The sequence below is a fragment of the Strigops habroptila genome, chromosome W (genome assembly GCF_004027225.2).
Source record: "Strigops habroptila isolate Jane chromosome W, bStrHab1.2.pri, whole genome shotgun sequence".
Lineage (NCBI taxonomy): Eukaryota > Metazoa > Chordata > Aves > Psittaciformes > Psittacidae > Strigops > Strigops habroptila.
The window spans coordinates 9,511,020-9,799,377 of NC_044301.2; the positions used below are offsets into that span (position 1 = coordinate 9,511,020).

General features: G+C 44.0%; 3 protein-coding genes, 1 long non-coding RNA gene and 1 other non-coding gene across 5 annotated transcripts in view; 2 read left to right on the top strand and 3 right to left on the bottom strand.

The window, feature by feature from the left end:
* Positions 1-17,103: 17,103 nt before the first annotated feature.
* LOC115619133 (CKLF-like MARVEL transmembrane domain-containing protein 4) lies at positions 17,104-97,802 on the top strand. The gene is made up of 3 exons (XM_030511180.1): positions 17,104-17,386; positions 95,849-95,947; positions 96,878-97,802. Exons 1-3 carry the CDS (start codon positions 17,201-17,203, stop codon positions 97,049-97,051), a joined length of 459 nt encoding a protein of 152 aa, XP_030367040.1. The 5' UTR covers positions 17,104-17,200; the 3' UTR covers positions 97,052-97,802.
* Positions 97,803-110,308: 12,506 nt separating this feature from the next.
* Positions 110,309-121,814, bottom strand: LOC115619087 (CKLF-like MARVEL transmembrane domain-containing protein 3). Its single transcript, XM_030511116.1, has 5 exons — positions 121,768-121,814; positions 117,454-117,609; positions 115,151-115,246; positions 113,751-113,868; positions 110,309-110,349 (listed from the first exon to the last, which is right to left on the bottom strand). Exons 2-5 carry the CDS (start codon positions 117,553-117,555, stop codon positions 110,321-110,323), a joined length of 345 nt encoding a protein of 114 aa, XP_030366976.1. The 5' UTR covers positions 117,556-117,609; positions 121,768-121,814; the 3' UTR covers positions 110,309-110,320.
* On the top strand, positions 110,624-110,785 carry LOC115619303. Its single transcript, XR_003994961.1, has one exon. It is a non-coding gene; the product is annotated as a U1 spliceosomal RNA (small nuclear RNA).
* An 8,161-nt stretch (positions 121,815-129,975) lies between the features above and the next one.
* Positions 129,976-139,961, bottom strand: LOC115619070. Its single transcript, XR_003994905.1, has 3 exons — positions 139,951-139,961; positions 133,516-133,520; positions 129,976-130,246 (listed from the first exon to the last, which is right to left on the bottom strand). It is a non-coding gene; the product is annotated as an uncharacterized LOC115619070 (long non-coding RNA).
* A 144,464-nt stretch (positions 139,962-284,425) lies between these two features.
* LOC115619244 (cadherin-5-like) overlaps positions 284,426-288,358 on the bottom strand; it is a 181,654-nt gene continuing 177,721 nt past the window's right edge. Inside the window, 3 exon segments of the mRNA XM_030511294.1 lie at positions 284,426-284,990; positions 284,993-285,010; positions 285,065-285,310. Of these exon segments, the coding sequence (XP_030367154.1) occupies positions 284,521-284,990; positions 284,993-285,010; positions 285,065-285,310 (734 nt within the window). The 3' untranslated portion in view covers positions 284,426-284,520.

Genomic DNA, 288,358 nt, shown 5'->3' on the forward strand with positions numbered 1-288,358 from the left:
CTCCAACAGCTCCATGTCCTTTTTATGTTGAGGACACCAGAACTGCACACAGTACTCCAGGTGAGGTCTCACAAGAGCAGAGTAGAGGGGCAGGATCACCTCCTTCCACCTGCTGGTCATGCTTTTTTTGATGCAGCCCAGGATGCGGTTGGCTTTCTGGGCCAGGAGGGCACACTGCCGGCTCATGTTCAGTTTCTCAGCAACCAACACCCCCAAGTCCTTCTCCACAGGGCTGCTCTGAATCTCTTCTCCACCCAGCCTGCAGCTGTGCCTGGGATTGCCCTGACCCAGATGTAGGACCTTGCACTTGGCTTGGTTGAACTTCATGAGGTTGGCATTGGCCCACCTCTCAAGCGTGTCAAGGTCCCTCTGGATGGCATCCCTTCCCTCCAGCATATCAACCGAACCACACAGCTTGGTGCCATTGGTAAACTTGCTGAGGGTGCACTCAATCCCACTGTCCATTTTGCTGACAAAGACGTCAAACAAGATCAGTCCCAACACCAATCCCTGAGGGACACTACTCGTTACTGTTTTCCAACTGGACATTGAGCCATTGACCGCAACTCTTTGCGTGCAGCCATCCAGCCAATTGATCCCCTCAGTGGTCCATCCATCAAATAGATGTCTCTCCAATTTACATATGAGGATGTTGTGTGGGACAGTGTCAAATGCTTTGCACAAGTCCAGGTAGATGACATCAACTGCTCTGCCCCTGTCCATCAGTTCCGTAGCCTCATCATAGAAGGCCACCAAATTGGTCAGACAGGACTTCCCCTTAGTGAAGCCATGTTGGCTGTCACCAACCACCTCGTTGTCTTTCATGTGCCTTAGCATGCTTTCCAGGAGAATCTGCTCCAAGATTTTGCCAGGCACAGAGGTGAGACTGACTGGTCTGTAGTTCCCTGGGTCTTCCGTTTTCCCCTTCTTGAGAATGGGGGTTAGATTATCCTTTTTCCAGTCATCAGGAACTTCACCTGACTGCCATGATTTTTCAAATATGATGGACAGTGGCTTAGCAACTTCATTTGCCAGCTCCTTCAGGACCCGTGGATGGATTTCATCAGGTCCCATGGACTTGTGCACATTCAGGTTCTTAAGATGATCTCAAACCTGATCCTCTCCAACAGTGGACCTAAGGTCTTCATTCTCACAGTCCCTGCATCTGCCTTCCAAGACTTGGGTTGTGTGGTCAGAGCATTTGCCAGTGAAGAATGAGGCAAAGAAGTCATTGAGAACCTCAGCCTTTTCCAAATCCAATGTAGCCAGTTCTCCCGATAGCTTCTGGAGAGGGCCCGCGTTGTCCCTAGTCTGTCTTTTGTTTGCTACATAGCTATAGAAGCCTTTCCTGTTACCTTTCACATCCCTTGCCAGATTTAATTCTAGCTGGGCCTTAGCTTTCCTGACCTGGTCCCTAGCATCCTGGACAATATCCCTGTATTCTTCCCAGGTCGCCTGTCTTCACTTCCACCTTTTATAAGCTTCTTTTTTCCCTCTAAGTTTCTCAGCAGCTCCTTAGCCATCCATGGAGGCCTCCTGGCCCTCCTGCCACATTTCCTTCTAGTCGGGATGCAACACTCTTGAGCTTGGAGCAGGTGATCCTTGAATATCTGCCAGCAGTCTTGGGCCCCCCTGCCCTCTAAGGAGGTTCCTGAAGAGGCCAAAGTCTGCTCTCTTGAAGTCCAGGGCAGGGACCTTGCTGCATGCTCTTCTCACTGTCCTGAGGATCTCGAACTCAACCATCTCATGATCACTACAGCCAAGGCTTCCCTGGAGCATCACATTTCCAACCAGCCCCTCCCTGTTGGTGAGCATGAGGTCAAGCATGGCACCTCTCCTTGTCGGCTCCTCTTACTTGCAAGAGGAAGTTGTCTTCCACACAATTGCGAACCTCCTGGATTGCTTGTGCCTGGCCATACCATCCCTCCAACAGATATCAGGATGGTTGATGTCTCCCCCATGAGGACAAGGGCCTATGAGCGTGAGGCTGCTCCTATCTGTCTATAGAGTGCTTCTTCCACAGAGTCCTCCTGATCGGGCGGCCTGTATCAGATCCCCACTGTAATGTCCCCCATCACTGTTCTCCCTTTGACCCTGACCCACAAGCTCTCTCTTGACTGATCACGTCTCCCCAGACAGAGTTCCATATTCTCCAGCCTATCACTGACACAAATAGCAACTCCCCCTCCCTGTCTGCCTGGCCTGTCTTTTCTAAAGAGCCTATAACCCTCCAGTCCAAAACTCCAGTCATAAGAGCCATCCCACCATGTTTTTATGATGCCAACGATATCATATCCCTGTAGCCGTACACACATCTCAAATTCTTCTTGTTTATTCCCCGTACTTTGTGTGTTTGTATACAGGCATCTGAGATGAGCTCCTAATGAAGCTGACTTAATGGCTGGAGCAGCTGAAATCTCTCTGCATCACTCCAAGCATTTATTACAGGTGCTGGCAACTAACTGGGAGCGTTGGGATAGATCAATGCCCCCCTCCCCCAACACATGTAGTTTAAAGCTGCCTTGACCAGCCTGGCAAGCATCCTACCAAAGCAGCTCTTCCCCTTCTTTGTCAGACCAGCTTCACCAGTCTTCTCTAGACCTGGCCTCCCATTTTGAGTCCCATGTTCTAAATAGCCAAACCCCTGACTATGGCACCACCGTTCTAACCATTTATTAACCTGCCAAATCCGCATGGCCTTTTTAAGGTCCTCCCCTTTGACCTGGAGGATTGATGAAAAAACTATCTGAGCTCCAGAGGCCCTAACCATCCCTCACAGGGCTCTGTAGTCCTTCTTAATTTTCTCCAGGCTACTGCTATCTATATCACTAGCACCCACATGGACCACTAGAAGTGGGTAATAGTGGGATTTACTAGACCAGGCAGCCTCTCAGCAACATTCCTGATCCGAGCCCATGGTAGGCAACACACCTCCCTTGAGACTGGGTCAGGCTGACAGATGGGTGCCTCTCTGTCTTTCAAAGTAGAGTCCCCTACTACTATGACCCACTGCTTTTTCCTGCTGGCACTAGTAGTGATCCTCTTTACAGGTGGATCAGCAGGATGTTCATTTGTTGAGGTGTTTCCTCATTAGCCCCCTGCAGAGCTGCTAAGTGGTTCTGGGTGGGGACATCAGATTTTAGAGGAAGCCCCTTGCTTTTAATTGTCCTCTTCCTCCTTTTTTTGTTGCTGTTTTTTTTTTTTTTTGTTATTAGTTCTCAGCTTTCTGGGTTAATGCCCTCCTTTTCTGGATGTGCTATGATGGATGCTTGTGGCCCCTGCACAATTTGGGCCTGAGGCAAGCAGTCCAGCTCCCTCTCAGCTTCCCTGACATCTTTTAGCTTACCGACAGTCTCCTGAAGCTCAGCCACCTGCTGCAGGTGGACTTCTCCCAGGGCGCGAGTGCAGCCCTGCCCATTTTGTACCCTTGCCTTAAGAGACAAGTGGAAGCACCTACCACACTCCGAGGTCTGCACTGCGGCCTCTCCTCTCATCAGTTCTGTCTGGGTGCCGACGGTGGCCACTGCCAGGTCAGCTAGAGCAGAGCTCCCAGACCAGGCCCTGGTCCTGAGGCCAGTGCTCACCATCTTGCTCATCTGCCCACTCGCCCTGCCTGCGCGAACTGCTGCACAATGCCACGCCGCACTCCTGGTCGCTCGGGCTCTCTGGGGTATGTTTTTACCCATTCAGGGCTGCCACCATCACTCCTGGTGCTGCCCCCTGTGAGTCAGCTGCTCATGTCAGCTTCAGAAAACCAGAATCATCTTCTCTGGATATTCAGTGGAAAAGGCTTTTATAGGTTGCCCTTCAAATTAGTTTCTTTCTGTCCTCCTCTCTGCCACTTTTGGTACTTTCCTCAGTTGGTATGACTGAGGTGAGGCCCTGGCACAGGTTGCCCAGAGAAGCTGTGGCTGCCCCATCCCTGGAAGTGTTCAAGGCCAGGTTGGATGGGGCTTGGAGCAACCTGGTCTAGTGGAAGGTGTCCCTGCCTGTGGCAGGGGGTTGGAACTAGATGAGCTTTAAGGTCTCTTCCAACCCAAACCAGTTTGTGATTCTATGAATTTAGCTCATCACTGTTCCTTAGATGCCTTTATGCTGAGTTGTCTTACTCTGGGAGGTTGCACAGTGCTCCTTCAGCTGTGGTTGGACATGGGGAAGTAGGAATCATTACACTGTTCAGCAGCAGTTATCCTCTACCAGTTAGAGATACCTGGCTGCATGACTCCCCACCATTCTATCCAATTTTCTTTCTGCTTAAAGTCCATGTCAGAACTTGCAGCTTATTCCTGTTATATGAATTCCTAACTCTGACTCAGCAAAATTATTTGTCTGCTTCCCATGTTGCTCATGGCTACAGAATCAAAGTGTGCATGCCACACTGTGAAAATGGACAGTTCACTCAACTAAGGCACTTAAAACTACCAGATGTTTTCCTAAAGCAAGTTCTTTATTAGCTTCTTAGGGTGGGGTTTAGTAGGGTTTTTTCCATTTTTCCCCTAACTGAAAAGTTGAGAAAAAGCTTCAGCATTTTTTGCAGTGAGAAATTCAAGGGGAAAAAAGCCTCCTGTGATGCCAGAGTTAAACTCTAATCACTGCTCAGCTGTCTTGGAATTTGGCAGCATACCAGTGTTCCTTCCCTTTGATAGGTCATGTGGAAATACTGGAGCATTTTCTTAAAGAATCTCTGAGCTCTTTTCAGGTAGTTGCACAGACGTAACTTTCCTGTTAGGATTCTAATTCCTTTCGCACTCTTAACTACGTTTAAGCACTGTTTGTAATAAGCACCATTCAGAACTACAAAATTTTATGCATAAACATTAGATTACTTTTAAGTGTGTTAAAACAACATGAATGCAGCTTTAAAAATCTGGTTTTAAGTCAATATTCCTATCCAGTTGCAATAGAATCACACGCTTTAATCTTGAAAATAAAACTTAAATGTGCTTAATGAAATGAACCCACAAGGAGTTCACAAGTTTATTAAAGGCTGTATGAGTAGCTGAGATGAAAGTTGAGAGATGAGAGTGGTTTTGTTCAGTTTGATCAGTGATAATATTTAAGATTTTCTTTCTAGTGCTTTTTAAACCTACATCAGCAGTTGGTTTTCATTTATCACCAGTGGCCTGGAGATTCTTTCTGATGGGGAATTTTTAATTCTGTCAAAACTGGCTTAACCATTCTGTAAAAATACAGATTTTTTTGATCATGTAATTATAGTGTCTATGAATAGCATACTTGGATTTCCTCCCCTCTGTGCTGTTTCTTCTTTGCTTTCACTGTTCAGTCATACTTTAGCTGGCTATGAAGTCCTCTCTGATGACTTCTGTGATCTGATTAGCTTGATACTGTGGTGGTGTTTTCAGTGCTGATCGTTGACCTGGTTCCCCGTTTTTCTAGTCTGCAATGACAGGCTGTGCTTGAAAAGCTCATGAACTTGTAAAAACAAAGTTATCTGAAAGCAATGATGTGATCTGCCTTGGATGAATGCAATGACCTTTTTACTGGATCAATACTTTTATTTACATATTAAACTTGGACTTTTTTTCTTCAAGTGCTACAGAGCAGGCTCAAAAGGTGCTTTATTGGGCAAGAATGTGTGTAAAAGATTCCTTTGTTAAATGCTGGCAGCAACCTCACTAGCCCTTGCCAAGTCTGTCCAGCCCACCCACCTGTCCAGAAGGATGCCAGAAACCCCCCGGTATGGCTCGGTGTTGGTGCAGTGCTGTTTAGAGCTGGGGAATGATGGCTGTTCAGTGCCAAAAGGGGCACTGTGGCCATGGGTGGCGATGCTGGTGCCCCGCTGCCCGAGGAGCTGCCTGGAATGGCTGTGAAACCACTGTCTGTGACACTGTGGAAACAGGCCTCGCAATTGTTCAGGTAACACTTCAAACAAGAGCAGAGGGAACACTTGCTCTGCCTTTGCTACCTGGGCAGTTAGCTCTCTGAAGAACGAAGGGATTTCAGTGTGTTCATACTTCGTGGGATTCTCAAAATGCTCTAATGATTTTAAATACATTTCAACTTTGCGTCCTCCACAGGGTAAACTAAGCTATAATGAAGTTTGCTGAAGGCTGTACAGGAGGCAGTGGCCAAGCCAAAAACCAGAATCAAGATCTCTTATCATTTAGCCTTTTTCTTAAATCACTCAACCATCTCTCCATTTGTCCTTCATTTGCCATCTGCAATTCCACCTTTTGATTCTCTTTCACCATACTGATGTGTTTTGGTTAGAACTGAAAAAGATTCACCAAAATAATACTCACTGCATGTTTCAAAAATGTTGTCATTGTTTTGCTCAGGATAATTTTCTACAACTGCAGTCCCTCAAAACAAATGATACATGTATCTATAGGTGAACGTGGGTAACCTGTGTCCCTGAAAGAGCTGTGGAGCTTTGAGTTAAAAAGAATCCAGAGAATCTCTCAGAAGTGGCAACCACCTACACATGATATTTCCTACTGTTGCGTTAAAAGGTAAGACAATTTGGCAGAAAATAAACCCCCTTGCGTTCCAGCTGGTCCTCAGATATTAGAGGGGCTGGGTGCGGCTAGGCTTAGATTCTGGGTGATGCCCAATTTACCACTATCAGTTCGATCGCATTCAATATATTGAATAATCATGATTCCAGATGCACTAATAATGCACTGCACCTTCAGTCTAATCGTGCTGACGAACTAGCATGGCCACACTGAAGGATCTGGTCGCGTTCAATGAGAGATTTACGATTAGCTACTTAGTGCAGTTTATTAAAGCAACAGATACAGGTTCTTATGGATTGCCGGTGATAAATACACTGTCTGCAAAAGCACGTGCAAATAATAAGGTATACAAACGCGCGACAAAGTTATGAATAATACAGCCTGGCTTTAAAGTATAAAAGTAAAAAGTAACTCTATATAGAGATTCCTAATTTTCCCGGGGAAGCACTGGATATAGCGCAAGTCTTACCCAAAGGCGTCCCTGGGGGGGGGGGGGAAGAAAGGACCAGCCCGTCGACCGGTCCCAGGAGTCAAGGGTAATCTGCTGATGGAATCTTCCTCAACTCGTCCACGATGATGTCTTCTCTAACGGCCCCCACTCCTTGGGCCATTTTTATACTATTTTTCTGTCCTGGGGTCAGCTATAGCAGTCATTTTTCTCCTTCTTAGTAGCTGGTGCAGTGCTGTGTTTTTTAACTTTCAGCCTGGGAACAACGCTGATAACACCGATGTTTTTAGTTGTTGCTAAGTAATGTTTATTCCAACCAAGGACTTTCTCAGTCTCATGCTTTGCCAGGGAGGAGGGGAAGCCGGGAGGAAGCAGAGACAGGACACCTGACCCAAACTAGCCAAAGGGGTATTCCATACCACAGCACGTCATGCCCAGTATATAAACCGGGGGGAGTTACCCGGAAGGCCCAGATCACTGCTCGGGTCGGGCTGGGTATCGGTCGGCGGGTGGTGAGCAATTGTATCCTCTCCCCTTGTTATTTCACTAATCATTATTATCATTGGTGGTAGCAGTAGTGGTTTTGTATTATACCTTAGTTGCAGGACTGCTCTTCTCTCAACCCGTGGGAGTTACATTCTTCCGATTCTCCTCCCCATCCCTCCGGGAGCGGGGGGAGGAAGGGGGGGAGTGAGCGAGCGGCTGTGTGGTTCTGAGTTACCGGCTGGGCTCAAACCACGACAGTTCTTTTTGGCGCCCAACGTGGGGCTCGAAAGGTTGAGATAACGACAGATCTGACCAGAGTGTGTTTAATCATATTTGTGATAAGCATTCATTGTTACTACTCGTCACAATGGTGATTATTTGGCTCTCAGACTTGTTGCGCTTCATCTCAGAGTTTCAGCATGTTGTACCTTACTTACAGCCACTATTTGCTGTTTTAGCGTTTATCGGCTGGGGGGCCTGGGCTAAGGTTCTTGTTTCACTGTACTTCATGGTAATGACTTGTAATACAATAGACTCATTGATCATGAAACTGGTCTGGTTTGTGCTTCCAGCGTGGCCATCACCTCTATACATTGGGAGGTATATAATGAAATATTTTAGCAATTGCATATCTTTTTTTTTTCTCCTCGGGGGGTAAACTTACAAAGGAAGCATTCTCTTTCACCCCCCATTCCCCCACCAGCCTATTTGCAACAGCAGTTGAGAGTTCTGAAGGTTTTAGATGGCCTTTGAGTACCCTTGAAACCTGCCTGCTGATTGTGCTGGGGATCAGCATGTTGGCAAACATACGGAGTGTGTTTTACCCACGGCCATCCCGTCGTAGGAACATCCTATTTCGTTTAATCTCAAAAATTCAGCAGTATCAGGTTCGAATCTGGTCTAGGGTTAGACGACGATATAGGAGGACCACCAGGAGATTTTCCCTGAGGCTGGACAGTCATGAGTGGCAGGGTGTGTGGGATAGTATGGGCAAGTATCTAGGCCAGTGGGCCCCTCCAGTGCTTTGGAACTTCACCACTGAACAAGTGCAACATCCGGAAAAACTAGTAAAACACTTAAACGAGGTGTGCTGTCGTCCTGGTTATACCAGAGAGGGACAAATCTTGGCAACGTGCTGGGGCTTGGCCTATGCCTACAGAGCCCTGCTCAACACTATCCAGCACCTTCAAAGGGAAAAAAATGTCTCTGGATCTGATGGCAAAGCAACAGACAACGCAGCTATGCCAACTACAAGCACAGAAGCTACTCAGACCCTGACCACAACAGACAACACAGCTACTCCAAGTACAGCAGCTACATCAACCCCAGTGACAAGCACAACAGCTACTCAAACCCTGACCACAACAGACAATGCAACTACTCCAACTTGAAATACAGCAGTTACACCAACCCCAGTGACAAGCACAACAGCTACTCAAACCCCAACAGCAACAGACAATGTGGCTACTCCAAGCACCGCAGCCACACCAACCCCAGTGACAAGCACAGTAGCTACTCAAACCCCGACAGCAACAGACAATATAGCTACTCCAAGCACCGCAGCTACACCAACCCCAGTGACATGAACAGTAGCTATTCAAACCCCGACAGCAACAGACAATGCAGCTGTTGGTGTTACTCAACTCCCAAGCACAACAGCTGCACCAACCCCAGCAATAGACATTGCAACCACTCCAATCCTAGTGGCAGGCACTGCAGCCACTCCAACCACAGTGGCAAACACTGCAGCTAAACCAAATGTCCAGTTTGTGACAACGTCTGTTGCCCCTGTAAGCAAAAGCAGACGAGAGGCACAAAGAGCAACCTGCGAAGCGAAGAAAGATGAAGACCCAATGCCATTACTACATACAACAGCATCTGAACAAGAGTTACTACTATGTGAGTCAGAGAAAGAGGAAGAAGAAGAAGAGGTCACTTCTCGACCCCGGACCTCAACCGAACTGCGGAATATGCGAAAAGATTTCACCCGTCTTCCAGGGGAGCACATTGTCACCTGGTTGCTCCGATGCTGGGACAATGGGGCCGACGGTCACGAACTAGAAGGTAGGGAAGCCAAGCAGCTGGGATCACTTGCTAAGGAAGGAGGAATTGACAAAGCGATTGCAAGAGAGAAGCAAGCCCTCAGTCTTTGGAGGCGGCTCCTGGCAGCTGTGAAGGAAAGGTTTCCCTACAAAGACGATATTACGAATCGCTCAGCCAACTGGACCACGATAGAGAAAGGCATCCAGTCCCTGAGGGAATCAGCCATTATAGAGATGATCTATCCTAGGCCGGATGCCAGGAACACATCCGTAGATCCAGATGAAGTCGAATGTACACGACCCATGTGGCGGAAACTTACACGGGGTGCGCCATCATCATATGCCCACACATTGGCATCAATGACCTGGAATGACGGAATATCACCAACAGTGGATTGCCTGATTCGTCAACTCCGAGAGTTCGAAGACAATCTCACCCCTTCCATCATTTCAGCTGTGGAAAAACTGTCCCAGGAGTTCAAACAATTGAGAGACGATTTATCCGATCTATCCAGCTCCCCACGCGTACCAACCCATGTCTCAGCTATTAACAGAAGGCGCCCTACTGCTCGAGAAAGAAAATATAGGAGGTACACGCCACGGGCCACCCTATGGTTTTACCTGCGGGATCACAGAGAAGACATGAGAAAGTGGGATGGAAAACCTACTTCAGCTCTGGAGCAACGGGTGCGTGAACTGAAGAGGAGAACAATGGTCAAGGATGATCCTCCCAGGAAAGCTGCTGCTCCAGTCTCTGGCGAGCAGTTTCCCAGATGGAGAGAAAGAGCTGATTTTACTCCAGCTCCTGTGATAAGGAATACTAATCCCTTTCTACAAGACAGAAGTGGAGAATTTTGTGATCACTATTAGAGGGGCCCTGCCTCCAGCCAGGTGGAGGAGAGGGATAATCGGGTTTAGTGGACTGTGTGGATCAGATGGCCTGCCACATCAGTCCCACAGAAGTATAAGGCTCTAGTAGATACCGGTGCACAGTGTACTCTGATGCCATCAAGGTATCAAGGGGTGAAACCCATTTCTATTTCTGGAGTGACAGGAGGATCCCAAGCGTTAACTATGCTGGAAGCTGAAATCAGCCTGACTGGGAGGAAGTGGCAAAAGCACCCCATTGTAACTGGTCCAGGGGCTCCATGCATCCTTGGCATAGACTATCTCAGGAGAGGGTACTTCAAAGACCCAAAAGGGTATAGATGGGCTTTTGGTATCGCTGCCTTGGAGACAGAGGAAATTAAGCAGCTGTCCACCTTACCCGGTCTCTCGGAGGATCCTTCTGTTGTGGGGTTGCTGAAGGTCGAAGAACAACAAGTGCCAATTGCGACCACAACAGTGCACCGGCGGCAATATCGCACCAACCGAGACTCCTTGATTCCCATCCATAAGCTGATCCGCAGACTGGAGAGCCAAGGAGTGATCAGCAGGACCCGCTCACCCTTTAATAGCCTATGGCCAGTGCAAAAGTCTAATGGAGAGTGGAGATTAACAGTAGACTATCGTGGCCTGAACGAAGTCACACCACCATTGAGTGCTGCTGTACCGGACATGTTAGAACTTCAATATGAACTGGAGTCAAAGGCAGCCAAGTGGGATGCCACAAGTGATATTGCCAATGCATTTTTCTCAATCCCTTTGGCAGCAGAATGCAGGCCACAGTTTGCTTTCACTTGGAGGGGCGTCCAGTACACTTGGAACCGACTGCCCCAGGGGTGGAAACACAGCCCTACCATCTGCCATGGATTGATCCAGACTGCACTGGAACAGGGGCAAGCTCCAGAACACCTGCAATACATTGATGACATCATCGTGTGGGGTGATACAGAGGAAGAAGTTTTTGAGAAAGGGAGGAAGATAATCCAAATCCTGCTGAAGGCCGGTTTTGCCATAAAACAGAATAAGGTCAAGGGACCTGCACAGGAGATTCAATTTTTGGGAATAAAATGGCAAGATGGACGCCGCCAGATCCCCACAGACGTGATCAACAAGATAACAGCAATGTCTCCACCAACTAACAAGAAAGAAACACAAGCTTTCTTAGGTGTTGTGGGGTTCTGGAGAATGCACATCCCAAATTACAGTCTGATTGTAAGCCCTCTCTACCACGTGACCCGGAAGAAGAATGATTTCAAATGGGGCCCTGAGCAACAACAAGCCTTTGAACAAATTAAACGAGAAATAGTTCATGCAGTAGCCCTTGGACCAGTCCGGGCCGGGCCAGATGTGAAAAATGTGCTCTATACCGCAGCTGGAGAGAATGGTCCTACCTGGAGCCTCTGGCAGAAAGCTCCAGGGGAGACTCGAGGTCGACCCCTTGGCTTTTGGAGTCGGGGATATAAAGGATCCGAGGCCAGCTATACTCCCACTGAAAAAGAGATACTGGCAGCCTATGAAGGGGCTTGAGCTGCCTCAGAAGTGATCGGAACTGAAGCGCAGCTCCTCCTGGCACCCCGGTTGCCTGTGCTGGGCTGGATGTTCAAAGGCAGGGTCTCCTCTACACATCATGCAACTGATGCTACATGGAGTAAGTGGGCCGCACTAATTACACAACGAGCTCGAATAGGAAATCCCAGTCGTCCAGGAATTCTAGAAGTCATCATGGACTGGCCAGAGGGCAAAGATTTTGGGATGTCACCAGAAGAGGAGGTGATGCGTGCTGAAGAGGCACCACCATATAATGAACTGTCAGAGAGTGAAAAGCAATATGCCTTGTTTACTGATGGGTCCTGCCATATTGTGGGAAAGCATCAGAGATGGAAGGCAGCTGTGTGGAGTCCCCTGGGACAAGGTGCAGAAACTGCAGAGGGAGAGGGTGAATGGAGTCAGTTTGCAGAGGTGAAAGCCATCCAGCTGGCCTTGGACATTGCTGAACGAGAAAAATGGCCAGTACTTTATACTGACTCATGGATGGTGGCAAATGCCCTGTGGGGGTGGTTGCAGCAATGGAAGCAGAGCAACTGGCAACGCAGAAGTAAACCCATCTGGGCTGCTGCATTGTGGCAAGATATCGCTGCTCGGGTGCAGAACCTGGTGGTGAAAGTACGCCACGTAGATGCTCATGTACCCAAGAGTCGGGCCACTGAGGAACACCAGAAGAACCAGCAAGTGGATAAAGCTGCTAAGATTAAAGTGGCTCAGATGGACTTGGATTGGCAACATAAGGGTGAATTATTTTTAGCCCGGTGGGCCCATGACACCTCAGGCCATCAAGGCAGAGATGCAACATATAGATGGGCTCGTGATCGAGGGGTGGACTTAACAATGGACACTATTGCCCAGGATATTCACGAATGTGAAACATGTGCTGCAATTAAGCAAGCCAAGCGGTTAAAGCCTCTCTGGTATGGAGGACAATGGCTGAAGTACAAGTATGGGGAGGCCTGGCAGATTGACTATATCACACTCCCACCAACCCGCCAAGGCAAGCGCTATGTGCTTACCATGGTGGAAGCAACCACCGGCTGGCTGGAAACATACGCTGTGTCCCACGCCACTGCCCGGAACACTATCCTGGGCCTTGAGAAGCAAGTCTTGTGGTGACACAGCACCCCAGAGAGAATTGAGTCAGACAATGGGACTCATTTCCGGAACAACCTTTTAGACACTTGGGCCAAAGAGCATGGCATTGAGTGGGTATATCACATCCCCTACCATGCACCAGCCTCTGGGAAAATCGAACGGTACAATGGGCTGTTAAAAACTACACTGAGAGCAATGGGTGGTGGGACTTTCAAACACTGGGATACCCATTTACCAAAAGCCACCTGGTTGGTCAACAGTAGGGGTCTGCCAACAGGGCTGGCCCAGCCCAATCAGAACTTTTACGTACTGTAGAGGGGGATAAAGTTCCTGTGGTGCACATAAAGAATTTGTTGGGGAAGACAGTCTGGGTTATTCCTGCTTCAGGTAAAGGCAAACCCACTCGTGGGGTTGCTTTTGCTCAAGGACCTGGATATACTTGGTGGGTAATGCGGGAAGATGGGGAAGTCCGATGTGTACCTCAAGGGGATTTGATTTTGGGGGAAAACAGCCAATGAACTCAACTGTATGCTGTTGCCTGCTCTATAACACTTTTATAGCCCACCAGCTAGATATCTTCAGGTCGCCAGCAATTGACCCTGACTTCCCTCCGATCATCACCTCAACAAAGAATGAATTTTGAGAAAACCAGACAAGCTCAGCAGTGACCAGACGAGTTTGGCGGTATCATCAGCAGGCAGCAACCCAACACTACATACCGTCCCTCCTGCCCTGAAAGACTATTACAAGAGATGGAGCCTGACATCATGGACTGGATGAGTTCAGCAATTTTACAGGGATTGGTCCATGGACTAGGGAATGATATCTTTCTCTGTGTGTGGGTGTGGGTGTATATATATGTGTATATATGGGACAGGGGTGATGGTGTGCTGAGAGATGTGGGATCTGAGCATGACATGAATGGTATGGAATAAGGGGTGGATACTGTCCTGGGTTCAGCTATAGCAGTCATTTTTCTCCTTCTTAGTAGCTGGTGCAGTGCTGTGTTTTTTAACTTTCAGCCTGGGAACAACGCTGATAACACTGATGTTTTTAGTTGTTGCTAAGTAATGTTTATTCCAACCAAGGACTTTCTCAGTCTCATGCTTTGCCAGGGAGGAGGGGAAGCCGGGAGGAAACAGAGACAGGACACCTGACCCAAACTAGCCAAAGGGGTATTCCATACCACAGCACGTCATGGCCAGTATATAAACCGGGGGGAGTTACCTGGAAGGCCCAGATCACTGCTCGGGTCGGGCTGGGTATCGGTCGGCGGGTGGTGAGCAATTGTATCCTCTCCCCTTGTTATTTCACTAATCATTATTATCATTGGTGGTAGCAGTAGTGGTTTGTATTATACCTTAGTTGTGGGACTGCTCTTATCTCAACCCGTGGGAGTTACATTCTTCCCATTCTCCTCCCCATCCCTCCGGGAGCGGGGGGAGAAAGGGGGGGAGTGAGCGAGCGGCTGTGTGGTTCTGAGTTACCGGCTGGGCTCAAACCACGACATTTTCACTTTCAAGGTGGAGCTTGAGTGACTCTAGTCATACATACCTTTATTGTTATTGGTGTAAAATTCTCTCGCTTCGCTTTTAAAAGTATATACCACAAGAAATTCAAAGAGCATGCTCGAAGAGGGGTGGTCTCACTTTGGAGGTGGGTAGCATTGGAGATGGAGGTGTATTTTCGTATTAAAATGCGTTATAATGAAGCAAAGTTCACACAAAGGACAGCATTTTGTCAAAAGATGACAGACTGTTGGCTCCGGGTAGCAAGTATGCAGCTTATCAGTTTTAAGTACCACCTAGTTCCCATCTCTGCTGGTGTTGGGACAGAGCTTGGCCGCAGAATCTCCACTCTGCTCCATCCTCCGTCAAGCAATGTTGTCACGGGAACCGCTGTGGAGTGAATTCCTGGCATACCATGTGCAGCTGCATCTTACCCTGAAAGTCCGTTTTTCCTTTATGTGTGAGCAATGCTACACTTTAAAATATATGTTTAATTTCTAAATCATATTCAGTAATTACTCCACACCTACAAGAAAAGGACCTTTATGAGGCTTCTCATTTCCCCAGAGTTGTACAAGAACTGAAATAACAGACTGAAAACCTGCTAGTCCATCATGGCCAGCCCAGTGCCAGCACAGGATTTTTCCCTTTCATTTATGATTTCATATTGTTAGGCTAATTTCATGTGACCCAAGAAAGAGTTACCATCCTTCACACCCTGCTCATGTTTTCTTTTTTTCTTTTCATTTCCCTGCCATTTGCCCTTTACCAAAGAGCAATGTCTGTGTTTTCTTACGCATGTCTCCAAACTCTTTATCTCACTGGAGAATATTGGCCTCTTCCAGCAGCTGGGTGTAGCAGAGAAGCTATGAAGCTTTCTATTGCCTGCATGCTCTCAGCTGTGTCTCCAGTTAACCAAGCAGTGACTGTTAATGGTAGGCAAAACCCCGAGTCTTTCACTGATGTGCTCTCTGAGTCTGTCTCTTTGGCTCTGCTTCCTGGGTTTGATTTATAGAGGCTAAAGAAGAAAAATATCTTGAAATTAAAATTCATATGGTACTGGGCAGAAGAAGGATTAAAGGGTTTTCAAGGGAACTGAAAGGGAGAAATGAAGCAAAACACAAAGATAACTGGAAAGGAAATCAATCCCATAGTTTTCCCATGAATCCATAGTGTTCATGGAAAATGGAAAACTGTAGCAGTAAGAAAGACTCTCGGAGGTCAGAGGAAGATGTTGGAAGAATAATACACGTGAAAGTCCTGTATTAATAATGCGAAATAAGAGAAAACAGTGTACATTGTCCATGAAAGAAGAAGAGCTGGGATCTGGCAGATAAAGCTGGCACATCACAGGATGCAACACTGAGCATTTCAGCTCGGGCTGTGGTGCACAGCAGCCTGCCTGGCTCTCCTCATATTAAAACTTCTTCAGCTGCATTTGATACACCTGTATTTGCCAGATTATGTCATGATTTCTCCTTATTTATGGTGACACAGCAAAAGTGTCTCCAAAAAGTGGTTCAGAGCTTGTCAAAGCAAACCATTCACTATTTAAAATTACACTTTAAAGTGTTCTAACACTCATGGAAGAATATCCTGAAGGTTTCCAATGTTCAAACTACTGCAGCTGCAATATCCTAACAGCTCAAAAGTGTAATTCTGAGCAGTGTGAATTGCTTCTTGTGTCTCAGGGACTATCCCTGAGCTATGACCACACTTTAAAATGTCAGTATCACAGAATCACAGAATAGTTTGGGTCGGAAGAGACCTTCAAAGGTCATCTAGTTCCACCCCCCTGCAGTGAGCAGGGACATCTTCAACTAGATCAGGTTGCCTAGAACCACATCCAGCCTGGCCTTGAATGTCTTCAGGGATGGTGCATCCACCACCTCTCTGGGCAACCTGTGCCAGGATTTTACCACCCTTATTGTAAAGAATTCTTTCCTCACGTCCAGCCTGAATCTCCCCTCTTTAAAAACCATCACCCCTTGTCCTATCACAACAGGCCCTGCTAAGAAGTCTTTCCCTATCTTTCCTATAGGCCCCTTTTAAGAACTGAAAGGCCGCAACAAGGTCTCCCCGGAGCCTTCTTTTCTCCAGGCTGAACAACCCCAACTCTCTCAGCCATTCCTCACAGGAAAACTCACTGAATTTCGCAATGTTAGCGTTCTAAACCGCCGCGATCCGAGTGCCTCCAACGCCACGGACCGCTGACGCCTTCCGAGTGCCAAAACTTCGGGCGCCAACGGCCGGGACCCACGAATGCCGCCCACCGAGCGAAGGGACCCAGCCCTGGGAGAGGCGGGGGCAGGTGGAGGCACTGCCCAGTGGAGGCACCGTCCGGTGTCAGCGGGCTCGGTTCTCCCCGCCCTTTCCGCCGAGCGTAGGGGGAGGAGCGGTGGCAGCAGTGGCTTCAGTCGGGGGGGAGGGAATCGCGGGGCGTGGGTGACGAGGGTGTTTCGGTGCCTGTCCCAGCCTGGTTCGGACGTCCTGCGGCGACCCCTTCGTTCCCCTGTGCGAGGCGAGGCGCTCTTCTCTTCCCGCGTGGGGCCAGGGCACAGCACTGCACTATGCTCCTCTCGCTGTCCCCGCACTGCTGCGCCTGACGCGGGGATGGGGGCAGCCATGTAACCGGCGCTCTGCTAGGTGAGCGCGGTGTGGGCCGGAGCTCCGCGGCCATCACCTCAGCAGTGCGGTGGCACCGGCACCATGAGGAACGGCGATGACCTGGAGGGGTTCGACGGCGAGGCGTCCAGTACCTCTATGATCTCTGGGGCTAGCAGTCCCTACCAGCCCACCACGGAGCCTGTCAGCCAGCGCCGCGGGCTCGGCGGCCTCCGCTGCGACCTGGACTACCTGCGGGGCACCTTCGGCAGGATCAAGCTGGCTGAGGTGGTACGTACCGCGGGCGGGGAGCGGGTCCGGAGCGTCCGGCGGGGCTCCTTCCCCCACACTGGTGCGGGTGGGGAGCGGAGGAAAGGCCCCCGCGGCGGCGGGGCCGTGCCGATCGCCCGGCGGCGAGGCGCATACCTGCGGGCGCGGTGCTGGCGGCGGCCCAACGTCTTCCATTTCAGGCGGCCGGCCAGCCCCGCGTGGGCCGGGGGCCGCAGCAGCCGGGCGCGCCGTGTGACCCGCCGGGTGCTCGGGGCTGGGTCAGCCCGATGCGGAGAGCGGTTCGGCCCGGGCTGCCCTCCCAGCTCCCGTTGTTCTGCCCCGCTACTGTCCCCAGCGCTGGGGAAGCGCTGCTGGGTCTGTGGCGGCTCGAGGTTCGCCTGGGCTTGCTCTGTCAGGTGGTGCGGCTTCCCCTCGCAGCGGGAAACAGCCCGGGTCAGGCCTCCGTTTACGGCGGGTTTTGCAGTGGCGTTCTGCTGTGCCGGTAGGGTCTAGAAACAGATTTTACCTCAGCGTGCGTGCCAGGGCCTGCCCGTGCCCGTGGGTCACTGGGGTGTTCGGAAAACTCTACCACTACAGCTTCTGTATAGGTTAAAAAGAAAAAGGCAACTTATCAGTATGTAAATACTTCAATTTCAGTATTAACTGTTGTTTCAGCGCGGCTGTGGCCGGAGGTGCCCCGGTGCCTGGTGTGTACGGGGTCCCGGCTGCTGCCCCTCGGGGAAGCTCCCTGACTGGTCACCCCTGGGCTCCACTGGCCTGCACAGCGTTGGCTGGTGTGCTTGTTGCTGTAAGAGGACTTGAGCCTGTTGAAGTGCACAGAGTAAAAGAAAAGAAACCCTGGTGAAAAAACCCAACCAACTACAAAACAATCTCAAATCTGTGTTTTTCTATTCTGAAATAAAGTGTGAGCTGTATTTGGTCATGTACTTTGAACAGCTAAACTGTTGAGTTTGGAGTCTGTGCAAGTCTTCAAGTCTTAGAGCACCACAGCAGCTAAACGTGTGTAGTAACACCTAAGGGTTTTCTTGTCTTGTGTTTTTGGTTTTGTGTTGTGGGTTTTGTTTGGTTTTTTTTGGGGGGGTGGTGGTTTATTTTTTTTGTTTGTTTGTTTTTTTTCTGGTGGTGATGCTTATGTTTGTCCTCATCTGATCCATTTTCAAAGTCACTGATACTAATATTTTTTTTTTTTTTATTAAAAAAAGGATGTATTTTTCAGGTTATTTTAAAATAGCTGTTTCATGAAAATGGCAGTAAGTTTGAAATAAATTAAGTAGTTTCTTATAGGGTACTACAAATTGTTTTCCCTTAAAATGGGTGAGTTCTTTGAGGACAGAAACCTTTTAATATTTCATATGTTTAACTTCAACATTTAAAACCACTACTGGTTAGTACAAGACAAAGCTTGCACATACAGGTTTGATGTAAAATACATTCAAAGTATCCTAGGTTCAGCAGTGACACAAGTTCATAGAGGGCTGTTGTAATGAATATATGATAATTTTTTATGAATACCCAGTAAAATCCAGGGTTCAGAAGTGTCATTTGTTTCTGTTGTGGTTTAAGCCCAGCTGGTAACTCAGAACCATGCAGCTGCTCGCTTACTTCCCCCACTTCTTTCCCCTGCCTCCCGGAGGGATGGAGAGGAGAATCAAAAGAATGGGCTGAACCCAGGACAGTTTCCTTGTCTCCTCAGCGTAGAATAGAATCTGTGGTCTGCAAGTGGTAGCAATGAGTGTTACCTGAGTAGTCTAACAACAGGGAATAGCTGTATTTGTTATGTGTTTTCAGGATTGAAGCCAAAGAATGTCATCACTGTGCAACATCTACTGTTAAAAACTGTCCATGTGATAGGGGTGGTGCTGCCTAATGTGCTGAAATAATCTGCCCTCGGGATTTTTGTTTCTGTTCCTACTGCTGATCCTTTCTGTAGTACACTAATAACTGTGGCAAGTCACATTAAAAGCTTGTAATTAGAATGAGCAATTACTGATGATGAGTGAATCCTTTATTTTTAAACTGTGATTTGTTTGGAACAAGTTCCAAAGATATGTGGAGTACACCTCTTAAGTTTTTAAGTCTTGTAAAGAAAGATGGGGGGGAAATCCACACTGTGCTGGGTTTACAGGTACGGGAGTTTTCTTGTCTGTTGAACAAAGACATTGCTACTTCCAGGACACTGATAGGAAGATGTCTACATGCAGATTAGTATGTTCAAGGGAATAATGTGTCGTGCCTTATTAAAAAGAGGGATCTGAGCTGTCGTGTGTGGTTCCTATGGAGTGTATGAATCCAGTGGGTCAAAGCTAACAAGAATTAAATTAGCTAGTATTGGGTGGAAGCCTACGTACCATCCTGACATGTTTAGTTTCTGCACAGTTGTACTCAAAAGAAGCTCTAATTCATGGTAATGACTGGTAGAGGAGGCTACTGAATTTTGCAAACCAATGGAAAACCAAGCAATTTTGGAAAAGAAAGAACACATTCTGCAATGTACTTAGTTTGCTTATTTGCCAAGTATCATTATTTTAATTATCATGTTTAATAATACCTTTACAAAAATACTGTAGGCACTAAAATGTGTCAAAGGCTATAGTATAGAACTCTAGCTCTTAAAAATGAGGAGGAACTCCCTTTATTGCACACAAGAAAACTTAAAGACATTTTATCTAAACCACTACTTGTCTTTTTTTAAGTATATTCTAGTAAAAAGAATGCTTTAGGAAAGATTACAAGGCATGTGCTTCATTTAGCATCAGGATTTGTCTTAAAATACATACATGATTGGCGGACAAAAGTATTAGCTCGAGACAAACATTGCTGTTTAATCTTCATTTGAAGGACTCACCACAAATTGGTTCCTAGTGCTGTGTGTGAAGGATGATTGTTGGACCTTTGTGGCTTAAATGACTCTCCTAAATGCCCATTCAAATTCAAAGGAACTGGGAATACAGGGTAAAAAAAAAAAAAGGCAAAACATGTAACTGAAAAAGTGATTGTAGAGCTCTTATTTTGTGGTAGATTTGTCTTTATTCAAAATATTGTTACAGGAATTATTACAAGAGTGAAAGCAGTACGGACATTTTTGGCGTATGGTGTAATTAAAGTGCTGCTAGAGGGGAGAATAGTTTTAACTCTTATTTATTAACATTTTAAGAGAATATGCCCTAAGGTGCCCTTTAAAGGGACACTGACCTAATGGGTTATGATAACAATTCATGTATAGTATTGGGCAGCTTATTTCTGAGTCTTAGTTTTCTTTCCCTAGACTCCCAGGAAAAAGTTGCATAGCATTATGGGGTTTCATTAGTTTTAAATTGGGTATGTAAACTAATAAAACTGCATTTTACCGTTTAGGGCTTCTTATTCATATTCATGGCTAAGTTGAACAGTTATGTAGTACATCTGTCTGCCTGCTAATGGTCAGTAATATCAGTATGAAGAATAGCAAGGAAGTACTAAAAAGGCCCTGTGTGGAACAGCTTAGTGTTGAACCAATTTTCCTCTTTTTGAAAGTTGTATTGGTAGGTAGGTGAGCTTTTCAGAAAGTAGCTCTTTTGCCTGCGTCTTACTGTTCTGTTGAAAAAGTTGTGTGCGTTAATTTGGATCTCTGAGGAAACATCTGCTGTAACTGGGGCTGCAGCTGTAAGCCTCTTTTAAGGAAGAAGCTTGAAGGAAGATGGTAAGTGTTGGATCATATCAGGAAATGAGCGTTCAGGGCTGCTGGGGTGGCTGGGACACCTGACAGTGTCATCAGGCAGGTGGGAAGCAAGCAGCATGGGAGGGAAGGACATAAAGTAGTGTGGAACTCTCATGCTTGCTGTTGTGCCTTTTTTTTTTTTTTTTTTTTTTTTTTAAATGAGGGTTTGAACTTGAAAACTAGTATGTTTGTGTACTAGCCAAAGAAATGCTTTTTCTTTTGGGAAGTTGAAATCTAGGTGGAAATTGTCTTAGCTGACTTCCAAGTATTTAGATGGAGCAGTACCTTGCCTTAGGGCAGATGTGAGAGATTAGATAGCTGCCCTTGGAGACCAGAGCAGAAAAGCTCTTTAGAGTTTATTTTCATTACTCTCTGGCATGATTTTGTTTCTCATGCTTTTGGGGGCTTTAATACTTCCCATGGAGATTATTATACAATAATCGGATATCCCTGGAAAACTTTCCTATGGACATCCTCAAATGATTTGTTTTATTTCAATACTTCTTTCCCCCATTCCCTTGAATTTCTTGAGAGTCTCTCCTTTTTCTGAGTGACCTTGCTGAAGGAAGGTGTTTACTATGTGAGCAATCAGGAGGGGCCCATTGCTGTCATCCCGAAGAGATGGGCTGGTGCGGGTACCACCTCTGTGCTGGAAAAAGTTTCTCTTTAGATGAGATTGTCTGCTTTTTTTCCCCCCCTCACTTTATTCAGCTTTTCTAAATGCATTATTATTTTGATTGTTATAATTCTGTACCTTCAAGGCTCTTACTATCATTAAAGTTGGGTATAGATGTATATTTCCCATTGAAATTCCCATGGTGAGTTGTGACTGCTTGTTTTCTGCTTTTCTGTTTCTTTGGGAACCATAGCTTCGGGTGAGCGGTTCATCAGGCCACCAGATGAGTTGGGAGGAAACCAGGCAGGATCCTGTTGAGAGTTCTCACTGGGATCCTGCCAGGTTTTCACAGGCACTTTATTTAGAGTAACATCTATCACCTCTAACAGCTGGGACAGCTGATGTGAAAAATAGTGCCTGATCAGTTCTTGTGACATTGGTGGTAGTTAATGGTTTCACTGGAGCAGTAAGATCAGAGCAGACTTCTGATGGAAGTAGCAAGTGTCAGGAAACCCATGCCACGTGCTAGCTTAAAAGAGGATAGCATTTGTGGTGATTAGTGATGGCCTCTGTGGTTCAAACAGCCCTAGACTTTCTTTTCTTCATGTGTCTGTTCCAAATGCTACAAAAATCCATCAGAGATTCCTTTTAAAGAAGATAATACTTCTGCTTGGGAGGTCTCCAAGCTACAAGTTGCTAATGAGTGCACTGGGAAGTATCACTGCATGCTTGCTCTCATCTTCTCTGTAGCATATGCTATTGCCCGTTAGTGGAGGCAAGATTTTGAGCTAAATGAAATCTGGTGGGAATAGCAGTTCATATGTTCACAATGTTCAGAATAAAAAGTTCCATCTTCATTGGTGGAGAGTAGCTGAATGTTTGAAAAAGTTTCATGGCTTACTGTCATTACTTGTTTCCAGATTCAGAAATTGGTTAAGGCCAAGACTACAGTAAAATTCTTTGCTATCAGGATCTATTGTAATGAAGAAAACAAAATTCAAGAAGCCTGTAATACATGCCTGCATGGGTAATAAGACTATTGAGAATTCTCATTAAGAAATTAGAGTAATTACATTTATGTTCCAAGGAGTAAGGTAACTATTAGAATCTGGTTGAAAACTATCATGAGGTGTTCAGTAATCTCATATTGAGTTATCACTGCCTTCTCGTGCCTTCAGCTCAGCATCTCATTGTGATCACTTCAGGAGGGGAGGATTAGATGGAGTCCCCAGCCTCCCACCTCAGTCTGGTGTGTCACATCTTACAACATGTCTAATTTCCCCGCTCCTTTCTCCCTGGGTCTCTCTGCAGTACCCCTGTGCAGCTGCACAGCAGTGTGACTCCTCATCTGCTTTGTTTATGGGTGGTTGGAGTGGGGAGACGGATGCTTTACATAGAGTTGTCGTTCTGTAAACCATAGAAGTTACCAGTTGGACACTGAATGCAATGTGAATTAATTTATAGTTATTGTAAAGTTTCTTTTTATGTAAATGGGGTGTTAACTAAGCTACAGAAAATTAGATTGTACCTGGTAGAGGTCAGTGGTTGATGTTCTCTGCCTGGTGGTCAGGTTATCCTGATGTAAAGCATTCAGTGGTCTCAGTGAGAAGCAGAGCACCACAGGAGACGTGAGCCTTCCAAGGCAGCTTTGGTGTCACAAGCAGCCCTGTACCTGATGGCTTTTCCCAGAAGTGATAGTTTCACCTTAAAGTTAGCTGTTGTTCATTTGTTCTGCACTTAAGAGGTACAGAAACCTTCCTCATTTCTGGTATGAACTTAATTCTAGCAAATTTATAGCTATTTGTTCTTGCGTTAACATTGCTACTTTATATAACTGCTTCTTACTCCTTCATGCACTTTGAAACAGCTGTCTGCACTCAGCTAGCCTTCATCTTCCTGCACAAGGCAAAATTGTTTTGGGCTCTCTAGTCTCGAGAGCATCCAGCAGCTCATCTGACTGAGGTAATTGTTTCTTGATAGGCACAACCTGAGTAGTAGGTGACCTTCCATGCATGTCTTACCAGTGTGTATGAGATGTCACTTTTCAAGCCTCTGCTTGGAGATACCTCTCCTGTTACATCCTAGGATTGCATTGATAATTTATAATCAATCTGTGATAAACTGTATCATCCATACTTATTCTCTTATTATTTCCAAACAGTAACTGTGAGTTTATGTAAGAAATCTTTGTGACTCTGTTGTATATTGAGCTTTGATTCTCAGTGGTATTTGTAGCTGCTTGTTCAGAAGATGTTAAGTATGGCAGTGGAGGCTGGTGATCTTTGAAATTTGGTCTTAGAAAAAGACTGTTACAATATCGTATTTAAAGGATGGAGTTTGTAATAAAAAATATGCTTAAGATAGCTTCTTTAAGTAAACCATGTTTCTTCAGTGTCTCAAACACTTGATTTCTCTTTGGAAAGATTTTTCTTTAAAGGCTTTAGATCTGCATTGCTGTGTGGTGATATTTTTATACTGACATTTACCATAGAGGGAAGAATGATGAGATAAATCTGTTTAGCCTTGGTTTCTATTGTTTCTGTGTGCAAATAAAGAAAAGACTCTGGTTGTCTGCCCACAGAAAGGTGAATGGGTTTTGGTCTCTTTCATAGTGTTACTTAACTACCATATGACCATGGACTGTGTTCTACTGTGAGTAAAGTCCAAATTGCTGTTAAAAATTTCTCTTTTAGATGGTGGATAGTTTTAAATTCTGCATTCAGAAGAAATTTCTATAATCTCTGTAATAAGGATGCTCTATTTGGTCTTCCCATTATGAACCAGTGTAATAGTAATAGATACACTATAGTAAATGTAGATGGTATGGTAAGAAATCTAAAATTTGGAAAGCTACTTGATTTTCTTCTTAGCGTTCTGGTAAGGTCTTTGCTTGATGAGCCTCCCTAGTAAGTGAGTTATCATCTTGAGATAAGACAGGGAGGATGAGATGCTTAAAAGGTGGTGGTTTTCTTGTAACACCACCAAGTAGAGGAGGAACCGCTTAGTTCTGATGCAAGTTAATGCATCACTGGGTCCAGTCAACTTGCATACCTTGTCATTGTCGTGGTTTGGAATCAGAATAGTTAGGATTGGAAAGGACCTTAAGATCATCTAGTTCCAACCCCCCTGCCATGGGCAGGGGCACATTGCACTAAACCATGTCACCCAAGATCCTTGAACACGGCCAGGGATGGAACATGGACAACTTTGTTGGGCAACCCATTCCAGTGCCTCACCACCCTCACAGTAAAGAACTTCCTTATATCTAACCTAAACTTGCCCTGTTTAAGTTTGAACCCGTTACCCCTTGTCCTGTCACTACAGTCCCTAAGGAAAAGTCCCTCCCCAGCATCCTTATAGGCCCCCTTCAGATACTGGAAGGCTGCTATGAGGTCTCCACGCAGCCTTCTCTTCTCCAGGCTGAACAGCCCCAACTTTCTCAGCCTGTCTTCATACGGGAGGTGCTCCAGCCCTCTTATCATCCTCGTGGCCCTCCTCTGGACTTGCTCCAACAGCTTCATGTCCTTTTTAAGTTGAGGACACCAGAACTACACACAGTACTCCAAGTGAGGTCTCACGAGAGCAGAGTAGAGGGGCAGGATCACCTCCTTCCACCTGCTGGTCATGCTTCTTTTGATGCAGCCCAGGATACAGTTGGCTTTCTGGGCTGCAAGTGCACACTGCCAGCTCATGTTAAGTTTCTCATCAACCAACACCCCCAAGTCCTTCTCCACAGGGCTGCTCTGAATCTCTTCTCCACCCAACCTGTAGCAGTGCCTGGGATTGCCCCGACCCAGGTGTAGGACCTTACACTTGGCTTGGTTGAACTTCATGAGGTTGGCATTGGCCCACCTCTCAAGCATGTCAAGGTCCCTCTGGATGACATCCCTTCCCTCCACCGTATCAACCAAACCACACAGCTTGGTGTTGTCAGCAAACTTGCTGAGGGCACGTTCAATCCCACTGTCCATGTTGCCGGTAGAGACGTTGAACAAGATTGGTCCCAACACCGACCCCTAAGGGACACCACTCGTTACTGGTCTCCAATTGGACATTGAGCTGTTGACCAGAACTCTGTGCGTGTGCCCATCCAGCCAATTATTTATCCATTCAGTGGTCCATCCATCAAATGGATGTCTCTCCTATTTACAGATGAGGATGTTGTGTGGGACAGTGTTAAACGCTTTGCACAAGTCCAGGTAGATGACGTCAACTGCTCTGCCCCTGTCCATCAGTTCCGTAGCCCAATCCTAGAAGGCCACCAAATTGGTCAGACAGGATTTCCCCTTAGTGAAGCCATGTTGGCTGTCACCAACCACCTCGTTGTCTTTCATGTGCCTTAGCATGCTTTCCAGGAGAATCTGCTCCAAGTTTTTGCCAGGCACAGAGGTGAGACTGACTGGTCTGTAGTTCCGTGGGTCCTTGTCCTGGGTTGAGTTACAGCAGTCATTTTTTTCTCCTTCTTAGAAGCTGGTCCAGTGCTGTGTTTTTTGACTTTCAGCCTGAGAACAATGCTGATAACACTGATGTTCGATGTTTTTAGTTGTTGCTAAGTAGCGTTTACTCCGACCAAGGACTTTCTCAGTCTCATGCTCTGCCAGGGAGGAGGGGAAGCCGGGAGGAAGCAGAGACAGGACACCTGACCCAAAATAGCCACAAGGGTATTCCATATCACAGCACGTCATGCCCAGTATATAACCTGGGGGGAGTTACCCAGAAGGCCCAGATCGCTGCTCGGGTCGGACTGGGTATCGGTTGGCGGGTGCTGCGCAAATGTATTCTCTCCCCTTATTTCCCTTATCATTGGTGGTAGTAGTAGTGGTTTTGTATTATACCTTAGTTACTGGACTGTTCTTATCTCAACCTGTGGGAGTTACATTCTTCTGATTCTCTTCCCCATCCCTCCGGGAGCAGGGGGAGGAGGAAGGGGGGAGTGAGTGAGCGGCTTTGAAGTTCTGAGTTACTGGCTGGGCTTAACCCATGACAGTTCTTTGTGGCACGAAACGCAGGGTGCGAAGGGTTGAGATAATGGCAGATCTGACCAGAGCGTGTCTAATCGTATTTGTGATAAGCATTCATTGTTTCAGATTAATAGTCACTCATCACAATGGTGATTAATTGGCGCTCAGAGTTGTTGCGCTTGATCTCAGAGTTTCAGCATGTTGTACCTTCCTTACAGCCAGGATTTGCTGTTTTAGTGTTTATCGGCTGGGGGGCCTGGGCTAAGGTTATTGTTTCATTGTACTTCATGGTAATGACTTGTAATAAGTAGACTCATTGATCATTAAACTGGTCTGGCTTGCGTTCCCAGCGTGGCCATCACCTCTATACTTTGGGAGGTATATTATGAAATTTGTTAGCAATTAGGTATCTTTATTGTTTTCTCCTCAGGTCATCAACCTACAAAGTAGGCATTTCCTTAAACCTCCCTGCTCCCCCATCAGGCTATTTACAGCAGCTTTTCAGAGTTCTGAAGATTTTGGATGGCCTTTGAATATCCTTGAGACCTGCCTGCTGATTGTGCTGGGGATCAGCATGTTGGCACACATTGGGAGTGTTTTTTACCCACGGCCATCCCACCCTGGTAATACCCTGTTTCATCTGATTTCAGAAGTTAAGCAGTGTCGGGTTCGAGTTTGGTCTAGGGTTAGACGATGATATAGGAGGACCACTAAGAGATTTTCCCTGAGGCTGGACAGTCATGAGTGGCAGGGTGTGGGGGATAGTATGGGCAAGTATCTAGGCCAGTGGGCCCCTCCAGTGCTTTGGAACTTGACAAGTGAACATGTGCAACATCCGGTAAAACTAGTAAAACACTTAAACGAGGTGTGCTGTCATCCTGGTAATAGCAGAGAGTGACAAATCACGGCAACATGCTGGGGCTTGGCCTATGCCTACAGAGCCCTGCTCAACACTATCCAGCACCTTCAAAGGGAAAAAAATGTCTCTGGATCTGATGGCAAAGCAACAGACAACGCAGCTACTCCAGCTCCAATACAGCAGCTACGCCAACCCCAGTGAGAAGCACAGGAGCTACTCAAACCCTGACAGCAACAGACATTGCAGCTGTTAGTGTTAGTCAACCCCCAAGCACAGCAGCTGCACCAACCCCAGCAACAGGCACTGCAACCACGCCAACACTAGTGGCAGACACTGCAGCTAAACCAAATGGCCAATTTGTGCCAGTATCGGTTGCCCCTGTAAGCAAGGGGAAAAGCAAATGAGAGGCACAAAGAGCAACCTGTGCAGTGAAGAAAGATCAAGACCCAATGCTCTTAGTACACGGGACAGCATCTGAACAGGAGTTAATGCTATGTGGATCAGAGCAAGAGGAAGAATAAGAAGAGGTGACTTCTTGACCCAGCTGTGGAATACGTGACAAGATTTCACCCATCTTCCAGGGGAGCACATGGTCACCTGGTTGCTCCAGTGCTGGGACAATGGGGCCAGTGGTCACGAACTAGAAGGTAGGGAAGCCAAGCAGCTGGGATCACTTGCTAGGGAAGGGGGAATTGACAAAGTGATAGCAAAAGAGAAACAAGCCCTCAGCCTTTGGAGGTGGCTCTTGGCAGCTGTGAAGTAAAGGTTTCCCTACAAGGATGATGTTAAGAGTTGCTCAGCCAACTGGACCACGATAGAGGGAGGCATCCAGTCCCTCAGGGAATCGCCATTCTAGAGAAGATCGATTGTAGGCCGTGTGCTGGGAATGCATCCATAGATCCAGATGAAGTTGAATGTGCATGACCCATGTGGCGGAAACTTACATGGCGTGCACCATCATCATATGCCCACTCACTTGCATCAATGACTTGGAATGACATAGCACCACCAGCAGTGGATTATGTGAGTCGTCAACTCCAAGAGTTCGAAGACAATCTCACCCCTTCCATCATTTCAGCTGTGGAAAAACTGTCCCAGGAGTTTAAACAATTGAGAGATGGTTTATCCAATCTATCCAGCTCCCCATGTGTACCAACCCATGTCTCAACTATTAACAGAAGGTGCCCTGCTGTTGGAGAGAGAAGATAGAGGAGGTACATGTCACAGACCACTCTATAGTTTTACCTGCTCGAGAACACCTGCAATACATTGATGACATCGTGTGCAGTGATACAGCAGAAGAAGTTGTTGAGAAAGGGAGGAAGATAATCCAAACCCTGCTGAAGGCCGGGTTTGCCATAAAACGGAGTAAGGTCAAGGGACCTGCACAGGACATTGAATTTTTTGGGAATAAAATGCCAAGACTTACATGGCCAGATCCCCACAGATCTGATCAACAAGATAACAGCAATGTCTCCACCAATTAACAAGAAAGAAACACAAGCTTTCTTAGGTGTTGTGGAGTTCTGGACATCGTAAATTACAGTCTGATTGTAAGCCCTTTCTATCATGTTACCCTGAAGAAGAAGGATTTCAAATGGGGCCCTGAGCAACAACAAGCCTTTGAACAAATTAAATGAGAAATAGTTCATGCAGTAGCCCTTGGACCAGTCCATACCAGGCCAGATGTGAGCACATGTGCTCTGCATTGCAGCTTGGGAGAATGGTCCTACCTGGAGCCTCTGGCAGAAAGCTCCAGGGGAGACTCAGGGTTGACCCCTTGGCTTTTGGAGTGGGGGATACAGAGGATCTGAGGCCAGCTACACTCCCACTGAAAAAGAGATACTGGCAGCCTATGAAGGGGTTCGAGCTGCTTCGGAAGTGATTGGAACTGAAGCGCAGCTCCTCCTGGCACCCCGGTTGCCTGTGCTGGGCTGGATGTTCAAAGGCAGGGTCTCCTCTACACATCGTGCAACCGATGCTACATGGACTAAGTGGGCCACATAGGTGCTCATGTACCCAAGAGTCGGGCCACTGAGGAACACCAGAAAAACCAGCAAGTGGATAAAGCTGCTAAGATTCAAGTGGCTCAGATGGACTTGGATTGGCAACATAAGGGTGAATGATTTTTAGCTCGGTGGGCCCATGACACCTCAGGCCATCAAGGCAGAGATGCAACATATAGATGGGCCCATGATCGAGGGGTGGACTTAACAATGGACACGATTGCCCAGGTTATTCATGAATGTGAAACGTGCTGCAGTTAAGGAAGCCAAGCAGTTAAAGCCTCTCTGGTATGGAGGACGATGGCTGAAGTACAAATATGGGGAGGCCTGGCAGATTGACACACTCCCACCGACACACCAAGACAAGTGTTATGTACTTACCATGGTGGAAGCAACCACTGCATGGCTGGACACATATGCTGTGCCTTACACCACTGCCCGGAACACTATCCAGGACCTTGAGAAATAAGTCTTGTGACATGGCACCCCAGAGAGAACTGATTCAGACAATAGGACTCATTTCCGGAACAACCTTATAGACACTTGGGCCAAAGAGCATGGCATTGAGTGGGTATATCACATCCCCTACCATGCACCAGCCTCTGGGAAAATGGAAAGGTACAATGGGCTGTTAAAAACTACACTGAGAGCAATGGGTGGTGGGACTTTCAAACACTGGGATACACATTTACCAAAAGCCACCTGGTTGGTCAACAGTAGGGGATCTGCCAACAGGGCTGGCCCAGCCCAATCAGAACTTTTACGTACTGTAGAGGGGGATAAAGTTCCTGTGGTGCATGTAAAGAATTTGTTGGGGAAGACAGTCTGGGTTATTCCTGGTTCAGCTAAAGGCAAACCCCACTCATGGGGTTGCTTTCGCTCAGGGACCAGGATGTACTTGGTGGGCAATGTGGGAAGATGGGGAAGTCCGATGTGTACTTCAAGGGGGTTTAATTTTGGTTGAAAACAGCCAATGAACTCAATTATATGCTGTTGCCTGCTATATAACTTTTATAGCCCACCAGCTAGTAATCTTTATTCTGACAAAGGACTTTCTCAGTCTTCTGCTCTGCCAGGGAGGAGGGGAAGCTTAGATGAAGCAGAGACAGGACACATGACCCAAACTGGCCAAAGGGCTTTTCCTTATCACAGCACGTCATGCCCAGTATATAAACTGGGGGGAGTTGCCCATATGGCAGTTTTCCATTTTCCCTGTCGTGGTTTGAGCCCAGCCAGTAACTCGGAACCACGCAGCCACTCGCTCACTCCCCCCCCTTATTCCTCCCCCCGCTCCCAGAGGGATGGGGAGGAGAATCAGAAGAATGCAACTCCCACGGGTTGAGATAAGAGCAGTCCAGTAACTAAGGTATAATACAAAAGCACTCCCGGTACTACCAATGATGATAATGATTAGTGAAATAACAAGGGGAGAGGATACAATTGCTCACCACCCGCCGACCGATACCCAGCCCGACCCGAGCAGTGATCTGGGTGTTCTGGGTAACTCCCCCTGGTTTATATACTGGGCATGACGTGCCAGGGTATGGAATACCCCTTTGGCTAGTTTGGGTCAGGTGTCCTGTCTCTGTTTCCTCCCGGCTTCCCCTCCTCCCTGGCAAAGCATGAGACTGAGAAAGTCCTTGGTTGGAATAAACATTACTTAGCAACAACTAAAAACATCAGTGTTATCAGCGTTGTTCCCAGGCTGAAAGTTAAAAAACACAGCACTGCACCAGCTACTAAGAAGGAGAAAAATGACTGCTATAGCTGAACCCAGGACATTCCCCTTCTTGAAAATGGGGGTTATAACTACCCTTTTTCCAGTTGTCAGGAACTTCACCTGCCCCCCATGATTTTTCAAATATCATGGACAGTGGCTTAGGAACTTCATTCACCACCTCTTTCAGGACCCGCAGATGGATTTCATCAGGTCCCATGGACTTGTGCATGTTCAGGTTCTTAAGATGGTCTCATACCTGATTCTTTCCTGCAGTGAGCCTAAGGTCTTCGTTCTCATAGTCTCTTTATCTGCCTTGCAAGACTTGGGTGGTGGGGTTAGAGCATTTGCTGGTGAAGAGTGAGGCAAAGAAGTCATTAAGAACCTCAGCCTTCTCCAAATCCAGGGTAGGCACTTCTCCTGATAGCTTCCGGAGAGGGTCCATGTTGTCTCTAGTCTCTCTTTTATTTGTTATGTATCTATAGAAGCCTTTACTGTTATCTTTCACATCCCTTGCCCCATTTAATTCTAACTGGCCCTTGTTTTCCTAACCTGGTCCCTTGTTTCATGGATAATATTCCTCTATTCTTCTCAGGTCCCTTGTCCTCGCTTACACATTTTATAAGCTTTTTTAATTCTAAATTTTTTCAGCAACTCTTGATCCATCCATGGAGGTCTCCTGGCTGTCCTGCAGCATTTCCTTCTAGTCGGGATCCAATGCTCCTGAGCTTGGAGCAGGTGATCCTTGAATAGCAGCCAGCAGTCTTGGGCCTCCCTACTCTCTAGGGGTTTATCCCATGGAACCTTACTAAGCAGGTTCCTGAAGAGGTCTAAGTCTGCTTTCTTAAATTCCACGGCAGGGAGCTTGCTGCATGCTCTTCTCACTGTCCTGAGGATCTTGAACTCCACCATCTCATGATCTCTACAGCCAAGGCTGCCCTGGAGTATGAAATTGCTAACCATCCCCTCCCTGTTGGTGAGCACGAGGTCCAGCATGGCACCTCTCCTTGTCGGCTTCTCTATTACTTGAAAGAGGAGGTTGTCTTCTACATAATCGAGCAACCTCCTGGACGTCTTGAGCCGGGCTGTACCATCCCTCCAGCAGATATCAGGATCGTTGAAGTCTCCCACGAGGACAAGGGCCTATGAGCGTGAGGCTCCTTCTATTTGTCTGTAGAATGCTTTGTCCACAGAGTCCTCTTTATCAGGCAGTATGTAACAGGTCCCCGCAGCAATGTCCCCCATCGCTGTTCTCCCTTTGACCCTGATCCACAAGCTCTCTGTTAACTGATCACCTCTCCACAGACAGAGTTCCATACTCTCTAGCTTATTACTGAAATAAATAGCAACTCCCCCTCCCTGTTTTCCTGGCCTGTCTTTTCTAAAGAGCCTATAACCCTCCCGTCCAAAACTCCAGTCATAGGAGCCATCCCACCATGTTTTTATGATGCCAATGATATCATATTCCTATAGCCACTCACACATCTCTAATTCCTCTTGTTTATTCCCCATACTTTGTGTGTTTGTATACAGGCATCTGAGATGAGCTTCAAATGAAGCAGACTCATTGGCTGGAGCAGCTGAAATCTCTCTGCATCACTCCAGGCATTTATTACAGGTGCTGGTAATTGACTGGGAGTGTTGGGATGGATTGATGCCCCCCTCCCCCAACACATCTAGTTTAAAGGTGCCTCGACTGGCCTGGCAAGCCTCCTACTAAAGTAGCTCTTCCCCTTCTTTGTCAGGGCAACTCCAGCAGCTTCCCCTAGACCTGGCCTCCCAAATCGAGTCCCATGTTCTAAATAGCCAAACGCCTGTCTATGGCACCACTGTTGTAACCATCCACCTAGCTTTTTTTAAGGTCCTCCCTTTTATTCTGGAGGATTCATATAAAAGCTATCTGAGCTCCAAAACCCCCAACCACCCCTCACAGGGCTCTGTAGTCCTTCTTAATGTTTTCTAGGCTACTGCTTTCTGTATTGCTAGCACGCATATGGACCACTAGAAGTGGGTAATAGTCAGTGGGACTTATTAGACCAGGCAACCTCTCGGCAACATCCCAGATCTGAGCCCCTGGTACGCAACACACCTCCTTTGAGACTGGGTCAAGCTGACAGATGGGTGCCTCTCTGCCTTTCAAAGTAGAGTCACCTACTACTATGATCCACCGCTTTTTCCTGCTGGCACTAGTAGCGATCCTTTTTACTGATGCATCTGCTGGTTGTTCATTTGTTGAGGTGTGTGTTTTGTCGTTAAGCCCCCTGCAGAACTGTGAAGCAGTTCTGGGTGGGGACAGCAGATTTAGGAGGAAGCTCCTTGCTGTTAATTGTTCTCTTCCTCCTTTTTGTGTTGGGTGTTTCTGTTACTAGTTCCTAGTTTCCTGGGTTAATGCCCTTCTTCTTTCCTGTATGTGCTACGATGGATGCTTCTGGGCCCTGCACAGTTTGGGCCTGGGTCAAGCAGTCCAGTTTGAGTCACAGTAGTAGATGACTCTACTTTGAAAGGCACAGAGGCACCCATCTGTCAGCCTGACCCAGTCTCAAGGGAGGTGTGTTGCCTGCCAGGGGCTCAGATCTGGGATGTTGCTGAGAGGCTGCCTGGTCTAGTAAATCTCACTGACTATTACCCCCTTCTAGTGGTTCATGTGGGTGCTAGTGATATAGATAGCAGTAGCCTGGAGAACATTAAGAAGGACTACAGAGCCCTGTGAGGGGTGGTTAGGGGCGCTGGAGCTCAGATAGTGTTTTTTTTTTTTTTTTTCATCGATACACCAGGACAAAGGGGAGGACCTTAAAAAAGCTAGGTGCATTTGGCAGGTTAATAAATGGTTAGAACGGTGGTGCCATAGTCAGGGGTTTGGCTATTTAGAACATGGGGCTCCATTTGGGAGGCCAGGTCTACTGGAGGCTGGTGGAGCTGGTCTGACAAAGAAGGGGAAGAGCTATTTTGGTAGGAGGCTTGCCAAGCTAGTCAAGAAAGCTTTAAACTAGACGTGTTGGGGTAGGGCAGCATCGATCCATCCCAACACTCCTGGTCAGTTGCCAGCACCTATAATATGTGCTTAGAGCAATGCAGGTAGATTTCACCTGCTCCAGCCATTGAGTCGGCTTCATTTGTAGCTCGGCTAAGGTGCCTCTATACAAACGCCCGTAGTATGGGGAACAAGCAAGAGGAATTAGAGATGTGTGCAAGGCTACGGGGATATGATGTCATTGGTATCACAGAAACACGGTGGGATGGCTCCTATGACTGGAGTTTTGGAATGGAAGGTTACAGGCTCTTTAGGAAAGACAGGCCAGGCAGATGGGGAGGGGACATTGCTATTTATGTCAGTGATAGGCTGGAGAGTATGGAACTCTGTCTGGGGACGGGTGATGAGTCAACAGAGAGCTTGTGGGTTAGGGTCAAAGGGTTAACAGCAATGGGGGACATTACAGTGGGGATCTGTTACAGGTTGCCTGATAAAGAGGACTCTGTGCACGAAGCGCACTACAGACAGATAGGAGCAGCCTCACGCTCGCAGGCCCTTGTCTTCATGGGGGACTTCAACCATCCTGCCATCCTTTGGAGGGATGATATGTCCCGGCAGAAGCAATCTAGGAGGTTCCTCGATTGTGTGGAAGACAACTTCCTCTTGGAAGTAAAAGAGGAGCTGACAAGGAGAGGTGCCATGCTTGACCTGGTACTCACCAACAGGGACGGACTGGTTGGAAATGTGACGCTCCAGGGCAGCCTTGGCTGTAGTGATCATGAGATGGTTGAGTTTGAGATCCTCAGGACAGTGAGAAGAGCATGCAGCAAGCTCCCTGCCCTGGACTTGAAGAGAGTAGATTGGACTCTTCAGGAATCTGTTTAGTGAGGTTCCATGGGATATAGTCCTAGAGGGAAGGGGGGCCCAAGATTGCTGTTTGATATTCAAGGATAACATGCTACATGCTCAGGAGTGTTGCGTCCCGACTAGAATGAAGTGCGCCACGAGGGCCAGGAGACCTCCATGAATGGGCAAGGAGCTGCTGAGGAAACTTAGAGGGAAAAAAGAAGCTTATAGAAGATGGAAGTGAGGACAGGCGACCTGGGAAGAATACAGGAGCATTGTCCAGGAAGCTAGGAATGAGGTCAGGAAAGCTAAGGCCCGGTTAGAATTGAGTCTGGCAAGGGCTGGGAAAGATAAAAGGAAAGGTTTCTATAGATATGTAGCAAATAAAAGACAGACTAGTGACAACGCGGGCCCTTTCTGGAAGCTATCGGGAGAACTGGCTACATTGAATTTGGAGAAGGCTGAAGTTCTTAATGACTTCTTTGCCTCATTCTTCACTAGCAAGTGCTCTGATCACGCTGCCTAATTCTGGAAAGGCAGATGCAGGGACTGTGAGAATGAAGACCTTAGGCCCACTGTAGGAGAGGATCAGGTTCGAGACCATCTTAAGAACCTGAATGTGCACAAGTCCATGGGACCTGATGAAATCCATCCGCGGGTCCTGAAGGAGCTGGCGAATGAAGTTGCTAAGCCACTGTCCATCATATTTGAAAAATCCTGGCAGTCAGGTGAAGTTCCCGATGACTGGACGAAGGGTAATATAACCCCCATTTTCAAGAAAGGGAAGGTGGAAGACCCAGGGAACTACAGACCAGTCAGCCTCACCTCTGTGCCTGGCAAAATCTTGGAGCAGATTCTCCTGGAAAGCATGCTAAGGCACATGAAAAACAGCAAGGTGGTTGCTGAAAGCCAACATGGCTTCACTAAGGGGAAATCCTGCATGACCAATTTGGTGGCCTTCTATGATGGAGCCACGGAACTGATGGACAGGGGCAAAGTGTTCGACACTGTCCCACGCAACATCCTTGTCTCTAAATTGGCGCGACATCAACTTGATAGATGCACCACTCACTGAATAAAGAACTGGTTCAATGGCCGCATGCGGAGTTGTGGTAAACGGCTCGATGTCCAGATGGAAACCTGTAACGAGTGGTGTCCTTCAGGGATCGGTGTTGGGACCGGTCCTGTTCAACATCTTTGTTGGCGCCATGGACAGTGGGATTGAGTGCATCCTCAGCAAGTTTGATGACGACACCAAGCTGCGTGGTTCGGTTGATGTGCCTGAGGGAAGAGATGCCATCCCAAGGGACCTTGACACGCTTATGAGGTGGGCTGATGCAAACCTTAGGAAGTTTAAATAAGCCAAGTGCAAGGTCCTACACCTGGGTGGGGGCAATCCCAGGCACAGCTACAGGTTTGGCAGCGAAGAGATTCAGAGCAGCCCTGGGGAGAAGGACTTAGGGATGTTGGTCCATGACAAGGTTAACATGAGCTGGCAGTGTGTGCTCGCAACCCAGAAATCCAACCATATCCTGGGCTGCATCAAAAGAAGCGTGACCAGTAGGTGGAAGGAGGTGACCCTTCTCTTCTCCTCTGCTCTCGTGAGACCTCGCTTGGAGTACTGTGTACATTTCTGGTGTCCTCAACATAAAAAGGACATGGAGCTGTTGGAGCGAGTCCAGAGGAGGGCCATGAGGGTGATAAGGGGGCTGGAGCACCTCCCGTATGAAGACAGGCTGAGAGAGTTGGGGCTGTTCAGCCTAGAGAAGAGAAGGCTGCGTGGAGACCTCATAGCAGCCTTCCAGTATCTGAAGGGGGTCTACAAGGATGCTGGGGAGGGACTTTTCCTTAGGGACTGTAGTGGTAGGACAAGGGGTAATGGGTTCAAACTTAAACAGGGGAAGTTTAGATTAGATATAAGGAAGAGGTTCTTTACCGTGAGGGTGGTGAGGCACTGGAATGGGTTGTCCCAGGAAGTTGTGAATGCTCCATCCCTGGCCGTGTTCAAGGCCAGGTTGGATGGAATCTCGGGCAACATGGTATAGTGCGAGGTGTCCCTGCCCATGGCAGGGAGGTTGGAACTAGATGACCTTAAGGTCCCTTCCAACCTGAGCTATTCTATGATTCCATGTTTCACATTCGTGAATAATCTGGGCACTAGTGTCCATTGTTAAGTCCATCCCTCGATCACAAGCCCATCTATATTTTGCATCTCTGCCTTGATGGCCTGAAGTGTCTTGGGCCCACTGGGCTAAAAATGATTCACTCTTATGTTGCCAATCTAAGTCCATCTGAGCCACTTCAATCTTAGCAGCTTGATCCACTTGCTGGTTCTGGTGTTCTTCAGTGGCCTGTCTCTGGGGTACATGAGCATCTACATGGTGTACCTTCACCACCAGGTTGTGCACCCGAGCAGCGATATCTTGCCAGAGTGTAGCAGCCTAGATAGGTTTGCTTCTGCATTGCTAGTTACTCTGTTTCTATTTGCGTAACCACCCCCACAGGGCATTTGCCACCATCCATGAGTCAGTAGAAAGTACTGGCCATTTTTCTCATTCAGCAATGTCCAAGGCCAGCTGGATGGCTTTCACCTCTGCAAACTGACTCGATTCACCCTCTCCTTCAGCAGTTTCAGCAACTTGTCATAGGGACTCTGCACAGCTACCTTGCATCCCTTATACTTTCCCACAATATGGCAGGACCCATCATTAAAAAGGCATACTGTTTCTCTCTTTCTGACAGGTTATTACATGGTGGGGCCTCTTCAGCACGCATCACCTCTTTCTCTGGTGACATTCTAAAATCTTTGTCATCTGGCCTGTCTATGATGACTTCTAGAATTCCTGGACAACGGGGATTCACTATTCGAGCTTGTTGTGTGGTTAGTGCGGCCCACTTACTCCATGTAGCATCGGTTGCATGATGTGTAGAGGAGACCCTGCCTTTGAACATCCAGCCCAGCACAGGCAACCGGGGTGCCAGGAGGAGCTGCGCTTCAGTTCCGATCACTTCTGAGGCAGCTCGAACCCCTTCATAGGCTGCCAGTATCTCTTTTTCAGTGGGAGTATAGCTGGCCTCGGATCCTCTGTATCCCCATGTCCTTGGTTCACCTATAGCAGTCAGTTTACTCCTTCATAGTAGTTGGCGCAGTGCTGTGTTTTTGACTTTCAGCATGGGAACACTGTTGATAACACCGAAGTTTTTAGTTATTGCTAAGTAATGTTTACTTCGATCAAGGAGTTTCTCAGTCTCCTGCTCTGCCAGGGAGGAGGGGAAGCTGGGGGGAAGCAGACATAGGTCACCTGACCCAAAGCAGCCAAAGGGGTATTCCATACCACAGGATGTCATGCCCGGCATATAAACGTGGAGAGTTACCCGGAAGGCTCACATAGTTGCTCGGGTCAGGCTGGGTATCGGTTGGCAGGGGTGGAGCAATTGTATTTTCTCCACCTGTTATTTCCCTTATTGTTATTGGTGGTAGCAGTAGTAGTTTTGTATTATACCTTAGTTACTGGAGTGCTCTTATCTCAACACGTAGGAGTTACATTCTTTTGATTCTCCTCCCCATCCCTCTGGCAGCAGGAGGGGGGAAGAAGTGGCGGGAGTGAGCGAACAGCTGCGTGGTTCTGAGTCACCGGCCGGGCTTAAAGCATGACACACCAACTCCAAGTTAAGGGGTCGACCTCGAGTCTCCCCTGGACCTTTCTGCCAGAGGCTCCAGGTAGGACCATTCTCCCTGGCTGCGGAGTAAAGCACATTTTTCACATCTTGTCCGGTTCAGACTGGACCAAGGGCTGCTGCATGAACTGTTCCTTGTTTAATTTGTTCAAAGGCTTGTTGTTGCTCAGGGTCCCATTTGAAACCGTTTTCTTTTGGGCCATGTTATAGAGCCGGCTTACTATCAGGCTATATTTTGACATGTGCTTTCTCTAGAATCCCACAACACCTGATCAAGCTTGTGTTTTCTTCTTATTAGTTGGTGAAGACATTGCTGTTATGTTGTTGATCATATGTGTGAGCATCTGGTGACGTCCATCTTGCCATTTTATTCCCAAAAATTGAATCTCCTGTGCAGGTCCCTTGACCTTACTCTGTTTTATGGCAAACCCAGCCTTTAGAAGGATTTGGATTATTTTTCTCTCTTTCTCAGAAACTTCCACTGTATCACCCTGCATGATAATTTCATCAATGTATTGCAGGTGTTCTGGAGCTTGCCCCTGTTCCAGTGCAGTCTGGATCAATCCATGGCAGATGGTAGGGCTGTGTTTCCACCCCTGGGGCAGTCGGTTCCAAGTGTACTGGACGCCCCTCCAAGTGAAAGCAAACTGTGGCCTGCATTCTGCTGCCAAAGGGATTGAGAAATATGCATTGGCAATATCACTTGTGGCATCCCACTTGGCTGCCTTTGACTCCAGTTCATATTGAAGTTCTAGCATGTCCGGTACGGCAGCACTCAATGGTGGTGTGACTTCGTTCAGGCCATGATAGTCTACTGTTATTCTCCCTTCTCCATTAGACTTTTGCACTGGCCATATGGGGCTATTAAAGGGTGAGTGGGTCCTGCTGATCATTCCTTGGCTCTCCAGTCTGTGGATCAGCTTATGGATGGGAATCAGGGAGTCTCGGTTGGTGCGATATTGCTGTCAGTGCACTGTTGTGGTCATAGCTGGCACTTGTTGTTCTTCAACCTTCAGGAACCCCACAACAGAAGGATCCTCCGAGAGACCGGGTAAGGTGGACAGCTGCTTAATTTCCTCTGTCTCCAAGGCAGCAATACCAAAAGACCATCGGTACCCATTTGGGTCTTCAAGTACCTTCTCCTGAGGTAGTCTATGCCAAGGATGCATGGAGCCCCTGGACCAGTCATAATGGGGTGCTTTTGCCACTTCCTCCCAGTCAGGCTGATTTCAGCCTCCAGTACAGTCAACTCTTGGGATCCTCCTGTCACTCCAGAAATATAAACGGGTTCCCCCCCTTGATACTTTGATGGCATCAGGGTACCCTGTGCACCAGTATCTACTAGAGCCTTATACTTCTGTGGGACTGATGTGCCAGGCCATCTGATCCACACAGTCCAGTAAACCCGATTATCCCTCTCCTCCACCTGGCTGGAGGCAGGGCCCCTCTAATAGTGATCATAAGATTCTCCACTTACTTCTTGTAGAGAGGGATTAGTATTCCTTATCACAGGAGCTGGAGTAAAATCAGCTCTTCCACTCCATCTGGGAAACTGCTCACCAGAGACTGGAGCAGCAGCTTTCCTGGGAGGATCATCCTTGACCATTGTTCTCCTCTTCAGTTCACGCACCCGTTGCTCCAGAGCTGAAGTAGGTTTTCCATCCCCCTTTCTCATGTCTTCTCCATGATCCCGCAGGTAAAACCATAGGGTGGCCCATGGCATGTACCTCCTATAATTCCTCTGTTGAGTAGTAGGGCGCCTTCTGTTAATAGTTGAGACATGGGTTGGTAAATGTGGGGAGCTGGATAGATCGGATAAATCATCTCTCAATTGTTTAAACTCCTGGGACAGTTTTTCCACAGCTGAAATGATGGAAGGGGTGAGATTCTTTTCGAACTCTCGGAGTTGATGAATCAGGTAATCCACTGTTGGTGATATTCCGTCATTCCAGGTCATTGATGCCAATGAGTGGGCATATAATGATGATGCACTCCATGTAAATTTCTGCCACATGGGTCATGTACATTCAACTTCATCTGGATCTACGGATGTGTTCCTGGCATCCGGCCTGTGATAGATCATCTCTAGAATGGCTGATTCCCTGAGAGCCTGCATGCCTCTATCGTGGTCCACTTGGCTGAGCAACTTATAACATCATCCTTGTAGGGAAACCTTTCCTTCACAGCTGCCAAGAACCACCTCTAAAGGCTGAGGGCTTGCTTCTCTTTTGCAGTTGCTTTGTCAATTCTTCTTTCCTTAGCAAGTGGTCCCAGCTACTTGGCTTCCCTACCTTCTAGTTGGTGAACGTCAGCCCCATGTCCCAGCATCGGAGCAAGCAGGTGACAATGTGCTCCCTTGGAAGTCGGGTGAAATCTTTTCGCATATTCCGCAGCTCAGTTGAGGTCTGGGGTCAAGAAGTCACCTCTTCTTCTTCTTCCTCTTCCTTTGATTCACATAGCAATAACTCTTGTTCAGATGCTGTCCCCTGTAGTTAAGTGCATTGGGTCTTCATCTTTCTTCACTGCACGGGTTGCTTTTTGTGCCTCTCGTTTGCTTTTGCCCTTGCTTACAGGGTCAACCGATATTGGCATGAATTGGCCATTTTTTTTAGCTACAGTGTCTGTCACTGTGGTTGGTGTGGCTACAGTGTCTGCCACTAGGGTTGGAGCAGCTGCAGTGTCCTTCACTGGAGTTCGAGTGGGTGCAGTATCTGTTGCAGGGGTTGATGCAGCTGCTATGCTTGGGCGTTGAGTAACAACAACAGCTGCATTGTCTGTTGCTGTCAGGGTTTGAGCAACTGCTGTCCTTGTTGCTGGAGGTGGTGTAGCTGCTGTGCTTGGAGTTGGAGTATCTGTTGTCTGTTGCTTTGCCATCATATCCAGAGACATCTTTTTCCCTTTGAAGGTGCTGGATAGTGTTGAGCAGGGCTCTGTAGGTATAGGGCAACCCGCAGCACGTTGCCATGATTTGTCTCTCTCTGGTATAACCAGGAGTATAGCACACCTCATTTATTTTACTAGCTTTTCTGTATGTTGCACATGTTCACTTGTCAAGTTCCAAAGCACTGGAGGGGCCCACTGGCCTAGATACTTGCCCATACTATCCCACACACCCTGCCACTCATGACTGTCCAGCCTTGGGGAAAATCTCTTGGTGGTCCTCCTATATTGTTGTCTAACCCTAGACCAGATTTGAACCCAGTACTGCTTAACTTTTGAGATCAGATGAAATACGGTGTTCCCAGGGTGGGATGGCCGTGGGTAAAACACACTCCGTATGTTTGCCAACATGCTGATCCCCAGCACAATCAGCAGGCAGGTCTCAAGGGTATTCAAAGGCTATCCAAAGCCTTTAGAGGTCTCAAATGCTGCTGTAAATAGCCTGGTGGGGGAACGGGGGGTGTAAGGGAATGCATTCTTCGTAGGTTTACCCCCGGAGGAGAAAAAAAAGATATGTAATTGCTAAAAAATTCCATTATATACCTCCCAAATTATAGAGGTGATGGCCATGCTGGGAACGCAAGCCAGACCAGTTTCATGATCAATGAGTCTATTGTATTACAAGTTGTTACCCTGAAGTACAGTGAAACAAGAACCTTAGCCCAGGCCCCCCAGCCGATAAACACTAAACCAGCAAGCACTGGCTCTAAGTAAGGTATGACGTGCTGAAACTCTGAGATCAAGCGCAACAAGTCTGAGAGCCAAGAAATCAACTTTGTGAGGAGCGACTATTAATCTGAAACAATGAATGCTTATCACAAATATGATTACACCCACTCTGGTCAGATCTGTTGTTATCTTAACCTTTCGAGCCCCACGTTGGGCACACAAAGAACGCCCAGCCAGTAACTCGGAACCATGCAGCCGCTCGCTCACTCCCCCCCTTCTTCCTTCTCCCCCACTCCCGGAGGGATGGGGAAGACTATCAAAAGAATGTAAATTCCATGGGTTGAGATAAGAACAGTCCAGTAACTAAGGTTAATACAAAGCCACTACTGCTACCACCAATAATAACAATGATAAGGGAAATAACAAGGGGAGAGGATACAATTGCTCACCAGCCACCAACCGATACCCAGCCCAACCCGAGCAGCGATCTGGGCCTTCCGGGTAACTCCCCCCGGTTTATATCCTGGGCATGACGTGCTGTGGTATGGAATACCCCTTTGGCTAGATTGGGTCAGGTGTTCTGTCTCTGCTTCCTCCCGGCTTCCCTTCCTCCCTGGCAAAGCATGAGACTGAGAAAGTCCTTGGTTGGAATAAACATTACTTAGCAACAACTAAAAACATCAGTGTTATCAGCGTTGTTCCCAGGCTGAAAGTTAAAAAACACAGCACTGCACCAGCTACTAAGAAGGAGAAAAATGACTGCTACAGCTGAACCTAGGACAGGTATCTCCATAGTGCCAACTGACAGCATATACCAGCCTGGCCAGGTGCTGTTCTCCTCCTGGCACAAATCACTATGGCTCAAACATCAGAACTGTTTTTCAGCTAAACTGTGCCATCATCTACATGGCCATGGTTTTTAGCCTTAGACACATTACACGCATAATGGAGAATGCATATATGAATGCACAATGATTACAGATATTTATGTGCATCCTGCTAGTGAGAGATCATGCCTATAATTCATACGTGGTAAAGCCACAAAATTAGGAAGGTCTTACTGCCATTTATAATCCAATGGGAATCCATTATGGTTTTATTTCTCATGTTGCAAGAGGCAATTTATGACTGTCTGTATATCACATTATGGTTTAGAGGTGGTGATAATGTAAAAGCAGCCTGACTTCAAAATGGAATAACTGATTCAAGAAAAATGGCATTTCATAAAATGTATACTTTGTTTCTTGGAGAAAAAAGCAACTACAGGTAAAGCTTTTTAAATTTTAGTGATGGCATTCATTTTAGAAAATAATTTTCATCAAAATAATTTCTTTCTGGGTCATTTCATTTGATTTTCCTTTTAGGAGCAGAGGTGTGGTTTTATTTGATTTTTTTTAATCACAACAAATCATACAAATTCAGCCTTTTTCAGAAACTTTAAATAGCCCATTCTCTAACCTTTCAGTCTGGTCATTCCCAAGACATTTTGTGATCAATACAGAGCCGTTCCTAGCTGAAATGGAGATTTCAAGACTATTACTTGCCTTGTGAGGCGTAAGCTCTTGGTGCAGTTACATTCAAGAGTTACTGTGATGCCGTCACTAAAAGAGGCAAAGAATTAATGTCAGATGGTTATAATGCCTAACTACACAGGACTTGATGGGTTAGAGTTGTACCTGCTATCTTCTACTTAGAAATGAAGTAGCATTTGTGATAACAACTATCCAATGTCCTCCACAAAAGCTACATGCCACTCCTGAATGTGGGATGCGATATGAATGTTCCTTTATTACTGTTATTATTATTGGGTTTGTTATTATTTCTAAGAAGAAATGTTCTATTACATTCATTTAGTGCCTTAACAGCAACATAATTTCATTCATACCTTTGCAAACCTACTGCATTTTAATTGTCAGTTTCTTAAATTTCCCATATTAAGGATAGCATTGCTATATTCTGGTTGCAGTTTTTCAAAAGCTGTAAATTCTGTTCTCTGTTGAAGGGCTGCCTTTCCGCGGGCATAAGTATTTCAGAGGAGATTCGTAAAAATTGACAGCTAGCTAAACTTTATACATCTTGACCTCGCTAAGAGTTCAGTTTCACCTGCAGCAGAGCCATTTACATTGGCATAACAAGTATAGCTGAAGTCAAATTACACTTAATAAGCTAGACTGTATTTTTAAAAGAAGATGAAATAATAGCTATAATATTTAATGTGCCACTTAACTGTCACATTAATAGTAAATCTGTCAGTAAAGATGACAGAGCTATAATGATTTAGCAGTTACCAATCCAAACCATTAGAGCTTTATGAGCAACACCAGCAAACAGCATTATGGGAGCAATTCATATCTTTTCTCATATGGAAAAATCAGCCTCTTGAAATTCCTGAACAGTCCCAACTAAATGGGACTAGTTATGACGCTACCCAAAGTCAGTCGAGGTGCCAGAATGTGGCTCTAGCAAGTGTAGAACTTTAATCCATTTTCCAGATTTAGTGGGATACCTTTTGCTGTGACTTTTATGCAATGTCTGAATAGTCTCAGGGCTCTTGTTACTCTTACAGTGCCTAAAGACAGACAACTCCTTTTCAGCATCAGACAGGAATTCCTTCTTAGGCTCACCTACACCAGCAGAATTAACTGTTTTCAGCTAGGCCAGTGAGTATGGTGGAGGTACCACAGATCCAGGGGGAAAGGACATGGGACAGGAGTAGCCCAGACTTAGATCCGTTTAAGCTGTAGTGAAGCTGAATACCCAGAGTGGAAACAGCTGAGGATTGATTTCAGTTTCCACACAGCCCCCAGCAGCTACTGAGTACAAGTATAGATAATGACCTTTTCATGCTGTGCTTTCACACCATGCTTTTAAGGAATAAGCTATCCGAATCTTATTTTTCCTATGTAACTTATTTTACTTTATATAGGTTATAGTCTAAGTTTAACATAATATTAAGTAATAAATACATGTGAATTATAAAATATATAAGAAGTTAGCATTTAAAATCCATTTATTAAGATTATTTTTTAAAAAACTTTCATTGTTGGAAATGGAAAAAACAGTTTAAGTTTGCTTGCAGCATTCAGTGCCTGGTGTTGCGTTAAAAGGTAAGACAATTTGGCAGAAAATAAACCCCCTTGCGTTCCAGCTGGTCCTCACATATTAGAGGGGCTGGGTGCAGCTAGGCTTAGATTCTGAGTGATGCCCAATTTACCACTATCAGTCCGGTCGCATTCAATATATTGAATAATCACGATTCCGGATGCACTAATAGTGCACTGAACCTTCAGTCTAATCATGCTCACGAACTAACACGGCCACACTGAAGGATCTGGTTGCGTTCAATGAGAGATTTATTACGATTAGCAGTAAACAGTGCAGTTTATTAAAACAACAGATACAGGTTCTTGTGGATTGCCAGTGATAAATACACTGTCTGCAAAAGCACGTGCAAATAATAAGGTATACAAACGCTTGACAAAGTGATGAATAACACAGCCTGGCTTTAAAATATAAAAGTAAAAAGTAACTCTATACAGAGATTCCTAATTTTCCTGGGAATGCACTGGATACAGTGCAAGTCTTACCCAAAGGCGTCCCTATGGGGGGGGGGAAGAAAGGTCCAGCCCGTCGACCCATCCCAGGAGTCAAGGGTAATCTGCTGATGGAATCTTCCTCAACTCGTCCACGATGATGTCTTCCCTAACGGCCCCCACTCCTTGGGCCATTTTTATACTATTTTTCACTTTCAAGGTGGAGCTTGAGTGACTCTAGTCATACATACCTTTATTGTTATTGGTGTAAAATTCTCTTGCTTCGCTTTTAAAAGTATATACCACAACAAATTCAAAGAGCATGCTCAAAGAGGGGTGGTCTCACTTTGGAGGCGGGTAGCATTGGAGGTGGAGGTGTGTTTTCGTATTAAAATGCATTATAATGAAGCAAAGTTCACACAAAGGACAGCATTTTGTCAAAAGATGACAGACTGTTGGCTCCGGGTAGCAAGTATGCAGCTTATCAGTTTTAAGTACCACCTAGTTCCCATCTCTGCTGGTGTTGGGACAGAGTTTGGCCGCAGAATCTCCACTCTGCTCCATCCTCCGTCAAGCAATGTTGTCACGGGAACCGCTGTGGAGTGAATTCCTGGCATACCACGTGCAGCTGCATCTTACCCTGAAAGTCCGTTTTTCCTTTATGTGTGAGCAATGCTACATTTTTATATATGTTTAATTTCTAAATCATATTCAGTAATTATTCCACACCTGGTCTACTTCATTTTTATGTCTTGTCATTTAGCACCTCTTGATTGAAGGTCTTAAACTGATCTGCACTGTGTTTTATGCCAGTATCATTTAGTATATCCTTCATTTAGCTCACTGAATGTAAAAAAAAAAAAGAAAAAAGTAAGAACTGAAAAAAAAAAATCTAAAAATTCAGGACAGCAAAAGACTTAAAACTCAGGTCAAAATAAACCCTGGATTCATTCCTCATTTTTTCAGAAAGCCAGAATATTTCTTAAATCTACCTGTGCTGTGTTTACCAAAGCACAAGTGTTGTTTGTTGGCAACATAACCAAGTGTTTTCTTTAGTTGTCAGCATTTTATACCAGGACTTGAACTATGCTTAGAGTTGTATGATATTTGAAGCAAAGAAATTATCTTGACTTTGATTTACCCTTTCAAAGGAGTTGCTTTGAAGCAGTTCAGCAACAACAGACCTGTGTGAGATGCAATCAATTTTTAAATCTCTTTTCTAATGAAGGATAATCTAAGAATCCTAAACTTTGTAATTCATCTTTTTTCCATGTGATTAAGGGACTAGTTTCAATACAAACCAGAGTAAATTATACCAGTGTGTCTCCCTAAAAATGAAGTATGTTTTCCTGTTACAGCAGTGTGACACAACTTCCAAAAAGGAACGAGAAGCTGCTAAACAAAATTGATGAGGAAGAGATTCTTATCAAGGCTTCGAAAATGTCAGAAGAGGGAATAACGTTGTTTTAATTAGTTTGGTTCTGTAAACATTTTGCCATTTCACAGAAACACCTCTGGTGGCAGAAAGGGGAGAAAACGTTGCTTTTGTTAGGTTTTCAGTGATGCATTTCAGGGCTTCTCCACCTATCAGGAGACTACTTCATTTTTTTAAAATATCATCCTGATGACATATCACTTCATACTGAAACAGTGCTTTCTTCTTTTCATATTAAGCAAGCTTAATGTTGGACAAAGGTGCAGATTTATCTCCCACAATCTAACGCTTGAACTTTGAGCTTCTGAGCGTTTCAGGAACATCGGCCCCAAGCTCTCTTCACTCACCAAGGAAAACTGCGATTGCCCAAATAGCCTTCTCTTTACGGCAAGGCAACAGCTCAAGTTCCACCGTGCCCTATTCATCCCTTCATTCATTGAACAGGCTGCCAATACAGGTTTAGCAGATGCCTCTATACAAACGCCCGTAGTATGGGGAACAAGCAAGAGGAATTAGAGATGTGTGCAAGGCTACAGTAATATGATGTCATTGGTATCACAGAAACATGGTGGGATGGCTCCTATGACTGGAATGTCGGAATGGAAGGTTACAGGCTGTTTAGAAAAGACAGGCCAGGCAGACGAGGAGGGGGTGTTGCTATCTATGTCAGTGATAGGCTAGAGAGTATGGAACTCTGTCTGGGGACGGGTGATGAGGTAACAGAGTGTTTGTGGGTCAGGATCAAAGGGAAAACAGCAACAGGGGACATTACGGTGGGGATCTGTTACAGGCCGCCTGATCAAGAGGACTCTGTGGATGAAGCGCTCTACAGACAGATAGGAGCAGCCTCACGCTCACAGGCCCTGGTCCTCATGGGGGACTTCAACTATCCTGACATCTGTTGGAGGGACGGTACGGCCCGGCACAAGCAATCCAGGAGGTTCCTCGATTGTGTGGAAGACAACTTCCTCTTTCAAGCAGTAGAGGAGCCGACAAGGAGAGGTGCCATGCTGGACCTCGTGCTCACCAACAGGGAGGGACTGGTTGGAAATGTGACGCTCCAGGGCAGCCTTGGCTCTAGTGATCATGAGATGGTTGAGTTTGAGATCCTCAGGATGGCGAGAAGAGCGTGCAGCAAGCTCACTGCCCTGGACTTCAAGAAAGCAGACTTTGGCCTCTTCAGGAACCTCCTTAGTAAGGTTTCATGGGATACAGTCCTAGAGGGCAGGGGGGCCCAAGACTGCTGGTTGATATTCAAGGATCACCTGCTACGTGCTCAAGAGTGTTGCATCCCGACTAGAAGAAAGTGCAGCAGGAGGGCCAGGAGACCTCCATGGATGGACAAGGAGCTGCTGAGGAAACTTAGAGGGGAAAAAAGAAGCTTATAGAAGGTGGAAGCGAGGACAGGCGGCCTGGGAAGAATACAGGAGCATTGCCCGAGAAGCTAGGGACCAGGTTAGGAAAGCTAAGGCCCAGCTAGAATTAAGTTTGGCAAGGGATGTAAAAGATAACAGGAAAGGATTCTATAGATACGTAGCAAATAAAAGACAGACTAGGGACAATGTAGGCCCTCTCCAGAAGCTATCAGGAGAACTGGCTACCATGGATTTGGAGAAGGCCGAGGTTCTTAATGACTTCTTTGCCTCAGTCTTCACCAGCAAATGCTCTGACCACACAACCCAAGTCTTGGAAAGCAAATGCAGGGACTGTGAGAACGAAGACCTTAGTCCCACTGTAGGAGAGGATCAGGTTCGAGACCATCTTAAGAACCTGAACGTGCACAAGTCCATGGGACCTGATGAAATCCATCCACGGGTCCTGAAGGAGCTGGCGAATGAAGTTGCTAAACCACTGTCCATCATATTTGAAAAATCCTGGCAGTCAGGTGAAGTTCCCGATGACTGGAAGAAGGGTAATATAACCCCCATTTTCAAGAAGGGGAAGGTGGAAGACCCGGGGAACTACAGACCAGTCAGTCTCACCTCTGTGCCTGGCAAAATCTTGGAACAGTTTCTCCTGGAAAACATGCTAAGGCACATGAAAAACAGCAAGGTGGTTGGTGACAGCCAACATAGCTTCACTAAGGGGAAATCCTGCCTGACCAATTTGGTGGCCTTCTATGATGGAGCCACGGAACTGATGGACAGCGGCAGAGCAGTTGATGTCATCTACCTGGACTTGTGCAAAGCGTTCGACACTGTCCCACATGACATCCTTGTCTCTAAATTGGAGAGACATCAATTTGATAGATGGACCACTCAGTGGATAAAAAACTGGCTCGATGGCCGCACGCAAAGAGTTGTGGTAAATGGCTCGATGTCCAGTTGGAAACCTGTAACGAGTGGTGTCCCTCAGGGATCGGTGTTGGGACCGGTCCTGTTCAACATCTTTGTCGGCGACATGGACAGTGGGATTGAGTGCACCCTCAGCAAGTTGGCCGACGACACCAAGCTGTGTGGTTCGGTTGATATGCTGGAGGGAAGGGATGCCATCCAGAGGGACCTTGACACGCTCGTGAGGTGGGCCGATGCCAACCTTATGAAGTTTAACCAAGCCAAGTGCAAGGTCCTACACCTGGGTTGTGGCAACCCCAGGCACTGCTACAGGCTGGGCAGAGAAGAGATTCAGAGCAGCCCTGCAGAAAAGGACTTGGGGGTGTTGGTTGACGAGAAGCTTAACATGAGCCGGCAGTGTGCGCTTGCAGCCCAGAAAGCCAACCGCATCCTGGGCTGCATCAAAAGCAGCGTGACCAGCAGGTCGAAGGAGGTGATCCTGCCCCTCTACTCTGCTCTCGTGAGACCCCACTTGGAGTACTGCGTACAGTTCTGGTGTCCTCAACATAAAAAGGACATGGAGCTGTTGGAGCGAGTCCAGAGGAGGGCCACGAGGATGATAAGAGGGCTGGAGCACCTCCCGTATGAAGACAGGCTGAGAGAGTTGGGGCTGTTCAGCCTGGAGAAGAGAAGGCTGCGTGGTGACCTCATAGCAGCCTTCCAGTATCTGAAGGGGGTCTACAAGGATGCTGGGGAGGGACTCTTCCTTAGGGACTGTAGTGGTAGGACAAGGGGTAATGGGTTCAAACTTAAACAGAGGAAGTTTAGATTAGATATAAGGAAGAAGTTCTTTACAGTGAGGGTGGTGAAGCACTGGAATGGGTTGCCCAGGGAGGTTGTGGATGCTCCATCCCTGGCGGTGTTCAAGGCCAGGTTGGACAGAGCCTTGAGCCACGTGGTTTAGGGCAAGGTGTCCCTGCCCATGGCAGGGGGGTTGGAACTAGATGATCTTAAGGTCCTTTCCAACCCTTACGATTCTATGATTCTATGATTCTACATGGCCCATGTGCTTGAAACCATTTCTTCCTTGGGCACTGAACATCGTTCTTCAGCCATGTGCTAGAACAGGTGATAAGATCCACAGTCCGTTACAAACATCCTGAGCTATTTGATCATTTGGATTAGAAAGTCTCTGGAGATTATACATGAAAACACGCTGGTTTACAATTAGCTGCTTTAGGCTGTATGCTGTATAAACCTGTGCTTGGTGCACTCTGTGAAAAGCTTTCTCAATGGAAGCTGAAGCCCTTGTTTCTATCTTTAGTACTGACCTCCCCCGGGAGATTCTGCTCAGTGATGGATACAGTCTGGTTTTCCTCTTGTACTTAAAAGTCACACTTGGTGGGGTATGTTTTTTTAAGCACTGGAATGAGAGCTGGTCAGCACAAAACAGCATGCATGAAAGATAAAACTGTGAGGAAAACAGACCCAGGTTAGGACTGAGGAAGAGTTAGAGAAGTGCGAAAAAACCCTCTCCTACCAGACACTGCATCTCCCTCTCAAAACTCTGTAAATCTCAACTGGTGTTCTAATTATTATGATGCATTATGGTTTATTAACATTAACCTGGAATATCACCCCAAAAAATTCAACATTTTCTCTCGTCTTTGAGGCCTGTTCAGGGAAGGCACTCAGGAAGAAAATTGCTCAATACACAGCCTGGATTAGTATTGTCTACATAATGAACCCAACTTCATCGACAGAAATTATTACAAGTATTTTCCACATAAGTTTTTAATAGATAGTGACTTTTCTTCATATATATTTTCTGCTTCATGGTATCTACGCTCATCCTCTTAACTCTCCCATATAACTGCCAAAGAAATCTCCTAGAAAATAGAGACCAGCTTTCACTACAACTGCAGTCGTACATGTCATTATAAGATATGTCTCACCACTTAGTTTTCACCTTACAACCAAAAGGAACTAGGATGTAATTAACACACATCAAATAACAAAACTACTCATAAGATTACTGAGAAAATTTCCTTTTAAAATCAGAGGGAATTAATACCAGGGTTTGCCTTTGCACAGTATAGATATTCATACTTACTAAAAACTCAGTCATGGAAGATTTGACTTGTAAGCACGGCTATGACTTTGGGACAGGTCACGAAGCTCAAGGAATGTAGTTTTCATCTACAGGGGTAGTTACTAATGCACCGTATATACAGAAGCAAACCAACTGTTTTAAAGCTCAGGTTGCTTAATGCAACAAAATGCCATAACGCATTTTGAATGCAGAACTAAAAGCACCATTGCACTACTGGTATAGAAAATAAATTAAACCCTAAAGATGAAATCTTTCTACTGCTGTTGATTTTCATGTATCACTAATCTACCCAATCTCTTATTTAATCTACCAGTGCTACCATTGATTTTAATGGATCAATGCTAATGATTTTTTTTTTTTTTAAGCTGTCTTTTAAGAAAAAGACAGACAGATGTCATAGCCACAGAAGAGACACTAACAGGGCGGATGTCGTCTCCCTGCTGGAGTCCTATCAGCATGCAAGGTGATTACCATATCTGGGGTCACAACAGCTCTTCAGGAGGGTATATCAGATACAGGCAAGGTGAGACGCAACCCTTATCTATTGTAGAAAGCTGATACATACAGCAAAGGGAGTATGTTTTATTTTTTAAATAGGACTCTCCTTTTTCCCTCCTCCAAGATCTCCTATTTCTAAAACTTATTAGCATTAAAATACTACCAGAGAAAAACATTTTTCTCCTTTTCCTTAAATTTTGCCTTTTTATCCCCAATAGCCAGTTTCTAAAGTGTGAAAACCATAGAGAAAATCTCACTTTAAAGGTACGTGTTTAACATTTTACAACAGTCTATACCTTATTTCAGCAGAAGTCCCAACACAATGTGCTTCCTGTCCAAGGCTTTGTTATGCAATGGAAATCCTTTCGATAGAAGCATAGATGGATCAAAACAAGCTAGAACTACTGTATTTGGAGAGGAAAAAATCTCCCATTCCCACATACTTTTCTATTCAAAGTGTATTTGATTGGTAGCATTTAATGGCATACATCTAGGACCTTGAAAAGGCCAGGTGGATTTGGCAGGTTAATAAACAGTTAGAATGGTGGTGCCATAGTCAGGGGTTTGGTAATTCAGAACATGGGAGGCCAGGTCTACTGGAGGCTGGTGGAGCTGGACTGACAAAGAAGGGGAAGAGCTGCTTTGGTAGGAGGCTTGCCAGGCTGGTCAAGAAAGCTTTAAACTAGATGTGTTGGGGGAGGGGGGCATCAATCCATCCCAACACTCCCAGTCAATTACCAGCACCTGTAATAAATGCCTGGAGTGATGGAGAGCTATTTCGGCTGCTCCAGCCAATAAGTCTGCTTCATTTGGAACTCGGCTCAGATGCCTATATACAAACACACAAAGTACGGGGAATAAACGAGGAATTAGAGATGTGTGCGCGGCTACAGGAATATGATATCATTGGCATCATAAAAACATGGTGGGATGGCTCTTATGATTGGAGTGTTGAAATGGAAGGTTATAGGCTCTTTAGAAAAGACAGGCCAGGCAGACAGGGAGGGGGAGTTGCTATTTATGTCAGTGATAGGCTGGAGAGTATAGAAATCTGTCTGGGGACAGGTGAGATCAGTCAAGAGAGAGCTTATGGGTCAGGATCAAAGGGAGAACAGCAATGGGGGACATTACGGTGGGGATCTGTTACAGACCGCCTGATCAGGAGGACTCTGTGGACGAAGCACTCTACAGACAGGAGCAGCCTCATGCTCGCAGGCCCTTGTCCTCATGGGGGACATCAACCATCCTGATATCTGTTGGAGGCACGGGACGGCCCGGCGCAAGCAATCCAGGAGGTTCCTCGATTGTGTGGAAGACAACTTCCTCTTTCAAGTAATAGAGGAGCCGACAAGGAGAGGTGCCATGCTTGACCTCGTGCTCACCAACAGGGAGGGACTGGTTGGGAATGTGATGCTCCAGGGAAGCCTTGGCTGTAGCAATCATGAGATGGTCAAGTTTGAGATCCTCAGGGTAGTGAGAAGAGCATGCAGCAAGCTCCCTGCCCTGGACTTCAAGAGAGCAGACTTTGGCCTCTTCAGGAACCTCCTTAGTAAGGTTCCATGGGATAAAGTCCTAGAGGGCAGGGGGGCCCAAGGCTGCTGGTTGATATTCAAGGACTACCTGCTCCAAGCTCAAGTGTGTTACATCCTGACTAGAAGCAAGTGTGGCAGGAGGGCCAGGAGGCCTCCATGGATGGATAAGGAGCTGCTGAGGAAACTTAGAGGGGAAAAAAGAAGCTTATAAAAGGTGGAAGGGAGGACAGGCGGCCTGGGAAGAATACAGGGATGTTGTCTGGGAATCTAGGGACCAGGTTAGGAAAGCTAAGGCCCAGTTAGAATTAAATCTGTCAAGGGATGTGAAAGATAACAGGAAAGGATTCTATAGGTATGTAGCAAATAAAAGACAGACTAGGGACAACGCGGGCCCTCTCTGGAAGCTATCAGGAGAACTGGCTACCATGGATTTGGAGAAGGCTGAGGTTCTCAATGACTTCTTTGCCTCAGTCTTCACTGGCAAGTGCTCTGACCACGCTGCCTAATTCTGGGAAGGCAGATGCAGGGACTGTGAGAATGAAGACCTTAGGCCCACTGTAGGAGAGGATCAGGTTCGAGACCATCTTAAGAACCTGAACGTGCACAAGTCCATGGGACCTGATGAAATCCATCCGCGGGTCCTGAAGGAGCTGGCGAATGAAGTTGCTAAGCCACTGTCCATCATATTTAAAAAATCATGGCAGTCAGGTGAAGTTCCTGATGACTGGACGAAGGGTAATATAACCCCCATTTTCAAGAAGGGGAAAATGGAAGACCCAGGGAACTACAGACCAGTCAGCCTCACCTCTGTGCCTGGCAAAATCTTGGAGCAGATTCTCCTGGAAAGCATGCTAAGGAACATGAAAAACAACGAGGTGGTTGGTGACAGCCAACATGGCTTCACTAAGGGGAAATCCTGCCTGACCAATTTGGTGGCCTTCTATGATGGAGCTACGGAACTGATGGACAGGGGCAGAGCAGTTGACGTCATCTACCTGGACTTGTGCAAAGCGTTCGACACCATCCTGCATGACATCCTTGTCTCTAAATTGGAGAGACATCAATTTGATGGATGGACCACTCAGTGGATAAAGAATTGGCTGGATGGCCACATGCAAAGAGTTGTGGTCAGTGGCTCAATCTCCAATTGAAGACCCGTAACGAGTGCTGTCCCTTAGGGTTCAGTGTTGGGAACGATCTTGTTCAACATCTTTGTCAGCAACATGGACAGTGGGATTGAGTGTGCCCTCAGCAAGTTTGCCAATGACACCAAGCTGTGTGGTTTTGTTGATACACTGGAGGGAAGGGATGCCATCCAGAGGGACTTTGATATGCTTGAGAGGTGGGTCAATGCCAACCTCATGAAGTTCAACCAAGCCAAGTGCAAGGTCCTACACCTGGGTCAGGGCAATCCCAGGCACAGCTACAGGTTGGGCAGAGAAGAGATTCAGAGCAGCCCTGCAGAGAAGGACTATGGGGGTGTTGGTTGATGAGAAACTGAACATGAGCCAGCAGTGTGCGTTCGCAGCCCAGAAAGCCAACCGTATCCTGGGCTGCATCAAAAGAAGTGTGACCAGCAGGTCGAAGGAGGTGATCCTGCCCCTCTACTCTGCTCTTGTGAGACCTCACTTGGAGTACTGTGCACAGTTCTGGTGTCCTCAACATAAGAAGGACATGGAGCTGTTGGAGCAAGTCCAGAGGAGGGCCACGAGGATGATAAGGGGGCTGGAGCACCTCCCGTATGAAGACAGGCAGAGAGAGTTGGGGCTGTTCAGCCTGGAGAAGAGAAGGCTGCGTGGAGACCTCATAGCAGCCTTCCAGTATCTGAAGGGGGTCTACAAGGATGCTGGGGAGGGACTCTTCATTAGGGACTGTAGCGATAGGATAAGGGGTAATGGGTTCAAAATTAAACAGGGGAAGTTCAGGTTGGATATAAGGAAGAAGCTCTTTACTGTGAGGGTGGCGAGGCACTGTAATGGCTTGCCCTAGGAAGTTCTGAATGCTCCATCCCTGGCCGTGTTCAAGGTCAGGTTGGATGGAGTCTCGGATGACATGGTTTAGTGTGAGGTGTCCCTGCCCATGGCAGGGGCATTGGAACTAGATGATCTTAAGTTCTTTTCCAACCCTAACTATTCTGTGATTTTATGATTCTATGATCCACATTGCATCTTCCCCTTGCACCACAGTACGTGGCTTTAACTGAACGCCTTAAAAAATCTGAGAAATTAGTTGCTTATTTTCTCTTCAGTAAAAATCTCTTCTTGTGACCAAGGAAGGGGGACACTTCAGAAGTCATCCAATAAGGAAGCACATGCAGCATATGTCATTGGAAATACTAGCCTGGGGTACTTTAATATCACAGCACCACCTGGAAATTCCAACCCAGTTCCACTCCATAACGGATGTGAACGGAGTGAAATAGTGATAGAGAGGACATCGAGGAGAAGAATACCTCCTACCTGAGTTCATCTGGTATATTCCACGTTCTGCTCTCATAAGCTTCAGAGATCTTTTGGCCCTACACGTCCCTACAATGATCATTAAACCAGAGAGTGAAGAGACCCTTGATGGCAAGCAGGCCTCCCCTGAAGTGATGGTAGGAGTCCAGCATGTGTACAGCATACAGCTTTGCAGCATCTTCAGCTGAGGCTTTTATTGCCGATGAAGTGCTTTGTGAGGATTTGCATCATTTACATAAATGCAAGTAGCTACCACTACAGAGTTATATGATGCCTACAACAAAATGTTACCAATCCAATTAAAACCAGAATTTAGCTTCTGCTTTCCAGAAAACGAAGGCAGCATTTGATTTTAACTGGTAATAAAAGCCTTTAAAATCAACATTGTATTTCTTACTACTTTAGAAAGACACACTTCCAAGTTGTGTCAATCTCCAGTAGTTCTGAAGGGACTGCTCCCTTCTGCTCTTCAGAGGTTTGAGGGGCACGGTTTCATTTGCATTGCAGAACAATCTGGAGGTGCTGCAGAAGAAAGCAGGGCAAGAGAAAAGCTAGAGGAGCTGCATGAGGGAGCAGGAGAAGGATGTTGAGTGCATGTGGACTGGCAGGGAAAAGGAGGAAAAAATGCAATGTGCTGGCTGGAAAAGGAGGGGTGGAAAGGGAACCCTTAAATAGCAAAAGAAAAACCAAATCCTCAACTTTGTGACAGGAACATCTGCAATCCGCCAACCATCACCACCTGTTTAGCCCCAGCAATTCTGCTGTACCACTACAAGCCAAGGAATCTCTCCAGCACCCCAGGCTCTTGGCTACACCTCATCAATAAAGATGCATGCAAACATGCTGCCCTGCCTAATAGGCACAACTTCTACAGAAGCAAGAAAGTCTCTGACCTTCCAGCAATAAGCAGAAGGAAGCAAAGATTGTTCTATCACTAAATTCTTTTGGTTATACAAACCATAGACTCCTGCTGCAAACTATGTTTGTTCATATTTATTAACAAGGGCATGTGCCACAGCAGTCTCATTTTTTCATATGCTATTTGGTCTCTTGCTCTGTAAAGCCAAATCAACCCCCAGAATTTCTCATTTTCCTGATTTGTGATGCATTAAGCCCTTACTGGATGTTGTGTGAAAAAGGGTAAAATAATTTGGCAGAAAATAAACCCCCTTGCTTTCCAGCTGATCCTCAGATATTAGAGGGGCTGGGTGCGGCTAGGCTTAGATTCTGAGTGATGCCCAATTTGCCACTATCAGTCCGGTCGCATTCAATATGTTGAATAATCACGATTCCGGATGCACTAATAGTGCACTGCACCTTCAGTCTAATCGTGCTCACGAACTAGCACCGCCACGCTGAGGGAGCTGGTCGCGTTCAGTGAGAGATTTACGATTAGCTACTTAAACAGTGCAGTTTATTAAAGCAACAGATACAGGTTCTTGTGGATTGCCGGTGATAAATACACTGTCTGCAAAAGCACGTGCAAATAATAAAGTATACAACCGCGCGACAAAGTTATGAATAATACAGCCTGGCTTTAAAGCATAAAAGTAAAAAGTAACTCTCTATAGAGATTCCTGATTTTCCCGGGGAAGCACTGGATACAGTGCAAGTCTTACCCAAAGGCGTCCCTATGGGGGGGAAGAAAGGTCCAGCCCGTCGACCGGTCCCAGGAGTCGAGAGTAGTCTGCTGATGGGGTTTTCCTCGGCTCGTCCACGATGATGTCTTCCCTAAAGTCCCCCACTTTTTGGGTCATTTTTATAGTATTTTTTGCTTTCAAGGTGGAGCTTGAGTGACTCTAGTCATACATACCTTTATTGTTATTGGTGTAAATTTTCCTCACTTCGCTTTTAAAGGTATATGCCACAATAAATTCAAAGAGCATGCTCAAAGAGGGGTGGTCTCACTTTGGAGGTGGGTAGCATTGGAGGTGGAGGTGTGTTTTCGTATTAAAATGCATTATAATGAAGCAAAGTTCACACAAAGGACAGCATTTTGTCAAAAGATGACAGGCCGTTGGCTCAGGGCAGCAAGTATGCAGCTTATCAGTTTTAAGTACCACCTAGTTCCCATCTCTGCTGGTGTTGGGACAGAGTTTGGCTGCAGAATCTCCACTCTGCTCCATCCTCCGTCAAGCAATGTTGCCACGGGAACCGCTGTGGAGTGAATTCCTGGCATACCACGTGCAGCTGCATCTTACCCTGAAAGTCCATTTTCCTTTATGTGTGAGCAATGCTACATTTTTAAATATAAGTTTAATTTCTAAATCATAATCAGTAATTATCCCACACTGGATAGTGCAACTCTGTGACTACAGTTGCTCTTCATTTCCCTCTCCACCTCCAGACTGTCAAGTCAAAATAAAGCACAGCATTTTTTCAAATATAACCCATGACACCTGAACTGGTCAATCACTGCTAAAGAAGTAAATCCACACTTTCAACTATTACTCAAGTTACTGTAAAAAGTAAGTGTTTAAACAACTGTTGTTTACAGCCTCAGTAGAAGCTCTTTATATTTACAATTGTGTAATTGTCAGATATCAAGTCTGCTCCAATAAGTGTAAACTGACTCATTATAAAATAACCCTTACTTTGTTCCAGGCTTTCATGTAGCGCATTAAATATCTCAGCCTGCCAATAGATGCAGCACCACTGTCAAATCATGCTCAGGTACCCAGCGTTTGAGTCTTAATTTGACCTCCCTTAAAACAAATCTACTTTTTGTAATGATAGCAGTAACATCTTTTTATTTTTTTTTCCTCCAGATAAGACAGGACAGAAAACCTTTGCAGTGACAGTCAGAAAATGCTGATGTGAAAAAAATTCTCAGTGACACACAGATGTGCTTCTCTATTTTAGTGCTAGACAAGCTGTCCTGTGTCACGCTGGAGAAGGCATCTTTTCCCCCAGTGAAATCCCACACGGTCAGGGCTCATCCTACTTGAACTGAAACACTCTCTCCAGAGCCACACCACACACATTTTCTCACCCAGATGGAAGCCACCTGTCCTGGGTTCAGCTGTAGCAGTCATTTTTCTCTTTCTTAGTAGCTGGTGCAGTGCTGTGTTTTTGACTTTCAGCCTGGGAACAACGCTGATAACACCAATGTTTTTAGTTGTTGCTAAGTAACGTTTACTCCGACCAAGGACTTTCTCAGTCTCATGCTTTGCCAGGGAGGAGGGGAATCCGGGAGGAAACAGAGACAGGACACCTGACAAAGTAGCCAAAGGGGTATTCCATACCACAGCACGTTATGCCCAGTATATAAACTGGGGGGAGTTACCTGGAAGGCCAGATCGCTGCTTGGGTCAGGCTGGGTATCGGTCGGCGGGTGGTGAGCAATTGTATCCTCTCCCCTTGTTATTTCCCTTATCATTATTGTTATTGGTAATAGCAGTAATGGTTTTGTATTATACCTTAGTTACTGGACTGTTCTTATCTCAACCCGTGGGAGTTACATTCTTTCGATTCTCCTCCCCATCCCTCCGGGAGCGGGGGGAGGAAGAAGGTAGGGAGTGAGCAAGCGGCTGCATGGTTCTGAGTTACCAGCTGGGCTTAAACCATGCCACCACCAAAGAGCATCACCCCCAGCTTGTTGACTCACTGCATTTCATTGCCATTGGGTTAGGTGCCTTTTTTTTTCCAACACGCTTTTTTTTAATCTGCTCAGATTTACTGCTTACATTTCACAATGCTTCTGCACTCATTTCCTATGTGCAGACCAAGCAGTGATAATGCTCCACAGGGATGATTAGAAAGGGCTCACATTTCATCCGAGCCTCCCCACAACTAACCTTTCTGGAGATGTTAAGGGAACACATAGAAGGCATTTCTCATTGTGCTGCTGTACACCTGCAGGTCAGGAGAGGAAACAACAAAATTCTTCAAGAAAGCTGGTTCCTTTGTCATCTGAACATAGGCAGGAAACACTGGAAGTGTAATAAGAAAGTTTTCCTAATAAGATCTTAGCCCAGCCTTGCAGAAGCCAAATACAGATGATTGTTATCAGTCCCTTCCAACCGTCTATTCTATTCTATACAGCTTTGAGGAATAAATGCACTAACATCTGGCCATTTCAGTCCAATATTCAACCAGGCCAGATCCCCATGTTCACAGAGGTTTCTGTGCTTCAGAGCACAGCAACAGGCACAGAACTCTGGTTTGAGGGGAGGGCAGGGTCAAGGTCTGGGTCTTGGTCTGGGTTAGACCTGCTCTGGCTGAACTGCCCCATTTGCCAATGAAGGGCCTGTGTTGGAGATCTATTGCTCTGGGTTAACCTTGGGCAGCCTTCAGAGGAGGCTATGAGTTATTCTGTAACACAAATAATATTAATTACCAGCCATTTTATTTCATAGATATTGGAAGCACATTTAAAAATATTCCACTTAGCATGCAAATAATACGTAAAAGGTGGGTTTTTTTGAAAATCAAGTGTTTTAAAAGTATGCTTTCTCTTCAAAACAGATTTTTAAAGTTAAATCAGCATCATTTTCTACTGCATTAAACTGGTGACAAGACAAAATAGCTGTAAATCTGCTTGCAGTAATTCATGAACATTTATCTTTCCTCCTGTTTAATGTAAATATATCTTTACACAATAAGTTAATTTAGCAGCATACTTTTTCAGAAGTGTGCTCAGGAAGATAATTCCTAATAGAAGTGTTCATGCACAAGCTTTGCAAACCAGCAAGATCAATCATTTTTATATTTCTCTGAATTTCCAAAATTAATGTAAATCCTGAAAAGTCAAAGCAAGGATGTAACTGTCTTAAATTTTCCATTGTGCTTTTAAATATACATATTCTCTCCTTTGAGATTCTGTTTGGATGTTAGCAACCAACTCTTATTGTTTTTAATCTCTGTTAAAGTGCACAGGGATGGGCACAGCATAACCATTTGTAGGTTCAAGATGAAATATCATCAAAAGAAAACTGTCCAGGGAAGATATATTTCAGCATGAAATTCCTAAAGCTTGAGTCTCTTCATTATTCATTACACGTTTTTCATCCTGCATTATTCCCCCAGTTAGCAGATTTGCAATGAGATACTTATAGCTCAAAAGTGTTAGCATGTAGCTGAGGAGACGAGGCCCATGCCTCAGCTCTATCAAACCAAGCAATTCACAGGTAACCACAAGACTAAAAATGGCTTTTCCACTGCATTGCAAAGATCACAGTCACTGAAATCTAGCATTTTATAGACCGAGCCCTTCAACCTCTGTGACTAGTTTCCCTGACTATTTGCAGGGTGCTGCTTTATGCCAAAATTACAAACAAGAAAACCCAACCTGAAATCTTTGGATTTCCATCAGATTTGTGCTGTCCCTATGCTGTTGGAAGCTAGGAAGTTATTTGTGCAATTATAAATGTATTTCCTCCATTAAGAATTAAATGCTATTATATCAGTTCTAGGGAAAGACTGATACTTTATATTCCACATTCCACTGCAGTGGCTAAATTCAAACTAGTGCAAATCAGAGCTGCTTCACTGCAGAGAAGGGGACAACATCACAGCAGAGAATGGCCTCCAGTGTTTAAATAAAGGAAAATACTAGCTACTTCTGCCTCCACACATATGGCTCTGTTTCAACAGGCTGGAGGAAAAAATCCATACTGACTGATTTCCAAGCCATTAGGAGTTCTTACACATACACTCACTGGCTAAAAGAGGCACAATGCAGAATGGGAACAATACATGGGGGACTGTCAGTGATACACTTAAACCATCTGCATTTGCACAGTGTTTAGCAGCCTAGGTCTGGGGATATAATAAAGGGAGTGGATATAAATGAGTAAAAGTCACTGAACCAATTTACAAGGCATTAGTGCATTGGCTCCCAGACTTCAACCCCTCAGCAAGAATTCTTTCAGAGCAGCTCTCTCCATCCTCCTTTTGGCAAATGCTCAGACATACTCATCCCAGTGGACAGATCCACAAACAGCTTTTATAGAAAGCACATGTACCTCCTTCCCTTCTCCCTTGCACTACTTTAACAAAACAAAACCCCAGTCTGAAATCCCATGGCCTTGGGAAAAGGGTGGCAGCGATCTGAGACTTGGGTCCATCTGATCCCTGTTGCAGAAGCCTGTGGCATCTCACACGCAGTCTGTATGGTGCAGCAGAGCCTGGACCCCATGCCTCACGCACCTCCATCCCAGCACTGGTACCTCGTGCATCTATAGCAAGGTGTCGCAGCCTCTCTCCCATTCCATGAAACCATATGCCAGAGAGATCTGGCCAGCCCCAACTGCAATCTGCCCACCACCTGGGGCTGGCACACCGTGGCCAAGTGGGGCCATGGCTGTGCAGCAGCGAGACAGCATGTGCATGTGTGTGTGTGTCTGCCTTAGTGGGGCCCAGCAGAGCATTGCTGGAAGATGCTCCAAGCACAGCAGCAGAGCGCTTCTGCCCACCCCTGTGTGATGGAACTCGGGGGGGGAGGCAGGGAAGATCCATGACCTGGTGCAGGAGACACCAGTGTCAATGGCATGACTTCACTGGAGTGCCAGCAGTTCAATTTCACAAGATAAAAGGAAAATCAAGAGACTTCAAGGGGCATCAAGGAAAGCATTTAAGATACGGGTAATCTCATGTTCTGTAAACACCCAGTGCAGCTTCCCTTCCAGGAACTTGTTTATTCTCAGACTCATCTGGCACAGAACAAAGCGCTAGTCAGACACATCCCTTCTCTGGCAAGTTTACAAGTGGATAGGGTGCATCAGCATCAGGAAAGACACTGAGGTGAATGGCAGCCCAACATCACCTTGAAAGCAACACCAAGTCTGTGACCCACTCTTTGATGCACTCTGCTCTTTTCACCCCAATACTGTAAAATCTTACTTTCAAGATAAAACTCCTTTTGCACTTGGTTAGCCACACAAATCCCAGCATCACAGAGATATTCATGTGCTGCAGCTTTTGGGATGACATGTCTCCGATGTCTGGAATGGTTATTTGGTGTACAGCTTGCAGTTCAAGCAACAATCTCACTTATCTCCCCTGGCACTCACAGAACAGTAAGAGGCAGAAAAAATAGGTTTCAGTCTTTTTTGAAAGAAAAATCAACATTATTTCAACCTTTTTTAAAGTTTATCTATAATCTGGTTTAGAACTTCCTAGCAGACATTCAACTTCAGAACAAGTCAAACAGTTGCTGAGTGCAGGGACAGAGATCCACTACCCTTGGTCACCACAGCACTGAAGTCAGGAGCTTGCAGCCAAGTGTTTCAGCTGGCAACATCTGACCCATTAATGGGGAGAATGTCCAAGGAAAGGCAGTATCAGGATGGATATGTCACTTATGTATATACCATAGGAAAGAACGAGAGGGGGCCATAACCCTGCTTCTCTCCAGCTCCCTACCTCTGATACACTGCATCCCTTACAGAGTGAGGAATCACAGCACACAGTCAGGGCATGAGTGCAAGACAGGGCTCAGAGGGAAACCTCTCCCATCCCTCCTGCCCCAGCAGCCCCACAGCACTACCTGTCCATCACCTACTGCAGAATCTGATTCTGTCTATGCTTTAAATTAATGCACAGACATGAAGAGTGTTTGCACTGCCAACTTTACCAAAAATTATGATGGATGTTATCACTCTCATTTCAAACCTGACATAACAGAGAAACTCTTCTACACCAAAACATGAGCTTCCCATTTACATGACCAGTCAGAGGTAAAAGCTGGGCTGCTTTTACAAGCAATATCAGCAGTGTTAATGAATGAAAGGTGATGATTTTCATCATTTTTGTTTTAGTGGGAGAAGAAGAGATTGTATTGTTTGGGGGTTCTATTTCAAGGGACATTTCAATTAAAGCAGATATGTTCTTTGGGTGAACAAGTTTCACTGAAATCAAGATTGTTTATCAAAAACCTTTCTGGAAAAATTTTGATCACCTTCATACCTCTGCATTAGGCTTGCTCTTCAAACTCAAATCCCATATCAAGGTTCGTGTGCCTGAGCTAGCCTGCAGGCTTGCTTGTTACAATCCCTGTGGATTGTGTTTTCAAAGGGGTTCATGATTCCTTTCTTTCAGTCCAATGGTGAGGCAGTTTCCTTTTACAGCTCCTGCTCAGAGCGCTACTAAGAGTTTAGCACAACATGGATGAGTTTTTTACCATGTTTTTTTCCTGTCATTTACAAACAAGATCATTTGGGATCATTCCCTGCTGAACATTTTAGATGCAAATCCTGCGTCTAAGCTTATTTAGCAGGCATCAAAACAGACCTTGGCAATCTAGACCTGTTGCATCAGGGCATATATACAGAACACAGGGGTTTTCTCTTTTCCTTTTCTGAGCAGTGGACATGAAGGGGTCCCTTAACCTTATCCTTTGGTTAGGTTAACTAAACAGCATGCCTACTCCCAAGTCCACAGAGCTGAACATCAAAGGCTCTGCAACAGTCGTAAATACAGTTGAAGTCATTTGCAAAGGTAAATCATATCTGGGACCATTGTCTGCTGTGAGTACCAGATTATCTGAGCTGCATCCTGACCAGATTAACTGCACTTCCCTGGAAAACTCCTATCAACATCCCCTCTGCTCTCCTCTCAGCAATGACACAGGAACAGCTAATTTTCTTGTAAGAAAACTTAACTCTGGTTGGTCTTCTTATGTAAGACTCTGAAAAATGTCTCCTCATTAGTTCCTTAACTTTTCTGAGTAATTAATGTACCAATTTTTTTAAAAAGCCATTCATCTTTACTGCTATACATCATAAAACTGTGAAACAATCTAACCAACCTCAACCTTCTAGCAAGCCAGGAAATCAATACCATCACCTGTGCTGGACTGTGATGACAAATAGGGGCAAGAGAGTATTTAACTGTGGAGCATTATTATTTAAAGTCCTATTTAAAATGCACTGAACATTTGCCTACACTTATAACCAGCTATAAGTGAGTTTTGAGTTAGATCCCACACTTCTTTTAGATTTTCTTCTGCATTATTTAGCTAAAAAAATCCCCTTCCATTTGTACTGTCCAATGCCAGAGATAGACCTTTGCGTTCAGTTTTATCACTCAGATAGGGGTCAGAAAATGGCAGGTGGCACTGAAAAATGCATCACAGTCCCACAGAAGGGTTTGGATACTCTAGGGTCATAATTTTACCTGTGAAAAATACTGTTAAATTTCAGTTTTACATCCAGCGCTGACAGAGCTTTAAAGGAATGTGGTCTCATTTACAAGGGCTCTAGCTTTTTGCTTGTGGGTATAGATAGGACATTTCCAAACTGCTTTGAAAATCCCATTTGTGCAAAACAGGTATAGTCTGTGCTGATCAAGTATAAGACACTATTCAAAGTACCATTCAGATGTTTGCTAACTCCTAAAACTCTTTATAAAACATTACTAAATAACATACCAACTTTTGTGTTACTCTCAGAGCCAATTTCCTTTTATCCAGCTCCCTCATTAGAGTCAGCAACAAATAAGTAAGTATAGCAATAATAAGGCTAAGTTTATCTATCTTCTCCACTCCCTTTTCTCACTGACTAAGACTTGGAACAATAACAGGATGCCTGGATGTAGGATGGGAAAAGGCTGACTCCCAGCTGGAAAACCTTGGAGACTGGAGAGCTGAACACTCCCAGTATTGCTTAATGAAAAGAGAAGTGTATTTTTCTGTTTGATCTTCATTTTCTGTACATTGCTTAACAGTTTGTGATACTGTTGATTTTAGTTTGCCTGATTTGGGAACAAACCAAAGCTCCACCAACTCCAACTCAGGTAAGGGACAAACAGTATTTACTGTTCTTTGGCTATGAAGTTAATTTCAAAGGGTTTTTTTTACTTCCTCCAAAAATCTCTTCTAATGTCTTAAATAATTTAAGAAATACCACCAGACAGGCTATGAAGTTTTTATATATACCCATAGAACCCTTTGGGCCTGACAAGGATGGCACTTAAACCAAATAAAGGGCAGATAACAGCAGATCTGTTTACAGTTGACACTGGAAGAGGAAAATCTCCGGCTTTCTTGTGCTATACCACAATATTCCTGGATTATTTAAAAGAAGAGACATTTTATGACTTTTTTTTTTTTTTTTGTAATTCCGTTTTGTAATATATGGATTATGTTGCCGGTGCTCATTCATAAGGGAAAAGGGACAGAAATGATATTGCAAATTGCACCTGTAACCCTTTAGAAAAGGATTTCACTTGCAGTGTGGACAGTTACAGGCTTAGTACTGCTTTGGGTGAGAAGGTGGACGCTGTGCTACGATCCAATGCAAAATGTTTTATCAAAGTGGGGGTTGACTTGGTATCTGTGTTTAAGGTGCTATTGCTTTACTGTGACCAATGCCCAGAGGTGAAGGTGTCCTGGGTTCAGCTACAGCAGTCATTTTTCTCCTTCTTAGTAGCTGGTGCAGTGCTGTGGTTTTAACTTTCAGCCTGGGAACAACGCTGATAACACCGATGTTTTCAGTTGTTGCTAAGTAATGTTTACTCCGACCAAGGACTTTCTCAGTCTCATGCTTTGCCAGGGAGGAGGGGAAGCCGGGAGGAAACAGAGACAGGACACCTGACCCAAACTGGCCAAAGGGGTATTCCATACCACAGCACGTCATGCCCAGTACATAAACCGGGGGGAGTTACCCGGAAGGCCCAGGTCACTGCTCGGGTCGGGCTGGGTATCGGTCGGCGGGTGGTGAGCAATTGTATCCTCTCCCCTTGTTATTTCACTAATCATTATTATCATTGGTGGTAGCAGTAGTGGTTTTGAATTATACCTTAGTTGCGGGACTGCTCTTATCTCAACCCGTGGGAGTTACATTCTTCCGATTCTCCTCCCCATCCCTCCGGGAGCAGGGGGAGGAAGAAGGGGGGGAGTGAGCAAGTGGCCGCGTGGTTCTGAGTTACCGGCTGGGCTTAAACCATGACAGTTCTTTGTGGCGCCCAGCCTGGGGCTCAAAGAGTTGAGATAACGACAGATCTGACAAGAGTGTGTCTAATCATATTTGTGATAAGCATTCATTGTTTCAGAGTAATACTTACTCATTACGATGTTGATTTATTTGCTTTCAGACTTGTTGCGCTTGATCTCAGATTTTCAGCATGTCATACCTTACTTGTAGGCAGTATTTGCTGTTTTAACGTTTATCAGCTTTGGGGCCTGGGCTAAGGTTCTTGTTTCACTGTACTTCAGGGTAATGACTTGTAATACAATAGGCTCATTGATCATGAAAGTGGTCTGGCTTGCGTTCCCAGCATGGTCATCACCTCTATACTATGGGAAGCATGTAATGGGAATTTTTAGCAATTACACATCTTTCTTTTTCCTTCCCTCGGGGGGTCGACCTATCGAGGAGATATTCCCTCACACCCTGCGCTCCCCCATCAGGCTATTTACAGCGGGAGTAGATTCTGGAAAAGTTAAAGATCTTGAATATCCTTTCAGTGCCCTTGAGAGCATCCTGCTCCTTTTGCTGGCAACCAGCTTGTTGCTGCATATGCTTTCTATGTTTTGCCTACGGCATGACCACCCTTAGAACTCCCGATCTTGTCAGATCTTGGAAGCTAAGGAGGGTCCGGCTCAGGTTTGTCTAGGATTAAACGACTATATGGGAGGACCACCAAGAGATATTCTCTGAGGCTGGACAGTCATGAGTGGCCAAGTGTTTGGGGCAGTATGGGCAAGCACTTAAGCCAGTTTTCCTTTCCAGTGCTGTCGTGGTTTGAGCCCAGCCGGTAACTCAGAACCACACAGCCGCTCGCTCACTCCCCCCCCCGCCCCCTTCTTCCTCCCCCCGCTCCCGGAGGGATGGGGAGGAGAATCGGAAGAATGTAACTCCCACGGGTTGAGATAAGAGCAGTCCCGCAACTAAGGTATAACACAAAACCACTACTGCTACCACCAATGATAATAACGATTAGTGAAATAACAAGGGGAGAGGATACAATTGCTCACCACCCGCCGACCGATACCCAGCCCGACCCGAGCAGTGATCTGGGCCTTCCGGGTAACTCCCCCCGGTTTATATACTGGGCATGACGTGCTGTGGTATGGAATACCCCTTTGGCTAGTTTGGGTCAGGTGTCCTGTCTCTGCTTCCTCCCGGCTTCCCCTCCTCCCTGGCAAAGCATGAGACTGAGAAAGTCCTTGGTTGGAATAAACATTACTTAGCAACAACTAAAAACATCGGTGTTATCAGCGTTGTTCCCAGGCTGAAAGTTAAAAAACACAGCACTGCACCAGCTACTAAGCAGGAGAAAAATGACTGCTATAGCTGAACCCAGGACAAGTGCTTTGGAAGCATTGGAGATGGAAAGCAGCTGTATGGAGTCCTCTACAACAAGTTGCAGAAACTGCTGAGGGAGAGGGTGAATCGAGTCAGTTTGCAGAGGTGAAAGACATCCAGCTGGCCTTGGACCTGGCTTAATGAGAGAAATGGCCAGTACTTTTTCTCTATACTGACTCATGGATGGTGGCAAATGCCCTGTGGGGGTGGTTGCAGCAATGGAAGCAGAGCAATTGGCTATGCAGAGGTAAATCCATCTGGCTGCTGCACTGTGGGAAGATATTGCTGCCCGGGTGCAGAACCTGTTGGTGAAGATATGTCACGTAGATGCTCATGTGAGGTGGGCCGATGCCAACCTTATGAAGTTTAACCAAGCCAAGTGCAAGGTCCTACACCTGGGTCGGGGCAACCCCAGGCACTGCTACAGGCTGGGCAGAGAAGAGATTCAGAGCAGCCCTGCAGAAAAGGACTTGAGGGTGTTGGTTGACGAGAAGCTTAACATGAGCCGGCAGTGTGCGCTTGCAGCCCAGAAAGCCAACCGCATCCTGGGCTGCATCAAAAGCAGCGTGACCAGCAGGTCGAAGGAGGTGATCCTGCCCCTCTACTCTGCTCTCATGAGACCCCACTTGGAGTACTGCGTACAGTTCTGGTGTCCTCAACATAAAAAGGACATGGAGCTGTTGGAGCGAGTCCAGAGGAGGGCCACGAGGATGATAAGAGGGCTGGAGCACCTCCCGTATGAAGACAGGCTGAGAGAGTTGGGGCTGTTCAGCCTGGAGAAGAGAAGGCTGCGTGGTGACCTCATAGCAGCCTTCCAGTATCTGAAGGGGGTCTACAAGGATGCTGGGGAGGGACTCTTCCTTAGGGACTGTAGTGGTAGGACAAGGGGTAATGGCTTCAAACTTAAACAGAGGAAGTTTAGATTAGATATAAGGAAGAAGTTCTTTACAGTGAGGGTGGTGAAGCACTGGAATGGGTTGCCCAGGGAGGTTGTGGATGCTCCATCCCTGGCGGTGTTCAAGGCCAGGTTGGACAGAGCCTTGAGCCACGTGGTTTAGGGCAAGGTGTCCCTGCCCATGGCAGGGGGGTTGGAACTAGATGATCTTAAGGTCCTTTCCAACCCTTACGATTCTATGATTCTATTCTATGTACCCAAGGGTCGGGCCACTGAGTAACACCAGAACAACCAGCAAGTGGATAAAGCATCTAAGATTGAAGTGGCTCAGATGGACTTAGATTGGCAGCATAAGGGTGAATTATTTTTAGCCCGGTGGGCCCATGACACCTCAGGCCATCAGGGCAGAGATGCAACATATAGATGGGCTCGTGATCGAGGGGTGGCCTTAACAATGGACACTATTGCCCAGGTTATTCATGAATGTGAAATGTGCTGCAATTAAGCAAGCCAAGCGGTTAAAGCCTCTCTGGAATGGAGGACGATGGCTGAAGTACAAATATGGGGAGGCCTGGCAGACTGATATATCACACTCCTATCGACCCGCCAAGGCAAGTACCATGTGCTTACCATGGTGGAAGCAACTACCGGCTGGCTGGAAACATATGCTTTGCCCCATACCACTGCCCGGAACACTATCCTGGGCCTTGAGAAACAAGTCTTGTGGTGACACAGCACCCCAGAGAGAATCGAGTCAGACAATGGGACTCATTTCCGGAACAACCTTATAGACACTTGGGCCAAAGAGCATGGCATTGAGTGGGTATATCACACCCCCTACCATGCACCAACCTCTGGGAAAATCGAACGGTACAATGGGCTGTTAAAAGCTACCCTGAGAGCAATGGGTGGTGGGACTTTCAAACACATGGGATACACATTTACCAAAAGCCACCTGGTTGGTCAACAGTAGGGGATCTGCCAACAGGGCTGGCCCAGCCCAATCAGAACTTTTACATACTGTAGAGGGGGATAAAGTTCCTGTGGTGCACATAAAGAATTTGTTGGGGAAGACAGTCTGTGTTATTCCTGCTTCAGGTAAAGGCAATCCCACTCGTGGGGTTGCTTTTGCTCAGGGACCTGGATATACTTGGTGGGTAATGTGGGAAGATGGGGAAGTCCGATGTGTACCTCAAGGGATTTAATTTTGGTTGGAAACGGCCAGTGAACTCAATTTTGTGCTGTTGCCTGCTCTATGACACTTTTATAGCCCACCAGCTGGATGTCTTCAGGTCACCAGCAACTGACCCTGACTTCCCTCCGATCATCACCCTAACAAAGAATGTACTTTGACGAAACCAGACGAGCTCAGCAGTGACCAGACGAGTTCAGCAGTGTCATCAGCAGGCAACAATCCAACACTACACACCGTCCCTCCTGCCCTGAAAGACTGTTAGAGGAGATGGAGCCTGACATCATGGACTGGATGAATTCAGCAACTTTATAGGGATTGGTCCATGGACTAAGGAATGATATCTCTTTGTGTGTGTGTGTATATATATATACATATGCACACAATATATATATACACCGAATAAGCCTTTCCATTTAGGAGCTATTTATTTCACTGGGTTGCATAGGAATTAAGTGATTAATACCACATATAAACAGGAAAGAAATGTATAACACTCTGCTGGGATTGTCTTCTTATTGTCTTGCAGGACCTGAAAATATTTTGAATTCTCATGCACATGAATTGTGGTTTCTGGGTACTGGAGGCACAGGTTCCTGTGAAAGTAAATTGGTAGGAGAAACTGGTTATTGTTTTACATGCTTTGTTTGCTGCTGTTTAAAGTGTTGCTCTCTATGATCTTCAACTGAATGTTCCTACAGGATGGGGTCATCACAAAGCTGTTGATAGGCTTTTATTTATGGGATAGGTGGCATGTTGCATTCCTTTTTTGTCTAATCTGGAAGGTATGTTTGAATCTCACTGAGGTTTCTGTAAGGAAATGTAATGTGCCTAAACCAAATACCTTATCGTAATGAGTCTTGGCATCAGATTCTGTTCAGTGGTTCTTTTGGTCATCTGCTTGGTTGGATAAAACCTGAAATATACCTAAATAAGAGTGGGGGGTGTTTTGTTGTTATTTGTTTGCTTGTTTGTAGTGTGTGTGTTTTGTTAGGAACATGATTGTGTTTTCATTGGGTGTGAAAAAAGGCCCTTAAATTATTTAGCTGTAACAGGAAGAACTATGATTATTTTTTCTTTAAAAAAAACCCGAAACCATAAATATTTCCATACTGTAAAATACTATTTGTTTAATGACATCTGAACTAGAATTAGTTTTGCATTTATCTTGTAGATAAGAATGTTCGTTGAATAGATGTGTTCAAGCAATAAGAAAAACACTGCACTGATGTATAGTTAGCAGGAAATAAGTCACTACTTCATGTCTGCAGGGGGGTTTTTGGTTTGGTTTTTTTTTTTTGTTGTAGACTCTATGATTAAGTTCACTTTGAAAATGGATGCAGTTCTGTTTTAGCCAGTTGAGAATCTTTTCTGCTTCCCTTCAGTCCAGTTAATTTTTTTTTTTTTTTTTTTTAGAGTATGTATTAGTTTTGGTGTACTTAGTGTTTCAAAACAACTATCATTCAGTTGTTAACTTTGAGTGTTGATTGCCTCATTCTTAAGTATGATCCTTTCTCATAATAAGCCATCAAAATGTTTATGGCCTCAGAAATATGTTCTGTGTTTAGAATTGGTCTTTTGCCTAAGTTGAGAAAGGGAAGTCAGCAGTAGCTGAATCTTTCAAGGATTATAGAAAACTGCTGGAGGTGGCAAAAGATCAGCTGATTTAATAAAAATTTCACAATATTTAATGCACTAAAGTCTTGCTACGTTATATCCAAACTTAAGGATTGCAGCTACGTGTAAAAACCTGGAGGTTCAATGAAGATCTGAAATTTCAATATTCTGCTGCTATTTCTATTGTCAGCACCAAAACCAAATCAGAGCTGGATTTGGAGGTCAGGTTGAATTTCTCTGGATTTGTTCAGTGTTGTATTTTGTGCCATTAGAGCACAATTCAGTTTATCCAGGGTGCTGAATCACTGATGCTTCTTAAGCTGCCCACTCTGGTGAGTGTCCTTTTCCTAAATTTTCTATCTTATAAGAAAAGTTTAGTACTCATTTGTGATTTAAGGCTCCTTGCAGTTCAATTACCAGAGTTAATAACATTTCTTTTGGTCTTAAGGATGCAGACTAGGAACAGGCAGGAAATCAGTCATTTTTCTGCGTAGGGTAAAAGATGGTTTCCTGCTAGAGAAGCGGGACTGTATTTAAGCCATATGATTCCAAATATTTGTATCTGTGCCAGCTGTTTTAGATGTGGGAAATGCATGTGTTTTGCAAGGAATGAGACCCACTTGGTTTCATACATTAAGTTGGGACTGCTGGGCCAAATAAATGAGAACAATAAATCTAGATTTTAACTCAAGAAGGTTTAATGTCTTCAGTGGTGTAAAAGCAATTTATTTCTTCTCTATTTTGTGCATATGTATTCTGCTGTACCATTAATTTAAACAGTGTGGATGTAAAAATGTCTCGGTAGTGTGACATTCTTACTGAAATTCTGTGGGTATTTCTCAGGCAGAAAAAATGCTGACCATTTTGTGGTTTTTTTGGAAATAATGCATAATTATGACATTTAACCACACAATAAGGCTTTCTTTGGTAACATTTTAGATAAACTTTGTTTTCATTGCAGAACTGTTTATTTTTAGTGCAAAGTTGTTTGATTATTTTCTCCAAAAATAAAGCATAACATGTTCTGACAGGAAAAATGCACCATTAGCAACCTCCTAAAAGCTCTCTTTCAGCATTGGTGCCTGTTGTAGCACATTTTCTTAATTTTGGGAAATAGTGTTTTATGTCTGACCTGCCAGTGTTGCCAAGAAAGTGATGTAAATATAAGCCATTTATATAGCCCTAAGGCAGATGATTTCTTCATTAAGGGTCCTTCTCCAGGGGAATTTACAGGAAAGTTGAGATGAATACTATAATGGTAGGAGGCTAATGTGGCTAAATTAAAAGGACATTGGATCCCAGTATAGAGGCTCTCTTTCAGGAATTAAATGGTCCTAAACTGTGGTTGCTTCATCCCCTTCCAGCGAGGGGCTGCTTTACTCTGAATGGAGCCTTCAGTTGGGGTTCAGTGCTGTTTAATAGAAGTGCAATAGCCTTGCACTGTACATGAGTTACCTTAGCAGTCCTAAAAGTCCCAAACAGTAAAAGTGGATAACAGTTTGCCAGTTTATTCAAGACAAAAAGCACAAAAAATCATTATTGGGAAATATATCTCATGCTTAATCCTCTACTTGGAGGTTTTTTTTTTCTGCCTTTGCACCATGTGGTAGTGGGAGATGAGGGATGAAGGGCAGGGCAGGTTTGCTCCATTTACAGAGCAAACTGCCTGTCACAGAATTAGAGCTGTATTGCACACATTGGGTTGCAAGTCTGGGCAGACCCAGACCTTTTCTTGGCTTACCCTGAAGCTCATTCTTGTCGTGGTTTGATCCTGTTTTGTTGACCAGACTCTTGCATCTCTTTTGTTCAAGAAAAAGGTGGTATTGCAGGCAGCCTAGGATGCCTCTACATGGGCCTGAGCATCCAGTAGAATAAACAGGTGCTTCCATCTTGACTCAGTTGCGTATCAGTGCAAAATCCACTGTACTTACTTCAAGAAGAGTGGAAGTAGAAGGGAAACCAAAAGCAACTGTTAAAGATAGTAATAAAAGAGAGCTATACAGATCTTGGGGCATTGGAGGAATTAGGGTGAAATAGAAAACTCTCCAAAGTACTCAGTTCAGAGAAAAACAGATTAAAAGGTTTGCTTCATCCAACAGAGGAAAGTTGTTCTATTTACTGTGCCTGAGAAAGCTGTAGCTGTGTTGTTTGTGGGAGAGAGCAGTAATTCATGTAAGAGGAAATCTCCTCCCATGTTCAACTTCTCTTTTTTCTGCAGTATACAAGCATTGAAACTTCTGCTTGTGGAAATACTTGTCAAAACTCATCACCCTAAATTATGAGGTGTGACTTGGAAGCGAGGGTTGCCTCCTGTGCTGGACAAATGGCAGTGTGTGTTCTGTTGGCTGGAACTTGTGCTCCAGTACAATGTCCTGTAACTGCAGTCATGGGAGGCAGACGCAGGCCTAGTTAGATCCAGTCTCCTGGTTTTCTGAGGTAGCACTGGTGACTTGTGTTACAAAGCAAGAGCAAAGCCTTAGCAGCTGGGGAGTGAGAGTTTTCTCTGCTGCCGCTTTGTGCCTCAGTCACCTGGAGCAGTGCGAGTCTCTGCACCCTCAAGTGGTGTCTGGATGGAGCATGGAGCCTTCCCGGGAGGGTTGGAGTATCTTTGTCCTTCTTCTCTCTTCCCAAGAGAGCATGTACAGTCAACATGGTAAGGCAAGGCACCAGTTTTTATCTTGGATGTGTGGTGTGGCAGAGGGAAGAGTGTAGGAAGCTCTGGAGAAGTGACTTTTTAGGTCTTTGAGCCTCAGTAAGCTGTGAGCCGCATGTAGATTAGCTAATTCAGTAGGCAGTGATGGGTGGAAGACAGGCAATGGAGATAAACATAGGTTAGAAAGATGTTTTCATTAGAGCTACAGAGCTCTCTGAGAGAACAGGAGAAAATGGTTAGTGCTAAACCTGCACTGAAGTCCCTCAGAAAATAAGCTGAGGTAACTGGGACCAAGACTGACTTCTGGTCTGTCTGCAGTTTGCAGTGGGACACTCTGGGGGCATGCTTATCAGTCTACTTAATGGCCATGTATATCAAGTGGTATTTCGGGTGGCAGAATTGTATTAATTCACTACTGGATGAATCATGGCCTTTGGCAAGCTGCTTTGGCTCATGTTGCAGTGTTTACATGACACTTTTAAGTAATTTAGTTGAGTCAGTCATGGGTTTGATTCTATAACGTATTTCGCTTTCATATGTTCAGAGTAGTTTGCTTTATTTATTAGAAACAAACTTAGATTCATCTCAGAGTGGAATGGCCAGTGAAAGCAGCATTAGTGTGCTTTTATGGAAGACTCGCATTACTTGTAGTTAATTGGAAGGATGCTTCTGGCAAGTTCATAAATGTGTAGGAGGACAAGATTACCCTGATGCTTCAAAGACAAAATATTTTCTATTAAAGACTGAGTTTTTTATTGTGTTTGTGAAAAGAGAAGTTTTTGTGGGAGGATAGCTTTTTCCGGTGTGGTGGTTAATTCGGATTTCATTTTTTGTCATAGCATTCATTGTGAGACAAATAATGGGCAGTTAACAGGAAGGAATTATCTGTAGCACTGGCAAGATGGGTGATCTTTGAGAAGGGTGAAGTATATTTTTATTGCAAGAGAAACAGTAATGCAGTTGGAATCTTTCTTGAAGTACAAGAGTGTTACAAATAAATCATATTCATGGGAATGTTCTCCTTTTCCTGTCCCCCACCACCAAGTGTTCAGGTGTCCCAATCTGCTCTGTGATGATAATACTCCTGTTGATAGTTATTGTGGGTGTTTCCAAAACACAGCCTCCACTTTATGGCTGAAGCAATTGAGGTTTTCTCCCAACCTTTCTGATAAACATATAAATAGACTTGGGCTGCCCCAACCCAGACCACTGTGCACTAATGCCACCCCATGTTACTTGAACTGATAGCACATCTTTACCTGCCATTGGAATGGTTTGGGTTACGTGAGACTTAAGTGTCCACAACTTTTTTTTTTCTTTCCAGGCAAATGTATTTTATAATTTCTTAAGTGATAAAATGAAGTCTTAAGGTAGAATTGCTCTGAAGTTTATTAATTATTCTGAGCTTGGGAGTATATAAATAACATGTGATGATTAGAATTCATTGCTCCAAGTGCCTCTTCAGCACATAATTTATTTCTAATCCTGTATGCAAGAAAATCTTTCATATATTTTGAGCTTTGACTGCTAAGATGGGTACATTAGCCTTGAAGAAGCAATGATGTTGTCTGTTATGGATGTAAGAAACACCACTGTGTTGCTTTTACAGCCTTGAAAGAATAGCTAAGGTGATAACAGAAGATAAAGAGGAAGTTGGTAAATAGGCAGGGAGTTCAGCTGAAATTCATCTTAGTCAGAGGGATAAAAGGGCTAGAGCAAGGCTTGACACTTGAAGCCAAGCTCCCCGGGGGGGGGGGGGGGATGAGTGATGAGTGATGAGTTAGGTGATTATACCATAAAAGGGAATGTGTAAGTAAGGGGAAGGGGCACTTAAAGTACAGTAGTGGGAGATGTAACCAGGAATGGACTTTGCGTGGGTAATTTAGGCGCTTCGGATAGGCTGTAAACCTTGGAGTACCTAGCCAATAGGGAAACAAGGGAAGGACTTTGCGGTCAGGAATAGGGGATAAAAAGGAGAAGCCTTGTAACCAGGGGGTGCCTACTTGCTAGGACACCCATTTTTGCAAAAATGTTAATAAATCGCTGCTTCACTGTTGTGTCTTACCTGAGCCTTTACAAGAAAAGTTAAGTTTCTAACATGGAGAAAAGTCAGTGTAAGATTTTTATCAGCAAAACAACAGAGACTCTGTATGCCAAGTAACAGTTGCCCAGAGTCATGATTGCCAGAGCTTCTGGCTTCTTCAGCCTAATGTTGGTGGCACAATTCAGAGCTATTTATATTTTCAGAAAATGAACCTAATATTGTTTGGGCTTGTGATACAGTATTTTTAGAGAATATTGCAGAACCATTGCTTTTAAAACAATAAAAATTTTAGAAGTGTCATAATATATCAAAAATTGTGGCAAGAACAGTGGAGACTTTATTGTATTGGAACATCTAAAAGTTAAAGTTTTTGCCAGTTATCATTTGGTGTTAATATGTGATATTGATCCTGCTTAAAATGGCTAAGATTTCTTTTTTTTTTTTTTTGAGCTTTACTCTAAAAATAGATTACTCGTGTGCTCTCTTAAAGAGAGTGTGCAAAGTGAACTGTGAGAGACTCTCTACCCAAGTGTGAGTTTTTTTGATAAAAACTGTTTTGGTTTGTTCTAATTTATTTTTAAACTTAAATTAGCTGCTGTATTCTGAAGTCCGTGGCAAATGAAGCATGCGGGTATTGTCCTTAGAATTACTGCTGATGTTAGTGTCAAAATGGTAACATCTTTCAAAATCCTTTTTCTTCATTTTCCTAGTTCTGTTGTAGGAGGCAAAGACAAATTAATAGATGAAGCATTAAAAGTGCTGGAAGAAAGTTTATCTGCAAAACATTATTGAAATTGGCAAAGAAGGATTTAGAAATTTATTTGTATTGTGGCTTCTGTCAATCTTTTAAACTTAGGTTTTGTTTGTGCAAAGCCTTCAAATTGGGGAATATTTAGCTCTGAGGAGGCTATCCTCCTCAAATTGAAGCGTCTTGCTACAGTCTCAGTAGAATTTTGTGACAGAGCAAAAAAGTGAATTCTTTCTGAAAAATGTAAGTGGGGGGGTGGTTGTCATGAAAATCAAAGCAAAACACTCTTAAGGCCTTCCTTGCTTGCCATGGAAAATTAAAAATATTCAATAAAACTGTCCATGCAACTGTTTTTCTTTTACCAGTTATATTTAAAGAGGAATCAGTTTGAAATGTAGGCTTAGATATGTAAGTTGTATACTGTGTGGTAGCTAATCAGTGGTATCTAAGTGGTAGCTGTTAGTGGTAGCTAATATTGCTGTATGGTTTTTATATATTCAAGTTTCGTCCATTTGGGCAGATTATTAAGTATAGTGAGATTCACTGATTTATCCTAAATAGTAAATTAAACTATTTTCTTGCAAAAGTCTTCATTTGTTAACTACCAAGATTCTTCTGAATTTAGTGTGACTAACAGTTATACCATTTATATGTATGTGTTTGCAGCACCAGGAGTTTTTCCTTCATCTGTTAGCTGCTCATTTTATTGTCTTACAAGGGAATGATAAAATATGTTTTATTATTAAATATAGTATATTGATGATAAACATGAAAAGGCATTTTTGGAGGCTGGTAGAGATCCTGAATTTATTTTACTTTGAATTTATTTAGATCTCAAGTTGGTAGCAAACTTTAAATAATAGCTTGATTGATTGAAGTGTCTTTCACAATCACACTATATTAATACTACATAGTTGAGCTTGAGGTTGGCCCAATAGACAAATGCATTCCAAGTTTTGGAACAGCATATCATGAGTGAAAAATGAAATAAAATGTTTGAGGTGCCGTTTGCATATTAAGCTAATGCCCTGCAGGGGTTTCATGCCTTTCTAGGTGTCTCAGTCATTTTGATGTTAGACTGCTTTTAATTTTGCTAAAATATACTTTGTTGAACAGGAGATATCCAGAAAATCTTGCATTAATTTACTTTTGTTTTTGCTCTTTAGACAGTGCCTTGTTATAAACTAAAATCACACATTCGTGAGTATAAACTGATCATGTTCCCAATGGAAATTTCAGGAATACTTGTGGCTACTTTCAAAATGTGGAAATATTTTTTTTTTCTCCACTTGTTTTTCTTCCTAGGTTTTGGCACTGATTGCATTCATCTGCATAGAGACCATCATGGAATGCTCCCCTTGTGAAGGCCTTTATTTCTTCGAGTTTGTGAGTTGTAGTGTGTTGGTGGTTACTGGAGTTCTGTTGCTTATGTTCAGTCTAAATCTTCACACAAGAATACCGCAGATCAACTGGAATCTTACTGTAAGTCCATACAGATTCTCACTCTGTTAAAAATAGCTGCAAATCTGTTTTTAAGTTTGGTCTTTGAACTTTACTTTCTGCTGTTGTTTAAGATTGTGTATGGGTGTTATTTATGCTGAGTAAAGTAGACATTTTAATTTGAATACTAACAGCAGAATGAGCTTTGAAATGTAGCAAGATTAAACTACATTAAATAGAGCTAAAATTGTCTTCTGGTAGACTCTCTTTGGAAGGAAAAACCTCCTGCTAATGCCAGTAATTACTCTTTGTGGATGAAGTGGATAAAAACGCAGGCTGTAGTTATTTAACTGACAGATGCTGTATTTACAGTAGCCCGTTGTTCTCTTTTAAGCTGTTTTTTTTATATTAGGACAGCTGTGCTGCATATATTTTCATACACAGATTAATACAATCATTGGGTGGTAGTGTAAAAAATTATGTGCTTTCTGTGAAAATTGGGTGTTTTGAATTGCTTACACACATAACTATTGAACATTGACCGGTAATGCTTAATGCACTCTCAAATACGAGGAGTTTTAGGAAGAGAATTGCTGGCAGTGCACATTCCTTTTGTACAAGTCTCTATTTCCATGCTGTATTATGAGTTAAAACTTTCAGATTGGGTTGTATAAACACAGGTCACAAAATCAACATGTTAAGTCACTCAAGCAAAAGATCTGTCAGCTTCAAGGACAATATTTATATCAACTTCTTTGGACAGTACAGATGATACATATATGCCCATGTTCTGTTTTATTTTATAACAGTAATTTTGTAAGTACTGTTGGAGACCAGTCCTAAAGGTTTTTAGGCTTCTGTGTGTTTTTTTTTTTTAATTTGTTTTTAATGTAATTTATTAATGTTGCAATTTGCACATGTGCAGTAACTGTTTATAAGCCTAAATGACTTGTCTAAAATGAGCCTGGAATATGGAATTAGATGATCCTTTGTACCCTGGGGATGCATGATCTATTGAGGAACTCTTCCTAAGAGTACTTGGTAGATAGATTAGTTGAACTGAGAGTTGTGACTGGTAACTGTAGGTGGGGGAGATCCAGGTGGCTTGCAAAACAAAACCAGTGCAACCACTGGAATGTTACTGGGCTGTCTTGCTTTTGCTGCTTTTGTCTCCATTCTGCCAGTATTGTCACTACTTATCTTGGCAAGCTGAAAAGCAGCAGCTGCAGAGACAACATAGTCTCTGTTTCTGTTGCCAGCTTGTTTTTTTAACTAACAAGCATCTGTGAGAGACTGAACTGAAATCAGACTCCACTGCTCATTGTCTCAAAGATTGGTATGAGAAGCTGAGATGGGATTGCACTGACCTGATTCAAAGGAATCACTACACAGTACACACTGTAAAGTAAAGCACAGACCTTTATTGGTGCCGGGAGCACGTAGGGGTTCAAACCTCCATACACGTGTCCAAAGAACAGGCACGTGAAAACCAACGAGGTGGTTGGTGACAGCCGACATGACTTCACTAAGGGGAAATCCTGCCTGACTAATTTGGTGGCCTTCTATGATGGGGCTGCGGAACTAATGGACAGGGGCAGAGCAGTTGACGTCATCTACCTGGACTTGTGCAAAGCATTCGACACTGTCCCGCACGACTTCCTTGTCTCTAAATTGGAGAGACATCAATTTGATAGATGGACCACTCAGTGGATAAAGAACTGGCTGGATGGCCGCACGCAAAGAGTTGTGGTCAACGGCTCAATGTCCAGTTGGAAAACGGTAACGAGTGGTGTCCCTTAGGGATCGGTGTTGGGACCTGTCTCGTTCAACGTCTTTATTGGCAACATGGACAGTGGGATTGAGTGTGCCCTCAGCAAGTTTGCCAACGACACCAAGCTGTGTGGTTCGGTTGATATGCTGGAGGGAAGGGATGCCATCCAGGGGGACCTTGACACGCTCGTGAGGTGGGCCGATGCCAACCTTATGAAGTTCAACCAAGCCAAGTGCAAGGTCCTACACCTGGGTCGGGGCAATCCCAGGCACTGCTACAGGTTGGGCAGAGAAGAGATTCAGAGCAGTCATGCGGAGAAGGACTTGGGGCTGTTGGTTGATGAGAAACTGAACATGAGCCAGCAGTGTGCACTCGCAGTCCAGAAAGCGAACCATATCCTGGGCTGCATCAAAAGAAGCATGACCAGCAGGTGGAAGGAGGTGATCCTGCTCCTCTGCTCTCATGAGACCTCACTTGGAGTATTGTGTACGTTTCTGGTGTCCTCAACATAAGAAGGACATGGAGCTGTTGGAGCAAGTCCAGAGGAGGGCCACAAGGATGATAAGGGGGCTGGAGCACCTCCTGTATGAAGACAGGCTGAGAAAGTTGGGGCTGTTCAGCCTGGAGAAGAGAAGGCTGCGAGGACACCTCCACAGGGCACCCTCCATGAGGACAACTCCACGGGGACACCCACCTCCGATGATGACTATGGACCCTGGGAACACTCTCCTCCAATACTGACTACGGACCCAGGAGGACTCCCACCACCTCCAACAACTGCTACGTACCCTTGGGGACACTCTCCTCCAATGCAGACTACGGACCCTGGAGGACTCCCACCACCAAGGATGACAACTACAGACCCCTGGGACACCACTGGATCCACAGTGGTGACTATCTCTCTGCACCCCGAATTCTTCCTTCATTTCTATCTTTTTTTCCAATCTGTCCTATCGCTATCTCTTTTTTATAATAATTTCCTTTTTTATAATAATTGTCTTTTTGTAATAAACCAACTGATTGATTGTAGTACTTGACCTCGTTTGCATCTTAATTTCACTCTTGGGATCACAAACGAAATGGGTCCGGCACTGGGGTTTTCTCCAGTCGGACCCTGACAGCATCACAACAACCTGATGCCTGATAACAGCAATTGAAGACCATCTTTTTATGCCACCCAGTTCTGTACATACTATTTTAGTGGGATGTTCAAGAGCATGACAACAAGTGTGTATAAGAGCATCAGCATAAAATACATGATGGTTTTGCTGGTGTGATGTGAGTGGTTTCACAGTGAATAATAGTTCTAGCTCATGGTCAAAGTTAGACCAAGACTTCTTATCAAGAAACTAGAGAGTGGTATGCATGGTGTCCATATAGAATTATAGAATCATAGAATAGTTAGGGTTGGAAAAGACCTTAAGATCATCTAGTTCCAACCCCATACCCTTGGTTCTGCATGTCTGCACCTTTTGTTCTGTTGTTGAGCTCCATGCATGCTTTTACTGCCTGCCAGAACACTTTCACAATATATTGAACATACAAGTACAAAATCCTAAATGCAGCTCTCTACTTTCTCCCTAAATAATGCAGTAGATATCAGTGTGTAATTGGCAGGTCCTTTCAGCCACTCTGACTTCTTATGGTATTTGTGTGACAAAAATTGCTACTTTGCAGCATTACTTGTCTGCATAACACTCTGTTAGAGATATTTAGAGAAAAAAGGGCTTAAAAATCCAACCACTTGTGGTATGGGTCTTTTTTTTGGTGGTTGGTTGGTTGTTTTTTAAATTTAAGTATTTTTGGCTTTTAGGGCAAAGGTCACACTCTGAACCCTTTTACCTAAACAGCTTGGAGTAACATGACATGGTTGGAGTTTGACCTGAAAGGCAACTGGAAATACTTTTGCTTCAGTCCATATTGTCATGTCAACAGAGGTAGAAGTAAATTGTCATGATCTCGCAAGTCTCATTCTTTTAGTTATGTACTGAAGGTTAAATGCTTCTTCCATCATTATACCAGAGATCTCTAACAGAAGTGAGAAGAAAACTGGAAGCTTCTGACTTCCATTAACTGATGAGACCATCCTTCTTCCTGGTATTTCTTACCGATTGTTAAAATCATTAGTCTGATGGGATCGTTACTCTGAGAGGAGTGTGGGAGTATCTTCATTATTCCGTTAGCTGTAGTCTGCTGTTGCATGTACAGAGTGGGAGATTTAAGGCTGCTGATAAAACTCCTATGGGAGATTACTCTGGCAAAGTTGTGAGAAAATTTAAGAATGTGGAGTTGTGGCTGAATGCTTTTTTGGCTTATTTTGGCATTTTATTCTTTACAATTTAGATTTATATTCATACATTATTTGCCTCTTTCAATAGTTAGTACTTCCCTGTTTTTTGATGGTTATTTTGGTAATTTTGCAGCCTCTGCATATGACATAGTTATCACAGGAGTTGCTTTCTGAATAGACTTTGACACTCCTGAATGCTTTAGGAGGAAGTCATTCCTGCTTATGTATAAATTCAGTAATATACGTGCTTTAAAAAATATGTATGACTTTATAATTGACATTTCCCTTGTGAAAAGTCTCGAACTTTGCTTTTAGAAGCTGTGTGAGAAGAAGAGGCTGTTACAGTGCTTGAAAGAATTTGAGAAGTCTTTCTTCAAACACAGCATCACACAGACTTCCTAGGAACCATTTGAATCTGTTTGCTTTCAAATGATCCTATGTATTAGAAAGTACCAGGCCATCAACTGCTGTTGTCCAACACAGGATTGTTTTCTTTAGTACTTTATTAAAATTAAACTTTCTAATGAATTGTGGATGTTGTTTGATGTCCACTATCCCTGGTTGGAATGAAAGTGTGGATCAGTATATGCTAGTATCTAACAGATACACAATTTTACTAAGGGGTTTTTAGCTATTTGTGGAAAAAGAGCTTTATTTTGTTCCTAATTAGAGACTTGCCAACCATTTTCACATCTTCCTGAGGTAAACATGAAAGAAACGGAGTTGGTGAGGCCAGGAAAGAACCTTGCTTGGGTGTGTTGTGGAAAGAGTCAGGTCTATTACAGTAAGATGAAAGAACAGTCACTTGTCTGTGTTGTGCAGTGCTATCAATATTATGCAAAAATGCAAAAGCTGGGGAACCTGTCAGTGGAAATTTCCATTTCCTTTATCCTTCACAGATCAGAGAGAGCCTATTCTGCAAGGAGACTAGCAAGTGGCATGGGGGAGTGGACAGTATACTACAGCAGAGATTCCTGCTTCACTGATGAGCTGCTGCTTTGAAATGTTTGTTTTCAGAGCTAACTAATAAAACTGAATGTTTGCTATAATATCGTGTTTGGCTAACTTATCTTTATTATTATTTTCATTATTTGAATCTCATGTGATCTATAGGGAAAACTTAAGATCTTTCGGCCAAACTATGTGCGTGATATAGCCCTCTAGAAGTAGGGATGGGGTAGGGAAGTTAACAGAAGTGTTTGTAGTAACTTTGTAGTGAATTTGCATGTGGTTTGCCAGGCTTTCTGACAATTACTGTCGCTGCAGAGTAGATCCACCATGATGCTGTGGTACCTTTTTCCAGGGCCGACAACTGAGATGCCTTGGGGAGGGTGAGAAGTGATGGCAAATACCTGAGAATACTGGAATTTGACAGTGTTGACAGTTTGTATGATGGGAGACATCAGAGTCAATATAGATGTAAATCATTGTATAATCAGCCAGTAGAATGGACTTTTTATGTCTGTGTAGGAAAAAAATCTTCCAGTAAATTTCGAACATTGATTTAAAAAAACAAAAATTTTTTTTTAAACATCCACCGGAGCACTGGTAGTGTATTTTGTGTGCATGCAGTGCTGAATTCAGGTTTTTCAGCCTAGAGCAGCCTCAAAGGTGAGGCACAGAACTAAGCATGGCAATTAGAGTTCTGCTGGGCTTATTAGCCTGGGCTCAGTCCCAGGGAAGCACTGCTACAGAGAGGAAACATGAGGACTCAGGTGTGTCTTTTAGAAGACACAGATCAGTGGTTGTATCTTGTGCTGCCTGAAAACTTATTTCATTGTCTTTGCAGGGTTGATTTTTTGTTTTGTTTTTTTTTTTTCCTCAGTTGTTGCAGGGATGAAACCTTTGTGTCTGAGCAACTGACACTTGAAGTAGTTGGCAGCAAATTTGATGCAGTGCCACAGTGGCAAACTGTCTTATGCCAGCCTTGGCTCTAAAGAGTGTAATTACAAAGCTGTAGTTAAAGGCCTTCACAGGACGATCTTGTTTTTTTATTGTTTTTTCCCCTTCTGTTTTGATAAAACATCCTAGTTTTCTTTGGCTTGCTTAACTGTTGAATGAGAAATTAAGTCAGTAAGTTTTAAATACAAGAAATATTACATGGTTTGGTAGTTACTGGTAGTAAGGTCTGTTGCTTTCTGACAATAACTGCTGGCCCTGACTGTATGCAGGACTGCTTATTGGAAAAATATGCAGGAAAAGCAGTGAGGAGCAGCTAAAAAGGAATCAAGAGGGAAATCTACAAGAAACCAAAATGAAATGGGAGTTGTAGAAGCATTCATTCATTCAGAAACATGTTTTGTCATTTACAGCAGAGTAACTTCATCTAACAGAACTTGTATTCCAACTCAAAAGCAGTTAAAAATAAGAATAAAGTCATATGAAATTTGGTTGTGAGGCCACTTTTTCCATTTCTTCAGAATTATAGCATGTCCCTGACCTTTTGGAGAGCTAAGGTTTTTGAAAGTCTCTTGTGTTAATTCAGGGGTTTTTACACACTTTGCTTGTGATGCTGAAAATAGAACTGATTTCAGCAAGTGCCAAACACCTGAGACAGGATTGAAGTGCCTGAACAGGAGCACCTGCAGAGAGACCTTTGGGGGCTGCTGCGTGCAACATGGGACCCACAAGGACCTTCAGACTTGCACAGGGTCCAGGCACTATAGTCCCACACTGTGAGATGGGCACTAAGATATCTCTGTTTGCACAAGGCTCCTGTACCTGTGTAAGCCTAAATAAATGAGAAAAAGAGATGGGAATCAGTGCTCATACAGTTAATTTGGTTCTTTCTACATAGAACTTAGATTTGCTTGAGAAACCACGTTTCCATTTTTAATTGTGGTTCAAAATACTCATAAAATGTTTAATAATATGATTATAGAGTAAAATTACGGGAGTTTGACCAGAGGTACTTGGTTGTAGAGGACTGACTGGTATGTTTGTAAAATTCAAATGAATCGCTTCATAGAGAAACAATGAAAAATGTTCCCAAACCTTGCAAGTAAAGTATGGGTTGGAGGGAAAATGAGGAGCAGTGTACAAAAAAAAAAAAAAAAATCATTGTCCTGGGTTCAGCTGTAGCAGTCATTTTTCTCCTTCTTAGAAGCTGGTGCAGTGCTGTGTTTTTGACTTTGAGCCTGGGAACAATGCTGATAACACCGATGTTTTTAGTTGTTGCTAAGTAATGTTTGTAGGAGAGGATGGAAACTATTTCCTTATTGCCGAAGTAACTGCTTGGCTGGAGAAGAAAGAGGTAAAGAAGAGACAAAGTACATTGTGTGATCAAGCAGAGCAACCCAGCTGTACAGAAGCAGGAGAACAGAAACATAAGTAACTGGTTATTTTGGGACTGTTTGTGAAACGATGAAGAATGTTGGAAAAAACAAAACTGTAAACCAGGAACTAAACATGATGTGCTAAAACTAGCTTGGTATAAAAGGTAGAGCAATAGGCTAAAAATGTCTTTTGCTAGAATGGTATAAAAGCTAGAGCAATAGGCAATAAAGTGATTCGCTGCATAACGATGCTCTGAGTCCATGCCTTTCATACGCCACAAATGTTTACTCCAATCAAGGACTTGTAGTCTCATGCTCTGCCAGTGAGGAGAGGCACAAGAAACCGGGAGGAAGCAGAGACAGGACACATGACCCAAACTAGCCAAAGGGGTATTCCATACCATGGCACGTCATGCCCAGCATATAAACTGGGGGAGCTACCCAGAAGGAGGAGATCGCTGCTCAGGTCGGGCTGGGTATCGGTTGGTGGGTGGTGAGCAATTGTATCCTTTTCTCTTGTTATTTCCTTGTTATCATTATTATTATTGGTGGTGGTAGTAGTGGTTTTGTATCATACCTTAGTTACTGGACTGTTCTTATCTCAACCCTTGGGATTTACATTCTTTTGATTCTCCTCCCCATCCTTCCAGGAGCTGGGGGAGGAAGAAGGGGGGGAGTGAGCAAGCGGCTGCGTGGTTCTGAGTTACCGGCTGAGCTTAAACCACAACAGTTCTTTTTGGTGCCCAACGTGGGGCTTGAAGGGTTGAGATAATGACAGATCTGACCAGAGTGTGTCTAATCATATTTGTGATAAGCATTCATTGTTTCGGATTAATACTTGTCAAAATGTTGATTTATTTGCTCTCGGAGTTGTTGCGCTTGATCTCAGAGTATCAGCATGTCATACCTTACTTAGAGCCAGTGCTTGCTGGTTTAGTGTTTATCGGCTGGGGGGCCTGGGCTAAGGTTCTTGTTTCACTGTACTTCATGGTAATGACTTGTAATACAATAGACTCATTGATCATGAAACTGGGCTGGTATGCGTTCCCAGTATGGTCGTTGCCTCTATACTATGGGAGGCATGTAATGAGAACTTTTAACAATTACACATCTTACTTTTTCCTTCCCTCGGGAGGTCTACCTATGGAGGAGATATTCCCTCACACCCTCCACTCCCTCACCAGGCTATTTACAGTAGAAGTAGATTTGGAAAAGTTAAAGATCTTGAATATCATTTCAATACCCTTGAAAGCACCCTGCTTCTTTTGCTGGGAACCAGCTTGTTGATGCATATGCTCTCTATGTTTTGCCTACGGCGTGACCACCCTGAGAACGCCCGAACTCATCTGATCTTGGAAGCTAAGCAGGGTCCGGCTCGGGTCTTGTGTAAGGTTAAACGACTATTTAAGAATACTACCAAGAGATTTTCCCTGAGGCTGGACAGTCATGAGTGGAAGGGTGTGTGGGATCGTATGGGCAAGCACTTAAGCCACTTGGCCCCTCCAGTGCTTTGGAATTTCACTCCTGAAGAAATGCGGAATTAGCAGAACACTTAGACCATGTGTGCTGTTGTCCTGGCAATACCAGAGAGGGAAAACTCACTGCAGCGTGCTGGGGCTTGGCCTATGCCTATAGGGCCTTGTTCTGTAAGGAGCAGGAAAACAATGTCCCTGGATCTGATGCCAAAGCAACAGACAACGCAACTACTCAAAACCCAAGCACAGCAGCTACCCCAACCCCAGCAACTATCACAGCAGCTACTCAAACCCCAACAACAGACACGGCAGCCACTCCAACCCCAGTGATAGACACTGCAGATAAACCAAAGGACCAATCATTGCCAATATCAGTTGCACCTGTAAGCAAGGGGAAAAGCAAACGAGAGCCACAAAGAGCAATCTGTGCAGTGAAGAAAGATGAAGACCAAGTGTGTGCACTAGAGGGGTGCCATCTGAACAAGAGTTATTAATAGAGGAATCATAGGAAGAGGAAGAAGTAACTTCTCGATCCCGGACCTCGACCGAGCTGCAGAATATGCGAAAAGATTTCACCCGTCTTCCAGGGGAGCACATCGTCACCTGGTTGCTCCAATGCTGGGACAATGGAGCCGATGGTCAAGAACTAGAAGGTAGGGAAGCCAAACAGCTGGGATCACTTGCTAGGGAAGGAGGAATCAACAAAGCCATTACAAAAGAGAAACAAGCCCTCAGCCTTTGGAGGTGGCTCTTGGGAGCTGTGAAGGAAAGGTTTCCGTACAAGGACGATGTTATGAGTCACTCAGCCAAGTGGGCCATGATAGAGAAAGGCATCCAGTCCCTGAGGGAATCAGCCATTCTAGAGATGATCTATCATAGGCCAAATGCCGGGAATGCATCCGTAGATACAGATGAAGTGGAACGTACACGACCCATGTGGCGGAAACTTATACAGAGTGCACCATCATCATATGCCCACTCATTGGCATCAATGACCTGGAGTGAGGCAGCACCACCAACAGTGCATGAAGTGACTCGCCAACTCCGAGAGTTCGAAGACAATCTCACCCCTTCCATCATTTCAGCTGTGGAAAAACTGTCCCAGGAGTTCAAACAATTGAGAGACGATTTATCCAATCTATCCAGCTCCCCACATGTACCAACCCCCATCTCAGTTATTAACAGAAAGCGCCCTATTGCTCGAGAGAGAAGATATAGGAGGTACATGCCACGGGCAACCGTATGGTAAGAGGTAAACTCATCTGGGCTGCTGCACTGTGGCAAGGTAATGCTGCCCGGGCTCAGAACCTGGTGGTGATGGTAGGCCACGTAGATGCTCATATACCCAAGAGTCAGGCCACTGAGGAACACCAGAACAACCAACAGGTGGATAAAGCTGCTAAGATCGAAGTGTCTCAGATGGATTTAGATTGGCAACATAAGGGTGAATTATTTTTAGCCCAGTGGGCCCATGACACCTCAGGCCATCAAGGCAGAGATGCAACATATAGATGGGCTCGTGATCGAGGGGTGGACTTAACAATGGACACTATTGCCCAGGTTATTCGTGAATGTGAAATACGTGCTGCAATTAAGCAAGCCAAGCGGTTAAAGCCTCTCTGGAATGGAGGATGATGGCTGAAGTACAAGTATGGGGAGGCCTGGCAGATTGACTACATCACACTCCCACCAACCCGCCAAGGCAAGCACCATGTGCTTACCATGGTGGAAGCAATCCACCGGATGACTGGAAGACCATCTGGGTTATTCCTGCTTCAGGTAAAGGCAAACCCACTCGTGGGGTTGCTTTTGCTCAGGGACCCAGATATACTTGGTGAGTAACGCGGGAAGATGGGGAAGTCCGATGTGTATCTTAAGGGGATTTAAGTTTTGGGGAAAAGAGCTAATGAAGTCAATTATATGCTGTTTCCTGCTATAGAACACTTTTTTAGATCATCAGCTAGATGCACATCTCCACCACTCTGGGATTTGAAAAGAAGATATTTGCTGTCATGATCATCATCAGAGAATAAAGTCATTGGAAAAGGCAGCAGCAGCACCAGAACTGTCCTCAGGTCACCATCAACTGACCCTGACTTCCCTCCAATCGTCACCCCAACAAAGAATGAACTTTGATGAAACCAGATGAGCTCAGAATTGACCAGACGAGTTCAGCAGTGTCGTCAGCAGGCAACAGTCCAACACTACACACCGTCCCTCCTGCCCTGAAAGACTGTTACAAGAGATGGAGCCTGACATCATGGACTGGATGAATTCAGCATCTTTCTAGGGATTGGTCCATGGACTAAGGAATGATATCTCTTTTTGTGTGTGTGTGTGTATATACATATCTCAGGAGACTAAAAGCAGTGGTATATTGAACAATGTGGGATCTGAACATGACGTGTATGGTATGGAATAAGGGGTGGATACTGTCCTGGGTTTCAGCTCTAACAGTTATTTTTCTCCTTCTTAGTAGCTGGTGCAGTGCCGTGTTTTCGGCTTTAGTCTGAGAACGGTGCTGATAACACACAGATGTTTTTAGTTGTTGGTATGTAATGCTTACCCCAATCAAGGACTTTTCCGTCTCTCATGCTCTGCCAGTGAGGATGGGCACAAGAAGCTGGGAAGAAGCAGAGATAGAACACCTGACCCAAACTAGCCAAAACTGGCTGGGCTTTAACCACGACAATCATTAACCACACTTCCCCCTCCCTTTACCTGCCAACTGCAAAACAAACCTCTAAAACCCAAAGTCATGAAAGGAAATGTTACTTTTGAGCTTTCTCTTTTGTGGAAAATAACCTGGACAGCAGCAGGCCACTATCTTTTGCCACCTTTTGTGACAAAGTCAAGCTGTTGAAATGTGCAGGTTTCTTTTCCAGATTACATAAGTTTACCTACTTTAAACTCCATGTAAATGTAAACTCTTGGATTTCAGAAAGCATATGACCAAAGCAACCACTTGTTTGTCATATTTTTGTTAATACAAATTACAATTGCAATATGGCAATGTTTCCCTTTTAAATAGTCACTTGTGTAGTCTCTTACTTCACCACAAAATACAGGATAAAAAGGCAGAGCATGTCTTTTGATTGAATGTCTCTTAGAAGTCTGCATGTGTGAAGTCATGGAGATAAAGCCACATGGGTATTACTGATGCCTCTTGAGCAACAGAGCCAACTCCTGGTAATGTACCGAACTAGAGGATTAAACAGAAGCTTTCAAAGCTGATGTGCCTTGCAGCTTTCAGGAGTGACTTTATGGGAGTTTTCAGGTTTGTTAACAGACCTCTCATTTATAGCACCAATTCAGCTTTTTTTTTTTTTTTTTTTTTATGGTTCCTAATCTAGGAACCGAACCAGACCCTTAAAATGAAAGGCTATAGGATGCCGTCCACTTTTTTAGAGTTTCCCACCTTTACAGCCGAATCAGCAGAAGAAGAGCCTTGCTCTTTTTTAGTATAAAATTCTGTTTTGGCATAAACTTATCTTCATCCACAAGTTAAGATGCTTCCTCTGCTTTATGCTCCTTCTGAGTGGAACAGATAGCTGGTGATGGCAGTAGTAAATACTTGTCCTGGGATACTGTGTTTTAGACTAATAAGACTGTTGGTGAGTGAACAGAATGACTCACAAATAACTAGCAGGTGATCAGAAGTCAGTCTTTAATTTTAAATCATTTTGGAAAGGAGAAAGGGAGCAGCAGCAGCAGTCTAGAGTGGATTTGATTCAGCTCATAGATTTTATTCTCTGTTATGGATGGTAGCTTTGTACAGTATTTTATGGCACAGCATACTGTCTCATGAGGTGGTTGTAATTTCAGCAGAAATTCTTCTGTGTGATGTGGTTTTTACTTTGTCTATAAATATAATAGAACTTCAGCTACCTTGTGGCCAGATTTGAAACGGCTCATCTTTTTTCAATTAGTTTATTCTTTTTATTGTCACGATTATTCATTTTCTCTTATGTGGAAAAAAGCTACATTATTTTAGGGAGTGTCCTTTACTTCTTGAATTCTTACTGTAGTTCACTCCTTTTTGGTTTTGCTCTTACTTTGTTCAAAACCACTGTATTTTTTCTTATCTTTCTGCTCTTAGTAATAAGTACCAAAATTCGGGTTAAAAACCTCCACTGATATTTTGTCTCTGTTCTTACCATTATATATCTGTATGACGATGTTATTGATAAGTGTCATAAGCTCCAAACAATCTGATCTGTGGATATGAAAGATTGTGTTAGTTTTAGCTTTTTAAGAAATGAGCCTTATTGTATGAATGTGAATCATTAATTGCATTAAAAAGGTTCGATCTAAACAGGGAAAATAGAATTGCAGTTCTTTAGTTTTGAATTGTTGGCTTCTTTGCAAGGACAAACTTAATATTTTTTGTAAAGATTGCAACGAAATAAAATTCCAGGTGATGATGACAAAGTTTCTAATGTACTTACATCTTTGGTTTCCTGGAAGAATCGTGACGAAGGCACCAGCAGTCTAATTTCAGCAGTATTTCATATTCGGTGGTATCTCAAACTTCTTACAAGAAGCCTTTGAGTTGATTCGTAGCATGGAGATAGGTGATAATGTCTGTCATGTGGGTAGGTCATGCTGTCTTGCTTCTACTGTTCTCTGGCAAGATGATCAAGCCGATAGACTCAGAAAGTCAGAGGTCACCAGAATGAATTAATAAGCACATCTGACCCCATAAATCATAGAGCCGTCGTGGTTTAAGCCCAGCCAGTAACTCAGAACCACACAGCTGCTCGTTTGCTCCCCCCTTCCCCCCACCGCTCCCGGCGGGATGGGGAGGAGAATTGAAAGAATGTAAACCCCATGGCTTGAGATAACAGTCCAATAACTAAAGTATAATGTAAAACTACTACTACTAATAACGATAAAAGAAATAACAAGGGGAGAGAATATAAAACTAAAAAGGGAAGGGGGAAAAACCCCCAATAAACACAAGTGATGCACAATACAATTGCTCACCACCTGCTGACTGATACCCTGCCCGACCCGAGCACCTATCTGGGCCTTCTGGGTGACTCCCCGTAGTTTATATACTGGGCATGACGTGCTGTGGTATGGAATACCCCTTTGGCTACCTTGGGTCAGATGTCCTGTCTCTGCTTCCTCTCAGCTTCTTGTGCCCCTCCTCAATGGCAGAGCATGAGAGACGGAAAAGTCCTTGATCGGGGTAAGCATTACTTAACAACAAATAAAACATCAGTGTGTTGTCAGCATTGTTCTCAGACTAAAGCCGAAACACAGTGCTGCACCAGCTACTAAGAAGGAGAAAAATAACTGTTACAGCCGAACCCAGGACAGAGTATTGTGTGTCGACTATTTAATGTTTAAGTATGGTACTAAGGAAGTACAGAATGCGTGTCTGAAAAACCAATCTGGATTATAAGAAGTGAAAAGGTGGAATAGTAAGCAAATTTTTGTTCTGATGGTTAGCTCCTTTACAATTAAAACTTACTTCTTTTTGAATATGACTTGTCTTAACTCTGCAGCTGTTAATTTTGCTATACTATTAATTTTGTTGTGCTTTTCTATGTTGAACTTTGAAAACAACTAAGGGTTTTTTTATTATTTGAACACTGGAGTCTTCGTGTACACAGCTCAATCTTATTAATATTCAAACAGTTTAGGTTCTTTGATTCATACTGTGAGAAACTGTCTCCTCCTGTCAAATAACTTCTGTGGCTCTTCTCTGTACCCTGTCCAATTTTTCAACTTAATTTTAAAAATGTGGATACCAGAACAGGACACAGCATTGCAGTTTCCCTTGCACAGGTAAGATTACAGCCTTACATCTGTTGTGTCCATATGTCCAAAGGAATGTATAAGTGCTTTTTCTTCCTTTTTTTTTGGTCATGGCATCACATCTTGAGATGCTTACCTACTGTAATTACTAAGTTCTTCTGATTTTTTTCTTGTAGGATTTTGTCTCCATTCTGTAGGCCTTTCCTGTAGGTTACAGATGTACTCTGGTAGTACAATATACAACTTGACCTTGGGTTGAACTAATTTTTAATTATTTTTGTTTTCATTATTCAAGAGCATGGCTGCCCTCTCCTCAGTATTTAGTTTCAGCATTCTTGGTGACATACATATGTTTAGAGACTTGATGAAAATGTCGAATACTGTTGAGTCTGGTGGCTGTTGTCATATATAGTGAGACTTCCCCTCTAGTGAGGAAAGGTTTGCGCAGATGAGGACCACAGCTCTTGTTGGCAACCCCAGAGGCACAGTTAGAGCTGCTAAACTCAGAGTTGGAAAGGATACTTGGAGAAATTGTAAAATGCCATTTGTTTTCTGATATCTCTATTTCTTAACTTTATCTCTGCAAAACAAGAAGTTGTATAGTTAAAACTGCAATAGCTATTTAATAAAATTCCTTTTTTTTTTTTTTTGATGCTGTAAGTACCAGATAATATCTATCTTGGTAAGCTTGAACAGAGAGAAAAAATATTTCTCTAATTATACACTGGCAGGTGGAAAGATGATAGGAGTTTGAGACCCACAATTTGCTTTTGTTTCCTTACTATTTGGGAAGACAGTTTGGGTATTACTGGGCTTATGAAATCTGAACATGTCTGTGGAAATAGCAATGATCAAGGGAAGCCTCTCAGATTTCTTGAAAAGGTCCCCCTTTTAGATGAGGATTAGGCCACAGTGATACATACAGTTTATTGCCAGGAACACTTAATTTTGATAACCAGCTGTCCCTGGGTCAGTACCCTCAAAATAGATAGTTTTTCCTGTGAATAACTCAGCACCAGAAACTCAGTTTTTACAATTACTTTCTAAAGCATTCTCCAATCATGGCACAAAAATCAGATGTTTTGGGGGCAGCTGGATGACAATGGTCTTTCAAAGTCTTTGTGATGTGTAGCTGGAACATAGTCATGGGATTCATACCCAGGGAATAAGTTTAGGTTTGTATCTTCAGATTTCTGAGTCTAACTTCTTACAGCACTTTACAAGATGCACTTCGGGGAAAAATAAAATAGAACAAAAAAAAAAAATCCTGCTTGTAGTAAGTGAAGGAGCAGGAACAGGAAGTGAGCCTGGCTTGCGTGTGAAAGAAGAGAGTCAAGTAGAGTAAATTTATCCTTGAATTCTAATTAGAGTGGTGATGGGGTTTTGTTTTTAATGGTGGGAGTTGGCATGTTCAGTGTGGTTTTGTTGTGGTTTTTTTTCTTTAACTCAAAACTTTAAAAGTTGCACAGCTGACATTCAGAATTTTTACTTATATTCCAATGATATATTAATGACCCTGCTTTATGTAAGCTACAGCAGCATAATTATCTGAACACTGACACATGCAGCATATGTATAGCTGAATTGGACGTTGCCTGTCATTTTTCTGTGCTTGGAGCAAAGCAAAGATTTTCCCTGAACATAGGTGCCATGGGGTGTTGCTGTGCTTATGTTCTAAAATGTCTTCTTGAAACATTAATCTTAGGCAATAAATATGTAAAAATCTGTGTATTCTCACAATCTGGGCAGCTGTTATTCATAGAAATGGTGTAGGACATGCAGTCTTCTGCAATGAAGGCCTCAAAGAATTGGTAGAAAAAATTCCTGACGGTTATCTGGGCAGTGCATGGAGCACTGTTGTGATGTGAATGAGAACAAAGGGTTCCCGGAGTGCTAAAGTTTGATATTGAGGTTACTTCAGTGTCAGCTGAAGTAGAACAGCTTTACTTGTTTATGCTGACAGTATTTTTCTAACAAACCCAGTAGAAATTGAGGTAACTCATCCAGAATCTGCACTGGTGCTTTATGTGTACATGTTATTTGATTGCAGTTCACAGACTAATGTGCACACATGCTACATTTCCTGTGTAATAATCTTTGCCTTCTTTTATGTGAGTGACAAACTGCATAGAAAGTGGGAAAATATTGCTATAGTTCTTGTTCTAACCACCTTCTGTTTCATCACTTCTAATAAAAGCAAGCAAAGAATCATTTTTTAGTAATGCTAATAAATTTATTTTTTTAGGATCTGGTCAACACTGGACTCAGCACTTTCTTCTTTTTCATTGCCTCTGTAGTACTTGCTGCTTTAAACCATAAAACTGGAGCAGAAATTGCTGCTGTGGTAAGAATTTGAACTTCTTTATATATGACTCATCTATTAAAACTAAGAATAACTTCCTCGTGTTCACTGAATACTCCCGTTGCCTTTGTTTCACAATTTACTTCTAATTTTACAGTTGGCTATAAGATAATTCTGATTTGAAAAGTACTGACATCCTTTGAGTTGTTTGTCTTAAGGCTTGAGGCAAGAACAAACAGAAAAATTACTTGCAGAGAACACTTTAGCAGTTGAGCTTGCCTTCTTTCTCTATAGCTAGCTTAGATGATACTGCTCTATATTGCAAGCCTACGGAAAAGATAGAGCCAAAAATTCACAAGAAATTGGAGCTCCTTACACACAATTTGCTGAATTCTTCTTGCTCACTACAGACCATTTTTGTTCTGTGGAGTGAGTATAGCAGTACTTCAAGATTTTAAATCTAGACCAGTAAGTTCAAGCAAATTAATTTTGTGCTTGAGTTGGCAACCTTTTTATTCCCTCCCCCCCCCCCCTTCCAAACCTGGATGTTGAAAATCCCACCACAGTTCTGCAAAAGTGTATAGGAAAAATTGCAAAAAAAATATTGCAAATTAGCTCCTTCTCCAGGCTGATGGTCTGGACTGGTCATCTGTTCTCTTGTCATTCATTCACTGTTATGTTCACCCTGTGGAATGAACTGTTAGATGAAGAGCTGTGTTCTTTGTTTGTATATTGTACATTGTTGTATATTTCTATGTAGACAAAGAAAGAACTTTGTTTTATGGGATCATTGATCTTGGTTGCTTTTGAAGATTTTCTAGTTCATTGAAGAAAAACATCAATTTTTACAGACCATGATGATTTGTCAGTGAAAATAAAGTAGAAAACTAAGCTTCTGAGGAATTTGTCACAAAACTACTCTTGTTCTCGTTTTCAAAAATTGTCTTTGACAATTCTTTCTACTTCTTGTAGATATTTGGTTTCTTGGCAATGGCAATGTATGCTGTGAACACATATTTAGCTATTAAAAAGTGGCGAATGAACAGCAGACAACAAAGTAGTCAGCAGACCAGTGATTACATATGTGCTTGGACAGAGTCCAGAGAAGTGGATCATCGCCCTGAGATTCAGCATCTGGATGCATGAAAGTGACATTCAAATGGGACTGCAAAAGGAAAAGACATGCTTAACTCCATCATGGAATAAAGGGGTTTGTCTTTATTTAAGGAAGAAAAGGGAGATCAGATGGTGGCAAAGAGTGCCCAGCCCTGCATATGTTCAGAGGTGTATTGAGTCAGAAGCTGTTGTCATGAAGGCAGTAAATGTTGGTCATTCAAAAGCAAGATCTGTTTAAGATGTACACATATATACACACATATATAGCTTATATAATATATATGTGTTCTGAAGTATGTTATTGTTTTGGATTAACTGCACAGTACTTCCCTCTCCCAAGTGGAAGGTCTGAATATACATGTTCTGCCACTGTTTCTTCACCTATTGGAAAACACTAAGACCAGCACTGCATTGGTTGGTTAATATAAGAAAGAAAAGCACCTAAAGGAAATTTAATACATGCAAAAAGGAAATGAGGGGCAAATAGCAATAACTTTAGCCATGTTATTATGTCCAGTAAACTCTCTGTATCCATCCTCATGCAGCCTCAGCAGTGCATCTCATTTCTTGTCTGCAAGATCTCCTGCAGTTTCACTGTTGGTGCACTTATATAGCTGAAATGGACAACCATCTTCCATTTTTTGTTTGGTGGATGTAGCGCTGAGGTAGTTACTCTATGGGTTACTCTGGAATTGCCATATTCAGTTCATACATGAATTTGTGCAGTTAGCATGTTCCCTGAATGGTCACCATAATGCATCAAGTGCAAGTATGTGGTTTTCTGCAAATGTTGTCATGGCTTTTTTTTTTTTTTCTCTTTTTTTTTTAAGATTCAACATTTCTGAGAAGCCTGGGGTGAGCAAGAACTAGCAACAAATTATGATGGGCTTATAAAGTGTTCCTAAGGTTGCAATATTGTGATTCATGCAAGATAAATATTGTTCTTTTTGGAAGGTTGGTTGCTTCTTCTAAAATTAAAACTTGGTAGTAGGTAAAACTGAATTTTTAAAGATTTTTTTTTTTTAGTTGTGTGTTTCTGCAATTTTTTTCCCCTAATACTTCTTTGGAAAAATTAGTTAATTGGAGGATAATATGGTTGTATTGATTTGTTTAGAAATTGTTTTACCTAACTGTAGGTTTCTTATTTTAATTGTACTTCCAGTGAAGAGAAGTATATTTTGTCTACTCAAAACTCAAATTCTTCAGTAGCTGGTCAGACAAAATCATAACATTATTAGAAAGATGTCCCTTGATATTTTTCTGGGCTTTATTTGATTGGTGTTTTTATCTATGTAGTGTATTATTTGGTATATGCATGTGGGCATGTTACAGGAAGAATATATGTGGGGGAGAAGATCTCTAGAGCTCAATTCCTTTCTGGTATAAGCTGCTGAAATCTCTAAGATTAGCAGAACTGTGTGCCCTGTCTGCCTGAATTTATCTCACGTTTGACTTTTGACTTGCATTGTGTTCTTGTGTAGCTGTATTCTTAAGTGGATGAATGCAGTTAACCGGAGTCTTAAGAACAAACGGCAGCATGTGGCAGATGCACAGTGCATTTCACCTTAGTGGCTAAGATAGAGGTCAAAATTCAGAAAGAGTTACTAATGAGGTTAAAGAAAGCTTGCATTTTCTTAAGGACTAATGGTTTACCAGTTACTACAGAAACATTTTATTTTGCTTCTTGAAAGTTAATGCCAAAGGGAACACCAGTTTAAAAAAAGATGGAACCGTATAAGCCAACCTCTGGTGTTGGGTTTAGAACAGAGACATTTTACTGAGATGGTGTCTCACCAGGATTACTGTGCATTTCAGAAAAGTAAATGACAGTTGCATGTTCAGTGTGGTATGAAATAACAAAGTTTATTATTGCCAGTACAGATGTTACAGCCCTGCTGTTTATCAGCACTCTGCCTAATATTGGCAAAGTTTGCAATGAGAGTTCATGGACAATGTCAATGATTTACAAGAACCTTTCAGAATGTTGTCCTCCACAAGATCTGTGCTTTTAGTGTGGAATCCTCATCTGAAATCAAGAAACAGAAGTTAGATGATGCATAACAAAAAGGCTTTTCATTAGGAGTATATCCTGTTTGCTGGTTAACGACAAGGACTGAAATGGTGCATACATAAGAGGATGCCCTTTTCCCCTCATGTACTCCCTGTGCTGATTCTGGTTTTTTTCAGAGGTGTGGGAAGTCTCATGCATCTATAAGCTTATGAATTTGGTGTCTTTCAAATCCTTACACCTTTCCTTACCTAGCAAAAGGATAACTTCACCCAGCTTTTTCTGGAGTGAGATCATGAAAAGCTTTTGTTACCTTTTAGCTGGAATGAAAAATGCAGAGTGATACAGTTATACTTCTAATACGGTGTAATACTTCATTGTGTAGTATAGTGTACCTGAATGACCCTGAGTGCTTTTACATGTGAAATGTTTCCTTGAGCTGAGAACAGAAGGCCATTATTTATTACTTACATCATGACTTGAACTTAGCACAGCTTTTGGGTAGAATTCAGAGAATATTAATTTAAAAAATGCTATCTGATATACTTTGTAAACCAAAAACAAATGTAAATTTGTAATTTCCTTATTTTGGGGACCAAAGATGATTTTAGTGTTGTATGGTATATACTTTCTATAAATCTAAGTTAAGCATTTATTACTCTACGGAGACATTGTTTACTATTTGGATTATAGAGAAGGGAAAATTAAATAGCTGTGAGAGACAACTAAATTTGAAACATTAAGATCATATGATATATACTCAGTTGATTCCTCCCCCAGACTTGATTTTACATGGTGTATTGAAGAGGTAATATTTTAAGACTCTTATACAAACTGCAGTCGTCATAAAAAAAACTCTGAAGGAAGAAAATAGGGTAGAAAGTTTTGGTTTTGTTTTTGTGGGGTTTTTTTTTATTTGAAGCTTGCTTAGAAAAGTGACATTAAATTGCTTCTCCCAGCTGGTTAGTCTGTCTTGTAATTCCTGAACACAGAGAGATAATTTCTTTCAGTCCTTAAGAGTGCTGTTTAGTTCCATAAAGGGACTCAAAACCCACTGTTAATAAAACTAAATTAAAGCTAAACACCTGAAACTTGTAGGAACAGGATGCTCAAAACTGTAATGGTTCTGATATGTCCTCTTCAAACTAAGCCCTCAGATATGCAATCTCCATATATTTCTGTGCATAAAATAACTAAATTGTGCAACCTATGCACAGACATCAAATGATTAAACAATAAGATATGATTGGAGCAACAGCATAATAATTGTTGTATAGAGTTGTAAGAATATGTTTTCCTCTTTATGCTGTGTATGCTCAGTTTTGTCAGCCTTGGTTCAAATTTATCATGCGTTCCTGTAATGATGTTCAAAGTGCCTACAATAGTTTCTAAACCCCATAATTAAGAACTGATTTGACAGTTTAATTGCTTCTTCGTAAAGTTGAATCCTTCTTTCTCTTTCCACTTGTTCCTTTCATTTTGTATATTCATGCCTCATCTATCTTATGTTTTAATATTTAATTTTTTTAAGCCTTCATTGATCTGTATAGTGTCTGCTTCAACAGATGGAAGATAATACTGTGTCCTTTTGATTATAGAACTCTTTTATGATAGCTTATGATGTTTGGGCTGGATGTGCTGGGGGAAATGTTATTTTTTCCCCTGGGACTTTGGAAGCTAGCTGGCATACTGCATGTGCTTCTGTGTGAGCTTTTGGGTAGGAGCCTCATGTTTAGAGGTTGAGAGGATTACAGATCATCTATCTCTGCCTTTTTTGAAAGACAAGGTACAGACTCTAGAGATTTGATGCCTATTTTTCACTCTGTGCTGTTCATCATGGTCTTTGTATTCAGAAGCATGGCATGAGCAATGAGCTGTGCCTTGGAAGCAGCTTCTCATCTTTTGCTTATGTCTCTTACATGTGCATTTAAATAAAATCAGTAAGGTGGGGTGCTTCTTCATAGGCTTCGGCATGTGTTTCACTGTGCATCTCATGATATAATCTATAATTGTTTCATCTGTTTCATTGTTGATTCTAGAAAGAAGAGGGGAAAACTGGGGAAAGTTTTTCAGTCTTCCTAAGATAACCTTATTTTACTTCCTTCCCTGTGAATTGTTTTGTACCATATGATGATCACCTCTTCCTAATACAGCAGACTTACTGCTTCATAAAGTGCTGTGGAACACAGCAGGAGATTTGATCTGCTATAAGCTGCATGTGGACTGTTACAAGTGAATTAACCACTAGTTTTCCATGAACTTTAAGGTCCCTAAACAAATTTGATAATTGTCACCCTCATGCCATTTTGGGAATGTGCAGGTACAGCAAATGCTTATCTAATATGTGATTTTATTAATATAACCCTTCCCCCCCTTCTTCCTTAGTCTTTGTTCTGTATCTATTATTTTCTTCTCTCATGACAACTTTGTAAACATTCCTACTTGTTCTTTTTTTTTGGGGGGGGAACCAATCCAACATAAGTAAGAATAATGTTTTGGGGGCATAATAATAAAAAAAAACAAAACAAAACAAAAACCAAGCAACAACCAATTCAAGTAGTGTAGAAAATAACATACTCTCTCCTACCCAGATGAGATACTAAACAGCTTTGTACGTGAAAATCAGAGCATAAAGAACAGGGTTTATGCTGAAAGCTCTGGAGCCAAACATCTTCAGCAGGTATTTCAGATAAATAAAAAGGCAGGCACAATCTGATCATAAATTTGATGTGATAAAAAGGTGAGAAGGAGAGAAACCCAAACTTGATCGTTAGTAATCCAGTGCTTTCATAATGATACGTGAACATTAATAATCCCCAACCACAGAAGGAGAGATTGCTTCTGCGCTTTGTAGAGAAGAGACACCTTGAATCAGTAGTAAACGTATGTGTAGAAGTGTTTCTCTGTTCTTTAACTCTGGAGCAGTGCTGGCTGTGTAATATAGTTGGAGAGATTCTACACCAATGTTGCTAATGGTGCATCTTAAAAGCTGAGGTATGCTGACAAATCGGTGTGATTATCAAATAACTTCTGCTCAGCTGAAGTGTGGTAGTTGGTTCACAGAGACCTGCAGGACACAGATGCTGCACCAGAAGGGCTTTACGTGTCTAGAAGAAAGGATAGTTTCAGACTAATTTCTGCTCAGTCCCACTGAAATGAGTAGAGCCATCAAACAGCATTTCTGAAAACTGGGTACTTAGTTCTTGCTGTTTAGAGCATAAAATAATGGATTGTTTGGAGGGCCAGCAAAGCTCAAAATGCCTGTGCAGATAGAGATGTTGTGTACAAATTTTAACGCCAACAAAAGTAAGAATTTAAAAACAAAACAATAGGTACAAAACACAGCAGAATGTTTGAAAATACTTTGTTGAAATTATGCCATATTCCTCTTTCTGTTTTAACAGAGGGAGTTGATTAAAGATGAATTTATACAAATATTCAGGAAGTCTCTGAATGCCATTTAGAGTCTTTCCTGACATGTTGCTTTCCTCTTTAGCCACTTGGCCACCTGGATAATCTGTTTGACAGTGTGGTGGTGTTCAACCTCAAAGGGTTCCTTTGTTGTTTTGGTCTTATTTTTGCATCGTCTTTTTAAAATCTGTCTATAATTTAACCATTTGTATTAAAAAAAAAATCTTTAAAAAGTCTGCTTACACTGTGATTTATGATAGCCTTTAATTTAGAGTATACAACACAATCTAATTTTCTTTTGGGATATGCAGCTTTCAAAAGTGTTCTTATATATGCCCAGAAATTAAAGTTGTCTGTTTATCATGAGAATATGATTAGATGAAGTTACCTATCCAAAATCCCAGTGCAGCTCTTTAGGATGTGCTGGATGGATGAGTTAGTGAAATTGCCTTTTAATCTCTATGGGTTAATAAATATTTTTTTATAACTAGCCACAGATATTCCTTTTTAAATTAGACTTGGCAAACAGAAGATATTTAAATTTATATACAATATACATAGTTACCTTGATCGACATATTTATAGCATAGAGCTTTGTGTTTACTATGAAGATTTTATCTGTATACCATGGACTTCATGGGTAAAATTTTAAAAAGCCAGTTAGCATATATGGAAGGATATGGAAACTATCTCCATGAATTCAGAATGAGGACATAGGAGCATTTAAAAAAGCAATAGCCAGATTTTATTAACAGTATATCTGGGTTTTTTCTTATTTTTTTGATTGGGGCTGGTCCCTACAGCTATTTTAATAACATCTGGATGTAACAGAATGAAATATGACCCATCTGCCTCTTCTGACTGTCACGGACTATTGTCTAGAATATGGGAGATTTCAGGGTATTGTATTTGTTTTGCTTTGGACAAATGTCTCGATAGACATATTTAATTAAAAACTTCATGTGTTTGAAAGAAAATACCCTCTCTCAACTAGACTGATTTATTGCTTTTGGTAACCTTTTAATCTCCAAAGTAGTATTGTCTAAATACTTGTAGTAATGTTACATTTATCCTGATGTCTACAGGTTAAAGTGGTTCTGGCTGGCACCCTTTTATTACAATAATTGCTACCTTCATTTTTCTACTGCTTATACTTTAATTTTGAATGTTTACTGGTTTCTACTTGTTGGATATTGTGGAGGGAGAGTGTATCTTAGCACTGCAGTTCATCCAGCTTTAACTCATGCATCACAGTTCTGGAGTAAGAAAATATTTTTATTTATATATTGTGGCCAATTTATTGCATTTTAAAATTATTTCTATGCTTAAGACGCAACATTTATGACATAACGAATTACTTTTAGCTAATCATTATATTTGTCTAGACTTACTCTCTTCTGTGTTAGTGTAATTTTTAAACTATTTGTATATGTTGAAGTTTGTAAGGGTTCAGAAACCTACAATAAAATAGTAAAGTATGTATTTATTTCTCATAATAATGCTCAATTTTTATTTGAAAGTTGACACTTTGTATGTCTTTTCACAGAATTGTAAACAAATACTGAGAAACTGCTTTACCTAGGGTGCCTTCATGTGTGGTATAAACACTTGTCATTCACAAAAGAGATGTAAATTTATTAAACCAGTAAACACTATTTTTTAATGTGAGTTTCCACTACTACCAGTTTATGGCTACTGTAGTTATTGACTTCCCTTTGTGCACTGAATAGTAAATCTGATCTCATGGCCAATCAAAAGGTTGTATCGCTTTTGCTCTGCTCTGCCTTCAGCTGCTACCTGAAAGATGGAGATGAAGCACACTGCTGACGTGAGCTAGAAGGTACTCCAATTTTTTTCCTTGAGACTTGTGTAAAGAGATGCTCGGTGTGGGGTATCTGTATCCTGGGTGCTGATTCTGGGTCCTCCAGAAAAAGGTATAACCTAAACATTCTGATTCTAGCTCATCATTTATGGTGTCAGGAAGGAGCATTCAGGCCTGACCGAAAAACCTGATCCCCTGGGATATAGGTCCTATACTGTCAGAGTTGTAATTGTGAACAGCTCAGAAGTAGTGGGTTAGAGTTCCATCTCGGGCTGAGCAATGGGATACAATTTTTCTTTTATCATTTGAGCACAAGTCTGCTGTGTAATACCCTTGGTATTTTGCTTTTGAAGTAAGAAAAATTGTAATGTCTTGCCAAGGAAAATGAAAATCTTACAAGCATTCTCTCTGTGTGCAGAACCTGACTCTGTTGTCCTCACTCAGGCAAAATTCCCCACTGACTTTTAGGGGACTGCAGATCAGGTACTCCTCACCAAATAAGGATTTAAAGACTATCACGAGTTAACAAATGTTGATATAGAGACCATTTACAGCCTTAAAGTAATTATTGTTCTTGAAGTTCTGAAACTGCACACGAGGCCAGCTGATAAAATAAATACTTTCTGTAGCGATACCTACCAGCTGTGATCACTGTCATCTCTGGGTTGACAGCTGGAACTTACATGCATGTGTATCATCTTCCAGCTCTGTATGTGCAGGTTGTGCCATTAATGCTTAACCAATTCCATGGGCAAGGTAAGAAAGTGTAACCCCAGCTTGGTTTTACACCAGTAATGATTTGTCGATGTCTGTATGCTTCTTTTCTATTGGTGTTTATGCTTGCAATACAGAAAGCAGTCTTTGCTTTTAAAATCCATACTGTTATAGCATAATTTAAATGGTGTATTTATCAGTTTTAAATGCCATTTTGCATTTCCAGTCTTTTGTATACGGGCACAATACTTTTTGTAAATTTTTTAATTTACTTGTCTTTCTGTTTTTTTTCTTTCTGATATTCGAAGACTTGAGATCTACAAATTTTCATGGTACTCTTCTGATCATGTCTTCATAGTGGTAAAAGTCTGTATTTTTGTATGTAAGGAAAATGGTAGTTTTCTAACACTTATCTTGATCAATATAGTATGGAATAATTTTTGAAGGACTTCCTGTTTAATAAATGGACATATTAAAGTACTAAAATATTGTCTTCATTTGTAAAGGTAACCATATAAACTCAGTATACCAGATGTAGTGGTCAGTTAGTTGATAATCCAGTAAGTGCCATTGATAAATGCACTTCCTGCGCAAGGCAACAGCATAGGGGTTAGACATCAAACCAGCCAACCCTGAGTTGTGACTGTCTCTGACAAGACAAACTTCATAGATACACGAATTAATGAAAAAACATGTGCAAGCAGTCCTTGAGAGGTTACATGTAGCAGAAAGCACACGGTACTGCTTTGTTGCTGAAGGGGTTTGCTCTTGTGTTTCTCCCTCTGGTATGCTGTAAGGGGCTGGAATGCTGGGTCTTGTGGTTTGCAGCATCACGTTCTGGACTGAAAAGGAACTTTGGGGTTGAAATGCCAGAATGAGTGGGTAATACTTTGCCCCTCATGGGCTGTAAGTTCCAAGTCCTACCTTGATTCAGTTGGGATTTTTGGTATCCAGGTGCTTTAGGTGCAAGGTGAAAACATTGAGTTAATAAGGGTAAGAAAGAACTGCAGAAACCCATGGATGGTTGAGTGTGTTGTGGAAAGATTTGTGAATATGGATGATGCTCTTAAAACACTGCTTAGGGATAATGTGCATGTGGAGAGGTGGACAAAGGTGGTGGTGCAATTGAGCTTCTACAGAAGGATTAACAAAGGAGACTCGTGCTCATACAGCTTTTCTGCTACAAGACGGGCTGGGTCATTCTGCCTGTATGGGGCTGTTGGCAGTGGTAAACTCTTCTGTTGTGGTGTTGCATCCGTTGGACCAGCTTAGAGATCAGTCCTTAATGTAATTGATACTAATTCTCTGGGTAGCATTGTTTTACCTTCTGACCTAGAAGTTTTACAGAAAATTCAGTTTAGTGTGAATTCTTCCAGTAAAGGAGGAATCTGTGTTGCAGTGTGGGGTTTTTTGATGCAGTCCTGTTTATTTAGAAATAAAATGAGAGATGGTATCTCCATCCTGTTTTTTAAACCATTACTCCTTGCAAGAGGTGTCTCAAGTGCTTCCTTGATGTATTCTCTCTCTTTTTCTCTCTCCATGCTAAAAAATAAAAAAAAATTAAAAAAAAAAAAAAAAAGATTAAAGGAGGGCTAGGTGGAGCTGCTGCTTGTATTTTTACATATGCATGGTGCTATGTATCATGCATTTGCTCTTTGGGGCCAGTTTGTATCCTGGACTTTGGAATGAAGCACTTTTAATTTTATTATTTTTAGTCTCTGGTGAGGTTGGTTACAAGCTGCCTGCTATGAGGTTTATCTCAGCCTAGTAGCAGTGTACGTTTTCTCATTTATTTCTGCATTTTAGAAATGCAGGTGTCAGAAACATTCAATGTCAGTGTTTGGTTACAAGTACATGCTCGCTTAATGATACAGGCTGTTGGCCTCCTAGCAGGGGAAGATGCAGCTATAAAATTCAGGCTTAGAAATTTGCACAATGAATGCTTACCAGAAGCATAATGAATTAAAAATATCTGCTTGCTATGCAGAGCATTAAATTGTGTTCTGCCTCCCAACACACCAGGCTGGTGGAAGTGTTCTTCTCAAATAGCACTAGGCTGAGATACACGGCTTTTCACTTGGTGTCTTGGAATTTCCTTTGTCAGTTGGAAATTTAAAAGACTTACAGAACTTTGAACAGTGTCACGTGAAAAGCAAAATTAAGTAAGTGGAGTAATGGACAGTGTTAAAAGGACAGTTGAGACTTTTATTTCAGTCAAAATCTAAAAAGGCTGCTTGGAAAGGTTTTGTGAATTCCTTAACATCACCTGACCATAATCACCGCACAAGACTGGAGCAATCATCCACGGGGAAGTATAAAAGCTTTTTGATAGGAGAAGGTGGGAGAGAGACCCTCAAACAGTGCGAGAGCTGTATGAAGTCATTCACCTGTGATGCCAGCCTATCGATTTTTCCTTCCTGTTAGTGGCTTTCATTCACAGTGGTTAGATCATGAGACTCGTGTTGTTTCTACATAGATTTGTTCCACATTTGGAAACTGGCCACTCCCTAGGTTTGTCTACTTCTGAGTGCTCTTCAACAAGCACTGGAATTAAAAAGGGGAATAGCTAGCTGCGTGCTGCAGGTATAGCTTGTGTCATGAATCTTGAATCTCCTGCTGTTTTGGTCTTGTCAGTTGAGGAAAAACAAACCAGCAAACATAAAAGCCAAAAAACCAAGCAGACTCTTTCTCTCCCTACACCAAACTCTGAGCTTAGTGCAGTATTGCTGGCAGGAGATGAACAAAAGCCTGAGCCAACCCCCCACCCCCCCCAATCAGAATTGGCTTTAATTATTTTTAATTGAATTTTCTATTCTGAAATTATATTCATAAAATACAAAAGTGTATTTTATTTCAATCATGGGAACAGATATTTTTAAATAAAATGCTGGAATCTTACATAAGTGCTTGACCCTGGGGGCAAACTGCTTAGAAATAAATAGAATCATCAAATACTTGAATGTCAATAACAAAATTCTCTGGACAGGCAATTCCCTGCCTGCCTGCCAAAGTAGTCCTGAAGCAGCTCATGAGCAATTTTGTTTGCCTCTTCTGCAGAATTTAGGAGTATTCCAACGTGAATAAACCTAGAAGACCTTAGCAGATTTTAGGTTCTAACATGTCTGTGATGGGTAAACCCAAAGGGGATTGCTGGTTACAGTAGTGTTAGTTGCCAAGTAAGAGCACGGTATCTCCAATGTCTACTGAGTATGCTAAAACTGATTCTTGGTTAAGTTCTTTAATGCTTATGTGCTAAAGTTTCTCCTTGCAAGCTGTGTGAGTGTTGAGTGACAGGTCATCAGTGCTGGCTCTGGGCTATGGGCCACCTCCCCAGCACATGGAATCCTGCCTGATGGAGCTCCTTGAAACACCATTACTCCCACTGGGCAGAGGCAAGTCAATAAACCCAGGTCTTAAATTTAAGTAGACACCCAACACTTCTATTAAAAGAGGTTTAATCCAGCATGGTTTCTAAATATTAACCATGTACTAGTTTCCAGCTGTAACATGCAATACAATTTTTTAATTAAAAAAGAGAAATACAAAACAATTGACTAAAAATGAGCCCAGGTCCCCTGAAGTCACAGTATGCGCCAGTAAAATACGACAAAAGAAAAGAAACATGGAATCTCATACAGGAAGAGGCCCAAAGAGCTCTTTCTCATAAAAGAAAAGATGATTTGTTACAGTTAGAAGCAACCCTTTGTTTTTTGCTTTTATTCCCTCAGTGGTCTGGAAACATATGTGGGAGCTGCCCAATAGACAGCTCTTGTGTCTGACAGCACCTTCCCAGGCCCCTGCTTGCTGTTGGGTACTAGGTTCTGCCCATCAGCAGCTGCTAACAAGGAATTGGAACCCAAGTGGTGATCTTGTTCCAAAGAAAATCTGCCTTTATTGGTTTATCCCTGTTTTCCATTTACTCTGTGAGTACCATCTGCTCTCATCTTAATTACTTCTTCTGAAGGCCACCTGTTCTGGTACTATATGAATTTTTTAAAATGTATAAAGGTTTCTTTGAAATAGACCTATCTGATTGCCATATGTAGGAAGCACACCATGCTTTTTCCAAGCAGTATGTGTTTATAGGTGGACACAAGTATTTCAAGGTAGGTTGTGCTACCCACGAGAACACCTTCAGAAAATTCAAATTCAGAAAGCTTTTCCCCTAGAATACTACACCAACAAGATAAATCATGTCCTTCTGGGGGGGAACCCAACCCAAACTGAAAAACACACACCAAAAAAGGAGTCTGGGAAAACGAATTTCATTGCAGACATTCTTCAGTTTGGAGGTTGTTTTTTTGCCCTTTCACAGTGGGAAGGATGTTCTGTCCTTCTGGGGCCCAGGTATCCTGAGTTTTACAGAAAAAGCTGTCTGTTTTGCAAACCCAGCAGACCAGATCCAACACTGCTCCTCCTGGGAGGACCAGCATTTGCAACACAGAGCATAAGATCAGTGGTTGAGATCTTGCACACAAATATCTGCAGGCTTCAATAGGCAGCTGTTGAATGGTATTTGACAAGCCTTCCTTACCTGTATGTGCAAACACATACAAGGGCTTCCACACAAATGGTAGAGAGGAGGCTGGTAAGATGATGCCTCATCTGTTCTACCTCATATCTGTGGTGAAATTGCAGAAGATGGGATGTGACCCTATCCAAGCAGCTTAAAAAAGCGATACTGAATGTTTGGTGAGGCAGCTACACTGTGGCACAGTTACACTCTGAGGTTTGTTCTTGCTGCAGATTTCCAGTTGTCACTTTTTCTTGTCACAGATAGGCAGTAGATATAAACATATTGAAACCAACCTGTTAGCTATAATCTATGCCTTCAGTGCTTGAGATAGCGGAATACTCAGACTTCAGATAAAGAAATACTGTTAGTTAATCAAGAAAAATACAAATAAGGTAGAGGCATTCTGACCCTCTCTTCTTTGGCACAGCAAGAAATATAAAAGATATGTGTTACAGATTTGGAATTAATAAAGCATATTAAAAGCTCCACTTACATGATTAAAATATTATGATCCTGTTTACTCAGTGCACTGTAGTGCTGAGGAAGAATGAGCAATGGAGATTTGAGATGTGTTGTTTGGATACAGACCTGGAACAGGCTGAACTGCTGTAAAATGCATAGTTCTAAAGGGTTGTCTAATGGCTTTGGGAATAGTCTCCTCTTCCACATTACTGCCCTGTTTGTGCTTTGATGATTCCATAAACAGTGAGGTGGAAAGAGGATACCAAGTCTGAAATAAGGGAGATAGATATTTCAATTTGCAGTGCATTCAGCAAAGAGGAAAGTGTCTGCTGATCTTCCCTTCACACTTTGTGGCTGTTCAGTTCTTCAGTCCGAGCCAGAACTGGAGTCCTCATCTGAAATGTAAGACAAGAAAAAATAGTGAAAATGAAAACTGGCCACCTCCACATCAACTTTAGCTCTTGCTGGGAGAGATACACTGCTCTTCAGCAGGCATCTGCTTCAAAGGATGTGGCATATTTAGGAAAAGGCTTGGAACATGACAGTTCTTACTAATATGACGGAGCTTTAAATGGTGCTTCAAAGGACTTGAGAAATGCTGCTCAGAGGCACTTAGACCACTATGTATGTAACAGTTCAGATGGAAGAAGTTGCAAAGGTGTTACTGTTATACTTATCTGGCAGGGAAGACACCATGATCAGGCAGGTGGTTTTCCCAGGGTGAGGCTCATCTCTTGTACTCCGAGTGTGCTGACCTCTGCAATTTCCGCAAATGTGGGAAACTTGACTGCATAATTTGTGGTAGTGGGGGACTGCGTTCGCGCTCTCCAAAGAACTGTCGTGGTTAAAGCCCGGCCGGTAACTCAGAACCACGCAGCCGCTCACTCACTCCTCCCCTTCCTCCTCCCCCTGCTCCCGGAGGGATGGGGAGGAGAATCGGAAGAATGTAACTCCCATGGGTTGAGATAAGAACAGTCCAGTAACTAAGGTATAATACAAAACCACTACTACCACCACCAATAATAATAATGATAAGGGAAATAACAAGGGGAGAGGATACAATTGGTCACCACCTGCTGACTGATACCCAGCCCAACCCAAGCAGTGATCTGGGCCTTCCGGGTAACTCCCCCTGGTTTATATACTGGGCATGATGTGCCATGGTATGGAATACCCCTTTGGCTAGTTTGGGTCAGGTGTCCTGTCTCTGTTTCCTCCCGGCTTCCCCTCCTCCCTGGCAGAGCATGAGACTGGGAAAGTCCTTGGTCAGAGTAAACATTACTTAGCAACAACTAAAACCATTGGTGTTATCAGCGTTGTTCCTAGGCTGAAAGTCAAAAACACAGCACTGCACCAGCTACTAAGAAGGAGAAAAATGACTGCTATAGCTGAACCCAGGACAGGATGTGGCATATTTAGGAAAAGGCTTGGAACATGACAGTTCTTACTAATATGACGGAGCTTTAAATGGTGCTTCAAAGGACTTGAGAAATGCTGCTCAGAGGCACTTAGACCACTGCATATGTAACAGTTCAGATGGAAGAAGTTGCTAAGGTATTACTGTTAGCATGACTACCAAGAGAAAGTCTGCTGAAGACATGCTTCCTGTACTAGAATGTTGCTGGGAGTCACAGTTACGCACTGCCAGTTAAACGTATCTGAAAGCTTTACAATGTTAAGAAATCCTAATAGGCCTATAGAGGTACATCTTGCCCAAGCTCGGGGCTCCACTTGCAAGGAAGCAAGGGATTTCTGGCCTCAGCAGTTGAGAGCCCCAATGTGAACATGAATTTGGTGCTGGAGGAGCAGTGCTGCAGGGCAAAGCCCTTCTTGCAGTCAAATCTTCAACACAAAGCTGCTTGACTGCAGATTTGTAAGTTTATAAATTTGTCTCTTCATCTCCAGGGAAATTTGATCTAATCTTTAGCCTAAATTTGTATCCTTATCATCTGATTTTCTTCTGAGGTTTGTGGGGATGAACAGTTTTTAGTCTTGTCTCATTCCTATGATGTGTTCCCTTAATTCTTCATTTCTTTGTCTCTTTTTGGCCTAAAGCTTGCAAAACATTTAACAGTCTACTAAAATACCTAGAAAAGACTGTTAGCATTACTATAGACCTTTAAGGATTCTGTACACATCTTGGGTGTTTGTTTTTCAGGGTTTGGGGGGGGATTTTTTTGGTCTGTTTTTAGGTGTGGAGCAGTCTTTTTCATTTGTGTGGGTGCAATGAGTAGTATCGGGGCATGATGCTTGCTTTGGACTCCTGGGTACTGCAAAATAGCTACTTGTGTCCTGACTTGATTTGAAATAGGAAGTTCACCAACAGCAGGTCCCTCTTTTTATCTTTGTCTGAGTGGATCTGTCTAATCTGAGGTAGACTGTACCTCCTATATTAAAAAGAAATTTTATAACAATCCTGTTAATTTTATGCTGGGTGGCCCTCGGATTTCAAGGCCATTTGCCCACAGATGGTTAAAGCTTGACCCCGAATCATAGAATAGTTAGGGTTGGAAAGGACCTTAAGATCATCTGGTTCCAACCCCCCTGCCATGGGCAGGGACACCTTGCACTAAACCATGTCACCCAAGACTCCATCCAACCTGGCCTTGAACACTGCCAGGGATGGAGCATTTACCACTTCTTTGGGCAACCCATTCCAGTGCCTCACCACCCTCACAGTAAAGAACTTCCTTATATCTAACCTAAACTTCCCCTGTTTAAGTTTGAACCCACTACCCCTTGTCCTATCACTACAGTCCCTGATGAAGAGTCCCTCCCCAGCATCCTTATAGGCCCCCTTCAGATAATGGAAGGCTGCTATGAGGTCTCCACGCAGCCTTCTCTTCTCCAGGCTGAACAGCCCCAACTTTCTCAGCCTGTCTTCATACAGGAGGTGCTCCAGCCCTCTTATCATCCTCGTGGCCCTCCTCTGGACTTGCTCCAACAGTTCCATGTCCTTTTTATGTTGAGGACACCAGAACTGTACACAATACTCCAAGTGAGGTCTCACGAGAGCAAAAATAATTTGTTCCCTATCTTCCCCCCGGGGCACGGGGCTCCCCCTCCTCAGGAACGGACCGCCAGCTCCCGCCGGCGGCGGCTCCGCGCCCTCAGCCTCCCCGCCGCAGCGCGCAGCCCTAAGGGGCTTAGCAGCAGCAGCCCGGCCGCCTCCCCCTTCGCTCCACAGCCTCCCCGACCCCCGAGCCGGGGGGGGGCGGCAGGACTGGCCTCCCACCCCCCGGGGGGTCCGCCCGCCCCGCGACAGCCCGGCGCTGTTCTGCTTCCTGGTCACCAGCTCCCTGCGCACTGGGCTTTGTCGCCCAGGTAATCATGATAAAGAGATGGTAAAGAGAAAGGGATATACAAAACTGTGGGCTAATGGATGTTAATTATTAAGTTTAAAAATATTTTTAAAGTTATCAAAATTAAGTGAAATATTAAGTTATCAAGAAAAGGTAGATGTTTGTCTTTAAAGTAAGACACTTTGGGAAGAAAAAAGTCTGTGCTGCACAATAATTTCTATAATGGGATTTGGGGCCTTTCAAAGTTAGATGGCGTATAACTCTTGAGAAACTTCACAGTCCTGGCTTGCTAGTTCTTTTTATAAATCACTGAAATTCCAGTTGGACTTTAAGACATTGATAATTCAGTATAGTTGTGGCATACAAACCCAAGGTAGCCAAGAATAGAAACTGTTCTTACTGAGTGAATCCTCTTGTTCCCCTGTGAAGGGTGAAATGGAGAAGAAAACCTCACATTACGTGCTCACATAACCAAAACGGGGAATTTCACCTACCCTCTGACTTGTGCCCTTCAGGGGAATCAGAACTGCCTTGCTTGAGAAAAGTAACCAGGTCATTGAAGGTTATGTAGAAATCAATGGCATACACTATCGTGGCTATAAATCTAAATACCTAAAATGGCAAAATAATACTCTCTTTAACAACAGGTCATGTCCATCAATGACAAACCAAAATAAGCCTGACTGACACAACAACAATTCTTAAAGAAAACTGGGGTTTGATTTTTTTTTGGCCTGTGCCTTCCTAAAAAGACAGGGAAGGGAAATGCCTTGTCACCCACTGGCATCAATTAAATTACAGCTAATTTGGGAGCCTGAGTAGCAATGTCTGCCATTGTTCTGCCAGATGCATCCTTAGCCCTTCCCCAGGCTACATCCCTCCCTGGTTCTGGGCACATTCTGAGCACCAGCACTGCCCTGTGATGGAACTAACAGAGATTGTAACCTGCCCCTCCACCCTCCCAGGGCTTCTCTTTGACACCAAGAAATCACCTCGATTTCTCTGGAAATATTTTTTTACTGGTTTGCAAGGAGACATGTCTATTGCAGAGTGAACTGAGATGAAATGATTCTGGAGTTACCTGTTTAGTGTCAAAGAAGTGGCAGCATGGCAAGAATAGGCTGGCTTTCACTCTGAGAAGCTAGGGTAAATGCTGTGTGTGTTGCGCCATGTCAAAATGGAGTGACAAAGATTGAAACAAGGTCTTTGTTTTGAAATCGTGTATGACTTGGGATGGTTTGGTAAGGGCTGCTGGTTAACACTACTGGGTATTGTTCTTCCCTATCTTTTTAAATTATTATGCAAATTTTCTTTATGTTGCATACATTATTGATGCTTAGAGTCAAGTTGCAGGTGGAGAGGCTGTATCTTATTTCTGAACACAAAATGCTGTTTATGAAGGCTCTCTCCTGGGCTCCATATACTGGAGGGTAAAATGACACTGCTCTTGTTTCAACTCATCCAAGTAAAATGAAGCAGTAGAGACAGGAGGTTGAAATTATTTAATTTAGACTGTCCTTAGTAGTTACAAGTTTGATTTATTTTTTCATTATTATTATTCCCTCCATTCAAGGAACTTGATGTTCTTTGCAGCAACAGAGAAGTTTATCTTCCCTGTACAGCTGGTGAAATTAAAAAGCAGAATAGGTGCCTTCCATAAGTAGTACAGTTAACACTGAGCAGTACTGTCAGGATGAAAAAGCTATTCATTGATCCAAAACCTGTTTTACTAACTAACTGACCATTTCTTCCTTGCTTTAGGCAAATCTAATTCTCAGTTAGTTAATTGAAGAAACATCTGATACTTGCAATGGGGTCAAAATTGAATTGTTTCTGAAGTACATCCATACTCAATTCACTAAAATACTCAAGTAGAAAGCTCACATCTACTTACTCCTGCTGCTTTAGATGCTCCATCGTTATATTTTGAGACAGCAGCAATTGAAATGGCAAAGTAAATAATGGCAGCAGTGACACACCGCAAGAAATCCTGTAAAATAGGCAATGTTGCATTCTCAGATTAGTCATGAAATTCCAACATAGAAAATCCTGTAAAAATTATTTCAGAAATTGCCACTAAAACCCTCTGTTGTTGCATCAGTGGACTTGCCTGATGCTGCAGCGTGACTGCAGACTGGTGTTTTGTAGCAGATGAGTTGCTCATCTGGGAAATATTTTTAAATGAGAGATGACCAGAATCTTGGCATAAGCTTCTGCTCTTACAGATGTTGGTATAAATCCAACTTTTACCAGTCTTATATCAGGCATAGCTTTCTTCAGGCTGAGAAGGGCTAGCTTTCTGTGAGGCTTAGCTTGGAGTGCAGCAAGGTCTGCTCTAATGGAAGAATCATTTGAAATGCCTTAAAAAGTCTTTAAGCAGAACTTCTGTGGTACTGGAGGAGTGTACCAGTTCCTGTGGGGAACCGGCATGTGCCTGTTTCTGTATAGATGTAGGCCTGTCTGTAGGAATGCCTCATTTAGGAACTAAACACTTTTAGTGGTTAAAACTATGATCTATACTTAAGTATGTACACTTGTAACTCCACAAGCTAGCCTGAAGTGAATGTACCTGTTGCTGTCACAGAAATATGTGCTTCTGTAGCTGAGACTGCAGCTCGGCAGGGCAAGGGCCGTGCCCTATAACACAAGCAGTGGTGTGCTGGGGCAACAGCGTCTCTGAACTGTGCATTAAATATGGAGCTGTGATTCCCAGGGCATGTGTAAATCATGTGAGCTGGAATACTGATATCCTGACCTCTGTTCACAATTAGATCTTCTGCCTTTTCAGAACAGATGGATAAGATACTGTCTCAGAACACAAATCTTACGAGAAACTTGACTCTTCTGAAGTCAGGACAAGCTCAGTTACCTCAGTCTATTGTATTACAAGTCATTACCATGAAGTACAGTGAAACAATAACCTTAGCCTGGGCCCCCCAGTGGATAAACACTAAAACAGCAAATACTGGCTGTAAGTAAGGTACAACATGCCGAAACTCCAAGACCAAGCACAACAACTCTGAGAACAAATAAATCAGCATTGTGACGAGTGACTATCAATCCGAAACAATGAATGCTTATCACAAATATGATTAGACACACTCTGGTCAGATCTGTCGTTATGTCAACCCTTCGAGCCCCATGTTGGGTGCCACAAAGAACTGTAGTGGTTTGAGCCCAGCTGGTAACTCGGAACCACGCAGCCGCTCGCTCACTCCCCCCCTTCCTCCTCCCCCCCGCTCCTGGAGGGAGGGGGAGGAGAATCAGAAGAGTGTAAATCCCATGGGTTGAGATAACAACAGTCCAGTAACTAAAGTATAATACAAAACTACTACTGCTACCACCAATAATAATAATGATAAGGGAAATAACAAGGGGAGGGGATACAATTGCTCACCACCTGCTGACCGATACCCAGCCTGACCCAAGCAGTGATCTGGGCCTTCCAGGTAACTCCCCCTGGTTTATATACTGGGCATGACGTGCCATGGTATGGAATACTCCTTTGGCCAGTTTGGGTCAGGTGTCCTGTCTCTGCTTCCTCCCGGCTTCCCCTCCTCCCTGGCAAAGCATGAGACTGAGAAAGTCCTTGGTCAGAGTAAACATTACTTAGCAACAACTAAAACCATCGGTGTTATCAGTGTTGTTCCTAGGCTGAAAGTCAAAAACACAGCACTGTACCAGCTACTAAGAAGGAGAAAAATGACTGCTATAGCTGAACCCAGGACATTCCCCCTTAACGAAATAGCTGTCAGGTGGCTTGCACATGATTATGAATGCACCTCAACAGCACTTACCTGAGAATTTAAAAACACTAATAAAGTATATGCATTACTATATAGCCCGCCCTGGCTTCCCCATTTTCAAGGGTGGCTATATTAAGGAGCCCTGAGCAGTAGGCAGACTTAGGCTGATGTTGTCTGCTTCTGAAGATCCAGCCCTAAGCCATTTGCCTGGAATGGGGCATAAATTCCGTGCTTTAATAAAACCATGCTTTGTGTCAGCACCAAGAAAGCTATTGTATGTAGTATAGCATAGTTTAAAGAGTGCTCCGGGTCCTTTTGAGTGAGAGGCAATGCAGACAAGTTTCTAATAAGAGGGAGAAGTTGTTAACAGTCAGCTTAAACTCCCATATAGTCCTTTTTACTCATATTACACTGTACAGTGAAATCTGTGTTTTTATATTGCACTACTTACCATCAAAGGCCAGTAGAGTCCTTTAAATTTCTCATTAAGTTTTGAGGCATAGGCAAAAAAAAGAAACAGTGCCAGTAGAAACTCTAGGAGTGGTGCCATCATGAAAGAGGTAGATAGAGATGCAATATAGCAAATAAAGATGATAAATGACAGCACCTAGCGTAAAGAGAAAACTAGTTATTTGCTTGGAATAGCAGAGCCTCAGGCAGCTGAGCAGCTTTGAAGCAGTATTCAGTCAGTGCTGCTGGTGATTTGGTGATGGCATTATCTTGCTTCCTTTTGTGTTTTGTTTTTTTTTTTTCTTAGACCAAATGAGTTTTCTTGTTTAGCATGGAATAAATCTAAAGTAATGGCATTTATTTCAATGTGTGTGAAATTGACTTTCCAGAGTGCTCGGTGGATTTGCACCTCTCTGAGTCAGTAATTTGCTCTGGGTTGTAAACACTGCTGACAAGGTAATTCTGAAAATAGAGTAGGGCATTGCCAAGCAAACAGAGCTTTGAACTTTCAACTGTGACTGTTCCCATTTGAAACCCAAATAATTGCTCAGATAGCCCAAAGTAACTCAGCACTGATAATCTTAGAGTTGAAAGAAAAAAGTCTGCTGTTGATGTATAGAAAAGAAATGAGAATTAATTATTCTGTGATTTCTGGAAGTCTCAGGTTCTAGTTTTCCAGTGTAGACAGCTGGTTTAGAGAGTAATTGGATAGATAACTCCCATACATTTGTTTTATCTCCATGATGTTTCCTAACTCTACAAAATAATAAAAAATAGCATTTGTTTTCCCATTCAATTAAAAGACCTTTAGAATACAGTTTATGGCTTAAAACAGAAAGCTTCACAATAGGAAAATGGCTAAAAAAAATTCATTTTCACCTAAACCACAGTACCGAAGTGCTTCTGGACTTTCAGATACTGTATTTGTGAAAGTGGGAGGTGAGGAAACCATGGAGAAACTTAATAAAATTTTCAAATTATATGCTGGGAGTTGGTCACCTCCAGGAAGAGGCTCCAGCTCTACTGCCTTGCATGGGAACTGGTTGCTGTTTTCTTCAAATTAGCTCAAAATAATAATACTAATAAAATGTAGCTAGCATGCTGAATAAAACACCTCCCACAAGTGTGAGTATTATGTGCTATTTTACACCTGAGCTGCTCTGTTCAGCCTTTCTTCTTGGAGACAAATCTCTGCCTTAGCAATGCTCAGAGATGCTTTTGGTCAACATAGCAGTAGGTGCTGTTTGAGTGTTAGATTACAAGGAATTTCTGAACTTTTAAATTCTAAATTGGGACACTGACATTCTCACTCACATAACACTGAAAATACAGGTGTTATTTTCCCCCAGATGGCATGGCTGAAGGCAGATGTGGCTTCTTGAAAAGCATAAAAGTTTGCACTGTGATGATCAATGCATTTGCCTCATTCAGTTTCAGATCTATGGATTTCTTTGCTTGCTGCTACCACATGTTCCTGGGAACAACCTGTACCTCAAAAAAAAAATCATTATATTTGAATGAAAAGGCTCCTAGAATTAATTAATAAATACTTCTATGAGCAGTCAGTCAACCTTCAAATACATGTATCACTGGAGCCCACTTAGGTTTAGGGGCCAACTAAACAGTTCGACCTTGTTGAAATAATTTCTTAATTAATTAACAAGCCTTTATTCTAAGCCTGGATTTTGGGGAAAGCCATCAGTTCTTGACTAGGATGATAATAGCTGGAGTATGTTGTTCAGATCCGTTAGGACTGGGTGGTGAAGTTTGAAAGGATGTGACATTTTTGGTAAGATACTATATTTATCTTAATGTCTATGCATTGTTCTTGTTTCACTGGGTTGTAAGAACTGATCTGGTATAATACACAGACTTCACTTTTACACTCTTGGGACTTGCCAAGCTGCCGAATAATAATAATGTGACAGAAGTATTTGGTAACAATAATGAGAGCTCCATTTTCTTTTTAATCAAAAGACACTATTCAAAATCTGTATCCCGTGAATATTATTTACATATGTTTATGCAGAACCCAACCCTGCCCCACATTAGTGCTGTGTCAAAGAGGGAAAAATCAAACATTCCAGGAGGAGAAATGCAAAGCTAAAGATGAAACACATTTAAACTGTGATAGATTTAACTTGGACTCATTTTCAGTTATTTGGCACCGCATTTCTCTAATTGTACACAGACTGGATTTGTTCTGGGGCCTGTGTTGCCTTCAAGTATTTCTTCCGGTAAAGCTGAGACAACAGGAGAAAAACTACTGCTGCCTTCCCTCTGCCAGGAAACGACACCCTTGGCACATGGGCTGGCCCACAAGGAGCCACAGAAAGCTTTGCAGCAGCCTTGGCAGATGGCCAGCCAAACCCTCAGGAAGCCCCGAGTGGTCTGACACAGGATAAATCCCTGTTTTGCCAAGACAGAGCCGTTTTTATTACTCCAAGGAGGCATAATCAGTACTTCTCTATGACAACAAAAGGGTGAGTCTAATCCCATGACCAAAACAGTATTCCTCAAATATGTTATCATTTAGAGATGTTAAAAAGCCAGCCTGTCTGAAAGCCATCATCTACTGGCTGTAGGCTTCTACAGGAAATTCTAGTATATGTTATAGTACGCAACAAAAATAAGTGCCAAAGGAGGAAAGTTAGTTGGTTTGGTATCTTCTAAACATGTGTTTTGCAAACTGCAGATGCTGTATGAGTGATGGGGGTACCTGGAGTTTTTACAGCACTTCTGCTGGAGCTGATACAGCCTGTGGCCTGCTGTTCCCCAGCCCGAGGTCTGTGTTCCCCACCACAGAAGTCATCCTCTTCTCCTGGATGAATGGGTTTTCCTCTCAAGCCAGCCTTGCATCTCCTGTCTGTTCCCAACAGCTTCACAAACTCACAGGGCTGGTCAGGGAGCCTGACAGCACTGCCTCCTTCTGCCTGTACCTTCCCTTTCTCCTGCCTGAATTTCCTTGTTTACTTCTCTGAGCTAGCACAGTGGACAGCTAGAGACACCTAACACATCTAAACAGTGTTCTACATACCTGACTACTAGTTTAAGCTGTCCTGATATTTGACTACTTGCTGTCAAAAAATTAGAGAACTTAGTGTTTAAATTTCTCATTATTTCTAGTATAAATGATGTTGAAGGTCTAATTTCAATCAATCAACTAATGTCCTTTTAAAAATTAACTTTTGATTGTGAAATACACTGCCCGTGGGGGTAAGTTTTCTTAAAAAACCACCAGTACCTTTAAGGGGGGCTGCAAGAAATCTGGAGGACTTCTTACAAAGGCATGTAGTGACAGGACGGGGGGGGGGGGCTTTTAAACTGTCAGAGGGGAGATTTAGATTAGACGTTAGGAAGAAATTATTCAGTGTGAAGGTGGTGAGGCACTGGCATGGGTTGCCCAGAGAAGCTGTGGCTGCCCCATCCCTGGCAGTGTTCAAGGCCAGGTTGGACGGGGCTTGGAGCAACCTAGTCTAGTGGAAAGTGTCCCTGCCCTTCCAACCCAAACCATTTTGTGATTCTCTTTCCCTACCAGGCGGGTACTCTCATCCATCAGGCTTTAAGCCTTTACAAGTAAAACACCAGAAAGTATTACACTAAAAATCAAAGGCCTGTAATTACCACCAGCTGTGATCTCAGGACTTGACCTAGAGGAACAAACGTGGTGTATTTCTGGGGGAGCAGTGTTTCCATCATTGCTGCTGATGACTGTTTGGTCCTTTCACACTAAGTGAGCTGTCCCCACAGTGTGTCCCCCTGTGAGGTCAGGGCAAACACAGCTTTTGGAGTGCTCAGGCCTCAAGTTGGTAGATGATGCCCTATGTAATGCCACACACCATCAGTTGGTGAGTAAGGACCTTCCTGACATACTGAGGACATAATCGTACTGTCTCGTAGACCATGCTTCCCCTATGGCACTAGGAGATAAACCAAATCTTGTCAGTTGTGGTCACTGGATCCACACTATGGATAGGTTAAAACGAAATCAAAGCTGTTTTTAACTGAGGAGGGTTCCCGCTAATGGGGAACACACTTGAGGCACCAGGAGCTTAACGTGACCGGTTTGTTGGTTTCCTAACAGCGTCTGCCAGGACACGATCAGCTGAGCTTCACCCTGACCTCTCCCCATGTTGGAGCAGTTGCTTCCAGTTTCCCCCTCAGCCATGTCTGCCTCCGCCACCACCGGAGACGTGCCTGAGGTAATGGCCGGGTGCGCACCTGGAGGCCCCGCCACAGGGGGGGGCTGCGATCCGGTCCCAGCTGCCCCCAGCTCCACGTGGGCACCCTGTGCATGCCCCGTAGCTGCCCTTACTGACTCGGCGAGCGGGAGCTGCCCCTTGTGGGAGCGCAGCAGCTCCCGTGGCGTGGCCTGGGCAATGGCTCCTCCATGGTGACAGGCGGGGAGCACGGGAGAGCCAGCGGTGGGGAGTGGTTCGGTGTTTTTCTGAAGAAGGGAAGTGGAAACCGCGACACTGCAGAAACGTGAAAAGAAAGTTTCAGCATCCCCAAATCTGGGGGGTGGCAGCCGCGCCGCAGACATGGGCTGTGCACTGTAATACCTGTTTAATTGTACCTACTGTCATGGTATAATCCCAGCCAGTAAATCAGAACCACGCAGCTGCTCACTCACCCCCCATCCCCCCTCCTTTTCCCCCCAGTCCGGGCAGGATGATTAGGAGAATTGAAAGACTGTAAACCCCACAGGTTGAGATAAGAACAGTCCAATAACTAAAGTATAATACAAAACTACTACTACTAATAATAACGATAAGGGAAATAACAAGGGGAGAGAGAATATAAAACTAAAAAGGGAAGAAAAAAACCACCAATAAACAAAAGTGATGCACAATACAATTGCTTACCACCCACCAACTGATACCCAGCCCAACCCAAGCAGTGATCTGGCCTTCCGGGTAACTCCCCCCGGTTTATATACTGGGCATGACGTGCTGTGGTATGGAATACCCCTTTGTCTAGTTTGGGTCAGGTGTCCTGTCTCTGCTTCCTCCCGGCTTCCCCTCCTCCCTGGCAAAGCATGAGACTGAGAAAGTCCTTGGTCAGAGTAAACATTACTTAGCAACAACTAAAAACATTGGTGTTATCAGCATTGTTCCCAGGCTGAAAGTCAAAAACACAGCACTGTACCAGCTACTAAGAAGGAGAAAAATGACTGCTATAGGTGAACCCAGGACAATGTGAAACGTGCTGCAATTAAGCAAGCCAAGTGGTTAAAGCCTCTCTGGTATGGAGGATGAAGGCTGAAGTACAAATACTGGGAGGCCTGGCAGATTGACTTGTGGTATTGCTTTAGCTCAGGGACCCGGATGTACTTTATGTGTGCAGTAGTACAGCTTCTGTAGGTAAAGCCATTGTTTTGGGGATCCACTGCCACCTTCTCATCACTTTCTTTTGAGGAAGCCTTACAGCAGGCTTTGCAATGGTCTGTAAAGCCTGGTACTGGCCAGGCTTTCCAAAGGAAAAATGTGATTATCGAAATATCATTCTCCTTTTTCTTTTGCTCCTATATGGTACTTTTAGTCATGCTTAGCAGGCAGTGTCTCTGTCTACTGAAATACATATTTAGACAAAGAATTATTTAAAAATGCGTTGTTGCCAAGATACTTAATGAAATGTTACTAGTGATACCTACAAATATGCTAAAATGCTCTTCTATTTCCTTCTGCTCTAAAACATGAAAAGTATCATAAAATCAACAAGTAGGCTTGACTGGATAACATATATCTACATTAGCAGTGGCTGATTTCAATGTGTTTTGAAATGCTTCAAAAATGTCAGACACACTTCTTGTCATTGCTGCTCTTTCATGCTGTGTGATTTCATGGAACTCTGAAGCACAAAGAGGGAAGTTTAGGGAAACTTTCAAAATTTGCTGTAAAAAATAGAATCCCATTGCATCCCTGTTTAAATATATAAAATAGGTAAAACTTTCAGAGGTTTTATTCTTCCATTTAAATGTTTTTGTTGGTTTGAGTTCTTCAGAAGAATTGAAGGAAAGAGCCACTTTAATTATATGATTTGATTCAGAAGGGTCTGATAGTCAGTGGAAGAATTTTTCAGTACTTCGACTGGAACAAGTGGTATGGGGATATTCTGATCACACACCGCTGTCTTGTACAGGGGAGCAGCCTCCGGAGTGAGAGACGACAAAGAGATGGATGAAATGGGCTGCTGCAAGTCCTGCAGCCTGACTACATAATTTGCAGTGTGTTCTGTAGTCCTGGATGCTGCTTCCTCTTCCAGGCTAATGTTTATAGATATTTAATTTCTTTGACAAGGGTCCATAAGAAAATACGGAGGACGATCATCTGTGGGAATATATATTTGTGTTGCTCCTGGCCCCATGCATTCATCGTAGCTGAAAGAAAAAAAGATTTTTTCATTAGATTCCTGTGAGAAATGCCACAGTACATTATTTTCAGCATAACAGGGGCAGGTAAAGTGAGAAGAAAAGGATCATCTGGTGTTTTGTTCTTCAGCCCACATTCTTGCTTACCCTGCCATGTGAGACACTCGAGAGCATAATACTTAAAAGAACATCTCCAAATACCTAAAGATCATCCCAGAAGTCTTGGTGACTTCAGACCCCATCCTCCTGCATGAAAGTAACATCTGTGGCAGCACCATTCAGCTGAAGTGCCTGGGGATAAGCCCAGCTACTTACAGCTGGTTATGCAGGAGCGAGAGGACCAACACTGTGGGCTCACACAAACCTGTGCATGCTGCACACCCAGCACGGTGGGGGTTCATTCCTGCTCTCACATGCTTATAAGTAGCTAAGTTAGAAAATGGCTGGGGAAGAAGGAAGTGGTGGTGCTGTTTTAGTTATGAAATAAGCAATGGAGAGCTTTAGATGGAGTTGTCACATTAAATGCAGTCCTCCTGACTCACAGGTCTCTGGTGCTCAGCCAGCTACATGTGGTGGGTTGTCTGGGTTGCAGATCTGTGCTAGCAGGCAGGGGCAGCAGGATTTCTTGCTGAGGTGCAGAGCTATGATGAATAACCTTGACAGACTCATGCTGGTCATTCGGAGACTTGGGACACTACCTGTCGCGTTCCTCCTGTGAAGGAGGAATGCAAGACAGACCAATTTGTGGGGTTTCTATGAGGAGCCAGCTCAGGTCTATCCACGCTTCATAGTTCTGTCTGTGCCACCAAGATAGAGCCAAACTATTACCTCCTCACTCTGCTACCATGCTCAGTGCTTGCTGTCCTGCTGTGAATGCAGACAGGCACCTTAGACTGCAGCTTGGACTGCACAGCCTAGTGTGGCCCACGAGGGGGAAATAATGAGCCTACATAGACCAGCGTGTCTGTGCTTGTGTTTTCCCATGATCTGTGTTGCAGGAAGAGGATGGGAGTGGACGGAGCGGACATGAGCAGGGCTCTGTGCATTTGTACCGTGCCGCACTGGCACTGCCCAGCCCTCTGAGCCCAAGGGCTCTGCCGAGATGGCACTGCAGCCCTAGGGAGGGCTCCAGAGCTGGTGGATCTGGTCTGTTATCTGGGCGGTCCGCTGTCTGGCTATCATAGCATCACCTGTTTAGTCACAAATTAAAGCTGACTCCAGTTTTGCTATCAAACCAGCCCAGACCTGGTGGTATGAAAGAAGGTCCTGTTTTCCTGGCTCATTGGCTACAAGCAAAAGTGAGGAAGAGTCATAATATCATGATCTTAAATGTTAGACCTGCTTTGTGGCTGCCTTAACCGTGGGCAATCTCTCAATTCTGAAGGAGGGAATGTTTCCTTTAAATAGCCATTGCCTACTGTAATGGATGGGAACCTAGCTGAGAGTTGATTCCCTCTCATGACTGAGAGACATAACAAAGTATGTTTTTGTCAAAGTGTATTTGGTGGAGTATATATGTTTATGTTCATTGTGACTGTTTGTCAGAAAGAGGCTGGAAATGACCTTCATACTTGGCTGCACTGGGGCGCCTGGCCAACGCTCTCAGAGTGGACAATGGCAAGATCATGAGAAACTGCACAGCCCCACAAGTAAACAATTAGAGATCTGGCATAAAGCCAGTTGTTTTTCTAAGGGTATAAAAGCGGGACCCTCTTGTGGCTGAATATGAAGCCTCACCTATGGGTGGATGCACCACGCAGGAATTTTCCCAATTACCTGAGACTCCTGGCATCAGATGCAACAGGGCTTCCCAGCTGGAAGTGTGGGCCTGGATGATGATTCAGTGGTAATTGGTGATGTGATTTCTTCTTAATCTCTGTTCTCTCTATGCAGTAATGATCTGATGCATTGCTAACTTTCTTTGGTACTTGACTTATATACATATATCTCTGATTTGCTTTATTGCACTTATTTGCTATATACAGAGAGATATTTACCTGATTCACATTAGTGTGCTTGTTTGCTTTAGTGTGCTTGTTTAATAAACTGTGCATATTATACAGCTAGTGTGTGGTCATTTTGTGGCGTACCCTGCCTGTCAGCAGAACACCTACTCAGTTAACCTGAAAAACAATTCTGTTGGAGCCAGACAATTTAAGAACCCATTTCCTCATCCACGCTAACTGCAGAGCTATTAAGATCTAGGATATTTCCTGAAAGTTCAGATATTTAGCATATGTGGACTGCAGTCAGTCATTCTGCCCCCTGTAATTGCATTTCTGCCAGGCTAAACCCAAGCTAATAAACCCTACTTGTAGATTGTAAGTGGCTTGTGGCAGGGCAGCTTGCGTTGGTTAGTGTGAGCTCAAATCTACTGCAAGCAACATGGAGTCCCCACCTTAGAAAAATACTTAGTTCTGCTGTGCTCATTCACACCTTTCTCTGAGCACTCCTGAGGACTTTGATGGTATTGTTCCTAGTCCAAGTGATGGAAGTGGTTTTTGGAGAAGGGAAAGGTAAGAAAATGAAATCTTAGTACTAGGTTACTAAATAACTCAAATATCCACAGGTGTTTTTATTTTTACATCTCTTTTGTCTTTATTTCATGAGGACAATGATTTTGAATTCAGACTAGAAAATTTCAATTTCCCCATCAGAAAGAATGGTATTCAAAACCAACTCTGTTCTGAAGATCCTGAATAGGGCTGCTAGATACTTCAAAAACAAGTCCTTGTACATAGGAGGTTGAATTGTTTTTATCTAGCATATGGAAAAGATTACAGTCCAGCCTCTACTAAACCCACTGATGCTTTCAAGCATACCTGATATATTTTTAAAAGATCTTAGACCTCAGTCAGAGATCAAGGACCTGATGTCCTTAACACTTCATGAACTCAGTGAAGGAAGAGCCACTCTTCGCGGGATTACTATGAGCTGCATCTTTACTTAATTTATGTTTTGCTGACCCAAAGCACAGTGAATTTATTTAAAATCTTTCCACAGATTTTGACTAACTTAATCAGGCTAATGAAGAGCACCTACTGGGTCCTGTTACCATAGTAGAAAGAGTTTTGGTTTTTGAAAGGCCCACAGTAATGTGAGTTTCAAGGTGAAAAATGTTGAATCCTTTTGCTGAGATGCAAAAGGGAAGAAACTTCTCTATCTCCCAGTTCTGGGCCTGGGCCCAGCACAAGGGAAATCTGCCACTGACCTAAAAGAGAAATGGGCACGGCATGAACCTTCTACTTACTGTTGTTATCTGATCATCTGCATTTCCCTTGTGTTTACTTTAACATCTTTCATAGACTGCAGCTCAGCTCTGTAGAGCTAAAATGCTTGGTGGGATAAACAGCGAAATGATCTTTTGTGAAGGAGGCTTTTAAGCACCAAGACAAATGGGTAGCAAATTATGGTATTTAAGACCTGGCATTTTAGTGTTTAGTTCCAAACATCAATTATATTAGTATTAGGGCACTTTTTCTTCATACATATGATGGATAAAAAGCAATTATCTCTTTCAACAAACTTGAATGCAAGTAATATTCCCTCCCCCCATTTTTGGCAATTAAGATCACATTTTAAAAATTGAATAGGACAATAAAGAACACATACCAGATTTTCAATTCAGTAACTTTTTGGCACCTTCACAGCTATACCTACAGATCATTGTGGCCAAGGAGACAACTACGAATTCAAGTAGTTGTTGTTTTTGTTTGGTTGTTTGTTTTTTAAATAACTTCTTGTATTTCATTAGTGATTTATGATCTTGATACTCAGTTTCTCATATTCTCTTCTAAGCATGGTATCTTTGCTTGTAATGCTGACATTGCAAACAGCTATTGCTATGATACTAGTAGTGGAGGCTGCAGATAAGGTTCCTAGCATTTTCTGTTCAGGATAGAAGGGAGATGAATTAAGGTCATACAAGCAACTTTAACTTTGTGGATTTTTCCCCTAGCTTCCAAGTGGTTTGCGTGTGGGTTTTTTGGGTTTTTTGTTTAGTTGGTTTTTTTTTCTTTCCTCTCCTCTAACAGCCTCAGTAATTTGGTTGTGCTTTGAGTGCTGTTCTAGAGGCATTCCTGTAGTATAACAAACTACAAGCATGAATTTTATTTTGCAGTCTCTCATTCAAAGAGACCATAAAATGTAAACTTATACAGCTTTAACAGATCTTTTTTTATTAGAGGATTCTAAGCAAGTATTACAAGAAGTAATACACAGTTCTACAGGAACCCACTGTCCATGTCTGTTGGTGGCTGGAAAATTATTTCTCAAAATATTTAAAGGATTACTTATAAAAAATTATAATAGCAATCATTTCTTGCAGTTGATTACCATGTATTCAAGTGACTAATACTGGACTAAATCCTTACTGTTGTCTTCATGTTTAAGGAGAAGAGGCAAATGGGCTCTTGCATTTTACTGCAGTGAGGTGTGTATCATGAACTAAGTGGTACTGTGAAGTTGTCCTGCAATGTGAGGTCTGCACCTTTGGCATACCTTTTAGGTTTCCTTCTGTTGCTGCTGTCTACTTTTTTTTTTTTTTTTTTTTTTGGCCTGGTTTCTTGTTAGAATAGCTTCATTGTCACTGTAGACTATGCTATTGAGTTTTTAAGGGATAATAATATGAGGAAAGGCAAGGAGGGCTGATGTCTGTTAACATCCTCTTATCACATGTAAATTTGATCGGCAAAGAGAAGAATGTTACTTAAAAAATACAGCAGCTCTTCAAGCTGACCTTGTTGACCCAGAATGTTAAGGAGGGGGAAATAACCATGAATTTGTCAGGTCTCATTGCAATAAATATTAGGGTAAGCTTGTTGCTAAGAAAACCCAAAAGCTTATTTAACTAGCTGTCATTCATAAATTATGACCTACTCTGGGGAAAGAAGAAGGTTCTGCTTACAGAACTTTTTAAAATACAAACAATAGCTAGTGAAAAAAAGGCAAATCTGGGGAATGAAGAATTCTTCTTTGTGAAATAGATAACATTTTGTTTACTCTGTTCATTTGTTATATGTTATGACTCTACTGAAATTGCTCCTGTTGCATTGTTTCCATTTTGCTGATGACTGACTATCGTCTTTTAATAATAGTAAACAGAATCACTAAATCTGGAAAATACATGTGTTAGCCGAGAGAATGAACACATAACCACTCTAAGGAGGTTATATGTGGTGCTTTATTTCGAGGCCCCGGGAACCAGGGGTCCGCACCCAAATCTGGTTCCAAAGACCGTCACAACGTGCTTACAATTTATCCTGTAAAGTATTACATATGCATCGCCTCTCCCAATATGCTGATACATATTCATGACTCATCCCCGCTTCGTATTATAATGAGTATAAAAGTCATTTCCATATGTTCTGCGCTTGCGCAGTGCCTCCTGGTGGTCGTGGGCAGGGGTCTCAGGATGAAGTAAGTAGTCTTCCTCAGATGAAGTAAGACGTCTTCCTCGCTATGTCCTTTTTACCTTTTAGGGTCCTGGATAAATCCCAACGATTGTGTTTGCGCCAGTATTCTTCTCTCTCTCCTTGACTGGTTCTTAGTATACAACTCTGTTTCTTAACACAATTAAAAGTTCTACTTGAATAATCTTTAAAGTACTGTTCCTTCCAAACCACTACCTTATAAGGATATCGCTTGAATAGTCTCATAAATCTATGTCCATATCCTAGGTACTAGGTCTCCCTGACCTAAAACACAAATCAACCAAATCAGTAAGGCTGAATGCTATATATGTATATATTGATTAAAACTTGATTAAACTTCTGTTAATCAAACGTTATGATTTCTAACATTTCCCCCCTTTGAAAATACTTCATCTTCTGCAAGTATTTTCACTCATATAGTTGTTTCCTGATAAGTGGAAGGTGGAGGTGTTGGGTGTCGTGGATATTGTCGAGTCACTGCTCCAATGATTTTATGTGTCCAATTGGTATTCCGGGTTATCTCTTTTCGAATACAAAAATATACCAAATAGATTACAAGGAACACAAGTAATAGAGTAAACACTGTCTCTATGAGGGAATGAATCCATCCAGTAAGGTGGATTCCCAATCCATCAAATAATGTTCCTACCCAATTATGATTTATTTCTTCTTTTTCCTTTTCAGCTTCTTTTTCAATTTTTCCCAACTGAGTATTGTCATATTCTATATCTGCAGTTACGTTTGGTATATGCACACAGCAGTGATCGGCTCTATCCTTGAGATATCCACAAACACCATGTTCTTTCAACAACCATTTCACTGTTTCCTTAGCCTGATTGGTGCGACAGGGAGAGGCTTCTGGCCATCCAGAAAAAGTGTCAACCCCTACTAACAAGTATCGGTATCCCTGTGTCTTGGGTAATTCCACAAAATCAATTTGCCAATAGTCACCCGGCTCCATACCTACTCTGATATGTCCCATTTCTACTTTCCTTCTGACTACTGGATTGTTTTTCAAACAAATTTCGCATTTAGATCCTATGGATTTTGCCATTGTTAACATCTGTGTAGAGATTATTCCTCGTTTTAAATATGTTACCAATGCCTCTGCCCCCCAATGACATTTTTGATGTTCGATTTGTAGAATTGTTCGCATGATGGCAGGTGGTACCACCACTTGTCCAGTAGTGGTTACGTACCATCCTTTCGGATTCAGTCGAGCCTTTACTAATTCAGCTAATTTAACATCTTCTTCCGAGTATCTTGGGTTTTGATTCATATAATTCTGTAATGGGCTTACCTTCGTTGGTACCAGGGCCATAACAGTCTGTACCTGTCATGCAATTCGTCTAGCCATCCGATCCGCAAATGTATTTCCTTCGGCTATCTTAGAATTTCCTCCTTGATGTGCTTTACAGTGCATGATAGCCACCTGTTCTGGTAATTGCACAGCAGTTATCAAATTCAGAATTTCCTCTTGGTATTTTATATTTGTCCCTTGTGGGGACAGGAGCCCTCGTTCCTTCCATAGAGCTCCATGTATATGGACCACACCGAATGCATATTTCAAATCTGTCCATATATTTACCTGCTTTCCTTTGCTCAGTTCTAAAGCTCTGATGAGAGCTATTATCTCTGCCTGTTGTGCTGAAGTCCCTGGGGGCAGAGCTTTTGCTTCTATTAGGGTGTTTTGTGTGGTTACTGCATATCCGGCATAACGGACTCCACTTTCCACAAAACTGCTTCCGTCAGTAAAAAGTTCCTGATCAGGTTGCTCAAGTGGGGTATCCTTCAAATCGGCCCTCGTCGCATATGTATATTCAATCGTCTCCACATAATCGTGTTCTAATATGCCGTCCTCTGTATTTGTACCTAGAAAAGCGGCTGGGTTCAACAAGTTAGTTGTCTTTAGAGTCACATCATCTTGTTCAGTTAATACCGCCTGGTATTTCATCATCCGACCCAGGGATAGCCAGTACCCCCCTTTTTGTTCTAAAACAGTCATTACCATGTGTGGCACATATACATCAATATGTTTTCCTAAAGTCAATTTTCTTGCTTCTTGTATTAAAGTCACTGTTGCTGCTACTGCTCGTAGGCACGATGGCCATCCAGCACTTACCGGATCCAGCTGTTTGGAGAAGTATCTCACTGGTCACTTCCAGCTTCCCAGTCTCTGCGTCAGGACTCCCAACGCCAATCTTTGTCTCTCATGCACAAACAGCTGGAAGTCCTTGGTTAAATCCGGTAATCCCAGGGTGGGTGCTTTTATTAACGCTTCTTTTAGCTCCTTAAAAGCTTCCTTTTGGGACCCTTCCCAAACGAAGGTCTGAGATTTCTGTGCCTCATATAAAGGTTTAGCTATCAGTCCATAGTCCGATATCCATAACCTGCACCAACCCGCCATTCCAAGGAATGTTCTCAGTTCATGTAAATTCCGAGGCTCTGGAATAGCACAAATTGCCTTTATACGATCAATTCCCAACTTCTGTTGTCCCTGGGAGATTTCACTGCCCAAATACATTACAGTAGTGCAGGCAATCTGGGCTTTCTCCCTCGAAACCTTATACCCATTTCTTCCCAATTGATTCAGAATCTCTATTGTTACTCGTATGCCCAGTGATTCTTGTTCAGTTGCAATAAATATGTCATCTACATATTGCAACAAAAGGTATTGTGTCCTTGGTACCTGAATTTTCCCTTGAGTTACCCAGAGTTCCGATTCTTTCGCCAGCTGATTTCCAAAAAGCGTCGGGCTATTCTTGAATCCTTGTGGGAGTCTCGTCCAGGTTAACTGAGTCTTACATCCATTGTGCGGGTTTTCCCATTCAAAGGCAAAGAGTTTCCTACTGCTTTTGTCAAGGGGAATGCAGAAGAAAGCATCTTTTAAATCAATTACTGTAAACCATTTATATTTCTCCTTTACAGATGTCAACAATGTATATGGATTAGCCACTACCGGATAGATATCCTTTGTTATTTCATTTATTGCCCTTAAGTCCTGTACTAACCTGTATTCACCATTTGGTTTCTTTACTGGAAAAATTGGTGTATTATATTCTGATTCACATTCTTCTAAAATTCCAAATTTTAAAAATTTCTCAATTGTTTTTACTATCCCATATCGTGCTTCTAATTTTATGGGATATTGTTTTATCCGTACCTGTCTTGCCCCTTTTTTCAATTCCACTACTACCGGCTGAGCTATCTTTGATTTTCCTGGAATTTCTGTTTCCCAAACTGTGGGGATTACTGCTTCCTCTACTTCCCTAGGTATTCAGGCCTTTGGACTGTCCTTTAACACTAGTATCTGTCCGGATTGTGATTCCGGTACCCGCATAATCAATTCTCCATTTTCAAAAATAATTTTGGCGTTTAATTTTGATAACAAATCTCGTCCCAACAGGGAAACAGGACAGTCTGGCATGTATAGAAACTCATGTATCAATTCCTTTCCCCCAAACCGTAATTCCAGGGGTCGCATGAATGGCCGCACTTCCTCTCTCCCTGTGGCCCCTATTATTGTGGCAGTCTTATTCCCTATTTACCATACAGGTCATTTAACACAAAATAAGTTGCACCAGTATCGACTAAAAATTGTACCTCCTCTTCCTCCAGCCTTATTTTCACTAGTGGTTCACCCTTTTCCGATTCTAGTCAGCTCTGACTCCCATATTCTCCCAGGGCCATGGCTTTTGCTACCTCGGATTCCCCGAAGGAGTATCCAGGTTGTGGGTCCCGTCTCAGTCTCTGAGGGCATTCATTTTTCCAATGCCCCTCCTGTTTACAATTGGCACATTGATTAATGCCTAATCTACCTGATCCTGGACTATTAAATGTTCCAAATCCTCTTCCTCGCCCACGCATTATTCCTCTACCTCTTCCCCTATTACCTGGGGCACCTTGTCCTCTGCCTTGTATTATAGCCAATAAATTTCGCTGCTGCCTCTGAGCACCATCTCTTTCTCGGTTATTATACACTTTCCAAGCTGTTTCCAGCAGCTTATCCAAATCACGCAATTCAGCACCCTCTAGTTTCTGCAACTTCTTCCTGATATCATCCTGAGATTGCCTTAGGAAAATTAGAGCCAGCTGAGCCTTAGCCTGTTCGTTTCTACATCCAGATCCATATATTTCCTGGCCACTTCTTTAAGTTGCCCCAAAAACACGGACGGAGGTTCTGTCCTTTCCTGTCTGACATTATAACTTTGACCAATTTATTGTTCTTGGCATAAGCCCCAGTGGATTGTTTCCAAAGCACCAAATCTCCCGGGGAAAAAGGAATCTTAACATACACAGGTCCCTCTGTTCCTACTCCCTGATGGAGCGGCGCCAATAATACACTGGACATTTGAATCCTTGCCTCTTTACCCTGCATATCTCGCTGTCGGGTCCAATGTGAAATTGGGGTGACGGGATATTCCCGTTCTTTTCTACATTCACATCCTTTATCTACTTCTAGGTTCTCATCATTAACGTCATCCCTTACTTCCCCGCTTTTTAGAGCGGGTGGGGCTGACGGAGCTGATGGGGCTATCAACAAATCAAAATCATCATCATCTCTCTGATGTTGCAAAACATTATTCACAGCCATGCATCCCATGCATTTCTTCTCACCCACACAGCCCTTACATTGTTCACTCGATTTTGTACTAACAACCATTATTCCACACGCCTTTCTCCATTCATCATTGTTTCTTAACGTAAAGAATAGTTCCACACATGGGACCTCGTCCCATTTTTCTTCCCGTTTGCAAAATAACATTAATTGCATAATCGTATCATAATCTAAAGTTCCATTCTCCGGCCAATGGACTTGATCCTCTAATGCATATTGCGTCCACCACACATTACAGTAATCGATCAATTTCCCTTTTTGCATCTCTTGTCCAAACCATCCCTCCTTCTAATGACTCAAAATACACCCTAACGGCGACGACTTTGGTATTGATGACATTCCGAGCTTATTTCAATACAGACTAATACAGACAAACTCAATTACAAAATATAAAAATATACCGAATACTTTACCAAACCAAACCACTGTTTGCCTGAACCTGCAGGCTTTATACCAAATAATTTACCAGACCAGACCACTGTTGCCGAACCTGCAGGGCTTTCGCCACTGTCTGACAGATGGCGCCTAGGCTTCCCCTTGGAGCTCCGTAGCCCAACCACGCACAGCTTTCGCCGTGTCTAACAGGCAGGCTTTTACCAGACCAGAAAATGGTACCAATACCAAATAATAAAGCACCGTCTCTTACCAATGCCGTTGGTCCGTCGAGAGCACCGGAGGTCGGTCGCGGTCGATGGCTCCCCGAGAATCACTCGGTGCCGGCTGGAGCTGAATCGATACGCGAGCCGCCTCAGCAATGCCCGCGAGGTCCCATCTGGGTCGCCAAAACTGTTAGCCGAGAGAATGAACACATAACCACTCTAAGGAGGTTATATGTGGTGCTTTATTTCGAGGCCCCGGGAACCAGGGGTCCGCACCCAAATCTGGTTCCAAAGACCGTCACAACGTGCTTACAATTTATCCTGTAAAGTATTACATATGCATCGCCTCTCCCAATATGCTGATACATATTCATGACTCATCCCCGCTTCGTATTATAATGAGTATAAAAGTCATTTCCATATGTTCTGCGCTTGCGCAGTGCCTCCTGGTGGTCGTGGGCAGGGGTCTCAGGATGAAGTAAGTAGTCTTCCTCAGATGAAGTAAGACGTCTTCCTCGCTATGTCCTTTTTACCTTTTAGAGTCCTGGATAAATCCCAACGATTGTGTTTGCGCCAGTATTCTTCTCTCTCTCCTTGACTGGTTCTTAGTATACAACTCTGTTTCTTAACACAATTAAAAGTTCTACTTGAATAATCTTTAAAGTACTGTTCCTTCCAAACCACTACCTTATAAGGATATCGCTTGAATAGTCTCATAAATCTATGTCCATATCCTAGGTACTAGGTCTCTCTGACCTAAAACACAAATCAACCAAATCAGTAAGGCTGAATGCTATATATGTATATATTGATTAAAACTTGATTAAACTTCTGTTAATCAAACGTTATGATTTCTAACACATGTGCTGACAGGTTTAAGCTCTGATGAAAACAACACTAAAAATGTTTATACGATGTTGTTTTACCTAAAAAAGGAAAGCTGAAACTAGAAAAATACACTGTAACTCTCTAGAAGAAGGATCACAGGAAAACGATAATGATGTGTTTCATGCCTATTTAAATAGTTCAGCTCATAATGCCATCTCTGATCATGCAATCTACTGATGATGCTATCTCAATTGTGCAATCTACTAACAGTTGGGTTTGTAGGACAGCAGCTTGGAAATCTGTCAGTGTTTCCTTTGAGGTTTTTTTTCTTAGAATACATCTATAAGTGATGTTACACATCCTTGGTGATGTACAACTACCATGAGGAAATGTATAATTTTTGACAGAACTGGTCTTATAGTTACATAAGTCATGACGTGATATTTTTCTACATTTATTTTTGATACTGACAATTTCCATTTGAGATACTAGGTGCATTTACTAACTGTATTTTGAGTTTTCTTTTGCATGCTTTGTCAGTGATTAAAAAGTGATTAAAGCTATTAATATAATAGCAATCCATCTACAGGTTGGGTGGAGAAGTGATTCAGAGCAGACCTGCAGAGAAGGACTTGGGGGTGTTGGTCAATGAGAAACTTAACATGAGCTGGCAGTGTGTGCTTGCAGCCCAGAAAGCCAACCGTATCCTGGGCTGCATCAAAAGAAGCATGGCAAGCGGGTTGAAGGAGGTGATCCTGCCCCTCTACTCTGCTCTTGTGAGACCTCCCTTGGAGTACTGCGTACAGTTCTGGTGTCCTCAACCTAAGAAGGACATGGAGGTGTTTGAGCGAGTCCAGAGGAGGGCCATGAGGATGATAAGGGGGCTGGAGCACCTCCCATATGAAGACAGGCTGAGAGAGTTGGGGCTGTTCAGCCTGGAGAAGAGAAGGCTGCGTGGTGACCTCATAGCAGCCTTCCAGTATCTGAAGGGGGCCTATAAGGATGCTGGGGAGGGACTCTTCATCAGGGACTGTAGTGATAGGACAAGGGATAATGGGTTCAAACTTAAACAGGGGAAGTTTAGGTTAGATCTAAGGAAGAAGCTCTTTACAGTGAGGGTGGTGAGGCACTGGAACAGGTTGCTCAAAGAAGTGGTAAATGCTCCATCCCTGGCCGTGTTCAAGGCCAGGCTGGATGGAGTCTTGGGTGACATGGTCTAGTGCAAGGTGTCCCTGCCCATGGCAGAGAGGTTAGAACTAGATGATCTTAAGGTCCTTTCCAACTCTAACTATTCTATGATTCTATTACTGTCTCAGTTATTCATTTAGTTCAATTCTTGAACAGTGACTCAGAATAAAGAGCCAGAAAATATTTATTAAAAAATAAACACCCTGAATTGTTGGGGCCTAGTAATTAGGAGAATGGTAGTGCAAGAATAAGCAAATGTAGTTAAGTAAGTGGCACCTCCTCCTATGCAGTTTCAGTCCTCCTAGTTACTGTGCGTAAAATCAAAATCCATCTGCCTCTGGGTCTGGATAGTACATGAGAATTTTCTACTATGATCCCAAAGTACAGGAGGTGAGGGGCTAAGTAACAAACATGTAAGACCTAGAGATAACAGCCCACAGTGTCAGCCAAGACAGGGCCCTGAGGATGATCCAAAGCTCCATAAAATCACTGCAGTATTGTTTGAGAATGTTTGGTTGCACAAATGTGGCTATTTAAACAAGGGGGAGACTCCTCTTAAGGTACTGAGACCAAGCCATTAGGCCTTAGTTGAAATAACTTTACTTTTTAGCATGAGTATGATTTAGAACTTAAACATGACTGCTTGCTTAGCAGGGGGCCCCTCTGCGGATGAGGAACTGCCCTTCTGGTGAGGCATGATAAGCAATGCGTTAGAATTTGGGCCTGTAGACAGCTTGCATCTGCTTCTGTAAATTGCTTCTAAGCAGGGACATCCCTAATGGTACTACAGTTATGTAACTTACCGAATTGTATGTGTGGATGCTTTAGATAAAATTATATCAAGATAGAAATGTAAAGTATAAAACCCCCCTGAAATTTACTGTGCTTTGGACACGTGTATGGAGGTTTGAACCCCCACATGCTCCCGGTGCCAATAAAGGCCTGTGCTTTACTTTACAGTGCATACTGCGAAGTGATTTCTTTGAATCAAGTTGGCGAGCCAGGCAGGAGACTCTCTATTCGGCTGTGGGACCCTCTGGAGCTGGGGACCCTCAGGGCGCCCCTGAAGAATTCTCCAGAGAGACTCCCCGGTCTCTGTTGGATCATCGCAGGAACGGACGAGACCCTGAGACAGGTACTCAATTTCAAAGCACTACCTTACTTTGTAGTTTGGGGCTGCCTATAAGTCATACACTGGGTATTGCAGCACTGACCTGCTAGCAGTGTATGGGTGCTCGGGGTTAGAGTCCCCACTGTATTCGGGGTTAGAGTCCCCACTGTATTCGGTGTTACAGTCCCCATTGTTGTTTGTGTGGATTGTGGGTTAAAGTCCTGCCTGCATGTATGTGGATAGAGGTTGGAATTTATGCGATCTTAGCTATTGTTATCAGCCTCCTAATTTATTACATGCAGATATGTTTTAAGCCTTCGAATTCGGTACCCTGTATCTATCTGTTGAATAATGTCTGGAACAAGAAATAGTTATTGAGCTATAACTGCATGATATGGAATGAGTGAACTTATGTGTGAGACGTACAATTAAGTACGAAGTGAGTGCGGAGTTCTGATCCGTGGTTCTGTTCTCCCATGAGGGAAACAGCCAGAGATGAACGAAGTGAAAATAAACATATGTGTGAGACATGCAATTAAGTACGAAGCGAGTGTGGAGTCCTGATCCACCATTCTGTTATCCCGCAAGGGAAACAGCTGGAGACGGATGAAGTGAAAGGAAAAATATATATATTATGTTGAGACTAAGGTTTGTTTGTTTCATCCTGGGAATGAATGTAAGCCAGATTTCATTCTAAGTTGTATCCAGTGTAACAAAAAAGTTTTGGGTAAAATTTGAATGGTATTTTTATTGCACAGGGTGTGGAATTTGGTCTGAATGGGAAGAAAAATATAGGTTTGTGGAAGTAATTAAGGTATATTGAGGTCGAGAAAACAAAATAAAGATTCAGTAAGGTAAGGTGGATAGTCAGCAAAGCAAGTAAAATGGGAAACCAGGAAAGTCGAAATATAATGCTTAAAAGTCCCCTGGGATGCATCTTAAAACACTGGAAGGAAATCGGGGATCCCCCAGGAAGAATCATGAGCAAAAAGACCTTGATAAAATATTGTAACCAGTGGTGGCCATTGTATAAATTGGAAGGGAGAGAAAAATGGCCAGAAAATGGATCCTTAAACTATGATACGATGTTAGAGTTAATGCTTTTCTTACAAACGGAAGGAAAGTAGGATGAAATCGTTTACGCAGATATGTTTTTCACACTCCGAGAACATCCAGAGTGGCAGAAAGAGTGTGGGATAAACATAGCACCCAAGGATCTGTTTGTATTAACTCTAGAAAGAGAAAATAAAAAGCAAGGAGTAGGGAAATTGAAGCGGTGTTGCTCATCATGCTCTATAGGCCAGAGGTGCTTGAAATACAAAAGGGGGGGGGCTGAGGAAATGCTAGAAGATTTCGTTAGCCCCAGGGAAACTGCAGAAAAAACATCAACTCCTCCCCCTTCTCCAGAGCGTGAATGGCAAAAGGAGAGGGGAAGGCAACAAAACTCCCCTCCACCATCTTTTTCACCACTAAGCGGGAGGACATGGGCCAAGCTGCGAGCTCAATCAGCCTCACCCAGAGTAAAAGATAAGGGCATGATACAAACCCCCCTTAGGAAAGCTGCAGGACCTGAGGGACCCATGAGACTAAAGGTTAATTTCTCTATGGGAGACTTACTTAGAAAGTTGGAAATCAATAGCAAGGACCTATAGAGATGATCCCGCAGGCGTAGCAAAAAATTCAAAACCTTCACTAAAGCCCTAGACCCGGACTGGAATGATATTGATTTAACGTTAGATGCACTCACAGAAACTGAAAAGGAACTAGTACTTAAAGCCGCCAGAACCCATGTTCAGGCATTAATTGGTGCACAAACGTTGCAGGGAAATGCAGATGATTATGTCCCTAATCCCAACCATTATCAACTTCTCAAAAGATATCAAACATGGATTGCATTTGGATTGGAACATGCAATTCCTAAGTCCATGAATTGGGGAGCTTCATATGCTGTCAAACAAAACACAGGTGAAACCCCTACAAAATTTTTTTATAGATTGTGGGATGCAATGCGAAAATATACTACCATGGACCAAGGAAAGCAGCAGCTGATATCCCTCTTTCTAGGACAATCCTCAGATGATATTAGAAAGAAGCTACAAAAACTTAGAGCAGAGAACCAGAGAGATATCAAAAAGCTTATTGAGGAAGCATGGAGGGTGTACCACAACCGAGACAGTAATGAAAGGAAAAAATTAAGTCGAACAATTACTCACACGACCATTGCAGCCTTAGGGAAAGGAAATTATCAGGGAAATGGAAAAACTCGAGGCACATGGAAAGATTGCTTTCGGGGTCATAAAACAAGGGCCCCTAATAACAGAGTAGGGGCTAATCAGTGTGCTTTTTGTAAACAGGAAGAGCACTGAAAAAGGCAGTGTCCCAAACTGAAAAGGGAGGAGGGACACTTCCCATGCCTTGCTGAATTAGAAATAGAATAGGGGGTACCAGAGGGTGGAACCCCAGCCAATCCCCTGGTTATAATGAAGCTGAGGAAAGAAGACACAAATGTAGAATTTCTAGTAGGCACCGGAGCTATGTTTTCTGTGTTAAATCAACAATTAGCTTTGATTGATAATGAATCTTTAAATGTGATTGGGGTGACAGGCCAGTGGCAGAAGGTACCATACATGCAACCTCTCCAATATAAAATGGGTAAAATAATAGGAACGCATAAATTTTTATATATGCCAAATGCCCCAAAATCATTATTAGGAAGGGATCTATTAGGAAAATTGGAAGCAGAGATCAAGTTTTAAAATGGCGAAATACAAATTAAAGTTAGAGATGACCAATTAATTGAAATATTAAGTTTAGCTCTAATCCAGCCACAGGTAACAAAGCATGTCCCCTTGGACATCTTGGATCAAGTCTATCCAGGAGTGTGGGCTGATGGAATGCCAGGTAAGGTAAAGCATGCCAAACCGATCCAAGTAAGACTGAAACCCAGGACCCAACCGGTAAGAATCAAACAATACCCCCTCAAACTAGAAGACAGGAAAGGAATTAAACCTGTAATAGATTCCTTTCTCAAATTTGGCCTTTTAGTAGAATGTGAATCTGAATATAACACCCCATTCTGCCAATCTGGAAACTGGATGGGAAAAGTTATCTATTAGTGCAAGACCTAAGAGCTATCAATAAAATAATAGAAGACCTCTATCCTGTAGTGGCCAACCCTTATACTTTGTTAACAAAACTAAGAGAGAATCTTGTTTGGTTTACTGTTTCAGACTTAAAAGATGCCGCCTTCTGCCTGCCCTTGGAGCCAGAGAGCCAAAAATTGTTTGCTTTTGAATGGGAAAATCCAGAGTCAGGTCAGAAATCCCAACTCACCTGGACCATGTTACCCCAATGCTTCAAAAATAGCCCAACGTTATTTGGAAACCAACTGGCAAAAGACCTTGAGGACTGGATGGCACCCACTGGGGAAGGAGTTTTGCTCCAATATGTGGATGACCTGTTGATAGCCACCAAAACCTTAAACAGCTGTAGGGAACAGACAGTAAACCTGTTAAATTTTCTTGGACTTAAAGGATATAAGGTATCTCAGCAGAAGGCACAAATAACGAAGCAAGAAGTCACCTACCTGGGGTATGAGGTCTCAGGAGGGCAGCGGAAATTAGGACAGGAATGCAAAGAAACGATCTGCCAAACCCCTCAACCCAGGACACCTAAGGAACTTCAGACATTTCTCGGGATGACAGGTTGGTGTTGACTCTGGATCTGTAATTATGGTATATTAGTAAAACCCCTATACCAATTGCTGCAAACAGAAACAAGGGAATTACAGTGGACTGGGGAAGCAAAACAGGCATTTAATGAATTAAAGAAGGAATTAATGAGGGCCCCAGCCCTTGGACTGCCAGACGTCACCAAACCTTTTTGGTTATTTTCACATGAGAGACAAGGCATAGCCCTTGGGGTCCTAGCTCAAAATATAGGACCCTATAAAAGGGCTGTAACTTACTTCTCAAAGCAACTAGATGAAGTAAGCAAAGGATGGCCTGGATGCTTATGGGCAGTAGCAGCTGTAGTCCTAAATATCCAGGAAGCTCGAAAATTTACTATGGGACAAAAGATGACTGTCCTGGTATCACATACCATATCTTTGGTACTGGAACAAAAAGGGGGGCACTGGTTGTCTCCCTCTCGGTTCCTTAAGTACCAAGTGATATTGGTAGAACCAGATGATGTAGATATAGTCACTACTAATATTGTCAACCCAGCCTCTTTTCTCAACAATGCTGCAGCAATCGGGGAACTGGTAACTCATGACTGCCTAGAAACCATCGAAGCCACTTACTCAAGCCAGCCTGATTTAAAAGGAGAACCCTTGCCGAAAACAGAAGCCTGGTTCACTGACGGAAGCAGCTTTGTTAAAAATGGAGTTTGGAAAGCAGGATATGCTGTAACCACTACTCAGAGAACCATTGAAGCCTGAGCCCTCCCAGTGGGAACATCAGCACAAAAAGCCAAAATTATTGCTCTAACAAGAGCACTAGAATTAGCCAATGGAGGAGACATTAATATTTGGACAGATTCAAAATACACGTTTGGAGTAGTTCATGCCCATGGGGCTGTGTGGAAAGAGCGCGGGCTTTTGACATCTCACAGAAAACAAATCAAGCACTCTGCGGAGATATTGAGGCTTCTTGAAGCTGTAAGATTGCCGAATTGAGTGTCAGTGATGCGCTGCAGAGGACACCAAAGGGGTGACACAGATCAGGAAAAAGGGAACCGACTGGCAGATTTAGAGGCAAAAAGAGTGGCAGAAGAAGGAAAGGTAAACCTATTGGCCATAATACCATATGGAAAGATAGTAAGTATTAATTCTGAAATTTCTTATTCAAAGGAAGATTTAAAACTAGCTCAGGATTTAAAGGCACAACTTAAAGATAAAATGTATGTTCTTCCTGAAGGACAAATAGTAGTGGCAGAACAAATATTATGGAAAATAGTTCAAGAAGAACATAATAAGACACACTGGGGAGCAGACGCCCTATATAACAGTTTAAGACAAATAGTGGGACATAACCTGTACACCACAGTAACACAAATAACAAAACAATGCAAACTCTGTCCCCGTAATAACCCCCAGACTACTAGTAAACCCAGTTTAGGGGCAATTGGGAAGGGCAATGTCCCTGGATAACAGTGGCAAATTGATTTCTCTGAATTACTCAGAAAAGGGAGGTACAGGTACCTTTTAGTACTAACAGATACCTTCTCTGGCTGGCCAGAAGCTTTTCCAACCCAGAGCAACAAGGCTCGAGAAGTAACCAAGGTGCTCCTTAATGAAATAATCCCCAGATTTGGAGTGCCAGCAATCATATCTTCAGATAGAGGTGCTCATTTTTGTGCACAAATTGTACAGTGAATCAGTCAGATATTGAGAATTGATTGGCAGTTACATACCCCTTATTGACCACAGGCTAGTGGACAGGTAAAGAAAATGAATCATTTGATTAAACAACAGTTAGCAAATATTTGTCAAGAAACTAATTTAAACTGGAGTCAAGCATTACCTCTAGCCTTGTTGCGAATAAGGGTTAAACCGCGATTAAATGAGAAACTAAGCCCTTTTGAAATACTTTATGGATGACCATATACTGTACAATATCAAGAGGAAGATTTAAATCAGGTGGGAGAAGGGTATGTGAGAGATTACATAGAATTATTATTATTATAGAATTAGGTAAACAACTACTGAATATTAACAAACAGGTAATGAACACTCGATCAAGAGGTCTTGATCACCCATTACATGAACTACACCATCCCTGTAACTACTAATCAACTAATACAAGGTAACTATGTGTTATGCCACAATATACCTGTCCTGGAAATTGGAATGAAAATAAAAATGCTAAAGAAAATGTTGTATCACCCAGACCTCAAGAAGATGATAGAGAAGGTCAATGAAACTTCCCGCCGAGCAGTATGGACTGTTAAGCATAATGTAGAAGAAATTAAAGAAATCATCACCGATACCAAGAAAACTGGAGCACACCACTGGTGGGAAATTTTCTTGATAGGGACAAAATGGCAATCTCCTACAGCGACTCAACTTTTTAATATTCTGGTCCACCCCATTCTTGTGCTACTACTGACTACAGCTTTATTAACAATTGTTAATTTGTGGATGTGGTGGAAAGTTCATACGGTAGCTCAACAAGTGTACATACAATGGACTGTGCAAAAGAATTTGCACAATTTTAAAGAAAAGGGGGGATATTGAGACCAAGCCATTAGGCCTTAGTTGAAATAATTTTACTTTTTAGCATGAGTCTGACTTAGCATGATAAGCAATGTGTTAGAATTTGGGCCTGTAGACAGCTTGCATCCGCTTCTGTAAATTGCTTCTAAGCAGGGACATCCCTAATGGTACTGTTAGCGGAGAGAATGAACACATAACCACTCTAAGGAGGTTATATGTGGTGCTTTATTTCGAGGCCCCGGGAACCAGGGGTACGCACCCAAATCTGGTTCCAAAGACCGTCACAACGCGCCCGCATTTTATCCTGTAAAGTATTACATATGCATCGCCTCTCCCAATATGCTGATACATATTCATGACTCATCCCCGCTTCGTATTATAATGAGTATAAAAGTCATTTCCATATGTTCTGCGCTTGCGTAGTGCCTCCTGGTGGTCGTGGGCAGGGGTCTCAGGATGAAGTAAGTAGTCTTCCTCAGATGAAGTAAGACGTCTTCCTCGCTATGTCCTTTTTACCTTTTAGGGTCCTGGATAAATCCCAACGATTGTGTTTGCGCCAGTATTCTTCTCTCTCTCCTTGACTGGTTCTTAGTATACAATTCTGTTTCTTAACACAATCAAAAGTTCTACTTGAATAATCTTTAAGGTACTGTTCCTTCCAAACCACTACCTTATAGGGATATCGCTTGAATAGTCTCATAAATCTATATCCATATCCTAGGTACTAGGTCTCTCTGACCTAAGACACAAATCAACCAAATCAGTAAGGCTGGCTGCTATATATGTATGTATTAATTAAAAACTTGATTAAACTTCTGTTAATCAAACGTTATGATTTCTAACATTTCCCCCCTTTGAAAATACTTCATTTTCTGCAAGTATTTTCACTCATGTAGTTGTTTCCTGATAAGTAGAAGGTGGAGGTGTTGGGTGTCGTGGATAGTCTCGAGTCACTGCTCCAATGATTTTATGCGTCCAGCTAGTATTCCGGGTTATCTCTTTTTGAATACAAAAATATACCAAATAGATTACAAGGAACACAAGTAATAGAGTAAACACTGTCTCTATGAGGGAATGAATCCATCCAGTAAGGTGGATTCCCAATCCATCAAATAATGCTCCTACCCAATTATGATTTATTTCTTCTTTTTTCCCTTTTCAGCTTCGTTTTCAATTTTTCCCAAGTATTGTCATATTCTATATCTGCAGTTACGTTTGGTATATGCACACAGCAGTGATCGGCTCTATCCTTGAGATATCCACAAACACCATGTTCTTTCAACAACCATTTCACTGTTTCCTTAGCCTGATTGGTGCGACAGGGAGAGGCTTCTGGCCATCCAGAAAAAGTGTCAACCTCTACTAACAAGTATCGGTATCCCTGTGTCTTGGGTAATTCCACAAAATCAATTTGCCAATAGTCACCCGGCTCCATACCTATTCTGATATGTCCCATTTCTACTTTCCTTTTGACTACTGGATTGTTTTTCTAAACAAATTTCGCATTTAGATCCTATGGATTTTGTCATTGTTAACATCTGTGTAGAGATCATTCCTCGTTTTAAATATGTTACCAATGCTTCTGCCCCTCAATGACATTTTTGATGTTTGATTTGTAGAATCGTTCGCATGATAGCAGGTGGTACCACCACTTGTCCAGTAGTGGTTACGTACCATCCTTTCGAGTTCAATCGGGCCTTTACTAATTCAGCCAATTTAACATCTTCTTCTGAATATCTTGGTTTTTGGTTCATATAATTCTGTAATGGGCTTACCTTCGTTGGTACCAGGGCCATAACAGTCTGTACCTGTCATGCAATTCGTCTAGCCATCCGATCCGCAAATGTATTTCCTTCGGCTATCTTAGAACTTCCTCCTTGATGTGCTTTGCAGTGCATGATAGCCACCTGTCTTGGTAATTGCACAGCAGTTATCAAATTCAGAATTTCCTCTTGATATTTTATGTTTGTCCCTTGTGAGGACAGGAGCCCTCGTTCCTTCCATAGAGCTCCATGTATATGGACCACACCGAATGCATATTTTGAATCTGTCCATATATTTACCCGCTTCCCTTTGCTCAGTTCTAAAGCTCTGGTGAGAGCTATTATCTCTGCCCGTTGTGCTGAAGTCCCTGGGGGCAGAGCTTTTGCCTCTATTAGGGCGTTTTGTGTGGTTACTGCATATCCGGCATAACGGACTCCACTTTCCACAAAACTGCTTCCATCAGTAAAAAGTTCCTGATCAGGTTGCTCAAGTGGGGCATCCTTCAAATCGGCCCTCGTTGCATGTGTATATTCAATCGTCTCCACACAATCATGTTCTAATATGCCGTCCTCTGTATTTGTACCTAGAAAAGCGGCTGGGTTCAACAGGTTAGTTGTCTTTAGAGTCACATCGTCTTGCTCAGTTAATACCGCCTGGTATTTCATCATCCGACTTGGGGATAACCAGTACCCCCCTTTTTGTTCTAAAACAGTCATTACCATGTGTGGCACATATACATCAATATGTTTTCCTAAAGTCAATTTTCTTGCTTCTTGTATTAAAGTCACTGTTGCTGCTACTGCTCGTAGGCACGATGGCCATCCAGCACTTACCGGATCCAGCTGTTTGGAGAAGTATCCCACTGGTCGCTTCCAGCTTCCCAGTCTCTGCATCAGCACTCCCAATGCCAATCTCTGTCTCTCATGCACAAACAGCTGGAAGTCCTTGGTTAAATCCGGTAATCCCAGGGCAGGTGCTTTTATTAACGCTTCTTTTAGCTCCTTAAAAGCTTTCTTTTGGGACCCTTCCCAAACGAAGGTCTGAGATTTCTGTGCCTCATATAAAGGTTTAGCTATCAGTCCATAGTCCGATATCCATAACCTGCACCAACCCGCCATTCCAAGGAATGTTCTCAGTTCGTGCAGATTTCGAGGTTCTGGAATTGCACAAATTGCCTTTATACGATCAATTCCCAACCTCCGTTGTCCCTGGGAGATTTCACAGCCCAAATACATTACAGTAGTGCAGGCAATCTGGGCTTTCTCCTTCGAAACCTTATACCCATTTAGTCCCAATTGATTCAGGATCTCTATTGTTACTCGTACACACAGTGATTCTTGTTCAGTTGCAATGAATATATCATCTACATATTGCAATAAGAGATATTGTGTCCTTGGTACCTGAATTTTTCCTTGAGTTACCCAGAGTTCCAATTCTTTCGCCAGCTGATTTCCAAAAAGCGTCGGGCTATTCTTGAATCCTTGTGGGAGTCTCGTCCAGGTTAACTGAGTCTTACGTCCATTGTGCGGGTTTTCCCATTCAAAGGCAAAGAGTTTCCTACTACTTTTGTCAAGGGGAATGCAGAAGAAAGCATCTTTTAAATCAATTACTGTAAACCATTTATATTTCTCCTTTACAAATGTCAACAATGTATATGGATTAGCCACTACCAGATAGATATCCTTTGTTATTTCATTTATTGCCCTTAGGTCCTGTACTAACCTGTATTCACCATTTGGTTTCTTTACTGGAAAAATTGGTGTATTATATTCTGATTCACATTCTTCTAAAATTCCAAATTTTAAAAATTTCTCGATTGTTTTCACTATCCCATATCGTGCCTCCAATTTTATGGGATATTGTTTTATCCGTACCTGTCTTGCCCCTTCTTTCAATTCCACTACTACCGGCTGAGCCATCTTTGATTTTCCTGGAATTTCTGTTTCCCAAACTGTGGGGATTACTGCTTCCTCTACTTCTCTAGGTATTTGGGCCTTTGGACTGTCTTTTAACACTAGTATCTGTCTGGACTGTGATTCCGGAACCTGCATAATCAATTCCCCATCTTCAAAAATAATTTTAGCGTTCAATTTTGATAACAAATCTCGTCCCATTAGGGAAACAGGACAGTCCGGCATGTATAGAAACTCATGTATCAATTCCTTTCCTCCAAACCGTAATTCCAGGGGTCGCATGAATGGCCGCACCTCCTCTCTCCCTGTGGCCCCTATTACAGTGGCAGTCTTATCCCCTATTTTCCCATACAGGTCATTTAACACAGAATAAGTTGCACCAGTATCGATTAAAAATTGTACCTCCTCTTCCCCCAGCCTTACTTTCACTAGTGGTTCACCCTTTTCTGATTCTAGTCAGCTCTGACTCCCATATTCCCCTAGAACCATGGCTTTTGCTACCTCGGATTCCCCGAAGGAGTATCCAGATTGCGGGTTCTGTCTCAGTCTCAGAGGACATTCATTTTTCCAATGCCCCTCCTGTTTACAATTGGCACATTGATTAATGCCTAATCTACCTGATCCTGGACTATTAAATGTTCCAAATCCTCTTCCTCGCCCACGCATTATTCCTCTACCCCTACCCGTATTACCAAGGGTACCTTGTCCTCTGCCTTGTATTATAGCCAATAGATGTCGCTGCTGCCTTTGAACACCATCTCTTTCTCGGTTATTATATACTTTCCAGGCTGTTTCCAGCAGCTTATCCAAATCACGCAATTCAGCACCCTCTAGTTTCTGCAATTTCTTCCTGATATCATCCTGAGATTGCCCTAGGAAAATTAGAGCCAGCTGAGCCTTAGCCTGTTCCGTTTCTACATCCAGATCCGTATATTTCCTGGCCACTTCTTTAAGTTGCCCCAAAAACACGGACAGAGGTTCTGTCCTTTCCTGTCTGACATTATAACTTTGACCAATTTATTGTTCTTGGCATAAGCCCCAGTGGATTGTTTCCAAAGCACCAAATCTCCCGGGGAAAAAGGAACTTTAACATACACAGGTCCCTCTGCTCCTACTCCCTGACGGAGCGGCGCCAACAACGCACTAGACGTTTGAATTCTTGCCTCTTTACCCTGCATATCTCGCTGTCGGGTCCAATGTGAAACCGGGGTGAAGGGACATTCCCGTTCTTTTCTACATTCACATCTTTTATCTACTTCTAGACTCTCGTCATCACTGTCATCCCTTACTTTCCTGCTTCCTAAGGCAGGTTGATTGACGGAGTTGGTGGGGCTATTAACAAATCAGAATCATCATCATCTTTTTGATGTTGCAAAGCATTATTCGCAGCCATGCATCCCAGACATTTCTTCTCACCCACACAGCCTTTACATTGTTCACTCGATTTTGCACTAACAACCATTATTCCACACGCCTTTTTCCATTCATCATTGTTTCTTAACGTAAAGAACAATTCCACATATGGGATCTCGTCCCACTTCCCTTCCCGTCTGCAAAATAACATTAATTGCATAATTGTATCATAATCTAAAGTTCCATTCTCTGGCCAACGGACTTGATCCTCTAATGCATATTGTGTCCACCACACATTACAGTAATCAATCAATTTCCCTTTTTGCATCTCTTGTCCAAACCGTCCCTCCTTCCAATGAGTCAAAATACACCCTAACGGCGACGACTTTGGTATTGATGACATTCCGAGCTTATTTCAATACAGGCTAATACAGACAAATTCAATTTCAAAATATGAAAGTATACCAAATACTTTACCAGACCACTGTTTGCCTGAACCTGCAGGCTTTATACCAAATAGTTTACCAGACCAGACCACTGTTGCCGAACCTGCAGGGCTTTCGCCACTGTCTGACGGACGGCGCCTAGGCTTCCCCTTGGAGCTCCGTAGCCCAACCATGCACAGCTTTCGCCGTGTCTAACAGGCAGGCTCTTACCAGACCAGAAAATGGTACCAATACCAAATAATAAAGCACCGTCTCTTACCAATGCCGTTGGTCCGTCGAGAGCACCGGAGGTCGGTCGCGGTCGATGGCTCCCCGAGAATCACTCGGTGCCGGCTGGAGCTGAATCGATACGCGAGCCGCCTCAGCAATGCCCGCGAGGTCCCATCTGGGTCGCCAAAACTGTTAGCCGAGAGAATGAACACATAACCACTCTAAGGAGGTTATATGTGGTGCTTTATTTCGAGGCCCCGGGAACCAGGGGTACGCACCCAAATCTGGTTCCAAAGACCGTCACAACGTGCTTACAATTTATCCTGTAAAGTATTACATATGCATCGCCTCTCCCAATATGCTGATACATATTCATGACTCATCCCCGCTTCGTATTATAATGAGTATAAAAGTCATTTCCATATGTTCTGTGCTTGCGCAGTGCCTCCTGGTGGTCGTGGGCAGGGGTCTCAGGATGAAGTAAGTAGTCTTCCTCAGATGAAGTAAGACGTCTTCCTCGCTATGTCCTTTTTACCTTTTAGGGTCCTGGATAAATCCCAACGATTGTGTTTGCGCCAGTATTCTTCTCTCTCTCCTTGACTGGTTCTTAGTATACAATTCTGTTTCTTAACACAATCAAAAGTTCTACTTGAATAATCTTTAAGGTACTGTTCCTTCCAAACCACTACCTTATAGGGATATCGCTTGAATAGTCTCATAAATCTATATCCATATCCTAGGTACTAGGTCTCTCTGACCTAAGACACAAATCAACCAAATCAGTAAGGCTGGCTGCTATATATGTATGTATTAATTAAAAACTTGATTAAACTTCTGTTAATCAAACGTTATGATTTCTAACAGTACTACAGTTATGTAACTTACCGAATTGTATGTGTGGATGCTTTCGATAAAATTATATCAAGATAGAAATGTAAAGTATAAAACCCCCCTGAAATTTACTGTGCTTTGGACATGTGTATGGAGGTTTGAACCCCCACATGCTCCCGGTGCCAATAAAGGCCTGTGCTTTACTTTACAGTGCTTACTGTGAAGTGATTTCTTTGAATCAGTACTCTGGAGGAGCCTCTCTGTTTTTATTAGGTGTAAAGCAATGCTGATCTCCTAATTTAATTGACTTCTAAGCTCACATATTCGAAACTTAAAAACTTTTCTTGTAAAGGCTCAGGTAAGACACAACAGTGAAGCAGCGATTTATTAATGATTTTGCAAAAACGGGTGTCCTAATAAGTAGGCATACCCTGGTTACAAGGCTTCTCCTTTTTATCCCCTATTCCTGACCACAAAGTCCCTCCCTTGTTTCTGTATTGGCTAGGTACTCCAAGTTTTGCAGCCTATCTGAAGCACCTAAGTTACCCACGCGAAGTCTGCCCCTGGTTACATTTCCCACTACTGTACTTTAAGCACCCTTATTTATACATTCCCTTTTATGGTATAGTTGCCTAACTCATCCCTGGGCCTTGGGGAGCTTGCTTTCAAGTATCAAGCCTTGTTCTAGCCCTTTTATCACTCTGACTACAATGAGTTTGGGCTGAAACCTCTGGCCTATTTGCCAACTGCCTCTTTATCTTTTGTTATCACGATAGCTATACTTACGAGGCTGTAAAAGCAATGGTGTTTCTTACACCCAGAGGTGTGGTAAATGCACATCCAAGCTGCCTACATGATCTCGAAGTAGGTAACCATGAACAGCTTTTCTTTTTTTCTATCTTAATGTTTTTAAATAGTAAAAAATGTAACCCAAGGTATTGTTCAAGGAAACATCTAAGGCTTAAGTAACTTAACCCTTGAAGAAACGGGAAACCTGGAATGATTTTTTTTTTTTCTCCCCCTGCTTTTTTTCTGTTCATAGTTATTTCTGGAATTTCTGATTGCCCACAACTACAATAAGACTATTTGTGTTAATTAGCACTAAAAGTCTGGATCTTTATTCTGCGCTATATGTCAAGATAATCTTGAGGAAGTTGTGACTCTTTGAATAAATATTCCAGATGAAAAATGAAATTAAATGTAAACAGTGTTTTCATGATAACATATATCAGACAGCATTTGAAACTGATACCATACAGTTTCAACATAATTGTGCAGCTTTAAACAACTAAAATATTTTAAATCAAAGAAGTCATTCTATGATGAAGATTTTCTGTAATATATTTCATCCTGGCAATAATTTTATATATAGTAAGAACCACTTGATCATAAGCAGTGTTAGGTCTCTGGATTTGGGTAACCATTATTCAATAAATGACAGTGAAGCTATGGGCACTTGTTGAGTAATAATAATTAGTTAAGACAAAATAATCTCTTGTAGCCTCCCAAGCCATGGAGTTAATTCACAAACAGGGTTCTAAACAACAATACTGTTCTTTGCATGTCAGCAGGAATGCTTGGCACCTGCTAATATTTGAGGAAGTTTGCCATGTGACATGTTTTAGAATCATATTCCTAGAAAGAGCTTTGCTTTAATTACTCTGGAAATGAATTCTGAGCAGATGAAGGAAATACTAGCTGCAATATGCAACAGAAAGTCTAACTACTGGGAAATTGGAGAAAAATATTCCTTTTTTTCAGTACTGTTATCAATGATTTAACAGGTTTCAGTTGTGATTGATTGTTCTGCATGGCACAAGAAATTTCTGGTTAGAAATGCTTAGTGTCTCTTTCATCATGGTTTTCTGCTTTCACTGCTGCAGGCTTGAACTGGTTTGTGGGTTTTTTTGGTTTTTTATATATGCAGCAATAGTTTGCACTTCTAGAGTGAAACTGGGACAGGTGTAGAGAAAGGCTGGTCAGACGATACAGCCTCCCAACAGATATTTTTGATGACAGAAAGCAAAGAGAACTTTGCACCTTAGCCTCACAATGTGCAGGCTGAGGTGTGAGAAGATTTTTTACTAAAATACAAGAAGCATGTAAAGAGAAAGATATGGGTATTTAAGACAAATGGAAATGCCACAAAAAGAAACTATCATAAAATGGCTGTAAACAAATTTAAGCTGGAAATAAGAAGGCTGCCATAATAATTAGGAATTAGGTCTGTCCATAGGTATTCTGGAATGAGCATAATGGGGACAAAAGATGCTTACAAACTCTGTGATGGAATAGGTAAATTTCTATTAAAAATGATTACTTGCAGCAGCAGGGGTGGGACTGGGTACCTGCAGAAGATCCTTTCAAGCCTATGTTCCTCTGACTGAAATGGCTTCCTGAAGGACAATCTGTTAGGAAATAGCAAGATGAAGGTAATGTGAGGGAAAACCTGTCCATACAGCAGACAGAACTTGATGGTGGTGCCACTGGTGTGCCATATCAGCTGAGAACCTCAGTAGGGCAGAGCTCTGGAGATATACCAGAGACATCTGAAGTACCACTCTGGATACACTTGTTGGGATCTTACTTGCAGACTCTGACCTCTCAAGGGCTGGCTTAATCTCGGGCACTAAGGCAATCTACCTTCATAGCACAGAGGAACTAACTAATCAAAAAGCAATTAACTTGTTTCTATACATAATATTAATTAGGAGTATCACTAGGATGTGAAAGGAGGGGCTTTGGGGGATCTAGCTGCTCAGAATTTGGAGTTGAAAGAATTGAGAGTTTTATCTCATGTCATGATTTTCAGTGGATTTAACTGTTGTATTTCCAATGGTATCTTTTACTTTACTGACTGCAAATCTCAATTAGGATGTTGAAGTGAGATCTGAACTTAACCACAAACATCCATCTCGTGCTTTGCCAACTGTCACTGGAATGTGCCAAAAACTACTGACCTTGCGTGTTTGTAGGAAAAGTGGCCTTGGCAAAGGAATACAGCACAACATAGCAAGTTTTTAAGTTAGTTTCCTGCAAGCTTAGTTTTGTCATTCAGGAAAATCTAGGAAGCTGGTTCAAGCCTTCTTCCCTCTGATATAGCTAACTTGCTTCCTCAGAAGTGAGGGAGGGAAAAGAATGTCTTAGTACCTTAGAGTAGTTTGGGTTTTGTTTTGGTTTTCATATTTAGAAGGAAATTAGGGCCTGTCTTTAAGACACGAGCATTTCCTTTTGCCACTTCAATTTTTAAATGGATTTGCCCATTTAAACAATGCAGACTGAGCATGGGTATTAAGAGTACTGGAATTTATGAAACCTAAGCCACACAATTTTCTATGGAATTGATCCTATATAGATTAGGCAAGATGACCAGATGAGGTAGAGTGAGCACACTTAATCATGCAATCTCCTCTCCCCTCAACATTTTTAATGTGAATACTAGGATAACAGGTGACTAACAGGTTTTATCATAGTGCGCCCTGCAGGACGCATTTCAATGTGAAATAGAGAGGGCTTTTGTGGCTTCCATTAAAACTATTCCTGAAGCTAAATCCCTCCGTCTCGCTCAAGAGTAATTCCTCAGTGATGTTCTGTATTAGACAGTCATGAGTCACAGATGAAAAATGTGATAACCTTGGTTGCCTAAAGCTCTGTACATGTCATTAACATCCAATCACTAAGGAGTGAAAAAGCACTCAGTTGAGTAGGGTGAAATGCATTTCCTCTGCCCAAAAGGTGAAAAGCTGATAAAATTCCTTTCATGCAGGGAACCTCAAATCTCCTTAGTGTTAGGATTTTAGAGACTCTCATCAAGAAAATGCAATAGTTTTTAATTTACTTGGTCCTTGATTGGTACTGTACTTCAAGCCATTTAAAATATGCAAGATCAAATTATTTTTAAATAGCTTTCTTATTATGTATTTATAAAAAGATAATTAGGAAAGCTCACTATAAGTGTGTGTGTTACAATGAGCTCTGGGCATAGTGAACATGAGCACAAGCTTGTGATTTCTATCTATAAAGGTATTATCCACACAGTGTCAACAGCATGTGTTTGGGATATGTAAAATGACAACTACAGACATCTTGATCAAACTCCAGAAGACTTTTTTTTTGTTAAAGGTCTGCTGCCTACCATATAATTCCAAATAATACTCTTGATTTTTTTTTCTTCGATTTTACTCATACCATCACAGTGAATGTTGAACAAATAGGCAAATATTGGATTTACAGGCTTTCCAATATTTCTTTCAGTCATATTTACTATAATGATAGTTAAGAGATTGTTCTTATATTTTGTCCACATTGAATTTATTCAAGTTTCCTAATTTGGAGGGAGAAGAATTCAGTGGTCTAAAATTGTTGCTAGATCACCTGGATCATCTTTCTCAGATGACTGAAGTTCTTAGAAACATCTCTGGTAACACAGACTATGAAACATTAACTAACTTCCAGCACTGCTGCAACTATATGTACATGTTAAAAAAAGGGTCTCAAATATAAACCCGAAATATCTTGAAAATGCTTAGTTCATACCCACTGTATTTTGTTTTTATATTTCCCTTCTACACCTCATGTAAAATCAATCCGACAGATGCTAACACAGATCTGAGATTCATTAGGAAGTCATTAGTTGTCCTAAAGGGATGTTTATGGATAGAAGCACTGTATATTTTGGGCTGTCAAGACAAATTGACCAAAGAGCTTCTTTGTAACCACCCTCCAGCTGTGGCAGGCTAATGACAAAACTCAGTGCATGGTATTCCTCTAAATCTAATGTAAGAAAGTGGTTAGTGGAGGTGTCTATGGTGATAATCAAATTGAGCCTCAAATGAAATTTGTGTCTTAGATATCAAAACAATTAAACTACAAAAATCCCAAGGTATTTTTCATAAATTAATTTCCCAAATAAAGTTTTTATATAAGTAGTATATCGTATAGGACTTACAAATGGAGATTCAAGCCTGTCTCAACTGCGCAGCCCTGAAGAGTTGGCACTCGCTCAGCCATAGAAATGGCTACTCTTAACTTTGACTCTGTTTCATCAGCCTTACCCTAAAATTCCTTTTCCACACATTTCATGATTTAAAGCCCAGCTGTAAAATGTAATGAAACTATTCAACACTGATTATAATCACTCCCTTGGCCAAATAGAGGTGGTGTGCTTATCCCTGCAATAATTTCAGAAAGTATTATTTTAGCAAAAAGAGTTGTCATGGTTTAAGCAAAGCTGGTAAATCAGAACCACGCAGACGCTCACTCACTGCCCACCTTCTCCCCCAGCTCCCGGAGGGATGGGGAAGAGAATCAAAAGAATGTAACTAACTCCCACAGGTTGAGATAAGAACAGTCCAGTAACTAAGGTATAATACAAAACCACTACTACTACCACCAATAATAATAATGATAAGGGAAATAACAAGGAGAGAGGATAAAATTGCTCACCGCCTGCTGACCGATAGCCAGCCTGACCCAAGCAGCGATCTGGGCCTTCCGGGTAACTCCCCCTTGTTTATATAGTGGGCATGATGTGCTGTGGTATGGAATACCCCTTTGGCTAGTTTGGGTCAGGCATCCTGTCTCTGATTCCTCCTGGCTTTCCCTCCTCCCTGGCAGAGCATGAGACTGAGAAAGTCCTTGGTCGGAGTAAACATTACTTAGCAACAACTAAAAACATGGGTATTATCAATGTCGTTCCAAGGCTGAAAGTCAAAAACACAGCACTGCACCAGCTACTAAGAAGGAGAAAAATGACTGCTACAGCTGAATCCAGGACATTATCCACCACTTATTCCATACCATTCACATCATGCTCAGATCCCATATTTATGCATATATACTGTCCAGGGTTACACGGAGTGCACCATCATCATATGCCCACTCATTGGCATCAATGACCTGGAATGACGGAGCATCACCAACAGTGGATGAAGTGATTCTTCAACTCCGAGAGTTAGAAGACAATATCTCACCCCTTCCATCATTTCAGCTGTGGAAAAACTGACCCAGGAGTTCAAACAATTGAGAGACAATTTATCTGATCTATCCAGCTCCCCACATGTACCAACCCATGTCTCAGCTATTAACAGAAGGCGCCCTACTGCTCGAGAGAGAAATTATAGGAGGTACACGCCATGGGCCACCCTATGGTTTTACCTGCGGGATCACGGAGAAGACATGAGAAAGTGGGATGGAAAACCTACCTCAGTTCTGGAGCAACGGGTGCGTGAACTGAAGAGGAGAACAATGGTCAAGGATGATCCTCCCAGGAAAGCTGCTGCTCCAGTCTCTGGTGAGCAGCTTTCCAGATGGAGTGGAAGAGCTGATTTTACTCCATCTCCTGTGATAAGGAATACTAATCCCTTTCTACAAGACATAAGTGAAGAATCTTATGATCACTATTAGAGGGGCCCTGCCTCCAGCCAGGTGGAGGAGAGGGATAATCAGGTTTACTGGTCTGTGTGGATCAAATGGCCTGGCACATCAGTCCCACAGGAGTAAAAGGCTCTAGCAGATACTAGTGCACAGTGTACCCTGATGCCATCAAGGTATCAAGGGGTGAAACCCATTTATATTTCTGGAGTGACAGGAGGATCCCAAGAGTTGACTGTACTGGAGGCTGAAATCAGCCTGACTGGGAGGAAGTGGCAAAAGCACCCCATTGTGACTGGTCCAGGGGCTCCATGCATCCTTGGCGTAGCTACTTTGGAGACAGAGGAAAGGAAGCAGCTGTCCACCTTGCCCGGTCTCTCAGAGGATCCTTCTGTTGTGGGGCTGCTGAAGGTCAAAGAACAAGTGCCAATTGCGACCACAACAGTGCACCGGCGGCAATATCGCACCAACCGAGACTCCTTGATTCCCATCCATAAGCTGATCCGTAGATTGGAGAGCCAAGGAGGGATCACCAGGACCCGCTCACCCTTTAATAGCCCCATATGTTCAGTGCAGAAGTCTAATGGAGAGTGGAGACTAACAGTAGACTCTCATGGCCTGAATGAAGTCACACCACCATTGAGTGCTGCTGTACTGGACATGCTAGAACTTCATTATGAACTGGAGTCAAAGGCAGCCAAGTGGGATGCCACAACTGATATTGCCAATGCATTTTTCTCAATCCCTTTGGCAGCAGAGTGCAGGCCACATTTTGCTTTCACTTGGAGGGGCGTCCAGTACACTTGGAACCAACTGCCCCAGGGGTGGAAACACAGCCCTACCATCTGTCATGGATTGATCCAGACTGCACTGGAACAGGGGCAAGCTCCAGAACACCTGCAGTACAGTGATGATATTATCCTGTGGGGTGACACAGCGGAAGAAGTTTTTGAGAAAGGGAGGAAGATAATCCAAATCCTGCTGAAGGCCGGGTTTGCCATAAAACGGAGTAAGGTCAAGGGACCTGCACAGGAGATTCAATTTTTGGGAATAAAATGGCAACACTGATGTAATCAGATCCCCACAGATGTGATCAACAAAAAACCAGCAATGTCTCCACCACCTAATAAGAAGGAAATACAAGCTTTCTTAGGTGTAGTGGGGATCTGGAGAATGCACATCCCAAATTACTGCCTGATTGTAAGCCCTCCCTGTTATGTGACCCAGAAGAAGAATGATTTCAAATGGGGCCCTGAGCTACAACAAGCCTTTGAACAAATTAAGCGAGAAATAGTTCATGCAGTAGCCCTTGGACCAGTCCGAGCTGGGCCATATGCAAAAAATGTGCTCCATACCACAGCTGGGGTGAATGGTCCTACCTGCAGCCTCTGGCAGAAAGCGCCAGGGGAGACTCCAGGTCCACCCATTAGCTTTTGGAGCAAGGATACAGAGGATCCGGGGCCAGCTATACTCCCTCTGAAAAAGAGATACTGGCAGCCTATGAAGGGGTTTGAGCTGCTTCAGAAGTGACTGGAACTGAAGCGCAGCTCCTCCTGGCACCCCGGTTGCCTGTGCTGGGCTGGATATTCAAAGGCAGGGTCTCCTCTACACATCATGCTACCGATGCTACGTGGAGTAAGTGGGCCGCACTAATTACACAACGAGCTCGAATAGGAAATCCCAGTCGTCCAGGAATTCTAGAAGTCATCATGGACTGGCCAGAGGGCAAAGATTTTGGGATGTCACCAAAAGAGGAGGTGACGCATGCTGAAGAGGCCCCACCATATAATGAACTGTCAGAGAGTGAAAAGCAATATGCCTTGTTTACTGATGGGTCCTGCTGTATTGTGGGAAAACATCGGAGATGGAAGGCAGCTGTGTGGAGTCCCCTGGGACAAGTTGCAGAAACTCCTGAAGGAGAGGGTGAATCAAGTCAGTTTGCAGAGGTGAAAGCCATCCAGCTGGCCTTGGACATTGCTGAACGAGAATAATGGCCAGTACTTTATACTGACTCATGGATGGTGGCAAATGCCCTGTGGGGGTGGTTGCAGCAATGGAAGCAGAGCAACTGGCAATGCAGAGGTAAACCCATCAGGGCTGCTGCACTGTGGCAAGATATCGCTGCCCGGGTGCAGAACCTGGTGGTGAAGGTATGGCACATAGATGCTCATGTACCCAGAAGTCGGCCACTGAGGAACACCAGAATAACCGACACGTGGATAAAGCTGCTAGGATGCCACCAGATGGCTGGAAACGTACGCTGTGCCCCACGCCACTGCCCGGAACACTATCCTGGGCCTTGAGAAACAAGTCTTGTGGTGACAAGGTGCCCAGAGAGAACTGAGTCAGACAATGGGACTCCTTTCTGGAACAACGTTATAGACACTTGGGCCAAAGAGCATGGCATTGAGTGGGTATATCACATCCCCTACCATGCACCACCTTCTGTGAAATCGAACGGTACAATGGGCTGATAAAAACTCCACTGAGAGCAATGGGTGGTGGGACTTTCAAACACTGGGATACACATTTACCAAAAGCCACCTGGTTGGTCAACACTAGGGGATCTGCCAAAAGGGCTGGCCCAGCCCAATCAGAACTTTTACGTACTGTAGAGGGGGATAGAGTTCCTGTGGTGCACATAAACAATTTGTTGGGGAAGACAGTGTGGGTTATTCCTGCTTCAGGTAAAGGCAATCCCACTCATGGGGTTGCTTTTGCTCAGGGACCTGGATAGACTTGGTGGGTAATGCGGGAAGATGGGGAAGTCCGATGTGTACCTCAAGGGGATTTAATTTTGGGGGAAAACAGCCAATGAACACAATTGTATGCTGATGCCTGCTCTATAACACTTTTATAGCCCACCAGCTAGATATCTTCAGGTCGCCAGCAACTGACTCTGACTTCCCTCCGATCATCACCTCAACAAATAATGAATTTTGAGGAAACCAGACGAGCTCAGCAGTGACCAGACGAGTTTGGCGGTGTCAGCAGCAGGCAACAACCCAACACCACACACTGTCCCTCCTGCCCTGAAAGACTCTTACAAGAGATGGAGCCTGACATCATGGACTGGATGAATTCAGCAACTTTATAGGGATTGGTCCATTGGCTAAGAAATGATGTCTGTCTCTTTGTGAGTCTGGATGTATATATATATATGAGACAAAAGCGATGGTATATTGAAAAATGTGGGATCTGAGCATGACGTGAATGGTATGGAATAAGGGGTGGATACTGTCCTGGGTTCAGCTATAGCAGTCATTTTTCTCCTTCTTAGTAGCTGGTGCAGTGCTGTGTTTTTTAACTTTCAGCCTGGGAACAACATTGATAACACCAATGTTTTTAGTTGTTGCTAAGTAATTTTTACTCTGTCCAAGGACTTTCTCAGTCTCATGCTCTGCCAGGGAGGAGAGGAAGCAGAGACAGGGCACCTGACCCGAACTACCCAAAGGGGTATTCCATACCATGGCACATCATGCCCAGTATATAAACCAGGGGGAGTTACCCGGAAGGCCCAGATCACTGCTCGGGTCAGGCTGGGTATCGGTCGGCGGGTGGTGAGCACTTGTATCCTCTCCCCTTGTTATTTCACTAATCATTATTATCATTGGTGGTAGCAGTAGTGGTTTTGTATTATGCCTTAGGCTTAGTTACTGGACTGCTCTTATCTCAGTCCGTGGGAGTTACGTTCTTCGATTCTCCTCCCTATCCCTCTGGGAGCAGGGGGAGGAAGAAGGGGGGGAGTGAGCGAGCGGCTGCGTGGTTCCAGGTTGCCATCTGGGCTCAAACCTCGAGACCATGATGTCAGGCTCCATCTCTTGTAACAGTCTTTAAGGGCAGGAGAGACGACGTGTAGTATTGGATTGTTGCCTGCGCATGACACCAGCGAACTCATCTGGTCTCTGCTGAGGTTGCCTGGTTTCATCACATTTCATTCACTCTTGAGGTGATGAACAAAGGGAAGTCAGGGCCAGTCCATGGTGACCTGAAGACAGTTCTGGTGCTGCCAGCTTTTCCCATACCTTTATTTTTCACTGATGATGATGACAGCACGTATCTTCTTTTGAAAGCCCAGAGTGGTGGAGATGGGCATCTAGCTCATGCTCTATATAAGTGTTACAGAGTAGGCAACAGCATATAATTGAGTTCATTGGCTGTTTTCCCCCAGAATTAAATCCACTTGAGGTACACATAGGACTTCCCCATCTTCCCGCATTACCCACCAAGTATATCCAGGTCTCTGAAGCAGAATGACCGAGACTGTCTTCCCCAACAAATTCGTTATGTGCACCACAGGAACTTTGTCACCCTCTACAGTACATAAAAGTATTGATTGGGCTGGGCCAGACCTGTTGGCAGATCCCCTACTGTTGACCAACCAGGTGGCTTTTGGTAAATGTATACCCCAATTTTTTAAATTCTCACCACCCATTGCTCTTAGCGTAGTTTTTAACAGCCCATTGTACCGTTTGATTTTCCCAGAGGCTGGTGCATGGTAGGGGATGTGATATACCCACTCAATGCCATGCTCTTTGGCCCAAGTGACTATAACTTTGTTCCAGAAAGGAGTCCCATTGTCTGACTCAATTCTTTCTGGGCACCTTGTCACCACAAGACTTGTTTCTCAAGGCCCAGGATAGTGTTCCGGGCAGTGGCGTGGGGCACAGCGTATGTTTCCAGCCATCCGGTGGTTGTTTCTACCATGGTAAGCACATGGCGCTTGCCTTGGCGGCTTGGTGGGAGTGTGATATGGTCAATATGCCAGGCCTCCCCATATTTGTGCTTCAGCCATTGTACTCCATACCAGAGAGGCTTTAACTGTTTGGCTTGCTTAATTGTAGCACGTTTCACTTTCGTGAATAACCTGGGCAATAGTGTCCATTGTTAAGTCCACCCCTCGATCAGGAGCCCGTCTATATGATGCGTCTGTGCCTTGATGGCCTGAGGCGTCATGGGCCCACCGGGCTAAAAACAATTCACCCTTATGTTGCAAATCTAAGTCCATCTGAGCCACTTCAATCTTAGCAGTTTTATCCACTTGCTGGTTATTCTGGTGTTCCTCAGTGGCCCGATTCTGGGGTACATGAGCATCTATGTGCCATACCTTCACCACCAGGTTCTGCACCCGGGCAGCGATATCTTGCCACAATGCAGCAGCCCTGATGGGTTTACCTCTGCATTGCCAGTTGCTCTGCTTCCATTGCTGCAACCACCCCCACAGGGCATTTGCCACCATCCATGAGTCAGTATAGAGATAAAGTACTGGCCATTATTCTCGTTCAGCAATGTCCAAGGCCAGCTGGATGGCTTTCACCTCTGCAAACTGACTCCATTCACCCTCTCCTTCAGCAGTTTCTGCAACTTGTCCCAGGGGACTCCACACAGCTGCCTTCCATCTCTGATGCTTTCCCACAATACTGCAGGACCCATCAGTAAACAAGGCATATTGCTTTTCACTCTCTGACAGTTCATTATATGGTGGGGCCTCTTCAGCACGCATCATCACCTCCTCTTCTGGGGACATCTCAAAATCTTTGCCCTCTGGCCAGTCCATGATGACTTCTAGAATTCCTGGACGACTGGGATTTCCTATTCGAGCTCGTTGTGTAATTAGTGCGGCCCACTTACTCCATGTAGCATCAGTCGCATGATGTGTAGAGGAGACCCTGCCTTTGAACATCCAGCCCAGCACAGGCAACCGGGGTGCCAGGAGGAGCTGCGCTTCAGTTCCAATCTCTTCTGAAGCAGCTCAAACCCCTTCATAGGCTGCCAGTATCTCTTTTTCAGAGGGAGTATAGCTGGCCCCGGATCCTCTGTATCCTTGCTCCAAAAGCTAATGGGTGGACCTGGATTCTCCCCTGGCGCTTTCTGCCAGAGGCTGCAGGTAGGACCATGTGGTATGAAACTCATTTTTCACATCTTTCCCTGTCTGGACTAGTCCAAGGTCTACTGCATGAATTATTTCTCGTTTAAATTGTTCAAAGGCTTGTTGTTGCTCAGGGCCCCATTTGAAATCATTCTTCTTCCGGGTCACGTAACAGGGAGGGCTTACAATCAGACAGTAATGTGGGATGTGCATTCTCCAGATCCCCACTACACCTAAGAAAGCTTGTATTTCCTTCTTATTAGGTGGTGGAGACATTGCTGGTTTTTTGTTGATCACATCTGTGGGGATCTGATGACATCAGTTTTGCCATTTTATTCCCAAAAATTGAATCTCCTGTGCAAGTCCCTTGACCTTACTCCGTTTTATGGCAAACCCAGCCTTCATAAGGATTTGGATTATTTTTCTTTCTTTCTCAAAAACTTCCACTGTACCACCTCGCACGATAATGTCATCAATATATTGCAGGTGTTCTGGAGCTTGCCCCTGTTCCAGTGCAGTCTGGATCAATCCATGGCAGATGGTAGGGCTGTGTTTCCACCCCTGGGGCAGTCGGTTCCAAGTGTACTGGATGCCCCTCCAAGTGAAAGCAAACTGTGGCCTGCATTCTGCTGCCAAAGGGATTGAGAAAAATGCATTGGCAATATCAATTGTGGCATCCCACTTGGCTGCCTTTGACTCCAGTTCATATTGAAGTTCTATCATGTCCAGTACAGCAGCACTCAATGGTGTTGTGACTTCATTCAGGCCACGATAGTCTACTGTTAGTCTCCACTCTCCATTAGACTTTCACACTGGCCATATGGGGCTGTTAAAGGGTGAGCGGGTCCTGGTGATCCCTCCTTGGCTCTCCAGTCTGCGGATCAGCTTATGGATGGGAATCAAGGAGTCTCGGTTGGTGCGATATTGCTGCCGGTGCACTGTTGTGGTCGCAATTGGCACTTGTTGTTCTTCGACCTTCAGCAACCCCACAACAGAAGGATCCTCTGAGAGACCGGGCAAGGTGGACAGCTGCTTAATTTCCTCTGTCTCCAAAGAAGCTACGCCAAGGATGCATGGAGCCCCTGGACCAGTCACAATGGGGTGCTTTTGCCACTTCCTCCCAGTCAGGCTGATTTCAGCCTCCAGTACAGTCAACTCTTGGGATCCTCCTGTCACTCCAGAAATATAAATGGGTTTCACCCCTTGATACCTTGATGGCATCAGGGTACACTGTGCACTAGTATCTGCTAGAGCCTTTTACTCCTGTGGGACTGATGTGCCAGGCCATTTGATCCACACAGTCCAGTAAACCTGATTATCCCTCTCCTCCACCTGGCTGGAGGCAGGGCCCCTCTAATAGTGATCATAAGATTGTCCACTTATGTCTTGTAGAAAGGGATTAGAATTCCTTGTTACCGGAGTTGAAGTAAAATCAGCTCTTCCACTCCATCTGGGAAGCTGCTCACCAGAGACTGGAGCAGCAGCTTTCCTGGGAGGATCATCCTTGACCATTGTTCTCCTCTTCAGTTCAGGCACCTGTTGCTCCAGAACTGAGGTAGGTTTTCCATCCCACTTTCTCATGTCTTCTCCGTGATCCCGCAGGTAAAACCATAGGGTGGCCCGTGGCGTGTACCTCCTATATTTTCTTTCTCGAGCAGTAGGGCGCCTTCTGTTAATAGCTGAGACATGGGTTGGTACATGTGGGGAGCTGGATAGATTAGATAAATTGTCTCTCAATTGTTTGAACTCCTGGGAGAGTTTTTCCACAGCTGAAATGATGGAAGGGGTGAGATTGTCTTCAAACTCTCGGAGTTGAAGAATCACTTCATCCACTGTTGGTGATGCTCCGTCATTCCAGGTCATTGATGCCAATGAGCAAGCATATGATGATGGTGCACTCCATGTAAGTTTCCACCACATGGGACGTGTACATTTAACTGCATCTGGATCTACAGATGCATTCCTGGCATCCAGCCTACGATAGATCATCTCTAGAATGGCTGATTCCCTCAGGGACTGGATGCCTCTCGCTGTCGTGGTCCAGTTGGCTGAGTGACTCATAACATCCTCCTTGTAGGGAAACCTTTCCTTCACACCTGCCAAGAGCCACCTCCAAAGGCTGAGGGCTCATTTCTCTCTTGCAATCGCTTTGTCATTTCCTCCTTCCCTAGCAAGTGATCCCAGCTGCTTGGCTTCCCTACTTTCTAGGTCTTGACTGTCGGCCCCATTGTCCCAGCATTGGAGCAAACAGGTGACGATGTTCTCTCCTGGAAGGCAGGTGAAACCTTTTCCCATATTCCGCAGCTCGGTCGAGGTCGGGGGTTGAGAAGTCACCTCTTCTTCCTCTTCCTCTGTTTCACATAGTAGTAACTCTTGTTCACATGCTGTCCCCTGTGGTAAGTGCATTGGGTCTTCATCTTTCTTTACTGCACAGGTTGCTCTTTGTGCATCTCATTTGCTTTTCCCCTTGCTTACAGGGGCAACCGATATTGGCACGGATTGGCCATTTGGTTTAGCTGCAGTGTCTGCCACTATGGTTGGAGTAGCTGCAATGTCTGCCACTAGCGTTGGAGTGGCTGCAGTGTCTGCCTCTAGGGTTTGAGTAGCTGCAGTGTCTGCCTCTAGGGTTTGAGTAGCTGCAGTGTATGCCACTAATGTTGGAGTGGCTGCAGTGTCTGCCACTATGGTTGGAGTAGCTGCAGTGTCTGCCTCTAGGGTTTGAGTAGCTGCAGTGTCTGCCTCTAGGGTTTGAGTAGCTGCAGTGTCTGCCACTATGGTTGGAGTGGCTGCAGTGTCTGCCACTATGGTTGGAGTAGCTGCAATGTCTGCCACTAAGGTTGGAGTGGCTGCAGTGTCTTCCACTATGGTTGGAGTAGCTGCAATGTCTGCCACTAAGGTTGGAGTGGCTGCAGTGTCTGCCACTATGGTTGGAGTGGCTGCAGTGTCTGCCATTATGGTTGGGGTAGCTGCAATGTCTGCCACTAAGGTTGGAGTGGCTGCAGTGTCTTCCACTATGGTTGGAGTAGCTGCAATGTCTGCCACTAAGGTTGGAGTGGCTGCAGTGTCTGCCACTATGGTTGGAGTGGCTGCAGTGTCTGCCATTATGGTTGGGGTAGCTGCAATGTCTGCCACTAAGGTTGGAGTGGCTGCAGTGTCTGCCGCTAAGGTTGGAGTAGCTGCAATGTCTACCACTAAGGTTGGAGTGGCTGCAGTGTCTGCTGCTCAGGTTGGAGTGGCTGCAGTGTCTGGCACTATGGTTGGAGTAGCTGCAATGTCTACCACTAAGGTTGGAGTGGCTGCAGTGTCTGCTGCTCAGGTTGGAGTGGCTGCAGTGTCTTCCACTAGGGTTGGAGTAGCTGCAATGTCTGCCACTAAGGTTGGAGTGGCTGCAGTGGCTGCCACTATGGTTGGAGTGGCTGCAATGTCTGCCACTAAGGTTGGAGTGGCTGCAATGTCTGCCACTATGGTTGGAGTAGCTGCAATGTCTGCCACTAAGGTTGGAGTGGCTGCAATGTCTGCCACTAAGGTTGGAGTGGCTGCAGTGTCTGCCACTAAGGTTGGAGTGGCTGCAGTGTCTGCCACTATGGTTGGAGTAGCTGCAATGTCTGCCACTAAGGTTGGAGTGGCTGCAGTGTCTGCCACTAGCGTTGGAGTAGCTGCAGTGTCTGCCACTAAGGTTGGAGTGGCTGCAGTGTCTGCCACTAGCGTTGGAGTAGCTGCAGTGTCTGCCACTAAGGTTGGAGTGGCTGCAATGTCTGCCACTATGGTTGGAGTAGCTGCAATGTCTGCCACTATGGTTGGAGTGGCTGCAGTGTCTGCTGCTCAGGTTGGAGTGGCTGCAGTGTCTTCCACTAGGGTTGGAGTAGCTGCAATGTCTGCCACTAAGGTTGGAGTGGCTGCAGTGTCTTCCACTAGGGTTGGAGTGGCTGCAGTGTCTTCCACTAGGGTTGGAGTGGCTGCAGTGTCTTCCACTAGGGTTGGAGTGGCTGCAGTGTCTTCCACTAGGGTTGGAGTAGCTTCAGTGTCTGTCACTGGGATTAGTGCACCTGTTGTGCTTGGGTCACCCACCGACCGATACCCAGCCCGACCCGAGCAGTGATGCAGGCCTTCTGGGTAACTCCCCCCGGTTTATATACTGGGCATGACGTGCTGTGGTATGGAATACCTCTTTGGCCAGTTTGGGTCAGGTGTCCTGTCTCTGCTTCCTCCTGGCTTCCGATGCCCCTCCTCCCTCACAGAGCATGAGACTGAATAAGTCCTTGATCAGGGTATACACTACTTAGCACCAACTAAAACCATTGCTTTTATCAGCGTTGTTCTCAGGCTAAAGTCAAAAACATAGCACTGCACCAGCTACTAAGAAGGAGAAAAATGACTTTTACAGCTGAACCCAGGACAATAGGCCACTCAAGAACACTCGTCTCCACAGTACCTGGTACACTGTGTTGTAATGTTATTGCCTCTTGCATTCCGTATTAGAGCAGGGTGTTTAAATGAGGTTAATGTCTTGGTGTCTGCTTGTGGCAGCAGGATGCTAGTTTTCACCCACTGAATTCTTTCACTTCAAATATGTTGAATGTTATTTGCCAATGCAGTTGCTTTCCTCGCTGTTCTTCATTCCTGTTCCGTTTATGCTAGTTGCCTTATTAACTTTTGGGCATGCTAGTTTAGCTTTACATGACATCCTGCACTGCATGAATTAGAAGGAGAAATTGCATTAATTTAGCCAGTGCTACATTTCAGTAAACATAATCATATGTAACAAATTTGATCCCAGTGAGTTAATATTTTAAATGCAGAAGGTCAAGCATGTCTTGTTTATGCTTCAATGCCATGTCTGGCAGTCAGTTTTCTTGCTGTTAGCACTCATCAGTCCAAATAATCTCCATGCTCTACTAATTAGAAAAAATACACTTTAGGTTATGCCACTGTGGGGAGTGTAAAGGTAGCTATGCCAAAATTTTTCAGGCTCTTACATAGTGCAGTGTATTCATACAATGCTTCTCAACCGATGCTTTTCTGAACAGAAAGTTACAATGGACTTTATAATGTATCACTTGTAAGTTTAAATGTCTCTCTACGTAGCTTTGCTTTCAGCCATCTGCTAAGCTCTACTTTTCCTGAAGTTTTCTCCAAGTTGTATTGCTAAGATATAAAACAATAAAATTTTGATGACTTGCCCAAACTACTTTTTCTAAAATACTTAACTCAGGTAGTGGTGAGAAAACAGCAACCCCATTAACAATAATCTTTACATTTGACCTGTGATGCAGAACTACAATTAATGGGATAAGCAGTATTTCCCTGTGTATGCCGAATCAGATCTTGGGCCCCCCAAGGACTCCTGAGGAGGCAGTGGTTGGACACTTTCATGTCTCTCTGATCCTAGTATTGAGGTCCCAGAATAGTTTCTTAGAACAAGATAGGACAGAAGATTGTTAACTTGTGCCAGGCTTATTACAGAAGTAGTTGGAGAATTTACAGTAAATACAGATCATCTAGTGCTATCCTGTAATACTCGCATATCTCCTTACAAACAGAGAACTCCATAGAGGCAGAAAATCCTTCTTTGTTTCTGTTTCAAACTGGAAATGGAAGCAACCTATAGTTTAATCTTAGGAGACCTGTCTGCTCAAGAAATAATACATTCTCAGAGCTTGTTCTCAGAAATGTGGCTGACTACCCCCTCAAGCTGTTGCTTGGGTGGCAGCTGGCAGGCTTTTATTAGTAAAGGTGTGGGTCCAAAAACCAGTCTAAATTTTTAAGTGGATTTATATGAAGTTCTACAAATTTAGATGCCAGGCTCAGAATATTTTTTCACATGAGCTTCCTGCTAGAATATTTGCACCATCTCTAAAAGCCCATTTATTATATAGTATGATTTTGTAATACATAAAGGGTTGATTCTAGACCATGCATAGAATAGAGAAAGGGAAGATCTACATATTGTATGTTCATACTACTGACTTGCTCTCTATTGCATATGTATGCAAGCAGTCAGGAAAGGGCTGGTCTTATGAATATATTGGTTTAACTCAAGCCAGAGTCTGCTTAAAAGGAATAAAAGAAAAAAAAAAAAAGGAGGGGGTGAGTTATGGCTGTTCAACCATTATTTGGTGTTTGTAAGATACAGCACTACAGAAAGCCTGAAGTGATGTTCTGTTTAAAACAATTTCTGTTGGTTCATTGGAGGGAGTAACTGAATTCCTTCATTTATTAAGCTCATGGTGCAGGAGGCATACAGAGGGGATATAGATGGCCTGAAATACAACTCCTGTCACTCACGATGGCCATTCTTGTATTGTGTGAATGCAGGCACCCAAACGTGGAAGAAGCTGCTATATAATTTCTGGAATAAGTATCTTTGGAAAGAGCCTTTTCTAGCAATGTTTCCTCCACAGGCAATTAGAACTGCCTGATACTTGAAGGACGCTCTTCTCCAAAGATGCTACTACAATCTGGCAACTATGGCTCTCCAGAGCATGTTTGGGTTAAACAGCTAAAATAGTAGTTGTCCTCCTTCGCAGATTACTGATACAAGATGAACAATCCCAATTTCCTCCCTATCCTACATTAGGAGGTTAAGTACAGTTACCAGGTATGTCAGAAAGGTATGTTTTCTTCAGTCCTGCTTTCTGATAGAATACTGGGTCACATTTTTGGTAGAAAACCAGTCTCTTTAATGATGATGACAGTTGTAATGACATTCTGATGCCCTGTTGTTCTGTTTATATCCAGTTATTAACTTTTGTGGTCAGAGAAGTAGTAATTGCCAAGTTGTTGTAGGTTGTAGGAAATGAAAACATTCTTGGTTTTCAAACAAATACAAATTATATTATATGCTATGCCAAGGCTATAATGGGATATGAAAATAAACTTATCAGGAGTCTATCAATGGAGAAGAAATCATATACTGTATCAAGGGAAAATAAGCTGTTTAAGAAATGCTGTTGGCATTGGCCTTGTATGGAACTTGCACTATGAGAATTCATTGCTAGCACAAAGACTACAAAGCTGCCCATGACCTACTTATCCTATTTTTTAAATTATATTATTATCCCTTGAACAGCAGCCAGATGCTTTTTGTTGCCTGTAGCACCAGATATTAATAAAGTTAAGCATTATCTTGCTATAACTAGCTACCTTACCATAAACAGCATCTCTTCTAGGATGTGGGTGTCTCAACCACCCATCCTTTCACAGACTGCCAACAATGATTGTAACATAGGATAGAAATAGCACAAGTCCAATCACTACTCCAGCCACCAGAAGAGGTGAAACAAGTAAACTGGTATCATTTCCATTTTTACTATAGCTGGGGAATTCACTGGCTGGGTTGCTCTGGTTCAGGAGAACTTCTGTACATCAGAAAGAATGTGTCAGTTGTGAAAAAAGACATTTGCAAAGTGTGGTTATACAAATGCCAAAACTAAGGGCTTTCAAAGCCCTAAGAGACAGCCTGAGGCAGATCAGTTGTATGAACTCATGCTTTCATGGACAACCTATTTATTAGACTGATTTCTGGAGCTGTTAGTAACTGACTCTGGGGGAGTCACTCAGCAATCATTTCCCTGTTATTGGGGAATATCCTGCTAGAGTTGATGTATGTTGCATAATTTTGATTGCTTATTCCTGGAAAGATTCTTTGTATCATGTTCCTGCCCATGGCAGGGGGGTTGGAACTAGATGGTCTTAAGCTCCTTTCCAACCCTAACCATTCTATGTTTCTAATTATTGACTGATGCTGAAAGAACTGAAGTGCACAAGGAGGAATGTGAAAACTCAAAAACTTGGGCTCCAACTGGAACAGAGGAATTGCGTGTTGTTACGAAGCATGAAAAGCCTCTAAGGTTTTGTAGAGAAAGTTTTGGGCAAGAGTGAAACAGAGGGGCATGCTTTGGTTTGTGGAATGAGTTAGCATCCCAAGAAACTGATTTGGAGAAGAGGAGTGAAGAGACTCATTCTTAAGTGAAGCACTGGATTTTCATAAGACATGGCTTTTTATTAGGCAGAAGCTTGGGCAATATGGCAGTCCTCTTGGCCTCAACATCTAATAAATTGTTGAAATAGAAAACCATCTTAATGAGACTTAAAATTTACTCATTAAAAACCTGAAATAAGCTTAATTTATTGCCCTTTGGGCTCCTTCTTATGTTTTAACAGTAACCCAAGGATGGTGCCACATCTGTGCTTTAGTCCAGGCTTTCCTAGTATTCAAACTGCCTTCTGGAGAGGTTAGGTTTGGTGCAGTGATTCTCATTTCATTCTCCCCCTAGTTTGGCCTGATACTGTGTAAGGAAGGAGCTGTGTGGGCAGGCAGACCTCACCTTCAAATGGTGTGGAGGTGGTGTGGGGCAGTAGGTACGTCCTGCTCTTTACCAGGTGACTGCAGACTGAGCTGAGCTCTACCTGGCTTGTGTGCCTTTGTTCTGCCAAGCAGTTCTACACAGCAACATTACTACTCTTACTTCCACCCCATTTTGATTTTTCAGTTGAAAAGCACTCATGGTGTATGTGGCAAAAACTGTAACTGCTTTCCTCTGTTAACAAAAAACAACAAACCCTCAAGAGGTATTATTTAAGTTTAATAATAAACCTGCTTAAGGGAGAAAAAATCCAAGGATATCCCAAACTATGAAAATTCAGAATAACTCCAGTAATTTATTCCCAGGTCAAATATCCTTCTGAGGCAAGCTAAAGAGAGAGTATCAAAAGTTAAACAGTAAGGTTCCTCTAGAGAATCAACTGGTGACATACAGTTATACATATGAATTGCTCACAGATGTGTTTATGGGGGATTGTGCTACTGACGGAGGGGAGGAAAATGTTGGAAATTATGGGAGAAAGGATTTGGGATTTCAGCAGATAGAATCCCTGCTTAAGTAGAAGGCTCTGTATGTTTATTTGTGGACAAAAGTTTAGGCACGCAGTAAAGGTAACTAAATTTGGGCCTAGGTCTTGAAAACAAGATGCAAACCCCACCCCTTTTCCTATCCTTAATCCGTAGCTTATTAAAAAAACCAAACAAGCCAACAAACCACAAACAGACACTCCCCCCAGATTAAAAGAAATCTCCCACTAACTGCTCAGGATCAGACTATGTACTGACTAAACCTGAATTTTATTGATGCAAGAAATGATTGGAGATGCTGATGTACCAAGACTAGCTTTAAATGTGGCATGGGTTTATTTTTATATCTGGCTATATGGCAGTTGAACAGGTAAATAATTTGTTTCCTACAGAAACTAAGGCTAACAATATTTTGCTCTTTTGAGTGTTCTGTAAAGTGAATATATGCTTTTGGAAGTGCAAGTGCTTTTTGTATGGATAGATGCTAGCAGATAGTTTTCAGCAATGTTTTCCCCACTCTTTTCCTTTGGGATATAACACTTAGTGTCTTGCAGTCACAATAAGCTTAAAAAAAAATGATGGCTTCAAGCCAATGTATATTCTCATTGGCTAATGCTTGACATTGAGAGCACTGACTAGAAATATAACCGGGGAATTAGCATGTAGTAGAGCATTTGTTAGTTTTTTAGAATCACTTGACTGTTGGCTGAGAATCAACAGAGGGATGGGGAGGAGAATCAAAAGAATCTAACTCCCATGGGTTGAAATAAGAACAGTCCAGTAATTAAGGTATAATACAAAACCACTACTGCTAGCACCAATAATAATAATGATAAGGGAAATAACAAGGGGAGGGAATACAATTACTCACCACCCGCCGACTGATACCCCACCCGACCCGAGCAGCGATATGGGCCTTCCAGGTAACTCCCCCCACTTTACACACTGGGCATGACATGCCATGGTATGGAATACCCCTTTAGCCAGTTTGTGTTAGCGGAGAGAATGAACACATAACCACTCTAAGGAGGTTATATGTGGTGCTTTATTTCGAGGCCCCGGGAACCAGGGGTACGCACCCAAATCTGGTTCCAAAGACCGTCACAACGCGCCCGCATTTTATCCTGTAAAGTATTACATATGCATCGCCTCTCCCAATATGCTGATACATATTCATGACTCATCCCCGCTTCGTATTATAATGAGTATAAAAGTCATTTCCATATGTTCTGCGCTTGCGTAGTGCCTCCTGGTGGTCGTGGGCAGGGGTCTCAGGATGAAGTAAGTAGTCTTCCTCAGATGAAGTAAGACGTCTTCCTCGCTATGTCCTTTTTACCTTTTAGGGTCCTGGATAAATCCCAACGATTGTGTTTGCGCCAGTATTCTTCTCTCTCTCCTTGACTGGTTCTTAGTATACAACTCTGTTTCTTAACACAATCAAAAGTTCTACTTGATAATCTTTAAGGTACTGTTCCTTCCAAACCACTACCTTATAGGGATATCGCTTGAATAGTCTCATAAATCTATGTCCATATCCTAGGTACTAGGTCTCTCTGACCTAAAACACAAATCAACCAAATCAGTAAGGCTGGCTGCTATATATGTATGTATTAATTAAAACTTGATTAAACTTCTGTTAATCAAACGTTACGATTTCTAACATTTGGGTCAGGTGTCCTGTCTGTGTTTCCTCCCTGATTCCCCTCCTCCCTGGCAGAGCATGAGACTGAGAAAGTCCTTGGTCAGAGTAAACACTACTTAGCAAAACTAAAAACATCGCTGTGTTATCAGCATTGTTCCCAGGCTGAATGTCAAAAACACAGCACTGCACCAGCTACTAAGAAGGAGAAAAATGACTGCTATAGCTGAACCCAGGGCAGTATCCACCCCTTATTCCATACCATTCATGTCATGCTCAGATCCCACATTTTTGAGTATACCATCGCTTTTTTCTTATACATATATATATATACACACCTACAAACAAAGAGAAAGATATCATTCCTTAGTCCATGGACAAATCCCTATAAAGCTGCTGAATTCATCCAGTCCATGATGTCAGGCTCCATCTCCTGTAAGAGTCTTTCAGGGCAGGAGGGACAGTGTGTAGTGTTTGGTTGTTGCCTCCTGGGTTCAGCTGTAAGGAGTAATTTTTCTCTTCTTAGTAGCTGGTGCAGTGCTGTGTTTTCAACTTTAGCCTGAGAACCACGCTGATAACACACTGATGCTTTTAGTTGTTGCTAAGTAATGTTTATTCCAACCAAGGACTTTCTCAGTCTCATGCTCTGCGAGGGAGGAGGGGCACAGGAAGCCAGGAGGAAGCAGAGACAGGACACCTGACCCAAACTGGCCAAAGGGGTATTCCATACCACAGCACATCATGCCCAGTATATAAACTGGGGGGAGTTACCCGGAAGGCCCACATCACTGCTTGGGTCGGGCTGGGTATCAGTCGGTGGGTGGTGAGCAATTGTATCCTCTCCCCTTGTTATTTCCCTTATCATTATTATTATTGGTGGTGGTAGTAGTAGTTTTGTATGATACCTTAGTTACTGGACTGTTCTTATCTCAACCTGTGGGATTTACATTCTTTTGATTCTCCTCCCCACCCATCTGGGAGCAGGGAGAGAAGGGGTGGGTGTGAGCAAGTGGCAGCATGGTTCTGAGTTACCGGCTGGGCTCAAACCACAACAGTTCTTTGTGGCCCACAAAGGGTTGAGATAACAACACAATTGACCAGAATGTGTCCAATTGTTTTTGTGATAAGCATTCATTGTTTCAGATTAATAGTCACAATCTTTATTTATTTGCTCTCAGAGTTGTTGCCCTTGGTCTCAGAGTTTCAGCATGTCATATCTTACAGCCACTATTTGCTGTTTTAGTGTTTATCAGCTGGGGGGCCTGGGCTAAGGCTCTTGTTTCACTGTACTTCATGGTAATGACTTGTAATACAATAGACTCATTGATCATGAAACTGGTCTGGCTTGCATTCTCAGTGTGGTCATCACCTCTATACTTTGGGAGGCATATAATGGGAAATTTTTTTTAGCAATTACACATCTTTTTTTCCCCTCCTTGGAGGCATCAACACATGAAGGAAACATTCCCTCACACCCTCTGCTCCCCCACCAGGCGATTTACAGCAGCATTTGAGAGCTCTAAAGGTTTTGGATGGCCACTGAATACCCTTGAAACCTGCCTGCTGCTTGTGCTGGGGATCAGCATGTTGCCACATAGACAGCGAGTTTTTTACCCACGGCTATATCACCCTGAGAACACCCTATTTCATCTGATATCAGAAGTTAAGCAGGGTCAGGGTCAGGTCTTGTCTAGGGTTTAACGACGATATAGGAGGATCACCAAGAGATTTTCCTCGTGGATGGATGGTCATGAGAGGCAGGGCGTGTGGGACAGTACGGGCAAGCACCCGGGCCAGTGGGCCCCTCCAGTGCTTTGGAACTTCACTACTGAACAAGTGCAAAATCTGGAAAAACAAGTAAATCACATGAGGTGTGCTGTCATTCTGGCAATATCAAAGATGGGCAACTTGCTGCATCATATTGGGGCTTGGCCTATGCTTACAGAGCTCTGCTCAACACTATCCGGCACCTTCAAAGGGAAAAAGATGTCTCTGGATCTGATGGCAAAGCAACAGACAATGCAGCTACTCAACACCTAAGCAAAACAGCTACCCCAAGGCTGACAACAGACACCACAGCCACTCCAACCCTAGTGAAAGACACTGAAGCTAAACGAAATGACCAATCCGTGCCAATATCAGTTGTCCCTGTAAACAAGGGGAAAAGGAAATGAGATGCGCAAAGAGCAACCCGTGCAGTGAAGAAAGATGAAGGCCTAATGCACTTACTACAGGGACAGCATCTGAACAAGAGTTATTAAGAGAGGAATCAGAGGAAAAGGAAGAAGAAGAGGTAACTTCTCGATCCCGGACCTCAACTGTGCTGCGGAATATGCAAAAAGATTTCACATGTCTTCCAGGGGAGCACATCGTCAGCTGGTTGCTCCAATGCTGGGACAATGGGGCCGACTGTGACAAACTAGAAGGTAGGGAAGCCAAGCAGCTGGGATCACTTGCCAGGGAAGGGGGAATCGACAAAGCGATTGCAAAAGGGAAACGAGCCCTCAGCCTTTGGAGGTGGCTCTTGGGAGCTGTGAAGGAAAGGTTTCCCTATAAGGACAATGTTATGAGTCGCTCAGAAAAGTGGACCATGACACAGAAAAGCCTCCAGTCCCTGAGGGAATCAGCCATTCTAGAGATGATCTATCGTAGGCCGGATGCTGGGAATGCATCCACTAGACTATTGTGTCCTGAATGAACTCACGCCACCATTGAGTGCTGCTGTACTGGACATGTTAGAACCTCAAAATGAACTGGAGTCAAAGGCAGCCAAGTGGTATGCCACAAGTGATATTGCCAATGCATTTTTCTCAATTCCTTTGGCAGCAGAATGCAGGCCACAGTTTGCTTTCACTTGGAGGGGCATCCAGTACACTTGGAACCAACTGCCCCAGGGGTGGAAACACAGCCCTACCATCTGCCATGGATTGATCCAAACTGCACTGGAACAGGGGCAAGCTCCAGAACACCTGCAATACATTCATGACATTATCATGTGGGGCGATACAGCAGAAGTTTTTGAGAAAGGGGAAAAATAATCCAAACCCTGCTGAAGGCTGGGCTTGCCATAAAACAGACTAAGGTCAAGGGAGCTGCACAGGAGATTCAATTTTTGGGAATAAAATGGCAAGATGGACATCACCAGATCCCCACAGATGTGATCAAAAAAAAACCAGCAATGTCTCCACCACCGAATAAGAAGGAAACACAAGCTTTCTTAGGTGTAGTGGGGTTCTGGAGAATGCACATCCCAAATTACAGTCTGATTGTAAGCCCTCCCTGTTACGTGACCTGGAAGAGGAATGATTTCAAATGGGGCCCTGAGCAACAAGCCTTTGAACAAATTAAAGGAGAAATAGTTCATGCAGTAGCCCTTGGACCAGTCCGGGTCGGGCCATATGTGAAAAATGTGCTCTACACCGTAGATGGGGAGAATGGTCCTACCTGGAGCCTCTGGCAGAAAGCTCTAGGGGAGACTCGAGGTCTACTCCATGGCTTTTGGAGTCAGGGATATAAATGATCCGAGGCCAGCTATACTCCCACTGAAAAAAAGATACTGGCAGCCTACGAAGGGGCTCGAGCTGCTTCAGAAGTGATTGGCGCTGAAGCACAGCTCCTCCTGGCACCCCAGTTGCCTGTGCTGGGCTGGATGTTCAAAGGCAGGGTCTCTTCTACACATCATGAAATGGATGCTACATGGAGTAAGTGGGCCGCACTAATTACACAACGAGCTCGAATAGGAAATCCCAGTCATTCTGGAATTCTAGCATTCATCATGGACTGGCCAGAGGGCAAAGATTTTGGAATGTCAACAGAGGAGGAGGTGATGCGTGTTGAAGAGGCCCCACCATATAATAAACTGTCAGAAAGTGAAAAGCAGTTGCAGAAACTGCTGAAGGAGAGGGTGAATCAAGTCAGTTTGCAGAGGTGAAAGCCATCCAGCCGGCCTTGGACATTGCTGAATGAGAAAAATGGCCAGTACTTTATCTCTATACTGACTCATGGATGGTGGCAAATGCCCTGTGGGGGTGGTTGCAGCAATGGAAGCAGAGCAACTGGCAATGCAGAGGTAAACCCATCTGGGCTGCTGCATTGTGGCAAGATATCGCTGCTCGGGTGCAGAACCTGGTGGTGAAGGTACGCCACGTAGATGCTCATGTACCCAAGAGTCGGGCCACTGAGGAACACCAGAATAACCAGCAAGTGGATAAAGCTGCTAAGATTGAAGTGGCTCAGATGGACTTGGATTGGCAACATAAGGGTGAATTATTTTTAGCCCGGTGGGCCCATGACACCTCAGGCCATCAAGGCAGAGATGCAACATATAGATGGGCTCGTGATCGAGGGGTGGCCTCAACAATGAACACTATTGCCCAGGTTATTTATGAATGTGAAATGTGCTGCAATTAAGCAAGCCAAGTGGTTAAAGCCTCTCTGGTATGGAGGACGATGGCTGAAAAACAAGTATGGGGAGGCCTGGCAGACTGACTATATCACACTCCCACCGACCCGCCAAGGCAAGCACCATGTGATTACCATGGTGGAAGCAACCACCAGATGGCTGGAAACATACGCTGTGCCCCACGCCACTGCCTGGAACACTATCCTGGGCCTTGAGAAACAAGTCTTGTGGTGACACGGCACCCCAGAGAGAACTGAGTCAGACAATGGGACTCATTTCCGGAACAACCTCATAGACACTTGGGCCAAGGAGCATGGCATTGAGTGGGTATTTCACGTCCCTGTCCTGGGTTCAGCTATAGCAGTCATTTTTCTCCTTCTTAGTAGCTGGTGCAGTGCTGTGTTTTTTAACTTTCAGCCTGGGAACAACGCTGATAACACCGATGTTTTTAGTTGTTGCTAAGTAATGTTTATTCCAACCAAGGACTTTCTCAGTCTCATGCTTTGCCAGGGAGGAGGGGAAGCCGGGAGGAAACAGAGACAGGACACCTGACCCAAACTAGCCAAAGGGGTATTCCATACCACAGCACGTCATGGCCAGTATATAAACCAGGGGGAGTTACCCGGAAGGCCCAGATCACTGCTCGGGTCGGGCTGGGTATCGGTCGGCGGGTGGTGAGCAATTGTATCCTCTCCCCTTGTTATTTCACTAATCATTATTATCATTGGTGGTAGCAGTAGTGGTTTTGTATTATACCTTAGTTGCGGGACTGCTCTTATCTCAACCCGTGGGAGTTACATTCTTCCGATTCTCCTCCCCATCCCTCCGGGAGCGGGGGGAGGAAGAAGGGGGGGGAGTGAGCGAGCGGCTGTGTGGTTCTGAGTTACCGGCTGGGCTCAAACCACCACAGTCCCCTACCATGCACCAGCCTCTGGGAAAATCGAACTGTACAATGGGCTGTTAAGAGCTACACTGAGAGCAATGGGTGGTGGGACTTTCAAACACTGGGATACACATTTACCAAAAGCCACCTGGTTGGTCAACACTAGGGGATCTGCCAACAGGGCTGGCCCAGCCCAATCAGAACTTTTATGTACTGCAGAGCGGGATAAAGTTCCTGTGGTGCACATAAAGAATTTCTTGGGGAAGACAGTCTGGGTTATTCCTCCTTCAGGTAAAGACAAACCCACTTGTGGGATTGCTTTTGCTCAGGGACCTGCATATACTTGGTGGGTAATGCGGGAAGGTGGGGAAGTCTGATGTGTACCTCAAGGGGATTTAGTTTTGGGGGAAAACAGCCAATGAACTCAATTGTATGCTGTTGCCTGCTAAATAACACTTTTATAGCCCATCAACTAGATGGCTAGATCCACCACTCTGGGCTATGAAGTGAAGATCTGTGCTGTCGTGATCATCAGCAGAGAATAAAGTCATGGGAAAAGCCAGCAGCAGCACAACTGTCCTCACTTCATTATCGACTGACCCTGACTTCCCTCTGATCATCACCTCAACAAATAAAGAACTTTGATGAAACCTTATGAGCTCAGCAGTGATCAGACGAGTTCGCTGGTGTCATCAGTAGGCAACAATCCAACATTACACACCTTCTCTCCTGCCCTGAAAGACTGTTGCAAGAGATGGAGCCTGACATCATGGACTGAATTAATTCAGCAAACTCTATAGTGATGGTCCAATGAGTAAGGAATGATATTTCTCTCTCTCTTTGTGTGTATGTGTGTGTGTGTGTATATATGAGACAAAAAGCGATGGTACTTTTTAAAAAAAATGGGATCTGAGCTTGACGTGAATGGTATGGAATAAGGGGTGGATACTGTCCTAGGTTCAGCTGTAGCAGTAATTTTTCTCCTTCTTAGTAGCTAGTGCAGTGCTGTGTTTTCAACTTTAGCCTGAGAACGACGCTGATAATACCGATGTTTTTAGTTGTTGCTAAGTAATGTGTACTCTGATCCAGGACTTTTCAGTCTCATACTCTGCCAGTGAGGAGGGACATGGGAAGCCGGGAGGAAGCAGAGACAGGACACCTGACCCAAACTAGCCAAAGGGGTATTCCATACCACAGCATGTCATTCCCGGTATATAAACTGTATAGGAGTTACCCAGAAGGCCCACATCGCTGCTCAGGTCAGCCTGGGCATTGGTCAGCAATGGTGAGCAATTATGTTCTCTCGCCTTTTTATTTCCCTTATCATTATTATTATTGGTGGTAGCAGTAGTGGTTTTGTATTATACCGTAGTATTGGACTGTTCTTATCTCAACCTGTGGGATTTACATGCTTTTTATTCTCCTCCCCATCCCTCCAGGAGCGGGGCGAGAAGCAGGGGGGAGTGAGTGAGTGGCTACATGGTTTTGAGTTGCCAGCTGGGCTTAAACCATGACAAATACTAGCTCCCAGCTTCCTGGATTAATGCCCTCCATCTTTTCTGTGTGTGCTAATGTGGACGCTTCTGGCCCTTGCACAGTTTCGGCCTGGGGAGAGCATTCCAGCTCTCTTTCAGCTTCCCTGTCATCTTTTAGCCTAGTGACAGTCTCCCACAGCTCAGCCACCTGCCGCAGGAGGACCTCCACCAGGGCACACCCAGTGCAGCCCTGTTCGTTATGCACCCTTGCCTCAAGAGACAAGTCGAAGCACTTTCTACACTGAGGTCTGTACTGTAGCCTCCCCTCTCATCACTTTTTTCTGGGTGCCGATGGTAGCCACCGCCGGGGCAGCCAGAGCAGAGCTCCCAGACCAGGGCCTGGCCCTGAGGTGAGTGCTCACCATCTGTTGCGTGAAAAGGTAAAATAATTTGGCAGAAAATAAACCCCCTTGCTTTCCAGCTGGTCCTCAGATATTAGAGGGGCTGGGTGCGGCTAGGCTTAGATTCTGAGTGATGCCCAATTTGCCACTATCAGTCCGGTCGCATTCAATATATTGAATAATCACAATTCCGGATGCACTAATAGTGCACTGCACCTTCAGTCTAATCGTGCTCACGAACTAACACGGCCACACTGAAGGATCTGGTCGCGTTCAATGAGAGATTTATTATGATTAGCTACTTAAACAGTGCAGTTTATTAAAACAACAGATACAGGTTCTTATGGATTGCCAGTGATAAATACACTGTCTGCAAAAGCACGTGCAAATAATAAGGTATACAAACGCGTGACAAAGTTATGAATAATACAGCCTGGCTTTAAAGTATAAAAGTAAAAAGTAACTCTATATAGAGATTCCTAATTTTCCCGGGGAAGCACCGGATATAGCGCAAGTCTTACCCAAAGGCATCCCTATGGGGGGGAAGAAAGGTCCAGCCCATCGACCGGTCCCAGGAGTCGAGAGTAGTCTGCTGATGGGGTCTTCCTTGGCTCATCCACGATGATGTCTTCCCTAACGGCCCCCACTTTTTGGGCCATTTTTATACTATTTTTCACTTTCAAGGTGGAGCTTGAGTGACTCTAGTCATACATACCTTTATTATTATTGGTGTAAATTTTCCTCGCTTCGCTTTTAAAGGTATATGCCACAACAAATTCAAAGAGCATGCTCAAAGAGGGGTGGTCTCACTTTGGAGGCAGGTAGCATTGGAGATGGAGGTGTGTTTTCGTATTAAAATGCATTGTAATGAAGCAAAGTTCACACAAAGGACAGCATTTTGTCAAAAGATGACAGACCGTTGGCTCAGGGCAGCAAGTATGCAGCTTATCAGTTTTAAGTACCACCTAGTTCCCATCTCTGCTGGTGTTAGGACAGAGTTTGGCCGCAGAATCTCCACTCTGCTCCATCCTCTGTCAAGCAATGTTGCCACGGGAACCGCTGTGGAGTGAATTCCTGGCATACCAGGTGCAGCTGCATCTTACCCTGAAAGTCCGTTTTTCCTTTATGTGTGAGCAATGCTACATTTTTAAATATAAGTTTAATTTCTAAATCATATTCAGTAATTATTCCACACCATCCCCCTCAGGTACCCTCTTGCCCTACCGGCGGCCAGGTGCCACACCACACCCCAACTGACGCGCCACACTCCTGATCGCTCATGCTCCCTGGGGCGTGTTTTAACCATTCAGGGATGCCGCCGTCCCTCCTGTCGCCGCCCCCATGAGCCAGCTGTTCACGTCAGCTGAGCTGCTGACTCCTGGGTAAGTCCTGTCAAGGACTTGAGGCTCCCTCGGTGGTTCTTGCCATTCAGAATTGAGCCTCCTGGACACTGTGTTTCCCCACGCTCTGATGTTGAAGGCATTCTCTCTGGATTTACTCATCTCGGCAAATGGGAAGCACTACATATAAATGAGTATCACTTCTCTCCATACTGAAATAGTTCTGGTTTTGTTCTTTTTGTTTGTTTTGTTTTTGCTGTTTGTTTGTTGGTGGCGTTTTGGTTTTTTTTTCCTGAAGTCACATCAGCACTAGGTAAGCGCGATGGTCTCTCTAATTGATACGGTTTTCTTTGCTCCCTTTAAAAAATCAGAGATAATTTTAAGGCTGGATCTTACTAAGATAACCAAATCTCTTTCCCTATTTTTTTTTTTTTTTATCTTAACAAAGGTGATAATTCATGTTATCACTGGTGGAGAGGATGAGACATGGAGTGGTTTTGTTTCCTGGACTGAAATGCATATGAACAGCTCATGAAGAAGTGCTGATGTTTTGTACTGTAAGGATTTTGTGTGCGGAATTGTACACCCCTACATCCCCGCCACCCTCACCCTTGGCTGAGGACAGAATGGGGTTAGTGATTTCTTGCTGAACTAGAGCTGACACACACTGACAGAACAATGTTGTACATGCATACCCTTGGTTAGTACAAATTGTTTGGGTTGATGATCTAGCACCTCTTATTACTTTAAAATATGCTATATTAACAAAGCATATAGGACTGGAAATGAATAGGAGGATGGTCAGCATAGGATAGTGCATAGTATGCTTTGTTTTTTAAATAATCACAGCAAAGGGTCTCAAACACTGAAGCAATTTAAAGCATGTTTCTGATATCCTTATTTTTTTTTAATCACTGGTGGGGACAGTGTTGGAATGTGCAGTCTCTTTATCAAGGGGAGGAGATTGACAGATGGCAAGAAGGAGTTGAGAGGTCCCAGTGAGGCACACAGATAAGCTATATTAGTGGAATTGATGAAGATTTTGTTGATCCTGCCTTTATGAACAGTTCCTGTTCAAAGATGATTTAGTCTGGCCAAGAGTGACCAATTGGATTCTGCACTTGCTGCTGTACTGTGATATAAGCTTCTGGCTGCAGTTGCTATCAAGCTGCTATCACACTGCTTTTTTCTGTAGCTCCCAGGCAGGAGTTCACAAAATAAGTAAAGTAGGTGCATTACAAAAACAAGCTGAAAAAGGTTTTGGATCACAGGCCCCAGCTTTGTACAGACCATCACTGTAGCAAGGGAGAGGGGGATATTATTCAGGCCGTTGAATGCAAAGGCCTCATAGGAGCTGAATCTTTAAAAAAAAACCCCACAAAAATAAAAAACCTCACCAACAAAAACCCCAAACCCTCTGCTGGATTCAAAGCTATTCCATCTGGATCCTGAGGAAGATCATAACCCCTCACACTAGATAAATGCCAGGATATCAACTGCTTGTGGGACTTACCTTGGTTATCCCAAGTATACATCAGGAGTGGCTTCAGACTGAAATCTGTCCTGTATTTGATTTATGCTTATGCTTTATTCAACTCTTATTTTATGCAAACAACCTGCCAGTTTTAAATGGAATTGCAATTTAACAAGTTTTGATTTTATTTTTTAACCTCTTCAATCCCTAGGTGTAGTGGGGAAAAAAAAAAATAAATAAAAAAATCAGTAATTCCAGAAAAGGAAAATCTGATGAGGAACATAAAAGGCACAGCTCAGCTCTGTCAGACATGGTATTGAAATCAACACATTTACCATGGTACTCTAAGTTTCTCTGCAGCTCACACTGCCTCTGATATTTTTTGCTGCAATGTATATATTCTAATCATAATTAAAATTTTTCACTGATTAACAGTAAAAAATCAAAACCTTATTCAGACATGAGACTGTGTGATAGGGACATTTCAATTTTATCTGATGCACTCAGCTTAAAGTGAATTTAGAGCATACTTACAGGTACAAAGGCTGCCCATGACCTTGAGAAGCTCATCCAAGGCAGAAAGGGTGGCCTTTCCTCTGAGATATCTAACTCTGCCTTTTTATCATGTCTGCTGGCTATGAGATAATGACTTTTCTTGCATTGACATCCTTATTATAGAGCTGGAATGAATAAGATAGGATCACCAGCAGCCTGCAAATTGAGAATGTCAGAAGCAAAGAGAATGTGGCTGCATAAGGGCTTTTAGAAAATAAATCTTTTCAGATGCTGTGGCTTTAGGGTATTATGTTGATGTCACAGCAGCATGTATAGGTGCTGTTTTAAATTAACAGGAAAAATCTTCCTGTTTTCAGATCCCTGGTCTATTTTATCAACATGATAAATACCACTGCAGTGAAACAAATCACTCTGGAAGTATAACAGCCCCCTTTGTGATGGACAATATATTTCCTCCCCTATTTTCTCATATACAAATGACATTGAACTAATACAATTTTATAAGTAGGACCTGAACCTATTACTTCTTTCAGAAACTTGGAAATAAGTATGATGAGAATCCTATTTTACCCATTAAAGTTACCTTCATAAGCTCAGATCCATCTTAGGTTGGTAGTGACTGACCGGGGCAAAAGCAGTACTTTTTTTTTTTTTTTTTTAATTGTGAAAAGCTCTGGTATTTTGGCATATAAGCTTCTCTCAGAGAATTGAGAATTTTGGGGTAAAAAAAAGTAGCAGTATAATTTTTTTTTTTTATTTATTCTGAGAGGGGAATGTTTGAATAAAATGTAATTGGCAAATAATTCTATATTTTAGAATGACTTTTCTATAGGAGGTTGAGCTCTGTCTGCACTGTATCTAATGCAACCTAAAGAGGTAGCTATAGGGCAGATGAAAGCTCATGGAAGAAGTAGCCCTGGCAGGAAACCTAATCTGTATTGGGGGAGGGAGCTCAGGGATGAGGGTCACATGGGATGACAAAAAAGCTGAAATTTTCCACAGAAAAGTTCCATTCTTTACATACTTTACTTTCCACCTCCACAGAAAAAATGAAGGCAGTGATGAAATTCTTGCTAGCTCTAACAGCAACAACTGGTGAGCAGCTGACTTGAGTTCTCTTGCCCACTATATGCATTTAGGAATCTGTACATCAGCTATCCACTTCTGATTACTGTTAAATTGGCTCAAATTTCTGATATAGTTTTTAAATTACGAAGTGTATTTTCCTTGTGTTGCATTGAACTACTCAATTGGCTCTATTAACCAGCATATTTCAGCAATCGTTAACCTGCTCACATTATTTGAAACTCTGGAAAAGAGCTAATAAAGATGATATCTGCAACAAAAGTCTGAGACTGAACTAACAACTGAGCTTCAGGAATCATACCCACCTTATATGTACCTCAAACACTCCTTCTAAAGTGCTTGTGGCTATATGTGGTGCTTCTCATTTAGGACTTTTCTATTGAAATAATCCTATTTCTTTTTCCATCCTCATCTCCAGTCTTCAGTAGTAGTAATCTACTAAAAAAGAATATGTAATGATTGGCACTTATTGCTTAGAAAATGATGACAACTGAAATACTGATCTAGATAGTTATGTAAGGAACTGGGTGTTAAGACAGAAACCTGTTAACAAATGCTGGAATCCAAAGATCTTTCTTTAAGGGGTGATATCATATATGATATATCAGTCTGTCTTTCCAGGTGACATGATTTTTTAAAAATAATTAAAATGGTTTTGCAGTGTTGTTATGCACTTCCATATGAATTATGGTGTTGATGTCATGGGCTATACAAAGCCTATAGTATGACTTGACTTAGGTTATCATTTGTATCTGTAAAAGCTACAGCAGTATCTGCCTGCATAAATCAAGGAGTTTTCTCATACCATTAAGAAGCAATTTCATTCCCTCAGATTTTGTCTGAAGAGGACTAGGACTTCTGCTTAGACAGCTGCAGGAATGTCAGTAATAGCAAACCAGATATTGATTCCTGGGACAATTTCAGTCACCTAGGGTTTTTTTTGTTACTAAAGGAGCCACCAGAATTCAAGGACACTGAAGGATCTATAGAAAAACCATGGGGGAGAAAAAATCCCTTTCTTTAAAATCCCTTTCTTTAAAATCCCTATTGCTTATTATAGTAGACCCATTTGGTTAGAGGATTGGTAAACTGGAGTACAGGACTTGCCATACAGCCAAACACTATTCTATATATATGCTGGGCAGTGTCTAGGAGCTGCTTGGTACATGCTGTGTATTCTGCACTCTCCCATATTTATCTTTGGCCAGCAGAACTGAATCAGGCTTAAAAAAAAGACTTTAAGACATTCAGCTGCTTTGCATATACAGCTTATTTTATAGGTTCCACGTAGTTCCTTCTTATAAATAATTTGATGTTGGTTGCTTTTCCATTTGAGATGGCAGAGGAAGGACTTTTTAAAAATAAACAAACCACCACCCCCCCCAAACCAAGTGTAGCCTGTAGGAAAGTACATTTATTCACCTTTCTATATAAACTGCAGTGTGTATATGTATGTATTTTAAATATAAAAATGTAGTTTCCAATTCAAAGCTAATTTAGCATAGGGTAAACATCGATAGATGTTTAGATAGATAGAGATGAGGTAGCCTCCCCTTCCTGTCTGCTGGGAAGCTAGGAGAGGTCCTGGGTTGCTCCCCAAACAGAAGACACATGCTAAGAAGGACTGATATTTAGAGATGCCCTGAGAAACATCTGTGTATGCTGCACCACTTTCTTGGCAATCAGAAGTATAGGCTGTGGGTATTCCTCCCTGTTCTTAAAACTAAGCTATTTATTAGAGGATTTTAAAAAGAGAATAGATTTCTAAAGGAAACAGAAATTGCAGTGTGTATCGTTTTGCATTGCTACCGAATGAGACTGAGTGAGAATAATAACAGAAAGATACAGAGTAAGGCTAGAACAAGAACTTTGGCTTTTTCTGTGAGCACACACTTTCTTAGATTAGACTCTATTTAAATAATTATACATTATGGGAAAGTTGATTAAATTTTGAACTACTGTCCTGGGTTCAGCTGTAACAGTTATTTTTCTCCTCCTCAGTAGCTGGTGCAGTGCTGTGCTTGGGGGTTACAAAGGTTTTATAAATCCCTCTGTAATGAATGGTGTTGCATGTAGGTTATAACCTCTGCGATGCCCATAGAGCACCCTTGACAATGTCTTAACCTGGAATACTGACTGGTTTTAAGGCTAGCTAGTTTTTGTGGCCTTTTGAACAAAAGGGACCAGAAAATGGTTTGGTCCCAGAAAATAAGTGTGCCCTGCAGGGGTGGTTCTAATAAAGCTACATAAATGAAAGCTCTTTTAGGGATACTATCTGGAACAACATGGAGAGGGAAATACCATCCAGCTTCCACCTGTGTGTTCACATCAGATATGTGCTTTGTATATTTAGTCTAATGTTAAAGGTCAGTAACTGTTCTTCCAGTTTATCAGAGAACTGTGATTTCATCTCTGGACACAATTTGCTATTTTGGATGAGGCAGAATGATCTTCCTTTGACTATTTAGCACCTGTAATAAGTGCTTGGAGCGATGTAGAGATGTTTCAGCTGCTCCAGCCATTGAGTCGGCTTCATTTGGAGCTCGGCTAAGGTGCCTCTATACAAACGCTCGTAGTATGGGGAACAAGCAAGAGGAATTAGAGATGTGTGCAAGGCTACAGGAATATGATGTCATTGGTATCACAGAAACATGGTGGGATGGCTCCTATGACTGGAGCGTTGGAATGGAAGGTTATAGGCTGTTTAGAAAAGACAGGCCAGGCAAATGGGGAGGGGGCGTTGCTATGTATGTCAGTGATAGGCTGGAGAGTATGGAACTCTGTCTGGGGACAGGTGATGAGTTAACAGAATGTCTGTGGGTCAGGATCAAAGGGAGAACACCGATGGGGGACATTACGGTGGGGATCTGTTACAGGCCGCCTGATCAAGAGGACTCCGTGGATGAAGCGCTCTACAGACAGATAGGAGCAGCCTCACGCTCGCAGGCCCTTGTCCTCATGGGGGACTTCAACCATCCTGACATCTGTTGGAGGGACGGTACAGCCCGGCACAAGCAATCCAGGAGGTTCCTCGATTGTGTGGAAGACAACTTCCTCTTGGAAGGAATAGAGGAGCCAACAAGGAGAGGTGCCATGCTGGACCTCGTGCTCACCAACAGGGAGGGACTGGTCGGAAATGTGACTCTCCAGGGCAGCCTTGGCTGTAGCGATCACGAGATGGTTGAGCTTGAGATCCTCAGGACAGTGAGAAGAGCATGCAGCAAGCTCACTGCCCTGGACTTCAAGAAAGCAGACTTTGGCCTCTTCAGGAACCTCCTTAGTAAGGTTCCATGGGAGATAGTCCTAGAGGGCAGGGGGGCCCAAGACTGCTGGTTGATATTCAAGGATCACCTGCTACATGCTCAGGAGTGCTGCATCCTGACTAGAAGAAAGTGCAGCAGGAGGGCCAGGAGACCTCCATGGATGGACAAGGAGCTGCTGAGGAAACTTAGAGGGAAAAAAGAAGCTTATAGAAGGTGGAAGCGAGGACAGGTGGCCTGGGAAGAATATAGGAGCATTGCCCGGGAAGCTAGGGACCAGGTTAGGAAAGCTAAGGCCCAGCTAGAATTAAATCTGGCAAGGGATGTGAAAGATAACAGGAAAGGCTTCTATAGGTATGCAGCAAATAAAAGACAGACTAGGGACAACATGGGCCCTCTCCGGAAGCTATCGGGAGAACTGGCTACATTGGATTTGGAGAAGGCTGAAGTTCTTAATGACTTCTTTGCCCCCGTCTTCTCTGGCAAATGCTCTGACCACACCACGAAAGTCTTGGAAAGCAGATGCAGGGACTGTGAGAATGAAGACCTTAGGCCCACTGTAGGAGAGGATCAGGTTCGAGACCATCTTAAGAACCTGAATGTGCACAAGTCCATGGGACCTGATGAAATCCATCCATGGGTCCTGAAGGAGCTGGCGAATGAAGTTGCTAAACCACTGTCCATCATATTTGAAAAATCCTGGCAGTCAGGTGAAGTTCCCGATGACTGGAAGAAGGGTAATATAACCCCCGTTTTCAAGAAGGGGAAAATGGAAGAACTGGGGAACTACAGACCAGTCAGCCTCACCACTGTGCCTGGCAAAAACTTGGAGCAGATTCTCCTGGAAAGCATGCTAAGGCACATGAAAGACAATGAGGTGGTTGGTGACAGCCAACATGGCTTCACTAAGGGGAAATCCTGTCTGACCAATTTGGTGGCCTTCTATGATGGAGCTACGGAACTGATGGACAGCGGCAGAGCAGTTGATGTCATCTACCTGGACTTGTGCAAAGTGTTTGACACTGTCCCACACAACATCCTTGTTTCTAAATTGGATAGACATCAATTTGATGGATGGACCACTCGGTGGATAAAGAACTGGCTCGATGGCCGCACGCAAAGAGTTGTGGTAAATGGCTCGATGTCCAGTTGGAAAACTGTAACGAGTGGTGTCCCTCAGGGATCAGTGTTGGGACCGGTCCTGTTCAACTTCTTTGTCGATGACATGGACAGTGGGATTGAGTGCACCCTCAGCAAGGTTGCTGATGACACCAAGCTGTGTGGTTCGGTTGATATGCTGGAGGGAAGGGATGCCATCCAGAGGGACCTTGACACGCTTGTGAGGTGGGCCAATGCCAAACTTATGAAGTTTAACCAAGCCAAGTGTAAGGTCCTACACCTGGGTTGTGGCAATCCCAGGCACTGCTACAGGTTGGGCAGAGAAGAGATTCAGAGCAGCCCTGCAGAAAAGGACTTGGGGCTGTTGGTTGACAAGAAGCATAATATGAGCCGGCAGTGTGCGCTTGCAGCCCAGAAAGCCAACCGTATCCTGGGCTGCATCAAAAGAAGCATGACCAGCAGGTCGAAGGAGGTGATCCTGCCCCTCTACTCTGCTCTTGTGAGACCTCCCTTGGAGTACTGCGTACAGTTCTGGTCTCCTCAACATAAAAAGGACATGGAGCTGTTGGAGCGAGTCCAGAGGAGGGCCACGAGGATGATAAGAGGGCTGGAGCACCTCCCATATGAAGACAGGCTGAGAGAGTTGGGGCTGTTCAGCCTGGAGAAGAGAAGGCTGCGTGGAGACCTCATAGCAGCCTTCCAGTATCTGAAGGGGGTCTACAAGGATGCTGGGGAGGGACTCTTCCTTAGGGACTGTAGTGGTAGGACAAGGGGTAATGGGTTCAAACTTAAACAGGGGAAGTTTAGATTAGATATAAGGAAGTTCTTTACAGTGAGGGTGGTGATGCACTGGAATGGGTTGCCCAGGGAGGTTGTGGATGCTCCATCCCTGGTGGTGTTCAAGGCCAGGTTGGACAGAGCCTTGGGCCACATGGTTTAGTGCGAGGTGTCCCTGCCCATGGCAGGGGGGTTGGAACTAGATGATCTTAAGGTCCTTTCCAACCCTTACTATTCTATGATTCCATGATTCTATGATTCTATTATTAACCCACTACTGCAGCACAAATTGACCATTGTTTGTTTCCTGAGCCCTGCTGTTTAACTCCTAACATGCCTGTATGCAAACCGTCCTACCTCCCTTACTTCCATTAATATTCATATTGGAAATGCGCCTGTTAAATTGATCCCATTTACCCACTGGATGAAAAGAAAAAAAAAAAAAAAGAATGATTTTTTGAAAAAAGCTAGGGGATTTTGGTGGAGAAACTAGTATCTTGGCCGATGTAAAATCCTCTTCCATCCCCTTTCCAGTGCATGGATAAATCAATGGAGAAAGATACAAACTTTATAATAGAAAAGGAAGTTTTTTCTGTCCCTGATCACACATGACTGCAAAGGGATTTTCATCTACCTACCTGCTAACAGCAAAGACTTTTACAAGTGTTGGTTAACAAAAGAATCACAAAAAAAAGCCCCAAAAACAAACCACCAAAAAAGGAACCCCTTATGCAGTTTTCTCTTACCTGCTTTAATTATTCATTTTAACTATGTGCTGACAGATGTGCTGTGTTGTGAGGCTCTTTCTCATTGTTAGGCCAAGAGGATTCACATGGTGTTACCAGTTAAGGTGGTTCAACTCAATCTAGCTAAACGTACTTCTCTACCAAAAAGGTATATATTACATTATAGTCTTGCAATGTAGGAGAATTCACAATGTCCTTCAATATGAGGGTGATGTAAAGAATCTGCATTAGAAAAATTTATCACCATCTCAAAGAGATTGCTAAGTTAGATATGTGAATTGTGTGCACCTGTTCTTACACGGAGTAATATTTGCATGAGAGCTGGATACACTGCGACTTCACTTCTGGCATCTTCAGTTTCTTGTGCATGAACAACCAGACTAAAAATCAGTCAAAGATTAAAAGCAAGTTGAAATTTTATATTGTTTACATTAGTAGACAGTGCTTTTCTTTGTAGAGAAACTGACAGCATGAAAACAGCTCCTATTTTATGCAACAGTAAAAATATGATGTGTGAGCTGGAGAAAAGTGAATGCTATTCTGAAAACGGCTTATTCATTAAAGTGATGTAGCACTGAAAGTAATAAAAGGAGGAAAATGGTGCTCCAGGGTTTCTAAAGAAATATCAAATCCTAGCAAGATACAATGGGATGTGTGTCATCTGTACTGGACACTATCTTCATAATGACCTAGCAATTAAAGACTTGGGGAAAATCCCTTCCAACAGCAGTAGATTCTCAGAGCTTTGAACAGCTGTCAAAACTTTTTCCTTTCCTGTGAAGGAAAAGAACCTCAAGAAGTATCTTTTGAGGGGTCTTAATCAAGAGTGGTGGGGGGGGTCTTGAAACTGTACTACAGTGACATGTCATTCATGACTTGGAGCAGGAAGAGGTAAATTGGTAAGGGAAGGTGAGGGAATGTGGTTTGAAGTTAGGTGGGTTTTTTTGGTTTGGTGGTTTGTGAGAGTTTTTCTGGTTGGCTTGTGTGTGGTTTTTGTTGTTTGTGTTTTTTGTTGTTTGGGTGTTTGTCCTGTTCCCCTCACCCCCCAAGGAAGGTATGAATGCTGTGCAAAAATAAAATCCCGTTTGAACCCCTGCCACCTTCTAGATAGCTTCTGCATTGGTATTAATTGGAGAAATGTGCTAGAAATGTTAAGAAGGATAACCACTATGTTTTATGGAGCTACACCTACAGCTTTTATCATGTTCAGCCTGTGCATGTTGTCGTACTACAATTTGTTCTAAAGACTGTACTGAGTATTATATAGTGCAAGGACTTTCACTTTAGATCCTCTGGTCTCCCTTGTGCTGACAGCATATGATACAAGAATTATCATGCTGTTTGGATTATTAAAGTAATTGATGTGTTCATATTTACTGTCTTGCTTGTCAATACTATCTTGTTAAATCCTTCTGGGGATGAGATCAGTTTTCTAACAAGCAGCTGCTGCATAGTTTCCTAAAATACCAGATTTTAGGGTTGGGCCAGGGAAGACAGGGTTGATAATAAAAACAGATGGCCTCATTGCTGACAATATACCTGAACTTACAAGCACTAAATGCTTGTGAAGGTGTGGGCAACCTCGCTGATGCAGGAAGTGCTTAGGATGTTCAGTGAGCTTTGTGTTTCTGAAAGGAAAGTCGCTGCTCCTGTTCATCTCCTGTGTTACTTGGAGATAAACCCCGTCTGTGACAAAAGATTAGAGAGAGCCTAATAATGTGTTTGTTCTTCCTGTTGCCCTTTATCAGTGTTTGGTTACCCAAAATCTGCTAAGAGAAACATATACGTATCAACCTTAGAAAATTACTGTGAGATAAAAAGTAATGAACAGTGTTTAATGCATTAATTTGCAATATTTGTCAAGATGATTACTGACTGTATGAATTATGGGCCTATTTCCTCTGATTAATTTAGCACAAGATTTCTATTTTTGCTCTCTCACTGACTTATGAGGTAGATATCACTGATGAAGCACAGGGTACCCTGTAATTTCTTTTGCACTGTTCCTCCTCTATATGAACAAGTCTTCATCACTACCAGTTCATGAATCATTATAGGAAGAATCAATACAGTGTCCAGTTGAATTATCTTGTGCACTGGCTCAGTTATCTGCTTATTTCTCAATTATTTCCAAACATGAAATTACAAAGAAGCAGACACTTCACTGAGGTAGGATTCCAAAGGAGCAGGATGCCAGTAAGATGTGCTGGGGGAATGTTGTCTTTTTCAAAGCTGCATTCATACCAGTTTTACATGTGCAGGGTTCATGTACATGCATAGCAATCATGGTATGAGATCAGATGAATTATTCATCCATGTAAGCATCTTTAAGTTAGGAATATGACTATAATCATTATTTGCAAACTTATTCAAACTTATTGAATTAGATTTGAACTGACTTTTTTGTTATGGTTGTATCTTTCAATGAAGTTTTTATTTTTCTCCACTGGAATTTTGGCAAATTGTTTTTGATCTTAGTAATCTTTTTTGTAAGCTCTAAAAGGAATTTTAAGCAGAGAAATATAACTTAAAGGTTTTGCCTCATCCTAAAGTAACAATTTTTAATTCTAATTAATATGTTCCTTTAAAGACAGTATACTTAATTTTCATTATTGGTATTGAATTACAAGAATAAGTGTGGGAGAAAGGTGCTTGAAACTTGGAATAACATGTAGATGATCTGTCACATTTGCTTTAGATGTGGCTTCTTTAGTGTGATGACAACTTCCTGAGTGGAAGGAGGAAATCGTGGAGAAGATGGTAAGGAAATCCTCATCTGCAAGAATGAGATCTTTCTTTTCAAAGACCATTTGTAACAGTTGTTCCATTAAGCTTTGTCCAAATAAAAATACACTCATTTTATTTGTCCTAGTAAACACTGAAGAGACAGTGAAAACACTAACACCTCTTCCATCTGCTCCAGAACCTTTTCTCTGCCTCTTGCACAGAACAGCTTGGTTAGGGTGGACAGGGGAAAGATGCCGGAAGTTCAGTCACCAGGCTGTTCAGTTAGGCCAAAGACTGGGTTAAAAGGATTAGTTGTGTTATCACAAAATGCAATCCTGGCTGCAGTGGGCAATTTGGGGCTCAGGCCTGGGGAGAAAGGAGTGGATTGCAGCCATGGAGGGTGGTGAGGAACTGGAATGGGTTGCCCAGGGAGGTTGTGGATGCTCCATCCCTGGTGGTGTTCAAGGCCAGGTTGGACAGAGCCTTAGACCACATGGTTTAGTGCAAGGTGTCCCTGCCCATGGCAGGGGGGTTGGAACTAGATGATCTTAAGGTCCTTTCCAACCCTTACTATTCTATGATTCTATGATTCTATGGGCCCCATCAGCATGTATGCAACGTTTATATGGAACCTCTGTCTATGGTAGGGATGTGGTGACATTTGTAATACATGTCTTTGAATTAATGGAATATTTCACTAGTTTTATTTACTCTATAAACACTGTCCTTTGGATTCTTACTCAAGATAATTTAATATGAATACACAAAACCCATAAAACCCATGTCTGCCTCCTACAAATGTGTATTTACATGTATTATCACAAATAGTTGCTGTGTGTCAGGGTCTGACTGGATAAAACCCAGTGTCAGAAATATTTTGTTTGTGATCCCCAGAGTGAAATTAAGATACAAATGAGGTCAAGTACCTCAATCGGTCAGTTTGTTTATTATAAAAAGATAATTATTATAAAAAAGACTATTATAAAAAAGATAGCGATAGGACAGATTGGAAAAAAGGATAGACATTAAGCAAGAATTCGGAGTGCAGAGAGAGAGTCACCACTGTGGATCCAGTGGTGTCCTGAGGGTCTGTAGTCATCTTTGGTAGTGGGTGGCCCCCAATGGTGATTACCTTTTTCCTTTTTTATAATACGTTAGGGGGAAGTACCTCTGGTCTTAATATCATGTACTGCACGTTCCTGGTGGATCACGTGCATCCAGTTTCACTGGTCTTGCAGCCAGCTCTTCAACTGCACGTGTCATCAATCCTTGACATAATGGACAGCAATTCTTCACACCAATCCTTGAGATAATGGAGAGTGGAGTCTTAGCTCTTCTCACCCATCTCTCAGACAATAGATGGTGGAGTCCCATCTCAGCTCCTCACACCCATCTTCAAGATAGAGGACCTCAGCTTCTCACACCAATCTTTGAGACAATGGATGGTGGAGTCCGATTTCAGTTCCGTCTCTCACACTGTGCTATGATCCCAAATCCAGATTAATATGAAATCAGTTTGCCTAATGTCAGCCTTCATCTTAGCTTTTACTTATCATCCTTTAATGAAGAGCTCTTCTCATCCTTGTTGGCAATTTCTGCTGATAAAATTAGGCTTTTTCTGCAGCTTAGCAGACTGAAGCAAGGTTTTCATGTTTCCATGGAGTGGTAGGAGAGATGCTGACTTTAAGGCATGTTATACTTCCATTTTGTGAATGCCAGTTTGCCTGTCCTTCATAACTGCGGAGGAGACACAGGAGGCAGGTGTCTCACCCATCTCTTCTGACTTGGATGAAACAACTGCTAAAGGGAGTGGGCTGAGAGCAGAACTATCACCATATAACTGATGCTGCAGGTGCCCCATTTTTCTAAGTAACACGTGGCAGGGCATTGTGGTTCCCAATATAATGGGTCACATGGCTTTTGGTAGGTTATGGAAAGAAAATCTGTGGACTTATTTTGCATTGTGTTAGCTCCCTGTTAGGATAAAATAGTGTCCTACACAGTGGGGGGATGAGGTGCTTGCTAGACTTTGCAGTGCCGTAGACAGCTACATGACTAGAAACCTACCACCATTATATCCAAGATAGTTTATTCTGTCCTGCTAGAAGAGATGATGTATCAGGAACTTGGCATCCAAAGTCTAAATGCTAGTTCCCTTTTCAAAGAGAAGGCATGGCATTAGTGCTAAAGAGTAGTGTGTTACTCAACACCACATCATTAGAATGTTAGCATTTCTCGGGAGACAAGTCCATTTCTCAAACAGCAAACAACAAATGAAGTCTATGCAATTTTAGCACAGTTTTGTCAGAAGAACACTATTGTGTGCCTACTGAAAGGGCTGGCAGTGTTCAAATTGCATTGCAGTCCTCTCAGGACAGGTGGTTGCACTGAGGCTGTGAACTGACACACCAAAGCATTTGAGTAGAATGGGGCTTTAACTGAATGTGTTTCGTAACTCAATAATCAAAAGGGTAATACCTTAACTCTGCTCTTCCTTGAATTGACTTGTGATTTAAATTAAACCCAACCAACACTGTCTGCAGCACATCATATATGTCTTATGCTCTGTGTTAAGTCACGTTCTAATTTTCCTGCTCTTTCTGTGACCTGTGGAAGAAGGATGAATTGTGAGCACACTGTTTCCTTAAGCTGAGCAATTACTTCTAATGAATAATACAGGGATTATGTGAAGATAGAAAATAGGAAAAAAAAGAGACTTGCTATGGAAATATGTTTGTTTTGGTGTGTTTGGGTTTTTTTGGTTTTTTTTGGGGGGTTTTTTAATATGCTTTCATCTCTTCTGCAGTGGGCATTACTGTGCTATTTATTCTTCATGGTGAACGTATGACACATGCCTATTAGTTTTATTTCATATTTTGCTTTGTATTTTTTTAAAAAGTACTATCTCTGTGTATTTTGGTTTTATCCTGAGGGTCTTTCCTTTTTCCAGACAACAGAAATTAAGATGTTGCATTGTACCTGTCTCGTTCATGCATTTTTATCATCAGGTGAACTTCCCGTCCTTCTTGTTAAGTCATGTTCCACAGAGTATTTCCAGAATGGGGTTTCTGTAGTACTTTACAGGCCAATGCTGACTACTATCTCCAGTGTAGTACTTGGGGCAAGAAAACATTTGGAGCCCTAACAAAAGCTTGTGGACTGTCCTTACTGTATCTTACTGAAGTGATGAATCTCTTGTATTTTTGTTGAGTGACCTCTTTGTTTCTGTACCAATTATATACTTCTATGTGTTTCTGCTGTACTATATAATATACTATATTCTTAGTATTGAGAATCAGAATTCCTGCAGCAAAGTATGTGTGAAAAAAAGCTAGCTGACAAGCACAGGGATACATACTTTATTATCTTGGCATTAAACTAGTTTCAAGAAATAGAAATGCATCTCTGCACTGCTGACACTGAGCCAACAGTTTCAGTCTGAGAGGAGGAGAAAGAACAATGATATTTGTAATTCCCTGTGAAATGCAAATAAGTTCTGTCTCTCTCTCTCTTCTGGAGATTACTTCCCTGAGTCACTGGAGTTCACCTATATTTTGGTGACATCTACAAGAATTTTGCCATCACAGCTTATTACTGCAAACATTGTGTCAGTTCTGACATTGCTTTTTCCTGGGAGAATCCCCAGAATGGCTGGTTTTGTTCTTAGTAGCAGACTTGCAGCTTCACTAGCAGGGGCACACAGAAAGCAATGCCAGCCCTAACTGTTACTGTCCCTCATCTGGTTGAGCACCATTCCCTGGGTTAAGACACTACAACTTTTTATGGCCATGGTGTGAAGCACTCTGTGTGAATACAACCCTTCCCCACAACAGTTTTATTCTGAAAGCAGGATTGGCACCCTGACCTTGCTCCTAGAGCAGACACAGGACTGGTCCCCAGGCCTCGTTTCTAGAGCAAATGCACAACCAACTACGTTGACGCAACTCAGGAGGGCCACACTACTGCAGTGTGGATCACCTACAAACACCAAGCAGATCCAGCTCCCAAACAGGCACCTAATTCAACTTTAATTCAGCATTCCTGGGGCCAGACAACTGAATCCATGGAAAACAAAGGCTATTCCTGTAACTGCACTGAAGGTTGTTATAAAAGGATGCTTAATTCCCAGCAAATAATCTTTTTTTCCCATGTAACTGTTATGGCAAGCGCAGCAATACAAAGATGGTGAAGGACTTACTAGTGCTTTAGGTCAGAAGCATTGTCTAAGTTAGATCTTGAACTCTTTAGTCTTCATTTCACATATCGCTGGTTTGTGCATTTCTCTGGCTTTCTCATGCAGAAGGATTGAGGGGATTACTTCTACTTCTCAGAGAGAAGTTGTTTATGAGAGTCTCTGATGATGCTTAGTAAGATAGATAAGGACAATATTTTGTTGTCTACCATTACATATTTTTAATATTTTTTTCCCCTACCCTGCTCATGTAGTTATATATAATATGCATTTATTTGCTACTTTTCTCTCTGGAACAAAGCCTGGCAGCTATAAACACTTCTCTTGCAATGTAATGATCTGAACGAGCCTCTTCTGTTAGCCACTCAGATGAAACCAACCAAATTATTTCAGTCATGACTTAAGGCATATTTGAATTTAGGATTTCGAGGAGGGTTTATGCCCCATGGCCCTGCTGTTTTCTATTTAATCTGTATTTTTCATCTTATTCTCAATTCTAGTGCATATAGTGTTTTCCACTAACTCATGTTCTGCAAAGTTAATGATGTGCCAAAAAGCTGGATTCTGCTATTTCTTCATAAAGAGGCTGTGGACAGAGATGCTAGGTCTCAATTCAGGAAAGTGCTTATGTGCATAGTTTATGCACTGTAAATGCATTATTGATTTTATTCATACAAAATTTTCCAATTCAGCAAGCACTGAGATGCATGTTCAAAAACTGTCTCAGTTTTACTGACTTATATTGTGGGAACAGTATTTGCCCAGCTGATGGGATCTTTTTCTTGTCATCTTGTTCTGGAAGTTTGTATTATAGAAGCGCTATAATAAAAATTACTGAAATTCATAGACTTCATATCATAGATAAAGGAAAAGGCCTATTGATATAGCTCTTTAACTAGATGAGTTGCTTGTCTGTGTTTGCTGGTTTGCAGAGCAGCCTTTGGCTGCCTGCCTTGAGGGAAACTGCTCTTTTTAAACCTTAGTTTTTCTGCTTGTGTCCTGGGTTCAGCTGTAACAGTTATTTTTCTCCTTCTTAGTAGCTGGTGCAGCACTGTGTTTTTGACTTTAGTCTGAGAACAATGCTGATAACACACAGATGTTTTTAGTTGTTGCTAAGTAATGATTACCCTGATCAAGGATTTTTCAGTCTCTTATGCTCTGCCAGTGAGGAGGGGCACAAGAATCTGGGAGGGAGCAGAGACAGGACACCTGACCCAAAGTAGCCAAAGGGGTATTCCATACTACAGCACGTCATGCACATCATGCCCAGTATATAAACCGGGGGGAGTTACCCGGAAGGCCCAGATTGCTGCTCGGGTCAGGCTGGGTATCAGTCAGCAGGTGGTGAGCAATTGTATTCTCTCCACTTGTTATTTCCCTTATCATTATTATTGGTGGTGGTAGTAGTATTGGTTTTGTATTATACCTTAGTTACTGGACTGTTCTTATCTCAACCCATGGGATTTACATTCTTTCGATTCTCCTCCCTATCCCTCCGGGAGCAGGGGGAGAAGAAGGGGGGGAGTGAGCGAGCCGCTGCATGGTTCTGAGTTACCGGCTGGGCTTAAACCATGACACTGGTACAGGGAGCCCCCATTATAGACACAGTTGTATCTGATTTTATAAATGCTGGAACAAAAGGTTCTCATTTTATTCCCTCCCAATGCCTAAGTACGTGAATCCAGAATATTAGGTTAGGCGTTAATGACACAGTAGGCAGGAGATGATTTGAAAGTCATTTCCCTTTTACTCTATCATTAGTCTGCTTCCATGGTTGATATACTGCCAGTGTTTTAAGCAGCAGATCTCATGCATTCCACTTAGCTACTGACAATCATGAATGCATGGGCATAGTGAGCTCATGCAACAGACTGAGGAACTTGGCCATTTATTTCTCTGTTTAAATAAAAAAGGCTTTCTCAGACCAAAAAAAAAAAAAAAAGAGAACTGTTGGACAATCTTCTAATGTGTGTATACTATAGAAAAGCTTTTTGTTTTTAAACCTGCAAGAAGCACAACCTTCCTTCCAATGCTTTTGGATTCTATAATCTGAAGTTGTGTGTTTGTTTAAAGGCCTGAATAGTCACACCAGAGCTGCTAGTTTAAACCTAAGTACCATCAGAGAGGATCTAGTTCAGTCCAAAGCAAAAAAAAACAACTACCATGCTTCTGGGATGTATTTTTAAGAACTCTAGTGTTGATAGGAGTGATTGACCAGTTTTCAGATTGATGGGATAATTTTCTTGGGGCAATGGGAAAGACATCTCTTCCTTTTACTTTGATGGCTATATTTTATCCTGGTGGTTCTGGGTGACTGTTGTATTGTATTAGTTGATAGTTGAGACTGAATTGCTGTTTTATTCCAGCTTTGCCAAATGAAGTTGCATGTGATCAGCTTCCCTGGGAATCCCTGTATAACTGCAGTCCACCAAACATTCTGCAGTCTCAAAAGCTGATGACAGACTTACCTGTGAGTAAAACCAACTAAGTACATAAGTCCTGACTGTGGGTGTTTACTGGGGAGTGAACTGTACTGCTTTTCAGAAGTACCTGAAAAGGTTCTCATTTTCCAGTTTGATGCATGTTGGTGTATGTTTGAAAGTAAAATTATTGTACGCATTTTTCAATGTGGCTCTAAAAGATATGTGTGTTCTTTATGGTCAATGTGCTGCATAAACACTAGATGCTGTATAGAAACAGTACTGTTACTGCTTTTTCAGCTTTACTAAAAGGTATCTTGGGTTTCTAGAAAGCCAGAGGTGGGGGAAAGAAATGGAACAAAATTAAAATGGAAAGAACTAAACAAAATAACACAGTAAAGCATGTTATCAGTATTAAAAGTCTTTTTGGATTTTGATAAACATTCCATATAATGAATTTAAGAAACAGACCTCTGCATACTATGTGACAGTATCACCAGCTGCTTGGCAATGTAATTAATTGATCCTATCACAAAAGTGCTTGGCTAATTACATGGAAAACAGTCTTGTAAGTAGTATTCAGAGGGTTCATTTGCTGTCCTGTTGAGTGCTGTGCAATATGCTTGTATGCTTAAACCTTCCATTAGAAGCAGGGATTGTGATCTGAACAGCATTTACAGACAGTTCTCTCTATATATAGTACAATATATAGAGAGGACCTCTATACAGACAACAGGACCTCCTGCACTCAGGAATTTCTAGGCTCAAGAAGTCATCTCGAGCCTACTTTCTTGGGGTCAAGCTTTCAGTAAGCTACACTTCAACCAGAACAGATGCTTGTGAAGATACTACCATCTTAAAGGTCTTTTCCAACCTAGCTAATTCTATATGATCTTTGTTTTTCTGCTTTTGCTAGGGATTACTCTCCACGTAATTCTTAAGGCTCACAGAAAACTTCCTAATAAGCTTCTGGCAAAATCTGAGGAGCTGATTCACCCCCCCTAGTTAAATATAAAGCTAACCTTCCCAGCGGGTGTTGCCTTTAGCACAGATTAAGGAGCACTCATCTTAAGGACGCCAACTGGTTTATGAGGATGATTCCTTCCACTTAGTGGATGGAGGTGAGCAGCTGTGATGGCATGATCTTTAACAGAGCTTGCTCTGGAGGAAATAGCTGGTCTATATATACTAGTTCTACATTATGATTTAAGATGAGAATGATAAACTTCCACCCCAATGGAAACTCATTTCAGAACATCTGCTTAGCATCCATTGAGGTATTTTTAGTCAAGGTATACCATATTCCATGGCATAAATTTGGGCTATAGCTTTTGTTTGGGTCTAAAACAGGCCCAGTCAACAGCTGTCTCTTTCCTCCTCCTTTCCAGTTAATTCATCATCACTACAGGTAGTAATAAGCTCTACTGCATGTTAGTAATGTGCATTCATAAATACACAGACTAGTGATGACACTGCTGACTACCAGAATTTTGACTCAGAAAATATTACCTCAGCTTTTGTCCTTGAAGAAACAGAAATTTAGCAGAAAGTCAAAATTTTCACTGGGAATTTGTGTGAGTGTGGGGAAATGCAGATGTGGTCTCTATATATATGTGGGGAGATGACTACCATACATTTTCTACTAGCAATAGTTTGATAGTTGTAGCGTTATAGTATGCTACACTTGCCTGTTGTTAAAAAACAAGTCTAACTGACTTAATGCCACTTAATCAAAAGGTTTTTAGGTTGTTGAAATAATCAATGAAAGTAAATTTCTACTATTTTCATATGTATGTAAAAAAATCCTTTTCAATTGAAAAAAAGTGACAATCCCTACATCTCTGAAAAATAAAAAAAAGATAGATATATTTGTATTTTAAATCAATTTCCTTAAACAGCATGACAAATTGTCCAAGAACACACAAAGTAATAGATATGATTGAGACAGGCTTTAAAGATGTCTGTTACTAGTGCTTTAACAGAAAAACATGCAATAAGGAAATACACTTCCTTCTTGGTACCTGGGTTTTTATTATTTACGAGTTTCATATGAAGTAGATGAAGTTTTACTTGGCCAAAATAAAAAGAAACCTAGATTTCTGAATGGCGATGCCACTAACTGTAAAGTAAATATATCAAATTTAAGATGAGAAAGGATAATGGTAACTGATATGTAAAAGCCTGGTATTTTTCTTCATACGTTATGGCTCAAGGGTGCAGTACTTTAAATGACTATTGCCTTCCATAGGCATCACAAGTTCTTAGAATTTCTGCCAGAAAATTCTAAAATGTATCAGGATGAAATAGACTGAATGACTGTCCTGGGTTCAGCTACAGCAGTCATTTTTCTCCTTCTTAGTAGCTGGTGCAGTGCTGTGTTTTTTAACTTTCAGCCTGGGAACAACGCTGATAACACCGATGTTTTTAGTTGTTGCTAAGTAATGTTTACTCCGACCAAGGACTTTCTCAGTCTCATGCTTTGCCAGGGAGGAGGGGAAGCCAGGAGGAAGCAGAGACAGGACACCTGACCCAAACTGGCCAAAGGGGTATTCCTACCACAGCACGTCATGCCCAGTATATAAACCGGGGGGAGTTACCCGGAAGGCCCAGATCACTGCTCGGGTCGGGCTGGGTATCGGTCGGCGGGTGGTGAGCAATTGTATCTTCTCCCCTTGTTATTTCCCTTATCGTTATTATCATTGGTGGTAGCAGTAGTGGTTTTAGATTATACCTTAGTTACTGCTCTGTTCTTATCTCAACCCGTGGAAGTTACATTCTTCCGATTCTCCTCCCCATCCCTCCGGGAGCAGGGGGAGGAAGAAGTGGGGGGGGAGTGAGTGAGCGGCTGCGTGGTTCCAAGTTACCAGTTGGGCTCAAACCACAACAGTCCTTTGTGGCGCCCAACGTGGGGCACGAAAGGTTGAGATAACGACAGATCTGACCAGAGTGTGTTTAATCATATTTGTGATAAGCATTCATTGTTACTACTCGTCACAATGGTGATTATTTGGCTCTCAGACTTGTTGCGCTTGATCTCAGAGTTTCAGCATGTTGTACCTTACTTACAGCCACTATTTGCTGTTTTAGTGTTTATCGGCTGGGGGGCCTGGGCTAAGGTTCTTGTTTCACTGTGCTTCCTAGTAATGACTTGTAATACAGTAGACTCATTGATCATGAAACTGGTCTGGTTTGTGTTCCCAGCGTGGCCATCACCTCTATACTTTGGGAGGTATATAATGAAATATTTTAGCAATTGCATATCTTTTTTTTTCTCCTCGGGGGGGTCAACCTACAAAAGAGGCATTCCCTTACACCCCCTGTTCCCTCACCAGCCTATTTGCAACAGCAGTTGAGAGTTCTGAAGGTTTTGGATGGCCTTTGAATACCCTTGAGACCTGCCTGCTGATTGTGCTGGGGATCAGCATGTTGGCACACATACGGAGTGTGTTTTACCCACGGCCATCCCACCCTGGGAACACCCTATTTCGTCTGATCTCGAAAGTTAAGCAGTATCGGGTTCAAATCTGGTCTAGGGTTAGACGACGATATTGGAGGACCACCAAGAGATTTTCCCTGAGGCTGGACAGTTATGAGTGGCAGGGTGTGTGGGATCGTATGGGCAAGTATCTAGGCCAGTGGGCCCCTCCAGTGCTTTGGAACTTCACCACTGAACAAGTGCAACATCCAGAAAAACTAGTAAAACACTTAAACGAGGTGTGCTGTCGTCCTGGTTATACCAGAGAGGGACAAATCATGGCAACGTGCTGGGGCTTGGCCTACGCCTACAGAGCCCTGCTCAACACTATCCAGCACCTTCAAAGGGAAAAAAAAGTCTCTGGATCTGATGGCAAAGCAACAGACGAAGCAGCTGCTCCAACTACAAGCACAGCAGCTACTCAGACCCTGACCACAACAGACAACACAGATACCCCAAGCACTGCAGCTACACCAACTCCAGCGACAAGCAAAGCAGCTACTCAAACCTCTACAGTAACAGACAAAGCGGCTAACCCAAGCACCGCAGCTACACCAACCCCAGTGACAAGCACACCAGCTACTCAAACCCCAGCAATAGACATTGCAGTCACTCCAATCCTAGTGGCAGACACTGCAGCCACTCCAACCACAGTGATAAACACTGCAGCTAAACCAAATGGTAGGTTTGTGACAATGTCTGTTGCCCCTGTAAGCAAAAGCAGACGAGAGGCACAAAGAGCAACCCGCAAAGCGAAGAAAGATGAAGACCCAGTGCCATTACTACACGGAACAGCATCTGAACAAGAGTTACTACTAGGCGGATCAGAGGAAGAGGAAGAAGAGATGACTTCTTGACCCCGGACCTCGACCGAGCTGCGGAATATGCGAAAAGATTTCACCCGTCTTCCAGGGGAGCACAATGTCACCTGGTTGCTCCGATGCTGGGACAATGGGGCCGACGGTCACGAACTAGAAGGTAGGGAAGCCAAGCAGCTGGGATCACTTGCTAAGGAAGGTGAATTGAAAAAGAGATTGCAAGAGAGAAGCTAGCCCTCAGCCTTTGGAGGTGGCTCTTGGCAGCTGTGAAGGAAAGGTTTCCCTGCAAGGACGATATTACGAGTCGCTCAGCCAACTGGACCTCGATAGAGAAAGGCATCCAGTCCCTGAGGGAATCAGCCATTCTAGAGATGATCTATCATAGGCTGGATGCCACGAACAAATCCGTAGATTCAGATGAAGTCGAATGTACACGACCCATGTGGCGGAAACTTACACAGAGTGCGCCATCATCATATGCCCACACATTGGCATCAATGACCTGGAATGACGGAGTATCACCAGCAGTGGATTCCCTGATTCGTCAACTCTGAGAGTTTGAACACAATCTCACCCCTTCCATGATTCCAGCTGTGGAAAAACTGTCCGAGGAGTTCAAACAACTGAGAGATGATTTATCTGATCTATCCAGCTCCCCATGTGCACCAACCCATGTCTCAGCTATTAACAGAAGGCGCCCTACTGCTCGAGAAAGAAGATACAGGAGGTACACGCCATGGGCCACCCCATGGTTTTACCTGCGGGATCACGGAGAAGACATGAGAAAGTGGGATGGAAAACCTACCTCACTTCTGGAGCAATGGGTGCGTGAACTGAAGAGGAGAACAACGGTCAAGGATGATCCTCCCAAGAAAGTTGCTGCTCCAGTCTCTGGTGAGCAGTTTCCCAGATGGAGTGGAAGAGCTGATTTTACTCCAGCTCCTGTGATAAGGAATACTAATCCCTTTCTACAAGACCTAAGTGGACTATCTTAAGATCACTATTAGAGGGGCCCTGCCTCCAGCCGGGTGGAGGAGAGGGACAATCAGGTTTACTGGACTGTGTGGATCAGATGACCTGGCACATCAGTCCCACAGGAGTATAAGGCTCTAGGAGATAACGGTGCACGGTGTACTCTGATGCCATCAAGGTGTCAAGGGGTGGAACCCGTTTATATTTCTGGAGTGACAGGAGGATCCCAAGAGTTGACTGTACTGGAGGCTGAAATCAGCCTGACTGGGAGGAAGTGGCAAAAGCACCCCATTGTGACTGGTCCAGGGGCTCCATGCATCCTTGGCATAGACCATCTCAGGAGAGGGTACTTCAAAGACCCAAAAGGGTATAGATGGGCTTTTGGTATCGCTGCCTTGGAGACAGAGGAAATTAAGCAGCTGTCCACCTTGCCCGGTCTCTCAGAGGATCCTTCTGTTGTGAGGCTGCTGAAGGTCGAAGAACAACAAGTGCCAATTGCGACCACAACAGTGCACCGGCGGCAATATCGCACCAACCGAGACTCCCTGATTTCCATCCATAACGTGATCCATCGACTAGAGAGCCAAGGAGTGATCAGCAGGGCCCGCTCACCGTTTAATAGCCCCATATGGCCAGTGCAAATGTCTAATGGAGAGTGGAGACTAACAGTAGACTATCGTGGCCTGAACGAAATCACAACAGCATTGAGTGCTGCCATACTAGACATGCTAGAACTTCAATATGAACTGGAGTCAAAGGCAGCCAATGGTATGCCACAATTGATATTGCCAATGCATTTTTCTCGATCCCTTTGGCAGCAGAATTCAAGCCACAGTTTGCTTTCACTTGGAGGGGCGTCCAGTACACTTGGAACTGACTGCCCCAGGGGTGGAAACACAGCCCTACCATCTGCCATGGATTGATCCAGACTGCACTGGAACAGGGGCAAGCTCCAGAACACCTGCAATACATTGATGACATCATTGTGTGGGTCGCTGCAGCAGAAGTTTTTGAGAACGGGAGGAAGATAATCCAAATCCTGCTGAAGGCCGGTTTTGCCATAAAACGGAGAAAGGTCAGAGACCTGCACAGGAGATTGAATTTTTGGGAATAAAATGGCAAGATGGACATCGCCAGATCCCCACAGATGTGATCAACAAGATAACAGCCATGTCTCCACCAACTAACAAGAAAGAAACACAAGCTTTCTTAGGTGTTGTGGGGTTCTGGAGAATGCACATCCCAAATTACAGTCTGATTGTAAGCCCCCTCTACCACGTGACCCGGAAGAAGAATGATTTCAAATGGGGCCCTGAGCAACAGCAAGCCTTTGAACAAATTAAACGAGAGAGAGTTCATGCAGTAGCGCTTGGACCAGTCCGGGCCGGGCCAGATGTGAAAAATGTGCTCTATACCGCAGCTGGGGAGAATGGTCCTCCCTGGAGCCTCTGGCAGAAAGCTCCAGGGGAGACTCGAGGTCGACCCCTTGGCTTTTGGAGTCGGGGATATAAAGGATCCGAGGCCAGCTATACTCCCACTGAAAAAAAGATACTGGCAGCCTATGAAGGGGTTTGAGCTGCTTCAGAAGTGACTGGAACTGAAGCACAGCTCCTCCTGGCACCCCGGTTGCCTGTGCTGGGCTGGATATTCAAAGGCAGGGTCTCCTCTACACATCATGCGACCGATGCTACGTGGAGTAAGTGGGCTGCACTAATTACACAACGAGCTCAAACAGGAAATCCCAGTCGTCCAGGAATTCTAGAAGTCATCATGGACTGGCCAGGGGGCAAAGATTTTGGGATGTCACCAGAAGAGGAGGTGATGCATGCTGAAGAGGCCCCACCATATAATGAACTGTCAGAGAGTGAAAAGCAATATGCCTTATTTACTGATGGGTCCTGCTGTACTGTGGGAAAGCATCAGAGATGGAAGGCAGCTGTGTGGAGTCCCCTCCTGCAAGTTGCAGAAACTGCTGAAGGAGAGGGTGAATGGAGTCAGTTTGCAGAGGTGAAAGCCATCCAGCTGGCCTTGGACATTGCTGAACGAGAAAAATGGCCAGTACTTTCTCTCTATACTGACTCATGGATGGTGGCAAATGCCCTGTGGGGGTGGTTGCAGCAATGGGAGCAGAGCAACTGGCAACGCAGAAGTAAACCCATCAGGGCTGCTGCATTGTGGCAAGATATCGCCGCTCAGGTGCAGAACCTGGTGGTGAAGGCACGCCACGTAGATGCTCATGTACCCAAGAGTCGGGCCACTGAGGAACACCAGAACAATCAGCAAGTGGATAAAGTTGCTGAGATTGAAATGGCTCAGACTGACTTAGATTCTCAACATAAGGGTGAATTATTTTTAGCCTGGTGGGCCCATGACACTTCAGGCCCTCAAGGCCGAGATGTAACATATAAATGGGCTTATGATCGAGGGGTGGACTTAACGATGGACACTATTGCCCAGGTTATTCACGAATGTGAAACATGTGCTGCAATTAAGCAAGCCAAACGATTAAAGCCTCTCTGGTATGGAGGGCAATGGCTGAAGTACAAGTATGGGGAGGCCTGGCAGACTGACTATATTACACTCCCACCGACCCGCCAAGGTAAGCGCTATGTGCTTACCATGGTGGAAGCAACCACCAGATGGCTGGAAACATACGCTGTGCCCCAAGCCACTGCCCGGAACACTATCCTGGGACTTGAGAAACAAGTTTTGTGGCGACACGGCACCCCAGAGAGAATTGAGTCAGACAATGGGACTCATTTCCGGAACAACCTCATAGACACTTGGGCCAATGAGCATGGCATTGAGTGGCTATATCACATCCTCTACCATGCACCAGCCTCTGGGAAAATCAAACGGTACAATGGGCTGATAAAAACTCCACTGAGAGCAATGGGTGGTGGGACTTTCAAACACTGGGATACACATTTACCAAAAGCCACCTGGTTGGTCAACACTAGGGGATCTGCCAACAGGGCTGGCCCAGCCCAATCAGAACTTTTACGTACCGTAGAGGGGGATAAAGTTCCTGTGGTGCACATAAAGAATTTGTTGGGGAAGACAGTCTGGGTTATTCCTGCTTCAGGTAAAGGCAAACCCACTCGTGGGGTTGCTTTTACTCAGGGACCTGGATATACTTGGTGGGTAATGCGGGAAGATGGGGAAGTCCTATGTGTACCTCAAGGGGATTTAATTTTGGGGGAAAACAGCCAATGAACACAATTGTATGCTGATGCCTGCTCTATAACACTTTTATAGCCCACCAGCTAGATATCTTCAGGTCCCCAGCAACTGACCCTGACTTCCCTCCGATCATCACCTCAACAAATAATGAATTTTGAGGAAATCAGACGAGCTCAGCAGTGACCAGACGAGTTTGGCGGTGTCATCAGCAGGCAACAACCCAACACTACACACCATCCCTCCTGCCCTGAAAGACTATTACAAGAGATGGAGCCTGACATCATGGACTGGATGAATTCAGCAATTTTATAGGGATTGGTCCATGGACTAGGGAACGATATTTTTCTCTTTGTGTGTGGGTGTGGGTGTATATATATGTGTATATATGGGACAGGGACGATGGTGTGTTGAGAGATGTGGGATCTGAGCATGATGTGAATGGTATGGAATAAGGGGTGGATACTGTCCTGGGTTCAGCTATAGCAGTCATTTTTCTCCTTCTTAGTAGCTGGTGCAGTGCTGTGTTTTTTAACTTTCAGCCTGGGAACAATGCTGATAACACTGATGTTTTTAGTTGTTGCTAAGTAATGTTTACTCCGACCAAGGACTTTTTCAGTCTCATGCTCTGCCAGGGAGGAGGGGAAGCTGGGAAGAAGCAGAGACAGGACATCTGACCCAAACTAGCCAAAGGGGTATTCCATACCACAGCTCGTCATGCCCAGTATATATACTGGGGGGAGTTACCCGCAGGGCCCAGATCCCTGTTTGGGTCATGCTGGGTATCGGTCGGTGGGTGGTGAGCAATTGTATTCCCTCCCCTTGTTATTTCCCTTATCATTATTATCATTGGTGGTAGCAGTAGTGGTTTTGTATTATACCTTAGTTGCGGGACTGCTCTTATCTCAACCCGTGGGAGTTACATTCTTCCGATTCTCCTCCCCATCCCTCCGGGAGCGGGGGGAGGAAGAAGTGGGGGGGAGTGAGCGAGCGGCTGTGTGGTTCCGAGTTACCGGCTGGGCTCAAACCACGACCATGACCAAAAGTATTTTCTAACTTAAAGGCTAAATGTTTAGTATTACAAAAGCAGAAAGTTATAAATAACAACAACAAATAATTAAAGTGGAGTTTCTCTATCTTGCACACATACAGAAAGAAAAAGTGTCAAGATGATATGTGCATATTTATATATATTCACAGAGACCCTTATATACTTATTATAGAATGTTACCTATAGATTAGTCATAAAGGGATTTTTTTTTTTTATTATACACAAGTACTTTTATCATCTGCTCATTTAGCCATGTCATGTTCAGTCATGGTGCGAATGCGAGCTACCTATGGAAATCTAGCTGTCAGCTTTTGAATTCTATCTAGCTCTGTCCCTGCCTTGTCCTTTATTACTGGGTAGCAGTGCTAGTCTGGACAGTATGACAATGAAGGAAACAGTACACCAGATCTTATTGATTGCATCATCATTCTGTGGAGATTTACTGTTGGTGCTGATTTTCTAGGTCTTGCTGTTACTCAGCAAAACCAACACGATAGAGGTGCTTTGGCACTCATCTTGTCTGAACCATTTATGTGTCTGTGAAGTATATATGAAGAGACAGACGTTAGTGCCTTACTGGATGATACTCTGCTCTCAGGTTAATCTGTGAAGAGCAAATCAGACTTTGCATTGAAAAATAATGAATTTTCCTCTAGGCAATTTCTGCTTTGTGTGCGCTGTAACCATCACAAATGATCTGTTGGTTTTGTGTATTTGAGCTCTTAACTACTGCAACATTTTCAAAGCAAACCTGTGACTACTTGACTCTATTTTATAGTCAGCTGTCATTGTAGTTTTTTCTTATTAGCACTGAATTGAGAGCATTACATTAAAAAAAATAAATTTACATCTATTAAAAGGAGTTTGTTGACACTCACTACTTAGTTTATGCACACCTTTATAGAAGGGCAGAAAATAATGCGTATTATGTGTGATGTAAGTTGCTGAAAGGATTTCATGTGGTCCAGGCAAGGCACAAAACTGATGTGCTCCTGTTAAATCTTCCACAACCACACCAAATATGTTTTCTTAGAGAAAAAAATAAACCACATGTCTAGCTTTAATCTCTGCTGATTAGATGAGGAAATAAGAGCACAAAAACCTGAGGTCTTGCCTAAATTCAGGTCTTGTGCAAGGGGCCACAAGCGTCCACCATAGTGCATACAGAAAAGGAGGGCATTAATCCAGGAAGCTGGGAGCTAGTAAAAAAAAAAAACAAACCAACAAAAAAAAACCACACACACACATAAAAAAAAAACAAACCCCCCAAGAAAAGAAGAAGGAAGAGGACAATTAAAAGCAAGAAGCTTCCTCCAAAATCTGACATCCCCACCCAGAACCACTTTGCAGTTCTGCAGGGAGCTAACAAGGAAATGCCCACCACACCAAATGAACAACCAGATGATGCACCAGTAAAGAGAATTACTACTACTGCCTTCACTATTTCAGCTGCTCCATCTAATGAGTCAGCTTTATTTGGAGCTCAGCTCAAATGCCTCTATACAAACACCTGTAGTATGGGGAATAAACAAGAGGAATTAGAGATGTGTGCATGGCTACAGGGATATGATATCATTGGCATCACAGAAACATGGTGGGATGGCTCCTATGACCGAAGCATTGGAATGGAAGGTTACAGGCTCTTTAGGAAAGACAGGCCAGGCAGATGGGGAGGGGGAGTTGCTATTTATGTCAGTGATAGGCTGGAGAGTATGGAACTCTGTCTGTGGAGAGGTGATCAGTCAAGAGAGAGCTTGTGGGTCAGGGTCAAAGGGAGAACAGTGATGGGGGACATTACGGTGGGGATCTGTTACAGGTTGCCTGATAAAGAGGACTCTGCGGATGAAGCTCTCTATAGACAGATAGGAGCAACCTCACACTCGCAGGCCCTTGTCCTCATGGGGGACTTCAACTATCCTGATATCTATTGGAGGGATGGTACGGCCCGGCGCAAGCAGTCCAGGAGGTTCCTTGATTGCGTGGAAGACAACTTCCTCTTGCAAGTAATAGAGGAGCCAACAAGGAGAGGTGCCATGCTTGACCTTGTGCTCACCACCAGGGAGGGGCTGGGTGGGAATGTGATGCTCCAGGGAAGCCTTGGCTGTAGTGATCATGAGATGATCAAGTTTAAGATCCTCAGGGCAGTGAGAAGGGCACACAGCAAGCTCCCTGCCCTGGACTTCAAGAGAGCAGACTTTGGCCTCTTCAGGAACCTCCTTAGTAAGGTTCCATGGGATAAAGTCCTAGAGGGCAAGGGGGCCCAAGGCTGCTGGTTGATATTCAAGGATCACTTGCTCTAAGCTCAGGAGTGTTGCATCCTGACTAGAAGAAAGTGCAGCAGGAGGGCCAGGAGACCTCCATGGATGGATAAGGAGCCGCTGAGGAAACTTAGAGGGGGAAAAAAGAAGCTTATAAAAGGTGGAAGCGAGGACAGGTGGCCTGGGAAGAATACAGGGATGTTGTCTGGGAAGCTAGGGATGAGGTCAGGAAAGCTAAGGCTCAGTTAGAATTGAGTCTGGCAAGGGATGTGAAAGATAACAGGAAAGGCTTCTATAGGTATGTAGCAAACAAAAGACAGACTAGGGACAACATGGGCCCTCTCTGGAAGCTGTAAGGAGAACTGGCTACCCTGGATTTGGAGAAGGCTGAGGTTCTTAACGACTTCTTTGCCTCAGTGTTCACCGGCAAGTCCTCTGACCACACCACCCAAGTTTTGGAAGGCAGATGCGGGGACTGTGAGAATGAAGACCTTAGGCCCACTGTAAGAGAGGATCAGGTTCAAGATCGTCTTAAGAACCTGAATGTGCACAAGTCCATGGGACCTGATGAAATCCATCCACGGGTCCTGAAGGAGCTGGCGAATGAAGTTGCTAAACCACTGTCCATCATATTCAAAAAATCCTGGCAGTCAGGTGAAGTTCCCGATGACTGGAAAAAGGGAAATATAACCCCCATTTTCAAGAAGGAGAATATGGAAGACCCAGGGATCGACAGACCAGTCTCACCTCTGTGCCTGGCAAAATCTTGGAGCAGATTCTCCTGGAAAGCATGCTAAGGCACATGAAAGACAACGAGGTGGTTGGTGACAGCCAACATGGCTTCACTAAGGGGAAATCCTGCTTGCACTTGCAGCCCAGAAAGCCAACTGTATCCTGGGCTGCATCAAAAGAAGCGTAACCAGCAGGTCAAAGGAGGTGATCCTGCCCCTCTGCTCTGCTCTCTTGAGACCTCACTTGGAGTATTGTGTACAGTTTTGGTGTCCTCAACATAAGAAGGACATGGAGCTGTTGGAGTAAGTCCAGAGGAGGGCCATGAGGATGACAAGGGGGCTTGAGCAACTTCATATGAAGACAGGCTGAGAGAGTTGGGGCTGTTCAGCCTGGAGAAGAGAAGGCTGCATGGAGACCTCATAGCAGCCTTCCACTATCTGAAGGGGGCCTACAAGGATACTGGAGAGGGACTCTTCACTAGGGACTGTAGTGATAGGACAAGGGGTAATGGGTCCAAACTTAAACAGGGGAAGTTTAGGTCAGATATAAGGAAGAAGTTCTTTACTGTGAGGGTGGTGAGGCACTGGAACAGGTTGTGCAAAGAAGTGGTAGATCCCTGGCAGTGTTCAAGGCCAGGTTGGATGGACTCTCGGGTGACATGGTTTAGTGTGAGGTGTCCCTGCCTATGGCAGGGGGGTTGGAACTAGATGATCTTAAGGTCCTTTCCAACCCAAAGTATTCTATGATTATAATCTTTCATGCTCCATGGATCTGACCTGAATCCTGCTCTACTTAATGGCCTGTGATCAGTTCTACTGAGTTCTTGTGTTGCATAAGTGCTCGAACTCCACTCGAAAGGCGGGTAGTGGGTTGTCACAAGCAGTGATCTGTAAGACTAAGCAGGTAAGACAGCTTGCTGTCTACACCCTCCATGTTTTACTTTTGGATTAGCACTATCTGGCCTCCATCCATCTGAACGTCCATTAGAGGATGGAGTGTACTTAGCGCACTTCTGAAACTCATCTTCTGGTTTACTTTCATCTGCTAGTAGCTGTCAGTCTGCTCTCTCTGTGGTAACTTGTGGTCTTCTTGCAAGATTTCAGCTATGTTCTTCAATGTACATTGTTAACTAAAAACCCCAAGTCTGGAAATATTTCTGTCAAGTTATTAGTGACAGCAGCAGGTCATCAGTTCTGTTTGTACTGTGTAGCGTAGAGGTCTAAAAGTCATTAAGTCATTTGCCCTTTTAGATGTTGCTAGTTACAAAATGGGTATGTTACAAGGAAGGTTTGAGATAAAACTGTAGCTTGACATTAACAATTTAACATAACAAGCAAAAAGTAGGAACAGAAAAAGTTTGCTGCAGATTATCTTAAGTTTTACTGAATCTTTCTATATTTTGTGTTTGTTTGTGAAACAGTTACCTATAGGAACTTCTTAAGAAGTTACCCTTTATGTTAGCATGGGTTGCTGTGTTACTTGAAATCCAACACTGTGTTTCTTGAAGTCCCTGTTCTCTGTAACATGTTAGCCTTAGTCCTTACTCTCTAGACCATAACCAAAGCACCTAGGGTCTATTGTATATAGGATGAGTTATTTGACAACCTGGCAAGGTAAAAATCTAGCCAGCCAACTTGGCAACAAAACTTACTTTTAAGGTGTCCTGAAGTGAACTTCTTTCATTATAATACTAAAAAAACACACCCACAGATCAAGAAGACCCTTGCCCAGTTGAAGACCCTTCCTCTGCGCAAGCATAGTAACAGAAGAGAATGACATTGCAGATGTTATAATTGTATGCAAATCACTAACCAATCATTGTACCTGGGAGTTTACTACCTTGTAATTTTTGTGTATGAATGGAACGACGAAATCATCATGGGGTGTGCTTGATTTGTGGAAATTCCGCCTAGCTCCCAGTGCTGCAATAAAGAAGTGCCTGCTTCTTAATGCTACATTGGTATTAAGGAGGTTTATTCTCCCAACTTTCGGTGACAGTTTTGGCGACCCAGATGGGACCTTGTGAGTGAGACTGGAAGAGATCGAGTGCTGATCAAACTCCGGCCAGCACTGAGGAACTGTCGGGGACAAACATCGCCCTCAACTCATAAAGCTCCTTGCAGTGTTCCTTGGAGAAAAGGGTAAGGCACTTCTTTCAGATTTTGGTTTGGAAAGCCTGCCTGTAAGGCGCAGTGAAAGCTGCACAGGGTTGGGGCTAAGAAGGTACCCATTTGTATTTGGAAGCCTAGGCGTCTGCCCGTAGGTCATAAGCGAAAGCTATTGCAGGGTTGGACTTTGGTTGATAATTACTGTTGCATGTTTGGTAATTACCATTTGCATATTTTATTGTTATTTAGTAATTACCGTTTGCATGTTTTGATAATTACTGATTGCATATTTTATTGTAATGACATTTTTTAAGAGTAAAAGTTCTGGAAATTTGACCATGGATGAAAGGATACCAAAAACATCACTGTTAAGATGTTCGTTAGCACATTGGGGTGATTTGCATGATGATTTACACAAAAGCCAGATGACTGAATATTGTAACCATTGGTGGCCTTTGTATGTTTTGAAGTATCAGGGAAAATGGCTAAAAAAATGAACTTTGAGTTATAATGCTATTTTGCAGTTAATGTTGTTCTGTAGAAGAGAAGGTAAATGGAATGAAGTGCCATATGGAGATTTGTTCTTTTATTTGAGACAACGAATGGATTGGCAGAATGAACGTAAGTTAATCAGTTGAGATAATTTGGTGATGGCGTTAACTTCGGAAAATAAGAAAACAAAGAGTTGCTGTTTGGCTTGTGATATTGGAAAGAGGTATATTAAGTGTACAGTACCAAGAGAGGATGAAATAGAACTGGAACTAGAAGTAGCACCCCCATAGGAGGGACAGAATTTTCCTCCTTCATGTGTAAGGGAAAGAAGTATTGAAGCAGAACCAGATAGTAGTGGAATGGAGGATGAGATAGAAGAAGTAGTAGTTCAGTGTCTCGAAGAACTAGACAACAATCCCAATTGTTAGCCCCTTTGAGGCAGGGAGTAGGACAGAATGGGCCAGTATATGTAAAGGTGCCATTTTCCATCATGGACTTGATGGTGTGAAAACAAGCAGCAGGGCTACACAGAGAAGATCCAGAGAGGGTAGGAAGAGTGGTAGAGACAATTATTAGAATTCAGGATCCTGATTGGAATGATCTACAAGTAATATTGGATAATTTATTGGATAGTACTGAGAAGCAGATGGTATTAAATTTTGCAAAAGCACAGGCAGAGACAGCACACATGAATGCAACTCTCCCTGGAACTCTGGAGCAGAATTTTCCTTTGGGGGATCCCCAGTGGGATCTGAATAACATAGAAGAAGGTTAAATCGGTATAAAAAATGGGTGCTGTATGGAATAAAGCATGCAATGCCAAGAGCTTTAAATTGGTCTAAATTATATGAGGTAAAACAAGATAAGATTGAATCTCCCTCTGTGTTCCTGGAAAAATTAAAGGAGACTGCTAGAAAATATGCTGATTAAAAATTGGAAAACAAGGCAATCAGCACCTGCTATAAAAAGAAAACCCCAAAAGTTAGAGGGAGAGGAAATAGCTCTTTTAACAGGGAATGTAGTAAGGGGAAGAGGACAAGCCAGAGGAAGAGGAGGTTTTAGAACTTGGGTAACCGAGAATCTAATGCACCTCTAGGGATAGATCAATGTGCATATTGCGGGGAAGAGGGACATTGGAAAAATGACTGCCCTAAACTAAAGGCAAGTCAGTGAGAAGCTGCAAGGATGATGACCCTAGATGACTAAAGAGGATCGGAGGGGAACCCAGCTGAGCCTCTGGTTATAATTAAGCTGGGAGATTATAAGGTTGAATTTTTAGTAGATACAGGTGCAACGTATTCTGTTTTGAACACTTGCAAAGGGAAATTAGGAAATAAAATGGCCAGTATAATTGGAGCGACTGGGAAGCAAGAAAATAGGCCATTTCTTCAACCCCTAGATTTGAAATTTGGAAATAAAGTAATTATGCACAAATTTTTGTATGTGCCAGACTGTCCAATACCTTTGCTGGGGCAAGATCTATTGTCCAAATTAAATGTGCAGATAATGTTTCAGAAAGGAGAGATTCTTTTAAAAATACCAGAATCAAAGACAGGAAATAATGATGATAGAGGAGAAAGCTAAGGAACAAATACCACAGGCGGTAGATCAGGCTGTTATACCTATAGTCTGGAATACAGACATACCTGGTAAGTCAAAGACAGCACAACCTGTAAAAATAGAGTTGAAAGAACTGCTGAGATGGTTACATCACCAAGTGTTCTAGAAAACAGCAGTTGTTGAGATTACAAGCCACTTTTGTTCATCAGAAATCCTCTAACTCATCTTTCAACTTATTTGCGACAAACCTGTTTCTAAAACAAATGGCTAAAACTATCTGCACTGTTTAATAAAGTTACCATATGACTCCTTTAAATACTCTGGGTATGTCTGACTTGACACTAATTCTTACCTCTTGCCAGCCCAAATATTATTTTAATCAGCTGGCAGTGTGTTGATTGATATTAATATTTCCAAATGCGGAGTGCCTGGCCAGCAGTCACTGCTCTGCAGAGCTGCCAGTGTCCACGTGTTTCTGGCAATGGTGACTGCCTTTTTTAGGCCTTTTATTTATTTATTTTTCTTCTCCCCCTCAAGTAGTGTTTCAGAGCAGCAGCCATCACCATATATTAGCTTAATGCATGTTGATCTCAAAAAAATCTTCCATTCCCACTACTGATATTTGTCTACTATTCTACTTGGAACCAGCATGCAGTATAAATGGTTTAGACATATGAATAAATAAACCTCTAAATATCCATATCCTTGTAACAGCAAAAACCAGATTAAATGTAATGTTTAGAACAGTGCATTGCTACAAACAGTGGTTTGGTGAGCAAATGGATTCTTAGTAGCTGGTGCAGTACAGTGCTTTTGACTTTCAGCCTGGGAACAATGCTGATAACACTGATGTTTTTAGTTGGTGGTAAGTAATGTTTACTCCGACCAAGGACTTTCTCAGTCTCATGCTTTGCCAGGGAGGAGGGGAAGCCGGGAGGAAGCAGAGACAGGACACCTGACCCAAACTAGCCAAAGGGGTATTCCATACCACAGCACATCATGCCCAGTATATAAACCGGGGGGAGTTACCCGGAAGGCCCAGATCACTGCTCGGGTCGGGCTGGGTATCGGTCAGCAGGTGGTGAGCAATTGTATTCCCTCCCCTTGTTTTTTCCCTTATTATTATTATTGGTGGTAGCAGTAGTGGTTTTGTATTATACCTTAGTTACTGCTCTGTTCTTATCTCAACCTGCGGGAGTTACATTCTTATGATTCTCCTCCCCATCCCTTGAGGAGCAGGGGGAGGAAGAAGAAAGGGGAGTGAGTGAGCGACTGCGTGGTTCCGAGTTACCGGCTGGGCTTAAACCACAACAGTTCTTTGTGGCGCCCAACGTGGGGCACGAAGGGTTGAGAACGACAGATCTGAACAGAGAGTGTCTAATCATGTTTGTGATAAGCACTCATTATTACTACTCGTCACAATGTTGCTTTATTTGCTCTCAGAGTTGTTGTGCTTGATCTCAGAGTTTCAGCATGTCACACCTTACTTACAGCCACTATTTGCTGTTTTAGTGTTTATCGGCTGGGGGGCCTGGGCTAAGGTTCTTGTTTCACTGTATTTCATGGTAATGACTTGTAATACAATAGACTCATTGATCATGAAACTGGTCTGGCTTGCATTCCCAGCATGGTCATCACCTCTATACATTGGGAGGTATATAATGGAATTTTTTAGCAATTAGATATCTTTTTTTTTCTCCTCGGGGGGTCAACCTAGGAAGGAGGCATTCCCTTACACCCCCCCGCTCCCCCACCAGGCTATTTACAACAGCATTTGAGAGTTCTGAAGGTTTTGGATGGCCTTTGAATACCCTTGAGACCTGCCTGCTGATTGTGCTGGGGATCAGCATGTTGGCACACATACGGAGTCTGTTTTACCCATGGCCATCCCACCCTGGGAACACCCTATTTCGTCTGATCTCGAAAGTTAAGCAGTACTGGGTTCAAATCTGGTCTAGGGTTAGACGATGATATAGGAGGACCACCAAGAGATTTTCCCTGAGGCTGGACAGTCATGAGTAGCAGGGTGTGTGGGATCGTATGGGCAAGTATCTAGGCCAGTGGGCCCCTCCAGTGCTTTGGAACTTCACCACTGAACAAGTGCAACATCCGGAAAAACTAGTAAAACACTTAAACGAGGTGTGCTGTCGTCCTGGTTATACCAGAGAGGGACAACTCGCTGCAACGTGCCGGGGCTTGGCTGACGCCTACAGAGCCCTGCTCAACACTATCCGGCACCTTCAAAGGGAAAAAAATGTCTCTGGATCTGATGGCAAAGCAACAGACAAAGCAGCTGCTCCAACTACAAGCACAGCAGCTACACCAACCCCAGCAACAGACACTGTAGCCACTCCAACCCTAGCGGCAGAGAGTGCAGCTAAACCAAATGGCCAATCTGTGACAATATCGATTGCCCCTGTAAGCAAGGGGAAAAGCAAACAAGAGGCACAAGGAGCAACCTGTGCAGTGAAGAAACATGAAGTCCCAATGCACTTACTACAGGGGACAGCTTATGAACAAGACATACTACTACGTGGATCAAAGGAAGAGGAAGAAGAGGAAGACGAAGAAGAGGTGACTTCTTGACCCCGGACCTTGACCGAGCTGCGGAATATGCAAAAAGAATTCCCTGAGGGAATCAGCCATTCTAGAGATGATCTATCGTAGGCCGGATGCTGGGAATGCATCCGTAGATCTAGATGAAGTTGAATGTACACGACCCATGTGGCAGAAACTTAGATGGAGTGCACCATCATCATATGCCCATACATTGGCATCAATGACCTCGAATGAGATAGCACCACCAACAGTGGATGAAGTGAGTCGTCAACTCTGACAGTTCAAAGACAATCTCACCCCTTCCATGATTTCAGCTGTGGAAAAACTGTCCCAGGAGTTCAAACAATTGAGAGATAATTTATCTGATCTATCCAGCTCCCCATGTGCACCAACCCACGTCTCAACTATTAACAGAAGGCGCCCTACTGCTCGAGAGAGAAGATATAGGAGGTACACGCCATGGGCCACCCTATGGTATTACCTGCGGGATCACGGAGAAGACATGAGAAAGTGGGATGGAAAACCTACCTCACTTCTGGAGCAATGGGTGCGTGAACTGAAGAGGAGAACAATGGTCAAGGATGATCCTCTCAAGAAAGTTGCTGCTCCAGTCTCTGGTGAGCAGTTTCCCAGATGGAGTGAAAGAGCTGATTTTACTCCAGCTCCTGTGATAAGGAATACTAATCCCTTTCTACGAGACATAAGTGGACAATCTTATGATCACTATTAGAGGGGCCCTGCCTCCAGCCAGGTGGAGGAGAGGGACAATCGGGTTTACTGGACTGTGTGGATCAGATGGCCTGGCACATAAGTCCCACAGGAGTATAAGGCTCTAGGAGATAACGGTGCACGGTGTACTCTGATGCCATCAAGCTACAAAGGGGTGGAACCCATTTATATTTCTGGAGTGACAGGAGGATCCCAAGAGTTGACTGTACTGGAGGCTGAAATCAGCCTGACTGGAAGGAGTGGCAAAAGCACCCCATTGTGACTGGTCCAGGGACTCCATGCATCCTTGGCATAGACCATCTCAGGAGAGGGTACTTCAAAGACCCAAAAGGGTATAGATGGGCTTTTGGTATCGCTGCCTTGGAGACAGAGGAAATTAAGCAGCTGTCCACCTTGCCTGGTCTCTCAGAGGATCCTTCTGTTGTGAGGCTGCTGAAGGTCGAACAACAAGTGCCAATTGCGACCACAACAGTGCACCGGCAGCAATATCGCACCAACCGAGACTCCCTGATTCCCATCCATAAGCTGATCCATGGACTGGAGAGCCAAGGATCACCAGGACCCACTCACCGTTTAATAGCCCCATATGGCCAGTGCAAATGTCTAATGGAGAGTGGAGACTAACAGTAGACTATCGTGGCCTGAAAGAAGTTACAGCACTATTGAGTGCTGCTGTACCAGACATGTTAGAACTTCATTATAAACTGGAGTCAAAGGCAGCCAAGTGGGATGCCACAATTAATATTGCCAATGCATTTTTCTCAATCCCTTTGGCAGCAGAATGCAGGCCACAGTTCGCTTTTACTTGGAGGGGCGGCCAGTACACTTGGAACTGACTGCCCCAGGGGTGGAAACACAGCCCTACCATCTGCCATGGTTTGATCCAGACTGCACTGGAACAGGGGCAAGCTCCAGAACACCTGCAATACATTGATGACATCATTGTGTGGGTCGCTACAGAAGCAGAAGTTTTTGAGAAAGTGAGAAAGATAATCCCAATCATGCTGAAGCCCAGTTTTGCCATAAAACGGGGTAAGGTCAAGGGACCTGCACAGGAGATGCAATTTTTGGGAATAAAATGGCAACACTGATGTTGCCAGATCCCCACAGATGTGATCAACAAGATAACAGCAATGTCTCCACCAACTAACAAGAAAGAAACACAAGCTTTCTTAGGTGTTGTGGGGTTCTGGAGAATGCACATCCCAAATTACAGTCTGATTGTAAGCCCTCTCTATCATGTGACCTGGAAGAAGAATGATTTCTAATGGGGCCCAGAGCCTTTGAACAAATCAAACGAGAGAGAGTTCATGCAGTAGGCCTTGGACCAGCCCGGACTGGGCCAGACGTAAAAAATGTGCTCTATAGTGCAGCCGGGGAGAATGGTCCTACCTGGAGCCTCTGGCAGAAAGCTCCAGGGGAGACTCGAGGTCGACCCCTCGGCCTTTGGAGTCGGGGATACAGAGGATCTGAGGCCAGCTATACTCCCACTGAAAAAGAAATACTGGCAGCCTATGAAGGGGTTTGAGCTGCTTCAGAAGAGATTGGCACTGCAGCACAGCTTCTCCTGGCACCCCGGCTGCCTGTGCTGGGCTGGATGTTCAAAGGCAGGGTCTCCTCTACACATCATGCAACTGATGCTACATGGAGTAAGTGGGCCGCACTAATTACACAACGAGCTCGAATAGGAAATCCCAGTCATCCAGGAATTCTAGAAGTCATCATGGACTGGTCAGAGGGCAAAAATTTTGGAATATCACCAGAGGAGCTGGTGATGCGTACTGAAGAGGCCTCACCATATAATGAACTGTCAGAGAGTGAGAAGCAATATGCCTTGTTTACTGACAGGTCCTGCTATATTGTGGGAAAGCATCAGAGATGGAAGGCAGCTGTGTGGAGTCCCCTGGGACAAGTTGCAGAAACTCCTGAAGGAGAGGGTGAATCAAGTCAGTTTGCAGAGGTGAAAGCCATCCAGCCGGCCTTGGACATTGCTGAACGAGAAAAATGGCCAGTACTTTCTCTCTATACTGACTCATGGATGGTGGCAAATGCCCTGTGGGGGTGGTTGCAGCAATGGAAGCAGAGCAACTGGCAACGCAGAAGTAAACCCATCTGGGCTGCTGCACTGTGGCAAGATATCGCTGCCTGGGTGCAGAACCTGGTGGTGAAGGTATGCCACGTAGATGCTCATGTACCCAAGAGTCAGGCCACTGAGGAACACCAGAAGAACCAGCAAGTGGATAAAGCTGCTAAGATTGAAGTGGCTCAGATGGACTTAGATTGGCAACATAAGGGTGAATTATTTTTAGCCCGGTGGGCCCATGACGCCTCAGGCCATCAAGGCAGAGATGCAACACATAGATGGGCTTGTGATCGAGGGGTTGACTTAGCAATGGTCACTGTTGTCCAGGTTATTCACGAATGTTAAACATGTGCTGCAATTAAGCAAGCCAAACGGTTAAAGCCTCTCTGGTATGGAGGACGATGGCTGAAGTACAAGTATGGGGAGGCCTGGCAGATTGACTATATCACACTCCCACCGACCCGCCAAGGCAAGCTCTATGTGATTACCATGGTGGAAGCAACCACCAGCTGGCTGGAAACATATGCTGTGCCCCATGCCACTGCCTGGAACAATGGGTGGTGGGACTTTCAAACACTGGGATACACATTTACCAAAAGCCACCTGGTTGGTCAACACTAGGGATCTGCCAACAGGGCTGGCCCAGCCCAATCAGAACTTTTACCTACTGTAGAGGGGGATAAAGTTCCTGTGGTGCACATAAAGAATTTGTTGGGGAAGACAGTCTGGGCTATTCCTGCTTCAGGTAAAGGCAAACCCACTCGTGGGGTTGCTTTTGCTCAGGGACCTGGATATACTTGGTGGGTAATGAGGGAAGATGGGGAAGTCCGATGTGTACCTCAAGGGGATTTGATTTTGGGGGAAAACAGCGAATGAACTCAATTGTATGCTGTTGCCTGCTCTATGACACTTTTGTAGCCCACCAGCTAGATATCTTCACGTCACCATCAACTGACCCTGACTTGCCTCCAATCCTCACCTCAACAAAGAATGAATTTTGAGGAAACCAGACAAGCTCAGCAGTGACCAGACGAGTTTGGCGGTATCATCAGCAGGCAACAACCCAACTCTACACACTGTCCCTCCTGCCCTGACTGACTGTTACAAGAGATGGAGCCTGACATCATGGACTGGATGAATTCAGCAACCTTATAGGGATTGGTCCATGGACTAAGGAATGATCTCTCTCTCTTTGTGTGTGGGTGTATATGTATATGTCTATGATACAAAAGTGATGGTATATTGAAAAATGTGGGATCTGAGCATGACGTGAATGGTATGGAATAAGGGGTTCATACTGTCCTGGTTTCAGCTACAGCAGTCATTTTTTCTCCTTCTTTGTAGCTGGTGCAGTGCTGTGCTTTTGACTTTCAGCCTGGGAACAGTGCTGATAACGCCGATGTTTTTAGTTGGTGGTAAGTAATGTATACTCCAACCAAGGACTTTCTCGGTCTCATGCTCTGCCAGGGAGGAGGGGAAGCCGGGAGGAAGCAGAGACAGGACACCTGACCCAAACTGACCAAAGGGGTATTCCATACCACAGCTCATCATGCCCAGTATATATACTGGGGGGAGTTACCCGGAAGGCCCAGATCACTGCTTGGGTCATGCTGGGTATCGGTCGGCAGGTGGTGAGCAATTTTGTCCTCTTCCCTTGTTATTTCCCTTATCATTATTGTTATTGGTGGTAGCAGTAGTGCTTTTGTATTATACCTTAGTTACTGGACTCTTCTTATTTCATCCCGTGGGAGTTACATTCTTCCGATTCTCCTCTCCATCCCTCCGGAAGAGGGGGGAGGAAGAAGGGAGGGAGTGAGCGAGCGGCTGTGTGGTTCTGAGTTACTGGCTGGGCTTAAACCACAACACAGTGGTAGGCTGTTGTGTCACAATTTAGGAAATTGAAGGGTAACTCACTTGAGCATGTTCATTTGATGAACATGTAGTCTCTTCCACAGTCATCCTTATAGTGACAGTACAGCCAATTTAAGAGGCAGAGTCTGTCACAACACCGTAGTTCTTTTTTACATTGCAGAATGCTCTGTTCATGTGAAAAGTGGAGAAACAATAGATGACTTGGTGTATCAAGAACTCCTTTCTGAGCAACAAAACCACTATTCAGCTGAAAGTCAATCTTCCTGCTTTTGAAAGCCTTGGGTGGATGAAGACATATTTATCAGATTGTTGATGGGAGTGTCATCACTTCTCATATCTTAACAGGATCACCCCTTCCTAGTTACTTTGTAATTTATTTTTTTTTCACATTTCGCCAGCATTGCTATTGAAAGTGATCTTTTGATGGTAGATAAACTATTTTCTGACAAGCACATCTGAGTGTGTAAATGCATATACATTGACATCATTTAGTTGCATGGTTTTGTAGGGCCTTCCAATGATAAAAGAATTAAAATATACAGAAAATAGTTCATTAATGACAGAATAAAAAGTTGTAAAGTTTGTCAAGAAGACATTTGTACAGGCAGACTCTTTGGAAATCAGTTTTAAACTTCATGAGAGTATTAGAACTGTATTCAGGTTACTTTATGTGAGCAATCTAAAGTATTCCAAATACAGGCAAATAAAAGGTCAAGCCAAACTTGAAAAACGCTCTTGAAAGTAAAGGCACAGAGGGCTAGTGTGCATATTGGTACCCAACAGAAGATGGACAGTTCTGCTACGTCGCCTTTTTGTTTGCTCTCCAGTATTTTTAATTTGTAGACTTTTTTCCATCCTTCATAGCTGCAAAATCATGCAGTTTGAAGTAATTGTTCGTGATTTCCAATTCTCCACATAGCTGCTCCAGTGGAAGATGTTGGTACCCTCAAATGCATTTATAAATATGACCAGCATTGGGGGAGGTGGTATGGTGGTTTTGGGCTTTTTGTTAAAATATTATAGAAGCAGCAGCTAAGCAATAATTCCTTTGTGGTACCTATATAGTCATTATGTAAATAGGATCAACTTTTTTTAACTTTAGAGCAGTTACACAGTGATTGCAAATATCAAAAAAGAATTCACCTGCAAGAAAATGATGCAAAAGGAAAAAATAATATATTAGCAAATTTATGAGAGTAATTTGTGCTGGTATGCATCTCATATTTACATCTTCCATAAAGTCTGTTTAGTTTGTAATCTAGTTTGCAGTTGCCCTAATTATTTTAAACCTCTTTAAACTTCCTCCAGTCTACACCTTTTTGTATCTTTCTTGTTCACTGTTCCTATTTTCACTAGTTCAACACCATTCTTCTCTATCATCACTGCTATTTCACAACTTTTGCGATGTAAGAGAGTTTTCTACAGTTCCTGCAACGTAAAATTCCTGTTCTACTTTTCACCACTTTACTGGCTCTACTTTGAAGGTCACTTGAAGACAAACACTGCTTCTCTCTCATCTAGAAAGTCATACTGTGCTTTCTGTTTCTGCTAGTTGTTGTTGAACTGTGTAAGTGACTTTGGGATACAGTCTTTATGAAAATGCTAGAAAACCACTGCAATATTTTATTATCTTCAGGGAGAACCATTAGGATTGTAAGCTATAAGAAATTATATGGGCAGATCCAATTTTGTATTTCCCAGATGTAACAAGAGCAAATTATGTCTTTTGTGAATCCAGATGATACAAATCTTCCATCTATTCTCAAGGGAAGCTGCAAAATAACAAAAAACTCCATGAAGACTTAAAATATGTAAATGCTTTTTTGAGGAAGAAACTGAGGCACAAACCTATAGCTGTGCAGCAGGCAGTGACAGAGGTAGGCATCACATGCAGTGTGGTACTGACTGAACAAATAACAATGTTTAAGTTCTGTGCCACAAAAATTCTTCTGAAACACAGTTTAATTTGTGAGAAAATGGCATGACTTTCTGAGATGATGTTTCTATGTCAGTAGAGGCTAGCACAAAGTATTTTGTCTTCAAAGTATGTTTTACCTTAGGTAAAATTGATTTGAAAACAATTTTTACTACAGGTGACAGGGAGCTAACAAAGTCCCTTTCGGAGAAGCACTTCCCAGTTCTAAGCCCACCTGTTCCCAACTTGATCGTGCCACACAATGGAGTGCTGATGGTTTTCAAGGTTTGTGTTCTAAAACAGCACACATTTGAATGAATTTATGAAGTGAAAATTAGTAATTTAAGAACATCAAAATGATCATATCAAATGTAAGGTTAAGATTTTGTGCCTCCAGCTTTGGGAAAGTTCCAATTTACAGCTGGCTTCATTCAGTAGGAACTTTTTTTTTATGTTTATAATCAGAAGGACAGAAATTCTAGACGTGATGCATAAAATTAATCCACAAGTTTAAAATTAACCTGCACCATTAAATTACACATAATAGTTTACAGCTATTGTACAGTATCCAAATTTGTATTTTCCTATGTTAGTAATATCACTTTTTTTTTTCTTTTTTTTAAAAATTCAAATGACCATTGAATTATGTCTTTTGAAGTGGGTATGTACTTTTTGCATCAACCACCGAGTCTGGTAATGCCTTCATCAGCCACCAGCAGTAACTATTCTCTGCAACATAACCCTCTGCACTTTGTAAAAGTCATAGTCCTCTTTCTTGCCTGCAGTCTGGCTTTAAAACCTTTGTAGCCAGCTATGGTAAGATAGTCATGGTGCAGAAGGATTCTCCAGTGACAGAGAGATGATTTAACAACTCTTGAGCAAGGCGAGAGGATGAGAGAATAAACAACACATGGCACATCTTAGTTGGATGCTTAATGCTTTGCTGTGCTTATATGATTGAGATGAACATGATACACAAACCTGTGCAAAACACGATATAAGGAAGAGATATTATTATCTCTCAGGTGACTTCTTGTGCCCCTCGATTCCTTAGTATTTTTGCATTGATGGAAAATAAAGAAATTTACCATACCCTTAAAGCAGAGGACAAACACAGATGTTATTTCTATACTATTATGGTGCCTTGATACTACCTTTAGCCCTGCATTTTACCATGCCATCCTTAGCTGTATTTCGGAATCACAGTTTTACATGTTTGAAAATCTGGGAAAAAGTTCTTATTTTTACCTCTATACATGCTCCAGCACTCCTGAAGCAGGATTTTGTGTCTCCAGCTTTGGGAAAGTTCCAATTTACAGTTGGCTTCATTCAGTAGTGTTGTGGTTTAAGCCCATCTGGTAACTCAGAAGCACGCAGCCGCTCGCTCACTCCCCCCCTTCTTCCTCCTGGAGGGATGGGGAGGAGAATCTAAAGAATGTAACACCCACGGGTTGAGATAAGAACAGTCCAGTAACTAAGGTATAATACAAAACTACTACTAATACCACCAACAATAATAATGATAAGGGACAGTATCCACCCCTTATTCCATACCATTCACATCATGCTCAGATCCCACATTTTTCAATATACCATGGCATTTGTATCATATACATATACACATATATCCTTAGTGCATGGACCAATCCCTATAAGGTTGCTGAATTCATCCAGTCCATGATGTCAGGCTCCATCTCTTGTAACAGTCAGTCAGGGCAGGAGGGACGGTGTGTAGTGTGTTGGATTGTTGCCTCATGAGGACACTGTGTACTTGTCTGGACACTGCTGAGCTTTTCTGGTTTCAACAAAGTTCATTCTTGGTTGGGGTGATGATCGGAGGGAAGTCAGGGTCAGTTGATGGTGACGTGAGGACAGTTGTGCTGCTGCCAGATTTTCCCATGACTTTATTCTCCACTGATGATGATGACAGCACATATCTTCTCTTCAAAGCTCAGAGTGGTGGAGATGGGCATCTAGCTGATGGGCTATAAAAGAGCTATATAGCAGGCAACAGCATACAATTGAGTTCATTGGCTGTTTTCCCCCAAAACTAAATCCCCTTGAGGTACACAATGGACTGAGGCATCTTCCCGCATTACCCACCAAGTATATCCAGGTCCCTGAGCAAAAGCAACCCCATGAGTGGGTTTGCCTTTACCTGAAGTAGGAATAACCCAGACTGTCTTCCCCAACAAATTCTTTATGTGCACCACAGGAACTTTATCCCCCTCTACAGTAGGTAAAAGTTCTGATTGGGCTGGGCCAGCCCTGTTGGCAGATCCCCTACTGTTGACCAACCGAGCGGCTTTTGGTAAATGTGTATCCCAGTGTTTGAAAGTCCCACCACCCATTGCTCTCAGTGTAGCTTTTAACAGCCCATTGTACCGTTTGATTTTCCCAGAGGCTGGTGCATGGTAGGGGATGTGATATACCCACTCAATGCCATGCTCTTTGGCCCAAGTGTCTATAAGGTTGTTCCGGAAATGAGTCCCATTGTCTGACTCAATTCTCTCTGGGGTGTCCTGTCGCCACAAGACTTGTTTCTCAAGGCCCAGGATAATGTTCCGGGCAGTGGCATGGGGCACAGAGTATGTTTCCAGTCATCAGAGGTTGCTTCCACCATGGTAATCACATGGCGCTTGCCTTGGCAGGTCGGTGGGAGTGTAATATAGTCAGTCTGCCAGGCCTCCCCATATTTGTACTTCAGCCATCGTCCTCCATACCAAAGAGGCTTTAACCTCCTCGCTTTCATAATTGCAGAACATTTCACATTCATGAATAACCTGGGCACTATTGTCCATTGCTAAGTCCACCCCTTGATCACAAGCCCATCTATGTGTTGCATCTCTGCCTTGATGGCCTGAGGTGTCATGGGCCCACTGGGCTAAAAATAATTCACCCTTATGTCGCCAATCTAAGTCCATCTGAGCCACTTCAATCTTAGCAGCTTTATCCACGTGTTGGTTGTTCTGGTGTTGCTCTGTGGCCTGACTCTTGGGTAGATGAGCATCTATGTGGCGTACCTTCACCACCAGGTTCTGCACCTGGGCAATGATATTTTACCACAGTGCAGCAGCCAAGATGGAAGGCTTTTACCTCTGCCAACTGACTCGATTCACCCTCTCTTTCAGCAGTTTCTGCAACTTGACACAGTGGACTCCATACAGCTGCCTTCCATCTCCGATGCTTTCCCACAATATGGAAGTACCCATCAGTAAACAAGGCATATTGCTTCCCACTTTATGACAGTTCATTATATGGTGGGGTCTCTTCAGTACGCACCACCTGCTCCTCTGGTGATATTCCAAAATTTTTGCCCTCTGGCCAGTCCATGATGACTTCTAGAATTCCTGGACGACTGGGATTTCCTATTCGAGCTCGTTGTGTAATTAGTGCGGCCCACTTTTACTCCATGTAGCATCAGTTGCATGATGTGTAGAGGAAACCCTGCCTTTGAACATCCAGCCCAGCACAGGCAACCGGGGTGCCAGGAGGAGCTGTGCTTCAGTTCCAATCACTTCTGAAGCAGTTCAAACCCCTTCATAGGCTGCCAGTATCTCTCTTTCAGCAGAGTATAGCTGGCCTCGGATCCTCTGTATCCCAGACTCCAAAAGTGGAGGGGTCGACCAATAGTCTCCCCTGGAGCTTTCTGCCAGAGGCTCCAGGCAGGACCATTCTCCCCACCTACGGTGTAGAGCACATTTTTCATATCTGGCCCAGTCCGGACTGGTCCAAGGGCTACTGCATGAATTCTCTCTCATTTAATTTGTTCAAAGGCTTGTTGTTGCTCAGGGCACCATTTGAAATCATTCTTCTTCCGGGTCACATGATAGAGAGGGCTTACAATCAGACTGTAATTTGGGATGTGCATTCTCCAGAACCCCACAACACCTAAGAAAGCTTGTGTTTCTTTCTTGTTAGTTGGTGGAGACATTGCTGTTATCTTGTTGATCACATCTGTGGGGATCTGGCGGCGTCCATCTTGCCATTTTATTCCCAAAAATTCAATCTCCTATGCTGGTCCCTTGACCTTACTCCATTTTATGGCAAAACTGCCCTTCAGAAGGATTTGAATTATTTTCCTCCCTTTCTCAAGAATTTCTGCTGCTGTAGTGACCCACACGATGATGTCATCAATGTATTGCAGGTGTTCTGGAGCTTGCCCCTGTTCCAGTGCAGTCTGGATCAATCCATGGCAGATGGTAGGGCTGTGTTTCCACCCCTGGGGCAGTCGGTTCCAAGTGTACTGGATGCCCCTCCAAGTGAAAGCAAACTGTGGCCTGCATTCTGCTGCCAAAGGGATTGAGAAAAATGCATTGGCAATATGAATTTTGGCATATCACTTGCCTGCCTTTTACTCCAGTTCATACTGAAGTTCTAGCATGTCTGGTACAGCAGCACTCAATGGTGCTATAACTTCATTCAGGCCACAATGATAGTCTACTGTTAGTCTCCACTCTCCATTCGACTTTCGCACGGGCTATATGGGGCTATTAAAGAGTGAGCGGGTCCTGCTGATCACTCCTTGGCTCTCCAATCTATGGATCAGCTTATGGATGGGAATCAGGGAGTCTCGGTGAGACTCCAAGCTCGGCTGCTTCATTTCCACTCTCTCCAAGACAGTGATACCAAAAGCCCATCAGAACCCTTTTGTGTCTTTCAAGTACCCTCTCCTGAGATGGTCTATGCCAAGGATGCACGGAGCCCCTGGACCAGTCACAATGGGGTGCTTTTGCCACTTCCTCCCAGTCAGGCTGATTTCAGCCTCCAGTACAGTCAACTCTTGGGATCCTCCTGTCACTCCAGAAATATAAATGGGTTTCACCCCTTTGTAGCTTGATGGCATCAGGGTACACTGTGCACCGGTATCTCCTAGAGCCTTATACTTCTGTGGGACTGATGTGCCAGGCCATCTGATCCACACAGTCCAGTAAACCCGATTGTCCCTCTCCTCCACCTGGCTGGTGGCAAGGCCCCTCCAATAGTAATCATAAGGTTGCACACTTATGTCTTGTAGAAAGGGATTAGTATTCCTCATCACAGGAGCTGGAGTAAAATCAGATCTTCCACTTCACCTGGGAAACTGCTCACCAGAGACTGGAGCAGCAACTTTCTTGGGAGGACCATCCTTGACCGTTGTTCTCCTCTTCAGTTCACGCACCCATTGCTCCAGAAGTGAGGTAGGTTTTCCATCCCACTTTCTCATGTCTTCTCCGTGATCCCGCAGGTAAAACCATAGGGTGGCCCGTGGCGTGTACCTCCTATATCTTCTCTCTCGAGCAGTAGGGCACCTTCTGTTAATAGCTGAGACATGGGTTGGTACGCGTGGGGAGCTGGATAGGATTGGATAGATTGTCTCTCAATTCTTTAAGCTCCTGGGACAGTTTTTCCAGAGCTGAAATGGTGGAAGGGGTGAGATTGTCTTCGAACTCTCAGAGTTGACTACTCCATCCGCTGTTGGTGGTGCTGCCTCATTCCAGGTCATTGATGCTAGCGAGTGGGCATATAATGATGGCGCACTCAGTGTAAGTTTCCGCCACATGGGTCATGTACAGTCGACTTCATCTGGAACTACAGATGCTTTCCTGGCATCTGGCCTACAATAGATCGTCTCTAGAATGGCTGATTCCCTCAGGGACTGCATCCCTTTCTCTATCATGGTCCACCTGCCTGAGTGACTCATAAGGTCGTCCTTGTAGGGAAACATTTCCTTCACAGCTGCCAAGAGCCACCTCCAAAGGCTGAGGGCTTGTTTCGCTTTTGCAATTGCTTTGTCAATTCCTCCTTTCCTTGCAAGTGATCCCAGCTGCTTGGCTTCCCTACCTTCTAGTTCATGACTGTCAGCCCTATTGTCCCAGCATCAGAGCAACCAGGTGACGATGTGCTCCCCTGGAAGATGGGTGAAAAGTATTTGCGTATTCTGCAGCACGGTCAAGGTCTGGGATCGAGAATTTACCTCTTCTTCTTCCTCTTTCCATGATTTCTCTATTAATAACTCGTTCAGATGGCGTCCTTTCTAGTGCGCACACTGAGTCGTCATCTTTCTTCACTGCACAGGTTGCTCTTTGTGGCTGTCATTTGCTTTTGCTCTTGATTATAGGGGCAACTGATATCAGCATGGGTTGGTCCTTTGGTTTATCTGCAGTGTCTGTCACCAGGGTTGGAGTGGCTGCAGTGTCTGTCACTGGGGTTGGAATGGCTGCAGCGTCTGTTGTCGGGGTCGGTGTAGCTACTGTGCTTGGCGGTTGAGTAGCTCCGTTGTCTGTTGCTCTTGGGGTTTGAGTAGCTGCTGTGCTTGTCACTGAGGTCGGTGTAGCTGCGGTTCTTGGATTTGGAGTAGCTGCGTTGTGTGTTGCTGTCAGGGTTTGAGCAGCTGCTCTGCTTGTTAGAATCATAGAATCATAGAATCGTAAGGGTTGGAAAGGACCTTAAGATCATCTAGTTCCAACCCCCCTGCCATGGGCAGGGACACCTCACACTAGACCATGTCACCCAAGGCTCTGTCCAACCTGGCCTTGAACACCGCCAGGGATGGAGCATCCACAACCTCCCTGGGCAACCCATTCCAGTGCTTCACCACCCTCACTGTAAAGAACTTCTTCCTTATATCGAATCTAAACTTCCTCTGTTTAAGTTTGAACCCATTACCCCTTGTCCTACCACTACAGTCCCTAAGGAAGAGTCCCTCCCCAGCATCCTTATAGACCCCCTTCAGATACTGGAAGGCTGCTATGAGGTCTCCACGCAGCCTTCTCTTCTCCAGGCTGAACAGCCCCAACTCTCTCAGCCTGTCTTCATACGGGAGGTGCTCCAGCCCTCTTATCATCCTCGTGGCCCTCCTCTGGACTTGCTCCAACAGCTCCATGTCCTTTTTATGTTGAGGACACCAGAACTGTACGCAGGACTCCAAGGGAGGTCTCACGAGAGCAGAGTAGAGGGGCAGGATCACCTCCTTTGACCTGCTGGTCATGCTTCTTTTGATGCAGCCCAGGATACGGTTGGCTTTCTGGGCTGCAAGTGCACACTGCCGGCTCATGTTAAGCTTCTCGTCAACCAACACCCCCAAGTCCTTTTCTGCAGGGCTGCTCTGAATCTCTTCTCTGCCCAGCCTGTAGCAGTGCCTGGGATTGCCCTGACCCAGGTGTAGGACCTTACACTTGGCTTGGTTAAACTTCATAAGGTTGGCATCAGCCCACCTCACAAGCGTGTCAAGGTCCCTCTGGATGGCATCCCTTCCCTCCAGCATATCAACCAAACCACACAGCTTGGTGTCATTGGCAAACTTGCTGAGGGTGCACTCAATCCCACTGTCCATGTCGCCGACAAAGATGTTGAACAGGACCGGTCCAGCAACCGTGTTGCTGGGGTTGGTGTAGCTGCTGTGCTTGGGGTTTGAGTAGCTGCCTTGTCTGTTGCCTTGGCATCAGATCCAGGGACATCTTTTTCCTGCTCCTTACAGAACAGGGCTCTATAGGCGTAGGCCAAGCCCCAGCACATTGCAGTGAGTTTTCCCTCTCTGGTATTGCCAGGACAACAGTACAGCTCGTCTAAGTGTTCTGCTAATTTTTCTGGATTCCACATTTGTTCAGGAGTGAAATTCCAAAGCACTGGAGGGGCCAAGTGGTTCAAGCGCTTGCCCATACGATCCCACACACCCTGCCACTCATGACTGTCCAGCCTCGGGGAAAATCTCTTGGTAGTATTCTTAAATAGTCATTTAACCTTGGACAAGACCCAATCCGGACCCTGATTAGCATCCGAGATCAGACAAGATCAGGTGTTCTCAGGGTGGTCACTCTGTAAGCAAAACAGAGAGAGCATATGCAGCAACAAGCTGGTTCCTAGCAAAAGGAGCATGCTGCTTTCAAGGGCATTGAAAGGATATTCAACATCTTTAACATTTCCAGAATCTACTCCTACTGTAAATAGCCTGGTAGGGGAGAGGAGGGTGTGAGGGAATATCTCCTGCATAGGTTGACACCCCAAGTGAAGGAAAAAGAAAGATGCGTAATTGTTAAAATTTCCCATTACATGCCTCCCAATGTATAGAGGTGATGACCACACTGAGGATGCATACCGGCCCAGTTTCATGATCAATGAGTCTATTGTATTACAGGTGATTACCATGAAGTACAGTGAAACAATAACCTTAGCCCAGGCCTCAAAGCCGATAAACGTTAAAACAGCAAATACTGGCTGCAAGTAAGGTATGACATGCTGATACTCTGAGACCAAGCGCAACACCTCTGAGAGCAAATAAGTCAACATTGCGATGAGTGACTATTAATCCGAAACAATGAATGCTTATCACAAATATCATTAGACACACTCTGGTCAGATCTGTCATTACCTCAACCCCTCGAGCCCCACGTTGGGTGCCACAAAGAACTGTTGTGGTTTAAGCCCAGCTGTTAACTCAGAACCATGCAGCTGCTCGCTCACTCCCCCGCTTCTTCCTCCCCCCGCTCCCGGAGGGATGGGGAGGAGAATCGAAAGAATGTAACTCCCACGGGTTGAGGTAAGAACAGTCCAGTAACTAAGGTATAATACAAAACTATTACTGCTACCACCAATAATAATAATGATAAGGGAAATAACAAGGGGAGAGAATACAATTGCTCACCACCTGCCAACCGATACCCAGCCCGACCTGAGCAGTGATCTGGGCCTTCTGGGTAACTCCCCCCAGTTTATATACTGGGCATGACGTGCTGTGGTATGGAATACCCCTTTGGCCAGTTTGGGTCAGGTGTCCTGTCTCTGCTTCCTCCGAGCTTTTTGTGCCCCTCCTCCCCAGCAGAGCATGAGACTGAGAAAGTCCTTGGTTGGAGTAAACTATACTTCGCAACAACTAAAAACATCGGTTTGTTATCAGCATTGTTCCCAGGCTGAAAGTCAAAAACACAGCACTGCACCAGCTACTAAGAAGGAGAAAAATGACTTGTACAGCTGAACCCAGGACAAGTAGGAACTTTTCTTTTTTTTTTTTTTTTGTTTGTAATCAGAAGGACAGAAATGCAGCTCTGAAGATAGCTTTCTTTTTTCTTTTTCATTTTGGACTTCTGTCATGTTTTTAGATATCTTTCGGGTTGGCTAATAGGATCAAGTTGCAGAAGTACAGTTTCCACTCATGTTTCTATTGAGGATTGTGCTGTTCTAGAAGTGTCTATGTATATACAAAATTTTTGTTGGTTATATTCTGATTTTGTGCTCCCCTAAATACTGGGACAGTTTCTGACTGGGACCAATGATAAGAAATTTACTATACAGCACGTACCTCAGCAGACAATAGCATGAATATGTTGTAACTGCTTCTTCAATCTAATGTTTAATGTCCCATATTCCTTTGAAAGGAACATCTGATTCCACAAACGTGTTTCATGTGAGGAGCGTGATTATTAGTGTAGCTTAACATACTCTTTGTTGCTCCTCTTTGCAGTGTGTGTGTTCTTTCTCTAGCACCAAGTTCCAGGCCAAATCAGAAATCGCTTTGGATTCACTTTCCTCACCTGATGTGTCTCTGAGGCAGAGTTATAATTACAGTACTGAATGACTAGATATTGTTGGGCTACTTGTCAACGTGGCACCTGCAATAAACCAGGAGTGTTAATTTGTCATTCAGAGCTTTTATTGTCTCTTCAAGTCTGCAGTGTTTTTACATTTGTTTGCTGAGCAGGGAACGAGGATTGCATAGTAGGCTACCTACTCACTGCACCTTTAGAGGGAAGTTTCAGGGCAATACATTAAGATGACAACAAGGAAACATGGTTTACAAATTTCCAAAACCTCTAGTCTCTTCTGTTCTGCATTGGGCTTTCTATGACCTATTTTTTAAATAAAATCTTGTACTTGTCAGTTGTTTGGGCCAATGACTTGTGTACTGTGTATGTTTGGAGAATGAAAATGGCCATCATGTATCTCCATAGTCTGACTTGTAAATAACCCCAAATGGGGAGCATTTAGCCCAAAATACTGAATTCTGCTAATAAGAGGAGATGGTTAAGTGTAGATTAGAAGCAAAGTTCAATATGAGGTTGCCCTAGTAAGACTTAGTCCCCATGCAACGCTACAGGCTTGGGAAAGAGAGGATGGAAAGCTGTTCGGCAGAAAAGGATGTAGAGGTGCTGATTGACAGCCACTTAACATAAGCCAACTTGTGCCCAGGCAGCCAAGAAGGCCAACGGCATCCTGGTGCTGATTCCAGTCTAATAAATGGAAAGGTGAAAAAATAATTCTTGATGAAACAGATGATTTCAAGCCATCATAAAATAAATTGATGGCAGAAAGATACTGAGCAGGATATGACTTAATAGGGTAGAAGAACAAAGAATCCTGAGTTGGGGTTCTGGAGGCATTTGAACATCCTTCTGCAGTTGGAGTCACTAAAGCCTGAAGTGAAAACTGTAGGGAGATATGGGGTATGGCTTTAAGGAAAGGGAGATGGGAGCCTCTTTGGTGCCTTCAGAAAAAGTCCACACTTGGGGGGGGGGGGAAATCAGTGAAGGAAAATAAAGAGCAGATTATTCTGGGGACTGAGTTTTGCTGTGCACTTGGAGAAGAGGGGGCAACTACAGTGTGTGCTTCCCTCACTGCCTGGCATCGCAGACCTACATGGTTTCTGGCATTCTCTGTTAGAGAAGAGACTGGTGATGGATGGTAGATGCTGGTGCTTTGGTCACTGATACTTCTCAAGGCATCCCACAAGTGCAAGGGAATATACTGCTGTGGTGTGCAGAAGTCTTGGTGCAGATCTATCAGTCTGTCTCTTAAACTTACTGGCATAATGTACTCTCTCCAGGACTCCAGTTCACAGCAAAGATGTCACGCACAGGCTTGAAGCAATCTGTATTTCTCAAATCTGGTGCAGCCAACAGAACCATTGTAAGATATTTGCACAGACTCCAGAGCCCCCAGTTTCTTCATCTGTTTGAACTGAGGCACTGGGCTCCACCTGTGCATATGAATGTGAGGTTGCGTTCACTGAGTACTGGCCTCCAGACAACTGTGTTAAACCAGCTGAGTTTGGAGATAATTCTGGGGAAAACAGGAACATGAGCTACAGACTCCCCAGTCTGTAGCAGTGGAGAAAGTATTTTATTCTTGCTGTGTACAGAAAGATTTGCTTGTTTATAAGTCTATTCCACCTTCCGCCATCGTCCTGGGGTCTCGGAGCACAGCTAGCAGTGCTGTAGTCAGTGACAACACAGCTGGTAGCCAGCTGTGTGAGAGCTGAATGCTGAGGGACAGCATCCAAAGTGCCTACTCAAGGGCCTAATGGTTTTAGATCAGGATTTTCTGCACTTTTCCTTTGTAGTAAGTATGTCCCTTTGCCTGGCTTATGTGGGTTTTCATGCAGAAAGAGAGCCACAGTATGAACCTTTTTGTGTCTTCTTGATTTTGTGAGATAATGCTGTTTAGCAAGAGTAAGTTTGTAAGATCTATAAGGGTTATAACACAGGAATCTTAATGCTGGATTTTAAAACTATGTCTGCATATTTTATAATTTGTTTTTCCTGATTCATGCATCCAAATGGATGTTTTATTTATCTCTGGACATCCCTTGTGCTCTTAGATGTAATAGCAGAGACATAGTTGAATACAGTTATCATAAAGACTTACTAATATTTAAATACATAACTATATAGACATTTTAATAAAATAACTATTTTTATAATAGCTGCTAATTATTGGCAATATCTGGATAACTGATTGGTAAATCAGTTGATTTGTTTGCTTACAATCAATTTCTTCAGAGATGAACCTCAGAACTGCTGGGGAGGAGGTGGAAGAGGCAGGGGCATGCAGGAAGGGAAGGCGGTTTGGGTAGAACCATTTGTCTGCCTTTTTACTTCTCTGACAGCTTTGGGCCCCCTTCATTTAAGTATTAGAAACAGTGACTGAGGTTCCTGAGTGCTGATTAATATTGAACACTTCACAGTCTAGGCATTACAGTAATTAAACACGACAGCCCTTACGTAGAAGGCCAGAGTGTTGGGCCTGGCTGAACTGTACTCAGGTAAGGCCAAAGTAAAACAAAAATATTGCCTTAAGAACACTGAATTTTGAAGAGATATAGGCACCCTTTTGGAAATGAGGGCAATATTCAGGCTACTCTGAACTGTTTGCTGCACTAATATGTGAGCAGACTGCCACATGTAGCTATACCAATGCAAGCATTTACAATTTCCTGCAATTTTTGTATTGTTACTATGTATTTTTTATGACTTAGGTGATGCCAGTTAATCATCTATTAGGGAGCTGGAGAGGGAACAACTTTAATCAGCAGCTACTGATTTTGCACTTGACCCTGAGCCCAACTTTAACATGTTTTTTCTAGGAGTTTAAGGGATTACCAGGCAATCTGAAAGACACCACTTTGCATTTCCTTGGGTTTGCACTGTCTTCAGCTTTACCAACCTGACTCTGCTCCTAGTTAGCCAAGTTATCTTCAGGTTAGAGCCTACAAATACCTAGTGTTGACACTGTGAATAATTTCTCCAGGTTGGTGGGTCGTGGCATCAAATGTTAAGCTTGATAATATTTCTAGTCACGAATGATAGTAGCTGCCTGACTTTATTGTTCCTTTATGCATGCTCCGAAGTAAATAACATAACTTTTTGCCTCTTCTTTCTTTAAACTTCAGGTTTAATCATACAATTACTTTTGCCCATGGTGGGCATCTTAGTTTGAAAGCTGTTACCAAAGTAATAATTAGATGATTAGATATTAGGAAGAAATTCTTCCCTGTGAGGGTGGTGAGGCACTAGCACAGGTTGCCCAGAGAAGCTGTGGCTGCCCCATCCCTGGCAGCATTCAAGGCCAGGTTGGACAGGGCTTGGAACAACCTGGCCTAGTGGAAGGTGTCCCTGCCTATGGCAGGAGGTTGGAACTGGATGAGCTTTAAGGTCCCTTCCAACCCAAACCAATCTGTGATTCTACGATTCTATGACAATCTAGTTACAACATTTCAGCGTGGCTTTTCTTGAGCTGCAGCACTTCCTCTGAGAGAGATCTTGGTTATTTTAATTGTTGTGCATATAGTTTTACCAATGTGCATTCTTTCATCTAAGAGATTGGACATTCTGCTCTGCTTCCCTGCACATGCGTGGTTTTCTGCCAAAACAGGACCAGTGACGTGGCCAGAATTGGCTCCTATAATGTTATATTTTCTTTTCAAACAACTTTCGTGTAATTACTACAAAAGTCAGTCATAAAAAGGAGAGTAGAAGGAAGTCAAGTGTCAGGAACTGTTTTATTTCAATGACTGGAAGTAATTTTTAGCCATACTTGTTTCACTAGTGAGTGCCAAAATGATATAAATTTTGACTGATGTCAGTGGACTCAATTTGTAAATTGGGTTTAGCAGTGATGTGTTAATTTTTTGTTGTGGGAAAAAATGCTGAAAAGGAGGAATTTTTTATTTTTTTTTAAAGAAGTATTGAAGTACTTGTACCTGACACTAAATTTTATGGTCCTCTGTTTCAGACAATCCTCTCACTCATTTCTGTGAGTTTTGTCTGTATATAGATCACAAGGTTAAGTCAATTTCTGTTAACCCAGTTGTTTTCTTAGCCAGGAAGCTGTTTGCTTTTTAATGGTTTGATGTTTATCTGCTGGAGGACTTTAAATATAATATTCCTACAGCTGTACATGGCTGCAAGGAATGCCGTTAATGCAGTTAAAAAAAAAAAAAAAAGACTACTTACAGAGATTGGAATAATTGCTTCCTATTCTAATAGGGATGGAGCTTCCAGAGATGAGAGGTAGATGGAAGAAAAGAACTAAGGAGGGAAAAATGAAAAAAAAATTTCTTGATAGCAGTTTTGTTTTGTTTTGCAAACAGCTGTCAGTTGAAGAAACACTGTGGTGTTAATGTGTACCCACTCTCGGGGGCAGAATTAGATATTTCAGGATGAATATATGCACAGATGTGGCTTGAATGGGGGTGAAAAACCCAAATGAGTCGTTGCTCTGTACTTCCAGGAATCACTCCAGTTCAGGAAATGATACTCTATATGACTTTAATGCCTCTTAGATTCAAACCCCCGTGTATACACAACAATGTGTTTATATAAATATGCTAATTATTGTTGTTAAGTCATTCCCCAGTCTCTGAAACAGGCACCTACCATTGTAAAACAAAATAACCGTTTCCTAATTTAAGTGCATCTTGAATACATTAGGGGGCTGTGTGTGTCAAACTGGGTTGGAATAAATTTATTCTAAAATTTGATACGCATACTCCCCCCATGCATTTGAGCTTTAATATTTATAACTTGCACTTCAAAGATTTATACTTGCAGGCAACAAAACACACACGAGTAAAAGATGTCCTCAATAACAAAATGGTTAGATTTCTTATAAGAGGGGCTCGTTTGCTCCTGCAGATGCATCTATAAAACACGAGCTCCTGGCAGTCAGTTGGATGTAGTACAGCCTTTGTACGGTGTTTACACCCAGGTTGCAGCACGCTGTCCCCGCGCCCTGTGCCACGGAGATGGTCGCGGCTCCTGCCCCTTCCAGCCCGCACCCCGCCGCTGACCTGCCTCGGCGGGTCCCCCTCAGCCCGGTGCTTGCGGACACGGCCGCTCCGCACGGCGCCGGGGGCACGGGGCTGCTTCCCCTTTTTGGGGAAGAGAGTTCCCGAGTACCGGAAAGTTTCCGCCACCGCCTCGCGGGCCCTGCAGAGCCCTGCCCGTCCGTCCCCCCGCCCCGCGCCGTTCCCCGCTGCTGCCCGCCGCTCAGCGCGCCTTACCCCAGCATGCAGCGGCGGCCGGTGCCTCCATGAGCCTCCGCCGCGGCTCCTGGGCGGCGAGGCGGGCGCGGCCGCCACCGGGAGACGCGCCCCGTCGCCTCCTCGTGCGTGCGGGGCCAGAGCGAAGGCGGCGGCTGGACAGAGCAGGCGCCCATGGGTGGAGTGCGGGAGAAGACGGGTAACCTCCGCCCCGCGGGGGCCGACCGCTGCACTCCCTGCCCTGACTCCTCCTGCGCCGGTAGGGACCAAGCCGGGGCGGCCCGGCCCGCGGGGGCAGCGGGGCCCGGAGGCGGCGGGGCCGACGCAGGTTGAAGGGCGGCCCGCGGGGTGCTCGGAGCTGCACACATGTGCGGGCTTGACCCGGCTCGGCGGGGCCGCTGAGTTGCCGGGGCCTGAGGGAACCCCGGCTCCCCTCCTTCCCCTCCTTGCTGCAGATTCTGGGGAAAGGGAAGTGTTAGGGAGGCTGCGGGGATTTGCTGTTTGGATGAGGAACTGTAAGCGGATAACTGCGCTGGAAAGTCGAGTCCAGCTCAGCAATTTGGCTGAAAGGGAGGGGACTGCCTGGGAATAAAACCGCGGGGATGGAACGGATTAACCGAGCAGTGCAGAGGGAATAATTCGCGATGGCTGGATGGGGGCCAGGACAAGAAGGTAGTCCAAGTGAGAACTAAAACCATTTTACAATAGTGTCCTGGGTTCAGCTATAGCAGTCATTTTTTTCCTTCTTAGTAGCTAGTGCAGTGCTGTGGTTTTTTTTAACTTTCAGCCTGGGAACAATACTGATAAGACCGATGTTTTTAGTTGTTGCTAAGTAATGTTTACTCTGACCAAGGACTTTCTCAGTCTCATGCTTTGCCAGGGAGGAGGGGAAGCCAGGAGGAAGCAGAGACAGGACACCTGACCCAAACTAGCCAGAGGGGTATTCCATACCATGGCACGTCATGCCCAATATATAAACCAGGGGGAGTTACCCGGAAGATTCAGATCACTGCTCGGGTCGGGCTGGGTATCGGTCGGCGGGTGGTGAGCAATTGTATCCTCTCCACTTGTTATTTCCCTTATTATTATTATTATTGGTAGTAGTAGCGGTTTTGTATTATACCTTAGGCTTAGTTACTGGACTGCTCTTATCTCAACCCGTGGGAGTTACATTCTTTCGATTCTCCTCCCCATCCCTCCAGGAGCAGGAGGAGGAAGAAGGGGGGGAGTGAGCAAGCAGCTGCGTGGTTCAGAGTTACCAGCTGGGCTCAAGCCACGAAAGCTCTTTGTGGCGCCCAACGTGGGGCACGAAGGGTTGAGATAATGACAGATCTGACCAGAGTGTGTCTAATGATATTTGTGATAAGCATTCATTGTTACTACTCGTGACAGTGTTGATTTATTTGCTCTCAGAGTCGTTGCACTTGATCTCAGAGTTTCAGCCCATCGTACCTTCCTTAAAGCCAGTATTTGCTGTTTTAGTGTTTATTGGCTGGGGGGCCTGGGCTAAGGTTCTTGTTTCACTGTACTTCATGGTAATGACTTGTTATACAATACACTCATTGATCATGAAACTGCGTTCCCAGCGTGGTCATCGCCTCTATACTTTGGGAGGTATAAAATGGAATTTTTTAGCAATTACATACTTTTTTTTCTCCTTGGGGGGTCAACCTACGAAGGAGGCATTCCCTTACACCCCCTGCTCCCCCACCAGGCTATTTACAGCAGCATTTGAGAGTTCTGAAGGTTTTGGATGGCCTTTGAATACCCTTGAGACCTGCCTGCTGATTGTGCTGGGGATCAGCATGTTGGCACACATACGGAGTGTGTTTTACCCATGGCCATCCCACCCTGGGAACACCCTATTTCGTCTGATCTCGAAAGTTAAGCAGTATCGGGTTCAAATCTGGTCTAGGGTTAGACGACGATATAGGAGGACCACCAAGAGATTTTCCCTGAGGCTGGACAGTCATGAGTGGCAGGGTGTGTGGGATCGTATGGGCAAGTATCTAGGCCAGTGGGCCCCTCCAGTGCTTTGGAACTTCACCACTGAACAAATGCAAAATCTGGAAAAACTAGTAAAACACTTAAACGAGGTGTGCTGTCATCCTGGTTATACCAGAGAGGGACAAATCATGGCAACATGCTGGGGCTTGGCCTACGCCTACAGAGCCCTGCTCAACACTATCCAGCACCTTCAAAGGGAAAAAGGTGTCTCTGGATCTGATGGCAAAGCAACAGACAATGCAGCTGCTCTAACTCCAAGCACAGCAGCTACACCAACCCCAGTGACAAGCACAGCACTTGCTCAAACCCTGACCACAACAGACAACGCAGCTACTCCAACTCCAAGTACAGCAGCTACACCAACCCCAGTGACAAGCACGGCAGCTACTCAAACCCTGACAGCAACAGACAATGCAGCTACTCCAAGCACCGCAGCTACACCAACTCCAGCCACAAGTACGGCAGCTACTCAAACTCTGACAGCAACAGACAACGCAGCTGTTGGTGTTACTCAACCCCCAAGCACAGCAGCTGCACCAACCCCAGCAACAGACGCTGCAGCCACTCCAACCCTAGCGGCAGACACTGCAGCCACTCCAATCACAGCTTTAGTGCAGCTAAACCAAATGGCCAATCTGTGACAATATCGGTTGCCCCTGTAAGCAAGGGGAAAAGCAAATGAGATGCACAAAGAGCAACCTGTGCAGTGAAGAAAGATGAAGTCCCAATGCACTTACTACAGGGGACAGCATCTGAACAAGACATATTACTACATGGATCACAGGAAGAAGAAGAAGAGATGACTTCTCGACCCCAGACCTTGACCGAGCTGCGGAATATGCGAAAAGATTTAACCCGTCATCCAGGGGAGCACATCATCACCTGGTTGCTCCGATGCTGGGACAATGGGGCCGACGGTCACGAACTAGAAGGTAGGGAAGCCAAGCAGCTGGCATCACTTGCTAAGGAAGGAGGAAATGACAAAGTGATTGCAAGAGAGAAGCGAGCCCTCAGCCTTTGGAGGTGGCTCTTGGCAGCTGCGAAGGAAAGGTTTCCCTACAAGGACAATATTACGAGTCGCTCAGCCAACTGGACCACGATAGAGAAAGGCATCCAGTCCCTGAGGGAATCAGCCATTCTAGAGATGATCTATTGTAGGCCAGATGCTAGGAATCCATCTGTAGATCCGGATGAAGTTGAATGTACATGACCCATGTGGCGGAAACTTACACGGAGTGTGCCATCATCATATGCCCACTCATTGGCATCAATGATCTGGAATGAGGCAGCACCACCAACAGTGGATGAAGTGATTCTTCAACACTGAGAGTTCGAAGACAATCTCACCCCTTCCATGATTTCAGCTGTGGAAAAACTGTCCCAGGAGTTCAAACAATTGAGAGATGATTTGTCCAATCTATCCAGCTCCCCACGTGTACCAACCCATGTTTCAACTATTAACAGAAGGCACCCTACTGCTCGAGAGAGAAGATATAGGAGGTACACGCCACGGGCCACCCTATGGTTTTACCTGCGGGATCACGGAGAAGACATGAGAAAGTGGGATGGAAAACCTACCTCCGTTCTGGAGCAACGGGTACATGAACTGAAGAGGAGAACAATGGTCAAGGATGATCCTCCCAGGAAAGCTGCTGCTCCAGTCTCTGGTGAGCAGTTTCCCAGATGGAGTGGAAGAGCTGATTTTACTTCAACTCCGGTAACAAGGAATTCTAATCCCTTTCTACAAGACAGAAGTGGAGAATCTTATGATCACTATTAGAGGGGCCCTGCCTCCAGCCAAGTGGAGGAGAGGGATAACCGGGTTTACTGGACTGTGTGGATCAGATGGCCTGGCACATCAGTCCCACAGGAGTATAAGGCTCTAGTAGATACCGGTGCACAGTGTACCCTGATGCCATCAAGGTATCAAGGGGTGGAACCCATTTATATTTCTGGAGTGACAGGAGGATCCCAAGAGTTGACTGTACTGGAGGCTAAAACCAGCCTGACTGGGAGGAAGTGGCAAAAGCACCCCACTGTAACGTGGTCCTTATCCTCCATGCGTCCTTGGCATAGACTATCTCAGGAGAGGGTACTTCAAAGACCCAAAAGGGTACCAATGGGCTTTTGGTATTGCTGCCTTGGAGACAGAGGATAGATGCTCATGTACCCGAGAGTCAGGCGACTGAGGAACACCAGAACAACCTACAGGTGGATAAAGCTGCTAAGATTGAAGTGGCTCAGATGGACTTAGATTGGCAACATAAGGGTGAATTATTTTTAGCCTGGTGGGCCCATGACACCTCAGACCCTCAAGGCAGAGATGCAACATATAGATGGGCTTATGATCGAGGGGTGGACTTAACAATGGACACTATTGCCCAGGTTATTCACGAATGTGAAACATGTGCTGCAATTAAGCAAGCCAAACAGTTAAAGCCTCTCTGGTATGGAGGACGATGGCTGAAGTACAAGTATGGGGAGGCCTGGCAGAATTGACTATATCACACTCCCAGCAATCCATCTAGGCAAGGGCTATGTGCTTACTATGGTGGAAGCAACCACCGGATGGCTGGAAACATATGCTGTGCCCCACGCCACTGCCTGGAACACTATCCTGGGCCTTGAGAAACAAGTCTTGTGGCGACATGGCACCCCAGAGAGAATTGAGTCAGACAATGGGACTCATTTCCGGAACAACCTTATAGACACTTGGGCCGAAGAACATGGCATTGAGCGGGTGTATCACATCCCCTGCCATGCACCAGCCTCTGGGAAAATCAAACTGTACAATGGGCTGTTAAAAACTGCACTGAGAGCAATGGGTGGTGGGACTTTCAAACACTGGGATACACATTTACCAAAAGCCACCTGGTTGGTCAACACTAGGGGATCTGCCAAAAGGGCTGGCCCAGCCCAATCAGAACTTTTACATTCTGTCGAGGGGGATAAAGTTCCTGTGGTACACATAAAGAATTTGTTGGGGAAGACAGTCTGGGTTATTCCTGCTTCAGGTAAAGGCAAACCCACTCGTGGGGTTGCTTTTGCTCAGGGACCTGGATATACTTGGTGGGTAATGCGGGAAGATGGGGAAGTCCGATGTGTACCTCAAGGGGATATAATTTTGGGGGAAAACAGCCAATGAACTCAATTGTACGCTGTTGCCTGCTCTATAACACTTTTATAGCCCACCAGCTAGATATCTTCAGGTCCCCAGCAACTGACCCTGACTTCCCTCCGATCATCACCCCAACAAAGAATGAATGTTGAGGAAACCAGATGAGCTCAGCAGTGACCGGAAGAGTTTGGCGGTATCATCAGCACGCAACAACCCAACACTACATACCGTCCCTCCTGCCCTGAAAGACTATTACAAGAGATGGAGCCTGACATCATGGACTGGATGAATTCAACAATTTTATAGGGATTCGTCCATGGACTAGGGAATGATATCTTTCTCTTTGTTTGTGGGTGCGAGTGTATATATATGTGTATATATGGGATAGGGCGATGGTGTGTTGAGAGATGTGGGATCTGAGCATGACATGAATGGTATGGAATAAGGGGTGGATACTGTCCTGGGTTCAGCTAGAGCAGTCATTTTTCTCCTTCTTAGTAGCTGGTGCAGTGCTGTGTTTTTTTTTTAACTTTCAGCCTGGGAACAACACTGTTAACACCAATGTTTTTAGTTGTTGCTAAGTAATGTTTACTCTGTCCAAGGACTTTCTCAGTCTCATGCTCTGTCAGGGAGGAGGGGAAGCTGGGAGGAAGCAGAGACAGGACACCTGACCCAAACTAGCCAAAGGGGTATTCCATACCATGGCACGTCATGCCCATTATATAAACCGGGGGGAGTTACCCAGAAGATCCAGATCACTGCTCGGGTCATGCTGGGTATCGGTCAGCGGGTGGTGAGCAATTGTATCCTCTCCCCTTTTTATTTCCCTTATCATTATTATTATTAGTGGTAGCAGTAGTGATTTTGTTTTATACCGTAGGCTTATTTACTGGACTGCTCTTATCTCAACCCGTGGGAGTTACATTCTTCCAATTCTCCTCCCCATCCCTCCGGGAGCGGGGGGAGGAAGAGGAGGGGGAGTGAGCGAGCAGCTGCATGGTTCCGAGTTACCGACTCAGCTCAAACCACGACAAATAGCATGATCTACTTGTTACCCGGGATGTTGGCAGTGTTTCTCTTTGTGAATGTTAAATGCCCTAGTGCTAGAGATGGAGAAAATAGGGTTGCAGTGAGTACTAAACCATATGAGCTTTCATAATTCCTTGTTTACCTCTAAGAAAAGCATGTAATTAGCTGCTTAGGTAGACAGTGCAAGAAATAAGGCTTTTTTTTTTTTTTTTTTGCATGTCTTGTCACCTGCTTTGACTTTTCTTTTTTAGGAATTAATTTATATTGGCAGTTTCTTTCTGCTGTGCACGTTAGCCCTGCAGGCACTTGCAGAGTGGTCCTACTGATGCTGCTTGTGAGTGAGAGAAATGGAAATGGATTCTCACAAGTATGTAGGCCGCCGCCTTTACTTCCCTGCCCTTCAGTGGCTTTAGAGCCCAGAGACCAAGTTCTCTCATGCTGGAACAACTTCACCGTCAATTTGTAGGCTGTTTAATTTCTCCTTGTTCAGCAGTGATAGGTTCAGAGTTGTGATGAAGTTTGGGGTGGATGGAAAGCTTGTGAACTCTGCTCTTTTTGTAAAAAGTTTCTTGCTGTCATTCTGTCATTGATCAGCTCACACACACACACTTTTTTTTTCCTTTTTAATTCCAGGCAAGCAGCAAGTGAGTTGAAATGAAGGTTAGAATCATAGAATCATAGAATCATAGAATAGTTAGGGTTGGAAAGGACCTTAAGATCATCTAGTTCCAACCCCCCTGCCATGGGCAGGGACACCTTGCACTAAACCATGTGGCCCAAGGCTGTGTCCAACCTGGCCTTGAACACCGCTAGGGATGGAGCATTCACAACTTCCTTGGGCAACCCATTCCAGTGCCTCATCACCCTCACTGTAAAGAACTTCTTCCTTATATTTAATGTAAACTTCCCCTGTTTAAGTTTGAAGCCATTACCCCTTGTCCTACCACTACAGTCCCTGATGAAGAGTTTATTGGAAGTTCACAAGTATGTTTCATTGTGGCTCAAGGCTACCTGTACCTTTTGCCAAAACTATAGAACCCTGGTTCTTAATTAACACATTACTATCCTAAAATCCCTCAAAATGCTGCTGCCAAAGTTATCTTGTGGTTAATTTCTTCAACCCCTTAGAATATTTGATTCTTTGAAAGATGACCTCTATAATTTCAGTAAATGGAAACTGTATGGCTTCATTTTAGGGATTCTCATTTTTTAGTTATGGCGTGAAGGTGTGAATTTATATATGCATTAGAAAAGCTGATTTTCTGTGTGTTGGTTTTTTCAATATGTACCCCCTTGGCCTCATTCTGCAGGTGAAGAGTCATGTATGCATGTAACACTGTACTTAACATTATTAAAATATTATTTCCACTTTAAATTTCAGGAATTTCTGATGATTAGCTCTTCTGCAAATTTTGGTGATGGCATCTTTCCCATATGGCTTCTTACATTTAGCCACAGTATCAGTAATTAACCCTGACAGACTTGGAGTCTTATGTTTGACTGCAAAATCTACGCTTAGACAATTATATAAGCTGACAAAGTATGGAAAATACAGAAACTTTAGTAACTGCCTTGGAATGCAGGGGGATTGCTCGGTGTTTGGCAATTCTGAAAAAAATCCCTGTCTCAGCCTGGCTTTAGATCCCTTTCTGTGACAGTCTTGTCCCTTGTCTCCAGTAGCAGTTGCAACTACTTCTGAGATGGAGGACATTTGTTTCTGGGTCAGACAAGGCAATGTACAACATATGATCCGCCAAAGCCTGCAGAAACATCACCACAGTGAACAGTCAGTTCCCTGGTACTTACTGGTGCTCAGCATGTTCATCTCAAATCTACTGAAATGTTGGAGGTTTTGCTCATGCCCCCTCATTTCCAAATCTGCATCACACATGGGTGGAGATGGGGCTGGGTTTTACCCATTTATCCTGTGTGGTTTTCAGCTTCTAGGGACTCCTGGTTTTCTCATTCAGTTGTGCACCTGAATGCAACCTGGATGTGTTGCGGAATTCAGGCCAGCCTCTCATTTGCACACTTAGTGCAGTACCCCAGCAGTGATGTATTGTGTCAAGGTGATATTATGGGTAGTTTACATTGTTACTTGGTTCTTTTTGTTACATCTGCTTTTCTGTTTTGGTAAAATAGATCTGTATCACAGAATTTTTTCCCCAAATAAATGATTTATTACATAGGGGTTGCTTATGGACTGTATTTGGGAGAGCTAGAACAAAGATAAACAATACTCAGAATTTCCGCTGCTCGCAGCTATTTACATTGGGTTAGCTTGTCTTTATCATAACATCATGAAACAAGGAGGACCAAAGTAAAGTCAGTCTCTGGTGGTTTATGGCCTGTATGTCCTGTGTGAATTCTGTCACTTTATTGAGAAAGTTTTTTCCTAGTCTTTAGGAATAGGGAGTGTGACTGATGAGGAGCTCACATACATTTATGTAAGGTTTGGCATGGCATTCCTTATGGATGGAACTGTACAAAGTCGCTGTCCTTGGTGGGTGTGAGAGACTGAACTGAAATCAGACTCCACTGTCCATTGTCTCAAAGATTGGTATGAGAAGCTGAGATGGAACTCCACAGTTGAAGAGCTGGCTGCAAGACCAGTGAAACTGGTCCACCAGGAATGTGCAGTACATTACATTAAGAACATAGGTACTCCCCCCAACTCATAATAAAAGGGGGAAAAGGTAATCGCCATTGGGACACTGTCCTCCGATGCCGACCCCGGAGGACTCCCACCACTGAGGATGATGACTACAGACCCCCGGGACACTGCTGGATCCACGGTGGTGACTATCTCTCTGCACTCCAAATTCTTGCTTCATTTCTATCCTTTTTTTCAGATCTGTCCTATCGCTATCTTTTTGTTTTATAATAATTTCCTTTTTTATAATAATTGCCTTTTTATAATAAACAAACAAATCGATTGCGGTATTTGACCTTGTTTGCATCTTAATTTCACTCTTGGGATCAAGAACGAAATAGGTCTGACACTGGGTTTTTCTCTAGTCGGACCCTGACAGTGGGTATTTCTCAATTTACTGATAAGGGAAAATCAGTGAGAAACCTTTGTTGAAGACAGTTTTTTTCATGGATGATTTTACATTTTCTTCAATCTAGGGACTTCATTATAAAACTGTACCACTAGTGCAGGCTGCTCCAGTGACAGATCTCAGCTCAGCTCACTATCCCCTGTGGTTTGATTGAGATTCTTGGAGCTCAATGCTGATCCTTAGGTGTTGTAGCTGCTATGCTACCTGCATAGACTTCTTGTGACAGCCAATTTTTGTAAGGCAAAATAACTTTTATTGCTATAATGAGATCTTGTTTTGACTGAGAATTTTTATGTATTAGTAATGAGACATTTGGGGGATGCTGTTCATCCTTTTTTATTTTTTTAGGGAAAAGGTGGTGGCAGCGAAATAACTGTTGGTTGGATTAAACAATTACTCTTAGATAAAATGCCCCAGGATGAGTAAAATTGATTAATTGTTGTTTATAGGAACAGGAAAGTATTTTCTGCATAGAAATTTAATGGGAGGCATCTCATGTTTTCACAGCTCGCTATGTTCTGAAGTGTAATAAAAAGAATCCTTTGAAGAAAAATTTTTCAAATTACTGTCTTTTGGAAAGAAAATAAACTTTCATTCTGCTTTCTCAGAAATGTACTTAAAATATGAATAAAGTCAGTCATTTTTGCATGGAGAGTCTTCATGCCTAACTTTTATTCTCAACTTAATTTTTGTGAAAAGCTTCAAATTTTTTGAAAGTGTTTTTCAGATATTTTTAGCATCCCTTTCCATTAAAGAATGGAGCAGCAGTACAAATGTGCTATTTGTAGCCATAAATTTATGCACTAATTATTTTTTTCTGTCCTTGTTTCCATCATTCAATGGAAGACCTTTCCTACTGATCTCAGGGAGCTGTGTAACAGCATAGTTTGGACAGGTCTTCTGGTGGTCACCTTGTTCATCCTCTGACTAGAAGCAGATCCAGTTAGAGGAGGTTGTCCAGAGACTTGTCCAGTTGATTTTTTTAATGGAAAGGATGGAATTTTAAAAATGCAAAGTTACTGTATAACATTTTTCAGCTAGCATTTATAGAACAGGTAAATTTATTTTGAAAAATATTTTCTAGAAGTTTAAATCAAGTGATTTAGTTCTTTAGGCATAAAATCTTTCAAGAGGCAAAATAATTTTAAATTATTAATACAGATGAAACATATCAATAACAAAGATTTTACAGCAGCACCAAGGCCCAAATGCAAAATTCGTATTCCTTTATGTTCCATGTAAAGAAATGAGATCTAGAATGAAGAGGCTCTTCATTCTGTTTCTATAGTTGCTATGTCAACAAAGTATTTTGTAGGAAATTTATGTCATGCCCAAATTCTCAGAGTCTCTTTTTTTTTTTTTTTTTATTTTTTAATTTTTAAAGCTACCAACTGTCTTTTTCTTTGGAACAAAAGATGCTCTTAGGCTTTGGAATGGGACCAGATTTAGTTTCTTATTTATTCACCTGCTTGCAGACTTCTGAGGAAAATGGTGAATATGTATGTATGTGCTAGGAAATAATTGGGTCCAAGGTTTTTATTGAAAAGCCAATAATATTTCCCCTAGCTGTCAGTCTGTGATTTCAATCTTCCTGATGCCAACTGAGTTACTGTTTAAGGATGTCAAATGGAAAATTTGATCTGAGTGTTCTATTCCCTCTCACTCTGTGACTCCTTAATTAAATTTATTGTTAATTATGCAATTTATTTTGTGTTGACCTTTCAAGGACCTTAAAGCATCTGACAGTGAATGCAGAGTCTGCGTGTTGATTTCCATGAGTCCTTGTATCAACTTATCATAAATTCTAATGGTACTTTTGGAATTAAAGATGGCCAATGGATTACTAAGAAATATTAACATTTGTGTCCCTAGAGATACATAACTATAAATGTACACAAATATATAAAAAGAAATACTGAATTACGTCATACATGGCATTTAAAATTGGGTAACACCACTACCACCAGGAATAATAGTAATTCTGCATGTCAGAATATTACAAAACATTTTAGATGCTGTAGGTCCACACTTTAAGTGTTGCACTCGGTGCTAGAAGTCCTGCGTTTAGATGATTGGATCCACTCATCATCCCATAAAACTGATACCTGCTCCTAAGGAGAGAGGTATCTGTGGTCTTGGGGGGAACCATGCCTGAAAGCTGCATCCTTGATGCAGAGGCCACATCCTGTACAGGCAGAACTTGGTGGAGGTGCAGAGCCCGGTGCGTGTGTGTCATGTCGTGGGGAAGGAGAAAAGGGAAATGAAAGGAAACTTCATGCTACAGACTAGTTTCTTGACTATTTAAAAGATTGTTTGTCAGTGTAACCCCTGTGGAGGTTAGGACGTTTATGGTTTATTTTTTACAGACAGACACTAAAGTATTTGTCATTTACTATCAGTAATCTTATAAAAAGAGGCTTTTGATAGATAGGGTAAAAAAGGCATGGCCTACAGTATTGTTAGTGTAGACAAGCATATGAATCTAACAATGAATCTGTAAATCTAAACCAAAAGTACAAATGAGAAAAAGCCAGTATAGCAGCAAAAGAAAATATATATGTGAGCCAAAATTGATTTTTATCTTTCTGAAACTATTGTGTACTAGCAAGAAGTACTTGGTGCACCTCGGTGAAGTACAAGCCCTTAATTCACTGTCCTTTGTGTTTTACTAATGAATACATGAACCATTATCTCTCCATTTTATTACTGTTTTATTTACGAAGTGCTTGTGAATCTGTAGGACCTCTGGAAAATGGTAAAAAATTTATAAATATCCAAAGGCACCAAGTTCCTCACTGAAACTGGGAACATTTTTTGTAATAGTAAGGGAGAGAATCAGACTGGAGATCAAAATGTTTGGGGACATACCCTCAGGCTCATGAAACCGTTGTGCAACTCACCTGGTTTCACTGACGTTGTGCATGCAAAAGTGAGAGTAAAATAAGACCCTGGAAGTATTAGGTAATGGTGAGGCTCCTATCTGAGACGAGTTGCTGTGAGAAGCAGAACTTGCACAGAGGATGATTCGAATGCGGCCGGATTTTAGATGAAACTGATTAAAAAAAATACGTTGTCAACCTCCAAGTTGTGTTTCTCCATGTATCCTGACTGACTGGCACCACCTATGAAGTGAGACATATTTTTTTATAAACTATTAATAGTTAAAGTAAGGATGTAACATGCTCTTTTGTTTAGTAGTTCTAATCTGTGGAAATAAATGTGTGGTAGGAGAAGCAAACTGGGAATTAATTTAAAACCTCAAGAGCAGAGAAGTTCATTTGCTAAGAAAGAGAAGCACCATGATAAATGATTTGGAGAGGTGGGAAACCAGGGCAGTTAAGTGGCTTATGCAATTCTTTTGCAGAGAAATGTAAGGTGGATTTGGGGATAAAAGGAGCAGAGCAAAGCAAAACAAAAGGAATGGACCCTGAGGGGTTTACAATACAAAAAGATTGTACTGGGGTTTAGGGTACAACTTTGACAGCTTGGGCAGGGTGTTTAATGCAATGGAAAGAGCAAACAGCAGCATGGCACAAACTGTTAAAAAGATCTCAAAAAGAAAACAGATGAACTGTGTTGCTGCAGCACTTGAAAGGTTGGTGAGCGAGGCAGTGTTTAAGAGATCAACTGCATCAGTTTCTAGTCAGCCTTTGTGTATCCTTTAGACAAAACAAGATATTCTTGGAATTGTGGATAAAATGATAAAGGAGCCGTTTGTGAATGACCATTCTAGGGTATAGGAGAGCAAAAGGCAGTAAAACTGGCTTCTGTCTGAGGAGGGTTTTATGATTAAGTATCAGTGGAGAAAGCAGAAAGGAATTGAGGGGGAAGGAAGCCATGGGCTACTTGAGTTAGTGACTTGTAGTTACAAAGAACACTTGTGTGTTCTTAGTACCTGAAAAGGACAATTGACTTTTATCAAAAACCCAATAGAAAAAAATGAAATGGTGTGAACACACACACCTGAGTTGTATCTCTGCCACTCTTGATCGTGTTACTTTACATTACAAACTGGACAAATGAGACGATGGATGTTATTAACCCAAATTTGCTCCAAGCTTAACTGAAAATGTACTGACTGTCAAACAAAGGCCAAAGAAAGGAAAGTGCAACTAGGCTTTATTGTTGAGATTTTCTTCTTTTTGGGTTGTTAGCTTGAAAATTAACTTTAAAAAAAAAAAATTCAGTATATGCTTTGCACTTTTGTACTTTATTATTTGCAATAGGTTAGTATTTTAGGGACTCCTTTATTCAGACTGTTGAAAGCTCTTATCAGTAACTAGATGTCATTAAAGATTAAATTATACAAGTGAACATAGTGTGCAGATTCTGACCTTAGTGTCACTTAGCTCCGATTTTACATTGTTTCAGAGGTCTAACAAAAAAACAGGTCCCAAGGGAGCACAGGTCTACCAAGTGTCCCAAGATGAGCATCTGTTAAATACTGTAAATGAAGTATTCAGTTTACTCTAATAGGCTTCAGAATTGTGATTTGTTATTCAATTTGTTATTATTAGCATGTCGAACCTTACTTGCAGCCAGCATTTTCTGTTTTAGTGTTTATCAGCTTTGGGGCCTGGGCTAAGGTTCTCGTTTCACTGTACTTCATGGTAATGACTTGTAATACAATAGACTCATTGATCATGAAACTGGGCTGGCATGCGTTCTCAGCATGGCCATCACCTCTATACTGTGGGAGGCATGCAATGGGAATTTTTAACAATTACACATCTTTTTTTTCCTTCACTTGGAGGGTCAACCTATGAAGGAGACATTCCCTCACACCCTCCTCTCCCCCACCAGGCTATTTACAGTAGATTCTGGGAATGTTAAAGATCTTCAATAACCTTCCAATGCCCTTGAAAGCAGCCTGCTCCTTTTGCTGGGAACCAGCATGTTGCTGAATATGCTCTTTGTGTTTTGCCTACAGCCATACCACCCTGAGAACGCCCAATCTTGTCTGGTCTCAGAAGCTAAGCAGGGTCCAGCTCGGGTCTTGTCTAAGGTTAAAGAAATATCTAAGAATACCTCCAGGAGATCTTCCCTGAGGCTGGACAGTCATGAGTGGCAGGGTGTGTGGGATTGTATGGGCAAGCTCCTAGGCCAGTTAGTTAGCCCCTCCAGTGCTTTGGAACTTCACTCCTGAACAAATGTGGAATCTGGAAAAAATAGCAGAATGCTTAGACAAGGTTTGCAGTCATCCTGGCAATACCAGAGAGGGACAACTCACTGCAATGTGCTAGGGCTTGGCCTACACCTACAGAGCCCTGCTCTGGAAGGTGCAGGAAAAAGATGGTAAAGCAACAGAAAATGCGCCTGCTCCATCCCCAGCAACGAGCACAGCAACAACTCCAACACCAGTGAAAGACACAGCAGCCACTCCAACCCCAGTAGCAGGCACTGCAGTTGAAACAACAGACCAATCCTTGCTGCTATCAGTCACTCCTATAAGCAAGAGGAAAAGCAAAAAAAAAGCATGAAAAGCAACTCGTGGTGTAGTGAAGGAAGCTGAAGACTCAATGCATGAACTAGAGGGGGCAACATCTGAACGAGAGGAATTAGTACAGAAATAAGAGGAAGAGGTAACTTCTGCATCCCTGACCTTGACTGAGCTGCAGAATATGAGAAAAGATTTCAGTCATCATCTTCCAAATGAGCATATCGTTACCTGGTTGCTCCGATGCTGGAACAATGGGGCTGACAGTCATGAACTAGAAGGTAGGGAAGCCAAGCAGCTGGGATCACTTGCTAGGGAAGGGGGAATAGACAAAGTGATTGCAAGAGAGAAACAAGTCCTCAGCATCTGGAGGTGGCTTTTGGCAGCTGTGAAGGAAAGGTTTCCCTATAAGGATGATGTTATGAGTCGCCCAAGCAATTGGACGACGATGGAGAAAGGCCTCCAGTACCTGAGGGAATTAGCCATTCTAGAGATGATCTATTGTAGGCCGGATGCCGAGAATGCACCCGTAGATCTAGATGAAGTCGAATGTACACGACCCATGTGGCGGAAGTTAGCACAGAGTGTGCCATCATCATATGCCCACACATTGGCATCAATGACCTGGAATGACATAGCACCACCAACAGTGGATGAAGTGTCATCAGCTCCAAGAGCTCAAAGACAATCTTGCCCCATCCATCATTTCAGCTGTGGAAAAACTGTCCCAGGAGATCAAACAATTGAGAGATGATCTATCCAGCTCCCCACGTGTACAGACCCGCATCTCAGCTATTAACAGAAGGTGCCCTATTGCTCAAGAGGGAAGATATAGTAGATAGGTGCCATGGGCCACCCTATGCTTTTACCTGTGGGATCACGGAGAAGACATGAGAAAGTGGGACGGAAAACCTACCTCACTTCTGGAGCAACGGCTGTGTGAATTGGAGAACAACGGTCAATGACGATCCTCCCAAGAAAGTTGCTGCTCCAGTCTCTGGTGAGCAGCTTCCCTGATGGAGTGGAAGAGCTGATTTTACTTCAACTCCGGTAACAAGGAATTCTAATCCCTTTCTACAAGACATGAGTGGAGAATCTTATGATCACTATTAGAGGGGCCCTGCCTCCAACCAGGTGGAGGAGAGGGATAATCGGGTTTACTGGACTGTGTGGATCAGATGGCCTGGCACATCAGTCCCACAGAAGTATAAGGCTCTAGTAGATACCGGTGCACAGTGTACTCTGATGCCATCAAGGTATCAAGGGGTGAAACCCATTTATATTTCTGGAGTGACAGAAGGATCCCAAGCGTTAACTGTACTGGAGGCTGAAATCAGCCTGACCGGGAGGACGTGGCAAAAGCACCCCATTGTGACTGGTCCTGGGGCTCCGTGCATCCTTGGCATAGACTATCTCAGGAGAGGGCACTTCAAAGACCCAAAAGGGTACCAATGGGCTTTTGGTATTGCTGCCTTGGAGACAGTGGAAATTAAGCAGCTGTCCACCTTGCCTGGTCTCCCAGACGATCCTTCTGTTGTGGGGCTGCTGAAGGTTGAAGAAAAAATGCCAAATGCAACCATGACAGTGCACTGACGGCAATATCGCACGAACCGAGACTCCCTGATTGCCATCCCTAAGCTCATCCTTAGATTGGAGAGCCAAGGAGTGATCAGCAGGACCCGCTCACCCTTTAATAGCCCCATATGGCCAGTGCAAAAGTCTAATGGAGAGTGGAGACGAACAGTAGAGTATCGTGGCCTGAACGAAGTCACACCACCATTGACTGCTGCCATACCGGACATGCTAGAACTTCAATATGAACTGGAGTCAAAGGCAGCCAAGTGAGATGCCACAAGTGATATTGCCAATGCATATTTCTCAATCCCTTTGGCAGCAGAGTGCAGGCCACAGTTTGCTTTTAATTCGAGGGGTGTCCAGTACACTTGGAGCCGACTGCCCCAGGGGTGGAAACACAGCCCTACCATCAGCCATGGATTGATCCAGACTGCACTGGAACAGGGGCAAGCTCCAGAACACCTGCAGTACATTGATGACATCATTGTGTGGGATTATACAGCAGCAGAAGTTTTTGAGAAAGGGAAAAAAATTATCCAAATCCTTCTGAAGGGCAGTTTTGCCATAAAATGGAGTAAGGTCAAGGGACCTGCACAGGAGATTCAATTTTTGGGAATAAAATGGCAAGATGGACGGCACCAGATCCCCACAGACGTGATCAAGAAGATAACAGCAATGTCTCCACCAACTAACAAGAAAGAAACACAAGCTTTCTTCGATGTTGTGAGGTTCTGGAGAACGCACATCCCAAATTACAGTCTGATTGTAAGCCCTCTCTATCATGTGACCCGGAAGAAGAATGATTTCAAATGGTGCCCTGAGCAACAACAAGCCTTTGAACAAATTAAACGAGAGAGAATTCATGCAGTAGCCCTTGGACCAGTCCGGACTGGGCCAGATGTGAAAAATATGCTTTACATTGCAGCCAGGGAGAATGGTCCTCCCTGGAGCCTCTGGCAGAAAGCTCCAGGGGAGACTTGAGGTCAACCCCTTCGGCTTTTGGAGTTGGGGATAGAGAGGATCCGAGGCTGGCTATACTCCAAAAAGAGGTACTGGCAGCCTATGAAGGGGTTTGAGCTGCTTCAGAAGTGATTGGCAATAAAGCACAGCTTCTCCTGGCATCCCGGTTGCCCATGCTGGGCTAGATGTTCATAGGCAAGGTCTCCTCTACACATCATGCAACCAATGCTACATGGAGTAAGTGGGCCGCACTAATTACACAATTAGCTTGAGTAGGAAATCCCAGTCATCCAGGAACCCTAGAAGTCATCATGGACTGGCTAGAGGGCAAAGATTTTGGAATGTCACCAGAAGAGGAGGTGATGCCTGCTGAAGAAGCCCTGCCATATAATAAACTGTCAGAAAGTTAGAAGCAATATGTGCCTTGTTTACTGATGGGTCCAGCCGTACATCCTGGGTTCAGCTGTAGCAGTTATTTTTCTCCTTCTCAATAGTTGGTGCAATGCTGTGGTTTTGACTTTAATGTGAGAACAATGCTGATAACATTTAGTTGTTGCTAGGTAATGCTTACTCAGATCAAGGAATTTTCAGTCTCACGCTCTGCCGGTGAGGAGGGGAAGCCGGGAGGAAACAGAGACAGGACACTTGACCCAAACAAGCCAATGGGGTATTCCATACCACAGCATGTCATGCCCAGTATATAAACTGGGGGGAGTTACCCGGAAGGCCCAGATCACTGCTCAGGTCGGGCTGGGTATCGGTCGGTGGGTGGCAAAAAATTGCATTGTTAATCACTTGTGTTTATTGGTTTTTTTCCCTTCCCTTTTTAGTTTTGTATTCTCTCCCCTTGTTATTTCCCTTATCATTATTATTAGTAGTAATGGTAGTTTTGTATTATACTTTAATTATTGGCCTGTGTCCTGGGTTCAGCTATAGCAGTCATTTTTCTCCTTCTTAGTAGCTGGTGCAGTGCTGTGTTTTTTAACTTTCAGCCTGGGAACAACACTGATAACACTGATGTTTTTAGTTGTTGCGAAGTAATGTTTATTCCAACCAAGGACTTTCTCAGTCTCATGCTTTGCCAGGGAGGAGGGGAAGCCGGGAGGAAACAGAGACAGGACACCTGACCCAAACTGGCCAAAGGGGTATTCCATACCACAGCACGTCATGCCCAGTATATAAACCGGGGGGAGTTACCCGGAAGGCCCAGATCACTGCTCGGGTCGGGCTTGGTATCGGTCGGCGGGTGGTGAGCAATTGTATCCTCTCCCCTTGTTATTTCACTAATCATTATTATCATTGGTGGTAGCAGTAGTGGTTTTGTATTATACCTTAGTTGCGGGACTGCTCTTATCTCAACCCGTGGGAGTTACATTCTTCCGATTCTCCTCCCCATCCCTCCGGGAGCGGGAGGAGGAAGGGGGGGAGTGAGCGAGCGGCTGTGTGGTTCTGAGTTACCGGCTGGGCTCAAACCATGACAGTTCTTTTTGGCGCCCAACGTGGGGCACGAAAGGTTGTGATAACGACAGATCTGACCAGAGTGTGTTTAATCATATTTGTGATAAGCATTCATTGTTACTGCTCATCACAATGGTGATTATTTGGCTCTCAGACTTGTTGCGCTTGATCTCAGAGTTTCAGCATGTTGTATCTTACTTACAGCCACTATTTGCTGTTTTAGCGTTTATCGGCTGGGGGGCCTGGGCTAAGCTTCTTGTTTCACTGTGCTTCATGGTAATGACTTGTAATACAATAGACTCATTGATCATGAAACTGGGCTGGCATGCGTTCTCAGCATGGCCATCACCTCTATACATTGGGAGGTATATAATGAAATATTTTAGCAATTGCATATCTATTTTTTTCTCCTCGGGGGGTAAACTTACGAAGGAGGCATTCTCTTTCACCCCCCGTTCCCCCACCAGCCTATTTGCAACAGCAGTTGAGAGTTCTGAAGGTTTTAGATGGCCTTTGAGTACCCTTGAGACCTGCCTGCTGATTGTGCTGGGGATCAGCATGTTGGCAAACATACGGAGTGTGTTTTACCCATGGCCATCCCGTCCTAGGAACATCCTATTTCGTTTAATCTCAAAAATTCAGCAGTATCAGGTTCGAATCTGGTCTAGGATTAGACAAAGATATAGGAGGACCACCAAGAGATTTTCCCTGAGGCTGGACAGTTATGAGTGGCAGGGGGTGTGGGATAGTATGGGCAAGTATCTAGGCCAGTGGGCCCCTCCAGTGCTTTGGAACTTCACCAATGAACAAGTGCAACATCCGGAAAAACTAGTAAAACACTTAAATGAGGTGTGCTGTCGTCCTGGTTATACCAGAGAGGGACAAATCATGGCAACGTGCTGGGGCTTGGCCTACGCCTACAGAGCCCTGCTCAACACTATCCAGCACCTTCAAAGGGAAAAAGATATCTCTGGATCTGATGGCAAAGCAACAGACAATGCAGCTATGCCAACTCCAAGCACAGCAGCTGCTCAAACCCTGACCACAACAGACAACGCAACTACTCCAACTTCAAATACAGCAGCTACACCAACTCCAGTGACAAGCGCAACAGCTACTCAAACCCCGACAGCAACAGACAATGCGGCTACTCCAAGCACCGCAGCCACACCAACCCCAGTGACAAGCACAGTAGCTACTCAAACCCCGACAGCAACAATATGGCTACTTCAAGCACCGCAGCCACACCAACCCCAGTGACAAGCACAGTAGCTACTCAAACCCCGACACCAACAGACAATGCAGCTGTGGGTGTTACTCAACTCTCAAGCACAACAGCTGCACCAACCCCAGCAATAGACATTGCAACCACTCCAATCCTAGTGGCAGACACTGCAGCCACTCCAACCACAGTGACAAACACTGCAGCTAAACCAAATGGCCAGTTTGTGACAATGTCTGTTGCCCCGGTAAGCAAAAGCAGACGAGAGGCACAAAGAGCAACCCGCGAAGCGAAGAAAGATGAAGACCCAATGCCATTACTACATGCAACAGCATCTGAACAAGAGTTACTACTATGTGGGTCAGAGGAAGAGGAAGAAGAAGAAGAGGTCACTTCTCGACCCCGGACCTCAACCGAGCTGCGGAATATGCGAAAAGATTTCACCCGTCTTCCAGGGGAGCACATTGTCACCTGGTTGCTCCGATGCTGGGACAATGGGGCCGACGGTCACGAACTAGAAGGTAGGGAAGCCAAGCAGCTGGCATCACTTGCTAAGGAAGGAGGAAATGACAAAGCGATTGCAAGAGAGAAGAGAGCCCTCAGCCTTTGGAGGTGGCTCCTGGCAGCTGTGAAGGAAAGGTTTCCCTACAAGGACGATGTTACGAGTCGCTCAGCCAACTGGACCACGATAGAGAAAGGCATCCAGTCCCTGAGGGAATCAGCCATTCTAGAGATGATCTATCCTAGGCCGGATGCCAGGAACACATCCGTAGATCCAGATGAAGTCGAATGTACACGACCCATGTGGCGGAAACTTACACAGAGTGCACCATCATCATATGCCCACACATTGGCATCAATGACCTGGAATGACGGAATATCACCAACAGTGGGTTGCCTGATTCGTCAACTCCGAGAGTTCGAAGACAATCTCACCCCTTCCATCATTTCAGCTGTGGAAAAACTCTCCCAGGAGTTCAAACAATTGAGAGAGGATTTATCTGATCTATCCAGCTCCCCATGTATACCAACCCATGTCTCAGCTATTAACAGAAGGCGCCCTACTGCTCGAGAAAGAAAATAGAGGAGGTACGCGCCATGGGCCACCCTATGATTTTACCTGCAGGATCACAGAGAAGACATGAGAAAGTGGGATGGAAAACCTACTTCAGCTCTGGAGCAACGGGTGCGTGAACTGAAGAGGAGAACAATGGTCAAGGATGATCCTCCCAGGAAAGCTGCTGCTCCAGTCTCTGGTGAGCAGTTTCCCAGATGGAGTGAAAGAGCTGATTTTACTCCCGCTCCTGTGATAAGGAATACTAATCCCTTTCTACAAGACAGAAGTGGAGAATCTTATGATCACTATTAGAGGGGCCCTGCCTCCAGCCAGGTGGAGGAGAGGGATAATCGGGTTTACTGGACTGTGTGGTTCAGATGGCCGGGCACATCGGTCCCACAGAAGTATAAGGCTCTAGTAGATACCGGTGCACAGTGTACTCTGATGCCATCAAGGTATCAAGGGGTGAAACACATTTATATTTCTGGAGTGACAGGAGGATCCCAAGCGTTAACTATGCTGGAAGCTGAAATCAGCCTGACTGGGTGGAAGTGGCAAAAGCACCCCATTGTGACTAGTCCAGGGGCTCCATGCATCCTTGGCATAGACTATGTCAGGAGAGGGTACTTCAAAGACCCAAAAGGGTATAGATGGGCTTTTGGTATCGCTGCCTTGGAGACAGAGGAAATTAAGCAGCTGTCCACCTTGCCTGGTCTCTCAGAGGATCCTTCTGTTGTGGGGTTGCTGAAGGTCGAAGAACAACAAGTGCCAATTGCGACCACAACAGTGCACCGGTGGCAATATCGCACCAACCGAGACTCCTTGATTCCCATCCATAAGCTGATCCGTAGACTGGAGACCCAAGGAGTGATCAGCAGGACCCGCTCACCCTTTAATAGCCCCATATGGCCAGTGCAAAAGTCTAAGGGAGAGTGGAGACTAACAGTAGACTATCGTGGCCTGAACAATGTCACACCACCATTGAGTGCTGCTGTACCGGACATGCTAGAACTTCAATATGAACTGGAGTCAAAGGCAGCCAAGTGGTATGCCACAATTGACATTGCCATGCATTTTTCTCAATCTCTTTGGCAGCAGAATGCAGGCCACAGTTTACTTTCAGCTGGAGGGGCGTCCAGTACACCTGGAACCGACTGCCCCAGGGGTGGAAACACAGCCCTACCATCTGTCATGGATTGATCCAGACTGCACTGGAACAGGGGCAAGCTCCAGAACACCTGCAATACATTGATGACATCATCGTGTGGGGTGATACAGGGGAAGAAGTTTTTGAGAAAGGGAGGAAGATAATCCAAATCCTGCTGAAGGCCGGTTTTGCCATTGTCGTGGTTTGAGCCCAGCCGGTAACTCAGAACCACACAGCCGCTCGCTCACTCCCCCCCTTCCTCCTCCCGCTCCCGGAGGGATGGGGAGGAGAATCAGAAGAATGGTATTCCCACAGGTTGAGATAAGAGCAGTCCCGCAACTAAGTTATAATGCAAAATCACTACTGCTGCCATCAATGATAATAATAATTAGTGAAATAACAAGGGGAGAGGATACAATTGCTCACCACCCGCCGACCGATACCCAGCCCGACCCGAGCAGTGATCTGGGCCTTCCGGGTAACTCCCCCCGGTTTATATACTGGGCATGACGTGCTGTGGTATGGAATACCCCTTTGGCCAGTTTGGGTCAGGTGTCCTGTCTCTGCTTCGTCCCGTCTTCTCCTCCTCCCTGGCAAAGCATGAGACTGAGAAAGTCCATGGTTGGAATAAACATTACTTAGCAACAACTAAAAACATCAGTGTTATCAGCGTTGTTCCCAGGCTGAAAGTTAAAAAACACAGCACTGTACCAGCTACTAAGAAGGTGAAAAATGACTGCTATAGCTGAACCCAGGACAGCCATAAAACGGAATAAGGTCAAGGGACCTGCACAGGAGATTCAATTTTTGGGAATAAAATGGCAAGATGGACACTGCCAGATCCCCACAGACGTAATCAGCAAGATAACAGCAATTTCTCCACCAACTAACAAGAAAGAAACGCAAGCTTTCTTAGGTGTTGTGGGGTTCTGGAGGATGCACATCCCAAATTACAGTCTGATTGTAAGCCCTCTCTACCACGTGACCTGGAAGAAGAATGATTTCAAATGGGGCCCTGAGCAACAACAAGCCTTTGAACAAATTAAGCGAGAAATATTTCCTGCAGTAGTCCTTGGACCAGTCCGGGCCGGGCCAGATGTGAAAAATGTGCTCTATACCGCAGCTGGGGAGAATGGTCCTACCTGGAGCCTCTGGCAGAAAGCTCCAGGGGAGACTCGAGGTCGACCCCTTGGCTTTTAGAGTCGGGGATATAAAGGATCCAAGGCCAGCTATACTCTCACTGAAAAAGAGATACTGGCAGCCTATGAAGGGGTTCGAGCTGCCTCAGAAGTGATTGGAACTGAAGCGCAGCTCCTCCTGGCACCCCGGTTGCCTGTGCTGGGCTGGATGTTCAAAGGCAGGGTCTCCTCTACACATCATGCAACTGATGCTACATGGAGTAAGTGGGCCGCACTATATTACACAGCGAGCTCGAATAGGAAATCCCAGTCGTCCAGGAATTCTAGAAGTCATCATGGACTGGCCAGAGGGCAAAGATTTTGGGATGTCACCAGAAGAGGAGGTGATGCATGCTGAAGAGGCCCCACCATATAAAGAACTGTCAGAGAGTGAAAAGCCATATGCCTTGTTTACTGATGGGTCCTGTCATATTGTGGGAAAGCATCCGAGATGGAAGGCAGCTGTGTGGAGTCCCCTGGGACAAGATGCAGAAACTCCTGAAGGAGAGGGTGAATGGAGTCAGTTTGCAGAGGTGAAAGCCATCCAGCTGGCCTTGGACATTGCTGAATGAGAAAAATGGCCAGTACTTTCTCTCTATACTGAGTCATGGATGGTGGCAAATGCCCTGTGGGGGTGGTTGCAGCAATGGAAGCAGAGCAACTGGCAACGCAGAAGGAAACCCATCTGGGTTGCTGCACTGTGGCAAGATATCGCTGCTCGGGTGCAGAACCTGGTGGTGAAGGTACGCCACGTAGATGCTCATGTATCCAAGAGTCGGGCCACTGAGGAACACCAGAATAACCAGCAAGTGGATAAAGCTGCGAAGATTGAAGTGGCTCAGATGGACTTAGATTGGCAACATAAGGGTGAATTATTTTTAGCCCGGTGGGCCCATGACACCTCAGACCCTCAAGGCAGAGATGCAACATATAGATGGGCTCGTGATTGAGGGGTGGACTTAACGATGGACACTATTGCCCAGGTTTTTCACGAATGTGAAACATGTGCTGCAATTAAGCAAGCCAAGCAGTTAAAGCCTCTCTGGTATGGAGGACGATGGCTGAAGTACAAGTATGGGGAGGCCTGGCAGATTGACTATATCACACTCCCACCAACCCGCCAAGGCAAGCGCTATGTGCTTACCATGGTGGAAGCAACCACCGGCTGGCTGGAAACATACACTGTGTCCCACGCCACTGCCTGGAACACTATCCTGGGCCTTGAGAAACAAGTTTTGTGGCGACACGGCACCCCAGAGAGAATTGAGTCAGACAATGGGACTCATTTCCGGAACAACCTCAGAGACACTTGGGCCAAAGAGCATGGCATTGAGTGGGTATATCACATCCCCTACCATGCACCAGCCTCTGGGAAAATCATATGGTACAATGGGCTGTTAAAAACTCCACTGAGAGCAATGGGTGGTGGGACTTTCAAACACTGGGATACACATTTACCAAAAGCCACCTGGTTGGTCAACACTAGGGGATCTGCCAACAGGGCTGGCCCAGCCCAATCAGAACTTTTACGTACCGTAGAGGGGGATAAAGTTCCTGTGGTGCACATAAAGAATTTGTTGGGGAAGACAGTCTGGGTTATTCCTGCTTCAGGTAAAGGCAAACCCACTCGTGGGGTTGCTTTTGCTCAGGGACCTGGATATACTTGGTGGGTAATGCGGGAAGATGGGGAAGTCCGATGTGTACCTCAAGGGGATTTGATTTTGGGGGAAAACAGCCAATGAACTCAATTGTACGCTGTTGCCTGCTCTATAACACTTTTATAGCCCACCAGCTAGATATCTTCAGGTCGCCAGCAACTGACCCTGACTTCCCTCCGATCATCACCTCAACAAAGAATGAATTTTGAGGAAACCAGACGAGCTCAGCAGTGACCAGACGAGTTTGGCGGTATCATCAGCAGGCAACAACCCAACACTACATACCGTCCCTCCTGCCCTGAAAGACTCTTACGAGAGATGGAGCCTGACATCATGGACTGGATGAGTTCGGCAATTTTATAGGGATTGGTCCATGGACTAGGGAATGATATCTTTCTCTGTGTGGGGGTGTGGGTGTATATATATGTGTATATATGGGACAGGGGTGATGGTGTGTTGAGAGATGTGGGATCTGAGCATGACGTGAATGGTATGGAATAAGGGATGGATAGTGTCCTGGGTTCAGCTATAGCAGTCATTTTTCTCCTTCTTAGTAGCTGGTGCAGTGCTGTGGGTTTTTTTTAACTTTCAGCCTGGGAACAACGCTGATAACACTGATGGTTTTAGTTGTTGCTAAGTAATGTTTATTCCAACCAAGGACTTTCTCAGTCTCATGCTTTGCCAGGGAGGAGGGGAAGCCGGGAGGAAACAGAGACAGGACACCTGACCCAAACTGGCCAAAGGGGTATTCCATACCACAGCACGTCATGCCCAGTATATAAACCAGGGGGAGTTACCCGGAAGGCCCAGATCACTGCTCGGGTCAGGCTGGGTATCGGTCAGCGGGTGGTGAGCAATTGTATCCTCTCCCCTTGTTATTTCACTAATCATTATTATCATTGGTGGTAGCAGTAGTGGTTTTGTATTATACCTTAGTTGCGGGACTGCTCTTATGTCAACCCGTGGGAGTTACATTCTTCCGATTCTCCTCCCCATCCCTCCGGGAGCGGGGGGAGGAAGGGGGGGGAGTGAGCGAGTGGCTGTGTGGTTCTGAGTTACCGGCTGGGCTCAAACCATGACAGACTGTTCTCATCTCAACCCGTGGGGTTTACATTCTTTCGATTCTCCTCCCTATTACCCTGGGAGTGGGGGGGGAAGAAGGAAGGGAGTGAGCGAGCAGCTGCATGGTTCTGAGTTACCAGATGGGCTTAAATCATGACACCGTGTTTAAGAATATGAGCATACAGAGAGAATAAAACTAAATAAAATCATAGTATGAACTGCTGATTTCCAAGCTAATCTAGAACTACCTCACAGTATTCCCTTCCTGTTCCAAAACACACTCAAATGCCCATTTTATTGTTTCTGAGAGTTAGTCACCTTCACTCAGCCTCTCACTACAGAGGAAAAGGACTCAGCCTGTGCTGCCTTCTGCTTCTCCATACTGTGTGAGACACCATAAAGGAGTTTTAAACCCCAACACAAATATTCAGGCTTTGGAATATATCGAGACGGTCGAGTCTTGCTTATTCTGGGACACTTGATGCCACCCAAGTAACTGTAAGGGTTTTTACAGGACACACCAAGAACTACTGCATTTTACCAAATCAGGTTCCAAAAGTTAAGATTGTGTGTTCATCTACATATTGTCTGTTGGTTATTTCTTTGAATCCGTGCTCACTGTGGATAATGTAAAACTCCAGGTTCAACTCCTGTTGGAAGCTGGGCTTGTAACATACTGTGGCAGTATTTAGGGGAAACAGACAACAGTGATGTCAATTTAAATTGATTTCAGTTCCGTCTGCTGTATTTTAGCTGCAACTGCCACTTTCTGGTGAATGAACAAAGATCAAGTTCAGCTGGTGCACAAGGAAATGTAAATCCTGTTGTGTTCAGAAGAAGTTATTTATACAGTGGTAGACTGTTATTTTCTATGTAATAGATTAATTGCCTGTCAATCTTCTTAGAAATATCCATAGCCAAAATTAAGATAACACATTTATTATAGTACTAATGTAAGAGTAAAGACCAACACCAAATAGCTATTAAATCTTACAATTGAAAAGATTTTTATACATATATATAAAATAATGGTTATGTATGATATCTACTACCAGATTTTGAGATAATAGCTGTGGAGGAATTGTAGCAGATTGTACCACCAGAAAGACTGGTTGTAAACTCCCAAGGTTTAAGAAGGAAAGAACATGTGGATTTTGAAGTTCCAGATGCATTTGCTGTCCTGGCAAGGAAAATGTGTTTCTTGTCTTGTAAATACAACAATTATTAATAACAGAGTAAGAATACAGCAAGTGAAATGTGAGTTTATGTAGCCAGTTCCCACTGACCACATTTTAAAATGGAAGAACATGTGTCCAGTCTGCTCTGAAATGTCATGTTAAATTGAGAAAGATATTGACATGAAAACTGTCCAGAAAATAGCTGAGATCACCACTCTAACTGCTTCCTTTTGTTGATTTTCTCTTATTTTGGCAATGTGACAGCCAACACCAGCTGACATACATGTGCATCTGCATGGAAAATACTGGTAAAAAATTCAGCAGTTGGCCTTGATTCAAGTCAAAATGAAAAAATAAAAATATCTGTGAGTATATAGACTGTCTGTGAGAAGGAAGAAAGGTAGGAAGAGAGTTGGTGCATGCTATAAGAAGATAGGAAGCCCTTGTTTATAGAATCATAGAATCATAGAATAGTTAGGGTTGGAAAGGACCTTAAGATCATCTAGTTCCAACACCCCTGCCATGGGCAGGGACACCTCACACTAAACCATGTGGTCCAAGGCTCTGTCCAACCTGGCCTTGAACATCACAGAATGGTTTGGGTTGGAAGGGACCATAAAGCTCATCTAGTTCCAACCCCCTGCCACAGGCAGGGACACCTTCCACTAGACCAGGTTACTCCAAGCCCCATCCAACCTGGCCTTGAGCACTGCTAAGGATGGGGCAGCCACAGCTTCTCTGGGCAACCTGTGCCAGTGCCCGAATTTTTTTCCTAATGTCTAATATAAATCTCTAATCTAAAATTTATGTTTTAGATATGTTGAGATAACATTCCTTGCAGTGACAGTGGTAGCAGAATGTCCAGATTTGTTGCTTGCTCACTCTTCTTGTGTACCCACCAGAGAAGTAAGCACATGGACTACAACATGGTTGTTGCTTGGAGTCCAGTGGGGAAACCTGAAATTGTGGAGTTGGTGAGACTGTGGTGGAGCATCAAGGCCCATGTTTCCCTGCTGGTTCTTTGGGGTTTAGTTTGTTCCAGGCGAAGCAGGGAGAGTGCCTCTGACACACAGTGTCAGATCACACAAGTATCTATCGGCAATTGCTTCTCAGGTGCAGATACATCGGCTGTGAAGCTGCTAGAATGTATTATCAAAATAATTTAATGTATGAAATGATAAAAGCACTAGGGAAATGCATTAATATGCTGCCTCATGATGGTGTTTAGTCTGGACCTAAATACAGCTTCAGTTGTAATTATTTATGTGCTGTACTAGTGAGACTCCCATAAATGGATTTCAAAGACATGCTGAGGACAGTGTTATTACACTGATTTTCTATTACTTTCAAAATCATTTTGTTTCTGACAATGTGAACTGACAACAAAATGAAAATGTGTCCCACCCACTTAGAGTTTTTGGTACATGCTCTTTCTTTTTTTCCTTTAGTTGCCTCGTGTGAGGGACTTGATGTAGATCTTATGCTTAGTAGAAACCAATATCCAGCTGCATTTAAATTACTGCAGATGTAAGCCTGCGGGGCAGGAGCTCCAAGATAAGGGAGAGTAAAGAAGAGCACTCCTTTTATTGCTGGAAAGGGATTAGTGTTGCTGTGAAGTGATTTATTTACAGAATCCATCTATCCTGAAGTGGCTCTTAGGCAGACTGTGCATGAACTTGGATTTGGGAACTGCATGGTGCTTCCCTAGAAGGTCTTGTAATCTGCATGGATGAAATGGGCACGAGAGATAGGGAAACCCAGGGAAACCAGGCACATCACTGCCATTAGTTTGGTGGGCTTGCATGTGACTTTAGAAGCTTACACAAAAGACAGTAAAAGTGTACTTTTATGTTGGACATTTAATATTTCAAGTTTTATTATTTAAAACCAGCCCAAACCAGTTAATTCACTCAGAAATTCCTATCAAAGTGATTAGTTTATGAAAATTATCTTCTTGCTATTGAATGGAATTAATTGCTAATGCAAAAAAAAAGGATGTAACAAGACACAAAACAATATAAAATTATCATATGAATAATGTATTTTACTAAGTTAAGAAAAATTCAAGTGATCCAACCTTATTTATTCCTTAGAGAAATCTAGGCCTACAATCATTACCTATGTTTTAGAATGCTTTATTAAAAGTCAAACAATTATTTGAGCAAATAATCTACCATTTTTTGACAGATCATTAGGCTGTTACATGAAAAACAGGATTAGTCATAATAAAAATCAGAATCCTAGGGAAGCTAGAGATGGGAAAAAGCAAAATATCTTAATATTTAAACATGGTTTTAGAGGCTGAGGATAAATGGTAGACAATTGATAATAACTTTTGTATAGCAATTGGCTTAGATCATGCCTTGCCATTGAAGTTGAGCCGATTGACAATGAGTAGATCTGCTCTTTGCAGGTCAAATCTGTTCTATGATGCTCTGTTCTTTTACAGCAGGTACTGCTGTGGCTGGCATTTGTGAATTGTATGTAGACAAAGTGGGCTTGATTTCCCTGTAGGCTCTACTGCCCTATCTTCAGCTGTAGAAAGTCTCTCTCTCCTGAGTTAGGTGACATGAAGTGGAATTGTAGAAAAGCAAGGCAGATAGGAGTTTATGAATTTAGATAGGAACCTCGTGTTATTATTTGTAAAGATGTGAGGAGGTGTGGGTGAGAGAATAGTTTGGGTGGATAAAGGTGTGACAAGAAGGTGGGTTTGGGATCCTGTTTGGAAAATGTGGGGTTGTAAGGGAGGAGAGAGATGTGTGGGAGCACGGATGGAGGGAACAGTTCCTAGTTTGGGAAAGTAGGATGAAGGGAAAACAAACTTGGGTCCTATAGCTTTCAAATCTTTATTTGGTGCTTGCAGTCTGCATGCTGTGATTTAGCATTTGTCCAAAGATTATAATGTGAGACTGTGCTCTCATAGTGGTGGAGCCTTGTTCAGATCAGAGGTGCTTAGAGCAATGTATGTGTTCCAGAGTCCTATGGACAATGTTCACTCTTTGCAGACTGTCCTGCTTGTGGGGAAATGGGCAGCCAAACATGTGGGAATAGTGAAACCTTTTGTGTTCAGCAAGAGCCTTATCCCTGCATGCTTAAGTAGTTGGGCAGTGCTTAGGAGAGGGCAGGAAAATCACAGTGCACTGACAGTCACAGTCTGATTCCTGTTTCCTCTCCTCTGCTTGGGGAGGAACGTAATCAGCGCCGGTCCCTTTCTCTCCATATGCAGTATTGGAAAGTCTCTCAGGATTAAGAGACTCTAACAGCCACTGCATGTGCATTAGCACAAGTGGGTGGGCAGAAGTTTGGATCTGCATTCAAAATACCTCATTTGATAAGGGACTTAGAGAAGATTGTTAGTTCACTGCAGTGAGGACAGAAAAGAGACTCAGTAAACTTAAATTTCTGCACACTCTAGGTGCTTAACAATGACTCAGGCAGGCATCCTCTTTATTAATGTCCTGTCTTTTTTTCTGAAAGCAAGGAAGCCTCAGGAAGACTTCATCTTCTAAAGACAGCACATTAACAATACTCTTCTATCCAGTGTGTGAATGCAAGCATGTTTTCCTGGGCCACTGAAGGTGATTTTTTGTGCTGTTTCCAAGAATCAGTGGATGTGCAGTTCAGTTTTTCTTTAGGAACTTGGTGCTATCAGCTTAGCTACACTGGAATTCAGTCTCTCCCATTTCCTTTGGGATTAATATAAATATTTCAGAGTCCCAACAATAAATAAAAAAGGTATAATGTTCATTCAAGGGTTTTCCTAGTCATAAGTCCAGAGACTTGAGTTTAAGTCTATAGTGGTTCTGGGCTAAAATTTGCTTATTACTGGGCTTCATATAAATGAAGGCCCCTCCTTTCCTAGCAAAAAAGAAAAGTTTTGAGACACTGCACTTTCAATACTGCCTGCTGTAAGCAAGTCTCTGAGATGACTACCCTGTAAACAGTGCCTGTGTTATTGTGCATTAGGGGCATGTTATAGTGATTCTTTTTGTAGCTTATACAGCTACAGCTCCTGCTGCTTCAGTGATGACTAGAAGTAGGTCCTGTTTATAGTGATGCAATTCTAGGCACCTTTGACAAACATCAAAATAAAATGCACTGCATAAACATATACAATGTAGAACCTTGGTTGTGCATGTTACTTTTCACTGTCTACTTAATTGGAGTACAGTTTAGCCCCATTTCATAGATTCATAAAATGGTTTGTGTTGGAAGGGACCTTAAAGCTCATCTAGTTCCAGCCCCCTGCCATGGGCAGGGACACCTTCCACTAGACCAGGTTGCTCAAAGCCCCGTCCAACCTGGCCTTTGAAGTGTGTCAGCTCTGAAGTTTAAATTCTACATGTGAATGCTTCCAAGGCTGATCCCTTGAACGTTAACCCAAACAGCTGCTCTCATGGAAATGAAAGCTTGTCCAACTGTTCAGCTGCTCTTTAGGGTCTTCAGAACTGTCCTGGGATAAGCTTTCCATGGTCAAAGAAAATATTAACTAGAGGTGAGTGTGTTTCATGAGTCCTTTCCCGTGCTGTAAAGGATTTGATCCAGAGGGCCTCTGAACCTGGTGACTAAAACTGCTAGAGGTGGGTAGAAATTAAAAAAGCTAATTTTAAAGCTATGCAGGAGAAAGAACTGAGTGTTGATTATTTGTTGTGGTCTAAACTGGGATAATTTGGGCAGCTGCAATAAGTCGGATGTAAGTAGTATGAATGACTAAAATAAACATGTTTCTTAGAGGCAGAATCGAAGTAATGAAAAGGCGCTGAGATTTGAGTCCCTTGACTAACTGTGAGTCTTTTTCCATCCAATGTGGAGCCACAGGAGGTATGTTGGTCATACATTTAGCATCTCTTAAAAATAAAATCTGTGCTTTATTTCTCACCAGTGTTTTCTGTGTGCAGTAAATACTCTTTGTGGCTATGCCATGGAATTTAAATGCCTAACACAAGTAATTTTAACTTGCAGAAATGTGCATGAGTACCTTGCTCTAACTCTCCCTCATATAAGCTGAGTTATCCATCACTCTTGCTCAGAGTGACTTATGAAATGAAGGTTCTGCTTATGCAATGCTACAGGTTCTTTGTTAATTACAATGGTAATAATACTATGTACATCATGCAGAGGTGCAAATAAGTGCAGGGGAGTGTGTTTTAATTTAAAGTCTCTGCAAAAATCTCTTGTGCCATGAAGTATGCTGTAAAATAATAAATAGTACTAAAGCTTTCATCCTTAAAATGAGTAAGCATTAGAGAATGTTACATATTCAGAATGCTTTTATGCATATAAACCCTTGAAATGATGTGGGGAAGTGTGCATATATGGTTGCTGTGGCACATGAAGGGGAAGACAGTGGCCAGATAATCTTTTGTAAGGGAGTTCCAATTTGAACACTTAGTGTGTAAAAGCAAATATCTGGGCCTACATGACGTATCTCAGACGAAAAGGGATCTCTGTGTCACAGCTAGGATACGAGCCCAGAGTTCTGCTCTTGCAAATAGATTTTATTAAAACATATTGTTTGTAAGTCTGGCTGCCCCAGCCATTGAGTCGGCTGCATTTGGAGCTCGGCTAAGGTGCCTCTATACAAACGCCTGTAGTATGGAGAACAAGCAAGAGGAATTAGAGATGTGTGCAAGGCTACGGGAATATGATGTCATTGGTATCACAGAAACATGGTGGGATGGCTCCTATGACTGGAGTGTCAGAATGGAAGGTTACAGGCTGTTTAGAAAAGACAGGCCAGGCAGACGGGGAGGGGGCATTGCTATCTATGTCAGTGATAGGCTGGAGAGTATGGAACTCTGTCTGGGGACAGGTGATGAGGTAACAGAGTGTTTGTGGGTCAGGATCAAAGGGAAAATAGCAATGGGGGACATTACGGTGGGGATCTGTTACAGGCTGCCTGATCAAGAGGACTCTGTGGATGAAGCGCTCTACAGACAGATAGGAGCAGCCTCACGCTCGCAGGCCCTTGTCCTCATGGGGGACTTCAACCATCCTGACATCTGTTGGAGGGACGGTACGGCCCTGCACAAGCAATCCAGGAGGTTCCTCGATTGTGTGGAAGACAACTTCCTCTTTCAAGCAATAGAGGAGCCGACGAGGAGAGGTGCCATGCTTGACCTCGTGCTCACCAACAGGGAGGGACTGGTTGGAAATGTGATGCTCCAGGGCAGCCTTGGCTGTAGTGATCATGAGATGGTTGAGTTTGAGATCCTCAGGACAGTGAGAAGAGCATGCAGCAAGCTCACTGCCCTGGACTTCAAGAGAGCAGACTTTGGCCTCTTCAGGAACCTCCTTAGTAAGGTTTCATGGGATACAGTCCTAGAGGGCAGGGGGGCCCAAGACTGCTGGTCGATATTCAAGGATCACCTGCTACGTGCTCAAGAGTGTTGCATCCCGACTAGAAGAAAGTGCAGCAGGAGGGCCAGGAGACCTCCATGGATGGACAAGGAGCTGCTGAGGAAACTTAGAGGGAAAAAAGAAGCTTATAGAAGGTGGAAGAGAGAACAGGCGGCACTGGGCTGGCTGAGGCTGCCTGCGAGTGCTGCAGGACCTACTGACCTGGGCTGGGGCTCCAGGTTGTCACTTCTGCTTGCCAATCTGCCAGGACCACAGCTGCAAATTTAGAGGTAATTTTTTTCCTGCCACAGGTGTGTGCTGTTGTTTCATGTCCTGTCTAAATCCTGGACTGTGAGAAAGCTGGAGCTTTTTGTGTACTACAGAGTAATCCTGCTTGTGTATGCCTGTAGCAGCAGATGAGAGAAGATGATAGTAGGCCAGGGGCTGGGGTGTCATCCTTTTTTCCCATTGAGGTAGATGGTCCACTCAGGTGGAGAGCATATGTGTAGTTTCCCTGCAGGTGGGTGTATGTACTGACCCAGGGTGTTAGTACATTCTGTTCTGCAGCGTGTCCTTTACCATTTGAGAGGATTACTTTTCCAGTCAGAAAAAAGGGTGGGATCTTAGTAAACATGGTAGTTCAAAATCAGCCTGATGCCTGGCTGCTAAAATACCGAACATCTGCTCAGAAATTTAATGCTTCATGCAACACTGGCAGACACAAGTCCTCCAAAGTCAGAGAGTTCAACCTCACCAGTGCTGAAACTAGGCTGTACTGTTGGGCTGTTCTCTTCCTTACCCTGGGAGCTTTACTGACAGATTTCCAAAGAGTGGAGAAAACTACTTCTACATCAAGTCAAGTCCTTTGGTGACTTTGTGTCTAGTCTGAGTTTACTCAGAGTGTAGATACCAGTGGGTCCATTGTGGTACAAAGCCTGGTATTATATTCGGTGTGAAACTCATTAATACAGACAAAATCCAAACTTGAGATTGGCTTTTATGTAATAAAAAAATACAGTACAGGATTATAAAAAGAAACTATCCATCTTTATATGAAGGAAATTGATACGGTGTTTTAAAAACAGTTTTATAAAACAGGCTAAAAAATAGCAATTACAGGTAATACTATCATCTGGATGATGCATACCAAAATATTTTACTTACTGCACTAAATAGTTTCATAACTAACTTTATCTGTTGATAGCCGATACCTTAGTTACTGATGAAAACCTTAATCTGTGTAAGTATTATTAGTTAGCATTCTTTATAATAAACTACCATGTGGAACCTCAGTAGCATACACTGTTGGCTGTATTAAGCAAAACAGAAGAGAATGAACACATTAAAAATAAAACCAAGGCTGACACCCCCAAATATACTTCTTTTATAAAGGATGTGATCCTGTCGTGGTTTGAGCCCAGCCGGTAACTCAGAACCACACAGCCGCTCGCTCGCTCACTCCCCCCCCCCCTTCTTCCTCCCCCCGCTCCCGGAGGGATGGGGAGGAGAATGGGAAGAATGTAACTCCCACGGGTTGAGATAAGAGCAGTCCCGCAACTAAGGTATAACACAAAACCACTACTGCTACCACCAATGATAATAACGATTAGTGAAATAACAAGGGGAGAGGATACAATTGCTCACCACCCGCCGACTGATACCCAGCCCGACCCGAGCAGTGATCTGGGCCTTCCGGGTAACTCCCCCCAGTTTATATACTGGGCATGACGTGCTGTGGTATGGAATACCCCTTTGGCTAGTTTGGGTCAGGTGTCCTGTCTCTGTTTCCTCCCGGCTTCCCCTCCTCCCTGGCAAAGCATGAGACTGAGAAAGTCCTTGGTTGGAATAAACATTACTTAGCAACAACTAAAAACATCGGTGTTATCAGCGTTGTTCCCAGGCTGAAAGTTAAAAAACACAGCACTGCACCAGCTACTAAGAAGGAGAAAAATGACTGCTATAGCTGAACCCAGGACAGTATCCACCCCTTATTCCATACCATTCACGTCATGCTCAGATCCCACATCTCTCAGCACACCATCACCCCTGTCCCATATATACACATATATATACACCCACACCCACACACAGAGAATGATATCGTTCCCTAGTCCATGGACCAATCCCTGTAAAATTGCTGAACTCATCCAGTCCATGATGTCAGGCTCCATCTCTTGTAATAGTCTTTCAGGGCAGGAGGGATGGTACATAGTGTTGGGTTGTTGCCTGCTGATGATACCGCCAAACTCATCTGGTCACTGCTGAGCTCGTCTGGTTTCCTCCAAATTCATTCTTTGTTGAGGTGATGATCGGAGGGAAGTCAGGGTCAATGGCTGGTGACCTGAAGATATCTAGCTGGTGGGCTATAAAGTGTTATAGAGCAGGCAACAGCGTACAATTGAGTTCATTGGCTGTTTTCCCCCAAAATCAAATCCCCTTGAGGTACACATCGGACTTCCCCATCTTCCCGCATTACCCACCAAGTATATCCAGGTCCCTGAGCAAAAGCAACCCCACGAGTGGGTTTGCCTTTACCTGAAGCAGGAATAACCCAGACTGTCTTCCCCAACAAATTCTTTATGTGCACCACAGGAACTTTATCCCCCTCTACAGTACGTAAAAGTTCTGATTGGGCTGGGCCAGCCCTGTTGGCAGATCCCCTACTGTTGACCAACCAGGTGGCTTTTGGTAAATGTGTATCCCAGTGTTTGAAAGTCCCACCACCCATTGCTCTCAGTGTAGTTTTTAACAGCCCATTGTACCGTTCGATTTTCCCAGAGGCTGGTGCATGGTAGGGGATGTGATATACCCACTCAATGCCTTGCTCTTTGGCCCAAGTGTCTATGAGGTTGTTCCGGAAATGAGTCCCATTGTCTGACTCAATTCTCTCTGGGGTGCCGTGTCGCCACAAGACTTGTTTCTCAAGGCCCAGGATAGTGTTCCGGACAGTGGCATGGGACACAGCGTATGTTTCCAGCCAGCCGGTGGTTGCTTCCACCATGGTAAGCACATAGCGCTTGCCCTGGCGGGTTGGTGGGAGTGTGATATAGTCAATCTGCCAGGCCTCCCCATATTTGTACTTCAGCCATCGTCCTCCATACCAGAGAGGCTTGAGCCGCTTGGCTTGCTTAATTGCAGCACATGTTTCACATTCGTGAATAACCTGGGCAATAGTGTCCATCGTTAAGTCCACCCCTCGATCACGAGCCCATCTATATGTTGCATCTCTGCCTTGATGGCCTGAGGTGTCATGGGCCCACCGGGCTAAAAATAATTCACCCTTATGTTGCCAATCCAAGTCCATCTGAGCCACTTTAATCTTAGCAGCTTTATCCACTTGCTGGTTATTCTGGTGTTCCTCAGTGGCCCGACTCTTGGGTACATGAGCATCTACGTGGCGTACCTTCACCACCAGGTTCTGCACCCGAGCAGCGATATCTTGCCACAATGCAGCAGCCCAGATGGGTTTACTTCTGCGTTGCCAGTTGCTCTGCTTCCATTGCTGCAACCACCCCCACAGGGCATTTGCCACCATCCATGAGTCAGTATAGAGATAAAGTACTGGCCATTTTTCTCGTTCAGCAATGTCCAAGGCCAGCTGGATGGCTTTCACCTCTGCAAACTGACTCCATTCACCCTCTCCCTCAGCAGTTTCTGCAACTTGTCCCAGGGGACTCCACACAGCTGCCTTCCATCTCTGATGCTTTCCCACAATACAGCAGGACCCATCAGTAAACAAGGCATATTGCTTTTCACTCTCTGACAGTTCATTATATGGTGGGGCCTCTTCAGCACGCGTCACCTCCTCTTCTGGTGACATCCCAAAATCTTTGCCCTCTGGCCAGTCCATGATGACTTCTAGAATTCCTGGACGACTGGGATTTCCTATTCGAGCTCGTTGTGTAATTAGTGCGGCCCACTTACTCCATGTAGCATCAGTTGCATGATGTGTAGAGGAGACCCTGCCTTTGAACATCCAGCCCTGCACAGGCAACCGGGGTGCCAGGAGGAGCTGCGCTTCAGTTCCAATCACTTCTGAGGCAGCTCGAACCCCTTCATAGGCTGCCAGTATCTCTTTTTCAGTGGGAGTGTAGCTGGCCTCGGTTCCTTTATATCCCCGACTCCAAAAGCCAAGGGGTCGACCTCGAGTCTCCCCTGGAGCTTTCTGCCAGAGGCTCCAGGTAGGACCATTCTCCCCAGCTGCGGTATAGAGCACGTTTTTCACATCTGGCCCGGCCCGGACTGGTCCAAGGGCTACTGCATGAACTATTTCTCGTTTAATTTGTTCAAAGGCTTGTTGTTGCTCAGGGCCCCATTTGAAATCATTCTTCTTCCGGGTCACGTGGTAGAGAGGGCTTACAATCAGACTGTAATTTGGGATGTGCATTCTCCAGAACCCCACAACACCTAAGAAAGCTTGTGTTTCTTTCTTGTTAGTTGGTGGAGACATTGCTGTTATCTTGTTGATCACGGCTGTGGGGATATGGCGACGTCCATCTTGCCATTTTATTCCCAAAAATTGAATCTCCTGTGCAGGTCCCTTGACCTTATTCCGTTTTATGGCAAAACTGGCCTTCAGCAGGATTTGGATTATTTTCCTCCCTTTCTCAAAAACTTCTTCCGCTGTATCACCCCACACGATGATGTCATCAGTGTATTGCAGGTGTTCTGGAGCTTGCCCCTGTTCCAGTGCAGTCTGGATCAATCCATGGCAGATGGTAGGGCTGTGTTTCCACCCCTGGGGCAGTCGGTTCCAAGTGTACTGGACGCCACTCCAAGTGAAAGCAAACTGTGGCCTGCATTCTGCTGCCAAAGGGATTGAGAAAAATGCATTGGCAATGTCAATTGTGGCATACCACTTGGCTGCCTTTGACTCCAGTTCATACTGAAGTTCTAACATGTCCAGTACGGCAGCAGTCAATGGTGGTGTGACTTCGTTCAGGCCACGATAGTCTACTGTTAATCTCCACTCTCCATTAGACTTTTGCACTGGCCATATGGGGCTATTAAAGGGTGAGCGGGTCCTGCTGATCACTCCTTGGCTCTCCAGTCTGCGGATCAGCTTATGGATGGGAATCAAGGAGTCTCGGTTGGTGCGATATTGCCGCCGGTGCACTGTTGTGGTCGCAATTGGCACTTGTTGTTCTTCGACCTTCAGCAACCCCACAACAGAAGGATCCTCTGAGAGACCGGGTAAGGTGGACAGCTGCTTAATTTCCTCTGTCTCCAAGGCAGCGATACCAAAAGCCCATCTATACCCTTTTGGGTCTTTGAAGTACCCTCTCCTGACATAGTCTATGCCAAGGATGCATGGAGCCCCTAGGCCAGTCACAATGGGGTGCTTTTGCCACTTCCTCCCAGTCAGGCTGATTTCAGCTTCCAGCATAGTTAACGCTTGGGATCCTTCTGTCACTCCAGAAATAGAAATGGGTTTCACCCCTTGATACCTTGATGGCATCAGAGTACACTGCACACCGGTATCTACTAGAGCCTTATACTTCTGTGGGACTGATGTGCCAGGCCATCTGATCCACACAGTCCAGTAAACCCGGTTATCCCTCTCCTCCACCTGGCTGGAGGCAGGGCCCCTCTAATAGTGATCACAAAATTCTCCACTTCTGTCTTGCAGAAAGGGATTAGTATTCCTTATCACAGGAGCTGGAGTAAAATCAGCTCTTTCTCTCCATCTGGGAAACTGCTCGCCAGAGACTGGAGCAGCAGCTTTCCTGGGAGGATCATCCTTGACCATTGTTGTCCTCTTCAGTTCACGCACCCGTTGCTCCAGAGCTGAAGTAGGTTTTCCATCCCACTTTCTCATGTCTTCTCCGTGATCCCGCAGGTAAAGCCATAGGGTGGCCCGTGGCGTGTACCTCGTATATTTTCTTTCTCGAGCAGTAGGCCGCCTTCTGTTGATAGCTGAGACATGGGTTGGTACGCGTGGAGGGCTGGATAGATCGGATAAATCGTCTCTCAATTGTTTGAACTCCTGGGAGAGTTTTTCCACAGCTGAAATGATGGAAGGGGTGAGATTGTCTTCGAACTCTCGGAGTTGACGAATCAGGAAATCCACTGTTGGTGATACTCCGTCATTCCAGGTCATTGATGCCAATGTGTGGGCATATGATGATGGTGCACTCCGTGTAAGTTTCCGCCACATGGGTCGTGTACATTCGACTTCATCTGGGTCTACGGATGTGTTCCTGGAATCCGGCCTACGATAGATCATCTCTATAATGGCTGATTCCCTCAGGGACTGGATGCCTTTCTCTATCGTGGTCCAGTTGGCTGAGCGATTCGTAATATCGTCTTTGTAGGGAAACGTTTCCTTCACAGCTGCCAGGAGCCGCCTCCAAAGACTGAGGGCTCGCTTCTCTCTTGCAATCGCTTTGTCAATTCCTCCTTCCTTAGCAAGTGATCCCAGCTGCTTGGCTTCCCTACCTTCTAGTTCATGACCGTCGGCCCCATTGTCCCAGCATCGGAGCAACCAGGTGACAATGTGCTCCCCTGGAAGACGGGTGAAATCTTTTCGCATATTCCGTAGTTCGGTTGAGGTCCGGGGTCGAGAAGTGACCTCTTCTTCTTCTTCCTCTTCCTCTGACCCACGTAGTAGTAACTCTTGTTCAGATGCTGTTGCATGTAGTAATGGCATTGGGTCTTCATCTTTCTTCGCTTCGCGGGTTGCTCTTTGTGCCTTTCGTCTGCTTTTGCTTACAGGGGCAACAGACATTGTCACAAACTGGACATTTGGTTTAGCTGCAGTGTTTGTCACTGTGGTTGGAGTGGCTGCAGTGTCTGCCACTAGGATTGGAGTGGTTGCAATGTCTATTGCTGGGGTTGGTGCAGCTGTTGTGCTTGGGAGTTGAGTAACACCAACAGCTGCATTGTCTGTTGCTGTCGGGGTTTGAGTAGCTACTGTGTTTGTCACTGGGGTTGGTGTAGCTGCCGTGCTTGGAGTAGCCATATTGTCTGTTGCTGTCGGGGTTTGAATAGCTACTGTGCATGTCACTGGGGTTGGTGTAGCTGTGGTGCTTGGAGTAGCTATATTGTCTGTTGCTGTCGGGGTTTGAGTAGCTACTGTGCTTGTCACTGGGGTTGGTGTGGCTGCGGTGCTTGGAGTAGCCACATTGTCTGTTGCTGTCGGGGTTTGAGTAGCTGTTGTGCTTGTCACTGGGGTTGGTGTAACTGCTGTATTTGAAGTTGGAGTAGTTGCGTTGTCTGTTGTGGTCAGGGTTTGAGTAGCTGTTGTGCTTGTCACTGGGGTTGATGTAGCTGCTGTACTTGGAGTAGCTGTGTTGACTGTTGTGGTCAGGGTCTGAGTAGCTGCTGTGCTTGTAGTTGGCAGAGCTGCGTTGTCTGTTGCTTTGCCATCAGATCCAGAGACATTTTTTTCCCTTTGAAGGTGCTGGATCGTGTTGAGCAGGGCTCTGTAGGCGTAGGCCAAGCCCCAGCACGTTGCCATGATTTGTCCCTCTCTGGTATAACCAGGACGACAGCACACCTCGTTTAAGTGTTTTACTAGTTTTTCCGGATGTTGCACTTGTTCAGTGGTGAAGTTCCAAAGCACTGGAGGGGCCCACTGGCCTAGGTACTTGCCCATACTATCCCACACACCCTGCCACTCATAACTGTCCAGCCTCAGGGAAAATCTCCAGGTGGTCCTCCTATATCGTCGTCTAACCCTAGACCAGATTCGAACCTGATACTGCTGAATTTTTGACATTAAACGAAATAGGATGTTCCTACGACGGGATGGCCGTGGGTAAAACACACTCCGTATGTTTGCCAACATGCTGATCCCCAGCACAATCAGCAGGCAGGTTTCAAGGGTACTCAAAGGCCATCTAAAACCTTCAGAACTCTCAACTGCTGTTGCAAATAGGCTGGTGGGGGAACGGGGGGTGAAAGAGAATGCTTCCTTCGTAAGTTGACCCCCCGAGGAGAAAAAAAAAGATATGCAATTGCTAAAATATTTCATTATATACCTCCCAAAGTATAGTGGTGATGGCCACGCTGGAAGCACAAACCAGACCAGTTTCACGATCAATGAGTCTATTGTATTACAAGTCATTACCATGAAGTACAGTGAAACAAGAACCTTAGCCCAGGCCCCCCAGCCGATAAACACTAAAACAGCAAATAGTGGCTGTAAGTAAGGTACAACATGCTGAAACTCTGAGATCAAGCGCAACACGTCTGAGAGCCAAATAATCACCATTGTGACGAGTAGTAACAATGAATGCTTATCACAAATATGATTAAACACACTCTGGTCAGATCTGTCGTTATCTCAACCTTTCGAGCCCCACGTTGGGCGCCAAAAAGAACTGTCGTGGTTTGAGCCCAGCCGGTAACTCAGAACCACACAGCCGCTCGCTCACTCCCCCCCCCCCCCCTTCTTCCTCCCCCCGCTCCCGGAGGGATGGGGAGGAGAATGGGAAGAATGTAACTCCCATGGGTTGAGATAAGAGCAGTCCCGCAACTAAGGTATAACACAAAACCACTACTGCTACCACCAATGATAATAACGATTAGTGAAATAACAAGGGGAGAGGATACAATTGCTCACCACCCGCCGACCGATACCCAGCCCGACCCGAGCAGTGATCTGGGCCTTCCGGGTAACTCCCCCCGGTTTATATACTGGGCATGACGTGCTGTGGTATGGAATACCCCTTTGGCTAGTTTGGGTCAGGTGTCCTGTCTCTGCTTCCTCCCGGCTTCCCCTCCTCCCTGGCAAAGCATGAGACTGAGAAAGTCCTTGGTTGGAATAAACATTACTTAGCAACAACTAAAAACATCGGTGTTATCAGCGTTGTTCCCAGGCTGAAAGTTATAAAACACAGCACTGCACCAGCTACTAAGCAGGAGAAAAATGACTGCTATAGCTGAACCCAGGACAGATCCAAAGCTGATTTGACTGATGGACAGAATTCTTTTTAGTTTTCCTTTAATTCATATTTGGAAATTTGAGTGATTGCATTATTGATGATAGTGGGCATTAGTGTCCAGCTAAGTATTGTATTGGACAGCTTTTTAGAGTAGTGAGGACTGATGTGAGACCATATTATCATGCACTGTGATTTCCTAACAAGAAAGCATCTTGAGGAAAGAGAGTGGAAATTAAAGATGACATGAATAAGTGAAAAGCAAATTTGAGAGGTTTCACTACACTGGTTTAGGAAAAAAAAAAATAGTGCTATTTGGTTAGCTACCAAATTTAAATAATCAAATCAACTAAACTAATACATACAGCTCCAGCACAGATTCTGCAAAATTGAGTGTCTGTGTGGTAGGGCTCTGCTCCTGTTAAAGGCAACAGGAATCTTCATTGCTGGAAGCCAGAGATAGGCCATTGTCCAAAGAGACCTGCTTTGTACAAACTGTGTTTGGCTGGGTAACTTCCTGCATGGGAAGTTTCATTCTGTTTGTTCTGTGGCTCTTCATCAGGCGAGAAACTAAATACACACTTACCAGGGATGTAGTAGCTGCAGCTCCAAAACCTTACTTGCATTTGTGGTTCTTTAATGCAGACAAATGTGTGGGTGTGTAGCGTTCTGGTTTGGAAGTCTGCAATATTTTCCTAGGTGGAAAATACCCATTTTACAGTACCTGCTTAGAAAAAAAACCAAAACAGCTTCACAGTAATGAGGCCCTTCATTTGTTTGTCCCTGAAAAAATACAATTGCATTAATAATGTTGAATAAAAAAAATCTATTCAACCTTTTCGGAGATCTAGAGAGACCTATATTTCCACCTAGAGAGATTTACAGTATTGGAGTCTGAACATTCCTCTGATCTCCACATTCCCTGCCCTGCAGGATATGTTTCATTGAGTAACACTGAGATCCTATTTACAGAAAGAAAAAGCAATTTTGCTGCTAGCTAGAGCAAATTCTAGCATGCCAGAAAGGTGCCTGAAATCATCATCAGGCTGTTTAAAAATGACAGATGAAACCAGATTGTGCATCTAAAACCCCTTTCTAATTTAGTAACTTATGTATGTAGTAGAAGAATATAAAAGCAAGAATAATAGATTGGAAAGAAGGAAAATCATGCCTCTTTTTGAAAGTGATGGAATAATTTCTAATATTAAGTGACGGACCATATGTTCCTCCTCTTCTGGGTAAGCATAAGCATGGAACATCATAAAGATGTTATGGGAGGGCCAGGCAAACCAGCTGGATGGAGGTGCAGGAGGGTATTCAAAACATTCCTTCCCAATGCCACTGGACCTGTCTGTTCCAGTGGATGGTGACCTTGATGAAAACAGTACAAGAGGAGAGGAATGAAGGAGAAACTGGGGATAAAACCACTTTTTAAGGAGAAATGTCTATCTGGATAGGAAGAGGAGTTATGTTCTAGAAGACTCGAGCAGGTCCTTGAACAGCAATTTTTGGGAAAGAACTGCATGTTAGCAAGGGTGGCAGTGCTGGGGGAAGTCAATATATGTGATCTTTGTGTTTCTTTTTAACCCTATGGTTGTCAGTTTTTGTTTCTTCATGTCTGAAATTCTAGTACAGCTTGGATGAACAGCTGTGAGTTCTTCTTTGGCCATTGGCAGTCTCCTGATGTCTATCTGTAGTGAGAGGGAGAAAATTCATGACTAATTTGAACTTAATACACAAAATCTTCATTTGGTTCTGATCCATAGAGCTCAGATAACATTTTAAACCTGGGTCCCCAGTCATTTAGAAAGTCATAATCAATATCTGAGTCTGAGGAGCTGGGTTCCAAAGAACCGAGAGATTCTGCAATGGACTCAGCACCTTCATAGCCATAAATGTGAAGTGTGTCATATGGCAGCAAATCCCTGTCATTGTCCGCTTCATCCTTCTTAACCTTGGTCATAATTTCCATTTCTCCAGCACCAGAAGTTACATTTCCAGGAGGCTTTTGGACTTGTGCATATGGAGAGGGAACTGCTTCCGGCTTTATACCATTCTTGCAGACAGAGTTGAGTACAGATACATCATAGCTGGTGGTATCCATTTCACCCCCACCTTCTTCGTCATAAGTGACGAGCTGCTCGTGAATCTCTGCTGCATTCCTCCCAAGACCGCTCAAATCCTTCTTGTGTCTCTTAGAAGAATTAGCAGTGTGATTACTGCAAAGAAAACTAGAACACTAGTGTAGAACACTACAAAAGTCAAATACTTACCAATGATTGTGAAGATACAGATAAAAATTGCCACCAGTGCTTGTATACCAACTCCAACTTGTTTAGCTCTTTCCTCACAAAAAGTGAAGTTGCCTTTTTCATTACATTTGGAGACACTGATGACAAGTGTATTTGTGCTGCTCAGCTCAGGATCACCATTGCCTGAGATGATGAAAGGCAGGTAGTGGATTTTGGCAAGCTCACGATTAAACTGTCCATATTTGACAGTGATATTAGATGTGTTATCTGGAAGAAGTAAGGACATCTAATTAAGTGATAATCTCCACCAGATTTTCCTTATAGATTATCAATCAGTTGGTGCATCTTCCTCTTGGACAGAACCAGCCTTTAGGGAAGCCAGTAAAACTTGGGCGGCAACAAGCAACAGGATTTTTTTCAAATAAGTTAAGACTTTAAAAATAAATAGTTATTTAGCTCACAGTCGTGGTTTGAGCCCAGCCGGTAACTCGGAACCACGCAGCCGCGCACTCACTCCCCCCCTTCTTCCTCCCCCTGCCCCCAGAGGGATGGGGAGGATAATCAAAAGAATGTAACTCCCACGGGTTGAGATAAGAGCAGTCCCGTAATGTCGTGGTTTGAGCCCAGCCGGTAACTCAGAACCACACAGCCGCTCGCTCACTCCCCACCTTCTTCCTCCCCCCGCTCCCGGAGGGATGGGGAGGAGAATCGGAAGAATGTAACTCCCACGGGTTGACATAAGAGCAGTCCCGCAACTAAGGTATAATACAAAACCACTACTGCTACCACCAATGATAATAATGATTAGTGAAATAACAAGTGGAGAGGATAAAATTGCTCACCACCCGGCGACCGATACCAAGCCCGACCCAAGTAGTGATCTAGGCCTTCCGGGTAACTCCCCCCGGTTTATATACTGGGCATGACGTGCTGTGGTATGGAATACCCCTTTGGCTAGTTTGGGTCAGGTGTCCTGTCTCTGCTTCCTCCCGGCTTCCCCTCCTCCCTGGCAAAGCATGAGACTGAGAAAGTCCTTGGTTGGAATAAACATTACTTAGCAACAACTAAAAACATCAGTGTTATCAGCGTTGTTCCAAGGCTGAAAGTTAAAAAACACAGCGCTGCACTAGCTACTAAGAAGGAGAAAAATGACTGCTATAGCTGAACATAGGACACCAGTCCATGCTGACTTCTAGAATTCCTGGACGACTGGGATTTCCTATTCGAGCTCGTTGTGTAATTAGTGCGGCCCACTTACTCCATGTAGCATCCGTTGCATGATGTGTAGAGGAGACCCTGCCTTTGAACATCCAGCCCAGCACAGGCAACCGGGGTGCCAGGAGGAGCTGCGCTTCAGTTCCAATCACTTCTGAGGCAGCTCGAACCCCTTCATAGGCTGCCAGTATCTCTTTTTCAGTGGGAGTATAGCTGGCCTCGGATCCTTTATATCCCCGACTCCAAAAGCCAAGGGGTTGACCTCGAGTCTCCCCTGGAGCTTTCTGCCAGAGGCTCCAGGTAGGACCATTCTCCCCAGCTGCGATATAGAGCTCATTTTTCACATCTGGCCCGGCCCGGACTGGTCCAAGGACTACTGCATGAACTATTTCTCGTTTAAATTGTTCAAAGGCTTGTTGTTGCTCAGGGCCCCATTTGAAATCATTCTTCTTCCGGGTCACGTGGTAGAGAGGGCTTACAATCAGACTGTAATTTGGGATGTGCATTCTCCAGAACCCCACAACACCTAAGAAAGCTTGTGTTTCTTTCTTGTTAGTTGGTGGAGACATGGCTGTTATCTTGTTGATCACGTCTGTGGGGATCTGGCGACGTCCATCTTGCCATTTTATTCCCAAAAATTGAATCTCCTGTGCAGGTCCCTTGACCTTATTCCGTTTTATGGCAAAACCGGCCTTCAGCAAGATTTGGATTATCTTCCTCCCTTTCTCAAAAACTTCTTCCGCTGTATCACCCCACACGATGATGTCATCAGTGTATTGCAGGTGCTCTGGAGCTTGCCCCTGTTCCAGTGCAGTCTGGATCAATCCATGGCAGATGGTAGGGCTGTGTTTCCACCCCTGGGGCAGTCGGTTCCAAGTGTACTGGACGCCCCTCCAAGTGAAAGCAAACTGTGGCCTGCATTCTGCTGCCAAAGGGATTGAGAATAATGCATTGGCTATATCACTTGTGGCATACCACTTGGCTGCCTTTGACTCCAGTTCATATTGAAGTTCTAGCATGTCCGGTACAGCAGCACTCAATGGTGGTGTGACTTCGTTCAGGCCACGATAGTCTACTGTTAATCTCCACTCTCCATTAGACTTTTGCACTGGCCATATGGGGCTATTAAAGGGTGAGCGGGTCCTGCTGATCACTCCTTGGCTCTCCAGTCTACGGATCAGCTTATGGATGGGAATCAAGGAGTCTCAGCTGGTGCGATATTGCTGCCGGTGCACTGTTGTGGTCGCAATTGGCACTTGTTGTTCTTCGACCTTCAGCAACCCCACAACAGAAGGATCCTCCGAGAGACCAGGCAAGGTGGACAGCTGTTGAATTTCCTCTGTCTCCAAGGCAGCGATACCAAAAGCCCATCGGTACCCTTTTGGGTCTTTGAAGTACCCTCTCCTGACATAGCCTATGCCAAGGATGCATGGAGCCCCTAGGCCAGTCACAATGGGGTGCTTTTGCCACTTCCTCCCGGTCAGGCTGATTTCAGCTTCCAGCATAGTTAACGCTTGGGATCCTGCTGTCACTCCAGAAATATAAATGGGTTTCACCCCTTGATACCTTGATGGCATCAGAGTACACTGTGCACCGGTATCTCCTAGAGCCTTATACTTCTGTGGGACTGATGTGCCAGGCCATCTGATCCACACAGTCCAGTAAACCCGATTATCCCTCTCCTCCACCTGGCTGGAGGCAGGGCCCCTCTAATAGTGATCATAAAATTCTCCACTTCTGTCTTGCAGAAAGGGATTAGTATTCCTTATCACAGGAGCTGGAGTAAAATCAGCTCTTTCACTCCATCTGGGAAACTGCTCACCAGAGACTGGAGCAGCAGCTTTCCTGGGAGGATCATCCTTGACCATTGTTCTCCTCTTCAGTTCATGCACCCGTTGCTCTAGAACTGAGGTAGGTTTTCCATCCCACTTTCTCATGTCTTCTCCGTGATCCCGCAGGTAAAACCATAGGGTGGCCCGTGGCGTGTACCTCCTATATTTTCTTTCTCGAGCAGTAGGGCGCCTTCTGTTAATAGCTGAGACATGGGTTGGTATACATGGGGAGCTGGATAGATTGGATAAATCTTCTCTCAATTGTTTG

What these genes read in the sequence shown, in the direction of transcription:
- LOC115619133 (XM_030511180.1), top strand. Translation starts at nt 17,201, where the DNA reads ATGAGGAACGGCGATGACCTGGAGGGGTTCGACGGCGAGGCGTCCAGT. An exon ending in GGATCAAGCTGGCTGAGGTG is followed by an intron (nt 17,387 to 95,848) that starts GTACGTACCGCG and finishes TTATTTTTTTAG; the next exon opens with GATCTGGTCAACACTGGACT. An exon ending in GAGCAGAAATTGCTGCTGTG is followed by an intron (nt 95,948 to 96,877) that starts GTAAGAATTTGA and finishes TACTTCTTGTAG; the next exon opens with ATATTTGGTTTCTTGGCAAT.
- LOC115619087 (XM_030511116.1), bottom strand. Translation starts at nt 117,555, where the DNA reads ATGATGGCACCACTCCTAGAGTTTCTACTGGCACTGTTTCTTTTTTTT. An exon ending in GACTCTACTGGCCTTTGATG is followed by an intron (nt 115,247 to 117,453) that starts GTAAGTAGTGCA and finishes CCTATTTTACAG; the next exon opens with GATTTCTTGCGGTGTGTCAC. An exon ending in TGAAGGGCACAAGTCAGAGG is followed by an intron (nt 110,350 to 113,750) that starts GTAGGTGAAATT and finishes CTTACATTTCAG; the next exon opens with ATGAGGACTCCAGTTCTGGC.